Source organism: Ursus arctos, unplaced genomic scaffold (assembly GCF_023065955.2).
Source record: "Ursus arctos isolate Adak ecotype North America unplaced genomic scaffold, UrsArc2.0 scaffold_34, whole genome shotgun sequence".
Taxonomy (NCBI): Eukaryota; Metazoa; Chordata; class Mammalia; order Carnivora; family Ursidae; genus Ursus; species Ursus arctos.
This window is the reverse complement of record NW_026623030.1, coordinates 15269843-15558200: the sequence shown is the minus strand read 5'-3', so window position 1 is coordinate 15558200 and position 288358 is coordinate 15269843. Positions and strand designations below refer to the sequence as shown.

The window sequence follows — 288358 nt, the reverse complement described above, 5'->3', positions numbered from 1 at the left end:
GGGGGCTTGGGGAGATGACCAGACACAGACCTGGAGGATCCAAGTGGGGGTGCCAATGAAGCCAAATCATCACCAGCACCTTCATCTTTGAGCAATGTGTGTGACGTATAAATATTATTAAACAGATCTTTTGGGGAGCCATTAGGTAGCGAGTTTTACTCCATATCTCCCAGAGGAGAGCTAGTCTGTGCTTCAGGGAGTGGCAGAGAACTTCTCATCTCAGGAAGTGGAAGGGATGCCAGGGGAAGCAGAGATATTTTACACTCCCACCCACCTGCTCCCCTTCTCCCCCACCGCTCCACTCCCAGCACTATGTCAGATGCGGGTGGGCTAGGAACGAGCAGCCGCACGTGCCCCCAGGGCCTCCCCAGAGGGGAGGTGGCTGTGCCTTTCTGCTGACGTCAGGTTCTGCCTCACCAGGTACTGTGTGGCTTGGACAAGTCACACAGCTCCCTCTGAGTCTCAGTTTCTTCCTCGGTAAGATGGAGATGGTGACATTTGCTTGGTTATGAAGATTAGGGATACTCTATGCCAGGTTCCGGGCTAAGCGCTCTAGGTGGGGCACCTAGTTGCCTCCCCATGAAGTAGGTACTATTATCATTATCATCATCATACTATCGTAATATCATATTATTGTCATCATACTATTATTATGATGAAGGAGGAAAATGGGGCTTGCAAGGGGGAAGTGACTGGCCCAAGGTCACACAGCCAGAAAGGAGCAGCCCTGGGCCTGAAATCCAGGTAGGCTCAAATGAAGATCTTGGGCTTTTTGATAGTATGCAATCCTGTCTCTCAGGACTAAGGAATCAGTGGGCTTTCTGGAGCTACGAGAAGTAGGGCCTGGGATAAGTGGGGAGTGACAGGGCCAGACAGCGTCACAGTGAGAAGCAAAAGCCTGGCCTTGATTAAGAGGTCAGTGAGGGAGCCGGGGGTGGAGTGGTGGGGTTAGGGAGTGATGCTGCAGTTTGAGGGGCTGTGGCTCCAAGCCTCTGACTCACTCAGATGGAGCAGCTCGATTCCCAGCTGCAGGAGATGCTATTTATAACCTGCAGGTTCTAGCAGCCTCCGGAGCATGGAGCCTTGCAGCTACCTGGGGCCCTTCTCCCTGGGCTGCCGGGCAAGGAGGGAAAGGCAAGGGGCGGGGGGAAGGCCACCAGCTGAGCCTCCTTTCTCCTTGTTCTGGACGCTCCAATCAGCACAAAATGCACACCCAAGTGCCCCATGGCTCACACTGGAGCTGTCTAGCTTGTCATCAGCCTGGCACCTAAGACACTTGAATGACTGAATAAGTGAATGAAAGAATAGCAGTAGCTCTGTTTTTTTTTTTTTTTAATTAATTTATTTGAGAGAGAGAGAGAGCAGAGCGAGGGGGAGAGCGAGCACAAGCTGGGGAAGGGGCAGAGGGAGAAGCAGACTCCCTGCTGAGCAGACTTGAGCCCAGAACCCCGGGATCATGACCTGAGCGGAAAGCAGACGCTTAGCTGACTGAGCCATTCAGGCGCCCCTCCAGGTTTTTTGTTTTGTTTTGTTTTATTGGGTCAGATCATGTCCTTTCTCTGCCTCAAACTCTTCCAGTGCTTTCTCATCTCATTTGGAGTAAAAGCCAAAGTCCTCATTAGTGGCCGACAAAGCTCATACACAATGTGGCCCCTGCTGCTCCTGACTTCCTACCCTCCCTCCGGCCTACTTCACTCTACAGGCGTCTTTGCTGCCCTTGGGGACACACTAGGTATGCTCCTGCCTGGGGGCCGCTGCTCTGTGTCCTCCTCTGGGGACATTCTTCTGCCAGATACTGGCATGTCTTCCTCCCTCACCTCCTTCAGGGCTTTGCTTAAATGCCAGCTTCTCGTGAGGCCTTCCCTGACCCTTCTCCTTAAAACCGCACCCCCGCAGGGGCGCCTGGGGGGCTCAGTTGGTGACGTGTCCGACTCTTGATTTTGGCTCAGGTCGTGATCTCAGGGTCATGAGATCGAGCCCTGCATTGGGCTCCCTGCTCAGTGTGGAGCCTGCTTAAGATTCTCTCTCTCCCTCTGCCTCAGCCTCTCCCCCCGGCGCATACACAGGCTCCCGCACGTGTTCTCTCTCTCTCTCAAAACAACGACAGCCACGAAAAACTCTGCACCTAGGCGATACACTCATTCGGTTTCTCTGCTCAGTTTTTTCCCATGACAGTTGCCATTATCTAATGTACTACATATATTACTAATTTCTCCTTTTATTGTCTGTCTCCTTCTATTAGAATGTCGGTTCCAGAGGACAGGAATTGTTGTCTGTTTTGCTCACTGCTGCACCCCTAGTGCCGAGAACAGTGCCTGGCACATATATATGGTGCTCAAAACCTTTGTTGACTGTATGAGTTCACGGAGATTTTCATGGACTTGCTGTGCAACCTTGGACAGCTAACTTCACCTCTCTGGGCCTCAGTCTGTTGGGACTCCGTGGCCCCCCAGTATGGACAGTCCGAGGGCTCTCTCCCTTCAGCGTGGCTTCTGAGATTTTTTTCAGAATACTTGCTAAAAAGGAGAGCTGGCCAAGGCCTGGTTTGATATTTTTCTCCTAGACTAGACTTCTCTGTGCAAAGTGTTCAAGCGTGTGAGCGGGCACGTGCCAGCACTCTCGTGTCTGTGAGGGGCTTTGAGCAGATGCACTTGTGTGAATGAGCCTCAACATGTATTTGAGAACCTGGTGGAGATAGGACATTCCAGCAAAATGTCAGCACAGGTCCTAATTCTGTCTTCGTGCTTCTTTTTGTTTCCAACGGAGCAAAAAGTAGAAATTTCCAAGGGCACGGCAGACCCTTCTCGAATGAACTGATGGGAACACCCACTTCTCTGGAGATGCAAGGGAAGAGCTTGTTGACTGTGAATCCCCATACCTGTAACAGGCTGTTTCCACTTCCTCAGGACCAGCTGTGAGAAACCCACAGCAGAGCTGCCCACCTTCCAATGAGGGAAGCCCGCAGAACTGCGAGCTTTGGGATGCCAGGCCCATTTTTAGATCTCATCTGTTCTTAATGGGAGATGGGTCCAAACTTTCCCAGGTTTCTAGAATAATCCCTGGCAGGTCTTCCTCCCTCATCTCCCCAGGTCTCTGCTCAAATCCCAACTTCTCATGAGGCCTTCCCTGACCATTCTACTTAAAGCTGCACACATGCCATACATTCCTTGCTCCCTTCGCGGCTCGATTTTTCTTCATGACACTGCCATTATCTAACACACGATATGGATTCTTGATGAGCTTTGGTGTTTATTAGTATGTTCGTTCACACGCTATCCCATAAGTACACGAGCTCTTCTGCTTTGGCATACCCCAGGCCTACCTAGCACAGTACCTGGCATCTGGTAGGCATCGCTACATTTTTGTTAGAAAAGTTAATTTTCATAAGTAATGGACAGACAGCACTATTGTCATTTCACAGATGATGAGACGGAGGCTCAGCGGTGACATGACTTGCTCAAAGTCACACAACCAGGACATGAATCCTGGCAGACAGCTGGCTCAGGTTTAACAGGAAAGGAGAGAGGACACTCCTCTCCAGGGGCCACCACAGTTCGGGAAAACAGACTTGACTTTTGAAGGATGAGCCAGGGCCTAAGAGGGCTTGGGTGTTTGGGAGACAGAGAAAATGGAGTTCAAATCCCAGGACTGTCATTTCCTGTGCCTTTGGACAAGTCCCTGGTTTTTTTCTCCCCGAGCCTCAGTTTCTCCGTCTGTAAAACGGGCACATCAACCCCTAGACTACACAAAGCCGTTGGGAGTATTCATTGAGATATTTCAGCCCAATGTCTGGCACCGGGCTGGGCTCTATACATCCCAGGCCCACCCCGACCTCCCGAGGGATCTCGCAAACCCCTCTCCCAATTCTTCCAGCCCTCCAGCCGGCCAGGTTGAAATGCCCCAACATCCGGGCTAGGGTGGAGAGGTCACGTGACGAACAGTTCTCGCGCGCAGGCGCAGCTTCCGCATCATGTGCTGGTGCGACCCAAGTGCGCAGGTGTGAGGCGGCAGGGAAGTCGTGCTCCGGTTGGGACACGTGGTTCTGTTACGTTCTCGCCTCAGCTGGAGCTCCGGGTCCTGGAGCACTGGGATGTGCGCTTGATTGGGAGAGAAAGCAAAGATCTAGCATCTCAGACGAGGTTCTTTTGGCTTGTTTTTGAGGGAGGCATTGCCAGGCTCCTGGGGCCAGGGCAAACCCCTGCCAGGTGAGTGGTAGAGAGGGCCACCGTGGGGCCGGGCAGCCCTGCTGGGCGACCGTTCCTCGCTCGGAGGAGGCGGCGCCCATGAGCGTTCAGCCCTTGTCAGGTTTTGGGCACTAGAGATGCAGTGACATAGGCCCAGCTGGGGAGACAGACATTCCCTGGGAAGTGTAAACTGAGAGGAAAGCAGAGGGATGAGTCTGAGTCTGAAAAAGAAGGGAGAAGAAGAGGTTGCAGACGGTTCTAGGGACAGAGAGGGCAAAGGCCTTCAACTAGGAAGACGCCTAGCTGGGCGAGAGTCCTGAGACAGGGACGGTGGCCGTGTGAAGAATTTGGGACTTGACCCTAAACAGTGGGAAGCCATTGAAGCTGGGGAATAATGTGATCTTTATAGTCCTGCATTGAATATTTTGCTTTGCTTTCTCGTTAAAAAAAATGGATTTTTGAATTCCACACCTGCTGTTCTTTTTTTTTTTTTTTTTTTTTTTTTTGAGTAGAAAATACGAGAATAATGGAATACACATATACCTCCAGGATTAAATGTGCTAGCAGGTGCAAACTGCCTAGCATCCTATATGTGGTCTATAAATGGTAGTTCCCTTATCTTTCCTCTAAATTCCATTCCACAATTTCTCCTATTCCAGGAGCACGGAAGGAGACCGATCCTCCCTGCAGACCAAAGATAAATTTCATTTGAAGTACTCTGGATGGATGAAAAATCTGGACTGGTTCAAAAGATCAAAAGGTGATTGTTTTACCAAATGATTATTCGAATAGGAAGCTTGCCCTGACCGTACAACCTAGGTTTTGATTTATGGAAACACAATTTGCATTGAACTTTTTTAGGAGCATGTTTATTGCGTGAAATGAGAACAAATTGCACAAAGTGAAAACCCACGTCTGTGTTGTTTCTTACTAAGATGACCATCTTTTTGGCCACATCATAGGCTTTTGAATATTTGTGTGATTGATTTAAATACTGGAATATGTTTTCTGCTAAATCTCAAGTCAGGGGCATCAGTTCTGCGGTTCTCCCTTTATAGTTGTTAACATGAATTTTGATGACATGAAAAAGCTTGTTCTCCGAATTATATTTAGCTCATACAAACTCTACTGCACAATTATGTTGTAAAGAGGAATTAGGTTTTATCTTTAAGTTGTTATTATAGCCTTGTGAGAAGGTGAACGTTGAGAATAAGTATAAAGTAGTAGCATATCGTATTATTAATTTTGCTACTTTTTAAAAACGCTGAGTGCAGGGCCTAGAACAAACTGACACCCATGGTAGGTGTATCAGTCAGGGTCTGCAAGAAACAGATGGCACACTCAAATTAGATAATTAGAGGAGGATTTAATAGAGAGACTATATACAAAGGTCAGTAGGGTGTAGGGAAACCGTAAGGATAGTGTGGTACCCAGGAGGCTTGTCATAGCTGGGGTCTTTATCATTTCTAGATCTGGAAGTTGAAAGGAGGGAGAAATTACAGAACCCAGAAAGAGAGGTCCCCCTTGAGGAGGAGCGGTGACCTGTTGTCAGTAGGCACAACCAACCCGACAGGACCCCGAGGAGATCTGGCTGGGGGGGGGGGGGGGGCTGAGGAGATCTGGTGTGGGGGGGGACTGCGGGAATACATGCTTAGAGCTCACCCTCCTTCTGCCCTCCAGTCTTTTGCTGTGCCCAGATGGAAGCTAAGAGGACACAGGAGTGAGTTGATGTAGTTTATTTTTTTTTTAAAGATTTTATTTATTTATTTGAGAGAGAGAACACAGAGAGGGAAAAGCAGGCTCCCCACTGGGCAAGGAGCCCGATGCAGGGCTCAATCCCAGGATGCTGAGATCATGACCTGAGCCAAAGGCAGACGCTTAACCGATTGAGCCACCCAGGCGCCCTGCGTTGATGCAGTTTAGACAGGAGAGCACCCCAGGGCAAACAGCAGGGAGCATAGAAAAGTGGATCTGATGGGGCAAATGGAAAATATCTAGTACAGAAGACTTCATTTCCTTGTTGAGTAAAGACTTGACATTTAAATCTTGGTATTTTAGTAAGGAAATAAAAAACGTTTAGGAACGGCTTTATGGTGGTAGGTTCAGGGTTACCGTTCACTTGTTCATTCTTCTACTGAACATACCATAAAAAGCATTGTGCTGGGCATTTTGAGAGAAGCCCAACAATGGCAGAAGAATCCCAGACATGCAGTGAATTTTCCTTCTCGATGCATGTATGTAAAAAAATTATTATCAAAGTACAGCTGATATACAATGTTCTATTAGCTTCAGGTGCACAGCACCGTGATTCAACAATTCTGTACATTACTCAGTGCTCACCGGGATGAGTGTAGTCACCATCTGGCACCATACAACGTTACTGACGCCTGTATTTTTAAGAACACATCCCCACTCTATCAGCGCACCTGTTTAGAGCTCTGAATAGTAAACATGACCCCGCTGGTCTCAAAATTAGATACTGCTCCCCCAGAAGCAAGTGAGGTCAGTTCAGGCAAAGCACCCAGGTTCTGAATCTTTTGCGGGGGCGGGGGGGCTGGCAAGTTATGTTCCTTGCCCTGTTGGTACCTATTAGGTAGTAGTGAATAGTCTTTTTTCAGGCAAGGGGAGCAGGGTAGGATTTACCAGTGCCTCTCTGGAAACTGGTCTTGCTGTCTTATGAATGGAGTTGATTGTGGTCTTCCATGTTCTGAATCTGTGAAATCATGCCCCTCCTTAATGAGGTCCTCTTGGAGGAGGAGGGAACGGGTCTCCTTTACTGACAGGACTCTGACAAGCAAATCAATTCGTTCCATTTGTTCCCTCTTTGAAAACAGCAATCCTCGAGCGTTACATAATCTAATCTTCATGCCTCGCTGGTTTGTTCTGTCCTCCTGAGGAATTGGCAGATGGTGCCAATGCGGAGACCCGCGCGCACACGCCTCGCAAGCCTCATGGTAACGGGAGAGTTGCTCACAGAGTCTGTCTCTTTGCTGTGGGGTCCCTCGCTGGCATTTGTTTCCCTGGATCAGTTTGCTCTTTAGCATTCCTCAGGCACCACTGGCTCCTTGCCTTGGGCGCTCATTCCAAGATTAATTGGAAATGCTGAAAGCAGATAAAAAGAGAACAGAAAGTGAAGTTGAAAGGGCAGAGAATTTGCCGGATCTTTTCTAAAAGCCCTCCTCCATTAAAGGCTGAGCGTCTTCGGGTTTTTAGCTCCAGACCTTCGACTTCGTCCTCCAGCCCGGTCCCCATCTCCGTCTTTGTTGCTGGGTTACTTGTAGCCCGGGGACAGGCTGGTCAGTGCTGGGGGAGCAGAGATCTGCTCCAGAAGGTCTCTGAATTTCACTCCCTCTCTCTCAGTGACTCACACACCAGCAGGAATGATTGTTCTCCAGATAGGGCAGTTGCCTAGAATCCACCTTCAGGCCAGTGATGTCAGCCTTGCTAAAGGAAAATTATCTCAGACTCCGTAAGGTGAGGAGCCTCCCTTCAAGGTCCTGTCAGCCAGAGCCGCAGTGTCTAGATGTCCAGGCAGAGACACTGCCTCTCCATCTCATCTGAAAATGGGGACATTGCAGCTTCCAAGGAAGCAGGGGCTTCTCAGACATCCTGTGCTGGGGATAGTTCTGCCGATACTCAGGACCGGAAATCAGCAGATATGCGCCGGTATGGCCTTTCGATTGTGAAAATACCGACATATCTCCACACGGCTGGTAAATGGTTCTGTCTTTGAGCTCCCAATGCCTCCCATCCCTCTGCTACTACTTAAGTTTACGGTAGCGAAGAGGGTCTTACTTTGGGTGACGTCATGAGTAGCTCTGCCGTTCCTTGTGGCAACGTCGAGTTTCCTTTGCTGAACCCACTTTGTTTCCAACTTCACGGTACCAGGAGGTCTCCTTGCTGTAGGGCCGGGCACAGTTCCAAGTGCCACAGACGTCACCGCCCTGCTCACAGTCTGCACTGTTGGCTGACTCTGGTTTTGGATGAAGCCTCCAGGCAATTAAAACACAGAACCCTCCTGCCTGTGGCAAAAACAGGCCTGGTCCTTAAAGGTCACACGGACTTTCCTGCTGGCCGGTCACTCGGGATCCAGGTTGTAGATACAGACCACAGAAACGATCTGTCTGAAGGGGAAAACCAGGCCAAACCACGTCGAATCAGCTTTCAATTCCATTCCCCCCCCCCCGCCCCGCTGAGTCCAAGCACAGGGGACTCATTTCCATAAAAACAGTAACACTGTGCTTCTCTTGATTTGTACCTCATGCACTAAATATTAGCTGAACACCTGTAACGTGTCAGTCACTGCACTAGGTGCTGGATATCCTGTAGGGACTAAAACAGGCCTGTCTCTGCTTTCACGGAACACACAGTCTAGTGGGGGAGACAGGTAATAAAGGAGGCCACCGTGCTTGGAGTGCTGTCAGGTCCCCCGAACATGGATTGCATTTCAGCTCATGGAAACTGCATGGTTGTAATGGTGACTTCCGGTGTGCTGTATACTGACAGGTGTGTGTCTCCGCTGATAGGATACAGGGGCGTGTGGTATCGCAGTAAAAGAGTTAGGTGTGGGGGTGGGGAGAAGATGATTCCTGCATCCAGTGAGGAGAGGCTGAGAACTGCTGGGGATGGAGGAAGGGAAGGGAGGCCGACGGTCCTGATCTGTTCTAACATTTGGAGATCAGACAGGCTGTTCTTAGAGGATGGTAACCAGTTCTGGAATGAATTCAGTCACAGGGGTGCAGAGGCACAGCATAGGGACTAGAGGGGCCCTGCAGTGGCGTTGTCTGGTGGGAGCAGGTAGCCACACTCCTGGTGAGCGCAGCATAACGTACAGACTTGTCCAATCACTCCATCGTACGCCTGAAACTCACGTAACATTGCGGGGTCAACTATACTTCAATAATAATAATAATAATAATAAAGATGGTAACTTCTGACCAGTCCTCTGGAGCGGACAGAATTTCCCTCATCTGTGCCTTCTCTCTCTCCTTTGTCCTTGAAACCAGGAAACAAATAAATACAGAATTTGCGAGCTAGGATGAGTGGTACCAACGGCACCCACAAAGCCGTGGAGAGCTAATGGCCTACATAGGAATCAGCTCATGACAACCTTGGCCTCACTGTCAGAGGCTCGTACCAACGGAGTCCAGTTGCTACAATTTTGAAAATCGAAATTCACATCCCTCAGACAGTCCAGTAGTTGGTTCTGCTTGGCGGTATTAATTATTTTCGCTCTCCCTGTTTCTGCTCGTTTGATTGATCTTTTTACTGAGTTATGATTTATACACGGTGAGCTGTACACTCTGACGTGTACCGTTCAGTTTTGACATATGCATATACTCCTGTAACCTACATCCCTTTTCATTTTATTTTAAAAATCTTGGAATCCTCTTACGTGATGAACATTTGAGTCCAAAGGCAGATTTCTGGAAAGGAATCCCCTATTCGGTCCACCGGCTGCACGCTCCCTGCGAAAAACAACAACAAAATTCTCATCCAATCCTTTCCCGAGTTCCCCAATCACCACAGAGGACTTAAAGCCATAAGAACATTTTGTAATCCCAGCTTTATGAAACCTAACAGAGAGATTTTGTCATCTGAAAACAAGGGAGAGATTAAGTGCGGAATTTGATTCTGATAACAGCAGAAAGGAACGAGCTAGACAAGAAACGTCATGGAGAATTAATTCAAGCACCACTGTGCGAATGCCCTACCACCTCTTTCTAGACTCTAAATATGACACACAGTCCTGGTCAGGGAAGCACGATTCTTTTAGAGGAGTTTGCTACGGGGACATGACATTATCAGGGTGGGAAGTGTTAAAGGAGAGACCCATGTACATTTTTCAGAATTTTGCCTTTAACCCTGCCTTCCTCCTTCTGAATGGATTCTTTTAGAAATAAGACATATAGACAGGTAAACACACTGTGCCCTCTTCACGGCGGCCACGGTCTCAGACCCATCTTCTCGAATTAACTGCCCTCGTATTCCAGGATCTTTCCAGAGCTCCAAAACAGCTCTTCTTTTGCATTGCTTTGACCGAGGGTTATGCAGTCCAGTAATATGACAACATGTAATTATTTAATAATCACAAGTTGTGTAACACTTAAGGGCAAGTGAGACGTTCTATGTGAAAATGCTCTTGAACCACTGAAGGTGTATATAATCCATATAGATTATTTAAAAATGATTTCTTGGAGATAGGATACTTTGCAGTAACTGTATTCCCATTGTATCTCACAATCAGAAAGGCAAGCCATTCTTATTTTCCACATCCAGAACTTTCCCTGTCTTAATGATGGTATTTCTGAAATATTTCCTGAATCTGACCCAGCCTCTACATTTAGTCCTTATTACCTCCCCACCAGACTTAAAATCCATAAAGAAAGGCATGATGGCCATTTATCTACTGCTGTCTTCCTGATGTGCATGGAGCATATGGTGGGCACTCACTCATTTTTGTGAAATCAATGGACCTATGTCCCTAAGGTCCTTCTGGTCCCTTCCACGAAGCATCAGAACACAGTTCTGCCAGTGTCCTGTACATACTTGCAAAACCTTCAAGGACTCTCTAGTGTTGATAGAATAAAGGACAAACTCCTGAATGTCACATTCAAATTCCTTCGCAATGTAGTTCCAAGCACTTTTCCAGGCTAGTCTTCCAGCCCTTGTCCACCGTCCTCACCCCACCCCCCAGCCTCAGGACCCCAGATTGATTCCCAAACACACCGTGCAGGCTCACCCTCCCAAACCCTCACTGAAGCTGTCCCCTCTGCCTGAATGATCTTCCTTTTACCTTGCTTATTCACCTGGTGGAATTTCACTTCTCCAGACAGAGCTCAAATGTCACCTTCTCTACTGCCTTCCCTGACTCCCCTAAAGGTTCTGTTTTGGTGCTCTTGTACCCAGCTTGTCATTCCCTTATTGCCTGTTTCCCATTACATTATAGTGGCTTTCAGTATCTTTTGATTTTCTGTGAATTCCTTGAGAGCAGGGACTGAATCTCACCATCATTCCTTAAATATCTCCGGAATCTGACCACTTCTCACCACCACCCCCACCAATCATTCGAGTCAAGCCGCCACCCTCTCCCACCTGTTCCATGTGACAGCACCTGACCAGGTCCACGTTGCCACCCTGCCGTCCAACAGAGGACCTGTGGCAAAGCCACCAATGATCCTTTAACAATGTAAACAACCATAGGCCACTCCTTTACCACAAACCCGCTATTGGCTTCCCTTCACACTTAGAAAAAAACTCAAAGCCCTCAGCTGTCTGGCCCCTTCCCTTCCCCTCCAGTTTCATCTGTACCACTCTCCCCCTTGCTCACTGCAGCCCTTGTCTCTTTGCTTCTCCTTGAATATGTCAAGCTGTTTTCTCCTCGGGACTTAGGAACCATCTCCCCTCTGCCAGGAAGGCTCTTCCCCTGGATATATGCGTGGCTTGCTGTTGTGGTCCCTGCTCAGATGTCCCCTCCCCAGAGAGGCCCTCCCTAATCACAGTCTAAAAGAGCACCCTCCATTACGCCCTCCTGTCTTCCCTGCTTTATTTCTCTTCACGGCACTACACGCCACCAGTTTGTCACTGTTAATTTCCCGTGCATTTGTGTAGTTGCTCATTTGTCACTGAGGAGAGACTGTTTTGTTTCTCACCCAGTCTCTGGAACCTAGAACAGTGCCTGGCAAATAACAGGCACTCAAGCGTTCGTTGAATGAATGGATGAATCTTGGTATCCCAGGTGTCTGACAAGGTGCCTGGTTCTAGAAATCCTTAAGCGAATGAACAAATTAGCAAGTTTTACAAATGAAATGGAATCTTGGCGCATATCCAGATGATCCAGGATCTGAGTGCAAGTGTTTCATCCATTCGCTCCATGAACATCAGCTTGATTGCTTTTATTTAATATCGTAGGTGATGCAACCGGGTTCTCACTTTTTTCAGAAATTGGTTGTTGATAGAGGTCCTGCCCAAGAATCCTTAGGGAATTTCAGAAAGACAACCAGGAGTAGCACAGCAGGGACTTAGAATACCCTCTAGTCAGCTCCCGAGGGATTCTGATGAGGTATTCTATCTCCTGTGATTTATACAGAATGTACACTTGCTGTTAATCCTGCCGAACAGATTATTCTGAGGGCTGGAACAGGTAAGACATTGGTTGACCCCAAACTCTGAGAGGGTGGGCCCTTTACACCCTTCCTATTGGACTGGATGTTGCAGTGAGGCTCCTGGGCTGCGGCCCCCCAGCCTGCCTTCGTGTTTGTGCTTTAGGAACCTGAGTGGCTTTGATACGGCAGTTCGGTCCCTTCTAGGTGAGCTGGGAAACAATCTGCCACACTTCTCTTGTTCACTTTGGCCTGTGGCAGTTACTTTTCCTGCCCATTTTGTTTGTTGTTTGTTGTTCTTAATTCCTTGCATATGGGCACGTAAAAGAAGCAGGCAGTGCAGAGGAGGGTGAACCCTTGGCACGGGTGAGGTGTAGCATATTGGCAATCTGTCCATCTGTCCTCTTGAGGCCAAGCAGTGACCAGATTTGCCTGATTCTCATGCATGGATGGCATCAGGGCCAGAGACCAGAACAGGGAGAGCCTGGGAGGTTCACACCCCACCCCACCCCCCTTCAAATCTCAAGTATCCCATTTCTAGACAAGAGGGGTAGATGGGGCCTCATAAGGGGCAGAGGGAAGGGAACTGAGTTAACCGCCCGTGCGCCCTGTTTCGGGTACTGCGCCAGGCCTTTTATGTGCATGGTGTCATTGGATGTTACCAAGGAGTTGGTTAGGATTGTTACCTGCATCTCAGAGAAGAGAAAAACACGGTTCAGAGAGGTTGATGATACTTGCCCAAGATGGTAAGCGGCAGGGCTAGGATCTGAGATTCAAATCAGGCCTGTGTGACTCCCTGGCTGCCCACCAAGAGCAGGGATTTCTCCAACATCTAGAAGGACGTGGAGGTGTGGGGGGCGGGGGGGGGGGGGCAACAGCTGAAGGGGCAGCAAATGGGTCCTACCTGAAACTTGATCATCACCAGGCCCTGCAAAGCCCCGGTTATACAGATGCCACCTGGCTTCTCTTCTGTTTTGAAAACTGAAAAGCTGATATACCAGGGTCATCCTGGTTGCACTCCGCGGTACTGGAGTGGATGAAGTACCCCATAGACACTCCTTCCGGCAGTGCCCTTCCACGCCATTCTGGCTCCGGTTTCTGCACGTAGTGCCGTCATAGAGTGCCTTCCTCCTCCTTAGGTCGCCAGTTTACTGCACCTCTCTCCTCATTTCCAAAGTTGTACCCCCTGGAGAGTGCACCCCGCCCGCATTTCTGGAGGTTCCGGCGGCTCCGGGTCACTGTGGGAACCTCCGGGCGTGTTAAAGAGAAACTGCCGGCCACCAAGGTCCGGGCATCTTTGGGGCCATTCGCCAAGCCCCTTCCCTAGCGCTCCCGGCGCCTCGCCACAGTGCCCCCTCCGCCGCCAGGGGCCGCCCGGAAGCGGGGCTCCTCGAGCGCGGGGCGGGGAAAGGGGCGGGGCGCGGCGGTACCTGGGCCGCCGAGGAGCCGGGGGTGGGCTCTCCGGGGACAGCCGGCGGCCCCCCCAGATCCGCACCGCCAGCCGCCGGGAAGCTCGGGGCTCCGGGCGTAGAGGCTGCGCTGTCACATGGGCGGCGGCGACGGGGCCGCATTTAAGCGGCCGGGGGACGGCGCCCGCCTCCAGCGCGTCCTCGGGCTTGGCTCCCGCCGGGCGCCCCGCTCGCTGCCCGCCGGGGGCCCCGCGCCGTGCCGCACCGCGCCGCCCCCGCCGGGCCATGCGAGCGCGGGCCCCGCCGCGATGAGCTCGCACATCGCCAAAAGCGAGTCCAAGACGTCGCTGCTGAAGGCGGCGGCGGCGAGCGGGGGCAGCCGGGTTCCCCGCCACGGCCCTGCCCGGGAGCCAGGGCTGCCTGGCCGCCGGCTGCCCGGCACCGGCCCGGGCACGCCGCCGCCGTCCGGGGACCCCAGTTCGCGGAGGCCCCTGTGCCGGCCGGCGCCGCGAGAGGAGGGCGCGCGGGGGAGCAGGCGCGGGCTCCCCCAGGCGCACTGCAGGCCCCGGGAGGCGCTGCCGGCCGCGGCGTCCCGACCTTCGCCGCCGTCGCCGCTGCCGCCTGCCCGCGGGCGGGATGGGGAGGAACGGGGGCTGTCCCCGGCGCTCGGCCTCCGGGGCTCGCTGCGAGCCCCAGGTCGCGGGGACTCCGCTCCAGCCGCCGCGTCCGAGGCAGACCCGTTCCTCCACCAGCTGCGCCCCATGCTCAGCTCCGCCTTCGGCCAGGTAAGGGCCGCGCCTCCCGCCCGCGCTCCCGGGAAAGGCGCTCGGGACCCTGCGCGGCTGCGCGCCCACAGCCCTCCTCCCGCTCCCCGCGGCCCCCGGTCACGCTCCCCGTAGTCCTTCCGCAGCCCTGCGCCCTGGCCGACACTCCTCCTCCCCCGTGCCTGATTCAGCACCCTGTGCGCTGTCCACGCTCCGGGCCTCTTCTGGGCGAGGCACCAGCGCCTCGTCGCCCTCCACCTGCCAGAATAGGCCAGTCCTGGAAGGGAAAGACCGCCGCAAACCGCCTGGAGATTTGCAGGGGTCAGCAGGGGAGCTCCGAGGAGGTGGCGCCAAATCCACTGCTCTGGTCTCTAGCCAGGACTGCCAGTGAGCGACCCAAAGGAGCAAGGGGTTTGGAGTCTGGGGCTCAAGAATGGCTACCTCGGGGCACACAGCCTTGCTTGGGGATGGGGGACGCTGGTCATGGGCTGTGGTGGCCCCAGAGACCTGGGAAAAGTTAGGAGAGCTAGATGGAGACTCAAAAATGTGAGAAAAGAGAAGTGTCTGGGTAAGCAAGGAGGGGCTACACAGAGCTATGGCTCAAATCAGAACTTCGGGGGTGTTTTAAGGAGGTTGTCGCTCCAGGGATGCCACTAGGATGGCTGTTGGGCAGTTGTCAGGTCGTAGGATGTGGAACAACACCCTAGCCTGAGTCCATGTGCATTCTAGGGTCAGAAAGGTCACTAAGGGGTCAGCAGTGGCTACTCTCATTTCCTCTAGGCCTTCCTCTCAAGGGTCTTGGGCAGCTGAGCCTCTGTCCTCTAATCCAGGTCTACAGTTTGGGGTGCGCTGCCGGGGAGAGAGGTTTGCAGAAAGGAACCTGTGAACTCCCGAGCAAAGCCTCTAGTTCTGAGTCCATAATTAATTAATTCAAACTCATTGGCACAGCGTTGAGACCGTTCTGCGGCGGCCGAGGAGGGGAGTGATGCAGAGGTCTGATGGCAGAGTTTTCGTGGCATGTGGAGGAAGAGGGGGCCCTGAGTGTTTCTGTGCTAGGATGTAGTGTAGAGAAGCCGTTTCAAGCTCCCGGCTCGCCATGCGGGATCAGAATTCCAAGGAGGCCATGTGTGCTCTGCCTCAGATCTGCACATTCCTTTTCAAAATACTACTCCGTGGCAGCTGAGGCCGGTAGAGGTCTGACATGAAGGAGCTGCGCGTGGATTCGGGTTGCGCGGGGCTGCTGTGTGGTGTGATGGGGCAGCAGCGTGTGGCTTTGTTCCTGTAGGGAGCCCTCGTTAGCCGAGTCGGCTGGCAGCAGTTCTCCAGAGCAGAGATTTGGAGGCAGAGCTTTGAGAGTTAGCACAGCGACGTGTTGGGGTGGAAATTCACTGCGGTGGTTTATGTATTAGGAGGCGTAGGGTGTTCGGGCAGTGGTCTGTGGAGCGGGTCTGGGTCATGGGATCCGTGACATCTAGTCAAACATGTATCAAATATTTGGGGGCACCTTCTTTGCCCAAGCATTCGCTGGGCATGAGGGAGACCCCAGTGGACACGCTAGCTGGGCTTCTGGCTGTCTTGGAGCTTACAGTCTAGCAGTTTGTAAGGGTGGGTCACTGGCCCAGAATCACTCACTTTCTGGTTATTCATTTTGCTGCCAATATGACTTTGTTCCTAGAAAAAAGAGCCTCTTCATTTTCCAGTCTTAACAGAATTTGCCTGCATGGGCCCTTTGTGAGCTCAGAGCATTTCGGCTACCTGCTTTTCTTCCTCCTCCTACTTTCTCAGTCATCAATGAAGACTGTTCTCCAGCCCAGAGTTCTGAAATGTCACCAGGGTCACCTGAGTAGAAGAGCTGGAAGGTCCCATCAAATATTTACCACCTCCCTCTGGAAGCTCTTGCCTCTGGGGCTGCAGACTTTTTCTGTAAAGCTCCGCACGTTCAGTCTGGGCTTCCTGCTGACAGCTCTAAGGCGTCTGCTGGGACAGCAGCCGCAGCGACAACAGAGCGCAGCCCGAGACTTTTGGGTCAGAGTCTCCGGTCTCCTGAGACAGAGGGGATTTCGTCTTTCCTTCCCTTCTCTTTGCATTGAGATTCCTGTCCTCAGAGACAGGGCCAGGACCAAGAGAAGGGACATAGGATTCTGAACACGGAAACCTTCAGGTAGAATCTGCTTAGGGCAAAATATAGTCCTGGGGAGGTGTTCTTCTCATGTCTCCCAAGTTCTACATTTTTTTAACCTTAAGTGAATTGCTTAACCTCATTAAGCCTGTTTCTTTATCTGTAAAATAGGGAAAACCATAGTACCTCACTGGGTTTGGGGGGAATTAAATGGGACATGGAGATATGTACAGATTTTGGCCAGTACATGGTCCAGAGCAAGGGCTCCATCCATATTAGTTATTATTGTTGTTGTTGTTATTGTTGATTAACTACCAAGTGATGTCTGGGACCTTCTTCCTTCCATCTCTAATAGAGTCACAGAGAGCCAGGGCTCAAAGCGACACTGAAGGGACCGAGGGAGACTCCCACATTAGGGGGAACAGGAATTCAGATTCTTTTAGTGACCTCCCAGAGCATCCTTACTGCCTACAGGCCGATGGTATGGTTTTGAGTCAAAGCCATAGAATGGTAGCTTGGGAGAAAGCAGAGCTGCAGGTTCCAGTCCCAGCTCTGTCACTTCCCATTGCTGTGACCTTGGGCCTGTTCTCTCTCTCTGGTCTGGGTTTGTTCATCCAGAAACGAGATCGATAAAAACTACTTTACAGAGCTATTAATGAGGGTCACACAAGATTAAGGATGTCAAATGACCTAGGTCCAGTAGGTTCTGGAGAAAAGGGCAGCCTTCATTAATGTTATTCTTAATAGAGTAACTGTCTGAATGTGGGCCTGTGTTAGGTACTTTGAAAGCTGTCTCTGAGCCATTAAAGGAAGGAGCTGAATGACAAGGGACCTTCCCTAGTACCCTCTTTGTGGCCAGCTAAGGACATGCCACCCAGCGGCCTAGAGAGATGGGGTATCAGACATTAACTCAGAATAGGCATGATTTGGGGGCAACTCTTGGCATTGGGTCTTGTAAAACTATTTTGAGAGCAGTTTTTCTGCTCCTTACTCTAAGCTGGGGAAGAAACACCCTTTGTAGAGGAGGCAGATGTATATAAAACCCACATCTCTGTCCCATCCTTCCCCTTTCTTCTAGCTCTAGAGACATCTCTTCTGATTTGAATAGGCTAGCCCAATTCCCAAACTGCTTTGCACATAACAAGGTCACAGTATCTAGTGGGCGGATGACCAGTGTCTCCAGCCTCCGGTCTGCAGAGGCTTCTTAGTTCCTAGAGCTTAGATGAGGGAGAGAGACCATGAAAGTTTGGGTCCTAATAGATGCAATCATACTAGGCCTGTGCTCTTGGGATGTGGGCTGTGTATATTATTCACGCCTGTCCTGCCAAGTCTCTCCCTACTTGGGGGAGAAGCCCCTATTGCCTTTCCCCTGGGGCCTGGGAAAAGGGAAAGAGAAGGTCAGCTTGGGGTTGATACCAATCCTGTAGAGTCCTCCCGGACAGCTGCATTTGCCTGTAGCTGTTGGGGGGAAGCAACAAGGGTGCTTGAGACCTCAGGCAGGAGCTCACTAAACAATTGCCCAAGTATCTTCTCAGCCACCTGTGAAGGTTGACATTATGATCCCCCAATTTAAAGATGAGGAAACAATCTCAAGAGAGGGGAAGTGGCTTGTCCAAAGGCCACACAGTAAGTAAATGGCAGGACTGTGATCTCTAAAGAACCAGTTGGGTGGGAAGTCACATGAGAGTGTTTCCTATTTGTCACAAGCATCCACGAAGCACCTCTCAGGTTACGACCCAGCTTTCCCTGAGTGTGTTCGCCCTGGGCTGTCATCCAAGTTTGAATGCTGGTGATAGAACCGACCAGGGCTGGAGGCCAGCCTCCCTCCTAATCAGGAATAATCAGCAATGGGTTTATCCTTCTCATCCCTCTGATCCTATTATTCCATTCCGGAACTCAAAGTGTAGGCTTCCGGAAGCCCAGGGGCTGCTGCCACAGTGAAGAGGGACGGGAAAGTGGGGCTATGTGATGTGCCTTGCTCCTTAGAGGAGCCCCTACCGTTTGGCCCTTTTAAAAATTTTCTGCTGAATGTCAAGCCAGCTGCTCTCTCTAGATCGCAGTTCTATCCCTGTCACTCAGGACCACCACGGCCTGATCTACCCAGCCCAGCCCAAAATAGCTTAAGCAAAGCTCTGAGTTTGAATCCCTGAATGCCTTGCTGCCTTCAGCCTCAAGCTAGGGTCAGCATCCTTACCTGTAAATATGGGTGGGATTTATTCAAAGTGCATGACTTTTCCACGGGGCCGGGGGGGGGGGGAGGAGTAGGGTGCTGGTTTTGCTGTCTCCTGTCTCCTGCTTCCAAGGACAGGCATATTCCAAGGTCGGCAAGAGGGTGCTGTGCTTGGAGCTGGCCTGCAGGGGGCAGGAGTCACCAGGTCTGACCCAGTGGGTGATCTGCTGAGTATGGAGAAGCAGGCACGGCTGGCCATTTAAGACCAATGCTGGGCAGGGGAAAGGGCACCTTCTAGGTGCTTGGCACTGTGCCAAGCCTTTTGTGTGTATTATCTCATTAACTCCTCACAACAGCTCTAGGAAGGAAGGGTTATTAGTGTACCCATTTTATAAAGAAACTGAGGCTCAGAGAGTTTCACAAGTCCTCAAGGTCATAGAGTTTGCTAAGCAGCAGGGCAAGATTTGAACCCAGGTCTGTCTGCCCCTGCATTCCAAGCTGTTAGGGTCCGTGTTTGTGGTCCTCAACACTGGCTGCAGATAGAATTACCTGGAGCGCTAAACAGCACCAATGTCCAGAGTTCACCTACACCTATTAAATGAGAATCATCTGCAGCCAGCATTGAGAATCTCCACTTGACGCTGTGCTGCCTTTCCGTGTATCTGCCCAGGTAGTTAATATGAATTGGTTTGTACCTGGAACCTAACCCGACTTCCCTCTGGGGTCCCTGGTGAGCCCCAGCTTGTCAAGAGTCTGCAGATGCTTGGTTTCCTAGATTTGACCTCCAGGTCTTTCCCAATCCCCCCAAGACTAAGTCAGATCCCTCTGACTCACATTCTCGGAGGTTTTGTGTTTCCTTCTCCCTTCATAGCATTTACCTGAAACGTGATTAAATCAGTGCATTCATAGCTCTTTAATAGCTCTAGCCTGCCTGCTAGGATGTGAGCTCCCTGAAAGCAGGAACCATGCTTATCTTGTTCCCCACAGCATTCCCAGAGCCAGGCACAGTGCCTGGCACATAAACACTGGACAAATGAGACTTCTTTCTTCCATTTTAAGAATTACTTATTGAGTATCTGTCATGTGCCGGGTACTTGCCCACATCCGTTTTATAAGCAAGATAAGGGGAAAACCCCCTTTTCCAGGCAAGGAAACAGAAGCTCCGGAATGTGAGAAGTCAGAAGCTGGCCACAGAGCCAGGATTCAACCCCAGGCCTGCAGTCCCTTCTCATGCACCTGAGTCTCATGACCCTGGCCCCCTGGCCCCGCAGAGAGGCTGGTTCATGCTCTCTCGTGGAGGAACACATCTTTGTAGAAGGCACTTATGTTAGCTGCTCACTTTTTGGTTTCATCTTCCCAGTGTCTTTCCTGCCCTTTGGGCGTCAGTACCTCCCCAGGCTCCTCCCTCTGTCCTCAGGGGCTGCCCCTCCTTCTTGTACCTCCTCTGGAGGTTTGGTCCAAACAAGGCTGCTGAGTAAGTCCCCTGATTAAACCATTCCATCGTCAGCAGCGGCATAGACGTCAAGAGCTATCCAGGGACTTCCTCCCCCGGCTCCCTGGGAGCGAGCGAGCCTGTGGCACCTTCTGGGCAGCGCCCCACCCACTGCCCTAATGGAACTTCTGACCAGCCACTGAAGCTGGACAAAAAGTCCATGGGAAAGCAGCCTCTCTGGGTTGGAAACTCTTTCAGCGCCGCGTGCGAGGCTTGGTGCAGCTGCAGAGTTCGGCTTCCCATCACCTCTCTGGCGCCCCCTGCTGGGGAAAGCTGGCTGCAGGGAAACAGGGACGCTTCTGCTCTTGGGTCATCTGGCTCCTGCTGCAGGTCTTGAATGTGACATTTGAGGCTTGAGAAGAGATCTCATCAAACCTGGAGCCCAGAGGGACAAGGAAGAGCCACTCACCAAAAAAGTTCCAGTCGTGGAACCTTGAAGAATACTTTGCAAAGGGTGGCCTCTCTGCTCTGCATTCCAAGGAAGCCTTGAAAGATCCTCGCTCAGGATTAGGCAGAGGACAGTTCAAGGGTTGGCAGCTCTCCCATCACACCCTCTGCGCCAAGACTGGCTCCGTCATGCCCCCCTTACCGCCGTCTCTTGCCTTCTCTTGGGTTGGAGAGACCCCACGGAGCAAAGGGAGCAGCAGGATCTGCTCGCTGCTGTTGGCTCAGCTTGTGATTCCAGCCCCGGAGCCTCATCCCGTTTCAGTGACGAAGCAAGTGTGAAAAATGGAGCGTGATGGGGACATCACAAGATCTTCCAGGCCCTCAACTGTAGCTGCCTGCTCTCAATCCAGCTGCGATTGCCAAGGGGCAATTAGATGTGTGTCTGTCCCTGGGTGCTTGCGTATGCATGTTTGTGCACAGATGTGTGTGTGTGTGTGTGTGTGTGTGTATACACAGGGCTGGGAGCTGGGAGGCAACCTGGCTTTGGTGGCCCAAACTCGCCTGCTTCCCCTTCTGGGTCTGCTGGCCTAATTCCCAGCTGCAGCTGCCATTCTAGGCCCCCCTCCCCGAAGCAATCTCCCTGCAGATTTGGCAGTGGGAGAGGAGGGGCTAAGAGAAGGGAAATGAACCCGAGAGAGAACTGAGCTCTAATCTGATGTCGATGATCCGGCAGCCTTCCCCAGCTTGCTGCCCTCTGCCATCAACTCCCCGGGCGATTTTCTCTGTGCCCTGCACTCTCCCCTCTTGCCTTCATCTCCTTAAGAAAGTGTCTAGAAAGTTAAACCCAGACACACAAACACACACACAATCCACCAAAAAAAAAAAAAAAAAATCAGAGAGCAGGAGCAGGCAGACGAGTAAGAGAGCACGCGCGCAAGAGAGAGGGCTCAGAACGGGCCAGGAGGAAGAGCTGCGCAGGCAGAGGGAGACTGGGGTTGGCCGTGACAGGGACTAAGATCTCTTAGTCCCCAGGAGCCTCCTTCATGGACCCGGGGATCCTGAGAGGGGCTGCCTCAGCTTAGGATGGGCAACTGTGTCAAGTCTCCACTGAGAAATCTCTCAAGGAAGGTATGTTTCTGGAGTTCCCAAGACCTGGGGCAGGGGAAGGGGGCATCTTGCCATCTGTTCCAGAGTTGGGGACGGAGAGGGTGGGCATCTGAAGCTTGCTACCCTTTCCGTGGGTTCTGTCGAGAGCTGCTTCCCTGTTCCCACCCCCAGATTCCCTCCGATCCCTGTTTTCGGTGTCTCCGGCTCTGAGCTGAAGTTGGGACCTACAGTTGCATGGGGGTCTGTGTTTGGGAATTAGCACAAGATTTAGGAAGGAAGCCATGTAGTTCCGGACCATAAAATGACAAGCACAGGTCCGTAGAATGTGAGTGGATGGACCCCCTTGGGGCTACTGTATCAGAAGAGGGTTGAGTTGGGCTTTTGACCCTGCTGCTACTGAGGCTCCTTCCCAGCTGTAGGGTCGGGGGGGTGGGGGTGGGTCCTCATTCATCTCTTTGAGGGTCTCTGGCCCTCTCTCCGGTGGTCTCTAAGCCTTCCAACTGGTGTGTTTTGAAGTAGACACCATTGCTACTGGGGTAAGCCCTGCTACCCTCAAAAATTCCTGAATCCGGTCAGAGAATCTCAACTAGAACCAGGCTGGTTCAGGGCCCCGGATTGTTTTCACTGAGAAATAGGATGTTGAGCAAAGGTGCCTGTAAGTCGCTTTTTGTCATGGACTTATTGCTTATACACCAGGATAATATCCTTTTGCAAGAATTCCTTTTGGAAAGCAAATCACCGCCTCCAAAACATTTTTTATGCAAAGCTGGGCTTACATCTATAGGGTTTTGCTTCAAGTGGGTTCTGCCTGTGTTTCTAGTCCTCTGTAGTCAAGCCAGAGAAGAAACTCATGGATATTATTTAAAGGAAGAAGAAGAAGTGATAAGGATGTTTTCCTCCAGTTCTATCGTTTTCCGGTCAAGGAACTTGGTTACCACTGGGGTAAAGTGACTTACCCAAGGTCTCAGGTTAACTAATGGCATCTCTGTCCCTAACCCCATATTACCTCCCAGGTCGGTTGGATAGTCTTCTTAATTTAGGACATTCCGGGCTTTTCTGCTCATCGTCTTCCTCATTTAGCTAAGCTGCTCCCATCAAATTCCCTTTAATCTTCACTGGTCCCTTGGATCCTTCTAAGGGCTGACTTTCTTCTGTGTGTACAGCCTACATCATCTCTCATCTTAGGGGGGTCTTTGGCACCAGAGGTGGCCTCCATGCTGTTGCAGAGAAGCGGAAACTGACCTGAATTAGTCTAGAGGACCACAGGGTAAAAGCCTTTCCCCTGGAGTTTTGTCCAGAGCCTGAAGAGGTGAATTTAAGAACAAGCATTGTGCCCCCCCTACCCCACCCATCTTCCCCGTACACAGCAGAGTGCTTAAGAGCCATACTTCTCAAATCTCTTCTTTCCAGCCATGTGACCTTGGACAAGTTGCTTGACCTCTCTGGGCCTCAGGTCCCCCGTCCACCAGGTGGGAATACTAATATTCACCTCCTAAGGTGATTGTTGGAAGCAGATAAAGTGCTGTGCACGCTGCCGGCAACGGAGTCCTCAATAAATGGCAACTAGTATTACCGTCATCATGATCCTAATTGGTCCGCTCTGGGTGTTCGGAGAAGTGGGGGTGCAGGGGAAAAAGGAAAATAGGAGAGGTTTTGTTTGAGTCCGTGGAATAAGGTAAAAGACAATAAAACGCATGGCATTCAATTTCGTGTTCTTTCATAATAGTAATAATTGCCTTCTTCTGAATAGCTACAACATATCTGGCGTCTGTGATCTCTTTCGCTCTTTTCCACCAAGTAGTTCTCTTGGCTATTTTATAGAGAAAGGAGCTGCACTTAAGAGATAAGAGCTTTCCCAGGTCACACAGCCGAGTGGACGTGGAGTTAGGGTTTTTGAAACGCTGGTCCGTGTGTGAATCCATAGTGGGTATTTTATCGGTATTTTTGCCTCCGTGAGAGGCTGCCTCTCTCTTCCTTGCTGTCAGATGTGTTAGTCACAGATTCCCACATCTGACCTGACATCGTCCGGATTCCCACTCACTGCCGCGATGCCCTCTCCCACCTCACCAAGCCCTTTCTCATTTAACCACTCCTTGAATACCTCCAGGGAGAGCAAGTTCTGACCTGCCTTCTCTTGGCCAGCTTGCATTGTTAGAAAGCTGTTGGGTCGTGAGGCCAGCTGACCCCTCCTGTTGCCATGCTACACTTGGGAGACATCCCCTCGGTGCCAGGATACATTGTCAGCCTGTGGGCCACTGCCCACTTGGCTTCTTGAGCGTGGTAGCTGGGGAGCCGGGAACGGGGAGAGGCGGCCTGCTCCGGGCTCTGTGCAGGGCAGGACCAGGCTGTCAGGTGCCATGACTGGCCGAGGAAGATCAGCAGCCTCCCGGGGCAACTTGGTGCCAGGCGCTATTATGATCAAGACATGCAGTGGAAATTCCCCAGCCACCGCTGGTGCCTCCTTCGTGGGAACACATTCTTCTCCATCCCTTCTCAGTTCTTCCCTGATTGGCAAATATTCTCCCACTTCCTCTGGAGCCAGAAGTAAATGCCTTCTGGCTCCCAGCATCTCTCATGTTGCATCTCCACCATCGTCACCACCTTCATCACCGTCATTGTCATCCCCATGGCAACTCCATGTATTCGGCTGTTACCATGCTCCAGGCACTATGCAATAGCTCATTTATTTCTCACGGGAATCCTGCGAGTGGCCACGTTGATCCCCGCTGGGCAGAGAAGGAAACTAGAGCACAGAGAGGTGAAGTCACCTGCCCAAGGTCACATAGCAAGCAAGCGGCAGAACCAGAATTTGTCCCCAAGACTGTTGGAGCCCAAAGCCAGTGTACTAAATCGCCTCTCAGAGTTCTGTGCTGCCCGCTGCCTCCTCCCTCCTGGCTTGCGCTCGCTTTGAGCCACGTGTGCGAGACTCAGCCAGAAACGAAAAGGCTGATTCTCTACACACATCTCAGGAGATTGTTTCTTGGGGTCCAGCCGCTCTCTACTCCCAGGCTTCCTCTGAGCCAGCCTCCCCGTTGGGAAGGTCTCTCTGGTTCTGCTCTTGCTCTAGCCTGGGTCCTGGAAGCCTGTGCGAGTATGGCTGAGGCTCCTAACTCTTTTACATATCAAACCAGAATGTCCCTTGGTCTGACTGACATCTCTCAAGTTCTGAGACAACCAAAAACCTACCCTTAATGCATTCACTGAACTTGGGCTTTGCACTGAGGACCTTCACCCAGGGTCTGAACCAGGATACTGCTTCTCCCTCTCTAGGCCTGGAACAGGCTTAGGAAGTTGAAAGGGAGTCTAGTCTGTAGCCCTAGAGCGTGGGGCTTTGGGGAGAAGAGGCATGAGAGGAGACGGAGGACGAGGTAAGCCAGGCAGGGGGAACTAGTTCTGCTTCTCAGTCTGGGGGGACAGGCTGCCCCCTAGGTCACAGGATCTTCTACTGGGCACAACCTTCTGTGAGCTGGAGGAACCTGGCAGCAAGTGGGGGGGGGGGCAGCAGGATAGAAGGGTAGGGTCTGTAGCTCTAGGGTTCTAGGACAAAGACAGCCCTCCAAGGTTTAGCTGCTCTGTTTCTCCTTGGGAAGGTTTGCCTCCAAATCCTCACACTGAGGGGAGGCATCCAAGCTCAGGACTGAAGGCAGAGCACCCTGTCCTGGATCCTGGGGGGCCTTGGGCATCCTGGGGATGCCAGGATGGAATAGAATGTTGTGTCTGGATGCTGCTGTTGTCCTAAGGGGACAGTCTCTGGGCAGTGCTGACTTTTTATAGCTGCATGGGAACCATCAGGGGGGAGGAGGGGAGGGCCAGGGCCTGGGAGCACAGCTATATTCGGTAAGCAGAGAGGGCCCCTGCCTCAGCCTCTAGAGGTCGGGCAAGCTGGGCGGGGAGCCAGAGACAGACGGGAGGGGGAAGAAGGAGAGCTGCTGGGGGCAGAGAGTGTCTAGTCTTGAGGCTGCAAACTGGGAAAAATCTGACCCACAGATGGGATTTGCCCTGGCCCAGCCGGTGCTTTAAATCAGAAGGAAACATTGAGCTGAGTTAAGTAGCACTGCCCCTTCAGAGGGGACCTACCGCCTCCATTTTGCCCCAGGCCGCCCTCTTCCCCTGCCTGCTTGGTTCTGTTAGCAAGTCCTGTGTGTTTGCACCTGCGGTCCAGCAGCCTGCCTGAGCCTGCTCTGCGTGGTCCCAGTTCTGACTGTCCTCACTGCCTTCCAGTGGCGTCCAGCGGGGGCAGGGCCACATATCCGTTTAAGAGCATCTTGGCCAAGGACGATACTCATTAGTCTCTGAGTGAGCACCTCCCACTGGCTGGAGCAGAACCCCCACCCCACCCCTTCTCTCTGTAAGCTTCCACATGCACGTGAGTGTGTGATTCTTTGTGTGTGTATGTGTTGTGAGCATGTGTGTGCACATGTCCCACACAATGGGTGTCACTCCCAGCTCTCCCTGGAGCACCCGTGGCAGTCAAGCATCAGAGACTCCATCTGTTGAACTAATTTGACTCCTGCCTCCCATGCATCCTGAGAGCTCTCCGAACCCCGCTGTCTGACTCTCAAGGGCCTCCTCTTGAGGACAGCCCCTTCTAGGACCAGGAGCCAGGCTGAGGCCAGGAGGGCCAGTGGGGCAGGGAGGTGACACCTGCCTCTCTTTTGTATTTGCTTGGTGCTGGCTGAAGATGCGCCAGGAGGAGCAGAGCAGCTACACGGTGGTGCAGACGAGCGAGGAGGGGCCGGCAGCCAGCGGCGAGCTCCCGGGACCGCTCCTGATGCTGGCCCAGAACTGCGCCGTCATGCACAACCTGCTGGGCCCTGCCTGCATTTTCCTGCGCAAGGGCTTCGCTGAGAACAGGCAGCCTGTACGTAAGTTGGCCCCAGTGGAGCTGCGCTCGACTTGGCTTCAGAGGGCATGAGGAGGTGCTGGGAAGAAGAGGGACTCTGTCCGCAGCAACCTGTGTCCCCTCGTGGATATACCCCAAACCCTCAACTTGTGAATCTGACCCCCCCCAAATTTCCCACCCATGGCTGCGAAGCACTAGTGAGTCCACATCCACCAGCAAGAAGTAACAATAGCCGCTAACGTTTTTTGTTCGCTTGCTTGCTTGTTTTCTTGAGCACATGCTCTGTGCGAGGCTCTGTGCTAAGTGCTTTGGTGCATTGCCTCATGTAAGGCTCAGAGCAACTCTGAGAGGTAAGTCCTATTATCATCCCCATTTTACAGGTGAGGAAACTGAGTTGGAGAGGTAAACATGCTCAAGATAACAGCTAGTGGGTGGTAGAGGTCAGAATCAAACCCGGGGAGTCTGACTCAAAGGCCTCCTGTTCTCTTAACAGCAGTACTGAATACACAGGCCTGTCCAGGACAACTTCCTACAATGGTGGAAATATTCTACGATCCGTGCTGCCCAATACAGTAGTCACCAGCCACACGTGGCTGTTGAGCACTTGAAACGTGGCTAATATGACTGAGGACCTGAATTGTTAATTTCATTGGCTTCTGATTCGAATTTAACTAGCCACACACGGCTGCTGTGTCCGGGCAGCCTCCTTCAGGTATCTGAACAGCCCCAGGGAGGAAGGTAATGATGATGATGTCACAGACACAAACATTTGCAGGTTCCACTTATAATGCCACATGCGAAACACTGTACATATCTCGTCTCACGGGATGCTCGCAAAGGCCCGGCAGCATGGGTACTGGCATTAACCTATTTTACAGATGAGGAGACTGTAGCTCAGAATGCTGAAGTGACCTGCCCAAGGTCCCACAGCTAGGAAGTAGCAGATGTGGGCGTTGCACTTGAGTTTGTCTGACTCTAGAGGCCAAGCTCTTCTGCCAGACTGCACATGTTAGAGAGAAAGAGTGTGCATATGCTCTTTTCCCATCTGACCCCAGGGGATGGTGCTCACCCTTTCCCTGTCACACTAGTGGGTGTCCCCGGCTCTACTACGCGTACCTCCACTGCTCTGCAAGGGGAGCGTGTGATCTGAGGGCCGGCCGCCTGGACTCTGCCAGGCCCACTCTGCCAGAGGTAGCTGGATTTCCTGCTCCCTGGCTCCAGCTATGCAAGAAGGGGAGAGGGCTGCAGTGGGGGTCAGCAGCACCTGGCTCCTCTCCAATCCTGCAGAGCTGGGTCCTGGAGAAATGGCAGGCTGCTTGAGGCTTAAAGTGTGGGAAAGGACTCATGTCTGAATGACTTGTCCTAGGGCGTGTGCACGCCTGCAGTCACCTGCTTGCTCACTTCACTTGCAGGTGGTACAGGGCATTGCAAAAATCATCCTTTTTGACCACCCAAGATGCTGCTAAGCAGCCCCTTTATTTATTTATTTATTTTTTATTTTATTTGTCAGAGAGAGAGAGAGAGAGAGAGTGCCCAAGCACAGGCATGGGGAGCAACAGGCAGAGGGAGAAGCAAGCTCCCTGCTGAGCAAGGAGCCTGATGTGGGACTCGGTCCCAGGACCCTGGGATCATGACCTGAGCTGAAGGCAGATGCTTACCTGAGCCACCCAGGTGTCCCTCAGTGACCCCTTTCTAGAAGATTCTGGGAGTTTCCAGAGCTGACTTCTCTTGCCCTGGGGCCAGTTTACAGTGGGTGGGCAGAAGCTGCCTCTTGCCTGCCCTGGCCCTGTTGGCTAGAACAGCCTGCAGGCACAGCTGAGACACCTCACCTCTCTGGGGCCTGCCTGCGTGTCTGTGTTCCTGATAGGTCTGCCCACACCTGGCGTGTACTTCCTCAGGGCGGGCACACCTGCCCCACGTTCTTCCTGCCCAAAGTCGGAGAGCTGTGACATGGGAAGGATGAGCCCTGGGCTCCAGTTTTGGAGCCTGCTGAACAGGTCCAGCTGGGCACCCATTCTGTGCTGGTCTGTCTGCCTCCTGGGAAGGCCTGGGGTGACTGGCACCTCACCAGCCAGAGCCCCCCCTGCGTTCTCTGGGCCTCCTCTTTGGAGACTTCTCTGCCATCTGTTCAGACGCCTAAACCCAGGGCTTCCTTGAGTCCCCAAGGAGACCTGGGCACGGCTTGAAGCTGGAGATGCGTGCTTTGGACCCTGGCGGCAGCCAGCGGCACTGGCAGCCCCCAGGGTCCTATGCTGTGTCCCATGACGGGGCAAGGTGTAGGATGGGGGTCAAGTTGAAGAAGGTGGGTCGTGCCCAAGAAACAGGGCACAGCCCTAATTCTGCCTCCACACCTGCGGCTCCTCCCCCTCCTCTTCCTCCCTCTCCAGCAGCCTGTCTAGTCCCGGCTTTCTGTCCCTCTAGCTCTCTTCCCATTGCCTTGCAGACTTCCTCTCTCTTGTGACCCTCAACCACCCTCCCACCCTGCTTTATTTACAGGTTTTTGCCTCCAGACCAACTCTGTTCCCTGACACATTCTTGTGTCTGGAATGGGGGACACAGATGGGGCTCTGGGGTCCCTGGGCATCTCCTGTGTCTATGGGAGATGTGGGGCTGCACATTTTTTCCCTCAAAGATGTGGTCCAGGCACTCTCCCCATCCAGTGCTTGCTGTCCCTCGGATGGTTCCCAGGCTGGTCATTTTATGACTTCTAGGCCCCTCACAGCTGCTAATAGGAAGTGTTCTTTTGTTTCAGGACAGATCTCTGCGGCCAGAGGAGATTGAAGGTAAGACGCAACCCCTTAGGCGAAAGGGTTGCTCAGCTGTCCAGGAAGGTGAGGGAAGGGAGATTGCTGGGAAGAGAGGCAGAGACATCTTGGCTTCCTGGGAACATGGCCTAGAACAGCGCTGGGCATCCCCTGCGGGGCCAGGGGTCAGAGGAGTGCAGTCCTGGCAGCTCCAGGGCCTGGCCCTCCCAGCCAGTGGGCTTTCGGGCTGCCTCTGCCCGGAGGTTCTGCGGGTCCCACTTTCCTTCTTTTATTCAGCCATGCCCACTTTCCTTCTTTTCCTCAGAGCTCCGAGAGGCCTTCCGAGAATTCGACAAGGACAAGGATGGCTACATCAATTGTCGGGACCTGGGCAACTGCATGCGTACCATGGGCTACATGCCCACCGAGATGGAGCTCATCGAGCTGTCCCAGCAGATCAACATGAACCGTGAGTCCCTCCGCTTCCTTCCCTTCCCGTCCCTGCCAGCGGGGCCCGCTGCGATCACACAGGCCCGGGTCTCAGTTCTGGGCCCCTCTCTTCCTGGCTCTGTGACCTGGGGCAAACCACTTAGCCTCTCTGAGCCTGTTTTCTCACCTGCAAACTGTGAAACGAGAGGAGCACAAGAAGTCCGTGAGGGAGTATGGAGAGCCCCGCGCCTGGCACACAGGTTGTTGAGCGGAAGGGAGCTATTTCTCCCGTTATTCTCTGTCTGACTCTGGGTTTTCCCAGAAGCGGGCCCCAAGACAAGGATTTGAGTGCGAGCAGTTTATGTGAAGGCGAAGGGAAGCGTCAGGAGGGAGTAGGGAGGGGAGACCACGAAGAGAAGGCGCCCGCAGAGGGTGAACTCTCAAGCCAGCTAACACAGCGAGCGGCGAGCGGCGAGCGCTGAGAGTCTCCTTCTGCTCCGCAGCCCGGGGAGTCAGTGCAGCGCGCCCATCTTGAAGTTAGAGCTCTCCCCTCTCCAGCCGGGGGTTTCAGGTGTTTCGTCAGTCACTGGCGGAAAGGTGTTGTGGGTGTGGGGGTGGGAGGGTGTCAGTTCTCCAGCACTCCTACCTGCTGGGAGGTCTTGTTGGAGTTGAGTTTCCATTTGCACAACGAGAGTAAGGCTTGGGACAAATGGGCCAGGCACTCCTCACTTCTGCTTTCTCTGCCTTTCTGCTTGTGTGTCTTTGTCTCTCTATCTCTGAAATTCTCTGCCTGTCTCTGTGACCCAGTGTTTCTTTCTTCCATCCATATCTACCTCTATCCACCTCCTGACTGGTTCCCTCAGCCTAACTCTGGCCACTCCCCTGAGCCATTCTTTGACAAACCGCCGGTCCATGGTCACCTCCTCATTTGGCCTTTGGTTGTACCCTGGACCGGGCACTGGATAGGTCAAGGAGGGGTTCACAGTGCCTTCCTTTGCCTAATTAGAGATGGGGAGTAATTGGATGGGTGACCTAGCCCTTTCCTCTGTCTCCAGTGGGTGGCCATGTGGATTTTGATGACTTCGTAGAGCTAATGGGACCTAAACTCCTGGCAGAAACAGCAGATATGATTGGAGTGAAGGAACTGCGCGATGCTTTCCGAGAGGTGAGTCATGGACCCTGGACAGGCAGGGGTGGGGGGGTTGTTAGAATTCCAACCCCAGGGTGGTTACTTAAGAGAAACCAGAGCCCTGGACCACATACCAGGGGAAGGAGCTTGGACAGAGAAGGGTCTCTGGGGAAGGGGGTCAATGAGGCTAGAAAAGGAGCCCAGCCTTGGGAGCTGCTTCTCCATCCCCCACGTTGTAGCTACCCCTCTCTCCTCTCTGCCCTCTCTAGTTCGACACCAATGGTGACGGGGAGATCAGCACCAGTGAGTTGAGAGAGGCCATGAGGAAACTCCTGGGCCATCAAGTGGGACACCGAGACATAGAGGAAATTATCCGAGATGTGGACCTCAATGGGGATGGACGAGTAGACTTTGAAGGTAGGTGGGGTTTGAACATGGGAGAGAAGCCAGTGGGCATCCATGAAGACTTCCAACTGTGTATCCATTCATGATTCCAACTTTCCATGCTCTTACCCTTCCATTCTCTTACCCCTCCATCCATGCACCCCTGTAATCCACCTTTCCATTCATTCCTACCCCCATCCATCCATCCATCAATCCATCTTGCCAAATCTCTCTCTCTCCATGTGTTCGTTTACCCGTCTCTTCCTGTGTCCAGGTGTCTATCCACTCATCCATCTCTAAACGATTATCCGTACTACCGTTTATTCATGCACTTATGTTTCTATCTGCGCATCTGTTCAGTCTTCCGCACATTCACCCATGTATCCACTTACCCATGTACCTCTGTCTATGCGTACATCTGTACTTCTGTGCCTCTGTTCACACATTCATGTATCTCCATCCATCTGCCTGTACCTCTACCCACACTTCCATTGATCTGTTTGTAGAGTCATTTCCCCATCGACATCCAACTTCTCATCGATCGATCCACCCGTTCACCCATCCATCCACCCTTGTGTCTAGTGACCCCATCCATCTCTACCCATTTACCTGTCCACCTACTCCTGCATCCATCCGTGCTAGGTATTTTCTGAGCACCCTCTTCCTCGGTCTGACACTCAGGCCTCCTGAGATCGGACCACAGCTCACCTCCCCAGTTGCAGCTCCTGCTGTTCCTTTACTCACTCTCCGCCTTAAAGCCACACTCTGGTACTTGTGGTCCACAATCCTGCCAAGTTCTTGTTTGAATGCACTGAACAGGATGCCTTTTATTCTGTTCTTCACCTGGACTAAATTCTCTCCACCCTTCAAGACCAGCAGTGGGCCACTTCCTCTGGCACTTCCTCGCTGATTCTCTCCTCTTGCCTGGGCTTTTATAGCACCTCGGGCTCACCCTCGTTCTTCACACTGTCCCTCGAGTGCTAGCCGTTTCTCCTGTTGACGGAACTTTTGGAGAAGAACATTTTATCTCTGTATTTCCTCATAATTCAGTACCTGGCCCATAGCTAATGCTCAGTAAAAGTGTGTTTTTTTTTTAAATGAATCAATAATAATTCCAATAGTTACCATTTACCATACATATATTATACACCTGTCACTGTACTAAGTATACTTACATCCATCGTCCCATTTTATTCTCATAACAACTCTCTGGATTGCACTATATTGCCTCATGGTACAGATGAGGACACTGAGGCTCAGAGAAGTCATATGACTTGCTTGAGATCACCTAACTAGTAAGAGGCAGAGCGGGATCATACACCAGGTCTGGACTCTCAACCGCTACATACGTTACCCTGCCTGACACCGTGCAGGGCAACGATGGGACACAGGGCAAAAGTACAGTCAGACATTGACTCTGGACTCCAGGAACTTGCATTCTGAGCAGAAAGACAAGGTAAACATGTGCCAGAGTGTGAGTGTATCCAGAACACAAAGGTTGGGAGGTCGTTTCTGGGGAGCCAGTCAGCTCCAAGTTTGAAGACAGTGTGGCTACGTGGAAAGAAGACTTTGCTGCCACCACATCTGAAAATTTCAGGTCGCCCTGTGTCCTGGTAGTGCCCCCCCAACCCCACAGACAAAGGCCCTTCCCTACAAGCCCAGCGTCCCCCATTTATTCTTCTAGCATGTATTGCACACCTGCTGTATGTCGAGAACTGCCTTGAGGAGCCCAAGACCAGCAAGGAAAACAGAAGCCAACAGTATAGTCCATGCTGTTTTGGGAGACATACAGCAAGTTATGGGGTGCAGAGGGGGCATCTGTGCCAAGCTGGAGGGGGAATTAAAGAAGACTTCCTGGAGGAGGCTATAAATCAGTAGAGCCCTAAGGGATAAGTAGGAACCGCCAGGTGAGAAGGAAGGATGGGGTATCTACCCAAATGAATTGAAACTTACGTCCACATGGAAACCTGCACACAGATGTTTATAGCAGCTTTATTGACAATTGCCAAAACCTGGAAGCAACCAAGATGTCCTTCAGTTGGTGAGTGGATAAACTGTGACAATGGAGTATTATTCACACTGAAAAGAAATGAGCTATCAAACCATGAAAAGACACGGAGAAATCTTAAGTGCATATCGCTAAGTGAAAGAAGCCAGTCTGAAAAGGCGACATAGTGTGTGATTCCAACTGTATGACATTCTTGAAAAGACAAAACTATGGAGACAGTAAAAAGATCAGTGGCTGCCAGGGGTTTAGGGGGAGGGAGGGAGGAGCCGGTGGAGCACAAAGGGTCTTTAGGGCCGTGAGACCGTTCTGTGTGGTACTGCAGTGGTGGATACACGTCCTTACACGTGTGCCACGACCCACAGAAGGGACAGCACCAAGGGTGAACTTGAACGTTACTGTGGCCTCTGGGTGCCCATGACACACCGGCGGAGGTTCATCGAGTGTATCAAACGTCCCACTCTGGTGCGGGATGTTGATGGTGGGGGAGGCCGTGCGGGTGTGGGGCAGGGTGTAAATGAGAACTCTGTAGTTTCTGCATAGTTTTGCCATGAACCTAAAACTGCTGCAAACAATCACGTCTAGTTAAAAGAAAAAGGAGAGAGGGGAGACAGGATGCAGGCGAGCTGAGAGGTGGAGGGAGGGTGAGTGTGCCAGCTGCACCACGAGGGAGATTGGGGTGGTCGGAGCACAGGGATGGGGGGGTGAGCCGTGAGAGAGACGTCAGCTGGGGCCCCAGCAGGGAGAGCCTTGCGGCCGGCAGCAGGATATTGGACATTTTCCCGTGGGGAGCCCTGAGAGGTTTCAGAGGGGTCAGCTGTGTAGATGAGACAGCCCCCCACCAGCTGCTATGCACAAGATGGATTGGAAGAGGCTGGATGGCTGGAGGGGGCCAGGCCCGGGCTGGCGCAGTGGCGATGGAGGCGGGGGGGGGGGGGGGGCACTCAGATCCGAGGGAGATTTGGAGATTTGGAGGTGGCAGCCTGAGCGGGCCCGACTGTGCTGTTTTCTCTCCACCCCGTCCTGTGCCCTCACAGAGTTTGTCCGGATGATGTCCCGCTGAGGCCTCGAGGGCCCCTCCAGGACTGCCAAGCTCCCCGGCGGGAGAAGAGGAGCTGGAGCGCGCCTCACCCCGCCGCAGCCGCCGAGAGCCCAGGATGGACTGGCGGACGGGGCCTGCCTGCACCCCGGGGAGGTGCCCACCCCGGAACCCCACCCCTCCGCACTGTGAAAGACTCACAACTCCTGCAACTGGAAAAGGGGGGCGCCCGCCGCCGAGGAGGCCACGGTGCCAAGCCGGCAGAGGTGACGCCGGGCGCCAAGTGCCATGGACCCAGCCGCTGCTGGCGGGGTGGGCCAGGGAGCCCGCCAGCAGCCCCCACACAGCATGTCCGTTCTGGGGCAAAGCCTCTCGCCGCCCTCCTTCGCTCTGTGCCCGTCCTAGCTCGCCACAGCCCTGTTCTCTCAGAACCAATAAAAGTATTTCCAAGGCAAGGGCAGCTGTGGGGGTCTTTTGCTTCTTGGCCCCGGTCAGATGACGCGCATTTCCTGAGTACCGACTGCACGCCCAGAGCTGGCCCAGCAGTCCTGCATTCAACATGCATTTATTGAGCACCGTTAGGGACCCGCTGTCATCTCAGAAGCCAGAACCTTGTACCTCTAACTGGAGGGGAGCCTGGTGGAGATAGCGATCTGGCTGGGTACCCAGCTGCCCCATACAAAGTCAGGCTCTGTAAGAAAAGGAGAACAGACATCGGCTGAGCATCCAGCAGCTTCTGCCCCCTTCCTGTCTTCCTGGAGCTTTCAGCCTGGCGGGAAGACAGACACGAAGTACTTCAATATGTGGTTACAAATTGTGATGCTTTTATGAGGGAAAAATGCAGGGACCTGTGGTAGGCTCTCCTAAGGAGGCCTGGCGTCCTCCGGGGAAGTCAGCAGAGGTTTTCCTGCGGAAGCGATGACAAGGTGTTTGCCACGGAGGAAATCCCAGGGTGTCTGTAAAACAGATGTCCAAACAGCTGCCCTCTGCTCGGCAGAGTGGGGAGCAGGAGAGTAGAGTGGTTAGGCCCCGGGTTTACTTGCTGCGTAGCTCTGGGCCAGTCATGTCCCCTCTCTGGGCCCCATATGGAGCAGGAATAATAAAGGCCCCAGAAGGTCATCGTATTTCTGCCCTCCAAGGGCCACCATTCACATAACCGCCATGGAAGTCACTGTTAAACAGGACCCGTTTGTAATCTCTAACGAGTTCCCGCAAGTGGAGGGTTGGAGGCGTCTAAAGGAGATGGTGGTGGGTAGAAGTTACCCAGAATCTTTGACGGGGTTAGGGCGGAATCAGACAGGTGTGTAGGATGGACCTGTGTAGTTCGAGCCTGTGGTTCTCAAACTTTAGTGTGTGAGAGTCACCCGGAGATTTTGTTAAACCACAGTCTGGGCCCCACCCTGGTGATTCTGATTCAGGGTCTGGAGCGGGGGGCCGTGAATTTGCGTCTCTGACAAGCTCCCAGGGGGTGCTCTTGCTGCCAGTTGAGGACCACACTTTGGTTTTTAAAAGCCTCAACAAATCAAGAGCGCCCATGACATAAGAGTAATGAATAGTTTTGCCAGAGAACAGAGAATATGAATTTCACCAGAGCATTGAATTCCCCAGCCCCGGCTTTGGAGGCAGGCGGTAGATTCTGGTGGAACAAAAGGCTTATCCCCAGGAAAGGGCACTGAAATGAGTCCTTCTAACTGCGGGGCCACAATTTGAATAACACTGCTGAAGTCCCAGACACTTGGGAGGCAGGTGTGCTCCCAGGCAGCAGGGTGGGGGTGGGGAGAGGCTGTGGGCTAAAGGCTGGAAGTGGGTGGTTGGGGGAGAAATCCCTGCCCTTCTGTGCAGCAGAGGCAGGATCCTTGTTCTCAGACTTGGCAGGGAATGTGGGAAGGACTGAGGGCCCCCGGCCAGAGGCCTGGGTAATCCCCGTGTCCCTGAGGCCAGGGGAGGCGGCAGGTGGGGGGGTTGGGGGGGCTGGGAGTTCCAAATTCACTCTCATAATCCAATTCCGAGACTAAGCCCTTGGCTCTGTGCCCCGCAAGGCAGGCCTGCAGCTCTGCCCGCTCCTGTATTGGCTTGGCTCGGCCCAGAGCCCTCAGATCCACACAGTTTCAGAAATGCAATGGCCTTGGAGGGCCTCAGGAGCAGTTCATAGAAAGAGGGCTTCTGTGGGCATCTCCGTCAGCTGATGGGATGAGCCGCTAGTGGCACTGCAGGGAGAAGGTGGAGTTATGGTGTCAGCTAGGACACTTCTTCCTTTTTTATTTATTTATTTATTTATTTATTTATTTATTTATTTATTTATTTATTTGACAGAGAGCAGAAGCAGGGGGGAGTGGCAGAGGGAGAAGAAGGCTCCCCGCTGAGCTGGGAGCCCAACTCAGGGCTCTGTCCCAGGACTCTGGGATCATGACCTGAGCCAAAGGCAGAAGCTTAACCAACTGAGCCACCCAGGCGCCCCATAGGGCATTTCTTTCCCCAGTGTGGTAGCCTCCTAATCACAGACACAGTGGCTATGATAAAGTGACTTGAAAATATAGCCAGGCCGCTGTTTGGAGGAACCCTAGTGCTCAGGACAAGGGAAAGCCCAGAGGCTGGGCTTCTGCCTCTTCCAGTGCTGAAACTCCAACGCCTCCTCTTGAACTTGTCTTATATTTAGTGGTTCCTAGCAAGATTGTTTGAAGAGAACGTTCTACTATGTTTCAAGAATCAAGACTCATTTTTCTAGACAGACTCTATCCCAGGTGGGAATTCCTTTTTTTTTTTTTTTTTTTAAGATTTTATTTATTTGAGAGAGAGAGATTGAAAGCAGGGGGAGAGGGGGAGGGAGAAGCAGACTGTCCACCAAGCAGGGAGCCCAACACAGGGCTAGATCCCGGGATGCTGGGATCATGACCTGAGCTGACTGGCAGACACTTAACTGACTGAGCCCCCCAGGCGCCCCGCAGGTGGGCATTCTTTCTGTGGTCTACACTATACAACTGCTTAACTACCTCCCGTGGCGGGGAACTGGGTGTGTGTCATCTTGGAAGGGCACTCATTGTCTGAAAGGTCCTTCAGTCTGAGCCTGGATTTGCCTTCGTATGACTCCTAAAATCCAATTCATTCATTGGTGCATGCATGCATTGGACAGACATTTACTGTGCACCTACTGTGTGCCCGGCCCTGTAGCAGGGTCCCTGTCTCTAGCAGGGAAAATGGTTCAGAAAAGAGGCAGGTACAAGGTAGTGGCATCACTGCTGCTTACTAGGCTGCTTACGAGGTTAGCCTAGGAGAAGTGAGGCTGTGTAAAAGGTAATCTGGCAGGATGGGGATAGGGTGGAAGGAACAGATTTGCTAGGACCCAAAGGATCAGCCATGCTCAGTCAGAGGAGGTGAGGGGAAGAGTATTTCTGGTTGAGGCAACAGCACGAGCAAAGGCCCAGCGGTAAGGGAGAGCCTGGGTCTTTTGGGAAATGACGCAGAATTCCATCTGCCTGGTGAACTGGGCTGGAGGGAGGAGCAGACAGAGATGATGCTCTTCGGGGAGGCAGGGCCTCATCCACCGCAGCCCCTGGAGTGTGGAGAAGCTCAGGTGGGACCTCTGAAGGGCGGCCTTCAAGTGTCAGTCGGGCCCACGGCAGCAGAAACCGTGGTGCCTATAAAAGGCTCTCTTTTGGAGCCAGATATGTCCAGGGGGTGGAGCAAATCACAGAGCTGCTGAGGACACCCAGGAAGATCCCTTTAGCAATGTGGTTAATAGCATGGGCTCTGATCAAAGGATGGAGGAAAACAGACATTCCATGCCCCGGATGGAAGAACACCCCCCCCCGGCCCCGCCTCCCCGGAATTTGCCAGGAGGACAGAACCTGAGTCTGAACGTGCCTCTAGATCCAGCGGGCAGTTGGCAGGAAAATCAGAGGACAGAGTAACATGCTGAGTTCTGCCGTGAGTATTCTACCATCCAGGCTGGGAAACCCCACAGGTCAAACAATGAAAGCTCTTCCATAAATAAATTACAAGAAAAAGAGAGGGAGGGAGGGAGAACATATAGATTCAAAGAGACTGAAAAGGTACCAAATTTAAAGATGTGGCTGACTAGCCAACAGTGATTAGGGATGTATACTCAGGCGAGCACATCGTAGAGAAACACAGGGAATTCTTCCGTTAAAAAAAAAAAAAAAATTCTTCCTATAAAAATCCGAATTGTGGTTGATTTCAGAGAGAGGGCAGGAGGGGGCTGTGACTGGGAGGGGAGAACAGACGGGCTTCCGGAGTTTCAGGCAAAGTTCTATTTCCTGACCTGTGTTCTGCTTACACGGGTGTTTGCTTTGTAACAATCCACAAGGTTATACATTTGCTCTGTGTGTTTTTCTGTTTGTCTTCTTTTGTAATAAAAAGGCTAAAAGAAGTGTGAGCTCCGGAGTCAGCCAGCTGGGTCCAAATCCCTGCTCTGCCATTTTTCAGCTACGTCCTCTTTGGTAAGTGATGAGACCCTCCGGACCTGTTTCCTCATCTGTAAAATGGGGATAATGTTAGAGGGTTGTTTTGAAGCAAGTGAGCGTAACAGAAGCCCTTGGAACAGTACCTAGCACTAGAAGCATTATGCAAGTTTTGCTATTATTATGGTTGTGTTGTTACTCCCCATTTCTCTACCCGTCTCTCCCATGTGTCCTCATGCTTCCAGGATCCTGGCTTAAGGAAAGAGGAAAAGAGAGCCAGCTATGGTATTCTGTAATGGCTGTGGCGGAGCCTCTCATTGACAGCGAAGAGATAATCAGCTTAAACCTGGGATCTGGCTCGATGACCAGGGAGTGACTGTCCACACAGCATGGTCCTGCCAAGTAGCCCCGATGCTGCTGGCTGTGCCTGTGGTATAGGTTACAGAGCCAGAATACCCTTTCAACCCCCGGAGGTGCCTGCCACCTGCTCCCATTCTCTGCTGATGCCCGTCTTTCTTAGAAAGAGGACAGAGGGCATGGGCTTCAGTGGTAATGTGAATCTGGGCTCAAATCCCAGCTCTGCCACATAAGGGAGTTAAGGGGTGTATGTGTTCCAGGAGTCCATCTTCCTCTTCAAGCCTCAGTATTTATTATTAATAACAGTATCTGCCTGATGGGGTGGGTGGTAAAGAGATGATCCCCGCACAATGCTCAGTAAAGGGCCTGCCTCAGGGCCCTCACGCATGCTGTTCTTTCTGCCTACAATGCTTTTCCCTGCACTTCCTCCAATAGCTGGATCCTTCTCATTTTGGAGGGCTGTGCTTAAATATCTCCTTGACTTCCCTATTGAAGGAAGGTAGGAACCCATGGCCACATCCCATGGAGACTATTTAGAGATAGATGAAATTCATGGCCTGACGTGTAATGTTTATTTTATTACAATACATTTTTGGTTTTCTGCTTATTGTGTGACATCCCATTACCCCTCACGAGAACGGACCCTCCGTGTTGGCAGAGACCACCTGTGTCTTGTTCGCTGCAGTATCTCCAGTGTCTAGTAGGTACTCAGCAATTATTTATTGAATAAATGGAACAAATCCACGAATATATAAATAAATATATCTGTTCACTCCTCTATCATCTGTCTTCCCTGACTGGCTCGTGAGGGATGGAAGTGCAGGATCTTACCTGACCTGTCCTCTGCTGGGTCTCCTGGACCTCTTGCACTCGGCCAGGTGCGTACTGCATGCTCAGTAGATACTTGTCAGATGGATGTGAGCTTGGGGGGCCAGAGGGGGGGCAGCCATTTGTGACTGTTGCCATCAGATGCAGGAAGGGCTCCAGACCCTGTTCCCGGTGATTCTCTGGACCTCAGGTCTTGCTCTGCTCCAGAGCTGGGTCTATTTGGATCATTTCCGTGTGCCCGGGGCGGGGGGGCATGAAGTCGTGAATGCAAGTACTGTGAATGGGAAACAGACCAAGGACTCGGAGCTGGAGAGACCTACATTCTTGTCCTTGACCTATCATGTTCAATCTCTGGGTCCTTGAGCTAGCTGGTGAAGCTTCCGTTTTCTCATCAGTTCCAGGGGAAATAATAACCATCGCAACAATAACAACATATTTGCCTGGAAGGGTTTTAGGGTCAGATCAGGTAGCAGACATGAAAGCCCAATGTGGGTTGAAGAGTCCCATATACAAGCGCATTAGTAGATACAAAGGCATGAAAACAGCTGTCGAAAACCAAATCCTAGAGTGAAACTCGAATTCTGGGGAGACACTGCTGGGTGTCCATCAACATTGTTCTTTTCTTCTTCCTTAGTAATAAAACTCTCAATTTCTATGACATTCAGAATGAAGACTACATTTCCCAGCCTCCTTTGCAGCTCACGGTGGCCTTGTGCTCAGATTCTGGCTGATGGGATGAAGTGTGTGCAGTTTCTGGAAAGTGTCCTAAAAAGGAAGACCTAGGTTTCTTTGCCTTTCTTCCTCCTTCTCGCTAGCTGGAATGTGGCCTTGAAGCTTGGGGCTTGAGCAGCCATCTTGGACCATGAGGAAGAAATCAGTGCTGAGGTGGAGTCAACGGAACACCAATACAGAAGCAGCCTGAGTCCCTGACACCTCAGAGGAGCCCCCCTCCAGAGTCCTTAACCAGAGAGGAAAAACCTCTGTGTCTTTTAAGCCATTATTACTTTGAAATTTTCTTTCACTTGTAACCAAATTTATATGTAACTGATACACTCTCCAAAAAAGGTAAACACTTGGGCTAGATGTGTTTTGTTTTGTTTTTATAAGATTTATTTATTTATTTATTTATTTATTTATTTATTTATTTGAGAGAGGGAGAGTGAGAGAGAGAGAGAACACGAGCGGGGGGGAGGGCAGAGGCAGAGGGAGAAGGAGAGGAGCGGACTACCCACTGAGTGCGAAGCTGGGACTCGGGGTTCGATCTTACCGCCCTGAGATCAGGACCTGAGCTGAAATCAAGAGTCGGAGGCTTAACTGACTGAGCCATCCAGGCGCCCCTAGAAGGGTTTTATTTTAATTAACAAACTCTTATACAACACCAGCTCTGTTGCTGGCATTCTATCAATCCCTTTACAAATATTAACTTGTGAATTCTCATTATAATTCTAGGAGAGAGAAATCACTATTATCCCCATTTTACAGGTAAGTCTTGGGAACTTCACCAGAAGACGGAGATAGATCTTGGAATATTCTCTTGTCAGTTTCTGCTTCTGGTAATTCTTTCAGTCAACAAATATACACTGAGCACATAGTATGTGCCAGGTCCTCTGCTGGGTGTTTGGGATATGAGGACAAAAAGACAGATTCGATGGCTGGTCTCATGGAGTTTAAAATCCAAACTGTCCTGTCCAACATGGTAGCTACTAGCTACATGTGGCTGTTTACATTTAAATTAATTAAAATGAGATAAAAACTTAGTTCCCCAGACAAACCAGCCACATTCCAGATGTTCCATAGCCATAGGTGGCTAGTGGTTATTGTACTAGATGGGGCAAATGTGGTACATTTCCATTATGATAGAAAGTTCTGGTCTAAAGGATAGCTGGCAAGTAAACTAGCCATTTACAATTCACTGTGTGAGCACTGGCTATCATATTTCTTTCTTTCTTTTTTTTAAAGATTTATTTATTTATTTGAGAAAGAGAGTGGGAGAGAGAGAGCACAGGCTAGGGGAGAGGCAGAGGGAGAGGGAGAAGCAGGATCTCCCATGAGCAGGGAGCCTGACTCCGGGCTTGATCCAAGGACCCTGGGATCAGGACCTGACCCCAGGGCAGATGCTTAACCGACTGAGCTTCCCAGGCGCCCCTGGCTATCATATTTCTTATTGCTTCCCTAATTTGCCCAGCTCCGGGGGAGGGAACAGAAAGGAGAAAGCAGTGGCTTTATTTATTTACGTAGTATTGTTGGGTATATGTTAAGTTTTTTTTATTCATCAATTCACTCCAACTTTACAATCACCTCATTTTACAGATGAGGGAACTCAGGGAGGGAATGTGACTGGCCAAGCTTACACCTAGAGTAGACAATAAACATTCCCTGATGTTCCTGGCTCCATAAACCGTGTCCTCAACACAATGAAAAGAATCTAGGAGATAATAAGAACATTTAGCTTATGTGGAGGGCTTACGATGGCCATGGGAGGCACTCTCCTGAAGTCTACTTTCTGTAATCCTCATCCTAACCTTAGGAGGCCAAAGGTTGACATCACCTCATTTATAGGTGAGGAAACCCGGATGCAGAAGGGAAGTGACTTGCCCAAGGCCACCCAGATGGGAAGGCGCTTGCTTTTTCTGTCCACATCCTAGGCAAATCCAGTCCTGCCTGGCTTCTTCCCTGTGACTCATATCCTCCTGGGGGAAGTGAGGAAAAGCCGAGTCCATTCTCCCTCCCCTGAAGTTCAGTTCCAGTTGCTCACTGGGGGCCAGGGCCAGGACCAGGAGACACCAGGGGCTGGTTCCCAGGCTCTCTGGGTAGATCTGGCTCCCCTACTGTCTGACTGCTAGAGGCCCGGGGTGAGGAAGCTTGGATTTGGGACCAGACCACCCACCTCTGAGTCCAAGGGCTGGAAGGGGGTGCTGAGCAGAAGGCAGGACTGGCCCCCACCCCCTTTCTGTGTTTACCTTTTGAACTTTAATTGTGAGCTTATCTTTAAGGGAAAGAATATTCCATAAACTTAAAATAGGCAAGACTTAATTAATAGCATGCTTTGTTCTTCTGATCCTTATCTGTTCAGGAAGACACACCTCTTTTCAGTTTTGTGGGTCAAGGTGAAACTGCCTCTGGGGGCTTACCAGCAAGCTGCTCCATTTTCCACTTTTTTTTTTTTTTAAGATTTTATTTATTCATTTGACAGAGAGAGAGAGACAGCCAGCGAGAGAGGGAACACAAGCAGGGGGAGTGGGAGAGGAAGAAGCAGGCTTATAGCGGAGGAGCCTGACGTGGGGCTCGATCCCAAAATGCCAGGATCACACCCTGAGCCGAAGGCAGACGCTTGACGACTGTGCCACCCAGGCGCCCCTATAATTATTTCTTCTTATGTGATTAATAGCTGCTGTGCACTAAGGACCTACTATGGGCCAGGCATTCTGTTAAGGGCTCCTATCATCCTAGTACAGTGGATCTTCTAGTTAATTCCATTGCACAGATGAGGCCCAGAGAGGAGAAATGACTTTCCTGAGGCCACATAGCTCTAAAAAAGTAGAGCTAGGCTTCAAATCCATGGCTCTATGCCCCCAAACACCCATGACTAATATTTATTGATCATTTAACTATGGGCTCCAGGGTCCCACCATGCTAGCTTGTAAAACATGTCCTTTTTGTTTTTCTTGTTTAAAATATGTCTTTTTATTTTTCACAATTCTACAGAGTATGTACAATTGTTCTATCCATTTTGCAGATGAGGAAACTGAGGCTCAGAGAGATGAATTCATTTACCCAAACTCACACAGTGTTTAATGGCAGAGCTGTGATTTGCACCAAGCTCTATCTGAGAGGTAGCCTGGTTCAGAGGCTAAGTATTAGATGAGAAACCAAAAAACCAGATTTTGGCCCTCATTGTGTGGGCAAATCACCTAACCCTACTGAACTTTAGCTTCTCATCTGCAAAATGCTGGACATTATTTTCCCAACTTCTTGTGGTGGTTGTGAGAATAAGTGGGTGGGAATTAATGGTTATAGAGAAACTGTCCATCGGGGCCCAGGTTTACAGGCCTTATCCCAGCTTTGGATGGAATTATAGTGAATTTTATCTTTTTAAAGTTCTCTTCTGAGTTGTCTGTATTTTCCACAAAAAGTATATTTTTCTTCCACAAACAAACAAAAATGGTGTCTATTAAATTTTTAAAAAATTTTTCCAACTTTAGTGAGAAATAATTGATGGACATCAATTTTTTTTAATGCCTATAGCTTTATAAGATACTTTGAAATCAGGAATTGCGATGCCTCTTGTTTTTTCTTTCTCAGGATTTCTTTGGCCATTTGGGATCTTTTGTGGTTTTAGGAGTGTTTTTTTCCTACTTCTGTAAAGGAGTGCCATTGGAATCTTGACAGGGATTGAATCGAGTCTATAGATGGCTTTTGGTATTATTGACATTTTAACAATATTAGTTCTTTCAATCCACCAACATGGAATATCTTTCCATTTATTTATGTCTTCTTCAATTTCTTTCACTGATGTCTTATAGTTTTCGGAGTAGAGATCTTCCACTTAGTTAAGTTTATCCCCAAGTACTTATTGGTTTTTTTTTTCAAGATTTATTTGAGAGAGAGAGAGAGAGAAAAAGAGAGAGCGCGCGCATGCGCGCCCACACACAGGAGCACGCGAGGGGGAGGGGCAGAAGGAGAGGGAGAGAAAGAATCCCAGACAGACTCCCCACTGAGCGCAGAGCCAGAGGTGGGGCTCGATCTCAGGACACTGAGATCATGATCTGAGCCTAAACCAGAGTCAGATGCTTAACTGCCTGAGCCACCAGGTGCCCCTTTATTGTTTTTGATGCTGTTGTAAATGGAACAGATTTATTTCTTTTTCAGATAATTCATTGTTAGGTGTCTATTTTAAAACATCTCGTTTAATCCTTACAACAACTGTGAGGTGGGTGATCTTATTTGCATTTTAGGAGAGGTGATTGCAGAGAAAAGGAGTAACAGAAGTAGCTGGGAAGCCACTGAGAAAGGAACTGAACACAGTTCTTTCTGACCCCAAAATCTCAGTTCCTGTCACTCCATAGAGGGCAAGTTCTCCATCCCGAGAGGGTGCTGGTGGGCTTCAAGTAAATTATTAAAATAGAATTTAGCTATCATCCCCCCACCTCCCTTTCCCCAGCCCCAGACAACCACGAATTTACTTTCTGTCTCCATAGATTTGCCTATTCTGAACATTTTATATAAAATCAGTAATACAATTTGTGGCCTTTTACGTCTAGCTTCTTTCACTCAGCGTAATGTTTTCAAGGTTCATCCATGTTGTAGTGTATACCAGTACTTTATTACTTTTTCTGGTTCAACAATAGTTTATTATATAGATAGGCCACATTTTGTTTATCCATTCATCAGTTGATGGACTTTTGGGTTGCTTCCCCTTTCGCTGCTATGAACATTCGTGTTTAAGTTTTTGTGTGGATACATTTTCATTTCTTGGGTAAAATGGAGTGAAATTGCTGGGTCAAATGGTTACATTACTTTCTATGAACCTCAGATCTAGCCTTCAGAGTAGGAACTACTAGTTTCACAGTTGAGCCAACTCAGACTCAGAGAGGTGTATCATTTGCCCAAGGCCACACAGTGAGTAAACGGTGGAACAGGGTTAGGACCCAGGCAATCTAGCTCAGATTCCAGGCTCATCCTGCCTGCAGGTCTCAGAACTTTTGTTTTACCTAAGAGTTAGTCTAATCCACCAGCTACTGTATCTCAAAAAAATGGGCCAAGCTCCGCTATACACCGGTAGCCCAGCCAGGAATGGAATTTGAGGAGTCCAGTGGGGGTTAGCCAAGTATCTTATTCATCTCATGGGGTGACCGAGGATCTGGGGAATGGAGGGGAGGCTTAAGGTTGGGTCTTTTGAGTCCTCCCCAAAGATTTAATCCATTTTTGTGATAGTTTCTCCTGGACTAGGCTAGGCTGCCTTACGGATAAAATAAACGTGAGCTTCTGGAGGTAGTATGTGGCTAGAACATGGGCTCTGCAGGTCAACTGCCTTGGAGGGAGGAAGCCCCCGGCACCTCTTTGTACCTGTGATCCCCATTTGCACCATACCCCTGCTCTGAGGGCCATTCAAGTGCTGACTTATCAGGTTCCTCCAAAGAGTGGAGAGTGGGATAAGACACCCTAGTGCAGGACTCCAGAGGTGACTTGATATGGAAAACATGTCTGTGGGAGCAAGCTAGTCCAGATCTTTGCCAAATATAGGGGAGAAGTGGGACTAAGGGGATACTCTAAAAGTTACCTCTGTAGGGTCTGGCCCTGGGGGGCTGGGGAAGGAATTATGGGGCATTTAAATCCCTCACTGATACTCTCCATTTTGGTATCCCATTTTGTTCCTTTATCTCTGTTCTAACTAAATAATTGAGCTGTGGGTAGTTCAAAGTCTGCTGTTCTCATTCAGGACCCTGGGTGTGTTTTTGTTCACTGCTGCACAAAGCTCATTGCCTGGCACGTAGGAGGTAAGGTTGGTTGTCGGGTAAAATGCAAAAGCCCAGTTAAATTTGGACTTTAAACAAAATATGAATTATTTTTTCACATAAATATGTTCCATTTGTTTATCTGAAATTCAAATTGAACTGGGCTTCCTGTATTTTATATGCTAAATCTGCCAACCACAGTAGCAGGGTCTCAAAAAATATTTGCGGACTTTGCGTTGGCTCTGCCCTAAACTTGCGGTGTGACCGTTTGGCCAATACTGCGACCCTCTCTGGGCCTCACTTTCTCGGTATGAGAACTGGGGGGTTCGGACAGCGACCACAGCGCAGGGATCGTCAATGTAGTAAAGTGCTGGGTGAACTGCCAAAGAGCAGAGACAGACCTCCGTGCGAGCCTACACCTCCAGAGTGGAAACCACGCTAGACTCCCCACACCATGCGGGGGAAGTCCCGATCCAGCCCCTGAGTAGTTGGGGCGGGCCCGAGGCTGTCACCATGGATACACGGGTAGCCTGGAGCCCCTCCCCCACAAGGCCACGCATTTCCGCTGCGTTGGAGCCTTCTGATTGGGTGGCCTCCTGGACGCTACCACCAGCCCTGAGCCTGCTCAGGGGTGGGGGCGGGGTGTTGTCCTCGTGGGACTCGTTCCCTGAAGACCTGTGCTTTTGGCCTCTCTGGAGGGATGGGTTCTCTGCCTCACAAGGAGAAAAACACTGAGGCTCAGGTCGGAAGAGTGTCCACTGCTACGCCTACTAGAGCTCATGTTCATGCGTCTCCCTGAGAAAGGGAGAGGGGGCGGGAAAGTCAGCAACGCCCCCTCCGGAGCCTATTCGGTCCCAAGATCTGGAGCACCGGAAGTGCTGGCGACGTGTCAGTGCGCCCTACTGTAAACCTTCCCTCCTAGGCCACCTTTCCTATTCAGCTGCGGGATTCCGGGGCCGCCCGGGCGCTGCACCCCGCCACTTCCGCATCGAACCGCCGCTTCAACCGAACTCCCAACCTCTGCGCGCGCTCCCTCTCGAGCCTGATGGTTGGGCCGGCGCCTGCGAGTAGCCACGCCCTTTCCCTCGCCTGGCAGCCAATGGACGGGCGTTTCCCGGCGGGGTGATGGGTAATTAATGAGGGTCGGGCGCTGATTGGCTGCGGGGTCGTGGCCGGGGGCTGGGCGGCGGGGTAGGTTGTTCTGAGGTGGGAGGCGGCACCGGTGGCTGAGAAGGAGGCCTGAGAGCGACATGTCTCCGGCGGCTGAGGCAGAGCGGCTCGTGGCGCTGTTCTTCTGAGTCCGGAGCGGCCTGGCGGCCGGCTGAGCACGAGGGTCGGCGGAGGCTGCCCCCGCTGTGGTGGCCGCCATGCTGGGGGCCCGGGCGGTTGAGGGAGCCGCCGTGGCGCTCCTGCGACTGCTACTGCTGCTGCTGCTGCCGGCGCTCCGGGGGCCTGGGCTCGGCGTGGTCGGCTCGGCGGGGGCTGGGCTGTCCGAGAGCGTCATTTGGGCCGTCAACGCGGGCGGCGAGGCGCATGTGGACGTGCACGGGATCCACTTCCGCAAGGACCCTTTGGAAGGCCGGGTGGGCCGAGGTGAGAGCCCCTCAGCCGAGCCGTGGGATCCGGGGCCTGCCGCGCTGGGCACAGCCGGCCGAGGGCTGCGGGCCCTGAGCCCCCTCGACACTGGGGCCACGTCTCGGGAGCCAAGTCTCTCTCTTTGCAGTTTCCTCAGGGACCCGGTCCGAGCTCAGAGCCTGGCGCTGGCTCGAAGCTACGGAGAACGATTGAGGCAGAGTTGGCGAGAAGTTATATTTGGACCTCACATCCTGCATTTTCTTAACCCCTCACTTCCACCCGATCTGGGAAAGTAAAGACGAGGGAGGCCTGTTGCCACCTCGAGGCCTGACGGGTTGTAGGTTATCAGAGTCTCAGGCCTGGGTGGTTTTGCTCTCTATCAAGACAGCTCCTGGTAGATTCCTGACATCCCAGAAACCAGCCCCTTTCCTTACCGCTTCTGCAGGAGCGGGGCTTGATTCTTAGCCAGCATAGAAAGGAATCTTGGAAGAGGACGGGCCAGGAAAGTTTGATTGTAGCCTCTTCCCGTCCCCTCTTTAGAGCTTGGAATATGTGTGCTTAAAGGGGGAAGTTGAGGCTGCCCTAGAGGGTGGTTATATTGAAGCCATCCTGCACGTGAGGCTGTAAGCGTGTCAAATGGGTCAGCCAGTGTAAGATCTGAGTATTGTGTCCCAGAGTGTGTAGAGCCCACCCTAAGTGGCCTTCTGAGGTATGTTTCCAGTGTATGGGAAAAATGATTCTGACTTAACTGACTAGCAACAGCAGTTTTTAGAGAGCTGCACAGTTCTCAAAGCTGGTGTAAGAATTGCCAGGGGAGCTGGTTAAAAATGCAGATTCCAGACCTAATAGATTAAACCCACGTTTCTGCACCAGGGGCTTCTGATGTTGGTTATCCCCAGATCAGACTTTGGGAAAATCTGCTGTAGACTCTGTTTCTTCTGTAAGTGAGATTGGACAACAGGTTTAAGAGGGAAGTTCCTTACTTCATGTGTTGGAAGGAGATTTATGTTGTATGCTGGGTTCAGAGGCTGCCAGATTGGCAGTATGCCATCTCCAGAAAACCAAGAGACAGACTTTCTCTCATTCTTTCCACGATGCCCAGATTTGGCTCTTGCCTTTAGGAAAGGGTTTAACTTCGTTCTTCCAAGTTAATTGCAGTGTCCTGGAGTTTGTTATATTAACGAGTTTATTGCTTCCATACATGTGAGGGTGTTGGGACACAGGGCTGTTTTCTGAAGTTCTATGTTTGTTCTGGAATTCAGTTAGCCCTGGCATGTAGGTCTCAGTAGCCTGGGTTCAGCTGAGTCAGGGCTCCGGTTTTTAGCAGCTGTAACAGCAGCCAAAGCCAGACTTAACATAAGCAGGAGGTCATTGCTATCTCCATCCTGGACCCTTCCTCTTTCTTCACGGGTGTGGACAGGGAGGAAGGAGCCCTTGAGGAAACTAGAGACCGTTTGTGGACTTTGCCTCTTGAGATAGCAGTGGTGAGGACAGTGTGCAGATGGTTTCCTTCACTTAACAGATACCAGGCCTCACGTAGGTTATGTTATCCTATTAGGTTTATTGTGCAGAAGAAAAAGCTAAGATTATAGAGGTTTAGTTCCCAGCTTTTCCTCTTATTTGGAAATCCTGGTTTTAATTTGTGGTGTAGGTGATTTTGGGGGTGGAGCGGGGGAGGTGCTGGTGCTGGTCATTATTCAGCCAGGCTCTGCTTCCTTGGGTTATTGCTTCATGGTTGCAGTTTCTTTGGAGTTCATTGTAGCAGGTAAAATTACATGAGATCTACCCAAGCCCATGTGTACTGGAGCCCTATCTTGGACCCTGGCCATTGGGGCACTCTATAAACAGAGGTTCTTTGCTCCACTCTGTGAGAGTATGACAAACACGGACCATGAATTACAGCAGTAGGAAGGGGTAGAAGAAGAGTGGAGGCTGGTTGTCAGCCTCAGCTTGGACCAGCCTGTTGCAACGTTGCACTTACTGGGTTCCTGAGAGTAGCATTTGGTGGCCTTAGACCTGGGCTTGAGATATGATTCAGCTTCCACTCTCAGGGGGCAACTCTCTCATTTCTTTCTGTGCTGAGGAGTCGGCACCACCGAGGGAAGGGTAGCCATTCCATTCACTCTGCCTTCCCTTCTCTGGCACTGTGTAGGTAGGGTGTGCCAGGTATTTGGAGACCGTTGCTTCATGCAGCTGTTTACACTAATTGCGGTAGGAGCTGTGTGTCTTATTTCTTTTGCCACATGCGTGTGATATTGTTTCTAGCATGCTGAAGGAAGTTCATTTTATGTTGACTGAATCCAGGTATTTGTTGCCAAGTTAATCCAGAAAAGGGTTTGGCCTGCTTTTGAACTTGGTGTTTCTCTGTAGTGTCTTTGTAGTTCAGCATTCTTGTAACTGTGAGTGGCCTAGGGCAACTAGTGGTTTTGCTTTCAGAAGCACTCCATAATATTTATTGAATTTCATCTCTGCCTTAAGGATAGCTAGTGCCATCGGAGATACTCATAGCCTGGGAAAGGCTTTTTCAACTTGTGTGCTTCACCAGATGGAAGTACCACTATGCTTCAGCAGTGCTCAACCTGGGGTTTTGGCATGCTGAACGTTCCGGGTTCTTTTCAACTTGCTCATTCTGGGTTCCTCCTGACTGAGGAGGAAAAGAGCTGGTTATTTGGCCTGAGAGTATAGAACTTTGCTTGGTTTTAGGAGAGGCTGTTTCCTCTTCATAGAAAGATAGCTGCTGATCATTTGTTTGACCTTGAAGAATACGCTTTACCTCTCTGGGCCTTGTTTTCCTTTTTAGTATAACTTATTATTGCTTTAGAAATCAGTGGCCCCGAGTCTGAAAACTCTCCTGTCCAGAATGGGTTAGTGTCTCTATCTTTTTCTGTGCTCGATGACCTTTTACATGAAGTTATAACTAGAGCACATTATGGTTCCAGAGGGGTAAAAAGGTGGCTTAGAGCCTGAGCCTATCAGATTACTAATTCTGCAAGCCTAAGGAAGACCCTTCTCTGGGAGGGCAGCCTTCCTTTTGGCTGGGGAGGGATTTGGCTTTGGGGAGATAAGAACTTAAAAGAGCGTGAGAATCATTGCTCCCTCTGATTTGCTCAAGGCCATGGGATTTGTTTAGAATTCTCTCCCTATACTGTCACCTAAGAAGCAGGCTTCATCTGCAGGCCCTCCAAGTAGCAGAATTTCGTAGGTGGAGAATTTAGGTAGGTGGTATCCCCCATTTTACAGGTGAGAAAACATCGAGAAAATAATTTGTTCCAAATCACATCGTAGGTGGCAGAGGCAGGATTCAAATCCAGGCCTGTCTTACTGTAAAACTGGGGCTGAATTTTTCGAGCTTTGTCCATTGTCCTGAACTAAGAGGCAGCAGGCATAATGTAGTCCCTTTGGCCCCCTTCCTTTCTGTTAACTGTCTGAACTGTATTGTGCCAACTCCAGCAGTGTGCTGATTGTGTACACTTCACTGTATTTTAGAGAAATCTGTTTCACTGTGAATACATGAAGTGTAAGGGGGAAAGAAAAAAATCCTTTTTGTTGCTGTGTCTCTTGGGACTAGGGCAAATGCAACTTTACATGTGGCAGATCTCCTGGGAAAGCCGCTTGGGCTTTAAAGGGAAAATATTTAAAGGTAATTCCAAGGTTGTTAAGTAGTTTCTATTCACATGGCTGAGTTTTCTTCCTTGTGAGACTGAGGCTGTTACAAATTACATTACTGTCAGTTTCTCACTTTTTCCACTCGGCAAGAAAAAAAAAGATTCCCCACACATGCACAAAATTTTCTGTGTATCTACAAAGCAAATCTAGTTAATGTTCCAAATCTGTAAAGATCATAGTTCTCATGGAAGAAGGAAATTCTAAGAACTCAAGTGGAAGAGAAATAGCAGTCTTTTAATCTTTATGGGTTGTGCCCTGGTGTAATGGTTTAAGCCTGGGAAAGAGCTGAGGCGTCTTGGCAGTACGTCCTTTGTAGTGCTACTTAGCACCCTTCTTTGATTTCTTGAGAAGAAATAAGAAGAAAAAAGTCCGAAGACAAAAGTGCAATGAGTTTCCTGTTGCGTTGTCTCATCAGGTCCATCTGATGTCATGGCTAACTGTTCACTTACAGGAACTGTTAACTGTTATGTTTATTTTTTTGAGGGCTTGACCTTAGCCACTGGCTCTTTTAGTTACTCTTTTACCTCCCTTGGAGATAAAAGATCCCTTTGGAGTTTTGGTGATTCAGAAGATAAAGCTCCAGAGATGACTGCTTTTGGACATCTCTCAAAGGATCTAGGTGCCAAATGTCTTCAGAGTCACTGTGTGAGATTGGAAGGTGGTCTTGAAATCTTAATTCCAGGCTGGAGGAGAGACTGGACCTGTGTACCAAAATTATTGCTAAGTCTGTAGTTTGGAAAGTATTGGAAGACCTCATTGTGTTTATAGGATAAAGGAGTCAGAGAAGCTACTTTCGGAAGGAGGAAGCATAGCTATTCATCTCTGGGGCTGGAGTGTGGTGTCTTATATTTGAAGAAAGACCCCAGTCTAGTTTGTTATGGGGTGGGAGAAAAACATATATAGTCTCGTCTCCTACCAAGGCTGGGGGAAGAGGGCTGGGGGCAATAGAGGTTTTCCGCTCTTCTGGTACTGACCCAAGGTATGTAACTTTTTACCTTTTTTTTTTTTTTTTTTTTTTTTAATGTAAACTCTACACCCAAAGTGGGGCTTGTATACTCATGACTCTGAGATCAGGAGTCGCATGCTCTACCAACTGAGCCACCCAGGCGTCTTTTTACTTTTACCCTGCCTTATTCCTTGTCAGTTGTGAAGTGGGAAAGGTGGCTCCCCCAGGACTTGGGCATCTTAGGCCAAAGGTGCCAGTAGGACCTTGGCAGATTTTTCTTGCTAGGATGGCTCTATCCCTGTGGAGAGAATAGCATGGTTTCACTGCTCTGCAGGCACCTCCTTTGTTGCTGTGTGTTAGTTCAGCAAATCATATTGAGTGCCTGTTTATGTGCCAGCCACCTTGTTAGGTGCTGGGGACACAGGAGGAATTTTTTTTCTTCTTTTGGCTTACCTGGGAGAATGTGCAAGAGAGAATAGGTGAGGTTGAGTTTTGTGAATTTGTGAGAAGTAAGGTGCTTGCATGTAAAGGAAATTAGAGAGCATCACACCCTTCTTTTTATGAGCATGTTTCTCTTTACCAGCCTTGGAACTTTGTGAATGAAAATTATAAAAAGCAACTAAGCTGGTATCTTACTTGCAGTAAAGACAATGCAGAAATGACTTTCCTAACATATCCTGTTTGTTTTAGACTCTTGAGCTTTTCTGAATGAAAACGCACACACACACACTCTTTCTCTCTCTCTTTGAACTTAGTCATCTTGCAGAGTTCTTGGCCATCCCCCCCCCCCCCCATTCTATGAGGTTTCTCTGAAGCTCCCCTTCTCAGGGAGCCAGGAGCTGTAGCTATCGCCTGTTTTCTTCCTGTCACTCTCTGTCCAGTTGAGGAAAGTTATTTTAACAGGCTTTTAAAAAGTTCTACTCTGAGGGTTAGGGAGCTGTTGGGGTGATTAGTGTTTGGTTTCTTTCACTTTACTCTTCCTCGGCAATGGCTCTCTGATTCTTACTTTTGTGTCTGGTCTCTTTAGAGCCAGCAGAGAGGGGGTGGCCCCTTCCTCTGGGAGGGTTTTACTAGCATTGCCCTGGTAATAGCTCTGGCAGTTCTGGGGTCTCTGCTCTTTTTGTGTGTCTTGCCTCTGATGTGGTTTCTCTTTGTTTTTTGTCCCCAGCCTCTGACTATGGTATGAAACTGCCAATCCTTCGTTCCAACCCGGAGGACCAGATCCTGTATCAAACAGAGCGGTACAATGAGGAGACTTTTGGCTACGAAGTGCCCATTAAGGAGGAGGGGGACTATGTGCTGGTGTTGAAATTTGCTGAGGTCTACTTTGCACAGTCCCAGCAGAAGGTGAGGCCTGGTCAGTGGGACATTGCCACTCTTGGATAGTCCCCTGCTATGGGCCAGAGAATGTAAGAGCCTCCCCAGAAGGGAGGAACAGGTGAGCTTTGAGGAAAAGCTGGATTCCTTCTGCCCTAGAGAAGCAATGTCCCATTGCTCACAAGGCTACACTTGCTCTGGGGGTTGGTGACAGAACGCGATGCCAGAATCTTAGTTCTTGGCAACTACCTGATCCTGGTTGTCCTCCTCAGTTGTCAGCACCTTCTTGTTTTTAGCCTTGCTCTTTTTTTTTTTTTTTTTTTTTTAAGATTTAATTTATTTATTTGACAGAGAGATAGAGATAGCCAGCGAAAGAGGGAACACAAGCAGGGGGAGTGGGAGAGGAAGAAGCAGGTTTCCAGTGGAGAAGCCTGATGTGGGGCTCGATCCCAAAACGCCAGGATCACGCCCTGAGACAAAGGCAGATGCTGAACGACTGAGCCACCCAGGCGCCCCTTAGCCCTACACTTTTCCTGTCTCTTCTTGAAAATTTCCTTCTGTCCATATTGAGGTTTTTGTTTGTATTCTTTGTTCCCTAAGGCCAGTATGAGACCTTGACAATGAAAGAACATGGCTTTGATTTAGCTAATGTAACGAACTCTGTACGCTTGACTATATCCAGCCCTGTCATTTTAAAAATTATTTCTGAACTTGAAACCTGGGCAGGTACATGATGTCCAGCTGCTAAAGGAGTATGAAGCTGATGGTCTTGACATTGTCTCTCTTTTATTTAATCCTGGAAGGTATTTGATGTGCGATTGAATGGCCATGTCGTGGTGAAGGACTTGGATATCTTTGATCGTGTCGGGCACAGCACAGCTCATGATGAAATCATCCCTATGAGCATCAGAAAGGGGAAGCTCAGTGTCCAAGGGGAGGTGTCCACCTTCACAGGGAAACTCTACATCGAGTTTGTTAAGGTAACCCTTTCCCTCTGCCCTCCCATCTGAGGAAATGTTTAAAAGAATGGGTGCAGGGGGAATGTTTACTGCTGTGTGGTGCTGACCATTGTTTCCCATTTCCTAGGGGTACTATGACAATCCCAAAGTTTGTGCACTCTACATCATGGCTGGGACAGTGGATGGTAAGTGGTGTCTTTAACCTCCTTTTTTCCTTGGGCTGAAGGATATGGTTGAGGAAACCCTTGGGGGAATAATTTAGCTGATCACTCTTGTGAAAACACTTAAAGCCAAATTGTGGGGAGTCCAGAGCCAGATGGTTGGGGATGAAGTGTAGCGTGGTGCTGGCCGTAAGCTTTGGAGTAAGGTCTGTGTTCAAATTTTGCTGCTGCCACTTAATCAGCTTTTTGGTTTTGGACAAATTCCTTTAACTTCACTGTAAATTTGGCTTAATAATGGTACCTACTGGTGTGCCCTGACCCTTGTAGTCTTTTGGAATGGCCTTAAACTCGTCCTTATTCTCTTTCTTTGACATCTGTTTCCTGGGGGCAAAAAGGGAAAAGGCAAAAGGAGGAGGAGTCCTTTAGTGTTTTGGTATGCTCTGAGAGAGTCCAGAATTGCTGGACTGCACTGGACAGAAGTTCACTTTCCAGTGTCTCCTTGTCCTTGAGATCCAGCTTTAGGGTGTACCGCTTTCTCAGCGTTGAGATGATCCTGCCGCTAGCTTCCCAGGCTGATTTTTTGCGGAGAAGGCTTGTGTCTTAGTGACTTTTCTCCTCCATTCTGCCTCTGCGTTTTCCCAGTTCATCCCGAATGCACCAGGGAGCTCATCTGGTGCACACCTTGATGTGTCCCCAGATGCTGGTATTCTGACATCTAGGCAGATGTCTTGCCAGAAAAACAGATTTGTAGCTTGAGTCCCTAAGGAGGAGGCAGAGCAGAGGGGTAGTGTGTGCTGACAACCCAAGGCTCTGTGGCTCAGCTTTTCCTCAGTTGCTGTTTGAATCAGAAGGGAATGTGGGATTGTGAAGGCTGCAGGAGGGATTAGAAAATGCTAAGTTTTGGGTGTCGGGTCATTTACTCTGTTCAATCTGGTCCTCCCATGGTTCTGAAGAAGTAGGACAGGAAGGGGAGATAGCGAGCCTCCCTGGGCGCAAGGCTTTTACTGTGTTTTAGTTAAATCTAAAGAAGACTAGTGTTTGCAGCAGTCTGCTGTTCTTTAGGCCAGGAGCTATTTCTGCTACTTCTCTTTTTTCCTGTGGACCCTGCTTAGGTCATAGCATCTCTTTATTGTGGCTCATTTACGGCTCTTAAGGGTCTCACTTAAATGCTGTGGGTCTTACTTAAAAGGTGTCTGTTTTCTTGTGTCAGATGTACCAAAGCTGCAGCCTCATCCAGGACTGGAGAAGAAAGAGGAGGAAGAAGAAGAAGAAGAATACGATGAAGGGTCTAATCTCAAAAGACAGACCAATAAGAACCGGGTACAGTCAGGCCCCCGCACGCCCAACCCCTATGCCTCGGACAACAGCAGCCTCATGTTTCCCATCCTGGTGGCCTTCGGAGTCTTCATTCCAACCCTCTTCTGCCTCTGCCGGTTGTGAGAACAAATACCATCCTGAACTGGGTGGAGGGGTGAGGGAAAGAAACCAAACATGTTGGTTTTGGTTTCTGTATTTTTCACAGTGATTAACAAAAAAACAAACAAACAAAAACCACACACAAAAATTAAAGGAGAAAAAAAGAGGCAGAGTGGGTAGAGAGCAGCCCTCACCCACCACTGGTCCCAGCCCTGCTTCAGTCCTTGTGCTCTCTTTGTGGCTGGCCCCAGCCGTCTCTTTCCTCTCCAGGGTACTTAGGGTAAAGCGGATCCTACACGTTCAAGGATCCTCGTCTGCACACCTAGTGGAAAGGACTCTGAACCCACAGCAGACACGGTTCCTTTTCTTAGGTTAGAAATTAACAGCAGGGAAATGTTATCTTATTACCTGAGAAGACCAGCGCTGAGAGTTGGGTATGTTCTGAAGTGATGTCCAGATAAGTTTTCAGATGTCATGGGATTGAAAGTGTGTGTGCTTTGTGTATGTGTGAAGGTGTATAATTTGTAAGATAAAGACGAAAACAGAGGGGGATTAAACAAAAAAAGAAAAGTAGATACTTCCTTACTTGGAAGCCTTTCTGGTTTCAGCCTAATGATGGTTCCACCTTAAGTGTTTGCGCTTTGTCATTGCTTGTCTCCCTGACATGTGCCAGTTAGAGGACTGTCTGGTATCCAAGACAATTAGTTTACGTCAGGTCCTCAAGTTGCCTCTGACTTGTTACCACAACAAATCATTTTGATTTCAGTGCCTGTTGGGGACTTGATTTCCTCTCATTTTTCCCCCCTTAATCTGGCTCACTTGAAATCTCTCTCTCTCTCAATCATCCTGCTAAGTTATTGCCAAGAAGGGAAGGAGACATGGGGATTTGGGGTTCCCTTTGCTTGAATGTCTTATCCTCTACCACCTCACCTTGTTGGTACCTCCCTCCCTGGATCTCTGAGCCAGCAGCCAGGAGGACCTGACCCAGCAATTCTTTTACTGGCCCCTCTGTAGGGTCTTGCTGCCAGGGGACAGGGATGCTTTCCAGCCTGCAGCAACAGAACACTTGACCTTAAAAGTCTCTTCTGGTCTTTGGATTAGAAAAGGCTTATGTTAGCATAATTTAAGAGCCACCTCAGAGACTTGAGCCCTACTAAGTGACTGACCACTGTTTAGAGTGTCTTATCTAGTATCTGATACTCACTTATTCCCACCTTGTGTCTGTGGCGCAAGTCAACAAGTTTTGGTTTATGCCCAGGGCTGCCCCACAGAACTAGACTGATTGTCTGTATCTGGCCCAGGGGCGCCTCTCACTGATCTTAATAGTATGCCCCTCTGCCCTTTCATCTCCCTATCCAAGTTACAGTTGGGTTCTTGATGTGACGGGGCTGAAAGATTGCCAGTCAGCCATAGTCCTGGCAGCTCTGAAGCCAACCTTAGCATCTAAGCGTCTGTCTTAAATTCCCTGGAAAAACTTCTGCAGGAAATGGAGCTTCCCTGTTCCCTTCTTTTCTGGTCACTGTTATCCTTTTCCCAGTTAGGGCAGCAATGAGGGAGGACCCAGCCAAGCTACAAGGAACTTTGTGGATGGAGGGCAGCAGGATTAGCTTCTGCTTGGGCTGGAACAGCACAGAATCTCAAACGAGGCTCATCATTTTACAGTGTGTTTAATTTTGTCTTTCTTTTTTTTTTTCTTTTTTTCAATGTTTTTAAAGAGCTCCATATAATTGAACTGTTTGTTATATGAAAAAGTAAGTAGCCTTTGGGCTCATGTCCTGAGTTTTGACTCTTGATGAGTTACTCTGGGTCAGCATTTAGTCCTTTGAGAGTTGGAGCCCTTTATTTTAGCTGTGACTTAGGCCTCAGTAGTAGGGTATTGAGTCAGGCATCTGGATGGCTATGGCCTGAGGCTGCAGTAAGAGAACACTTCCTGGAGTGCTTCACAAAGCTCCCTGCTTTAAAGGATGACATTCTATGGCCTTGGTCCTGGGGACCCCCTGCCTGGGGCAGTGGACATCCTGACTATTAATTGGGCTTCCGACAGTGGCTTCGGTTCCTCTTCCATCAGAACTCCCCACCGCTGTAGGCCACTGCCTATGGAGTAGACGAGATGAGGAAGGAGGACTTGCTGCCTCCATTTTGCCTTGTTTGTTAGTTTGCCTGGGTCTCTGAGGAAGGAGGGGTCCCGCCTCCTCACCTCAACCCATCCCTTCAGTGACTCAGAGTCTCAGAAGGAAACTCTGGCTCCTGGGGCCATTTCCTAATGGTACTGTAAGCCAAGCAGCTTTGCTTCCAAGCCCACCCCTGTTTCCAAGCCCACTCCTTTCCCCTGAGCTCAGGGATAGGGATGGGCATTTTCCTCTGCTTGTGTCCGAAAGGAAGGAACATCTTTCTATGGCTCACAAAAACTAAAGGAGAAGTGAGGAAACAGGAAGGAGTTTGGTGGGGGCTGGGGTAGAGTCCCCTGGAGCCAAGCCCACCCAGCTAACAGAGCTGCCCAGGGCCGGTCACAGCTGGCCCATGATGCTGAACTTGAAAGCTTTTTTTTGTTGTTGTTATTGTTGTTTTGGTTTTTTTTGTTTGTTTTTTTGGGTTTTTTTGGCTCCTCCAAGATGATATAGGTACATGAAGTTTAGGTTAAAGGGGTGGGGCGGGGCACTCTTTGTTTTTATTTTTGTATTGTGTGTGTCACGAATTACTCTGTTCATCATTTGCTTTTTGCACTGTTTGTTCCCCTGCCTGTATTTTGAGCTATTACTAGGACCAGGCGGCTATGCTGTAGGGAGTCTGTCTGGGGTCGGGGAGGCGATGAGGGATGCCACTTAGGCCTGGGGAAAGAGAGGTCTGGGCTCTTCTACTGGATCCATGCTCTCCTAGGTTTTTAGATTTCCCTAACCCCAGCTGGCTAAAGCCAAGAGGAGATGGCCAAGATGAAACTCCTTTTTCAGTTCCGTTTCTGGGTGGACCACACAAAGATGTCTGCTGGGGATGGGCTGAGAGTCTGGAGCCTAGCTCTGATTTGGGTCAGGGGCCAGCTGGCCATTTTGGGTTTTACTCATGCTGACTGAAACGCTGTGCCAGGAAATAATCTGTGGGACCCATGTCCCCTAAACCAGATCCATTTTCCCATAAAGTCTCCACTACGGAGGAGAAGCTGCTCAGTGGATATCTTGAATTCTGGTGACTTGAAAGATGGTTATCTTTAAGTGTCAGTGGTGTCAGACTCCCGGGGCCACCAGCTGGTTTGAGAGTGTGACCTTGTTCTCTTTTTCCCACTGTTTGCCTATGAGATACTGGCCTGAAATTGGGGGATCACATTAGAGGTCAATTAGGCTTTGAAGAGATGAAGTGAAGTTTAAGTTTACCTCCCCCTTTCTGTGCCTGGAAACTGTTTAATCCAGTTTCAGAATTGTGTTTTGACTTCTTTGTCTTTTTGGAGAAGCTTCTGTTTTAAGGAATTTCTCTTCCTTCTTATCCTGCCTCTACTTTCTCCTGAGAAGGCCTGGCCATGGCTTCTAGAATCTCAGTTGAACTTCAGAAAACAGCAGCAGTATTTTCCCTTTCCTAGCAGGTATACTCCTTTCTCTAGAAATTGGCTCACCTTGGGAAGCCCAGGGAAAGAGTCCACAAGTTCTCTACCCTCCCTGGAGATTGGGGCAGGACCCACCCCGGTCAGCACAGTGCCTTTTCCTCTCCTGCTCTGAGCCAGGGTGGGCATTCCCTCTAGATTCAGGTCTGGGCAGGGGTCTTAGAGTCCCTGCCATGGGGCTGCTTCCCCATCCCTCTCTCCCCTTCCCCTTTGCTGGCCGGCTCTGACCTAATTCAAGTGTCTTCTTGCCTCGAGGAGCCTTAATGGCATCAAGTGGCAACATGTAATATTGTCCTCCATGCCTCTCCAAAGGACCTGGGAGAGCAGGTGAGCTTTCCAAAGCGTGAGACTAACAGATGCTCCTGTTCAAAAAAAGGAAGGAGGAGGAGATGCCTTGGGCTTCCTTGTGCTGTGGCCCTGGGGAAGGAGGCTGGGGTAGGGCTAAGTGATAGTGCAGAAGCAGAACCAGGAACACCTGGGATGTGTTCAGAAATCTTAGAAGAAGTCTGCTTCTCTTCTGTGGAAAGATCTAATTAGGGTTCAAAGAACTCTAAGAAAATTGCAAAGAAGCCTTAATGTTCAAGCTTCAGAGAGATCAGAGTAATTTCTCCCTATCCATCCGAGCTCGGACTCTTTCTGTATTTAGACCTCTCCTGGGGCAAGAGGGCTAGATTTCCTCATTTTATTAGGACACCAGGTTGGCATCAGTGGGTTAGCTGCCCAGCTAGGGCGGGTTCTTTGTACATGGGTGGCTCGCTGCCGATCTAGTTTGTCCTTCCCCAGCTGCCTTTTGGCTAGCCTGCCTTCGGTTGCCAAATCATTTTGATAAGAGCAGATGATTTGGGGACTGGCTGGGTTGGCAGGAAAAGAGCAGGATGGCTCTCTTGGGACGGTCCCCTCCCACCCCCCCCCCCACCCCCCAGGAATATAACAACAAGGAGCCAGGATTGTGCTGGCAGCCAGGGAAACAGTAGTCCTGTTAGAGTTGGCAGGGAGGGCCCTGGCACCTCTCACATCCAGGCAGGCTTGTGCGATGGGGGCACATAGCACCAGGAGAAGCAGAACTTCATTCTCACCTCTATTTTGAGCTTCAGTGCTTTATTTCAGTATGAGGGAAAACAACAACAAACTGAAGTATGCTTTCCGTCCTTTCAAAGGACAACTGTCGGGAAAGGAGAGCTGAGTTGCCAGGTGGGAGGGGAGAATTGGCAGGGAGATCTTCACGGCAAACCAGGAATGAGGCGTTCTTGACTTTTGTCTTCCCTGGTGTGTCATAATCCAGGGAATGAAAAGAAATTTGACCCTGGATTAGTCCCCTCCTTGGATTTTCCTTCCACCGTGTTCTCACACACTAGGACCAGCTGCCCATTCTGAGCTCAGAGCAGCCTCTTCAACCATTATCGGCCTAACCTGGCTTGTCAGGAAACCCACACCACCCCTCCAGATTGGGCCTGGCTGCTCTGTTCTGTACCAAGTACTGGAGCATAGTGTCAAGTTCTTAGCCCTGGTAGCTCCTAGATCCCCATCCTCTCCCTGCAGAGGTCAAACCAACTCTTTGTCTGTAGCCACAACATGCATTTACAGCAGCACAGTGAGATGTGATTGAGGGGCTTTGAACCTGGCTGGCCCGGGAAAGCAGTAGGGGTGGATAGAGCTGTCTTTCCTTCTGGGCTGTCTCCATCTGTCCCTACCCTTTACATGCCCCCCCCCCCCACCAAAAAGTAAAAAAATCAGGATGTTTTTCACTGTCCATTGCTTTGTGTTTTAATAAACAATTTGCAGTGACACTCTGTTGAGATTGAGTTTGAACTTGATTTTGCAAAGAGGTGAAGTGATGGGGTGGGAAAGGGAGACCTGGGGGCTCACTTGGCTGCAGAGGGCTCTCCTGTGACAAGACTAGGGGCTTTTGTCCATTTTAGCCGGGATGTTTGGTTAAGGGAATGAAGTTCTATAAACCTCTGCCTGGCCATTTCAGCCAGCGGTGCATTCAAGGAAAAATAAACAGTTGTTTTGTTTTGTTTCCACTTTCACTGGAGCGCCAGGCCATGACTGTCTCCCTTCCAGTGCACATCTTTCCCTCAGCTTCCGTGACAGCCTGTGGACAGACCAAGCCCTGGGACAGTTTTCTCTGCTTTTTCTCTCTCTCTCTCTTTTTTTAAGAGAGCGAGAGCTCACACCGTGGGGTTGCGGTGGGGGGGCAGGTGTGGGCAGAGGGAGAAGGAGAGAATCTTGAGCAGGCTCGACGTGGGCTCAACACAGCGCTCAGTGTCACAACCTTGAGATGGTAACCTGAGCCAAAATCAAGAGTCAGATGCTTAACTGACTGAGTCACCCACATACCCTAACTGCTCTCTTCTAGTGTGTTGTCAGTGTTGAGTATACATTGGGAAGGGGCAGAAAGACCGAAGGATGTTTTTCCTGGAATTTATCTGCCTTGTTTTATAGCTGAGGAACATGAAACTCAAAAAACTTAAGTAATTTACCCCAGGCGAGTCAGTAAAAGGTCAAGGCAGGCTTCAGACTCCATCTGTCTACCTGCAAAGCCCATATTCTTTCTAAGGCTGTAAGGATAACTGTAGATACCCCTTATGGAGCCCTTGAAACGGATGAGGCACAATGTCAAGCACTTTTACAGATGTTGCTCCTGTTTAATCTTCAACAAACCAGTTGGTATGAGCCTTTCATGGGTGAAGTGACTTGCCCAAGGCAATACAGCCAGCAAAAAACAGCTGGGATTTTACACCCGGAATCTGGCTCTTGATCATTACTCTCTATTACTCTCATTGCCTTTCCTCTCCCCACAGTGCTATGTGACTGGCTCCAGACTCCAGAACCTACCTGCTATATTTCGCCAGCAGGAATGGAGGCTGCTGGTATGAGGAGAGGGAGGGAGAGTTTGGCCTACCTCCCTCAGTTATCCCTTGAAGGGCAGAATTCAGTGCTCAGCTCCAAGAATGAGGCCAGTGTTGATGGAGTCTGTTCTCAGGGCCCAAATAAACTGGGAGGCCCACAGAGCCTCTTTCTTAGCTCGAGCCCACCCGTAACTGGAGTTCTTTGCTAATTCAGACCTGGCTGTTACTATTTCAAGTAGCTTTCCATGAGCTGCCAAATGGGGGAAGAGACCTGAAGAAGCCTTGCTCTAGGGAGTTGCAGGGAGGAAAACTGTCTGACAGAAGATCTTGGGCCAAGTGCTGGGGGTTGGGTTAAACCACTCCTTGGGTCCAGATCTTAATCTTGCTAAGGAAATCAGGCTCCCGGTTGGCTGGAGCCGGTGTGCCGGACCTTTCTCCATACTTAGTACCCCACCCCCCTCCACCCCTTATAGAGGAAGAGAGATGAGTTTCCCCCACATTTACTGGAAAGCTTGTTGCTGTTAGCAGTGGTGAGGGGTCAAGGCAGAGAGGAGGTGGAGCAGGGAGGTTCTGGAGCAGGATTGCCTCTGCTCTCTAGCAACCTGAGATGGCAGGCACCTCACTGCAGGACTCTGGCCCAAGAGTTGTAGTTTTGTTTGTTGCTACCCATGTATATGTTAGTAAAATTAACCCCACTTGCTTTTTGGCTTGGCCTTGTGCTAAGACTTGCTCTCCTAGGTTTCCTTGCTGTTGCCCCTGAAGTCCATGTGTCGCTTCCTCAAGCCTGGTTCCCCAGCTCGTTTCCCCTCAGCTCTTTCCAGTCAACACGCTCTCCCGTCCAGCTCCATGTCTTCTCCCCGTCCGGCGTGCCTGCCCTTGGCAGAGGGGTCCTGCAGAAAGGCCGCAGAAATAGGTTGGCATAGTGACCATTCATGAGACACACTACCTGGCACCAGCATCGTGCTTTTTGCTTTTTTTTGCTGTTTCTCGTCTCCTCTTCACTACAGCCCTAGGGGAGACGCATGACTAGCTCGACTTAGAAAGGAGGAAAGGAGGTCTCCGAGGGGATAGATGACCCATGCAAAGTCCCCCAGCTGGTCAGTGGCAGAGTGAGGACTGGGACTGTCGAACTGCACACTTGTGGTCTCAACACCACCATGGGCTTTTCTTTAAAAGGAACTGTTTGGCTGCCTGGGTGGCTCAGTTGGTTGAGCAACTGCCTTCGGCTCAGGTCACGATCCTGGAGTCCCAGGATCGAGTCCCAGGATCAAGTCCCGCGTCGGGCTCCCTGCTCAGTGGGGAGTCTGCTTCTCCCTCTGACCCTCTTCCCTCTTATGCTCTCTCTCACTCTCTCTCTCTCTCTCAAATAAATAAAATCTAAAAAATAAATAAAAAGAACTGTGTGAATGAAGATAACTAACGATGCTGGGTGATGGTTACGTGGAAGTTTATCATATTCCTTCTCTGGGAAAGAAAGTAACCCTTTAAGGGGAGCCTGGGTGGCGCAGTCGTTAAGCGTCTGCCTTTGGCTCAGGGCGTGATCCCAGCGTTCTGGGATCGAGCCCCACATCAGGCTTCTCTGCCAGGAGCCTGCTTCTTCCTCTCCCACTCCCCCTGCTTGTGTTCCCTCTCTCGCTGGCTGTCTATCTCTGTCGAATAAATAAATAAAATCTTAAAAAAAAAAAAAAAAGTAACCCTTTAAGACTAAGGGATACAGGAAATGCATAAACATATATGTATATTTTTAAAGTTATATGGGTTGCAAAATGTGAAAACTCAATCATTCTCATACCTACCTGTCTGATCCCTAGAGGTTAATACAGGTGACAGTCTGGTGTGTGTATTTCCTTTTATATGTATTTTTATATATGTCCATATGCACATATTTTCACATTTATTGTGCACACATGCAAGTGTTTCTTAGACTCCATTAAGGAATTACTAGGTCAAACAGTACATGCATTTACAAATTTGAAAGTCGTGCCCTCCACAAGGCTCCATGAGTTTTCACTCACCAATCTTGTGCTGTATTGACTTGGAAATAGGCCAGATACCCTTTTTGGAAACAGGTGGGATATAAATAATAAATTAATGCTTTGTAAAAACAACCCTCAGCCAGGGAGAGTGGTGACTTGGGTACTAGGGAAATTACCAGCTCTCAGTCCCAGACCACAAGGCATTCCTGCAGCCCCAGCCTGACCCGCTGATTCGATGCATGGCACCTTCAGGAGGTAGTAGGAAGGAGGACTCACTTTCCCAGTCTTTGCAGAAAAAAGCCCTCTGATGTCTTGCTTACCTTGGCGGCACCAGCTCCAGGCCCCACCTGCCTGGCCTGATTTGAGGCAGACTGCCTGGCTACCCTGGGACTGCCCCAGAGAACAGCCACTGTCACACCTCTTACAGCGAGGAAAACAACCAGCTAAAGGAGAGGGACTTGCAGAGCTTGGAGCTGGGGTGAAAGGAAGGCCATCCATCCTTTCCATCGTGCCGCTCTTCACCCGTCTAGCGCAGGGAAACCTTGGGGTTACTGTTTAGTGCGGTAGATCTCTGTTGTCCTCTTTCTCCCAAACACAGTGTGAGTTTACGTACTATGTATTATGTAAAAAATTTTTAAAAGAGCCTTTTGATACACCTTAGGAAGATTTGATGAAGAGAAGCACAGGCAGATTGGAGTTTATAGCCCTTATTTTTCCTACTCCATATATATATATATATATATATATATATATATATATATATATTATAATACACTATATTATATACACGTATTATTTTTGTGTGTGTTTTCTAAGGACAGCCTTTTCCTTTTAATCACAATTCATAGGCGGTGTCCTGAGAGAGTACAGGCCCTAACTCCCTTATATGGCAGTTTTTATTTAACTTTCTTTTGAGCAGAAAAAAGTGATCACATGTGAAGTTGCTTTTAAATTTTAAGAGAAGATAAGGCTACTTTGGCTTAGCATTTTCTTCCAGACAGAGATCCTAAGATATATATTTTTTTAATATACAGCAGCCCATGACCATATGCCTGCGGTGATAAAACAGTACATAAGTAGCCCTCGTGTCAAAAGTGAATATATTCCCTTTTTAGTTCCTTCCAATACTCTCCTCAGAGGGAACCGCAGTTAACACTTTAGTGCATTTCCAGACCTCTTCCTGTGCAGTCACAAATACAAATCCATATATTCATGTCCTTTCTATTTTAAACAAATGGGATTCTATGCCTTGTTCCCCCCCCCTTAATATATCTTTAAGCTCTGTCTCTGGTATATATAGATGGATCTCGTTCTTTCTAATAGCTGCATAACATGAATGGCTGCAACTGTAGTTTATTTTGATTTTTCAGTGTTAGAAATGGTCCTGTGATAAACATCTTTGTGCTAAACGATCTGAAGTTGCAGGTAAGGGGGTTAATACATTTGTTGTGATCCCTAGAAAGAAAAGTGGGGATCCAGGTAACTAGTCCCGGTGTTCTAAGAACAAACGTTTAGTGCGCAAGTGAGTGTGGAAATGGCTGCCTGCTGAGCCTCCCTTCTGGTGATTCACAATTAAGTAGCATATTAAAAGTTCTGGAAACTCTTCAGCAACCACTCACTGCTGAGTGGTTTAAAAAGAGTTGTTTGCGAAGGGAAGGATTTTAATTCTTTGTACACACCTATTAAAATTTTCCTGAACTGGTCACCTGGGTGGCTCAGTCAGTTAAGTGACTGCCTTCGGCTCAGGTCATGATCCCAGGGTCCTGGGATTGAGTGCTGCATCAGGCTGCCTGCTCAACGGGGAGTCTGCTTCTCCCTCTACCCTTCCCCCTGCTAGTGATCTCTCTCTCTCTCAAATAAATAAATAAATAAATAAATAAATTAAATAAATAAATGAGATTTTTCCTGAATGGTTTGGTAAATGCTACCCAGTGGTAATCTCTCGAAGATAGGGCAGCATTTAGATAGGAACTTGGCCACATACTGTTCCACAAGGCTGGGCAGCTGGGATGGAGTCAGGTTTGGATTTTGTCCAGGAACGAGGCTAGGCCTGTCAGCCCCTCCCAAGCCCCTTACATAAGGTGAAAGGGACCCAGCAAGCCCTGGCATAAACCAAGTCTCGAAGCTGGTCGTGGAGAGAGGGGTGGAGTTTCACTCTGGTCTAAGTCTGCCTGAGAGGTGATATCAGACCTAGCAGACACGGTACAACAGTCGGGCCCAGTCCTCTAACACAGAAGACTGTTGACCCAGAATCCCTAGAGAAGGAGCCACTTGGGGTGTGAGAGGGCAGCCTTAACCTAACACCCTCTGCCCACCCACCCAATCCCTTGGCCCACCTCATCCACTTAGTGAAATCATGATTAACTTCCAGGGTCCCGTGCAAAGGTTACCTCTGTGAAGCCTCTACCGAATCGGCCAGACCACTCCTTTGTGCTCTGGTAGCACCGTTGCTGTACCTCTGTTAGAGCAGTTAGCAGTCTGGCTTGTCTTCTAGTTCATTCATACTGGGCTGGTCAAGAGGAAGGTCCACATAATGAGTTATGTACTTCACAGCCTTCACTAACAAAGGGGGGGGGGGCTCCTTCATGGTGGTGCATTCCTTCACGCACTCATACAGTCATTATTGAGCACCTACTGTGTCAGGCATTAGTTATACTCTCAGGATACAATAGTGAATAAGGTGTCCTTACTCACATTCTCACATTTCCTGTTGTCTAGCCCGATGTCTAGCTCAAAGCTTGGCACAGTAGGGTTTAGAAATGGTAATCTAATTGGAAAGCCGCTTTTGCATAGCAAGCACTGTTTTAACTTCTGTGCTACAGGATTAGAAAATATTTCCTCAAGATGCCTTGTCTAGTTTATATGACAGAAAGTCATTTGACTGTATGAAATATTTTAAAGACATTTGGGGTGACCTTGGGGGCCTGATGGAGTCTGGGGGGTTAGCACCCCCGGCCGCCCCTAGGGCTCACCACCTGGCTGGGACCCAGCTGGCCGAGCAGGCGGCTGCTGGCCACTGCCCCGCAGGCCCCGCCCCCTCCCCTCCCTCCCCTCCCCCCTAGGTGCCACCCCCGGGCCCCGCCCCCGCTCTCCATAGTTACGGCGCTGCGGAGGCGGCGGCCATCTTGGCGGCGGAGCGATGAGCGGGTTGAACCCGAAGACTGCGGCCGCGGGGTCGGCGGCTGGGCCCGGGGGGCTGGTGGCCGGCAAGGAAGAGAAGAAGAAGGCGGGCGGCGGCGTCCTAAACCGACTCAAGGCGCGGCGGCAGGCGCCCCACCACGCGGCAGAGGATGGCGTCGGGGCGGCGGTCACGGAGCAGGAGTTGCTGGCTCTGGACACCATCCGGCCCGAGCACGTCCTGCGCCTCAGCCGGGTCACCGAGAGTGAGTGCCGGCCCGACCGCGCCCTGCCCTCGCACCGGGCCCCGGGCCCTTGTCGCCCTCAGCGGAGCCGGCCGCTCGCTGTCTGACCGGCCCGGGGGTCCACCCAGGCCCCCCCGGCCGGCCAGGCCGCGTAGTTCGCCGCTCTGCCGGGCCGGCTCTACGCTCCCCACCCTCACCCAGACCTGGTTGGGAAGGGGCTCTCCTTGAGCTTGACCGCGCTCCCTGTGCCCGGCCACGCCAGGCTCCTCCTCGGCGGGCCCCAGCTGGGCCTCCAGGCCCGACCCTTCCCCGCCTCAGCTGGATCCGTTTTGGTAGGGAGCCCCATTAGCGTAACCAGAACCTCCTGACCCTGGTTAAGTGGGACCGCTGCACCCTCGTCCTGGAAGACCCACGGGTATCAGTGAAGTTCCTGCTCAGCCAGGCTCCCTCAGCCTGCCCACTCCCAGCCTTTGCAGTCTCTGCCCGCCCAGACCCCTACCTGCTTTCTCTGCCTTTCCTTCCACTCCATCCCCTTACAGCCCCCTCTCCAGCCTGCCTTGGCCCCCTTACTCCTTTGGTCCCAAGCCTTGCCCCTTTGTGTGCAGAGGGGCCCTTCCTTCCTCAGACATTGCCGTGGCATTTCATGTAAATTTAAAACTGCCACATTAGAAAATATGTTAATAAAGTTTCAGTTTATGTACACAGTCCAAAATGTGAATCCTGCTTTTGACACCTGTTTTAGTGAATTAAGAATGTGTCAGGGTTTAAGAAAAGCATTTCTTGCCTAAAATGCAGCCATCCTACACGGTTTTGTTGTTAATAAGGAAGGGTGGGAAGAAATACATTGCCCACCCTGTCTTGGTTCTCCTCCCCTTTTATGTTCTCTTCCAAGCCAAGCCCTGACTTGCGGTTCTTTCTCTTGCTGCTACCCCCCCCCCTTAGACCCTACTTGCCCTGCCCATCCTTGCAGGCCCTCCAGACTTCTAACCCTGCCGCACCAGCACCCCCTCCATGGATCTAAGGCTGCCACAGTGTCACCCGCTGAATTGCTTTAGCTGTCAGCCCGGGGTTGCTTAGGTGTACCTCAGGTAACTGGTGGCAGCTCTAGTGATTTAGGGGTGGGAGTTTAGACAGTGGGCCTTGGTCCAGCCGGTATGAAAAGGAATTCCCATCTCCTGATAGGTTTAACTTGATTCTGGATATTTCATCGTCCCCACCCACTTTCCATTAGGTTGGGCCTGTCCTTTGCATGCCTGAGTGTATCTTTAGAAGGTCTTGCTGTTCAGTTTATTGAAACATTGGGAAAACGCTACTTCTATTCTATCCCCGTTTTCATTTGGGGCTCTGAAGGTCCAGAAGTGCTCATCACCTGAGCTTTCTAGCCTCCTGCTTTCTGCTGATATCAGGGTCAGTCAGGCCATTCTCCTGCCTGTCCCTAAGCGGCATTCTCAGTGGGCACTCTGGGATCGGTGCTCTTGCTCAAACTCACCCCAGCAGCCTGCTGGAGAAAGCCACAGGTCAGAGCTTGGTGACCTCTGGATTGTGTTCAAGTCTGTTCCGTTCAGCAAGTTATTTATTGAATACCCTCCGAGGTGCAGAACCCATCTGAGTCTTTTTAGGATTTACAAAGTAATCAGCGGCTCTCAAGTTGGCCGTATTACCGGAGAGACAGCTTGTAAAACATGGAACAACTGACGCAAGCAGACAGTGTAAGAAAAAGTGCTCAAGTGAGCTGTGGAGAAGGTGCTCTCAGGAGTCGTCGTAGAAAGAAATCAGGGAAGTTTCCTATGATCAGTACCATTCTGACCAGCTGCTCAGGTTGTCACAGGCTCCACTTCCCTTTGGCCTAGTGCCCTCCCAGCAGATCTGCCCTGTCACCTGTGTAGGTATGGCCCACTGCCTCATTTTATACAGTCCACAAGCTAAGAATGGTTTTTACATTTTTAAATAGTTGAGGAAAAAAAATCTCGGCACGCACGGTTATATGCAATTCACGTTTCAGTGTCTGTAAATAGTTTTATTGGACTACAGCCATGCTCATTTATTTGTAGGTTGTCTGCGACCGCTTTTCGCTGCAGTGACAGAGTTGAGTAGTTGTGACAGAGACAGTGTGGCCCCAAAGTCTAAATTATTTATGGTGTGGCCCGTTACAGAAAACGTTTGCTAATCTCTGCTGTGCGATACTCACAGCTGGCAGACCGGCACTATATTGGCCATTAGATCATCGTAAATGTTTTAAAATGGAATTGTAAAAAAATTCTCTCCTGCTGTGACATCAAGTTAATAGATCATGAAAGCTTTGTAGGCCATTTTTGGGGTGTTTCCAAAGGAAGCCCCTTATATTATTCCTGTTTCTAAAAGTGTTGTGATAATCTTTTGTCCCATCCAAATCCACGCTCTTTTTTTCTTTCTTCAATCCCCTTATTCTCTTCATGCAACTTTTGCTTATAACATAAGAGGAAGTTTTTGGGTGTATTTTAAGTGAATTGTGTAAGAAGAAAAACCCTGAGTTTGCTTCAAAACTTGACCAAGAAAGAAATGGTAGTTTTGGAGGATTATTAAACAGCATTTGTGTCTTTCTCTCTTATTTTCAGATTATTTATGTAAACCCGAAGATAACATCTACAGTATTGATTTCACTCGTTTCAAAATTCGAGACTTGGAGACAGGGACAGTGCTCTTTGAGATTGCCAAACCCTGTGTTTCAGGTAGGCCTCAGTATTGTTGCAGCCACTTGAGAAGGTCTCTGAGGCTCCTGTTTGTGTGAGCCATTGCATCCTGGGACGAGGACCCCAGCAAGTCCCCTGCCACACCCATCCTGAAGCCTGGCCTGCTGGGCCCTGCTGGTTGGAAGCTGCCCTGAGAGGCTGGTGTTTGTTGAGTATCTGCCCTCTGCTGGTTGTACACATGTTTCTGTTTGCATCAGGCCATGTAATCCTCACGTTTCTGGGAGGAGCTATTATACCCATTTTACAGATAAGGAAAATGAGGCCCAGAATTTCCAAGTGACTTTCCTAAGGTCCTGTGCTCGTTTATCTTACCGCGTTGCCTCCACTTAGGAAAGGAAGCCTTGGAATTAAAGTGGAATGAGGAAAGCACCCCTGAACCTTGTGTCCTGGGGACACTGGAAGGGTGATGCTCAGGGTCCCGGTCCAGGCTCCCCTGTCTTCTCCCTTGCTTTCCTTTAATCAGTGCCTCCTATTTCCCTGTAAGTCCTAGTTTGGATTTTAATCTTCACCATTTTCTGGATGAACAGAAAGCCCAGACCTATGAACTACTTGGGATTCCTTAAAGTAGCTTTGAATAGATGCTTCCGGTGCTTGTGATGCACTCCCAGGGTGACTCATTCCCGGCTAGGGGACCACAGGGCAGTCTTGGAGCTCATCACCGGAGACAGAGCACCCTCTGGCGTTAGTTATTAGAACACCAGCTCAGATGACTGCAGAGTAGTCACTGAAGTCTGTATTAGTAATTCTTTTTGCATCCGATTTGCTGCTCAGAAAGAGCCTGTAAATTTGTTAAAGCAGGTAGTATCCCAGGTGGGTCAAAAGGCTTTCCTGAGAAGGTCTCAGGTTGGGTTCATTGTCCAGCCAAGGCTGGAGCCCTGGTCTTCTCACCCCATCCGGCCTCCTTTGTGCTCTCATAATCTAGGGCTGACCAAGGCACCTAACGGCTCCAGCTTGAGGGTACTTAGCTGGTGTTGGGAGGATCCGGGCCAACCAGCTTCCTGGGTCTGTGGCGCTCACATCCCTAAGCGACACATCCTGGCACTTCAGATGTTTGGAGGACCCCAGGGCTCCTTCAGATGTGTGGATTTGGGTTAAGCTGGGCCCACAGTAGTCATTTCAGTACAGAATTGAACTATCTCAAGAAGTCAGTTTGAGATCCTGTAAAAATACCTTGATTTTCAACTTCTTCAGCCTTTACCTTTAGGGATCTTGATTCACTTAGACTGTGCTCCTGCCTAATTAGTACCTCCTGCTGCACTTGTTCTGATGAGTTCGAATGCCTGAGACGATTTGGTCTGATTGTCTCTGAATCACACTGTTGGAGGGAGGACTTTCGAGTGGCTGGCTTGGAACCTCTGCTCAGTCTGGTTCCCCATATGCTCTTGGGGTTGTCATAGGCGGAGATGTTTGGGGCTAAAAAAGACATAAGTTGCACCCACATTCAGCCTATACCTGGAGAAACTGGACTCTGGATGGCTACTAGTGGGAACTCCCTTGTTTTTCACATTAGAATGGTTCTCTGATTCATTTTACAAAACTTCTACATTCTGGCTTTGGGAATGGACTAGACTCGTCCTCGTTCAGGTCCCACACGTTGGTCCATTGCCCGTCTGCCTCACTTTCCCAGGTGGTCAGTGTTGGACTTGGTGTGGCCTGGGGTACCCCAAGACTGTAGGCCGGTATCTTCCATTTAAATAACAAGATTATTTCTAGGGGTTATCTTTGCTGCCTGTCAGAAATTTTTGCGTTCTTTGAACTGGCCTTTTGACTAGTTTCAACCTTTGTAGTCTCATTTTTCTGGTTGGCGGCTAGCACTGCAGCCTTGTCACCAGCAGACGTGTCTGTATGCCGTCGACCATGCCAGGGGCCTAGCACCTGGCTTGTATTTCAGGCTGGCTCTCTTAGGATATGGCCCAAGCCCCTAGACTACATAAAAGGTAAATAGCTTAGCGTTTGAGAACAAGCTTCGAGTCCCTGGGTTCAAATCCCCACTTCCTCCATTTACTATTTGGGGGACTTTGGACATGTAACTTCAAGTCTGAGCTGCTGCGTCCTGATCTGTAACATAGAGATGATGATGACCCCCCACAGGGTTGCTCTGAGGATTCTGGGAAGTGATCAGCACAAGGCCCCATATGTAGCAAATGCGCAGTGAATAATGGCCATCCTGCTGTGGGTGTTAGTACCGTTCGTTGGTTGTGCTGTTGGGACCCGTGGTGCTGCGACAGTACGTTCAAGATTCTGTGTGCTCTTTCAGACCAAGAGGAGGAGGAGGAGGAGGAGGAGGAGAACGAAGGTGGAGACGTGGATATCAGTGCAGGACGTTTTGTCCGCTATCAGTTCACACCAGCCTTTCTCCGCCTCCGGACAGTTGGGGCGACGTGAGTACCGGTGTTTCTGGAGGGGAGAACAGTCGCTTGTCCACAAAGAATGTTCTCAATGGGTTCTGGATTGGCTTTAGAGGAGGGAGAAGGCCAAGTAGGGCTCACAGAGATTTATTTTGCAGAGTGGAGTTCACAGTGGGAGACAAACCTGTGTCAAACTTCCGGATGATCGAGTGGCACTATTTCCGGGAACGCTTGCTGAAAAACTTTGACTTCGATTTCGGCTTCTGCATCCCCAGTAGTAGGAACACTTGTGAACATATCTATGAGTTTCCCCAGCTTTCTGAGGATGTCAGTATGTATCCCCTGAATTCTGTACCGTTCTAGATTCTTAGGGCTAGAAGGAACAAACCTTGGAGTCCGTCTGGTCCAACGCCCTCATTTGGCAGAGGAGGGAGGTGATGACGTGATGCCTCTCTAGGCATTTGACCTCAGGCTTCTCATTTCCTAGCGCTCCTGTCTAGGGTTTCAAGCTCTGCCTGTATGGGAGCATCAAAGGTTTTAATGATGCAAGCCGTCTGCTTTAGGTGCCTGCTGCGGGAAAGGGGGTGACTGAGGGAGTTGAGGGGAGGCCCGTGACGATCCCCGGACCTAGGGTTAGCTGGAGCGCTTCTCCGAGCCACTTGGTTTTCCACTGTGTTCTAGTCATTGGCTCCTGCCCGGAACTCCTTGTTCGCCTTCCCCTTTCTCCTTAGTCAGAGGCAGAAGTGAAGCTGGGGGCTAACTAGAATCAGAGGCCTTTCTCATCCTCTGCTGTCAGAATAGATCCGCAGGAAATAGGGAATTGTTACAGAGTTTGGAGCAGCAGGAGTGGCCGGGTGGAAGCCATGTCTTAGGAAGAGTAATCCTATTGTTCAGAGGAGGAAAAACTGGGGAGGCACCAGAGGGAGAAGCTGAGGCAGGGGAAGAGGTGGACTCCTCAAGAGAAAGAACGGGCTTTATCAGTCCCTGTGACTCTGGTGGAGCTCTCTTGGGTCACCATTCTCTGTTGGTAACCGGGGAAAATGGCTCCAGAACAGTGAGAATGTGAGCAGGATCCTGTGAGTAGTGGGGGGAGTTGGGCTGAGTTGTAGGGAAGGATCTACATACACTGACTGATTTTCTCAGAATCCCAGGTTCTTAAAACTGTTACATTCCAAAAACCAGAATATTCTCACTCATGTTGACAGTGCTGTTCCCAGGTAAAACGAGGATTGCCCACAGGGCAGGCTGTTCACGACAGCATCTGATCCGGGGACCCAAGCTGGGCTGGAGTATGTAGATCTCATGAGAAAGGGTTATGCGTAGCATTTCAAGTTTTTACCCAAGTTGGTAGAACTTTTCTTCTTGAAACCAAATGAGCTGAAAGAGTGTGGAGGTTAATATTCTGGATATAAACCAAATAACTTTGGCCTGAGTGGGTTCAAAGGACTTTAAACAATCCATTTCATCTTCTGAGAACTGTGGTAAACAAGCGGTTTCTCCAGAGGAACTGAAATAGCATATGGTCATGAACTCAAAACTGACCAGAGGTAGTGACCATGAATTATCTTCACTCTAGTATGGCTAAAGATGGCTGGGCAGTTGCCTGAGCAAACAGAAGCTTGAAATCTGGATCCCAAGACAAGCAGATCTTTTGCTGGGTCATTTGCAAGTTAATACCCTGAGCCATGCCTATGAAAGGCTCCTCGCACTTTGTGCCCCAGCCCGCCCCCCCCCATACACTCCTAGGTTTCCTTTGGTTGTCAGGGGTGCCCGTGGGAAGTGGGCACAGTAAGGCACAGCTTTTGGAATTTGGACCAGAATGTCTAGAGGTGGGGAACAGACCAGAAGTACTGAATAAACAGTCTTCGGTGGGCCTTGTTGGCCAAAGGGTAATCCCGTTTCCCTGGGGTTCTGATTAAGGGCTGGAGATGCCCAAGGAGCGCCACGTCAGAGTTGATCGCCTCCTTATGTTGAAGTGGGTATTGTGTTTAATTTGGGGGCCTCTGTGGTTCTCTCCGGTTCTCCAAGCCCCCCCCCCGCCCCCCCGCCCCCCCCCCCCCCGCCCCGTTCCGACCTCGTGACTCTGGCAGAGTATACTCACACGTTCTGGAGGCCTGGCTCATGAATGAGAGAGGGGATACTACGTTTTCCCCACCCAGCCCCTGGGGCAGACTCTCACATATGTCTTTGCTGTTTCCCTCTCTCCGACTTGCAGTTCGTCTGATGATTGAAAATCCCTACGAGACCCGTTCTGACAGCTTCTACTTTGTTGACAACAAGCTGATAATGCACAACAAGGCTGACTATGCCTATAACGGAGGCCAGTGACTGCTGCAGGAGCAGACGGGGCGGTGCTTTGCTGTGGCCCAAGGTCTTGGCACACGGAGCTGGTTGAGCCTGCTGTTCGTCACCACACGTCTGGAACCTGGTCCCAGGAAGCCAAGGCTGGGGTGGTAGTTTCCTGTACTCAAGAGATGTGCCAAGCAGTGCTGTGTTTTCTTCCGCAGTATTTCCTCTTCCCTTTTCCCTGCCCCATAGGTCGCAGAGGTACTAGAGTAAAGTAAGGATTAGGGTAAGGCTCCTGGAGTCCAGAGAAAAAAGCAAGTGTCTTTTCCTGTAGTCCTAGCCGCCTACGGCTTGTGTTGATGGCCTGGGTGTCTGCAGGCGCAGCTGTGTCGGGGTGAGGAGGCTCTGGCCGCCTGGCTCGCAGGTCAGCGGCTTCTCCGTAGATTCCTGGGCACTGTGAGAAGCTGAAAGGTAGGCCTCTTCTAGGCGATTCCTCCTCTCACTTACAGTGTTGCTGTTGACGTAGTCTGACCTCAGCTTGTATGTAGTTCTAAGGCAACTGGAAAGAAAGGAGGTGGTGGAGGGGTGCCAAGAGTGGGGGCGCCGGGGGCCGCTAGGGTTGCCAAACTGAAAGGTCCACGTTGTGGAGAGGCCTGCTTCTCTGTCTGACCTCAGGATCTTCCACCGCTCCCCTGGGGATGCGCCGAGGTTTCAGCCTGGCACTGCCTCCCTGTTGCCATTTCGGAGGAAAGATGAGCTTGCTCTGCTTGTCCTGCCTCCCGACTTTGGGGTCTCTCCAGAAACAGACTGTCAGTTTTGTGCTCCTGGAACAGTAGGATCTCTTGAGGCCACAGCAGGCCTTGTATTTCGTGTTGGGTTTTGTTTTTTGTTTTTTCCCTAGTCTTCTTTCAGGGAGGTTTTATAAGAGGACCGTGGCGTTCCCAGCATATGTGAGGTGTGGTTAGAATTCTGATAGTATTAAACAGACTCCTGGGGCTAATCTGGCTCATGTTGGGGCCCGGGATAGTTACGGACCAGCAGCTACTTAAAGGAGGATTTGATTTTCTCTGCACAGGAGAGCCTGCAGGATTGGCTTTGGTGCGGATTTGCCTCTGAGACTCTTTGTAGATTTCTTATTTAGGAGGATTTTCCTGTCGACCTTCTCCTGAAGTAATTTCTGGGACCATCCTGGCAGGTCAGACCTCAGTAATGCGTATTCTGATCCTTCATACTCCTAGTTGGAATGCTTTGGGGTGTTCGGAAAGGATGAATGAACTGGGCCAAGGTGGCTCTCGAAAGGTGTTCTTAGAAAACCTTCCCTGCACATCCTCATGGGCTACTTTTGTCCCCAGGCCTTTCCTGGATAGCCTCTTACCGCCTCAGCTCCTCCCAGCGGTCTGACTGGGGTGGCTGACCCTCTGATAAGATTGTCGCTGTGGCTGGGGCTTAGCATTGACAGAAAGGTAGCAGGAGGAAGGGCCCGGGCATGTGGTAATAGTCACTGTGAAGCATCGTAGTAGCCGAGGGAGAGCAGTCTCCCAAGGTGCTTGGGACAAAGGCCACACGGTGCCCAGGACAGAAGGGCCAGCACTTGGCCACAGAAGCCCCTGTGCATTCGCTAACCAGTGTTGCTCCCTCTTCGGATTCTGGAGTATGAGTGGCCTTGAACCTTGGCCAAGTGCTCTGTGCCAGGCCAGCGTCTGGGCCGTGCCAGATGCTGGCAGCTTTCTCGCTGAGGAAACCCTTACTCCTGTGTGCTGGCACTGGATCCAACCACTGAGGCAGGGACAAGACCAGGCACCCCGCAGATGGGTTACTCATCACCGGACCCGGTGAATCTCAGAACTGGAGTCTACTGCAAATCCAGGTGCCTTATGTGTGGCTCTGTCCCGCGTGCTGCTGGGAAAAGCTGCATTGCCCTCCTTCCCTCCTCATCCGTGGACGGACAGCAGTACCGCCTCCTTACCTCGCTTCTCCCTGTGGCTCCTTTAGCGTGTTTGTGTGTGCGTCCTGAATAACTCCTTCTCTGTGGGACAGTAACCTCGTCGGGAGATTGTCTACTATTTGAAATTAAATTATTATCTAGGATGTGGTTTCTGGAGCTGTCCAGAGCTCTGCTCAATAGCGTACGTCTTGGAAATGTGTCCCAGGGCAGACCACGTCTTGTGGACTAGTGGGCTGTCTCTTACATGCAGTGTTCGCCTTCGGTAGGGGGAGGGCAGGGGAGGCAGGCGTTCTGGCTTGAGTAGTGCTGTATCCTCTTCCCCATTAGCTTGCCTTAGTCTCACTGGAGACCATCTTGAGGCCGTGTGCTCCATCTGTGCCCAGGGGGACAGGGATATGCCATCTGCTCCAGAAGGTCAGTCTGGTTTTCTGTACCTGGGAGTCTGGATTTTTGTGTCTCACTACTCAGGAAATCTTGAGAAGCATCACCACTCATGGGGGGGGGGTTAACCAGGGTGAATTTGGAGTTCAAGCTTTTGTATCTGACGTGGGGAGAGAATTGGAAGTCGTCCTTTCTCTGAAAGTAGCCGAAGCAGTCAGAAGTTCAATCAGGAGGCCATGTTCCTAAGGAATCGGGGCTGTTGATAGCAGTTGTCTTGGGGGTGCTACAGGGGGAGGGAAGAAAGTGACGTGCACGGGGAGACGCTGCCTCCTGTCAGAGCTGGCATCTGAGCGGCAGTTCCTGGAGGGACACATGGCAGCAGCCTGGCAGGCCCACCGGTGCCGCGGGGCCTCTGCCGTCTTGCTCCTGTCCCTCTGCCTTCGAATCTCCAGGAAGAGCATCCCTCTTTTCTCGTGGAGCCTTAAGGCTGCGATGCCCTTCTCGCTTCTCCAAAGAAGATCCCTGTTGATTTCATTCTGTCCTGAAGAGCAAACAGAAGAAATAACCGATCAAAGTAGTTGTGGGCTAAAGTAGGCCGCCCTGTCCTGTGTTAGCTCAGAGATACCTTGCAGAGAAAGTTTTCAGGGGCCTGCAGAACTCCTGGAAGACACCTCCAGCCTTTGGGCCATCCGATTCTCCAACAAGGGCAGTGATTTAGGGAAGCTGGGGCTCACCGTAGACTGGTGATTCTTGAAATGGCAGTGACGGCGAATTGTCCACCTGTTTTTCCAGTTGAGGTGGAATTCATTTCTGGGATGGATTTAGTAGGCTGCGTGCCGTGGACAAGTTGGGGGGGTCTTGTCTTAGTGTGTCCTGCCGCCCCCAGTAGGCTCCCAGGGTACTCTCTTTTTTTTCTCTGTCGAGTCCCTTCGGCTGGCTCTTGTCACCATGGTGGCAGGGAGGTGTGGGGACTGGAGACGGTCTGTCCCCACAACCACAGCGTAGATCCCTTGCCGGGGCCTGGGGATCTCCGATGCAGAGGCGCTGCTTCACCTGCTGTAAGCGCTGGTCGGGGCTCCTCGTTTCTCACATTCCATGTCACAGGACGTCTCCGCCGCAGGAAGGGGCTGGTGGAGGCGGACTTACTCCTTGTTTTACAAAGGATCATGTAAAGTCATTGAGGTTGTGAAAGTCTGTTTTTTCCCCTGTAAATCTATTTTTCACAGAATATAAGAAACATCAATGACCTGTCCTTCCTCCTCTTTCCCCTTCACCTAAGATCCTCATTCCAGTTTGTATTGTCTTTGTGTCCAAAGTAAACTAGGTGACTTATTTGTACAAAATGTTATTTTGCCACAAGAGACAGTAATAAAAGATTTTCACAGTACGTGCAACCTCTCTTGTCCCCTGACTGGGCCCCGTGGGTTGCTGGGGGGAGCAGGTGTGAGGTGGAGTGGGCTCTGCGCTTCTTTACATGACCTTTCTGTAAATAAGGAGTGTAGCTGGTTTTTAGGGTGATCAGGGAACAATACTGGGCTCTAGGTTTAGTATTTTTGCTTTGTTTTGCTGGGAGGCTTTGAGAATTAAAAATGTATATACTACAACGTTAGGGTTGTTGAGGTGTGTATTAACTGCAGTAGAATTCACCTGGTTTAAGATACAGCTGGACGAGCGTGCAGCTGTATTACCCCATCACAGTCATGGTACAGGGCTGTCGTGTCACCCCTAAAGTTCCCTTGAAACCATTGTCTGGTTTCTGTCTCCACTGGGAAATTGACATACTTCTAATAGAAAACTAACATCGTTGTTTAAGGTGACCAACAATACAATTTTAAAGGAAGTCTGGTTTGGATGGTCTGGCCGCAGAAACAATCACTGGCCCGTGTCCACTCACTGATTTCCCCCTCTCCTGTTTTCTTTCTTCTTTGACCCAGAGCTGGCACCCAGGTGGGGCAGTGGAAAGATAAGGCCTCAGGGCATTAGCCAACCACAGCCATTGGTTCGGGTCTAAAGTACTGTGGATTTAGAGGCTTTCTTTTAAAATGAGAGGTAATATTAAGGACTTTTTGCTGCATCTTTTCGTTGATCTTGGGGAGGGAGAGTGAGGTCTTAGTGGAAGACAAATTTTGGCATGCGTGTCAGTGCTGGGGACAGGTGCCTGGCTGAGTTAGAGGGGCATAAAAACGGGGATAGAGGGGTGTGTGGGTGCCCGGGAAGGTGTGGAAGTCTGACTCATGCTTATGCTGAGGGAAGACCCTTGTCAGGGCGCTGGAGTCGCCAGTTTTCTGGGGAGGGTGAAGGCGTCTTGATGACGATGCCAAGGACCAAATGCACGGCATTGGGGGCAGAGCCCGTTGCTCCCAGATGGGCTCTGCCCCACAGCTGGGGTGAGACAGGACTACAGTGGAGTAAGGGGGTGACAGCTCCCGCCTCACCTGCACAACTCCTGGAGGAGAGAGATTCCCCCTTCCAGGAAACCTAATTCCCTGGGCCTGAATATTGAGCATCGGGGAAAGACGACCCTTGTGCCTCTCGGAGCTCACAGGCTAGAGGGAGGAGTCGAGAAGATGTCAGACGCTGAGTGCCAGGAATAAATAAAACAGACGCTGGGATGGAGAATGTGGGGTCAGGGCAGGCCTCAGTGAGAGTGAGACATGGATGGAGGAAAGGAGCTTTCCATAGGGGAACAGGGATTGCGAAGTCGCGGAGGCAGGAACAAGCCGGGGTGTTGGAGCTGTCTTGTGCGGCTGGAGCAAAGACAGTGAGGGCGCGGTGGGCACGGGGCGGGAGAGAGAGGCGCGGGTTGGTCGTATGGAGCATTTTAGGCCGCGGAATTGGATTTTAGGAGAGATGGGCCACCGTCCGAGAACGGACGTTTTGAGAACCGACGACGGCGGACCGCGGCTACCTTGCGAACACGGGATAGCGCGGTTGGTTCTCCCGGGAGGGAGGCGGGGCCGGGACGCGTCGCGGCAGAGCCCGCCCCCGGGGCTAGGGGGCGTGTCGGCCCGCCCCGACCCCGCCCCCCGCGGCCCGGAACCCGTGCGCCCCGGCCGGAGGTCGGCGAGCAGGAGCCCGGCGCTGTGTCCGCGACCATGGCCGCCGCGCTGCTCGCCCGGGCCTGGGGCCCCAGCCGCGGAGGTGAGTGCGCTCCGGCTCCGCACAGTGCGGGGCGGCGGCCCAGGCTGACCGAGCGGGCGCCAGTCCCGGCGGCCGGGCTCTCCCCTGCGGCGGTAGCGGCAGCCCCTTCGGGAGCGCGTGCGCGGCCTTTGCCCCAGTTAGGCCGCTGCTGGCGCGTGCGCGGCCGCCGCTCCCGCTGCGACCCGCCCCCCGGCCCCCGCCCCGCCCCGGCTCAGTTCCCCGCCCGCGGAGGCCCGGGGGCGCCCCTCCTCCCGAGCCAGCCCTGGGACTGAACCCAGATCTGCGTCTGTGACCTTGGGCGAGGCCTTGTCCGCCTCGTTTGGCCCGTGTGTCAGATGGTCCCAGCGATGTCACTATTCTCATGGAGTTGTTACAGGGGTCAGATCGCAGGCTGTGTAAAACAGCACAGCGCCTGTCAAATGCGCTCAGTAACTGTTAGGGCTTGTTGATTATTTCATACCGCACCTTTCCCAGCTCATTTCCCTCCCGCAGCAGGGCCAGTGACACATGTGGCCAGGGCTTCCTTTGCCTGCAGGACAACAGTAAGGGGACCCCCACGGAGGGCTGTCCCTGCCAGGCCCTGTGCTGAGAGCAGCGGTCAGCATCTCTTTAACCCTCCCACCCCCGCCCGCCGGGGCTGAATACTGCTGGCCGCCACCTTTTCTAGGCCCGGAGGCTCCGTGAGGTTCCTTGCCTAAGGTGGCAAAGCTGTGGGCTTAGTACGATTGGTGTCCTGAAGATTGAGTGGGATAGTTGTGTAGCAAGTGGAGTAAGCATTCAGTTGGTGTGGGTTGCTCAACAGCCTCGCCATTGACATTCTGGGCCGATGCTATTTTGTTGTGGGGTCTGTGCCGTACATTGTAGGGTGTTAGGCTGTATCCCTGGCCTCTACCCACTCCATAGTAATAGCATTCCACCCTTCAGTTGCACCTACCAGAAATGTTTCCAGGCATTGCCAGAATTCCTGGGAATTGGGGGCGGGGGGCGCGGCAAAATCATCCCTGGGGGAGGCCCACTGAGTCACTGGATGGCCATTATGATGACGATCATGCAGCAGGACCGCCACCACTACCTGTTCTTGCTGGCAGCTCTGCGTCCTCGGGCCTGGCGTCGGTTACATACTATCTACCAGTCTGTGCAGCTGCCTGAGACACACCAGATGCTGCGTCAGACATGCCGGGAATTTGCTGAGAAGGAGCTGGTGCCCATTGCAGCCCAGGTGGACAAGGAACATTGCTTCCCCACGGCCCAGGTGAGAGTTCCAACCTCAGTAGCCCCCGATTGTGGTCTGCCCGCTGCTGGTGGCCTGGCAGTGACAGTGACAACCAGAGGCACTGAGACTCCAGGCCCGGACTCCAGGTCCTGGAACCCAGAAGATGCTCTGGAGGTTTCCTTCATCCAGCAGGAGGCCCATGGCCCGGATTTAACTTCCATAATGACAGTAATAATGGTGGATGGGCGACGCGCTTACTGTGGGCCGGGCATGGTGCTGGTAGTCACGGTTCACGCTTGCAGGATGCTTGCCGGGGGCTGGGCCTGGTCCTAGGCCCCTTGAGGTGTGCCGGCCCGTCTGCATCTCACAATCAACCTGTGAGGTGAGGGTCCAAGTATTATACACCCTGCTGGATAGTTGGTGAACTCAACTCGACTGGGGGGAGTTAAGTATTATGCTCCAGGTCACAGAGCGAATGCGGTGCAGAGTGAGGGCCGAGGCCCAGCTCTTCTTCCAGGCGCTGAGATCCCAGGGAGCATGCTCCTTCCCGTGCCCGTGCGTTTTTCCCTTGCCGTCAGCGCCTCTGTTGTTTCCCGTTTGAGATGTTCCTGCTGTGTCCCTGGGGCCTGGCAAGCCCTGTGGCACGTGGTATAAATACCCAATGGATATTTGTTCAGTAAAGAATTTATGGAAGAATAAATCTTCTCCCTGCCTGTTTGTCACTCTAAGGAGTTCCAGAGTTTTCTGGTTGCCATTTCATGTCTCCTGGGCTCTGGGGCCACGTTTCCAGCTTAGAAAATCCTGCGCTGTTCACAGTGTCTTGGGCACCGTGCCCGGACTGTAGCGACATGCGGGGAGCTCAGAGTGAGGTGGGCAGATGGCACCCCAGGCACCGACGCTGGTTGGGTAACACTCTGGGTGGAACGCTTACTACCACGCATCATCCTGTCTATTCCTGAGGACATCCTCACCTGCAAATCTGATCCCATATGGGTTCTAGAATGCTCGCCAGGATTAAGTGAGCTAACAGATGCCGAATTCTGGTGCCTCCTGGTCCTGGGGAAGTGGGAGCTGTCAGCACTATGATCGTTTTTATTACAGTTGAGAAATTTGAGGCAGAGAGGGGTTAAGTGATTTTCCAAGGTTACTGATCTGTGCGCTAGAATTCATATCCCAAGCCTGGCTGGCTCCAGAACCTTCTTCTCCATCCACTCTCCACTCAGTTGGCCCAGAAGCCCGGCTGGTGGACAGGGAAGGCCTCTTCTAGTTGGGAATATTCCCTTCAAGAGCTTAAACTACCCTTCTGCCCTCTGCCCCCACACGTACCGCTCTCAGTGACCCCACCTGGCACTTTCTTTCATCGTTCAGTGCCATTCATGGAGACGTGACCAGGCCCCATCTCTTTGTGAGCAGAGGCTGGGAACAAGCAGAGAGGCCATGGAAAAGCAGGAAGAGTTCCGAGGTGCTGCCCCCAGAGCAGTTGCCTGAGACGTGGCTGTGTGTTGGGGCTTTTCCTACCAAAAGACAGACGGCTTGATTGACTTTTCCTGTGCTAATCCTGTATTCCCTCAAATTCTTACTAAGATGACAGACATAGATTTGCTCTGGGCAGGAAAGCTGGCAGGAGAAACAGATTTTTTTCCCCAAGCTCCTCTGAACCAGTCCTCTGGCTTTATAATCTCCTTGCTTCCTGGGGCTGGGGACTTTGTGAGCTACCCCTTGGAGTCGTGGCAGACGCAGGTGTGGAGGGACGAGGCCACGGGCATCAGCCTCCCTCCCGCTGGGGGGTGGGGTAGCCTGTCAGGACTCGCCGAACACACGGCCGGAGCTCCGAGTCGTGATGGCATCTGTCTTTGGGTTTATGTCTGTCTAGGTGTTTTCCTGTCGCTGATGCCATTAATTACCCCGCGTCCGGCTCGTACTTTCCCCTTTTCGTAGGAGAAGCTGCCTGAATTGCCGGGGGATGTCGAGCTGGCCAGCTGCAGCTTCTGATCTGACCGCCACCCCACGCGGGCAGGCCGCTTGTCTTGGTGGCTGACGGCATACGGAGGTTAATCCATGTTCGCTTCCCTTCACGGCAGATCGAAGCCTGCAGGACTTGTGCCTTTATCCTGGGCCTGTCACCCTGGGTGGCGCTCAGCTCCCAGGTGCAGAAGGGAAGCCGGGGCTCACGCGGGCAGCGTCATCGGGGAACTAGACGCACAGATAATACGGCAGGTTGCCGAATTCAAAGTAATAATACCACCTGTTGTTTCCCAATAAAACGGTGATGAGAACAGGAATAGCGATCATCTGGGGGTTACTGTATTCCAGGTGCTTCTATATTCCATCTTCAGTGCAACACTCTGGGGTAGGGACTTCAAGTATCTTCAGTGTTGAGATGGAGAATCTGAAGTCCAAGGTTCGGTTTCTTGCTGAGCAGCACACAGGTGGAATGGGAGGAGCCGCGTACTGACTCCTGGGCCCCCACCTGGCCCATACGAGGTGCTTAGTGATTTCTAATGTTTTCCTGAAGAATATTTTGTCCACCGCCCCCCCCCCAAAAAAAACTGGGTTTATGGAGGAAGAGTCAAGGGGACAAAGGAGGCAGACCAAGAATTAGGTGGAAGGCTAGTGCCAATTTCTTTTTTTTTTTTTTTAAAGATTTTATTTATTTATTCAACAGAGATAGAGACAGCCAACGAGAGAGGGAACACAAGCAGGGGGAGTGGGAGAGGAAGAAGCAGGCTCATAGCGGAAGAGCCTGATGTGGGGCTCGATCCCAGAACGCCGGGATCACGCCCTGAGCCGAAGGCAGACGCTTAACCGCTGTGCCACCCAGGCGCCCCATAGTGCCAATTTCTGCTTGCTTGGCTGGTTTGGGAACCTAAACTGAGCTTCAGTTTTCCTGTATTCAAACCCCCCCCCCCCAAAAAAGGAAGAAAGGAAACATAGGAAAATTTACAATGTTATTTTGTTGTAAAGGGAAATAAGAAATAAAATGGTGTTTCAGTGGTGTTTTGGACTCATCAGCCTTCCAGCACACGGGGGCTGTATGTTTATTGTGTAAAACTGAGCCCCGTGACCGTATGGCTCAGTCAAGTATAGTGTGACTCTTGATCTCAGGGTCATGAGTTCGAGCCCCATGTTGGGCATGGGGACTACTTTAAAAACGAAACAAAACAAAAAGCCGAGCCTTGTTTCTTCTCTTTCCCTCAGTGACTGTTTATTGAGTAACTTTACTAGACCAGGTGCAAGACCCGCTCTTTTTTCTCCCGTCCTCTCTCCAATGATGGTGCTTCCCCGACCCAGTTAGCCACATAGAAACCTCTAGAACCAGACCCCGTTTTCTTCTCCTGCCCACCGAGTCCTGTTAATTCCACCCTGGAAATGTGTCCCCAATGCCACCTGCCATTGTCCCAAGCGAATTCATCCGTGTGTGTCCCAGGACCGTCCCGTTCCTCACCGCGGCTCCGTGGCTGTGCTGAGCACGTCGCCGTGCGCTGTCGCGGGCAGTCAGCTTCCCGTTCACGCCCGCACCGCCCTGTCCACACGGCCCAGGCTCCCGACACGTGCCCGACAGTCAACAGCGGGTTGCTGATGGGACGGGGAGGCGAGGTGACCCTGCGTGGCCGGCCCAGCACCCAGCACCCCCCGGCCACCAGTGGATGCTTGAGGCGGTGGTGGCGGTGAACAGGGCTTCTGCCCCTGGAATGAGCGGCCGATCTCCGGCAAGTGAGGAGAGCGGATTCTCTGGAGGGAGTCGGTTTTGCCTGCTGAGCTTATGCAAACTCGGGGCGCACTGACGGTGCGAAGGCCTGAGCTCTAGAGGCACCTCACGGTGCTGTTTCTCTAGCACGGGCTGTGCACCGCTTCCCCCACGGGAACCCCGCACGTTCGTCCTGTTTCTGCTGCTTTGCATCTTGTCCCGGTCTCGCTGCCTTTTCAGTGCTGCGTTGTCTCCTCCCTGCGCCGCTGGGCTGGCTCTCCCCGTGGCTGTTGGCTCGGACACACTTCGGCGAGTGTACATCGCCTCCCGGCATTGCTTCTGCCTCTGTGTTTTCCCTAGAACGTGCCAGCCGTACTACAGATACTGCTGGAGTATCTTGCCAGGGATCTGGTGACCTGTTTCTTTACCTTTTTTTTTTAAAGATTTATTTTTTTATTTGACAGAGAGAGCACAGTTGCCTGCGAGCAGGGGGAGGGGCAGAGGGAGAGGGAGAAGCAGGCTCCCCACTGAGCAGGGAGTCTGATGTGGGGCTCGATCCCAGGACCCTGAGATAACAACCTGAGCCGAAGGCAGATGCTTCACCCACTGAGCCCCCCAGGCATTCCCTGAGCTTTCTGAGTAGAAAGGTTGGGAAAAGCAGAGCCAGGCATCACTCATGAAGTTGGATGAGCCGGAATACGTCCAGGCCCTGGGCCCCGGGGTGGGGGAGCCCCTGCCCTCGAGCGAGCTGGAGCTGGAGGCTTTTCAAGCAAACCCTGGTGGCAGGTAGCGGGGGCAGAGCAGACCTGGGTGAGACCCCAGGGGAGTGACTGGTCAGGTGCAGTGAGCTCCCGCTGCAGGATCAGGAGAGCCGCTGGGGGTGGGGGGCGGCCAAGGGGAGAGTGCCCCGAGCCCTGGCTTCCTTGGAGCCTGGACGTGGCTTGACGTCTTGTGTCCCGGAGGTCAGCCCTCTGTGGGAGCTCCCCCTCCTGCAGAAGGAAGACGGATCCTCCCCACTCTGCCCACACCCCACCTGGGGATTTCGCTTCCCTTTTTGTTTCTTGGGGTGAAGTGGGGTTGTGGGGTGTGGGACGAATCCGTCCTTCATTCCGGGCTTGTACCTGAAGGGCTGTGGGATGACGAGGAGGTTGGGTGGCGCCGGTGGCGTGGGACGGTTTTGCCGGGAGGCCAGAGAGAGCCTTCCATTGACGCGCCCGTGGAGGCCTGTGCAAGCGTCCTGGAGGCCCGCGTGCTTCCAGGCCCTGGTGGAGTGTGGCCCAGGCTCCTAACCTCCACTGCCTTCCCTAACGAAAGGCCGTGTTCCCCCGGCCTGGGTTTGTGGGCTGCCTTAACGGGCGGGTCTGACGGTTTCTTTTTTGAGGCCACGCTCGTGCTGGCCCCGGGCCCTGCAAGCCCCCATGTAGACTGAGAGACGGTGCTGTGTAGACCATTCTGCTTTCGACTCCCCGCCAGCCGGGGTGCTTCCTGCCCACCGCAGTGCTGCAGCGTCTCTGAGCAGGCCCGCCCCCTCCGGCAGCAGCTGTGGTCACCACAGAATGTCTGTCTTTTAGGGATTCTCAAAATGACACATCTGGGGTACCTCTGAGTCCCGCCTCCGCCTTTTTTTTTTTTTTTTAAGAGAGAGAGTGAAAGTGGTAGGCACCAGTCGTGGGGGGTGGGGAGGGGAGAGTCTTAAGCAGGCTCCGTGCTGAGCCCGGGGCACAACGCGCGGCTCGATCTCAGGACCCTGAGATCGTGACCTGAGCTGAAATCAAGAGTCCGACGCTTAACCAGCTGAGTCACCAGGCATCCCACCTGAGCCAGTGTCTGTCAGTTTCCTCTTACTGTTGTGACAAATAATCACAGACTAGAGACTAGTGGCTTAAAATGACACCAGCTTATTATCCGACAGTTTCTGGGAAACTTTGGAAATCCAAAGTGGGTCTCGCTGGGCCGAAATCAGTGTGCTGGCGGCTCTGGAGAAGGGTCCGTGTCTTGCCCCTTCCAGCATGCGGAGGCCGTGGGCGCTACTGGCCCGTGACCCCGGTCCTTCCAGCCAGCATTCGGGTCACTCTGACCTCTGCTTCCGTTGTCACCTCTCGTTCTCCTTGTCTCCCTCTTCCCCTTGTAAGGACCCTTGAGATGACATTGGGTCCCCCTGGATGATCCAGGGTAACCCCCATCTCACAACCTTTCTCAGCAGCAGAGGCGCCCGCATCTGCCCTCTTGTGGCCGCAGGGCACCATCAGCACTTGTGCGCTGGGCAGGTCAGTGCCACCAGTGCCCCGTGTCCCGTTCACTCTGCTCTGGGTGACCACTTGTCGGCCACTTCGTGACAGTGAGCGCGTTCACCGATCGCCCCGCTTGCGCCAGGCACTGGGCTCAGCGCTTTGTGTCTTTTCTCAGTCCTTCAGCAGTTCCGTGACGCAGGTGCTATTTGCGGACTGGGGGCAACACTGACAATCACGGAAGTAATACTGATTACGGAAAAATGAGAAACTATCGTGAACATTCTTATGTTTGCTTCTTTTAACTCCAAATAGTGTAAGAATACGGTTCCGGGAATCAGGTGACACCAAAGGGCTCACGGTGAACAGCGGTGCCCCCTGCCGCGCCCCACAGGCAGTCGGTTTTAGTCGCTTCCTTTCAAAGCTCAGTGGGTTCTGTGTGCTCTGTGTTGGTCCCGCAGAAGGCAGGCTCGCCTGTCCCAGGTCGCAGGGGCGGAGCTGGGCGCTGTGCTGAGCTGGTTGTGACCCCAGAGTCACTGCCCGGGGTGCACTCTGGCTGCATTATTCGCAAGCTCTGGCCCCGAACAGGTTGCTCTGTGTGTCTGAGGTCTGGAGAGACTCAGAAGCAGAGTTGGGCACACAGTAGGCACTTGCTGGTTGACCGTTACTGTTATTGTTGTTCTAAATCAGAAACTCCAGGCTCTTAGCATTCATTCACTCATTCACGGGCACTGGGAATATTGCAGTGAGCAAAAACCAGTCTCGGCCCTCATGGTTAGGGAGAAGGATCTTAACCAAAACCAGCAGAGTAATAGGTGTGAACTTCCAGCCGCATAAGCCCCGCACTGGAAAGGCACAGGTTCTGGGAGAGCGCATGGTTAGGAGACGGAGAGAGCAGCTGCAAGAAGTCAGGCTTGAGCTGAGATCTGAAGGGAAGGAGACCACAAAAACTAGTTGATAAAGGGCATTACTGACCGGAAACAGCACGTGCAAAGGCCCTGTGGTGGGGAGGCAGGGGTATGTGTGTAGGGCTGAGAGAGGGTCGGTATGCATTGTGCTATCCTGCTCCTTACGCTCCTTACCGTGCTCCTTCCTGTGCCTTCTGTCTGCTTGCTGGCTGTGGCTGCAGACACAGAGGTGAGCCAGTGTGGAGTGTGGGGGCAGAACAGCTTGGATGCCCAGTGCTGTCATGCAGACCCGAGCTGAGTCTGGGTCTTCAGCGTCTGGACTCGGGGATCATGGGGTGGGTGGATGGAGCCACATGGCCCGAGTTTCTGCAGGCACTGGCTCAGGAGCAGGAAGGTTTGGAGTTGGGAGGGGTGGGCACTGGCCCCCCACTGCCCTTGCCGAGACAGCCTTCCTTGTGGCCAGGTGAAGAAGATGGGCGAGCTCGGGCTTCTGGCCATGGATGTGCCTGAGGAGTTCAGTGGTGCTGGCCTTGATTACCTGGCCTATGCCATCGCCACGGAGGAGATCAGCCGGGGCTGTGCCTCGACAGGAGTCATCATGAGTGTCAACAACGTGAGTCCCCACTCCTGGGCCCCTGGGACACACAGGTGGAAGGAAGCTCCCGTGGGCAGCTAGGCACTCGGGCCAGGTGTCCCGGCGTCCTGGGCACGGTCAGGCTTTGGCACCCAGCCCCCGACCTCCTCCGGGCTTGGTTCTTTCAGGTCGGGCCCTGGAGAGAACGGGTCTTGGAGTGGGGTCCGCAGGCCTCCTCTGACCACCCCCCCCCACCCCCACCCCCACAGTCCCTCTACTTGGGGCCTATCCTGAAGTTCGGCTCCAAGGAGCAGAAGCAACAGTGGATCACCCCTTTTACCGGTGGCGACAAGATCGGCTGCTTTGCACTCAGTGAACCAGGTATCACGGTGGGATGGTGGTTGGCCCCGTCCCCTTGTGCAGAATTGGAGTGACAGACTCGAGTTGGAGCTGGGCTGCCGCTGGGGCAGAGGCAGGAGCTGGGCAGGAGACCCGAGGGCACAGGCCTTCGGTGTGGGCGATGGGGGCTGAGCTCTGGCCGCCTGGGATTGGCCAAGGAGTGTGCAGTCAACTCAGCTGAGCCGGGAGGGACGCCTGGCTCTGGGGTCCCTTCGGCGTGCAGATGCCCCGCTCTGGCACTCCCGGCCCTCTTGGACTCATTTCTGAGAGCTCTGGTAGCTGGTGTGGCCCAGGAGCTTCCTCTTGGGAGCCAGAACCCTGATTCTTTGGAGGCCAGGTCAGAAGGTCTTTGTGCTCGAGCTGGGGCGAGGCTGGGTCCCCTGCTCACTGGTGGCAGTGCCCTTTGGGGGCAGAAGCCTTGGATTCTGAATCTGTGTGTGCGGCAGGGAATGGCAGCGACGCGGGAGCCGCCTCCACCACTGCCCGAGCAGAGGGGGACTCGTGGGTCCTGAACGGCACCAAGGCCTGGATCACCAATTCCTGGGAGGCCTCCGCTGCCGTGGTCTTTGCCAGCACAGACAGATCCTTGCAGAACAAGGTGGGGACCCCGGGGAGAGGGTCGGTGAGACCTCTGGGCTGCAGACATTTCTTAGCTTCTCGATCCAAATTCCCCTGTGGCCCAGTGGAGCTGTTCCTGCTGTCACACCGCTTGGGGCTGCCCCTTTTGTGGCCAGCTGGTGGCCTGAGGTGGGAGTCTGCACCTTCCCCTGAGCGGCCAGCAGAGGGCGCCCCGGGCTGAGGTGTGAGGGAGGTGGCGGGAAGGGGCTGGTTTGTGTCTGGCGCGCGGGAGTACGGGGTGTGGCCGACCGACGGGCCTCTGAGAACATTGCTGCCTGCCTCTGGGCCTTACAGGGCATCAGTGCCTTCCTGGTTCCCATGCCGACGCCTGGGCTCACGCTGGGGAAGAAGGAAGACAAGCTGGGCATCCGGGCCTCATCCACAGCCAACCTCATCTTTGAGGACTGTCGCATCCCCAAGGACAGCCTGCTGGGGGAGCCGGGGATGGGCTTCAAGATAGCCATGGTGAGCCTGGCAGTGGGGCGGGGGCCCTGGGGCCCAGCTGGCCAGCCGCTGACCGGGGCCTTCCCCACAGCAAACCCTGGACATGGGGCGCATTGGCATCGCCTCCCAGGCCCTGGGCATCGCCCAGGCCGCCCTCGATTGTGCCGTGAACTACGCTGAGAACCGCAGGGCCTTTGGGGTGCCCCTCACCAAGCTCCAGAGCATCCAGGTAACAAGGGGAGCCTGGCCCGGATGCTGGAGGGAGGGCAGCGTGGCCTTTCCTCTCTGGCTCCCGCCTTCGCCCTCCTCCCCCCCCCCCCCCCCCGGAGGGAGGGCAGCCACCGACTGCTGCTGGGGGCTGGGTTGTTGCAGTTCAAGTTGGCGGACATGGCCCTGGCCCTGGAGAGCTCCCGGCTGCTGACCTGGCGTGCTGCCGTGCTGAAGGATAATAAGAAGCCTTTCACCAAGGTGCCTGTGGGGAAGGGGTCTCCCGAGGCACGGCCCGGAGCTTTGGTGTGCCCGGGGAGAAGTCCGGCTGGGGTGCCGCTTCGCTGGGCCTGTGGGTTTATTGCCGCAGGGAGGCTCCCCAGCACCAGCCCCGCTGAAGGGCCCGGTGCTGGCGGCTCCTCCCGAAGTCAAGTCCCTGACCCCACCATCCCCTGTGCTTAGGAAGCGGCAATGGCCAAGCTGGCCGCATCGGAGGCTGCGACTGCCGTCACCCACCAGGTGAGAATCCCGGTGCCTCGGGGGGCCTCGGGGTCGAGTGGCAGGAAGTGGGCCGGCTACCCCTCCCCAGCTGGTCCCCCAGTGTGGCCGACCCTGCCCCTGACACGGCTTTTTCCCTCCGGATGCCTCGCTTTCCGCGGTAGGCCATCCAGATCCTGGGCGGCATGGGCTACGTGACAGAGATGCCGGCTGAGCGCCACTACCGCGATGCACGCGTCACGGAGATCTATGAGGGCACCAGCGAGATCCAGAGGCTGGTGATCGCCGGCCACCTGCTCAAGAGCTACCGGGGCTGAGCCGCGCTGCAGGGCCGACGAGCGCCCCGCTCGGGCGCCGGGCTGGCCTGAGGACCACGGGAAGGGGGGGCAGGACCCGTGAGGCCTTAACCCCGACGCTTGGTCCGGAACCCTGGGGAGTGGACAGCCGGGGGCCATGCCGCTTCTTGCCAGGACCACCCGGCCCCAGCCCTCTGGTGTGGACTCACCTGCCGCCCTCACCTCCACCCGCCCCAGACCCAACTGCCTGGGGGTAAGTCAGGGAGAAAGGAAAGGTGAGGGGCGGTGACCTGCATGGGCGGACGCCCATCTTCAGCTCAGTTTTTTTACTTTGTTTCCTCTTCACACCTGTGCCTTGTTTTCTTCATCCGAGTGGACCTGGCCTCCTGGAGGCGGGGCCTTGGGAAGGGCTGGATTACCACTTTGGGACTCCCAGGTCCTTTCTCAGCAGGAGGTCCAGGTGGGACAGGCTTTTGGCTGTGCCTGCTCTTTTCCCTGAGGTCAGGGATCAGGAGGAGGAGTGGGGTGGGCGCCAGAATGACCGGTTGTCTTGGGAAGGCTGGCTGGCTCCTCACGAAGCACCTGGAACCCCATAAGCTGCGTTCTTCATAAAGTGTAAATGAGTGGGAAGGGGTCTGAATCATTCTTGAGGACACTCGATTGTGGAAACTAATAAAGCGTACCTGTGCCCTGGTCCTTGTGTCCTTGCCTGGGCCTTGCTGGGGAGGGGACATGGTCGGCTAGTGTGCTCTGGGATGGCTGCCACCTGTGAGAGAGAGAGAGAGAGAGCGAGAGAGAGAGCGGGCGTAAAGCTGACTGCAGGACCATCCGTCTAGAGGGAGAGCTCAGCACCAGGCAGGGTTGACCTGCTCCAGGAAGGTACAGAGCTGGGTCCCCGGCTGGGGTGGGGGTCTAGGACAGTGACCGCTGCGCAGGGAGGGCAGGTCGGGGCCTCTGGGTCAGAGGGCTTTGTCTAGGGGGCTGCGCAGGGTGGGTCCAGCCCCTGAGCAGGAGGAGGGGATGGTGCCTTTTTTTTTTTTTTTTTTTTGGCGACCCAGATGGGACTCGAAGGGATGGTGCCTCCTAGGTGGGGAGGGGTCTAGGGGACAGGGGAAGGCGGTACAGGCCTGCAAGCCCGGCTGCGGATCGGTGGACAGGGGACCGCCGCAGCATCCTCCGCGGGTGACGGGTCTGGTGCCCCTGGAGCCGGAGCCCAGCTTTTAATGACTTCCACCCATGGCCGTGAGACAGCGGGAAGAGAAACCGAGCAAGTCAGATTTCAAGGGAGCGAGCGTCAGCCCTCCGCAGGGCGGGGAAGCGGGCCTGTCGGCGCGGTGAGGTCTCTGCAGGGAAGTGGGGACAGAGACGTGACCCCTTTGGAGCCCCCGTCACGTGGACGCTGAGCAGCGTCCTCGACGCTCTCGACGCTCTCGGCGGAGGAAGCCGCCCCGAAGCCGCGTGCCTCCACTGAAGCCCTGCCCTTGACCCCGGCCCAAGCTCCCACACCAGGGGCTCGCTGCGTGCGCGGCGCGGCGGGGACGTGGGGGTGGGGTCTCCCTGCGCCGTGGGGCGGTGCCCACGGGCCGCGGGGCGGGGCAGCAGGTGCGGCGTCTGGACAACAAGCCGCAGCCGCGGCTGCCCGCAGCTTCCCTGCGCGCTCTCCAGCTCAGGCCGGCTGGCCGGAGGGAAGTCCTGGAGATCTGCGCCCCCAACTGCAACAGGTGAGCGCCCTGAGGGGCTTGACTCCGGGCTCACACCCTCCGTGGGGACCAGCCGCTGTCGCCGTCCTGGGCTCCAGGTGCAAGCCGAAGGTGCGGGGCACCGGGTGGGATTCGGGGCTTCTCCCCAGGAGCGGCCAAGTTTGATCCACCGCACCTGGGAGGCAGATGAAGGTCTGTCCCCCCTGAGTCCCTGACCCCACGCGCAGCCGGGAGAGGGTGTTCGGGTGGCTCTGTGACCCCTTCAGCCGGGTAGCACTGGCTCACTGGCCCAGCTGAGGGGTGAGGGAGCAGCAGGTGGTTCGTGTTGTCTGGGCCGTTAGTCTGGGTGGTGTTGGTGGGGGGCGCGGGTGATGTGGAGGCTCCGTGGGGGGCAGAGGGAGCCCACACCAGCCTTAGCCCGCGGCCGGGGTAGCCGAGCTGGAACCCCAGCTCTCCGCCTCAGGCGTCAGGCCGCCCGGCGCACCTGCTGCAGAGCACGTGGGTATGCGAGGGCCAAGAGGCCGCGGGCTGGAGCCGCGAACGCTGCTCCCACTGCTCCCTCCAAGGCAAAGGGCTGGGCGCCAAGGACAGGCCTGTTTCCCACGTCGGGGATCTGCCTCTCAGAAGCGGCTGGGCCTGGCGCGGAGGACCGGCGGGAGCAGCCGCACAGCGGCGGGGGGCGGGCGGTGAGCCAGGGTCCGGGCCGCACTCCGGTGCTTCTAGCAGCCGTCGCGGGGCGGGGGCGCCGCCTCGCCGCAGAGCCTTGGCTTTGACGAGAAGCCCCCTCCAGGCGAGGACTAAATGCTGACCTCCGCCCCCGGGTGGGTCTGCGGCTGAGCCGCCGCGGGAGGTCTCCGGCGTCACGTCGCTTTGTGCCCAGGGTCCGGTGCGCGTTCCCTAAGGACGAGGACTTTCGCTGTCACCCCGCCAGGCCAGTTACCCCAGCGGTGGCCAGCTGCTGACGTCGGGCACAATCGTCAGGTGGCCCGTGGTCTTGGTCGGTTTTGTTTTAAGGTCCGGGGTCCCCTGTTGCATGGAGAGGTCTCTTGTCGCCTTTCCTGCAGGACAGGTTCTCAGACTGCGTCTGTTTGTCCCGACGCTGGCATGTCTGAAGTGTCCGGGCGGTCATGTCACGGGCTGCGCCTCAGTCTGGATTCGTCTGGTGGTTTCTCCAGGATTGGAGATTGGCTTCATGGTCCCTATTTTTGGCAGTGAGAGTGGGGTGAAGTCCCTGTTTTGCTGACTTCCGTTGTTAGTTATGTTACCCTTTTCCGAATTAATCTGAGGTTTCTCAGCTTTTGCAGTCTTTCTAAAGAAACAACTTTTGGCTTTACTGACTTTGGGTCTTGTGGTTTTAAATTTTGTTTGATGCCTGGTTTCCTTCTATTTTTGGATTCCGTATGCAGTGCTTTTTCCAGCTTCCGGGGTTGAATGTTCATGGATTTTTTTCAGTCTTTTTTCTAATAAATGAATTTGAAGTTACACGTTCTCTGTAGGCACGGCTTTAGGTTCACTTCGGCAAACCTGATGTATTTTCATTCTTTCAGCATTCTCAGATCCATTGTGCTTCTTCTTTGACTTATCAGTTATTGAGAGGAGTATTTTATTAACATGGGATTTTCCTTGGTACTTTTTGTTGATTTTTTAAAAAATCGTAAAATACGCATAAAATTTACCCTTTTTCTTTAAAAATGTACAGTTCAGTGGCATTTAGCACAGTATAGTGTGTGTAACCATCGGCACTATCTTGTTCCAGAACATTTGCGTCACCCCAAAAGGAAACTCCGTATCCTTTGGTATTGATTTTTACCTTAATTGCATTGTGGTCTCAGAACATTTCCTGATGATTTAAATTCTTTAAAATGTATTGGGATTTACTTAATGGTCCCTAAGTCACTCTTTTGTAAAAACCAAATATTGTTTAAGAGATTCTTTTTTGACGTGTCGAGCACTGGGCATTATATGCAACGAATGAATCATTGAACACTACACCAAAAACTAAGGATGTACTATGTGTTGGCTCATTGAATTTAAATAAAAAAAGAAAAAACCAAACACAAAAAACGAAAAAAACCCACCAAAAATTAAAAAAATACTTCTATCTTCAGAAAAAAAAGATTCTTTATTCCACTTTGATACGTTAACTCTTGTTCACTTATTTTGATAGCCGCATGACGTCCCATTGTATAAATATACTTAGGAAGTTTCCAGTTTTCACTGACACAAACTATGGTGCAGAGAACATTCTGGAATATGTCTCCTTGTTCACAGGTGACAACTGTTGAGTACGTAAGTAGAAGCCGTCTTTGCTGGGCTTTGGGCTGTTTCTTCAGCTTTACCAGGTATTGCCAGGTTGCCTTCCGCAGCAGCTGGGGAGCACGCAGCCTTCCAGAAGGGCAGGAGCGCGTCCATCCCTCCGAACCACCGACTTTACACGTTTTCTTCAACCTGATTGTGATTTTAACTTGCATTTCCTTGCTTATTATGGTACATCTTTTTCACATGTTTATTGGCCATTGTGGTTTCTGCTGTGAATGGCCATTGGTGTTCTTTGCTCCTTCCCTTGTTGACTTGTAATTGTCTCATGGGTTATATTTCAGGTGCTAATAGTTTGTCAGCTGGATAGTTGCACAAAGGCTCATATAGTGTGTGGCTTCCACTTTTTGAAATGGTTTTGCAGGGGCACCTGGGCTGGCTCAGTCGGTTAAGCATCTGACTCTTGTTTTCGGCTCAGGTCATGATCTCAGGGTCCTGAGATCCAGCCCCACCTGGGCTGTGCTCTTGCCAGAGAGTCGGCTTGAGATTCTCTCTCCCCCTCTGCCCATCCCCCCAGTGGTACTCTCTAAATTTAAAAAATAAGTAAAATCTTAAAAAAAAAGATTTTGCATTTAAATGTCTACTCTTTAACTTTAAAAATTTGTTTTAGAAGCTTTGTCCTCTGCAAACATTTCAGATACACATTTCATGGCAAAAAGTGACAGTCCCTTCTGGGGGGTGCATCCTTCCAGACCTTTTCCTGTGCACTATGAACATCTCACTGATGTGTCCCCTCCCCTGCCCCCGGGGAGATGAGTCCTCCATGCATTATTTAGCTTTAGTCACATTTCGTTATGGCAATACATTTGAACAATTTGTTCTTCGTAACCGATTTGAGACATTTGGTTGTATGGTTTTACCTCCAGTTCTGCCCAACTGTGCTGCGTTTCCACTTCTCCAATGCACCGGGAGGCACCTGTTTCCCTGAATCTTCCCAATGCCAGGCATTCCCAGGCATCTGGGGCGCCTGGCTGGCTCAGTCAGAGGAGTGTGAGACTCTTAATCCCGGGGCCGTGAGTTTGAGCCCCACGTTGGGAGTGGGGATTACTTAAATACATAAATAAATAAACTTAAAAAAATGATCAGGCGTCTCATTTGTGCCAATATGACAGTTGAAAAATGTGACTTTGTAGTTTTCAAGGGAGTTTGAGCATATTTTCAAATATTCATTGATTACTTTCCTGTCGTCTGTGAGTTTCTTTTTCATTTCCTGGATCTGTTTTTCCTTCCCGTCTTTCTCTTGTTAATTAGCGGGGGATCCTTATAGCCCAGGTCGGAAAAATCCCTGCTGGTTTCTGGCAGTGCGGGCACCTCCTTCTGATCCGTGACGCCTCTGTTAGCTCCACTCCAAAGTCAGCCCCTCACGTGTTACGCAGCTTCTCCCCGTTCCCTCCCACCCCCCAGCCGCAAAGCCCCCGGCAACCACCAGTCTGTAGGCTTAACCTGTGCTGCACATTTTCTGGAAATGGCATCGCACAAACGTGGCCTTTTGCGTCTGGCTTCGTGCATGTGGCCTCAGGTTCTGTAGGCTAGTCTGTGTTCTATCTCGCATCGGTATTTCATGCCTGTTTATGGATAATCTCTCTCGTTTATCCATTTGGGTCGTTTCTTTTTTGGCTCTTACGAATACTGCTGTGGACATTCGGGTACAAGTTTTCGTGTGGACCTGTGTTTTCACTTCTGCGTACACTGGAGTGCTGGGTCGTATAGTAACTATGTTATCTTTTTGAGGAACCTTTGTGTTTTTTGGTTCATATTTTCCTAATATATACAATTTTATTTATTTTTGTTTGTTTTCGGCCTTATCTTGCTGTTGTAAGCGTGTCTCCCTGGAAAAACATATTATTGGATCTTCTCTCCCCCCCCCCCCCCACCTTACCCAGATCTGAGTCTCAATTTTGCTTAGCGAATTTAACCCATTTGTATCTGTTGTAATTGTTTCATATTTGGACCTACTTCTGCCATTTTATATTTTCCCCTCTCCATTTTGCTGTGTTTTCATTTTTCTCCCTTTCTGCCTTTGATTGCATACATTGAATTTTCTTATTTTTAAAATGCATGGATTCTAGTTTCATTCTTCTGCTGGCTGAGGTAACTTAGACCAGTAGTTATGTTTAATTTTTCCTGTCAATTTATTTAACTTATATCTACATCCTTTCCTAAGACAGGTAAAGAACTTGAGCCTTCTCTCATTGTCCGGTCTCTCCTTTCTCCTCTGTCCCCCCCACCATTCACTTCCGGTGTTTTGGCTCAGGGTTGTTTGAGACTCCCCGCCCCCGTCGCTCTGAAGGACCAAGGTGTTTTCCCTTATTTCCACGCATCTCCAGACTTACTTATGTTCTTACTGAAGGACTTTATCCGAGATTGATTCATTGAGGTCCTTTGTGTAGAAGCTGTTCTGAGAGCTCAGAATATCTTTGTCTTCTTGCTTCCGTGTCCCACTTTAAAAGTCTGGCCCTATTTTTTTCTTTTCTGTTATAAATTGTTTGCTCTTTATCTCTAGAAGGCCTTCCATTGTTTTTCTTTTTATCTTTGAGGTTCTTAAGTTAAACCATGAAGTGCTTGGAGGTGGGAGGCGGGGCTTGAACTCATGATCCTGAGATCAAGACCTGAGCTGAGATCAAGAGTCTGGACGCTTCGCTGAGCCACGCGGGCATCCCCTGCAGGGGGGATTTTTATCGTTTGGTTTGTATAGCACTCGACGAGCCTTTGTCTTTATCTGTCTTTAATTTTGCAACATTCTTGGGTGTAACGTCATGACAGAGTTAACTGCGTACTCTGCAATCCCCAGGGCCTTGGGGTATGAGGTTGCAGATTACCGGACGTTAGGATATTCGACATGACTCTTAGGGCTTGTGTTGTGCGTCCGGTGTCTGTTTTGGAGTCCTGAGTGTTAGCACCGCTGGTCATGCAGCAGGAAGGTGCCTCTGTGGGTGTCTTGTAAGAGCTCTGGGTTCCAAGACCTAGTGGCTTTCCCTGGGCACCTCTCATGTCTCTGCGCTGCACTGAAGGCCCCTGAAAGACTCTGTTCCGAAGGGGACAGTCTGTGGGATGCTGAGGAATGATGGTTGACTCTCCTGTCAGCCACAGCCAGCCCCCCTTACCTCCTGACTGGATCTGGCTGTCCCTGGGGGCTGCCGCGGTGGGGAGATGACATGTTGCAAGGGCCTGGCTCTGCTCAGCCTTTCTCAGCGGCAACACCAGGACCTCTCAGCCTCTGGCTGCCTTGATCTGCTTTCTGCTAAGGCCTCATGCTCTCACAGGCCACAGAGTGACTGCGGGCAAGGGAAGCAGGAGGGACCCTGAAAAGCTTCCCTCCCCCTGCCGTACCCCATTCCCTTCCGGCTCTGTGGACGCTGTTGTGGTTAGGGTTTGCATACTAACGGGGTTTTATATGAAATATTGTTTGGTCTAAAAATAAGCACTTCATCTAAAAAAAAATGTGGGGCGCCTGGGTTGCTCAGTCGGTTGGTTAAGCATCTGCCTGGGGCTCAGGTCATGATTCCAGAGTCCTGGCATGGAGCCCCAGTTGGGAGGGGGGGGGGGTCCCTGCTCAGTGGGGAGTCTGGTTCTCCCTCTGCCCCTCCCCACTCGTGCTCTCTCTCTCTCTCAAATAAAATTAAAAAATAAAGTAAAATTTAAAAAATCTGTGCAACCCTTGCCTCGGGTCTGCTCTTGACCTCTCTAGGCTTTATCTTTGCCTTTCTCCTGCTGCTTCTGTATTATGTCCTGTGCTTAAGAAACCTTAGCTGTGATGTAACTTGATACCAGGTCCTCCGAGTCCTTCCAGTGAGTCACCAGAGTCGAGGATGGTCACAGGACCACTGACACATCTGCTGTGGCCCCTGACCCTCCTCAGCCCGGGGCTGCTGCGGTTCCCTCTACATGTGACGTCCACCCCCGTCGCTCCCGGGAATTTTCTTGCAATCTTCATTCGCTTGAGTTCCTTCGTGCTGTATGCTTTCCTTTCGCCTCCGCGGCGTTCGGAGTTTGGCCGGCAGCCTGCCCCGGTTCACCATCTTGCGGGAAACCAGAAGCCATCCGTTGTTTTTATAGAAATTGTTTATTGCTGATGTAGTTGACATTCTTTTATTTCTCTGTGTTTATCTGGTTATGTTGGAGAGCTTTCTTGCCCGTTCTTTCAATAGATCGCCTACTCAGAAAAGCTAGGTCATGACTGCCGGTGATCCTTTCTAGGTGATCTTCCCCATTTCTTTTTCTTTTTTTTTTTTTTTTAAGATTTTATTTATTTATGTGACAGCCAGCGAGAGAGGAACACAGCAGGGGAGTGGGAGAGGAAGAAGCAGGCTCCCAGCGGAGGAGCCTGATGTGGGGCTCGATCCCACAATGCCGGGATCACGCCCTGAGCCGAAGGCAGACGCTTAACCGCTGTGCCACCCAGGCGCTCCATCCCCCATTTCTTTTTCTTGTCACGTTGCGTGGCCGCTGCGTGGCCGCCCCTGCTTTACTGAGGACCCCTCGCTGCTTCGCTGTTCGGTAGGACGTCTCTTTGTTGTACATTTCTGGGGTCTAACCTTTCATGAGTGAAGAAAATTTCCATCTGTTTCTAGTTGATGAACAGGTTTTTCTTTTTAATGAAGAATGGGTTGCAAATTTTAAAAATGTATTTTGAGGGGCATCTGGGTGGCTCAGTTGGCTAAGCATCCAGCTCTTGGTTTCCGCTCAGGTTGAGATCTCAGGGTCGTGGGCTGGAGCCCCGAGTCAGGCTCCTCGCCCAGTGGGGAGTCTGCTGGAGATTCTCTCTCTTTCTCTCCCGCCGCCCCACCCCACCGTGTGCATGGTCACTCGCTCACTCTCTTAAGTAAATAAATCTTAAAAAAAAAATACACCAAAAAGATAAGTTAAAAATGTATTTTGAGTTTTGAAGGTGATGGTTTTTCTCTAATCTACAAATGTGTGGAATTACATTAATACTTTTTCTCCTGTTTAGTATGAGTGTTATGGGATGAAATTTAATTGGTCATGGTTTATTAATGTAATGCAAGGTTTAGTTTGTTAATATTATTTTTGCATATATAAGTTGATATAAGTTACTATATATGTTCATATATATATTATAAGTAAGATTGATCTATAAAGCTTTTTATTTTTTATTCTGCTCTGATGTCAGGGTTATGCCAAACTTGAAGACCTGTTAGGTTGTTTCCAACTTTTGATGTGCTCTGGAATGTTTAATTAGCAATAAAAGTTTTCTTAGAATTTTCAGTAAAAGCATCTGGGCCCAATACCTTATTTTTCTATTTCAAAAAGAAGAGGTGTAACTAGGAGTTTCCATAATTTTCAGTGTACAGCTTTGTGAGTTTTCTTGCACGACTGTGCTCAAATAACCACCATCCAGGGAAGGATCTAGAACATTCCCAGCACCCCACAGATTCCCTTGCGCCTCCGATCAGTGAGTGGCTCCCAAGGGAACCAGTAGTCCAATTTCTATCACCATAGATGAGTTTTGCATACATTTCAACGCCATATAATACAGTGATATGGCATGAACTCTTCTGATGTCTAGCTTTTTTCACTCAACATTATGTCTGTGAGACTTATTCCATGATACTTAATTATGGTCAATAGTTCATTTTTAAAAAATAGCTTTATATTCACTGTATGACTATGCCTTGATTTATTTACCCATTCATTCTACTCTGGGCTGTTGGGTGCTTTCCGGTTTTTGTCTGTTACAGATCAAGCTGATACGAACATTCTTGCCCCTGCCTTTGGGACGTGAGCACCCAGTTCTGTTGGATGGAAGTGCGAGGGTGGAATTGTGCTGCTCATAGGGTGTGTGTGTAGTGGCTACTGCCCATGACGACGGGCGGTTCCAGGTGCTCCATACCCCCACTGACACCTGTGATGAGACGCCTTTTTAAGGTCAGGGGACAGATTCTTTTTTCTCAGTTTTAAGACTATTTTTTCAGAGCAGTTTTAGGTTCACAGCAAAATGGGGAGGGAGGTACAGAGATTTCCCATCTGCCCCTGTGCCCACACGTGCAAAGCCTCCTCCATTATCAACCTCCCCCCACACCGAGCAGTACGTTTGTTATAATCGACAAATCTGTGTTGACATGTCATCATTATCCAGAGTCTGTAGTTCACATTAGAGTTCATTCTCGGTTGTACATTCTGTGGGTTTGGATAAATGTGTAATGACAGGTATCCAGCATCTTAGTGTCATACAGAGATTTCACACTCAGGACAGATGTATAACTGCTTTTTCAATTTGTTCTAGACTTACTGGTCCATTCTGGTTTTTGCCTTCTCTAGGATTAATATTGTTAATTCATGTTTTCCTAGATAACAGACCATTTATGTAGATTTAAAATTTTATCAGCATGACTATTATAGGTTTTGATACATAATGTTTTCATTATATATTAAATTCTTTTTTTTTAAGATTTTATTTATTTGAGAGGGATGCAGTGACAGAGATAGCAAGAGAGAGCACAAGTGGGGAGGAGAGGGAGAAGCAGGCTCCCTGCTTAGCAAGGAGGCCAACGTGGGGCTTGATCCCAGGACCCCAGGATCATGACCCGAGCTGAAACCAGACGCCAAACTGCCTGAGCCACCCAGGTGCCCCTAAATTCTTTTTCTTAAAAAGTAAAATGTACAAAGATTAAATAGTATTTGCAAGGTTGTAACAAACCACTTAGTGCCCTACCTTTCCCTTTTCACTTCCTGGCTCTTTCAGTATTTGCATATTTATGCTGTTCACTCTATTTCTTGATTTATAATTTGGGATTCTGTAAGTTCCTGTCCCAGTTATAAAGGTTACCGTTTTAACTTTTTACCCAACCTGTCCTCCCACTACCCTCCAATCCACATTCTCAGTCTAGCTATGTCCCAGTTTTTGGCTTAGTCACTATTCAGTGTTGACCTTATTATGACCATGTTACTACCGTGACAGTTGAGCCACGTAGTGATTTCTTCTTTTAAATTTTTTATTATGTTAGTCACCATACAGTACATCATTAGTTTTTGATGTAGTGTTCTGTGATTCATTGTTTATGTATAAGACCCAGTTCTTCTTCTTTCTTCTTTTTTTTACGATGTGGTTTTTTTCTGGAGTTAGTAATTGCCTTGTTTTTCTATTTGCTTATTTCTGTGTATCTGTTATTTTTCCAATCTCTCCTTAGTGAAAACTTTTCTGATTATATTTTCTACATGTTTACACACGTTATATGTCTTGCAAGTTCCATGTTTTTCTTGGTGCCATCCCTTCAGGAGGCTTCCTGTGTTAGTCCAGGACCTTTAAGAAGTGACACCAAGATGGGATTAAATATGCAAGGTTTTTTCGAGGAAATACCTGTGTGAGAGAAAATGAGGGAGCCTGCCCAGGCTGGGAGAGACACAAGACTGAGGTGTAATTATACTAAGTAGAGGAGAGCAGAAGAGAAGGTTGGGTGGAAGCATCCTGAATTGTTGCGCGTCCTAAGGAGGTTTCTGCAAAGCTCTCAGGGAATTCTGAGCTAAAATTGACTGTCACAGGAGTCCTGGGTCCTCTGCCTCAGTATCCCTATTGTACTCTGTCTTGGACTGGGAGGGGCCCATGGCAGGCAAAGCCTCAGCAAAACCTGGAGGGTGGAGTTCAAAACTTAGCAGCTGGGGCTGTTGGTCAGCTGTGTCCCTGATGTTGGAGGTGCACATTTCAGTTCTGCTTCTCTCCGCAGGTGTGGGGAGCGGCAATTCTGTGGTTTCCATGGGCCCTTCTTCCCCTGGGGAAATTCAGAAAGAGGAAGTCAGTGAGGTGAACTCCAGCTCCCTTTGCTGCGGTTGACTTTGAGTTTGCAGATGACGCTCATCCTCATTCTCCCCCACCGTCCGTTCCACATTCATCTTACCCCCGGCGGTCAGTCACCGTGCCATGTGCCGGCGGCTCTGCCTGGTGGAGTAGCCCAGACCTTCGTCTCTGAACGGTCTGAGCACTTCCCGGTAGTCAGGCCCTTCTCAGCCTGGGGTTGCTGCACAGACCTGCTCACGGTTGGAGTGGGGCAGGAGAGTACCAGGAGGTGTCCAGGAGTGTCACCTGAATTCTCTTTCCCTGTCCCCCTTGTGTAAAAACAGCCTCCCCCTGCGGATCAGTGACCTCTGCCAACACGGTGATTCTTCTTCTCCTGTCGCTGTCCCGCAGACACCCATGGCGCCCTGGCCGCGGCTGGAACTCGTAGGGCAACAGGATTCTCGCTCCTCACCCCTTGGGTGACCACAACGTGTAACCCCGCAGAGCCCAGAGTTGTGGGATGGGAAGCACAAAATGGCAACTGGGGCAACTCCTGCTGCCACTCTTTGTTTCGAGAGCCATGTGTCCTTCCTGCGAGGACTCAGACCCGGACACAAGTCTCTGATTTAATAAAAACCCAGCGTGATGGGTAGCACCTATCCTTTGAGAATGTTTCCTAAACTGGCGTTTCAGCTGTGCCTTTAGGCCGCTGGAGGTTTCTGTGGGTCCGCTTCTGGAATGTGACCCCTTCCAGGGGCTCCCAGGATCGGGGCTGCGTGCCCGGCCTGCTGCGTAGGACTGCGGGCCCGGGTGCTGGTGCTGGCTGCCGCTCTGCAGCCGTCCGTCCCCGCGACGGTGAACCACTGGCCCTGCCAGGATGACCGGTAGGCATGCGGTCTTCCCAAGGACTGGCGCCGTAAGGGGCTCGGTGTTGGTCCCTGGTGCTGACCGGCTGGACCTTCTGAGGCGGGAGCAGCTGGGTCAGTCTTGATAAGGGGGAGTCCACGCCTTTGGGGGCATGTGTGGCCTCTGCCACTGTGGCCTTTCCATCACGGACCTATTGTGCTGGTTTCAGGGCGGCTGGTGGTGAACACTGGCTACTGTCGACTCACCGAGTCGGTTTGTCTGCTTGGTGGTTTAGTGCCTCTTCCTTGGTGGGTAGCTGGGGTGTGTGTGTATCCGAGTTTCAGAGGTTTCCGTTTGGCCTCCCTACTGTGACAGCCCTTCCTCCACACGCAGGGACCTAACATGGGCATCACGTCAACGGCCAAGTTTACCAATGCCAATCACACGCGCAGGGACTGGAGCAACGACCTTTCCATCAGCCTGCAGACCCACTGCACCCACTGTGGGGTGGACTTTCGCTAGGACTCCGTCTGGGACCTGACCCTGTGAGCCCCCACTCTAAGGAGGGGGGACTGGGATGAAACATTGGGCCTCTGGGCATCAGTGTCAACTCAGGTCCTGTGTCCAGTAGTCCTCGAAAAGTGTGGTTAACCCCTTTCCTCCCGGTGTACGTCATCCGAGTAAAGGAGCATACTTCCCTTGGGGGGTGACCGAGGGGAATGCTCATGGATTACGTGCTTGCCGTGACGTCACAGGATCCGTGGTGGATGGCTTGCGGGTCCTTGCTCCTAAGGACCTGGGCGCTTTTTCAGTCCGTGGATCCCAGACCAGTCTCTTTGGAGAGATTACGTGTGACTCAGATCCCTGGAGTCACCTCAGCAGAGGCCCAAAATAGAGATGTGATTATGTAGGAAAGATGTATGGATGAGCCCCTTGTCTACTGGTGTGAATCCTTGTGACATACGTGGGTGACCTGCAAAGTTCTTGAGAAGTTTGTACCACTGGAATTAGGATCCCAGATCAGTTTATTATGAATTAATCAAAAGGGAGTTGATCCTGGGTGGGCCATACCTAATCGGGTGAGCTTTAAAACAGAAACTTAAAGTTCATAGATGCTTTCTTGCTGGCTTTGAGGAAGCATGCTGCCATGTTGTGAGAAGAAGGCCTGTGCGAGGGCAGTATGTCCAGAACGGCCTGGCCCCTAGGAGCTGAGGGGAGCCCCAATTGTCAGCAGTGAGAAAACAGGGACCTCAGTCATATAACTGCCAGGAACTGAATTCTGCTGACAAGCATATGAGCTTGGGAGAGAACCCTGAGTCTCAGATGAGATGCAGGCCAGCTACCATCTTGATCGCAGCTCTGTGAGGCCCTGAGCAAAGGATCCAGCTCAGGTGTGCCCAGACTCCTGAACTATGGGAACTGAGAGAGAATAAATGGCACTTAAAAAAAATTTTTTTTTTAATTTGTAGAGAAGGGGAGAGAGGCGGGGGCAGAGGCAGAAGGTGATGGAGAGAGAAACTTTTTTTTTTTTTTTTTAGATATATTTATCTTAGAGTGTGTGTGAGTGGGGGGAGGGGCAGAGGGAGAGAATCTTCAAGCAGACTCCCTGCTGAACATGGAGCCTGACACAGGACTTGATCTCATGACGCATGAGATCACCACCTGAGCCAAAACCAGGAGTCTGATGCTCAATGCACTGCGCTACCCAGGTGCCCTGGGAGAGAGAATCTTAAGCAGGCTCCGTGCTGGGCATGGAGACTGACGTGGGGCTCGATTTCACGATTCTGAAATCATGACCTGAGCTGAAATCAAGAGTCAGACGCTTAACGGGCACTTGAAAGCCACGGAGTCAGGGGTGATCTTGTTCACGGCAGTAGAAAACGAGTCTGTCCGCTGCCTTAGCAGGGCCGGCATATCCCCCGTTGGGTTATGCTAGGGCTTAACCCCATTTAGCGGCTTGGCGGCCAGGAGGGGTGAGGGCAGCTCCTGAGGGGGCACCTGTCGCCTTATTGGCGAGAGGCTTCGACAGCAGCTGTCAGCTCAGCGGCCGTGCTGGCCTCCCGGGAGGGGAGCACCTGTGCAAGCCCAGAGAGTCTGGGCTGGAGGGGGTGGACTCCACATCGTTGGGGCCCCCTTCCGACGTCTCCGGGCTTTCCCTGCCACGCTCCTTACCTTGGCAGAGCAGACCTGCCTTGGCTGAGCATTCGGTCTCTGGAGCTCTGACTCCTGCAGTCAGGCCTTTCGCTTGTCCCTCAGCCACGTCTGCCCTTCTGCCGCGGGCGGTAAGAGCCTCCTTCGGAAGGACCGTAAGTGCCAGGGGTGTCGGCAGACGCCGGGGCGGCAGTCACTGCAATATGGAAATGTATGCAAGCAGTGCGTTGTATACCTTAAACGTACACAGTGTTCTCTGTTACTTATATCTCAATGAGAAAAGAGAGCCTCTACATACACTATTCTGGATCAAGGACCTCTGGTGCTCCGCCCTGGCCAGTAACTGTTAGCAGCTCTCGGTTTCTCACTATCTTCTACAGGGCATCCATACGATCAGTAATAATATTAATAGCCAACTCTGCTGTTTTTATAGACACCGTCCCCCACGCTTGTGCTCTTGATAGTTTTCAAATGCCTGAATCGTCACATCTGCCACAGCATCCCCTTCTCCCCAACCACGACATGCCTCGGGTCACCGCGGGTAAGATCTTTAGCGGTTGAGCCATCACTTGTGACGGGATCTGTCCACGCCACCTGCCAGCCGGGACCGTGTCCTCTTCCCTTGCTGCTGCTGGCGAGACCGCTCCAAACCCCCGTCTTACTGCCTGTTTTCTTAGGCCACTCCTGGTTTCACTTGTGTTCGGCTGAGTCCTTGGAGAAGCGGGCACCACGGTGGGACCCAACACATGAGAACTTATTAAGAGGAATGCCCCTGTGATGGAAAATGGGGGCGGGGGAGAGGCGGAGAAGGCTGGGTGAGCCATCGGGCCCCCAGTGAAGGAGAGAAGTTTGGGTGGAAGCATCCTAGACTTTCGTGCAGTGTCAGGAAAGTTCAGCAAAGCCTTCAGGGCATCTTCCAGCCAAACTGAGCCATCGGGGGAGTCCCCGTCTCTCAGGAATGGGTCTGCCTTAGAATCCCTGTGGCCCTCAGTCACTGACGGCGAGCAGCCTGTGGGGGTGTGTGTGTGGTGCAAACACCAGTATGGACTGTAAAGGAGAGCAGCTGAGGCCCTTGGTCAGGTGTGCTCCCTGTGCTTAAGGGTCTGAGAGGTGCATTTTCATGGCCCCTCAACCTCCCTCTTCCTGTTAATCTGAACCCACTACGCACAGTATCATTCTGGAACGTTCCTTGCTATCTTTCGTGTGTTAGATTCTTTGTTTCTTGGATCCTAAGTGTTTTTTGTTTTATTACCTAGTTTTGGTAGAATATTTCCTCCAGTAGTTTCCTGAGAAAAGATGAATGGGAGGTAATTTTTAAAGACCTTGCATATCTTAAATATTTTTAAAAGACTTTTATTTATTCATTAGAGAGCAAGTGAGGGAGCGAGCAGATGAAGGGGGGGAGGAGCAGAGGGAGAAGGACAAGCAGATTCCCTGAAGAGCAGGGAGCTGGACACGGGGCTCGATCCCAGGACCCTGAGACCATGGCCTGAGCCTTGGTCTAACGCTTAACCTAAACGCTTAACCGACTGAGCCACCCAGGTGCCCCACGTATCTTAAATGTTTTTATTCTGTCCTTTATTGAACCTTTGGTAGTTAGGCAGGGTGTAGAATTCTAGTGGAATTATGGGTCTTCAGAATTTTGAAGGCATTGTCTTTTAGCTTCCAGTGTTACCGTTTGGAAGTCCAGAGCCGTTCCGTTCTTGAATCTTCGTAGGCGACCTGTGTTTCCTGAGAGTCTGGCACCCTCTCCTTGTCTCCAGTGTTCTGAGATTTTAAGGCAATGTGCCTTGATGTGGGTCATTTTTCAGCCAGTTAGCTGAGTGCTTGGCTGGTGCTCCCAATCTGGAGATTGCTGTTCTGAGCTTCTTGGAAATATTATATTCTTTGATCAATTCTCTCTTTTTTGTTTTCTTTCTGAAATTCCCACGAATCTGATGTTGGCTCTTTTTGAACTGAATGTCTGATTTTCTTTTTTCCTTCTCTGTCCTACTTTTTGGGGGTCTTCAGTTTCATCTTTCCATTCTTATTTGTTCGACACATATGTATCGAGCACCTGGAATCGGTGCTGGAGACACCGCGGTGAATGAGACAAAGCCCTCGCTGGGTTTTATTTCTTTTCATGTTCACTTCTGTGTGGTAGTCCGAGAAAGTGGTTCAGATTATGACGTTGTGTGACAATTGCAATTTTCATCAATATTCCCTAAGAACTAAAAGGGTTACGATTTCTGTGACAGTAAATAGGTATTAATAAGATCTAATAAGTGTTAATAAGTTGATTCAGATTTGTTTTACTCGTGTTTATTATAGCACCTAGTACATTTGAGATCCTGTGCAAGCCATTGGGGGAAATAGGAAAAAAACCAATTCCTTTTCTTACCGTCCTTCTAGGATAATGTGGTGGTGGTGGTAGGCTGGGGGGTAAGGGCAGATAATCAAATAATAGCCCAAATGGGATAACTACAACACAAGAAAGGAACAGAATTCTATGAGAGCGTAACATAGAGGAATCTGAGCTAGAATGGTAGGTCACAGAAGGCTTCCCTGATAAGGTGACAGGTGCACTGAGATCTGAAGGATGAGCTGGCATCAACGAGACAGAGAGCCTGGAGGTGAACAGTGCAGATCTAGGGAATGGCTTGTGCAAATGCCCTGTGGTGGGAGAGGAGCATGGTGTGAAAGGAGCCTAGAGAGGCAGGGAGGACAGTGTGGCCCTGGCCCTATGGGTCACAGTACAGATTTCTGCCTTACCTTGAGAGAAACAGGAAGGCCTTGGCCCACTTGACTCAGAGGGGTGGTATGAGAATCTTTCCATTTTGGAAAGATCACCCTGGCTGTGCTGTACAAAGCAGGTGATGGGAGACAGAAGGGGAGGTTGGTCAGAGTGAGTTAGAAGGCTCCTGTAATAATCTAGGGGCAAGACAGTAGTATCTTGGACCAGGGTGGAGACAGGAGATGGAGAGAAATGGATGGGTCCCAGGGACATTTAGGAAGATAAATGGACAGGAGTCAGTGATGGGTTGACTGGTCATGGGGGCAGAGGGACTTGTCCAGCTGGATGGATGGTGGTGTCTTTCATGCAGAGAAGGGGCACCGCTGTTAGCAGTGATGTTGGGGAGAGCCCAAGGTCTGTCTCGGACATGATGACCTTTCTATACACATTCTTCAGCAACATTTTTATTTCTCTCAATTTCTTGTTTTGCATCTTTGCTTATATAGTTTGATCTGTTTGGCCAGTAAAAGTTCCTAACAGCGTCAGAATTTAAGATTTTTATTTTGGGGACGCCTGGGTGGTTCAGTTGGTTAAGCATCTGCCTTTGGCTTAGGTCATGATCCCAGGGTCCTGGGATCGAGTCCTGCATCAGACTTCTGCTCAGCGGGGAGCCTGCTTCTCCCTCTGCCTGATGCTTCCCCTGCTTGTGCTCTGTCTCCCTCTCTCTGTCTCCGATAAATAAAAAACAAACAAACAAAATCTTAAAAAGTTATTTTTAGTTATGGAAACAATAACTGAAAACATTGTCCTGAAGCACTCAGAATTGTGGACAGTCCCTCTTTGTGGCTCCCCTCTGTTCCCCTCTCTCAAAGGAACCTTGGCTCACAGCTTGGGTTGGATAATAGTGGGGATGAGGGCCTCACAAGTATGAAATGTGTGCTTAATGCTTTTTACCTAAATTCAGCTTTGCTGGATCTGAACACCACGTCCTTCCTTCTCACATGTATTTGCTTGGTACATCTTTGCCCAAACTTTGACTTTGGAACTTTCGAGTCCTTTCTCAGTGGGCGGATTTATCTCTTTGGTCTGATAGGAACTTGTTCCCCCAACAAGTGACTTTATCCTACTTACATTAGTACCAGATTCTTGATCTTAGCTTCACCTTTTTCACATTATCGCCGTTTTTATGCTTCCTTACTGTTTTCTTTGCTCTCCGTCTTTTGCTGCAGTGTCTTTCCCTGGGTAATTAGGAAAATTGATATTTTTAGTTCTCCTAGTTGCTATCTTTAGCTTTAAATAATATATTTAGGTCTGTATTTCCAGTTTCTCATCTTCAGAAATGGGTCAGGATACTGACTTCTCCCAGGAGAAGAAACAACCACACACGTCTGCTTTCTTCTCTGCCCGTCACCTCACACGCTTGTGGGCGCACCCCTGGGTTTTTGTCACCGTACATTATGACCGTATCGTGTATCACCTGCTTTGGGAATGATGACAAGTGACATCCATTTTATGATGTTGATTCCCTTCCGTGGGAAAGAGGAGGAGGTGGGTCCGTCTTGCTCTTTTTCACCACGGGGAGCGGGACTGGCCCGAGGTAGCTTCGGCCCAAGAGGAGGGTGTTGGCCATGGCGACGGCGTGTGCAGCCTAGTCTAGCCAGGAGCCTGGCCTGTGGCCTGAGTCTGTGGTTAATGGCAGGGCTTTGCTGGGGATGTGAACACCACCTGGTGTACACTCGGTGACCCAGTGACTCTTTCCTGCCACCAGGCCACGCCCTGGTGATTCCCGCTGCCTGGCAACATTTTCTTTGTATAATATTTTTTTATTCCTTAATATAGGCACAGGTTTAAAAGCTCAAACTCCTTCCCCTCCTACTTCCCCGCGGAGCAGCGGCTGTTCCTCTAGCCCCCCAACTTCCCAGAGACGTCCGTCCGCATCGCCTTCGTGGGAACAGGCCACGCCGGTCCGCATTTGCTTACTCCACTGAAGGAGTATCTCGGAGATCGCCGGATCCCAGTACTTGCGGATCCACCTTGTGGTTTTTAATAGCTTCACGGTTTCTGCTTTTGTGGGCGTACCATGATTTAAATCTTCTTGGAGGATATTTTTGCCAGATCGTCTTCTGTGCAGAACATCGTTGGCGCATAGTAAGCGCTGTACGTGGGAGCTTTGATGATTGTTCTTCTCATTCTCAGAACAGACCTCTTGGCGGCCACTGTTCTTTCCACGTGGAATTCCCGGTGGGTGCAACGCAGACCTGCTCCTCTTGTCTGTGTGCTCTAACCTCTCTCTCATGTTGCCGTCTCTGTCTCTGTGTGCTGCCTTCTGGATAAGTTCCTCAGCCCTCTTCGGGTTGAGTAATTCAGTCCATCCACTAAATTCTGTTGTTTTAGAATTTTAGCAGCTTATTTTGGGGCGCCTGGGGGCTCAGCTGGTTAAGGGCCCGACTCTTGATTTCGGCTCAGCTCACGACCTCAGCTCTGCACTCAGTGTGGAGTCTGCTTGAGATTCTCTCGCTCCCTCTCCCCTCCCCCCACTCACGTGCATGTGGTCGCTCTAAGAATAACATCTTTAGAAGCTATTTTTATATCCAAAAGATTTTAAGGATAATTATTAGGACAAGCATATGCAGGATAAAGAAATGTGATGTCAGTTATACAGTTGATTAAAGTGTGCTTGCAGGAATCATGAGCAAAGGTCAGTAACTGACACCCCAAACCGGGGATTTCTGAATTGGCTTTTTTCCTCACACTTCTATGTTCTGATTTCTTTCAATGTAAGTATGATGTTTAATTTTTTTAGGTGCCTTTTGTCCAATTGAGGAAGTTCCTTTCTATTGCTGGTTTCCTGAGTTTTTATGATGAATGGATGCTGGATTTTGTTACACGCTTTTTCCGTATCTGTTTTGTTATGTTTTGTTTTAGTCTGTTGATGAATGACATTGATAGATCTTTGAATCTTAACCCAAACTTGCGTTCATAAACCCGTCTTGGTCCTTATATATTGTCCTTTTTGTATATTGTTGGATTCAATTTGCTAAACTTGTGTTGAGAATTTTTACCTCTGATTTCACGAGGGATACTGGTGTCGCGTTTTCTTGCACTGTCTTTCTTCTGGTTTGGATACCGAGGATAATGCTGCCCCCAGAGAGCAAGTATTTCCTTCTCTTCAATCTTCTGGAAGAATTTTGGAAAACTAGTAATATTTCTTTCTGAAATGTTCGGTAAAACTCACTATTGAAGACATCAGGACTGGAGGTTTCCTTGTGGAAAGGTTTCGAGCTATAAATCCAACTGAGTAGCTTCAGGGCTATTCATGTTATCTGTTCCTTATTCATTGAGCTCTGGTAGTTTGTCATCTTTCAAGAAATTTTTCCATTTCAATTCTCAAATTTATTGGCATAAAGTTTGTAATATTTTATTAATATCCTTTTCATAGCTATAGACTCTGTGGGGTTGTCTCCACTCTTATTCCTGATATTGGTAATTTATGCCCCCCCCCATCGGTTTGGTTAAATGTTTATGAATTTTATTGATCTTCTCAAAGTATCAGCTTTTGGCCTAATTGATTTTTCTCTATTATTTTTCTGTATTTTCTGACATTTCTGCTTTTATCTTTATTATTTCCTCTTGTACTTACTTTAGGTTTAATTTGGTTTTCCCATTCTAGTTTATTAAGGTAGAAGCTTAGGTGATGTATTGGAGACTTGTCTTCATTTCAGATATGAACATTTAACACCATAAATTCCCTCTCAGCACTGCTTTGGCAGTTTCCCACAAGTTTGACATGTAGTGTTTTCATTTTACTTTCCATTCTAAATGTTTTTTCCCCCCTAAATTTTCCTGTGATTGCCCTCTTCCCTCCCTTTTGATTTAAGTTTCCAAATATTTGAGAATTTTCTAGATCTTTGTTAATGATTTTTAATTTAATTTTGTTGTGGAGGACAGCCTTTGCATTATTTCACTCCTTTTTCATTTATTAACTTATGGCTCACAATGGGGTCTATCTTGGTAAATGTTCTTTCTGCACTTGAGAGGAACACATATTCTGTTGTTGGGTGCAGTGTTCTATAAATAGTAATTAGGTCTCAGTGGTTGATTGTGTTGTTTAAATCTTCTATGTTCTCATTTTCTTTTTCTTAAAGATTTTATTTATTTGTTTATTTATTTATTTATTTATTTGAGAGAGAGCAAGCATGAGCAGAGGGAAGAGTGGGGGGAGACAGAGGGTGAAGCAGACTCCCTGCTGAGCAAGAGCCCTGATGTGGGGCTTGATCCCAGGACCCCGGGATCATGACCTGAGCTGAAGGCAGATGCTTAACTGAGTCACCCAGTCACCCCCTCACTCATTTTCTATTTACTTGCTCTATGAATTAGAGGGATATTGAAATTTTTTAAAAAGATTTTATTTATCTATTTGACAGAGATAGAGACAGCCAGCGAGAGAGGAAACACAAGCAGGGGGAGTGGGAGAGGGAGAAGCAGGCTCCCAGCGGAGGAGCCTGATGCGGGGCTCGATCCCAGGGATCCAGGATCACACCCTGAGCCGAAGGCAGATGCTTAACGACTGAGCCACCCAGGCGCCCCAGGATATTGAAATCTTAACTGCAGTTGTAGATTAGACTACTTTTATTTCTATCAATTTTTGCTTCACGTATTTTGAAATTGTATTATAAGCTGCGTAAACACTTAGAATCTATATGTGCTTCTGATAAATTAATCACCTTATTATTATGGAATGATATGCTTTATTCTTGCTAATGCTCCTTATTCTGAAAACTATTTTGATATTAATATAGCCACTCCAGTTTTCTTATGATTTGTGTTAGCATGACACATATTTTCCATTCTTTTACTTTTGTTCTTAAGTTTTTATTTAAATTCTAGGTAGTTAACATATAGTGTAATATTGGTTTCAGGAGTAGAATTTAGTGATTCATCACTAACATACAACACCCAGTGCTCAGCACAAGTGCCCTCCTGAATACCCATCACCCAGCGAGCCCATCCCCCGCCCACCTCCCCTCCATCGACCCTCAGTTTGTTCTCTGTAGTTAAGAGTCTCTTATGGTTTGCCTCTCTCTCTCTCTTTTTCCCTTCCTCTATGTTCATCTCTTTTGCCATAGAATGAAGGGAACAATCAACAAAACTAAAAGGCAGCCTGTGGAGTGGGAGAAGATATTTGCAAATGACCTATCCAGGAAAGGGTTAGTATCCAAATTCCATAAAGAACTTATCAAACTCAACACCCACAACACAAATAATCCAGTTAAGAAATGGGCAGAAGACATGAATAGATATTTTTCCAAAAAAGCCATCCAGATGGCCAACAGACCCATGAAAAGGTGCTCAACATCACTGATCATCAGGGAAGTACAGATCAAAACTGCCGTGAGATACCGCCTCACACCTGTCAGAATGGCTGAAATTAACAACACACAAAATGACAGCTATTGGCTGGCAAGAGTGTGGAGAAAGGGGAACCTTCTTGCACTCTTGGTGGGAATGCAAACTGGCACAGCAATTCTGCAAAATAGATGGCGGATCCTCAAAAAGTTAAAACTGAGCTAGCCTATGATCCAGCAATTGCCCTACCAGCTGTTTACCCAAAGGATATAAAAATACTTATTCGAAGGGGTGCATGCATCCTGATGTTTATACCAGCATTATCAACAATAGCCGAATTAAGGAGAGAGCTGATATGTCCTCTGAGTGATGAATGGATAAAGAAGATGTCTCATCTCTTTTTGGTTTCCTCCCTTGTTTTAGATTATTTTTATGATTCCATTTTATCTCATTCATTGGCTTATTTTCTTATTTTAGTGTTATTCTAAGATTTACAGTATACCTTCTTATCTCAGTTTATGTTCAAATATTATACTACCTAACATATAAGAATGGTAAAATAGTATATTTCCATCTCCATTTCTCTTCCAGCTTTTGTGTGATTACTGTCCTACGTTTTACTTTTATATGTTATGAACCCCATAGCGTATCTTACTTCTTTCGCTCCAAACAGTCCATTATCTTTTAATGAGATTGAAAATATGAGTCTTTCATATTTATCCGCATATTTATTATTTCTGGTGCTCATCACTCTTTGGTGTAGACGCAGTTTCCATCTGGTATCATTGTCCTGCCTGAAGAACTTTAACATTTCTGGCAGTACTGGTCTGATAATGATGAATTCCTTTTGCCTTTGCATGCCTGAACTGAGGAAGTCTTTATTTCACTTTCAATTTAAAAAAATTTTTATTTGTACATGTAACATATACATAATATTTATCATAATGAGGGGCACCTAGGTGGTCAGTTGGTTAAGCAACTGCCTTTGGCTCAGGTCATGATCTCAGGGTTCTGGGATCGAGCCCCGCATCAGGCTCCTTGCTCAGCAGGGAGTCTGCTTCTCCCTCTGCCTCTGCCTGCCACTCCCTGTGCTTGTGCTCGCTCTCTCAAATAATAAATCCTTTAAAAAAATCTATCATAATTATTCATCAATGTACCGTTAGGTGGTATTAGATACATCCACAGTGTTGTGTAACCATCACCACTAGCTGTACCCAAAACTTTTTCATCATCTCCAACAAAAACTCTGTAGTCATTAAACAATACCTCTCTTCCTCCCCTTTCTCCAGCCTCTGATAACCTCTATTCCATCTCAGTGAATCTGCCTGTGTTAAGTACCTCATATAAAATGATCCATACACCTTTTAGCATAATGGCTGTTTTCAAGTTCTGTCCATGTTGTAGCATATATCAAAATCTCATTGCCTTTTCTGGCTAAATAATATCCCATTGTATGTATACACCACGCTGTAGTTTGACGGACACTTGGGTTGCTTTCACCTTTTGACTGTCGTGAATAATGCCGCTATGAACATGGGTGTACAAGTATCTGAGTCCAGGCCTTCAGTTCTTTTGGATTTAAACCCGGGAGCGGTGTTGCTGGATCATATGGCAGTTCTATGTTTAACCTTCTGAGAAACCTCCAAACGGTCTTCCACAGCGGCTTTACCATTTTACACTTCCATCAGTGATGCACGAGGTTTCCCTTTTCTCCACATCCTCGCCAGCACTCGTTTTTTCTTTCTCTCACTGTGGGTGTGTGTGTGAGTGTGTGTGTGTGAGTGTGTGTGTGTGTGTGTGTGTTTTAAGACAGTAGCCATCCTAATGAGGGGATGGGGAGTGGTATCTCATTATAGTTTTGATGTGTGGTTTCTCTAATGACTAGTGAGTTTGAGCATTTCAGGTGTTTATTGGCTATTTGTACATCTTCTTTGGAGAAATGTCAATTCAAATCCTTTACTAAGTTTTTAGATTGACTTGTCATTGAGTGGAGTTCTTCATATATTCTGGATATTAACCTCTTATCAGATATATGATTTGAAAAGATTTTCTCCCATTCAGTAGGTTGTCTTCAATTTTTGTTAGTATCCTTTGATGCAGTCTTAATTTTGATGACATCTAATTTATCTTTTTTCTTTCTATTGTTGCCCGTTTTTGGTGTCCTGTCCATGAAGCTGCTGCCAAATCCAACGGTATGAAGATTTTCTTCAGTGTTTTCTTCTAAGAGTTTTATAGTTTCAGTTCTTAAGTTTAGGACTTTGATCCATTTTTAGCTAATTTTATAAATGGTGTGAGGCAAGGGTCCAATTTCATTCTTTTGCATGTGGATATTTAGTTTTCACAGCATGATTTGTTGAAGACTGTCCTTTTCCCATTTAATGGCCTTGGCACCCTTGTTGAAAGTCAATTTACTGAATGTGTGAAGTTTTATTCCTGGACTCGCTATACTGTTCCATTGGTTTATATGTCTGTCCTGATGCCCTTATCATACTGTTGTAACTACAGTTGTTTTGTAGTAAATTTTCAAAGTTGGTTAGTGTGACTCCTCCAACTTTCTTCTTTTTCAAGATTGTTTTGGTTATTTGGGCCCCCTTGCAATTCCATATGAATTTGAGGATTGGCTTTTCCATTTCTGCAAAGACTACTGAAATTTTGAGATGGATTGCATTGAATCTGTAGATTGTTTTGGGTAGTTAACATTAAAAATATTGGTTTTGTTTTTTGGTTTTTTTTGAAGAGTGTGAGCAGGGGTGGGGGAAGGGGCAGAGAGAGAGAGAGGGAATCGTAAGCAGGCTCCATGCTCAGAGCAGAGTCTTACCTGGGGCTCGATCTCACAATCCTGAGATCATGACTGGAGCCCAAATTAAGAGTCGGATGCCCAACCAACTGAGACACCCAGGTGCCCCAACAGTATTAAGTATTGTTATCCATGAACACAGGATGTCTGTTTTTTGTTTGTTTGTTTTAAAGATTTATTTATTTGCTTGACAGAGAGGCAGTGAGAGAGGGAACACAAGCAGGGGGAGTGGGAGAGGAAGAAGCAGGCTCCTAGCGGAGGAGCCTGATGTGGGGCTCGATCCCATAACACCGGGATCACGCCCTGAGCCGAAGGCAGACGCTTAACCGCTGTGCCACCCAGGCGCCCCACGTTTATAGATTTTCTTATGTTGAACTACTCTTGCATCCCTGGTATGAGTCCCATTTGGTCATGGTGAATAAGCCTTTTAATGTGCTGTTGGGTTTGATTTGTTAATATTTTGTTGAAAAATTTTGCATCTGTATTCATAAGGAATATTGGTCTCCAAATTAAAGAAATTTAAAGAAAAGATCTCTTGATGTCTTTAACTGGCTTTGGTATCAGAGTAATGCTGGCCTCATGGAATGAGATAGGAAGTGTTCCCTTCTTTTCAATTTCTGGAAAAACTTGAGGATTGGTGTTAATTCTTTGTTTAGCAGAATTCACTGGGGAAGCTATCTGGTCCAGACCTTTTCTTTGTTGGGAGCTTTATCGTTACTCATTTAACCTCTTTACTTGTTAGAGGTCTGTTGAGATTTTCTATTTCTTGAGCCAGTTTAAGTAATTTGTGTATTTTAAGAATTTGTCCATTTTTTCCAGATTATTTTATTTGTTGGCATAGAGTTCCTCATAGTAGTCACTTGTAATCCTTTTTATTTCTGTAAGGTATTTATAGAATGACTTTACTTTCATTTTCAATTTAATTATTTGTCCAAGGTTTTGTCACTTTTGCTGATCTTTTCAAAGAACCAACTTTTAATCTTATTTTCTGTTTTTCCATTTTCTACTTTGTGTCCTCTAATTTTTATTATTTTCTTTGTTATGCTCGCTTTGTGTTTAGCTTGCTGTTCTTTTTCTAGGTCCTTAAGGTGTAAGTTATTATTGATTTGAGATCTTTCTTCATTTTTTTTTTTTTAAGATTTTATTTATTTATTCGACAGAGAGAGACAGCCAGCGAGAGAGGGAACGCAAGCAGGGGGAGTAGGAGAGGAAGAAGCAGGCTCCCAGTGGAGGAGCCTGATGTGGGGCTCGATCCCGCAACGCCAGGATCACGCCCTGAGCCGAAGGCAGACGCTTAACCGCTGTGCCACCCAGGCGCCCCCGTTTTTTTTTTTTTTTAAGTAGGGAGCCCAGCCCAGGGCTTGAACTTACAACCTTGAGATCAAGACCTGAGCTGAGATCAAGAGTCGGATGCTAAACCGACTGAACTACCCAGGCACCCAAAGATCTTTCTTCATTTTTAATGTAGGTATTTAGTAATAAATTTCCCTTGAGTACTGCTTTTGTTGTTTCCCATGAGTTTTGTGTGTGTTTCATCTTCATTTTTGAAAGACATTCTCTTCGAATTCTGAGAAAATTGAGAATTCCTTGAAATTCTGGTTGGGGACTTGTTTTCTTTCAATACTTTAAAGATGTTGCTCCCCTGTCTCCTGGCTTGAATTGTTTCTGATGAGAACTTTGCTGTCATTCTCATCTTTGTTCCGTATTTCCCTCCAGATCCCCTTGGCCCCCACATGGCTACTTGTAATTCTTTTTAAAAACTATTTTATTTATTTTAGAGAGCATGTGAGTGGGGGGAGGAACAGAGGGAGAGAGAGAGAATCTCAAGCAGACTGTGCTGAATGTGGAGCCCGACACGGGACCCAATCTCATGATACTGAGATCATGACTTGAGCATAAATCAAGAGTCGGACACTTAACTGACTTCGCTACCTAGGTGCCCCTACTTATAATTATTTTATCAGTTATTTTCAGCTATTTGACTATGCCTACCTTGGTGTGGTTTTCCTCATGTTTATTCTACTTGGGGTTAATTAACTTCTTGGATTTTGGGGTTTATAGTTTTCTCCAAAATTGGAAGAAAAAAAAAAGCCTGAGAATAATTTGGCCATTATTATTTTTTTTAAGATTTTATTTATTTATTTGACAGAGATAGAGACAGCCAGCGAGAGAGGGAACACAAGCAGGGGGAGTGGGAGAGGAGGAAACAGGCTCACAGCAGAGGAGCCTGATGTGGGGCTCGATCCCAGAACGCCGGGATCACGCCCTGAGCCGAAGGCAGACGCTTTAACCGCTGTGCCACCCAGGCGCCCTGGCCATTATTTTTTTTTTACCATCTTTTTCTATTTTCCATCTTTCTCCTGACACTCTAATTACACGTTAAGCTACTTAATGTTGTCTTATAATTCACTGATGTTGTTTTTCCCGTCTTTTTTTTCCTCTCTGTTTTCTGGTGATAGTTTCTGTTGCTGTATTCAAGGTCACTGATCTTTCCTTCTGCAGTGTGCAACGTGCTGTTCATCCCACCCAGTGTATTTTGTATCTCAGACACCGCAGTTTTCATTTTTGTAATTTTGACTTAGGTCTTCTTTATATCTTCCATTTTTTCTCTCAGCCTGCTCATGGTTTCCTTAACTTTTTTGTATATATAGAATATAACCACTTTTTAAACATTCTTACCTACTAATTATATCATCTAAATAATTCTTGGGTCTGTTCCTATTGATGGGTTATTCTCTCCTTTATGGGTCATATTTTCCTGCTCCTTCACATGACTAGTAACTTTTATTGGATTCCAGACACTGTGTGTTTTACACTGTTGGATGTTCTGTATCATTTGTATTCCTTTGTAATATTCTTTTTAAAGATTTTATTTATTCGACAGAGATAGAGACAGCCAGCAAGAGAGGGAACACAAGCAGGGGGAGTGGGAGAGGAAGAAGCAGGCTCATAGCGGAGGAGCCTGATGTGGGACTCGATCCCATAACGCCGGGATCACGCCCTGAGCCGAAGGCAGACGCTTAACCGCTGTGCCACCCAGGCGCCCCTCCTTTCTTGAGCTTTGTCCTGTGACAGTTGCTTGGAAATAGTTGGGATCTTCTCAAGGATTACTTTTACGCTTTATTAGGTGGATCCAGAATATCCTTTCATCTATGGCTAATTTGCCCCTACTATTGAGGCGATACCTTTCTGAGAACTGATTCCTCATGTGTTAGGTCTTTTTCTGCTGGTGTTGACAGTATGAAATATTCCTAGCTACGTGTGAGCTCTGTGGATTGTTCTGCCTGCTCCTTTCTGCCAGTTCTTTCTTTGCCCTTGATAGTTTCTCATACATATGTACTAAAGTCAAAGGTGAACCTTTGCAGATCTTCAGTGATCTCTTTCTCTCTGAAATTCTCTTCTTTTACTCTGTCCCACAATTCTAGGCAGTCCAAAATCCCTAGGCATCTAAGGGAAACTTCTGGGTTCTGTTTTGATATGTTCTCTCTGAGCCATGGTTTGGAAGCGCTCTACACATTGTAACTTGGGGCAGTTGTGGGGCTTACTTCATTAGTTTTCCTTCTCTCAAAGGTCACTGTCCTGTGCGGCCTGTTGTTTCATATATTTTATGTTTTGGTTGTTTAAGGTGGGAGGGTTAATCTCCTTTTTATTCCTTTTGTCAGCAAATGGGTGATCAGTCCATTAATTTTTTTAAGTTCATTAATATTTGATGTAATTATTGATATGGTTGGAGTTAGGTTGGTTATTTTGCTATTTGTTTCCTATTTATTCATCTGTATTTTCTCTTTTCCTGATTTCTTTTAGTTAGTTTTTAGAATTCCATTTTAATTCCTCTTACTGGCTTTTTTAGTTATACCTTTTGTATTTTATTATTTTTTAAGTATTTGCTTTAGGGATTATAATATACATCCGTAACTTTTCACAGCCTACCTAGAGTTAATATTTTACCAGTTCACAAAAATATAAAAATATTGCAACCGTAGAGGTCAATTTACCCGTCACCCATATTTTATGCAATAGTTGTTACAGGCATTAGATCTTCATATATCAGAAACCCCACTATACGGGGCGCCTGGGTGGCACAGCGGTTAAGCGTCTGCCTTCGGCTCAGGGCGTGATCCCGGTGTTATGGGATCGAGCCCCACATCAGGCTCCTCCACTATGAGCCTGCTTCTTCCTCTCCCACTCCCCCTGCCTGTGTTCCCTCTCTCACTGGCTGTCTCTATCTCTGTCGAATAAATAAATAAAATCTTAAAAAAAAAAAAAAAAGAAACCCCACTATACAAAGTTGAGTTTTCCACTCAGTTATAGGGATATTAATGAATCCTATAGAGAATCCTATAGAGACTATAGAGAAAAGTCTTTACTATTTCGTCCGTTGACAATGTATTATCATCTATTACTGCATAGCAAGTTGCCTCATATGTTAGTGACTTAAAACAACAATAAACATTGATTCCACAGTTTCTGTGAGGCAGGAATCAGAATTGGCTTAGCTGGGTGACTCTGGCTGTGGTTTCTTACGAGATTACAGTCAAATATTGGCCAGGGCTACCGTCATTTGAAGGGTTGACTCAAGCTGGAGGATCTGCTTCGAGTGCTTACATCACAACATACTGATACATGTTTCCTGCCATATGGGCCTCTCCATAAAGCTGCTCGAGTGCCCCCATGACATGGCATCTGACTTCTCCCAGTGTGAATGTTCTGAGAAGGATGAAAGTGAGAGGTTTTTGGTTTGTGTTTTTGTAAATTGAGATATAATTCTCATACTACAAATTCACACTTTTTTTAAAAAAGATTTTGTCAGAGAAAGAGAGCGCGAGCACACGCAGGGGGAGCGGCAGGCAGAGGGAGAAGAAGGCTCCCTACTGAACAAGGAGCCTGCCAGAACTTGATCCCAGGACCCTGGGATCATGACCTGAGCCGAATGTAGATGCTTAACCAACTGAGCCACCCAGGCACCCTAAAATTCACACTTTTAAAGTGTATAGTTCAGTGGATTTTTAGTATATTCACAAAGCTATGGAATCACCACTGTGGTTTAATTTCAGAATATTTTCGTCACCCTAAAAGGAAAGCCTGCACCTGTTGACTGCTATTCCCATTTCACTCCTCCCCTGGCAACCACTAATCTCCTTTCTGTGCCTCTGGATTTGCCTATTTTTGACAGCTGTTATCAATGAAACAATATTTTATGGGGCCTTTGCGGCTGGCTTCTTCTGTTTAGCATGTTTTCAAGGCTTATCCACGTTGTATTCTGTGTCAGCACTTCATTCCTTTTTATTTCTAAATAACATTCTATTGTATGGATACTCATTTTGTTTACCCATTTGTCAGTTGAACATTTGGGTCATCTCCCCGTTTGGCTATTATGAATAGTGCTCCTGTGAACATTTGTGTACAAGTTTTTGTGTGGATATTTATTTTAAATTCCCTTGTGTATATAACCACTAGTGGAATTGCTAGATCATATGGTAACTTCCACTTTTTGTGAAACTGCCAAACAGTTCTCCAAAATAGCTGCACCATTTTATAGTCGCACTAGCAATGTATGAGAGTTCCAGTTTCTCCACATCCTTGCTAAATGTTATTGTCTGTTTTTTTTTTTAATTGTTTTTGTCATCCTAGTGGATATGAAGCTGTAGCTCATGACTGATTTGTATTTCCCTGATGATTAATGGCATTGCGCACCTTTTCATGAACTTGTTGGCCATTTATATATCTTCTTTGGAAAAATGTCTATTCAAACATTTTGCCCACATAAATAATTGGATTTTTCTTTTTTATGGTTGAGTTGTAGGGTACTTTAAATGTTCTGGATACTAAACCTTTATCTGTGATTTACAAATCATTTCTCCAATTCCTTGGTCTGTCTTTTTACATTCTTGGTTGTGTCTTTAAAGCACAAATATTTTAAATTTTGATGAAGTCCAATTATTTTTTTCCCTTGATTGTGTGTGTTTTAGGTTTTATTTCTCAAAAATTCATGCTTAATCCAAGGTCATGAAGATTTATGCCTATCTCAATGTCTTTAATGACCTTGCTTTGGAAATCTTACACTATCACTTCATATTCTCGTGGTCAAACAGACCAGTCCTGATGGTGTCGGAGGGGACTATATACAGGACATAAATATCAGAAAGAAAGGATCACTGGAGACCATTTTGAAATTACTAGACTTAGACTAAATTTCTGTAAATCTGAATTCCCATCTGGTCTCATTTCCCTTGACTGGAATAACTTCTTTTTAGTAATTCCTGTAATACGGGTCTGCTGCTAACTCCTCCTTTTATCTGAAAATGTTGATATTTCACCTGCATTTTCAAGAATATTTCCACTTGGTAATAGAATTCTGGGTTGACATGTTTTATTTTCATACCTTTAAAGAGGTTTTTCCATTGTCTTCGCCACTGTGACTTCTGATGAGAAGTTTGCAGTATTTCATATAATTGAAATGTGTTTTTTTTTTTTTAATGTAATGTGTCATTTTTGTTGCCTTCAAGATTTTCTATTTTTAGGTTCCAGCAACTTGACAATGAAGTCCTTGGGTGCAGCTTTCTTTGTATTTATTCTGTTTGGGGTCTGTTTTGTGATTCTTGAACTTCCCCCAAATTTGGAAAATTCTGGATGTTACTAAAAAAAACTCTGGGGCACCTGGCTGGCTCAGTCAGTAGAGCATGTGACTCTTGATCTCAGGGTCCTGAGTTCATGCCTCAAGTTGGGTGTGGAGCCTACTTAAAAACAAATAAACACTTCTTTCTGCCTAATTCCTTCCTTCCTTCTCATTCTGGCATTCTAATTATGTATATGTATACTAGACTCTTTGCTGTCCCACAGATCAAAGACGCTCTGACCTTTTTTTTAGTTTTTAAAATTTTTTTTTAAAATTTAAATTCAATTAACATATAATGTATTCTTTGTTTCAGGGGTACAGTCTGATTCATCAGTCTTATATAATATCTAGTGCTCATTATAACACATACCCTCCCCAGTGTCCACCATTCAGTTACCCCATCCCTCCAACCCCCCTTCCCCTCCAGAAACCGTCAGTTTGTTTCCCATGATTAAGAGTCTCTTATGGTTTGTCTCCCTCTCTGGTTAGGTCTTGTTTCATTTTTTCCACTCTTCCCCTATGATCCTTTGCCTTGTTTCTTAAATTACACATGTCAATGAGATCATATGATAGTTGTCTTTCTCTGATTGACTTATTTTGCTTAGCATAACACTCTCTAGCTCTGTCCACGTTCTTGCAAATGGCAAGATTTCATTTTTGATAGCTGCGTAATATCCCATCACATATACCATTCCATGCATGTATACACACACGCACACACATCACATCTTTATCCATTCATCTGTCGATGGACATCTGGGCTCTTTCCAAAGTTTGGCTATTGTGGACATTGCTGCTATGAACATTGGGGTGCAGGTGCCCCTTTGGATCACTACATTTGTATCTTTGGGGTTAATACCCAGTAGTGCAATTGCTGGGTCGTAGAGTAGCTCTATTTTCAACTTTTTGAGGAACCTCCGTGGTGTTTTCCAGAGCGGCTACACCAGCTTGCATTCCCACCAGTAGTATAGGAAAGTTCCCCTTTCTTCGTATCCTTGCCAAATCTGTCATTTCCTGACTTGTTAATTTTAGCCATTCTGACAGGTGTGACGTGGTATCTCATTGTGGTTTTGATTTGTATTTCCCTGATGCCAAGTGATGTTGAGCACTTTTTCATGTGTCTGTTGGCCATTTGGACATCTTCTTTGAAGAGATGTCTGTTCACGTCTTCTGCCCATTTCTTGACTGAATTATTTGTTCTTTCAGCGTTGAGCTTGTTAAGTTCCTTATAGATTTTGGATACTAGCCCTTTATCTGATACGTCATTTGCAAATATCTTCTCCAATTCTGTCGGTTGTCTTTTGGTTTTGTTGACTGTTTCCTTTGCTGTGCTTTTTATCTTGATGAAGTCCCAGTAGTTCATTTTTGCCCTTGCTTCCCTTGCCTTTGGAGACGTGTCTAGCAAGAAGTTGCTGCGGCCAGGGTCAAAGAGGTTGCTGCCTGTGTTCTCCCCTAGGATTGTGATGGATTCCTGTCTCACATTTAGGTCTTTCATCCATTTTGAGTTTATTTTTGTGTCTGGTGTAGGAAAATGGTCCAGTTTCATTCTTCTGCATGTGGCTGCCCAGTTTTGCCAACACCATTTGTTGAAGAGACTTGTCTTTTTTCCATTGGGTAGTCTTTCCTGCTCTGTTGAAGATGAGTTGCCCATAGAGTGGAGGGTCCATTTCTGGGTTCTCCGTTCTGTTGATCTGTGTGTCTGTTTTTGTGACAGTACCACACTGTCTTGATGATTACAGTTTTGTAATAGAGCTTGAGGCCCGGGATTGTGATGCCACCAGTCTTGGTTTTCTTTCTCAACATTCCTCTGGCTATTCGGAGTCTTTTCTGGTTCCATACAATTTTTGGGATTATTTGTCCCATTTCTGCAAAAAAAAAAAGTTGATGGTATTTTGACAGAGATTGCACTGAATGGGTAGATTGCTCTAGATAGCATAGACATTTTCACAGTATTTGTTCTTCCAGTCCATGGGCATGGAATGTGTTTCCATTTCTTTGTGTCTTCCTCCATTTCTTTCATGAGTATTCTGTAGTTTTCTGAGTACAGATCCTTGGCCTCTTTGGTTAGATTTATTCCTAGGTATCTTATGGTTTTTGGCGCAATTGTAAATGGGAACGAGTCCTTAATTTCTCTTTCTTCTGTCTCGTTGTTGGTATATAGAAATGCAGTTGGTTTCTGTGCATTGATTTTATATCCTTCTGCTTTACTCAATTCCTGTATGAGTTCTAGCAGTTTTGGGGTGGAGTCTTTTGGGTTTTCCACACAGAGTATTGTGTCACCTGCAAAGAGTGAGAGTTTGACTGCTTCTTTGCCAATTCGGATGCCTTTTACTTCTCTTTGTTGTCTGATTGCTGAGGCTAGGACTTCTAGTACTACGTTGAACAGCAGTGCTGATGGACCCAGTGGACATCCCTGCCGTGTTCCTGCTCTTAGGGGAAATGCTCTCAGTTTTTCCCCATTGAGAATGATATTTGCTGTGGGTTTTTCATAGATGGCTTTTATGATATTGAGCTATGTACCCTCTATCCCTACACTCTGAAGAGTTTTAGTCAAGAAAGGATGCTGTACTTTGTCAGATGCCTTTTCTGCATCTATTGAGAGTATCATATGGTTCTTGTCCTTTCTTTTATTACTGCAGTATATCACCTTGATTGATTTGCAGATGTTGAACCAAACTTGCAGCCCAGGAATAAATCCCATTTAGTCGTGGTGAATAATCCTTTTACTGTACTGTTGGATCCTATTGGCTAGTTTTTGGTGAGAACTTTTGCATCCATGTTCATCAGGAATATTGGTCTGTAATTCTTCTTGGTGGGGTCGTCTGGTTTTGGAATCAAGGTAATGCTGGTCTCATAAAACAAGCTTGGAAGTTTTCCTTCCGTTTCTATTTTTGAAACAGTTTCAAAAGAATAGGTATTTTTCCTCTCTGTTCTTTAGATCGGATGTCTGTTGCTCTTTTTCAGCGTTAAGAAACTGGGTCAATCCAGGCCAAATTTGTTTATCCCTATTCATTTACCATCGTTGCTTTCACACTGCAGTGGCAGAGATGAGTAGTTGTAATGGAGACTTTTGACCCTCAAAGCCGCAAGTACTATAATCCTTTGCAGGAAATATTTCCTAACCCCTCCTTTTTTCAAGCTTAATGATCCTTTAACATGTTACCTTCAGTATTAATCCCACTTACTGAATTTACTTCAGGTATTGTATTCTTCAGTTTTAGACTTTTATTTGGTTCATTACTTTTTCTCTGCTGACAGTTCCTAGGTGTGCATTCATTATAAGCTTATTTTCCCTTATATTCTTTGGCATCATTGTAATAGTTGATTTAAAAATCTTGGGTGTTAATTCTAACATCTGGATCATCTCCAAGTCAGTTTCCATTAATTACCTTTTCTCTTTGGTATGGATCACATTTCCTGTTTTTCATTATGTGTAGTAATTTTGAATTATATCCTAGATATTGTGAATAATACACTGTAGAAATTCTACTGAAGAATATTTTTAAAACAGGCACTTAACTTGGTTGAACTCAGACTTAAAACTTTGACCCCCTATGGTGGGCAGCAGTTGATATTTCTTTTTAGTTCTTTTAGTTGGCTGCTTGGAGTCTGCTCTGTAAGTGTGTATTGAGAGATTAAAGATTTAGGCAGAGTTTATACACAGAACATGGGGTGCTCTGTCTCCTTTCTGGGATTTACTCCCTCGCTTTTTAAGGTGCTGGGGTCATTCTAAACCATTTCCTTTGGTTATTGAAGCTAAAATGGCCGGTTTCTATTCAAGGTTTAGCTACCCCACATGGTGGCAACTGGGGCCCATCCTCAGGCAAAAAGCCATAAAAATGGGAACCCACTCAGTGACATTTCCTTCCAACTGTCAGCTCCCCTCCAGTTTCTCTTGAGTTTGGTTGCTCTTTCACTGCCTTAAGGTAGTTGTTTTCTTCATTTTGTTGAGAATTTATAGTTGTCATTTGTGGGAGGGTTGGATAAATAGAAGCAGAACCTTCTTCACTGCTTTGTAAAATATACAATTTTAAAGTTATTTTTAGCAGGAGGATTGGCTTGAATCACAGCCCATCATTGCTGGAGATCAGAGCAGCTGACAGTTGTTTTCATTTATTTTTATGGTTTGTTGTTTTAATGACGGCAATGGGGGATTCATAATTTTAACATAAAAATCTGGTTGCTTCAGATGCCTCAGAGACATTTTTTTGTTTGGTCCTGGCCCCTCCTTCCTAGGGATGCCTGATTTGTACAAGACCATACTCTTATTAGTCAGTAGTCCACATTGGCACAACATTCCTGGGAGGAAGGTCTCTGCATATGCCTCTGGACAGCAGCTGAGTCGGAATGGCCCAGGCAGCCCAAACCGCAGCTCTTCCCTACCTTATAGGGTTGGTGGTCCCTCACCTCCAACAGGATGCTGTTTGCACAGTCCTCTGTTTATAGACACCCCTCTCCCCCTTCTGTTTAGGCCACACAAGATACATCTACAACACCTGTGTGATTACCTTCTGATAAGCTGGGAAAAGAGGCAGGAAGATCTGAGGCAAATTGACCTTGAAACTTCTTTTTCTGGTATATAAAATAGATAATAAAATCTGCCTTGCCTGTATTGTGAGGTTTTACTAAAAATCTGAGGTGATTACAACAATCGTGACTTGCTTTGGGCAGTGGTTAGATTATAAATGTTTTGGGGCTAGTAGGCCATTCAGCCATCATAGAGTGTCTAATGACTCAGTTGTATTTTCGGAGGGAGGGGACTATCTGTCATTTTGTGCTGGAGAGGAAGTACAGAGGTTAAGGTCACAGGCCAGTGTTTAGAGCTACCAGCTGGTGATCTTGGAGGCCTGGTGAGTTCCTCTGTAAAACTGGTCACCTTAGAGGACTCTTGTGAGGTGGTCCTAATGTCTGGTGTGTGGCTATCATTTGCCAAGGCTCTCACCATCAAAATTCCCCATGTTGGATTTAACTATGCGTCCCAGCCCTCTGAGCTCTCTTTGGATCATGGTTGTGTCTTCTCCCTGCTTCAGGTCCTCCTCCAATTTGCTAAGCCCGACAGTCATGTCCTCAGCCACACTGTCAAGGGAAATATTGGGCGGGGCTGAAGACAAAGGCCAGGGCTGCTCCTCTCAGTTTCTGCCAGGCCATTTAACAAGTTATTAACCCTAATACTTCGTCAATGATACCTCAGCCCTGACTTCCCCACCTTGTCCCTGAGGATAATTTTCCAAAGGCTTTGCTGAATTTGCTCTTACTTTCTACTGACTCTGGCTCCTGTCCCTCTTCTATTTGTGGACTGACTTCAGCCAAGTGGCTTAGAATGACACTGCTCTTTATTTTAAAATAGACTGGGAGTTTGGCCCACTGAATCTTTTGTTCCAAGGCTGTTCAAGAAAAGCTTACAGATTTGGAAACTAATACAAGCCCACAATGATTGATGGGGTGGCTTCACAGCACAGTGGTTAACTTTTCCCTCAAAACAAGTAGCAGGACTCTAAAGTACACAAAGTAAAAGAGGGCACAGGTAGTGTTTATTACGGAAAAAAATACAAAAATATCACCATTGGTTTGTTTGCAGAATCTGGTTAGGGGTTGATACCCTTTGCCTTGGCAGCCAAAATGTTAAGAATCTATTGGGCCCTATCCCAACTGAGTTACTGCAAAGAATAAGTAAGTGGCCTCTGGTAAGTGCCTCCCTGTTCTGTGCTGAGGACACATCACGTTTTTCTTGTGAGCATTCTGCTTAGTCCAGGCTGCAAAAAATTAAGGCCTAAACTGACCTCATAGAGAATGGCTCAAGGAAGGCCCTAAGGGCTCTGGGAGGCCACTCCTTAAACTTAACCAGGGCGGGGCTCACCGCTGGGTCCTGCCCAGACATCCCAAGACTTGGAGATGTGGGAAACTGCTACACGTACTCATCCATCATCCCTGCTTTGTACCAAGTCCTTAGTACATATAGGAAAATGTCAATACCCTGGACTGGCCTAGTTTTATGGTAAAGATCCTTTTATCTATGCAGAATCCGTTCTGTTTTGAAAACCCAGACTAGGATTCAAGTGCCAGCCCTCCTTCACCCCTCAACAGTGGAAAGATAACCAGTTTCCTCACTGATGAATTGGAAGCATTTACAGAAGCTGTGGTCGTTTCGATAATCAAAGCATGTCTATCTGTTTAAATCTGATAATTTTAATTGCATTCTAACTCCAAGACGACTGGTAAATTGTGTGGAGTAGATGAAAACTCAACAGAGAAGTGCCTGGTATTCGTTCGGTACTTTAAATAAGGCACCTTTATCCCCAAGGCTCAGAGGGGCTTTATCACTAACCCCAGACCACATGTGGCTGTGTGAGGCTAACTGCTGAGATGGGAGTCCTTTTCCTACCTCTCACTATTGAGATCATCTTGGTATTTAAAGCCTTGGGGAATGTACATTTCTATCTGTAAGATATCCCAGTTCTTTAGCTGCTCTACTGACTAAACCAGAACTTTTCTCTTTCCTTTCTCTCTGTTTTGGCAATTAATTGCTCAGGTCAAAAGCTGTGGTGTCACCTTCCAGTCCCCATCCCCTGCATGAAGGGGGACCTGCTGGTGGAACAGCTCCTTGAAGACCATGATAAAAGCCAGACCGGATGGCAGCAGGGAGACCCACTGTGACATCCAGTGGCACAGGCCCTGATTTGTACCTGTGGCTGTTGAAAGGAATGGGGCGGGGGGGGGGGGGCAGGGAGAAAGGGGTTTCTCCATTCCCCAGGGTAAGCCTACGGCTCTTGGCCAGTGTGAGGTGGCCTTTTAGCCCTGGCCAAACCTGCCAGCTGCCTTGGGGATGGTGGCACTGTTTCCATCACTGTCAAGCTAGCAAGACCATGACTTATCCACACAGTGCTTTGTCATCTCAGAGGCCAGGGGTGCTCCTTCCCATATGAGCAAGTCCTTAGCCTCTCTTTTGAAATTAGGTGTCTTCCCTCCCCAGGAAGCCTGTAAAGCTGGACCCAGCTGCCCCAGGATGTGCTACAATTTACCTGCAGAAAACACCCCCAAACTACACCACCAACTGAAGAGTGAGGAAATCCACGGTCTTCAGTGGAAAAGGTTCATCCACACAGGCTGAAAGATGGAATGCCACCTGCATGTCAAGTCCAGGTAGGTGGAGTGAACGGTCTCATTAGAAGGTGGATAGGTAACTTGCCTGAAGCAAGAGTGTTTGGCAAGGCAGAGGAACTGGTATCCAGAATCCCGAGGCCGGAATGCTGGCATGCAGCCCCCTTGCTGCCCCCTCTCTCCATCTTTGTCTTCTGGACACCCACTTCCTTTCTTTCACTCCTCACAAGGCAAAAGCCCACTGCTTGGCGGATTTCCCAACTCCCGGTCTCAAGCTTTGTTTCCTCTCCCTAACTGGTTCCTGTTCCTCTGTCCTCTTGGGATCTGGTGAGAATCCCAGGACTCTGTGGGGGCTGGAGCAAGCTCATGGATTCCTCTATTTCCGGACCTCTCAGGAACACAGTTCACTTGCGAACCAGGGGCAAGACTTCTTGGAACTTAAACAGCTGATTAGGCAACATCCAAATCAGAGGAGCCATAAACTAAGCCTGAGTGTGCCGCATGAGTTTTTAATAACTCAAATATCTAAGACCTCTATAGCACACCAAAGTGATCACTATGAGAAAGCACTGCATAAAGTCAGACTTTCCACAAGTGAACTGCTGGCTCTTAGTAAGCTTTCTAATCCATGCTGCATGGAGAGAATGTGCTCGGTGCTTCCTTCAGCTGTAGTTTATACATTTGGTCAGGAGCACCATGGTGCAGGAAAAAGGAGCATTTATAGCCAAGCTTTCCACCTTGTCGGGTGGATCCAGTCCTGCGAACGAGCATTCCCAGCTATGCCTTTGCTATTTACAGGAAAGCCCAGAGTCACGGGCCAAAAGCTCTAGATTCCACTTGTCAGAGGTGGCATAAAATCACTTATGTCAAAGGGTTTTAAAAGGAGCCGGGGGGCTATTAAGGAGGTGGGCCTTCTGCACGTCCTCACCCTACAGAACCATGAACTTCTGAACTGGGTTAAACCACAGATCTTCCCAAGGGCTCTGCACAGATCTGCAACTTTCTACAGTAACAGACTTTTGCTTTTGGGAACAGCCTTAGCAACCAGTTACGTTCAGCCAAGATTAGTCTTCTGCCACCAATCAGAATGCTTTGTAAACAATACAGAGGCCCTTTTTGTTTTTTAAAAACCTGGTTTTTGCTCCCTAGTGGAACACTATTTGGATTGCAACCTGAATCTGTGTACCCAAATTGCAATTCTTTAATGCCAAATAGTTGTGCTTAGTTGATTTTTCAGATTGACACGCTCTCTCGACCTCAGTGCTGTGTTGCTGAGTGACCTCGTGTATGGGAACCACGTTCCCCACACGTGCAGTGTGGTAAAGCACCCCTGCAGTGGGCCACTAGAGTAGGGATCAGCTGTTCGGTTTTGTTCCCTGGAGCACCCAGTGCCTGACACAGCTTAAGCTGAAACAACTCTGAAATTACCACCAATGGACGGGAAAGGGCTTTGAATTCCAAGGGAAGTGATGAGGAGGAAACAAATTATGGCTGACACAGCTGCGAGGAGTGGACAAAGTACTGTTCTGGGAGAGGCTCAGTAACACATGAGGAGTTAAGAATCCGAACCTGAAGAAGTGTTCATTCAGTCTTGCAAACAGAAAGTGGTCTATAAATTGCATAGGAATAGAAATAATTTCTGGATGAAAAACCTCTTACCTGGCTTATCCCTCCCAGAAGAGGGAAGAGGCCGGAGTTCTACAGCCAGATCTCCAGGACTTCATACACACTCCGGGGCAAGGCTGCCACCTGTGTTAAGAGCCATTGTTCTTGAAGTGATTTCATTGTTGGAAATTGCCAAGGCAATGTGACTGAGTGAAGGGAGGAGGCTGTCCAGGCCAGTATGCACTGGAAGATCAGAAGTAGGATGGGCTGCTTTCCTTCTGAGCCTGTACTGTCTGCCCTGCTTCTACGGAGAAGGAGAATTGCAGTTGACATTCTTGATGACTGTGCTTCATGTATATACAAAACGGCTGCATTCCAAGGCTCTGACGTAAATGTTGGCCTTTACCAAACACAAATGTCTACATACAACACTGGATCTGGTTAGCAGTAATGTGAGAGCTGCTATGCAGACACGGCAGATTCTATTTTTGACACTTTATTGACAAAACAGAACTCCCTCCCCTCCACCCTCACAGAGAACTAGTCTTGCGTTTTTCTTATGGGTTACATAACTTACCTGTTTAACCAAGGCTTGTGCTGGCATGCTACAAAGGTAATTCAGATAGTAGCCTACCGCTCCCCCCCCCCCCCCCGCCAACCCTCCAGATCTGGTTTGAACTGTCCCTACACAAGGAGTTGTGTGGCTGTCTTATTTAGAAAAGCTGAAGCTGTAATAACAGTAATGGAACATACTAGGCTTTTGGATAAACTTTGCTGTCCTATCTTCATTAGCTCAAATTAAAGTTACTATGAGTGAGACTTCCAGCATGCAGTCTCTTTAGAGGAGGAAGAACCTCAGACCAATGAGGAGGGATGGTGGTCTGTGCTAGAACTTTGTCAACATGCCTTGCCTAATGCAAAGACTTCTTAGAGGACCGCAGAACTCAGAGCATCTGAGAAACCAGAAAAAAAGTAAGATGAGGACCTAAATCTGTATCAGGCAGGGGAGGGGAGAAGACTGTAAGGAAAGACCAAAATCGTGTGCTGTAATTGCAGCACCCCCCACGCCTCCACAACAGCATTACTTCCAGGACCAGGGGAAATTCTAATATGTCTTCTGTGGTTAATTTAAAACAAAAGGAATATTTGTGGCTCCTGTGTCAAAGTTTTAAGGGCTTTGTGGACTAGCAGCTGGGATCCAAATTACATCCAAGAGACCCATGTGGGTATTTTTCCCCCCTAAACCTGCACAGGAGCAAGTATGACAAAAAATTATCTTCCTTCTGTCTGGAATTTAGGTTTTTTATGAAGATAGAAAGATCAGAATGACCACTGCCAGGATAATACTTCTAACCATTATTGACACTTACCCTTAATTGGAGTCATTTTGGAAGAGTTCCCCCCCCCCCCCCACTGTCCTGTTTAATTAGCCATTAGCATCCTGGAGGGCTAAGGAAGAAGTACAGTGGATAAGCAGCGAGCACACGAGTGTACCTTTGGTCTTCACCAAATCCAGAGGCTGTTCTGAGTTCTGTGGACAATGGAAGCTTCAGTTCCTTGACATCTCTAGGACTGAAATGAACCAGAGCCACAGGTGACCTTGTCTGGAGACAGGGTCTTCCCGTCAGTCTTCTGGAACAGGCAGAGCAGGTAGGAGGTGACGGGAGCTCTGTGTGGTACCACCAACCAAAAGTGAAGATGAGGTGACAAAGGCTAGAAAGGAGTCATTTATTAAAAAAAACAAAACCAACAAAACAACAAAAAACGAAACAGCCCTCAGCAGGATTTGAAGACACAACAGAAGAACCCACCATCCTGATTGCTTTACGCCCCCATGACCGCAGGACACGCACCACCTATGAGTTCTGTCCAGAAGCACGGCAACCGGTTCATTGCACAGGTCAAAGCTGAGTCAGGTCACCTGCTGAAGGGAGAGAGCGGGACACGTAGGCCCTTCTCCCACCTCTGCTGTCAGGTTGCCAGGCTTCTCTCTGCCTCTACAATGGGCCACTTGTTAGGCCAGGGCTGCGGAGACAACCGAGCTGACCTGAGCACACTAGCTACTACCAGAAGGCTGGCTCTCCAGCAAAGACCACAGCACACAGCCAGATTCTAAGGGGACAGAGCAGCTTGCTCCTTCCGCGGTGCCTGGAATGTAGGACCCAGCTCAGAGGGACAGTGGACATTTGTCCCCAATACCCAGTTGTTACCACAGGTAAACCAAGACTATAATCACAACAGCAAGGACAGGATTGGGTTGCTTTTTTCCTTTTTTTTTTCAAGGAGTGAGGGCATGGAAAATACAGCACACCAATGAAACAAAATGCCAAAAAAAAAAAAAAAATACAAAAACAATAGAAAATAGAAAAATGTATTTACAAGTAGTACATTACTATGATCAGAAAGCACAAAGACACCTGCTGCTATATTACATGCATTGGTTCAAGAAGAAACTACTAAAAACCCTGCAAGGGAGAAGCCTGTAAAAACAAAAAAAAAAGGGCCAAAAAGTTTGAACTTTTCATCCCTAATTGGCTACACTGATCAAAACCAAACGAGAGCCCCCGAAAGTCCATGAGTATATCAGTACGAATACTATACTGGTTTTTAACTGCACGTTCAGTTGTGGAGGGGAGAGACAGCAGCGTATCCATATACAAGGAAGCCGGAGTAAACTGCTCTACATGCTAAAAATTACAGCAAGTCCCTGTCTGCTACACAGCATGATCTTAGCGGGTTTTAATTCTTGTTTATTCATATATATAGTGATGTGTGCGTGTATGTATAAAAACCGTGCCCTCGTTCACTGCCAACACAACAGCTGGGTGGACATGAACTCATTACAACAAATTCTTATGTGTATGTTGTAAGAAGTCACTCAATGTCTGTGGATTTAATAAGTCACTTCACACCACAGAAAATATTTAATAAATCCAGAAAAAGGAAAGAATATAACGACAGAAGAGCTTCTGTCTCAGTTCTCTGAAACGGAGTCCCCCATAGGAAACTGGTCCCAAAGTTCTTGAGGGTTCACTGAAGAAACTTCGGTTTGCTAATATTTTTCATCCTTTTAGTGTTCAAAAGGTATAGAACGACTCCTCGCCGTGGTCAGTTTTAAACAGTCCTATCTCCATCCCCCACAGGTAACAGTCTGGTGCAGATTCATAAAAACGGGAGGAAGGAGCGCTGGGGAGAGCCTGTCACTTCAGGAGGGGCTCCGCCACTACAACGGCAGGAAGAGAAAGAACCAAGCAGGGCTCCAGGACCTCGCTCCTGCAGACGCAAAATCCAGTCACACGTCAGTTCCTTATACAGGTACGTCTCCAAGTACCAGGCCAGCTCTAAGAGGAAACAAAACCACGCGTTGACAGAAAAGGACTCAGATGGCCATTCTGGTCACTCTCTGGGATCCATCATACTTCCAGGAACCGGGAGCTGCTGGACTTGGAGTGGAATGGCTCAGACCACATCCGCCGAAGGTCACCCTGGGGAAGAAGGAACTTTAATAAGGTACGGATTTAAACATGAGCCACACACATCTGTAAGTCCTTTCTGATTCTTGATCTCAGATCAGATGGCTTCTGTGGAAAATCAAAGAACATTCAAACTTTACTCACTGAAAAGTAACCCACCATTCTTTGAAGAGCTCACTAGAAGAGCTCTGAGGCCCCTCCAGCAAAGAAGGGTGTAAGGTCTACTGATGCTGAAGCTAAGTTAGTTTACCTCTCTGATTCCTCCTCTGTAAAAACGGGGATAATACAAATCTTGTAAATCAGGGAATGCTCCAAGTCTAGCTGTAATCATATTTTTCTTAAATATCTCCAAATTTTAATGCACAGTATTAAAAAAGCTATTAGGTGACAAATGGTGCTGCTTTTAAGGGAAGTCTCTGCGGCTGGGCTCTAGGGATTTCAGTTAGTTCATCTATGACTGGGAGGCGTAGTAGTTTTAATTCACTAGCAATTTCTGCCAGGGGCTGCAATAGGCTGGAAGAGGTTGCTAATACCAAGTGAGCAAAGACCCATGGACCCACTATGAAGGTCAAGAGCTCTGAAGCTTAAGCAGACCCATCTCCGGCAAGAATACCTACCCAAGTCCAGGGTCAATGCCAAGTTACTGCTTTCACAGGTTTCTATCTGCTTCTCTCACCTTTAAATAGGCCATTGTGAGGAGTGGCAATAAGGTGAATGGCACCAAATAGAGGAGGGCGGGCTGGGCTGCTCGGTGAATGCGGGACGCCACGGTTGCAGTAAGCAGACCTACAAGGGGAGAAACATTCATGAGCAGCACCGAGGGGTCAGCCCTCAGAGGGGAGAGCCTGCTACCTGCCAGGGTCTTGACTGGACAGCTCTCCTGTGGCACATGCCGTCCAGTGGGAAGCCCAGTGAGAGGCCCAGATTGTGATCTCTGCCCAGCGTGGAGCAGCACAGCTTTGAAAGTCCTACTATTCCAAGGACCCATGAGGGGCCCAAACCCCCCTCGGTGCTTAGGTTCTTGGTCCAAGTCCTCACTTCTGCCCTGAGTGTGCCTGGTCCTCCTCTCTCGTGTGGTAGGTGATGCCAGACTCAGAGGCAAAAGAGCTGGGGTCAAGTTCCAACTCTGCTGCTTCTGCAAGTGGTGTCACCTGGGTCATGGCGTTTCACCTCTGCACCTCAGCTTCCTCTACTGTGCAACAGGGCTAATGCCACTTGCCCCGCCAGTCTCTGAGCCTGTGTGCTGAAATGAACCACCCTGCTGTAGCCACTGGAGGTATAGACAGGTTCCCACTATTCCTATAGCCGCAGTACGTGGGTCTCTCCCTGTCTGTGTGTAAGTGAGCAGGCTAGAGAAAAACTGGCCCAGGGAGAGTATGAGGTTAGAGATGCCAGACATGTTAGAACAAACGAAGGGAAATACCTGTTTAATGAAGTGGGAAATAAACTTGGCATTGATTAACCTCAAGCTGAAGATTCAATTAAGCACACAAACTGATCCACGATCATTGTGTGGTAGATGTTTCTGACTCAGGCCTGATCAGTCTTCCCACAATGTTCTTCAGACGTGCTGTTGGATAAAGAACTGGGCTGGCCAGTATAATAAGAATCAGCCATTTCATGGGCCACTGCTATTCTTTCTCTGCGGTGGTCTAGAACAGCAACCAGAGTTACTGCTCTCCTTCCATCTAGTGTCTGCAGCTAGAAGACCCGATTTAACTCCAGGGCTTGGAGGACAGTCAGAGAGGGGATCACACGCAGGCTCTCCGGCTCTCTCTTACCTACAAAGTATCCAATGAGGGTGCAGTGAAAGTAGGAGACCTTCTGCATGCGTCCAGAGATATTGGCGGGTCCAGAGGCACCGCAGGAGTCACCGTTGGCTTGTTTTTTGTAGTTGTCATAACGAAGGACAAAGCACAACAGGAGTCCAGGCATCACGATGTCCCCAATGCCCAACATAGAGAAGTGACTGCCAGTGGAGCTGGAATGTAGTGTCATATGTCAGGGATGCCACCCTCAATAATCCCATTTCTCCTCCTCCTGTGCAGAGTCGTCTGTCAGCTTTTTAAGAAGTTGGACTTATCTGAATGGGAGATGGAAATCTCTAGAGGTGGAAGAACACTAGTTTTTAAGATTTTAGAGATTACAAGCCACAAGAGTACTGGCAACAGACACCTTCAACCAGGCCTCTCACTGCTTCAGGAGAGCACCTCTAAAGTGACTGCTAAAATCATCTAAGAACTGCCTCCTCTAGAAATGTCAAGCGATTCAGTAATTTGTCACACACTCACCACTGTGACTTTAAACAAGCACCTGACTACTACCATTGATATTAAAGCAACACAATTTTTTCCAAGATCGTATCATCAGCAACTGTATAATTTTAGCATTAGGACATATTTTTACAAATGTTTTAGAAGTAAAAAAGATTCTCCTGTTGATTTTCTCCAGCCAACTCTAAAATATGGTAACAGTAGTAACATATGGTTGTTTGATAACATTAATCAATAATAAAAGGCAGCACCTGTATCATTTAGTGATAAATCTTTGCAAGTCAAATCCGTATTCTCTTCCTCATTTGTAAAATGGAGAGGATGACTCACAACGCTTTTCCAGTCTAGGATAAGAATGTTGATTGACAAAGGCTAATCAAGGAACACAGAGGCACAGGGAGACCATGCGTTCACTGTCACTACATGAGGCCCAACATGCCAGTCCTACCTTGGGAAGACCAGTTTTCCAGGCAGAGACAGGCGAGGAACATCGCGCCCAACATTGGGCCCCAGATGGAGCTTCCGGGATAGAACGTCAAGGGGATTGTCAGCCGGCTGCGTGGCCACCTTCACCATGACATTGCTATTGAAGATGTAGGCAGAGAAAAACACCTGCCGAATGGAGAGACGTCTTTAAAAGAGGAAGCTGGAAGCAACCTAATTTCAGCATCAGCCCTTCTTGTTCTTAAGAGCAAAGTCTCAGAATACTGAAACATCAAGCTTTTTTGACTGCATGCTTGGAAGAGGCAGAAAATCTTGTCTGCCTGTTCTCTCCCCCATCCCCAAGAGACACAGACGTACTGTTTAACATGTCTCAACAAACAAAGGCATGGACAGATGCCTGCTCACCTTTTAACATGTACAGTTCAGGACTGGAGGGAGTGATCTTAGGCAGGAGGTAGTCCAGCCAGAATTCAGATACTTACAGTTAAGAACTTTTAGGAATGAATGCACAAGAGAGAGCAGTGGCTTCAGGGAAACAGACACCTACCCAAAAGACATCGTAGATTAGAAGCCCTGAGAGAAGCAGGCAGGACACCTTGAGGCTGGGCAGGCGGACGAAGGCGATCATGGCGACACAGAGACCCATGGCCAGGGCTGGAGAGGAGAGCACAGACATCGGTCAGTGTGGAGTATGGGCTCATCCTCTTTCCACAAGCTATTCTGCTTGTAAACCTAACAGTTTATAAGTCCCCTCAAAAAATCAAGCAGCTCAGTTTAAGCTCCAGTTTAAGACATTTACACCCTACTTCTGCAAAGTGCCCACTGTAGCCAATTCTGACCTGCTGGTCTCTGGGAACATCCTTTCTTTCATGTTCTTGGATAGTGCTCAACTGTGTAAGACACAGGAGATTCTGACTGGAATGATAAAGCTCTCGGCCAGGCTCAGTTCATGACTACTTAGCTCTGTTTCTTGCCTCCCCCATCCCTGAGGATCCTTCCTCCTTGCTCCTGACTTTACATGGTCTGCCCACACCTGAGATCATGTCCCCTTTTATTTACTCAGCAATTCATCTACCCTTGCCTAATTTTTTTTCTCACACCTCTCAAAATCTGACATACACTATATCTATCTATATACATACATATATGTATCTAAATTCTCTCTCAACTAAAATGCCAGGTCCTTGACGGCATGGTTCCCTGCTGCATCCCGGCAGACTCGAACAGCTCAGGCAGATGAATGGTCTCTCCCTGCCTTCAGCTCTCCTCCATTCTTCTGAAACGCAGGTCTGATTAGACCACATAGCTGCTTCTACCCTTCCCGTGGGTTCTCACAGTGGTGCACGGCCCAACAGCTTGGCCAGGCACTGACAGGAATGTAAGGGAGGGTGCTCCCCATGGTGCACGTCCCCTATCCTCAGCGTGCAGTACTGCGGCTCTGTTCTTTACCCACCTAAAATATGCTCACACCTCTCAGCATCACTATGCTCCCTCCTGTTCTCCACAAAAGGACCTCTTCAGGGAACTCTTTCCTAATCTAATCAGATTAAGGACCCCTGCCCCTTTGTGATGCCACAGAACTCTGAATCTCCCTCAACTTGTTCATCCATTCTGTAACAGTGTGATTAATTTATATACAAGTGAATTTATTCCCTTAGCTTGGTGCTCCTGGTAGACAGAAACCATGGCTTATTCTTTCTGTGAAGCCCAAGCACTTGACAGACTGGACATTAAATGTTTGCTGAATGAATGAAAAATTATGTTCTACCTTAAATTTCAAATTATTCTAAGGAAAGTAAGAAAAGCAAGTAAGGCCATATTACAGATGGCTATCATTTTAACAGAATTGGTGGTAAATTGTCAATACATGTAGCTAAGTGCACAAATACAGCAGTTTGGTGGACCCTGGACACATCAACTAATATTTGGTGAGCTCCTACTGTGGGAATGGTGTTGCACAAACAAGAGGAGAACCACCATTCCCATCCCTGGGAGACAGCACCAAAACTGGGAAGAAGAACAAACTAGCTCAATCCCCCTTCTGTGGTTACTCTTATCAAGAATTCACTAATCTCCATGATGTGCACTGCAGTATGTGTTTCAGGGAGATGTGGTCAAACACAATTTCTGATTTCACAATAATCTAGGATGTGCTCATTTTGCTAGGGTCTGCTTTGATTTTTTATAAATTTATAAAAACAACCAAGGCCCCTGATATAATCAACCCATACCCATTTTTTAAATAATGAGATTTTCCATTATAATGCTCTTCGGAAACAAAGAGTTGGCTGTGCTGTGAATCAATACACAGGACACCGGCAGGGATAAGCTCAGCTGGCTTGAGGAACAACAGTGGTCAGTGAAGGGTGGGAAGCACTGGGGGCAGACACAGGGGTGATAGTGGTAGGGGAGCAAGAAGTAATCTGTTCAGGAACTTACAAGTGCCTGTGTGCAGTGCAAAGTGCATCAAGGGAAAAAAGGAAGAAATGAAGGCTTGAGATAGACAAGGGACAGGCATGTGGCCAGTGAAGGTCAGTCATACCCCAAAAGAGGGTATGGTAACCAAAGGTACAGACAAGCAAAAGGGCAGGTTCCCGAGGTTAAATGTTTATGCCTCTGTGACAGACGGAGGTAACTGATCCATTCCAGAACTTTCAATTGACCACAGAGTCACTTAATCCTAAACTGGCAGGAGTCTTTCCAATCACATGGTCTAAGCATCCACTTATTGCTTTGCCCCTCCTTTTATGCTAATCCTACCCCACTGGAGAGGAAACCACCCATGGACAAGACGGAACTGCTCAGTGACAGGATTTTCCATGACTCCAGACAATGCCATTCAATCTCTCATCTTCCAAACTAGAACCTCTGCGTCCATTTTCAGTTTATCACAGTCTTTCGTCATGTACGCTCATGCTGCAGCCATTCTGGGTGCCACCTTTCATGGTCACAGTACACCTGTTCATGCTTCCCTACGCCTCTCTAGTTTGACGTGCATCCTTTCCCACTCTGGCTCTCTCCCGCTTATTCTTCACTGCCACTGGAAACACTCACTGTGTGTTTCCTGCATATGGTACTAGGTTCCCTACTCTGTGATGGATCCAGTCTAATTATAAGTCCCGCAGCCTCGGGCACAACTCGCAGGACAGTGTGAAGCTTCAGAGTCTGTCTTCCTTTGCTCCCATTCCTTAGGTACTCTTTCATCTCAGCTAAGCTGAGCAATACCCTCTTGCAGTCATGCCGACCAAGCATCGCCACTGTACTGTGAGTCCCACATTGGAAGAGGCAGAAGGAATCCCTCCTGGCTCTTTCAGACAGTATCACTCCTACCCCCAAACGAATATTGCCACAATCTGTCACATCCCTGAAACACAAGTATTCATCTAGTTTGCGTCTCTTTTTCTTCATGCTTTCATTTAAATAACCTTCGAAGTCTTTCCTCCTCCTTAGGACTTTTGCAAGCCAAAATGAAGAGGGGCAATAACTTTCCCTCATTCCCTGCTGCTTGAGAAATTCAAGACTCTCCCAAATAACTTTACTAACAATCTTAACTTTTGGTGAAATGTAAATTAACCAAAAGTGTTAAGAGAAGTAAATTACTAATCTTAGCCAGCTATCTAGAATTACTTTCAACGTATTATTGATATAATCTTTGTGTCAGTTTGCCTTCCGCGACCAGTAGGGCCACCGGACAAAGACAATGACACCGAACCAAGCCAAAATGTTCTTGCAAAGGAACATGTTAACCTATAGTAAGGTCTTGAGCAGTGCTCGGTTCTGTAGGATCTGCAGAGCCTTTATCTTAGCCCTATGTAGACTAAATGCCAGAGTCTAGCATTTTACAACAAGAAAACAGATCAATTACTAGGTTTTTGGCACTGCGTGTTTTCTAATCACAGATTAGTAACAAGTGTATTAAATGAGGGGGCTGGACTCGACATCTGTTCAAGACTTCTAGTCCCTGAACTGGTTAGTGGACGTATACTTTGGACCTGGTTTAACGATCTTTGAATAGTAAATGTGTGTGCAAAAGATTCATCAACTTTCAGCTAATGTACCACACCACCCATTGGTCAAGTTCTTTTATGGCTTCCCAAGTTTAAAAAGTTAATTTGCCAGATGAAGGTGAAAGTAGTTTAAAAAAACTCTAGGTTTAGTTCAAGAACATGCTGAAGTGTCTTCTTACTATTAATGCTTTTTAGTATGTAAGCTTGAAAACTTACTTCATGTCTTGCCCTCAAACAACCACATTTATCATTCTGTTTTCACTCTAAATTAACTTCAAAGAACAGGCTTTCATTAAGAAGCATTTAAAAAAATTCTACTACCAAATTTTCACTGCCTATGATGATTTTGATTCTGCAGAGAAGTCTACAAAGATAATTTCCATGTCAGAGAAGAACAAGTTTCAAAACATTAAACACCATGGCTAGAAAGCTGTATTTTCTTAACAGCAGAAAACAAGTCACACACACATCAAACACTAGAGTCTGAGAAACAATTAAAAAAAAGCTCAAAGGTCCCCTTTTTGGTGGGCAGGGAAGGGGGAGAACTCTATTCTTGGTCACAAGGGCAGTTTAACCAGGGAAAACTGGTAGGAAGAAGAGACTCCTAGACAAGTAAATTTTGGGGACCAGCAATAATGACAGAAGGTAATGTAAACATCTACATGTTAGGGTTAAGTGGGGTTTGGGAAACCTCACTGAACCCTCACAGAACTTTAGTTATCAGGTGAATTTTAGGATGGAAATGTACTTCTGACAGTGGTCACTGGGAAAAGAAAGTTGTCTTGTATGGGCAGCTCTCATCAACTTTACAGCCTAGAGGAAATCCCATAGTACAATGGACTCTGCAGTCTATCTTACGGACAGCTGCTTATTCCATTCTTCTGAGTCTAGTAAGCTTGTCCCCGGCCCTGCCTGCAGAAGTACAATGAGGAAAATTCTGCAGACTTGTTCTAAAGTATGTGTTTCAGTGTATCTTGAAAAGAATGTCACCTTCCAATGCCACCCTTTTCTTTTCTAGTGACATACTACTAGAAAATAGGTATTCTTCTGTTCTATGCAATGCTTGGGAAGAGTAGAGATGAGAATATAAACAACACATTGCTTGCTGCTTTGAGAGGTATCTAATCTTTTTGGGTCAGCGGCTTGGTAAACTTAAAACCCTTAGCAAAACCTATAAATAGTATCATGTGTGTCTGGACACATGAATAAAAAGCTCCATAAAAGCAGAACCACCAAAATTAAGTGGGGTTACAAAGAACCTGAGAGGGGACTGAGAGAATACCATCTGTCATCATCTGGACTTTGAGTCGGCCGGCTTTGAGACTAGGTGATGACTGTCTTACATTACTCTAATTAAAACAGTGGCACCTGAAGCTTTTGTCATCTAACATAATAGTCGTAGAGGGAGATCATTTATGTGTAACATTTATGGGAGTGGACTTTCATTTGAGGACATCAGCATAAAACAATTTCTCTCTAGAGTATATAGCGAACAGTCATTTTAAATGGACTGAAATAATCTGGTGTAGATATTAAGCAACCAGCATTTCTAAATAGTTTTTGTTCAGAAGTAGTAGAGGAGAAGTATCTGTGCTGCTTGTTTCCCCATCAGGAAGCACTGGTTTAGGTGAGATTAAAGGATATAATCATAAAAGCAGCTATGAGACTGATTTGCACTAATATTCACTATCCCTACTCCAATCATTATCATGACTAAGACTCCTTAATTTTCTATAACACAGATTTAAAAAGAGATTAGGCTCTTTTAATCTCTCTTAAAATCTTTCAAAATCACCTACATGTTTTTAGGTTAAGTCATTCTGCAGAAATCAAGAATTAATCTCAGGAAAGCTCAAATGCACACACCTGGTATTTATCAATACTCAATGCCTAGTATATAAAAACAGGCATTCACCCTTCAACTATAAGCTGGGCAAGCAACTTGTGTGACTTTAGATGTAATTTCTTTTTCTCAAACTTATTCTTTATCAACCTCCACAAGCACTGAAGTATCAAATGCCAATCCACAGGAATACTGAAAGCACTGATACTTGATTTGGGAAACTGAATAGTTCTGGTAACCACTTAAAAATCCTGAACACTGCACACTTCAGGACGCTTATACACATTCCAAAGCAAATGATCACAGAAATGTTTTTTACAAGGCAATTTAAGAAGCTCAAACAAGAGACCAAACCTGTCAGCAATCAGCAAATGTGAATTACTGCACAGTCAGGCATTGGTGATTTTGACTCTGCCTTCCATTCCAACTCATTAAAGGTCTCTATATAAATCTAAGAGGTAACTTGATCTGCAACCTCAAGGAAATACTTTAGAGTTTCCATAGGTTGGTATATGGTAGGCACTCAAAAAAAGCAATGAACAACTATGACGATAAACATAAACAAATTATGTATTTATAAAATTATAAATATTACATAACCACTGGCAACCACTCACCTGTTCTCCATCACCATAATTCTTATTATTTCTAAAAATATTTTTTGCTGAAGAAGTATATCAGATATCTGTATGGTTTACAATTTGAAAAGTCCTTTCTCTATAATTATCACCTTGGATTAAAGTAACACTGAGTTGTGCACTTATACACTTGTACATTATACCTCAAAAAGCTGTTATTCAAAAATATCTTAAGAATGTGGGTAAAAATAAAAAACGTGACAATATGTAACACCGCCTAAGGACACCTAATATTCACAGTAGTCAGAGGAAATGTTACTAACACATAGAAAGAAGAGGAAGGGAGGACAAATTTAACTGTATAAACTATATTAAAACTTCAACTTTTCACATGTTACTCACCATCCATGAGAAGCCAATGGCCAGTGAGAACCCAGATAAGGACGAGCATGACAGACAGAGAGAATGACAGTAATTCAGCAGCAGTGAAACGCCCACAGCAACCAAAGGAAATCCTGAAAAACACACATCATTTATTGAACTAAGGCAATACATTATAGTTCAATAACCAAACTCTACCTTGGTCCTTCATGATCAGAACTCATGATGGCCAGATGAGAGTAGCAGGCAATACTCAGACACTGGAATTCGAAAATACCCAAACCTCCTTGGAGTAAGCTACAGAAATGCAGAGGAATTAATTAAACTTCTGCACCCATCTGATATTGTACGTTTTCTCCCAAATTATCAGCATGGGTGTTTAGAAGTTTAAAGTGACAACATCAATCTTTGGAGAATTAAGTACATTATAGGGGAAATTCTGTTCTTATGAGGAAAACAAAATGCAGAAGTACTGACCTTCAATTCACTGGGCAATGATGAATACATATCTATAAAATGGCAATAGGTCTATCTGGTTATCCCTAATTCCTGGGAAAATCAGCTGCCCCAAGTGACTGGTTTCCTAAGTGCATCCAGCATCTCTATTAGCACAGCATTTTGTTTCCATGGGGCAATAACTTTAGGAGTTAAGATGTGAAAGGTGTGCACACAGGGTTTGAACCTAAGTGGCTAGTATATATACTGTAGGTCACCAAAGATGAAAGGCAAAGAATGCCTGAGTCAACCACTATTTTCACATCCCAAATACTCCCTAGTAAAGGAATGAAAGCATTGCTTCAAAACAAAACTGCTCATCTTTCAATAATCTAAGCAGGAAGCATATTTCAACGACTCAGACTTCTTAAGATTTGTTTACATTTCCTCTGCTATGAAAAGGTGCAAAAGGAAGTACCATCTCCCAGTCTTAAAGATCAAACATCTCTCTTCCCAGTCTTCTGGCATTTGTGTGCTCCGGTCAATATCAGAAATTCAGACTCCTAACAATGTTATCAAGTGTATGATAAAAACATATACAAATTCATAATTTAGAGGAAAATTCCAAGTCCTTACTTATTCTGAGGTGAACAGGGTCTTGTTAAATACTGGCACATCGGGAGGAGGAGGAAAGCAAAAGCTATTGTTGCAAGAACTAGAGAAAGAAAATATATGGTTAAGTTTTGTTATTTTCAACAACCATAAGAAAAATGGCATGACTTATGGAAACACTGACTGCCCAGAAAACTTTTCTCAACAAGTAGATACAATTAATTAACTAGACATAAAGCACTGCACAGATAAAGTCTTGAGAAGAAAGAAGTACCTGATTTGAAGTAGGGGAAGCAGAGACATCTAGGGTTTCTCATTCTCGTCTATCTTAATACGAAAAGAGAAACAGCGGGCCAGGGGATGATCTGACATGTCCAGCATTTTGCTGATTTTTTTTATACACTTTCATCACCTCTTGGCTTAAAAACTGATCAGAGGGCTGACAAATTACTTTGATTAGTTATCACTGTGTCTGTCTACAGAAACATCAGTGGGGTTGCCAATGACCACTATGTCACACTGGACCTTCTGGTAACCACCCAGACAAGGAGCCATAGTTGAAATGGTCCTACTCTGGTGTCATAAAGCCTGCAACGTTTTCAAACCCCTGGCCTTTTGTTCAGGCTGTGCTGGCAGTCCCAAACTGTTGATATGTATATCCAGTGGTTCAAGGAGAAGTGTGGGGAGAAAAAAACAGACTTAAGAAGAAAACTTGCAGGGGCGCCTGGGTGGCACAGCGGTTAAGCGTCTGCCTTCGGCTCAGGGCGTGATCCCAGTGTTATGGGATCGAGCCCCACATAAGGCTCTTCCGCTATGAGCCTGCCTCTTCCTCTCCCACTCCCCCTGCTTGTGTTCCCTCTCTCGCTGGCTGTCTCTACCTCTGTCGAATAAATAAATAAAATCTTAAAAAAAAAAAAAAAAAAAAAAAAAAAAAAAAAAAAGAAAACTTGCATGGCCTGGTGTATACATCTTAAGTTTTGAATGATGATTAAAAACAGGTGAAAAAAATTCCTTTTAGGTTAATGTTTAAGAATAGAGAAGAAACTCATTTACCTGCTGTACATATTGTAAAAACTACTTGAACTGAGTCAAAGAAGAAGAACATTACTAGGAGAGAGACAGAAGCTCCAATTGGAAGGAACAGGGCCTGGGTAGAGTCAATAGTTTGGATACCTGAAAAACAAAAAGGGACATATTAACGACTTACATAACAGGCGATGTGCCCGTGTACTCCAGACACTTTAACAGTTCTAGGGGTTAGTATATAAAATACAGATTATCTAGGTCCTCTTGATTCTTTCCTTCCCACTGAGATTATGAACTCCTTGCTCTCCTCATGGTGCCTTCATTATCTACCTCCTGGTGCTGACAATCTGTTTGATAGGGTGCCAAAAAACCCCCCAAACAAACAAAACCCAAAAAAACCAAGAACATCAACAGGGGGTAAAAATTCAGATTAGCTGGGGTGCCTGGGTGGCTCAGTCAGTTAAGCGTCTGCCTTCGGCTCAGGTCACGGTCCCAGGGTCCTGGGATCAAACCCCGCATGGGGCTCCTTGCTTGGCAGGGAGCCTGCTTCTCCCTCTCCCTCCATCTGCCTGCGGCTCCCCCGGCTTGAGCTCTCTCTCAATCATAAATAAATAAATAAATAAATAAATAAATAAATATCTTTTAAAAAATTTCAGATTAGTCAATTTGAGTACATTTGTAGTCTCATGTGTAGGTCTGGTAAAAGAGGTGGTTTAAATCCACTGACTAGGGGCGCCTGGGTAGCATAGTCGTTAAGCGTCTGCCTTCGGCTCAGGGCATGATCCCGGCGTTCCGGGATCGAGTCCCACATCGGGCTCCTCCGCTGGGAGCCTGCTTCTTCCCTCTCTCGCTGGCTGTCTCTCTGTCACATAAATAAATAAAATCTTTTAAAAAAAAAATCCACTGACTAAAATAATTTCTCATCTACAAATTTATTCATGATCACTCTTCCCCACTGTTGCTGAGTATCAACTCTGGGTGGAGTGGGGGAGTGGAGGGAATAAGACACCTGAAACCTGAAAATCAGAAAAATTATTTCATGAGAACACTTTAAGGAACGAATAGGAGATACATGGGAGAAAAGAATTACTTGGGATACAGTAGGATTTAGCACAGTGGTTTTCAGTTCTTGGTTACTCATGAGAATCACCTGGAGAGCTGTAACAATTACAATGCCCAGGCCAAACCCTGGATCAATGAAACTGAAATCTCTGGGGGTTAGTAGGCCCAGCTAAAAAATTTTATTTTGCACACAGAGTTGAGAACCATTAATAAAATATTTGGTAGAGAAGAGAAACATGGCAAAATCTGATAACCACTGAATTAAAAGAAAAAATTACTAATCTTGTTTGTGGTCTACTTCCAAATTAACCCTACAGAGATATAAAGTTCTTGAGAGGAATCAAAGAAAAAAAATACTCGTAGGAGCTATATAAAGAAGTATCAGAAGCCTCTCTTCATTAAATTAAGGGTATGAATAAGGTATGATGTGATCAGGATGAATGTAACTAGGCATAAAGGGTTGCAATCATCAACCAATGCTTAAAAACTGCTCTTGGGTAGTCTGCAAGAGACTCATTTTAATTTTTTTAAAGATTTTATTTATTTATTTGACAGAGAGAGAGAGAGAGAGACAGCCAGCGAGAGAGGGAACACAGGCAGGGGGAGTGGGAGAGAAAGAAGCAGGCTCCTAGCGGAGAAGCTCAATGTGGGGCTCGATCCCAGGACCCTGGGATCATGCCCTGAGCCAAAGGCAGAAGCTTAACAACTGAGCCACCCAGGCGCCCAGGCAAGAGACTCATTTTAGACCCAAAGACACCTCCAGATTTAAAGTGAGGGGGTGGAAAACCACTTATCATACTAATGGACATCAAAAGAAAGCTGGGGTGGCAATCCTTAAATCAGAAAAATTAGATTTTAAACCAAAGAGTGTAATGAGAGATGAAGAAGGACACTATATCATACTTAAAGGGTCTATCCAACAAGAAGACCTAACAATTGTAAATATTTATGCCCCTAACATGGGAGCAGCCAATTATACAAGCCAATTAATAACAAAATCAAAGAAACACATCGACGATAATACAATAATAGTAGGGGACTTTGAGAACCACCTCACTGAAATGGACAGATCATCTAAGCAAAAGATCAACAAGGAAATAGGGGCTTTAAATGACACACTGGACCAGATGGACTTCACAGACATATTCAGAACATTCCATCCCAAAGCTATAGAATACACATTCTTCTCTAGTGCACGTGGAACGTTCTCCAGAATAGATCACATCCTGGGTCACAAATCAGGTCTCAACTAATACCAAAAGACTGGGATCATTCCCTGCATATTTCTGGACCACAATGCTTTGAAACTGGAATTCAATTACAAGAGGAAAGTTGGAAAGAACTCAAATACATGGAGGCTAAAGAGCATCCTACTAAAGAATGAATGGGTCAACCAGGAAATTAAAGAAGAAATAAAAAAAAAAATGGATGGAAACAAATGAAAACACACTTCAAAATCTTTGGGATGCAGCAAAGGCGGTCCCTAAGAGGGAAGTATATAGCAATACAAGCCGTTCTCAAGAAACAAGAAAGGTCTCAAATATACAACCTAACCTTAAACCTAAAGGAGATGGAGAAAGAGCAGCAAATAAGGCCTAAGCCCAGCAGAAGGGAAATAATAAAGATCAGGGCAGAAATCAATGGATAGTAGAACAGATCAATGAAACCAGGAGCTGGTTCATTGAAGGAATTCATAAGACTGCTAAACCTCTTGGCTAGACTTATCGAAAAGAGAAAGGACCCAAATAAATAAAAGCATGAATGCGAGAGGGGAGATCACAACCAACACCAAAGAAATACAATTATAAGAACATATTATGAGCAACTATATGCCAACAAATCAGGAAGAAATAGATGCATTCGAAATAGATGCATTCCTAGAGACGTGTAAACCACCAAGACTGAATCAGGAAGAAATAGAAAACCTGAACAGACCCATAACCAGCAAGGAAACTGAAGCAGTAATCAAAAGTCTCCCAAAAAACAAGAGCCCAAGGCCAGATGGCTTCCCAGGGGAATTCTACCAAACATTTAAAGAATTAATACCTATTCTTCTGAAACTATTCCAAAAAATAGAAATGGAAGGAGAACTTCCAAACTCGTTTTATGAGACCAGCATTACCTTGATTCCAAAACCAGACGACCCCACCAAAAAAGGAGAATTACAGACCAATATTCCTGATGAACATGGATGCAAAAGTTCTCACCAAGAACTAGCCAATAGGATCCAACAGTACAGTAAAAGGATTATTCACCACGACTAAATGGGATTTATTCCTGGGCTGCAAGTTTGGTTCAACATCTGCAAATCAATCAATGTGATATACTACAGTAATAAAAGAAAGGACAAGAACCATATGATACTCTCAATAGATGCAGAAAAGGCATCTGACAAAGTACAGCATCCTTTCTTGACTAAAACTCTTCAGAGTGTAGGGATAGAGGGTACATAGCTCAATATCATAAAAGCCATCTATGAAAAACCCACAGCAAATATCATTCTCAATGGGGAAAAACTGAGAGCATTTCCCCTAAGAGCAGGAACACGGCAGGGATGTCCACTGGGTCCATCAGCACTGCTGTTCAACGTAGTACTAGAAGTCCTAGCCTCAGCAATCAGACAACAAAGAGAAGTAAAAGGCATCCGAATTGGCAAAGAAGCAGTCAAACTCTCACTCTTTGCAGGTGACACAATACTCTGTGTGGAAAACCCAAAAGACTCCACCCCAAAACTGCTAGAACTCATACAGGAATTGAGTAAAGCAGAAGGATATAAAATCAATGCACAGAAACCAACTGCATTTCTATATACCAACAACGAGACAGAAGAAAGAGAAATTAAGGACTCGTTCCCATTTACAATTGCGCCAAAAACCATAAGATACCTAGGAATAAATCTAACCAAAGAGGCCAAGGATCTGTACTCAGAAAACTACAGAATACTCATGAAAGAAATGGAGGAAGACACAAAGAAATGGAAACACATTCCATGCCCACGGACTGGAAGAACAAATACTGTGAAAATGTCTATGCTACCTAGAGCAATCTACCCATTCAGTGCAATCTCTGTCAAAATACCATCAACTTTTTTTTTTTTGCAGAAATGGGACAAATAATCCCAAAAATTGTATGGAACCAGAAAAGACTCCGAATAGCCAGAGGAATGTTGAGAAAGAAAACCAAGACTGGTGGCATCACAATCTCAGGCCTCAAGCTCTATTACAAAACTGTAATCATCAAGACAGTGTGGTACTGTCACAAAAACAGACACACAGATCAACAGAACAGAACGGAGAACCCAGAAATGGACCCTCCACTCTATGGGCAACTCATCTTCAACAGAGCAGGAAAGACTACCCAATGGAAAAAAGACAAGTCTCTTCAACAAATGGTGTTGGCAAAACTGGACAGCCACATGCAGAAGAATGAAACTGGACCATTTTCCTACACCAGACACAAAAATAAACTCAAAATGGATGAAAGACCTAAATGTGAGACAGGAATCCATCACAATCCTAGGGGAGAACATAGGCAGCAACCTCTTTGACCCTGGCTGCAGCAACTTCTTGCTAGACACGTCTCCAAAGGCAAGGGAAGCAAGGGCAAAAATGAACTACTGGGACTTCATCAAGATAAAAAGCACAGCAAAGGAAACAGTCAACAAAACCAAAAGACAACCGACAGAATTGGAGAAGATATTTGCAAATGACATATCAGATAAAGGGCTAGTATCCAAAATCTATAAGGAACTTAACAAGCTCAACGCTGAAAGAACAAATAATTCAGTCAAGAAATGGGCAGAAGACGTGAACAGACATCTCTCCAAAGAAGATGTCCAAATGGCCAACAGACACATGAAAAAGTGCTCAACATCACTTGACATCAGGGAAATACAAATCAAAACCACAATGAGATAACACGTCACACCTGTCAGAATGGCTAAAATTAACAAGTCAGGAAATGACATATGTTGGCAAGGATACGAAGAAAGGGGAACTTTCCTATACTACTGGTGGGAATGCAAGCTGGTGTAGCCGCTCTGGAAAACACCACGGAGGTTCCTCAAAAAGTTGAAAATAGAGCTACTCTACGACCCAGCAATTGCACTACTGGGTATTAACCCCAAAGATACAAATGTGATCCAAAGGGGCACCTGCACCCCAATGTTCATAGCAGCAATGTCCACAATAGCCAAACTTTGGAAAGAGCCCAGATGTCCATCGACAGATGAATGGATAAAGAAGATGTGAGACACACGTACACATACACACACACAAATTATTATGCAGCCATCAAAAAATGAAATCTTACCATTTGAAACGACATGGATGGAACTAGCGTGTATTACGCTAAGCGAAATAAGTCAATCAGAGAAAGACAACTATCATATGATCTCACTGATATGTGGAATTTGAGAAACAAGGCAGAGGATCATAGAGGAAGAGAGGAAAAAATGAAACAAGAAGAAACCAAAGAGGGAAACAAGCCATAAGAGACTCTTAATCTCAGGAAACAAACTGAGGATTGATGGACTGAAGGGGGGTGGGAGGGATATGCTGGCTGGGTGATGGACATTGGGGAGGGTATGTGTTGTGATGAGCGCTGTGTATTGTGTAAGTCTGATGAATCACAGACCTGTACCCCTGAAACAAAAAATATACGGTAATAATAATGAAAAACCCCTGCTCTTTGGTATTTAAATTTACCTGTCCCAAGAAAGCTATTTTGGTATTTTAGTTAAATAAAATGTTAAATATTTCTACAAAACAAAACTGCTTCTCACTGACTAGGTGGAGGAGTCAAATAATTCACCTAGGAATAGAGCCTTTCATTTTAGGAGGAGTGATCCATGTGTCAAGACAGAGATGCTCTTAAGAAGATGGCTAACCAGAACTGCCGTCAAACTCCTTCACTCCGCCCCTGGATCATGTGTGTGTGGGTTGGTGGGTGGGGATGGGGGTTATCTTACAGTTAAGTGTCTTATGGACATTTATGAGACAAAACTCCATGAAATCTCTAACTGAATTTCACCTAGTTGTTTTATTTGAGTGCTCTACACTAGGTCAAAGAACTACTAGAAGAAACTACAGATTTCAGGTGCCCTTTCACAACAGAAAATAATGGTTTCTCAAATAAACATTATATGAGCAGAAACGAATCTTAAAAAATTATACATCTTAAAACACAAACCCACACCCCACCTTTTGTAAAATAAAACATCATACAGTCTACAGATTAATTATACTGGTTTAAAATATGAATAGAAATTTAAATGGCTAGCTAGAACAAAGACTTTAGTGAGTCAGGTATATGAGAAGTATTTGTTTATAAAAACCTAAATTTTAGAAGTTCACTCTGCAATTAAAATGCAAAACCAAATACAAAGAGCCTTTCTAGAATATCAGATAGAATGTATAGATCTTTGTTTTTTAAAAGCACAGATTTTAAACCAGGAGGTATGAGGTACTGCTTGCATTAGTTTTATCATAGAATGCCCAAGGAAGTTTACCAAACAGCAATGTCACAGGGCAAGTGAAGTTCCTTTAGTTGCTGACAATACGCTACCTAAAAAAACGTACACAATTTTAACACCTTACTTCCTAAAGGTCTGGAGATAATGGTCCTGAAGGGGATGGAGCTAATTAGAAATTTCAGCCAAATTTCAGTGACTTCAGAACAAAACAAAACAGAGCAAAGCAAAACAAAACAGAGTTGTCATAATTAGGAAGAGTTCCTCAAATGCAACTGGCATTCCCTTTAAAGCCAAAATTAACATAAGAAATAGGCCTGGTTTTCTCTTCAACGAGGACCCTAGAGATAAGGTACTTTAGGACAAGTGGCAAGAAGCTGCTGGATGGAGCACAAAGAGACGAAGGGCAGTCGCAGTCACACACACACACACACACACACACACACACACACACGGCATGTGATGGAAAAAATTATGTAGAGAAATAATTTTTAGCATTTAGTGAACAAGGCTACAGGCTAAATATATGGTCATGAAATAGATACTGAACAATATACACCAGCATATTACTGATAATCATCAAGACAGTTACTGATTTTGCACCTCCATGAAAGAAGCATGCTTTTCACTATTTACTGAGCACCCATTACACAGCAGGTAACATGAGGGCTTGAAAAAAACTGTACAATCTTCACAGTTCAGATAAATTGCATGCGAAGCCTGGTAAAGGACTTCAAGATGTCAGATAATGGGGGTAAGGGTGGGAGATGTCCTTTTTTTTAACCCACTTAATACTGATTAAATGAAGGATTAAATGTCAGGAGGAAAAATCTCTATATAGGTCTCTTGGGTCAGATGCAGGGATGAAACAGGATTTAGAACCAGGTTCAGGAAAATCAAAGAGGACCTGGAGAGCACTCCCTCTTCCCCACTTTCTAACCCTTTTTACTGTAAAACACAACAAGCATACAGCAAAGTACATAAAACAAAAATGTAGAGTTCAATCAGCTAATACCACCCAAGTCAGGAAACAACCCTGCCAAGCCCAGAAATCTTTCTTAGGCCCCTTCCAGTTCCTATTCTTTTCCCCAAAGGGAACTACTATCCTGGCTTTTATGATACTTTCTTCTTTGCTCTAATTTATATGTTTTCTACTCAAGTGCACATCCTAAAATACTAGTATTTATTTTGCCTATTTTTTGAGCTTATTACATACATCGAATTACGTAGCACATATTTTTGTGTGTCTGGCTTCTTTTGCTCAACATGGCGAGCAGCACCCATGCTGTTCAGGTAACCGTACGTCACTCATTTTTGTGTCTTCTTCACAAATTCCTTCATTCTTATTTATTTGGGGAGTAGGCAACTGCAACCTTTATTTTTAATTTTTTTTTTTTAAATTTTGCAACCTTTAAAAACAACTTTTACCTATTTACACTTTCTCCTTCAATCAGTTCAGAACACTCTTGCCAAAATCTGAACACTAAATTCATACCTTCCCTTCCTGAGAACCTCCCCGTAATTCTTCTACATTGTTACCATTCTGGACTTCAGTCTCTTTAGCACCTACACAATCTCTTATATTTCTCTGTTCATCTTTCTGGCTGTTATTATTTCTTTGATTTTGATCAATGTACCCCATTTTCCATGCTGTCCCTTCAATCTGGAATGGTGTCATGCCGCATGATCAAGTACTGGCCTTCCCTACTGCAACGGCCATTTCTTTAATTGTGTTTTTTTCTGATTATGTGCAAGTGGACTGCATTCTCCCCTAATCTGTGTCTATCCCTTCTGGTATCCGTGGCCCAAATAAGGCACTGAGGAAATACATTTGTGAGGATAATTTAGCACAACAGGAGGTAGAATTAAGAAAACGACCACTTAAACAAACATCTACTACCTTTTAGACGGCAGTGGTGAGAAACGAAAACTGATGTCACCAGGTAACTTCCTTCCACTGTATGGACTGACCTAACCATTTATTTGAGGATAAAATTGTACTTAGACACAGTGTACATTTCTCTTAGGTTTCTGTGATTCAATGTATAATGGATTTATAATCTGGTTTAAATACATCATTTGCATATATGCTACATAACACAGGACTTGTAAAGGAGTTTCTAATGTATAAAGTGATTTGGCTTAAAATGTTGATAGAAGATAAATGCTATGCAATCATTTAACCTGAAAATCGGGTATTGACACTGGGTTTTACCTGGTTCCACATAAGTTACTGGTATGGTATTTTACCTCATACAAGGATCTGTGTCATAAGTTTAAAAAAAGATTCATTATATTTAAATGATTCTAACGTACTGTATTTGTAATGCCCCTCCTGGGGACAACGAACATATTGAACTGGGTGAAAACTAGGCAAGTATAATTTGGCGGGTGAGGTAGGAACTAGAAAAACTGAGTGATCTCTTTTCAATTTAACTTCTATAATTCTTCATCAGTATTCTAGCTTCATATTGGATCCTCAGTATTTCCTCCCCATTAGGTGGTGACTTGAGGCCGTCCTGTAAGTCATGCTCATTCTCTGCTCTGTGCCTGTTATCATATGCTCTTCCCATCCAGAATGACTTCTCCAGCAATCCAAGTTCACTGTTTCAAATTTCAGGTCAAACTCACCTTCTCTGGAGGGGAGTCCCTTGTTAAACTGACCCATGTGGCTCACCCTGACTTTCCTTTCTCTTTACTCTTTGTACATCGATGTCAAATGGGTTCATCTCTAGTGCTTACTGTGATCTACTAAAAGTAGATGCTCCTTCAGAAGTACTCTGAGGCTATGGTAACGTTCTGTGAGAGAAAGTTCCTGTTCCAGGGACAGGAAGTGGTATTTACTACCTCTGTCTTAGCACTTTATTAACATCTTACAAAGTATTTTGGTCACACTGCCTAGTGACAGCTTGGGTACAGCTCTTGTGCTTTTGCTGTTTTCAAAATATCTAACAGAATATCTAAAATAGATGTATCTAATAAATTGCATGGTAGGAACCCAGTATCAAGCTCCTGATTATCGAATCAAGTCTCCTTATTTATAATTCAATTCCGCTTATAATAAGCATCACCAAATTTCTATAACTCTACTGAGGCACAATTTACATATGGCAAAATTTACCCATCTTAAGTGTCCAATACTTGCCAGGCAACTACGAATCCACTTTCCGTCTCTCCATTATTTGCCTTTTTGGAAATTTCATGTAAGTGGACTCAAATAATATGTAGTCTTTCCTGTCTGGCTTACCATAATGTTTTGAGGTTCATATATGTTGTAGCATGTGCGTGCATCAGTACTTCATTCTCTTTAATGATGGCTAGTATGCCACTGTACGGATAGGCCATATTCTGTTTATCCATCAACTAGTTTATTGGTCTCTGAGTTGTGTTTCTACTTTTTGGCCATTATAAACAATGCTGCCAAACATTTGCCATCTAGCACACTTCTATTTCTTATAAAGCAAGGATTTTTATAAAATCTTTAATATCAGAAGAGGCTGTTACACAATACTTAGTTTCACAAGTACTTCAAGTAACTATCTTCAAAGAGTCCCTGAATGAATTTGTGATCAACACTTACAAAATTATCAACCTCACCAAAGGATTTAAATGAAGTCATAAGCAGGCAGATACCTAACTATTCTACTTGTTTTTAAGAAAATATTCTCAGCAGTAAGTTTTTAGGCATGAGTTAAAAGTAGTACACAAGAAATCATTGGTTTAGTTTCAGAACATAAGAATTTTTACAAATTATATGAATACAGATTAGATTTTATTACAACCAAATATAAATCCTTAAGCCTGGTAAATTTACTGGGGTTATAGAAAGAATCTAATTAAGGCCACTACATGTATTAAAGTTAATTGACATAAAATGCCTTACTATTATTGGTGCTGTTGCCATTGAAAGACCCAGAAGAACTGCTGTTGTCTTTCTCCTTATCTTGATTTTCAAAGTCCATATTAAGGGACCTGTGGAAAAAATTATATAGGCAAGTTTTAATTTTGCTTAAGAAAGAAAGTAGGTCCGAAAAGTCAGTAGTGAGATAATATTTTAACAGGCTAAGGCAGTAGGAAAGATAGGAAAGGCTCTTTTGAACAACTCTGCAAAACAGTTCTTGTTGCCACACTTTGAAAAACAATCTATATTCCTTCTAATATGTCAGTCCAAGAGTTCTCCTGACTGCAGATAAAAGCATTCCATTGTGGCTGAATCTTCCAGGCTATCTCTGTGCACATCCTTAATTACTTCCTTATGATAAGCACCTAGAATGAGAAAAGTTAGGTTAAAAGGCAAACACAATTTTGAGACTTTAACATACTACATAACTGCTTCCAACAAGGTTGTACCAATTTATTCTCTGATAGCAGTGTATGAGAGCATTTCTTCTCTACACCTTGTCAGCTTTCGTTTAACAACAACATGTACTTGAGTTTCTGCTATATGTAGTACTGTTCTCTGTAGCAGAGGGACAATAAATAGCGCATAAAACAGGCTTTCATGGGCTGTACATTCAAAGAGGGGGGACACCGACAATAAACAAGAAAAGTAAGTTAAATGTATATTAATGGTAACAGCAAATGAGAAAATGCAGGAAACGAAAAGACGAAATTTTAAATTTTAAATAGGGTAGGTTGGGAAGGCCTTCACTGGTGTGATTTCTAAGTCAAGACCCGAGGGAAGGAGTCATTGTTCATCTGGGGAACCAACAATGCAATCTCTGTTCTAATTTTTGCATTCTGTTAACTACTAAACAATTTTGTGTATGTGAGTTCACTCATTTCTTTCTTTTTTGGTAAAGTAACCGTTCAAGTCCTTAGCTCATCTTCAACTACGTTACTTTAAAGTGTTTGTGTCCTAAAGAACTTCCTGCAATGATGGAAGCATTCTGTATCTGCACTGGGTAGACATTAGCCACACTAGCACTTAATATGTGGGAGTGCAATGAGGAACTGAATTCTACATATAATTTTTATTAATTTAAATAATATAGGAGCTAAAACTATAAAACTCTTAGATGAAACATAGGGATAGATCTTCACGATCTTGGATTTGGCAGTGGATTCTTTTTTTTTTTTTTTTTTTTTTTTTTAAGATTTTGTTTACTCATTTGACAGAGATAGAAACAGCCAGCGAGAGAGGGAACGCAACCAGGGGGAGTGGGAGAGGAAGAAGCAGGCTTCCAGTGGAGAAGCCTGATGTAGGGCTCGATCCCAGAACGCCAGGATCACGCCCTGAGCCGAAGGCAGATGCTTAATGACTGAGCCACCCAGGCGCCCCTGGCAGTGGATTCTTACACATGATGCCAAAGACACAGCCAAAATTGATAAAGTGGACTTCATCAACATAAAAATCCTGTGCTTTAAAGAACACAATCAAAAAAGTCCCAACCTGTAGGATGGGAGAAAATATCTGCTCTTACATGTCTGATAAGGGCCTTGTATTCAGAACATATAAGAACTCCTACAATTCAATAATAAAAAGACAACCCAATTAAACAATAAGCAAAGGATCTCAATAAATACTTCTCCAAAGAAAATATGCAAATGAAAAAAAGATATGCAAATGACCACCAATAAGCATACTAAAAGATTTTTCCACATCATTAATTGTCAGGAAAAGACAAATCCAAACAGAATGACATAGCACTTCATACCCATGAGGATGGCCATAACCAGAAAAATCAGATAATAACCAAATGTCAGCAAGGGCATTGCTGGTGGGAATGTAAATTGGTGCAGACACTCTGGAAAACAGTCTGACATTCTCAATTTCTTTAATAAATATAGGGCTATTCAGGTTATTGATTTCTTCTTGAGTGAACGTTAGCAGACTGTGTCTTTCAAAGAATTGGTCCATTTCATCTAAGTCATCAAATTTACTGTCATGAAGTTGTTGATAGTGGTCCCTTATTATCGTTTTAATACCTGTAGGTTCTAGTAATATCACCTCTCTCATTCCTGATACTGGTTTTATGGCTTCTCTTTTTCCTGATTAGTCTAGCCAGAGGTCACTTTTACTGGTCTTTAAAAATCAGCTTTTGGTTTCACTCATTTTTCTCTAGATACTTCTCTCTAGAGGAAATACTTCACTTATTTTGGCTTTGGTCTTTATTCTTAACTTAAGCATATTTACTAAATTGGGTTTAATTTGCTCTCCTCCCACCTAGTTTATTAAGGTTAAAATTTAGATCATTGATACCTTTTTCTTCTATTCTAACTTAGGCATTTAGAGGTCCAATTCCTCCCCTAAGCAGCATCCCATAATTAGGGTGTTTTCGCTATCTTTTAATTCAAAGTACTTTCCATTTTCCCTTCTTTTTTGATGCAGGGAAGTGTTATCTTTGTTTTCAAGTATCTGGGAATTTTCTAGACCTCTTCCTGTTATTGTTTTCTAATTTGATTCAATTGTGATCTGTTAGAGACTGAATGTTTGTATCCACTTCCCCCACCTTTCCCCAAGAAAGTTCATTTGCTGAAGCCCTAACTCCCAGTATGATGGTATTTGGTGACTGGGTCTTTGGGAGGTAATTCTGCTGAGGTTATAGCAGGGCCCTCATGATGGAATTAGTATCCTTCTAAGAGATACCAGAGAAAAGGAAAAACCGTAAGAGCATGCAACGAGACAGCGGCTGTCTGCAGACCAGGAAGAGTGCTCACCAAAACCCACCCATGCTGGCATCCTGACCTTGGATTTCCAGCCTCCAGAACTGTGAAAAAATAAATTTCTGTTGTTTAAAGCCATCCAGTCTGTGGTATTTTGTTATGGCGGCCCCAGCTAACTAACAGAGATCAGAGATCATAGTTTTTACGTCTTGTATCCACTTACTGAGACTTGTTTTATGTTCCAAAATAAGTTCTATCGTGGTGAATGCCCCATGTGCACTAAGAATGCATATTCTCCTGTCAGAAGGAGGGTTCTACAAATATCTGGTCAAGGTGGTTGAGAATATTGTTCAAGCCACTATATCTTTACTGATTTTCTGACAACTTGTTTTATCAAGTACCAAGAGAGAGGTACTGAAATCTTCAGCTATATTTGTGAATTTATTTCATTTCTCCTTGAAGTCTATATCAGTTTTTGCTTCATGTATTTTGAAGATCTTTTATGTGATGCATAAACATTTAGGATTATTATGTCTTGTTGATTAATTGATCCTTTCATCATTATGAAATAACCTTGTATGTAGTAACATTCCTTGCTCTGAAAGCTGCTTTGTCTGATATTAATGTAGTTAACTCTAGCTTTCTTTTGATGAATATAAGGCATATCTTTTCCCAAACTTACTTTAAATCTTTTTCTGACTTTGTATCTCTAATGTACTTCTTGTAAGCTGCATGTAATTGGATCTTGCTTTTTAATTCATTCTGACAATTGCTGCCTTTTGATTGCAGTGTTTAGGCTAATTTCATTTAACATGATTACTATTGTGATTAGGTTTGAGACTATCATGTTGCTATTAGTCCTATTTTTTTGTTGTTCCCCTTTACCTGACTTCTTTTGGATTAATAGTTTGTTTTTTTTTTTAAGATTTATTTATTTACTTGAGAGAGAGAGAGAGAGTGCGCGTGCACAATCAGGGGGAGGAGCAGAAGGAGAGGAAGAGAAATCCTCAAGCAGACTGCTGAGCATGAAGCCAATGTGGGGCTCAATCCCAGGACCCTGATATCATGACCTGAGCCAAAATCAAGAGTCAGCCACTTAACCGACTGAGCCACACAGGTGCCCCAGGATTAACAGAGTATTTAAATAATTCTCTTTTATCTCTTTTGTTGTCTTATTATCTGTAACTCATTGTTCTTTTATTTTAGTGGTCACTGAGCATTTATAGTAAACATCTTTAACCAACAGTGTACCTTCAAGTTACATTATACTACTTTGTGTATAGTATAAAAACCTGACAACAGTTCACATTTATTACTCTGAACCTTTGTACCATTACCATGCATTTTACTTTTACATGTTATGCTATAAACTGTACAACATACAGTTTTTTTTTTGCTTATACAATTGTATTCTAAAAAGTTTTAAATAATAATAGTCCTTTTATACTTATCAATATTGTTACCATTTCTGGTGATCTTTATTCCTTTGTGTACATCCAGATTTCCAGCAGTACCATTTTTAATTTGCTTGAAGTACTTCCTTTCACATTTCTTATAGGGCAAAGCGGTTTTGTGTATCTGAAAACATTTATTTTGCCTTCATTTTTGAAACATTGTTTGCCAGTGTCTTCTCACTTAGATTATTTTCAGTGAGAAATCTGGTGTTCATCCTCATCTTTGGGCCTCTCTATTTAACATGTTCTTCTGCCCACCCCCACCCACCCCTGGCTCCTTTTTGGATTTTCTATGACTGCTTTTGAGTGCCCTGGAGTAGTTTTCTTCATGTTTTGTGTGCTATGGGTTTAAGTTTCTTAGATCTGTGGGTTATAGTTTTCTTCAAGTTTGGAAAAATTTTGGCCATCAATTCTTCAAGGATTTTTCTTTCCTTCCCTTTCTTCTCTTTTGCATAGACTTCCCATGTATTAGCCCCTTGGGGGCTATTTTTTGATGTTCATGGGTCAAAGATACTCTTTCCACTAAGAACATTTTTTCCCTCTTTATTTCATTTTGGATATTTTCTGTCACTGTACCTTCAAGTTCACTAATCCTTTCTTCTGTAATGTCTAATTGCTGTTAATCCCATCCAGTGTACTTTTTTCAGGTTTCGAAACTTTTTATTTACATGTTTTAAAAATTGTGCATTCCAATAATTAAAATAATTTGAACAAAAAAAAAATAACACACTGATTGATTAAACAGCATTTTACAGCCTGCAGGACACCTTAGAACCGCTTGGATTTTCCTCTAGATTTCACTGTTGTCCCACCCAGCTTCTTCCTTCAGCAGCACGCAAGTTCTTTTCCTTTTCTGCAGGCCAGACAGGCAGATGAGAGAGGTGTATGACCTTTGTTGTCAGTAGTCCTCAATTCTTTGATGTGAAAAGGGGCAGCAGTCATTTAAACTTGCTCCAAACTCTGCATGTTGTAAAGTTAAACAGCTAGAAGCAGTAAAATAAATACGCAATGCTTGTGGAATGTACAGCGCATATACTGGCAGTACGTGCCTCATTACCATTTGCCTGCTTGCTTCTTCGGTTGTTTCTTTTGAGGGTAGTAATTTTTCTCTTGCGTTTCTATCTTCTTCAATTTTGACTTACTGAATTTCTCAATCTCAGCCATATCGGGTTTGTGAGACATGGTTACAGAGGAAGCAGAGTGAGGTGCCTGAGCAAGCAGTGTCTGGTTGCCACTCAGTGGCTGCCACTGAGGGCCTATTCAGTGTATTTTTGATCTCAGATGTTGTTGTTTTCACCTTCAAAGGCTTGATTTTGGGTATTTTAGAATATCTTCCATGTAGCTACCTAACTTTTTGTATAGATGGAATATAATTTATAATATCAGTTTTGATATACTTATCTGCTAATTCCAACGTAAGTGTCAGTTCTGGGTTGGTTTTGATTGATTATTCTCCTGAACATTGGTCATATTTTCCTTCTTTGCTGCCTGGTCATCTCTGCTTGTATGCCAGACATTGTTTTACTTCATCTCAATATTTTTATATTCCTATTGGCTATCTTATATTTTTATATTCCCACAAATCTTCTTGAGCTTTGTTCTGGGGTGCTGCTAGTTACTTAGACATAGTATGTGTTCGGGTATTGCTTTTACAATTTATTAGGCAGTGCTCAATTTAGAGTAATTACTCTCTACCAACTGAGGCAAGACCTTTCTGAATACTCTACCCAATGACACGTGAGTCATAAGGTTTTCCAATCTGGCTGATGGGAGTGGGTACTCTTCTAATCCTTTCACATTCTTTCCTTGGCTTTAGGTAATTTCCTCACATGCATGCACTGATCAATCAATACTCTGATGAATGCTCAAGGGGTGCACCTGCAGATCTCTGGGGTTTTCTGTCTTTAAAGCGCTTTTGTCTTTCATACTCTGTCCTATTAATTCTGGCTGCCTCAAGCTTCCTGGACTCTCAGCTCTGACTCCTTGAGGCGAGGGATGTTTATCCCTGCACCATTACCTAGAAACTGTCTTTAATGTTTTCCCTTTTTCTTAAATTTATTTTTGACTAGTAAAAATTGTACATATTTATGGTATACAACATGATGTTTTGATATATGTATACACTGTGAAATGACTACCACAATAAAACTAACATGTTGCCTCCCATAATTACCTCTTTTTCTCATGGTCGGACACCTGAGATCTACTCTCTAAGCAAATTTTAAGTAAAGAAACACATTAACTATAGTCACCACAATGTATATTAGGTCTCCAGAACTTATTCATCTTATACCTGAAAGTTTGTACACTTTGCTCAATCTCTCCCCTTTCTCCTAACCCTCCAGCCTCTGGTATTACTATTCTACTCTCTGTTACTATCAATTCAATTTTTGGGGGGGTGAATGGGGCACAGAGGACTATCTTAAGAAAGCTAGAAAAATAGTTTACCATCTCTCAGGATTACTGTCCTCTGTTGTCTGATGAACAGTGTTCCTGAAAATCATTTTTTCAGGTGAGATGGTAAATCTAGTTCCTGTTACTCCATCTTGGCTGGAAGCAGAAGTGCTTCTAGGTAGTTCTTTTAAATATTCAGGTCCAAACTGAGCAGATTTTGAAGTGAAGGAGAGGTCTCCTTTCATTTCTTATTCATACTGTTTATAAGTCCTTGGGGGGTACTGGAACACTGTTGTTATCCCTCTCTTTAGGAGAACAGAGGATGCTATCCTGGAGAGGTCAGAATTCTTCCTGGAAGGGACTCTTTTTTTTTTTTTTTTTTTTTAAAGATTTTATTTATTTATTTGACAGAGACAGAGACAGCCAGCGAGAGAGGGAACACAAGCAGAGGGAGCGGGAGAGGAAGAAGCAGGCTCATAGCGGAGGAGCCTGATGTGGGGCTCGATCCCAGAACGCTGGGATCACGCCCTGAGCCGAAGGCAGACGCTCAACCGCTGTGCCACCCAGGCGCCCCCCTGGAAGGGACTCTTAACTAAACTATGAGGCTCAGGTCCTATTCATAACACTCTTCACTTCATAGTCTCCTATTCTTAGGACTCCAAATCTGCTAGATCCAAGAAATGTGACCCTTACTACAATAGCTTGACTCTGCTGTTTGGCTTCATGTTGTATCAACCACTGTCTAAAACTCCCTTATCTGTTACTGGTCCTGGAGAAGGCTACAACTGGTTATGTCTTCAGTTAGAATTAGTGACCTGCCCAGAAAAGCCTTTGGTGTATTGATATTCTGGTCCCCTATAAACTTGGCTAATTAGTTGTTCAACAAACTGTTGCACTGGAAGGGCTGCCCTAACGGCTGACAGATTCTCCAAAGGATGGGTATTTATACAGATTTATACAGATGTGGTAGACACCCTTTAAAACATGGATAACACTATTTTTTTTTTTTAAGATTTTATTTATTTATTTGACAGAGAGAGAGACAGCCAGCGAGAGAGAGAACACAGCAGGGGGAGTGGGAGAGGAAGAAGCAGGCTCCCAGCAGAGGAGCCTGATGTGGGGCTCGATCCCAGGACTCGAGGACCACACTCTGAGCTGAAGACAGACGCTTAACGACTGAGCCACCCAGGCGCCCCTAACACTACTCTTCTGAATATGATCAGGACTCTGATGTGTCCCCCTCCCCCCAAAAAAAGCCCTGTATTTTAGAACATTCATCTTCTCATATCTAATATTGGGGACTTCTATTTCTCCAGCAATCAGAGGAAGACACTTTAACAGAGATTAGAAAGTGTACCAGCTGTTCTCACCTCAGTCAACCCTAGTCATTACTATAGTGACTGGCTCCTGGGACAACCTCTACCCTGTCAACTCTGATTAGTTCCACAACAGACTAGACACAATGTTTTGCAAATATTTCTCAAAGACACCTGTCCTAGTTTTCAGTACACAGTTTCATTTCTATGGTTTTTAAACTTTAATTCATGTTTCTCGTGAAAGAGCTAACCATTTGTGGAGAGCTGAACTCTAAGACTGGTGATGTAATTAATGACGACCTATCTGGACCCATGGGAATATGACGACTTCTTCCCTGTGGGCATGCTTGGGAAAAGACCTGTATCAATTTAAATTGCATTTTTCAATTTCACTTATGAATGGAATAACAACAATGACGACGACAACAACATTTGTTATGCCTACTCTGCTTCTTAAAATCTTGGAGACAGCAGGGTACATTTACAGAAATTGTTAACCCACATCTCAACCACTGGGACGGGCTATTACACATTGTTAGCTTTTCCTATGCTTTCTGCTGGCCATTATATTGATGTCTGAACTGGAAAGTTCCAGTCATCTCTGGTTTGACCCTAGGCACAGCTGTTACAGAGCCTCTGTCTTAACACTGGGTAAATAAGACTGGTTGCTGAGAGTACTGTCTCAGCACAGTATCAGGGGTGATACCTAACTACAGTTCAATTTGTTATTAACTAAGGACTATTTAAGACTCTTTCCTGGCTGTTTTAAGGCAAAGACTCCCCTTCTTTTCAAATACCAGTAGGTTGTGATTAGCTTAAAATCAGTTTTATCTGTAACATTTTCTTAGAACCTAGTTTGGTAAGAGCTGTGGCAGGGACATGAAAGCTTTAGATAGACTAATGAGGTACTGAGGTGGGTGGAGTGGTAAGCAAGCATGTTATGTAATTTGAAGCTTACTTTGAATTTCTTATTGCCACAAAGCAGCATAACTAAAATCAAGCACTGCCTGATCATCAGACCACGGGTCACTACTACAAAAAACAGAAATCTGGTTAAATGAGGTCGTGGGGCCCCACATATTTGCTCAAACAGGAAGAGTCACGTATTGTAGCTTTACAAAACAAGATCAATAGACAACCTAGGTTTAGCAGATTCCGGGCCACTGTGACTGGGGTCCAGTACAGTTACCCACAGTGCACAAGTGACAGCCAACTTAAGCTGTTTAAATAAAGTCTTTGCTGCCTCCTGAGAAGAATTATGGGCCTTTATCCCTCCTTACTTGGTAATCTTTATTAACTCTACAGACTTGAAATTGCTTGGCTGAACCTAGAAGAGTTTGTTCCATCTTCATAAAAGACTATCTTTAACTACGTCCCCCCCATCCCCTGCCATCACAATCTCATTATTACTATACACTAACACACATTAATTCATCACAGTATTATCCCTAGACATTCTAGACAAACTGTATCTTGGCTATTTGCTCAACAGCAAGTCTGGGCTACTGATATCAATGTTTAAACATTCACAGGAAGACCTGAGCTGTGGCTGTTTCATCACAGACAACCACCTACCATTGCGGAAAAAGCCATCTAAATTATAGCTATTATTTGCTACTTTTAGTTGTCTAGTCATTGACTATGACTGAACAGAAAATAGTTATGGGTCAAAGCTGTAGGAGGCACACATATTTCTAATCATTGAGGCTAGCAAAGAACCTACATGAAGAACCCACTACTAAGAATCCAGGTAAAAGAGATGGTCTTCTGACTAAGCAACTGAAAACTTCCTAAGCGTTAAAATAATAGTAATAATTAACCTTTATTAAGCTTATCCTGTCAGGCGTTATGTTGGCTGCTTTACAGGAAGGATTTCGTTTGTTTCACAGAATAACTATAATTAGTAATGTTGACTGTTTTTGGAGACAGAGCATTTAAAGAGGTAATTAAATTAAAATGGGGGTGGAGAGGGTGGGCCCTAGTCCAATTTGACTGATATCTTTATAAAAGGAGGAGATTAAGACAGAGAGAGACAGTGACCCCAGGCACATGCGTACATGTGAGAGAAGACCATGTGAAAGGCACCATCTATATGTGAAGACAGCAACCTATAAACTGTGTCAGAATGAAACCAACTCTGCTGACACCTTGATCTTGGACTTCTGGCCTCCTGAAATAAATTCCTGTTTTTAAAGTTAGCTAGTCTGTGTTACTTTGTTATGGCAGTTGTAGCAAACTAATATGAAGATGCTCCATTATTATTCCTATACAGTAAAGGAAATGAAGGTTCTCACATACACCCTGCCTTGGTTATAGTATCAAACCCTTCCAAAACAAACTAAAACTTGTATTTTTTGAAAAAATATAACGATTACTAAAAAACTCAAACAGTAGAAAAGGGTACAAAATAACAGACTCCCCAAATCCCTATCTCCAGGGATATATGCATTTGGTATACAACTGCCTTTTTAAAAAATGAGGATTAATATAATATTATTTCACAAATTAATTTTTCATTGACTAGTATTCCAAGGACATCTTTTTACATCAATACATACTACTTTTTCTCATTAAAACAAAAAACTACACAGTATTTCTCCTTGAGTTAACTTGACCTGATACCATTTTTGGATGAACTGCATATATCCTGCCTTATTACAGAGAAGTATTAAAACAATCAACCTTTTATAAGCAGATGATATGGTTTTACCTTGAATTGGGAAGGGTTCACCTAACAACTGAGCCTGCCAGCTAATTAGTGTAAGAAAGAACAACTGATCAATGTTCTTCAAATTTAAATTAGTGAATAAGTGAAAATCCTAAGTGTGCCTTTTGGGGTCACTTTGATGTACCTTTCACGAGTAATATATCACAGGCACTAACTACATGAGGAAGTGGTTTAATGTTCTCTGAGTGCTTTAATATGATTTTATTTTGGGTGAAGTGGAAATCTGGTTGTATTTGCTCTAAATTTTTTCAGACTAAAACTAATTCAGCTGCAAGAAACAGAACTTTAGGAAATCAACTACTCATGTCTTTATGTACTGGACTGGATTATAAAGGATTTTCTGAGGAAGTCCTAGGTCTGTGGGAATTTCCACTGCCTGCCCAGTACAAGGGGAAATATGGGCTTATCATTAGGCCTTTTTAGATTCCTAAGTTCTGATGAAAATACAAATGTGCTCTGAGCACTGTTAAGACAAAGAGGTCTGTATTCAGCTGGCAACAGAATACATGTCTGGACTGCTGCCAACATTTATCAAGAGATCAATATTCAGGAATAATCACCTGAAGAACGAACAACCCATTCATTTCTCTAGATATTCTAAAATACAAGGTTAGACCAGAGTAAGCCAGCAGTCCGGACCACAACTTTCTGCTGCTGGCTGTGTGCCTCTAATTTTGGCAAAATTACTTTTGCTGAAATGTATTTCATGAAATGACCTTCACTATCTGATTTTGAAGGGTACTGTAATTCATTTAACAAACATTTGAATGCTTATTATGAAATGCTATGAAACTCAAAGTTGTATCCTCTTTTTGAGGATCTTGGGGATAAAGGTCTGTCTGATCTGAAGACCAACAACAGTTCTAATTCACCTGAACTGTGTTCGTTTTATTCAAGGGCACTATAAAGTTTTTAATTCCTTTTTTTCTTCTGAAACTTGGCTGCTAGAAAGCTTACTGTGCTATTTGTGGACCACCAGTAGTAAAGGTATTGGCCAATATGGTTTGCATTTTTAGAATTATTTTTGGCTCTCTGTCTCCACCCATATTTTTTCTTTCCTTGGCCCCAATTTACCTTATCTCATCACAAGCTGGAAAACTCCAGCAAATGGTCTGAAATCCTTTTGAATAGGGCAGAGCAGAAATAAACAATTGCAGGAAGCAAAATGGAGCTAAGAACAAATTTACTGAGTTAAACTTGTTCATTCATTTGAATTCTGGTAATGTAGTACACTGTGAGTACTGGAGAAGAGAGGCAAATTGGAATTTTTTATCTTAATATTTTATTTTAAGAATACCATGTTTTTTGATCATTCTAATATTAGGAGCAGGTGCGATGAAGAGGGGAATTCACTTGGTCAAGGTAAACACTACATGGTTGAATTGGATTTAAGCTAAATGTATGCTCCTAGAAAATTCAGTGGTTTTTTTTTTTTAATAAATGGAGCATTTTTTATTTTTTTAAAAATTTTATTTATTTATTTGACAGAGAGAGACAGCCAGCGAGAGAGGAAACACAAGCAGGAGGAGTGGGAGAGGAGGAAGCAGGCTCCCAGCAGAGAAGCCCGATGTGGGGCTCGATCCCAGAACCCTGGGATCACTCACGCCCTGAGCTGAAGTCAGACACTTAACGACAGAGCCACCCAGGCACCCCACAAATGGGACATTTTAAAAATAGTTGAAGAGGGGCACCTGAGTGGCACAGCGGTTAAGCGTCTGCCTTCGGCTCAGGGCGTGATCCCGGCGTGATGGGATCGAGCCCCACATCAGGCTCCTCCGCTGGGAGCCTGCTTCTTCCTCTCCCACTCCCCCTGTGTTCCCTCTCTCGCTGGCTGTCTCTGTCTCTGTCGAATAAATAAATAAAATCTTTAAAAAAAAAAAAGTTGAAGAAACTTAAATATATCAAGGAACTTGTCCATATACATTACAATGTACATTCCCTAATAAATTCAGATTTCTGTATATGATGTTTTCTGAAGGTGGGACAGGTTATGAGGTGGCAACGAGCAGTTCAAAAGATAACACGTCGCACACCGCACCACTGTGTGATCAACACACGTCATGACACTGTGGACCACGATGGAATTTGTTTCTATTAACCTGTTTCTATTAACTTGACTTTACAATGATACACATTTAGCGTGAAGGGCAACACAATCATAGAGAGTGCATTTCTTATACTCTCTGCAGTCTCATTAACTTGATGACACTGTCTTCCTAGAGCAGGTTTGGGTATAAGCAAGTAAACTGCCTTTGCCATTAAAGAAAGCACAGGTAAGTGCTTGTCTTAAAAAAGGTAGCAGTTACCCTACAGTTACAGAAGTTCCGTTCTTCCTTCATATAGCAACTTTATAAATGGATTATAAATATATATTAAATAATTATCTATCTTTCTACTTAGAAAGACAGGATATAAAGTATATCTTCCTTTTGTTTTGTTTTAGATCTATTTCAAATCTGTTATTTTTTTTGTCTCTGATTCCTGACGGGACAGAATTCAAGTATCTTGTCAGTAATGAGCTGTGGTTGGAAGTTTGTTCTCTCTGCTTCTGTTAATGCTCTTCTATAGTTTGTCAAACTCTTCGGGGGACATACTGATTTATGAGTAATTATGCTGTTTTTTTCTGAGCAACTGGAAAGACCAAGGAGAGACAGGTGTCAGTTTAAATAATGTAGGAAACCCAGCAAAGCTCAGCTAAGGGGTGGCAAACATACGGGTTCCTAAATCGAGGGTTTGCTTTGGCGTTTAGAATCCAGTCTTACACGGCATAGTTCTTCCTTCTATGTGCTTAAATACATGAAAGCCTGGTGAGAAATAACTCGTACAGTTCACAAATCTTTTATCCTGTATTTTATGATATTCCCCATGTTTTCATGGCTTTGAATAAATAACGTGATAATTTAAATGAGCAAATAATATATTCTTATGGTCTCAGAGGAGATATGAACATATTTGACCGGGTAGCTGGGGCGGGGGAGCAATACAAACAGCTCTATTCAAGTTCAGGAACATTTTTTGTGCATGTCCTAAATGGAGGGTGCCATGAAAAGTGAATCATGGAAGCTAATGGAGAAAATTTCAGAAGTAGGTGGTGGTAAACCATCAAGGACAGCTCAAGAATAAAGACTGGAGGGGCGCCTGGTAGGCTCAACTGGTTATTCATCTGCCTTTGGCTCAGGTCATGATCCCAGGGTCCTGGGATAAAGCCTCGCATTGGGCTCCCTGCTCTGCCGGATTCTGCTTCTCCCTCTCCCTCTGCCTCTGCCTCTGCCCCTCCCCACTACTTGTGGTTGCACGCGCTCTCTCTCTCTAGCATGCTCTCTCTAAAATAAATAAAATCTTTTTTTAAAAAAAAGAGTAAGACTGGAGGGGAAATTTTTCTTTTTAGCAAAAGGGAAAAACTCTGAGAACTTCAGGAGAGTTTCAAATAGATTTGTCAAGGGTAAACAGCGTATCAATGAATGGGCCTTGAAAATGCTACCAGCAATTAAGAACTAACGACTTAGAAAGTCAGGAAAGAGTCTGGCCAAAGTGTGTCACACAGGCTACTTGAACAGGCTCGGCTGTTGGGTCCCCATCCTAAGCCTAATGAAGCAATCTTTCCCAGGTGATTTTTATGCACAATAAGGCCTGAAGACCACTGCTGAAGAAAAAAATTCACCAAAAGAGGCTTATAAGAAAGCTTCTCATTCCTGCTGAGTTACTACCAGATCAATTTATTTGGTTCAGATTTGAAATTTTGTTATTGTTCTCAACAGCCAGCAGTATGGAATCCCAGTTCCATCACTTATTACGCTTGACTACTTAACATTTCTGGGCCCAGTTTCCTCATTTGTAAAATGAGACTAACAATATCTATCTTGTTGAATTAATATAAGGATTAAATGAGACTTTATGTAAAGCACTTAGCGTCATACCTGTCACATAAATGCTCAGTAAAATATTAGCTGTTTTCTTCATCTTCATCACATTTTTTAATTCAGTCAATGTCACAGTAAAAAGATTATAACAGCCAACAAAAATCATACATCTCCACACAACTCTCTCACAGTTAAGTAACAGAAGTCAACTCACAATTAAAAAGCATCTCAACTGTAGAAAACCCAAATGGTAGGAGTCAGATAGCATGTAGACTAGGAAGCATCATTCAGAACCCACAGGGTATCCAACTGGCAATGCCTCAATGATGAACTCTGTAAATATTTTCATCAAGGAATCTATGTCCAAATAAGTCACAAGCCAGTTCCTCATCCAGCTATCCCATGTTTATGTGAAAGCAAGAATTAAGGAAATTACTTTGCTACTAGTTTTACCTCACTGCTACGAGTTTTACCTACTTCAATTTTCACTTCTGTTATCACAAAGAGATATTTTTGAGAAGAGGCATTATAAAACCCCTACATGATCCTAGGTCAATGAGTAAAAAGAATCTACCCTAGGCCAACGTGTAAAAAGAATCTATCAGGTTGAACTACATAAAACTGCCAGTATTTGGCAAGTTTTGACCTACCAAAGCACTAATTGCAATATTGGTTGTTTACTAAATACTCAGAAAAAGATGTGAAACTTTATTGTAAAAATATATTTGGTTAAGCACTACTAAAATATACTTACAACTCCCTCTGGAAAGCTTAAAGAGAGAGTGCTACAAGTCAGAATAAATGACACTAGTATCATTATAAATCAGAGTAATACTCCTAATTAATCCAATAACAATTTTCCAGACAGGGGTCTACAGAGATTAAGTTTCTTGCCCCAAATTAAACAGTGGGAAGAGAAACAGAACCATCAGCAGTCTCTTGACGAATCGTATCTGCTTTGTAAATATCATGTTTCCATGAAAAGTCTGCTTCTTTGATAGAGCTTTCCATCTCAGCAATGCCATCATCACTGGATCCAGTGGTTTAGGCCATAAACCTTGGAGTCTTCCTTGACTCCTCTCTCTCACACACACTATCCATTCTATCAGAAATCCTGTCCTAAATCCACTTATATTTCACTCCACCACAATTAGCCTAGTTAAAGCCATCATCATTTCTTGCCTGTACGAGGCCAACACTCTCCCAGTTTCCCTTATTTCACTTTTCCCTCTTACCCAACAAGCTATTTCTCATACAGAACCCAGAACAATCTTTCTAAAACACAAACCAGATTATGTCACTTCCTGCTCTCAACCCTCTGTTGATTTTTCCAATTGCACATGGAACATTCTTCAGGACAGATCATATGCTAGGCCATAAAACAAGTCTCAATAAATTTAAAAGGACTGAAATCATAAAAAGTATGTCTCTGACCACAATGGAATTGAATTAGGCTCTTAAAATTCCTTTCAACAGAGAGAATTTTGAAATATTCCCAAATAGTAGGAAAGTAAGCAACACACTTATAAAGAACCCATGAGTCAAAGAAAAAATCACCAGGGAAGTTAGAAAATATTTTGAATTGAATGAAATGAAATAAAACATAACAAAATTTATCGGATGCAGTTAAAGCAATGCTTAGAGAGAAATTTGCAGTTTTAATTGCCTATGTTAAAAAAGAAGAAAGGTTTCAAATCAATAACTTCAGCTTCCACCTTAAGGAACTAGGAAAAGAAGCACAAACTAAACCCAGAGCAAGCAAATGGAAGGAATAATAAAAATTAGAGTGGAGATCAATGAAATCAGAAAATGGGGCGGGGGGGGGGGGAAGAAAAACTAGTGAAACCAAAAATTGTTTCTTAGAAAAGATCAACAAAATTGGTAAGACTTCAGCCAGACTGACCAAGGAAAAAAAGACAGAAGATCCAATGACTACAATAAAAAATTAAAGAAGGAATATCACTCACTACCAATCAATAAAAATTCAATGAATTATACATGAACAATACAAACTGACGTCAACGAGATCTTTTAGAAAAGATGCACAAATCCTAGAAAGACAGATTACCAAAACCGACTCACGAAGAAATAGAAAATCCAAGCAGACTTAGAAGAAGAAATAAAACTGGTAATTAAGAGAGCTGGAATGGTTATACTAACATCAGACAACATAAGACTTTTATGACAAAAATCGTTGCTAAAGAGTGACATTTTATCTCAATCTATTAGGAAAATATAGAAATGGTAAACAAACAAAGTGAAAAGACAGACCCACCGCTTAAGAGAAACTCTTTGCAAGCATTTATCCGATAAAGGACTTGTACCCATAATATATAAAGAATTCTCAGAACAACAATAAGACGGTGATACAATTTTAAAATGGGCAAAAGATAAATAGACACTTCACTAAAGAAGACACACATATGGTAAATAAGCACAAGAAAAGATGCTGGACACATCACTAGTCACTAAGGAAATGCAAAGCAAAACCACAGTGATACCTCTTCATAGTCACCAAAACAGAATACAGTATCTATAATCAAAAGACAGATAACAACAGAAATTGGAACCCTTATACATCGCCAGTAGGAATGCAAAATGATGCAGGTGCTCTGAAAAACAGTGGCAGTTTCTCAGAATGTTAAAAATAGTTGCCATATGACCCTGCAATTCCAGTCCTAGGTATCTACTCAAGAGAAATGAAAACTTATGTTCCCACACAAACTTGTACATCAATGTTCACAACAGCCCAAATGTGGAAACAATCTGAATGTCTATCAACTGCTGCGTGGATAAACAAGATACTGGGCAATAAAAAGGAATGAAGTACTGACACATGCTACAACATGAATAAACTTTAAAAACATTATGCTAAGTGAAAGAAGCCAGTCACAAAAGGCCATGTATTGCATGATTCTACTTAAATGGAAATTTCCAGAATACGCAAATCTATATAGAGACAGAAAATAGAATAGTGGTTGCCTAGAGCAAGGGAAAGGGCAAAGGGGAATGACTGCTAATGGGTTCCATGTTTCCTTTGGGATGATAAAATTGTTCTAAAATTGGTGATAGTTGCACAATTTTGTAAATATATTAAACCCACTGAATTGTGCACTTTACACAGGAGAATTTTATACTATGTATATCTCAATAAAGCTGTTAAAAAAAACAACTCCTACTAATACTTAAAAAAAAAAAAAAAAGTGGGATGCCTGGGTGGCTCAAGTCAGTTAAGCATCTGCCTTCAGCTCAGGTCGTGATCCCAGGGTCCTGGGATGGAGCCCCGCATCGGGCTCCCTGCTCAGTGGAGAGCCTTCTTGTCCTCTCCCTCTGCCACTCCCCTCCTTGTCTCTCTCTCACTGTCTCTGTCAAATAAAGAAATAAATAAAATCTTAGGAAAAAAAAAAAAGGTAAAGAAAAGAAAAAGAAAAAGGAATAAAGTAGTGAACCAAGTAGGAAAAAAACAAAACCAAAAAAAAGCTTCCCACAAAGGAAAGCCTGGCTTTACACAGGTAAACTCTAAAAAATATTTAAAGAAGAAATAATTCTAACACAATCTTTTCAGGAAAATAAAAGAGGAGAAAACACTTCCCAACTCATTCAATGAGGCCAATATTATCCAGGTACCAAAGTCATGAGAAGACAGATCACAAGAAAACTACAGACCAATATCCCTCATGAATACAGACACAAAAATCCTTAACAAAATATGAGCAACATTTAAAAGGGCTATATACCATGAGTTAAGATTAACCCCAGGAATACAAAGTTGGTTCAACATTAAAAAATTAATATAACATATTAATAGAACAATGGATAAAAGCCACATGACTATCTCAATAAATGCATGAAAATACATGACAAAATCCATTCATGATAAAAACTCTCCACAAACTACAAACAGGAGGAAATTTCCTCACTGATAAAGGGCACTTATGAAAAACCTACAGCTAACATTGTACTTAATGGTGAACAATTAAATGCTTTCCCCTTAAGATTAGGAACAAGGCAAAGAAGGATGCGTGCTCTTATCACTTTCTATTCAACGCTGTACTGGAAGTTCTATCCTATACAATAAGGGGGGGAAAGGAGGAGGAGGAAAAATTAAAGGCATTCAGATTTGAAAAGAAGAAACAAAACTGTCTTTATTTGCAGACCACATTATCTTGTGTGGAGAAAAACCTAAGGAGTCCGTATACAAAAAACTATTAGCACAATAAACGAGTTCATCAAAGCCACAGCATACGAGATCAATGTACAAAAATCAATTGCAGTTCTACATACTTAGCAATGAGAAATCCAAAAATGACACCAAGGAAAAAATTCCATCAAAAACTACATCCAAAAAGAACGAAATACTTAGGCATACCAAAAAGAATGACATACTTACAAAGGAAGTGCAAGCCCTGTACACCGAAAATTACAAAACATTACTAAGAAAAAGTAAAGATCTAAGTAAACGGAGAGACATTCCAGGTCCCTGAACTAGAAGACTCAATTATTATTAAGAGAGCGGTTCTTCCCAAACTGATCTGCAGATCCACAATACCTACAAAATTCCATAATTTTTTTTTTGTAGAAAATGACCAGTTAAATCGAAATTTACGTGCAAATTCAAAAGATCCACGGTAGCCAAAATTCTGAAAAAGTACTAAGTTGTAAAGACTTGCACGACTGGATTTCAACACTTACTATAAAAGCTATGGCAATGAAGACACTGTGGTATTGGCCTAAGGAGAGACATATGGACCAAAGAACAGAAATCGGCATCCGGAGATAAATCCTACATTTACGGTCAACTGTGTTTTCACAGTGGCGCCAAGGCAATTTGATGGGGTAACGGATAGACTTTTTAATAAATGGTGCTGGGACAACTGGGACAGCCCCGTTCATAAGATGAATTTACATTTCACTTCATGCCACACAGAAAAATTAACTCACAATGAATTATGGACTTGAAAACTTTTTAAAGAGAACATGAGAAACTCTCTGTGCCCGTAGATTAGGAAACGACTTTTCACCAAAAACATGATCCATGAAACAAAAGGCTGGTAAGGTGGACTTTATCAAAATTAAAGATGCTTATACTATGCAAGACAGTATTAAGAAGATGAAAAGGCAGAGACTAGGAGAAGACATGTGCAAATCCTAGGACTGAGAAAGAACTTGTATCTAGAATATTTGAAGAAATGTTACAACTCAGTAAAACAAAAACAACCCAATTTTAAAATGGCCAAAGATCTGAATAGACATTTCACCAAAGAAGAAAAACATATGGCCAACAAGCACATGAAAAGATGCTCAAAATCTTTTCAACATTCTAATCTGCGTTATTAGGGAAATGCAATCAAAGCCAAAACGAGGTATCATTTCACATCCCAGTACTAAAATGGCTGTAATAAAAGAACAATAACATGTGCTAAAAAAAAGCTCAAACCTGCTACTGACCTGTATAATTAAAAACAGTTAAAAATAGTAAATTTTATATATTTTATCACAATAAAAATTTTTTTTACAGCCCTAATACTTAAAAAAAAAAAAAAAAGTAGTGAACAAAGTAGGAAAAAATGAAAATGATCTTCCCACAAAGAAACGCCCAGGTTTAGATGGTATCACTGGTGAGTTCTATCATATACATAAAAAAGAAATAACACAATTTTGCATAACCTCTCCCAGGAAACAGAAGAAAACACTTCCAGACTTATTCAGTGAGGTCAATTTAAATGCCTTAAAGTATAAAAGACATAAGATATTGGACCAGAAGTATTAAGAACTGAGTCCAATCCAGAGTTTGTTACCAACTAGTTGCATAGTCTTTGTCAAGTTACTTCACCTTGCTGGGCTTCAGTTCCTTTGTTTGTAAAATAAGAGAGTTGACCAGAGAAATCCTTTCCATTTATATGATATAATTTTATGGTACATTTATTACCTAAAATTTTGTTTAAAATTTGCCCAGTCGTATAATTGGTACAACTTTTCTGGAAAACAACATGGCAATACGTATGCAGTAAGAGCCAGTTCACACTCTCTGACAAAGTTTTTCAACTTCTAGATATTTGTCTTAAGGAAATAATTTAACCAGCCAAAGAACACATAAGAAGATGGTCACTTTGGGGCGCCTGGGTGGCACAGCGGTTTGGCGTCTGCCTTCAGCTCAGGGCGTGATCCCAGCGATCTGAGATCGAGCCCCACATCAGGCTCTTCTGCTATAAGCCTGCTTCTTCCCCTCCCACTCCCCCTGCTTGTGTTCCCTCTCGCTGTCTATCTCTCTGTCGAATAAATAAATAAAATCTTAAAAAAAAAAAAAGAAGAAGAAGAAGATGCTCACTTTAACAAACCCCATGTCCAACAACAGTGGAGTAAGACAGTAACATAAAGAAATATACAATTACTAAAAATTAGTATGAAGATTATGGAAAATATTTGTTGTTAGGTAAAAATAATCAGAATACAAATGATTTAAATATGAAAATGTACACAGTATATAAATTATACACCAAAAAAAAGCATTTCTACTAATGAAAGTGGTATCAGAATTTTGAGTCTATAAGGTTTAAATTACAAAATAGTTTTTGAAATGCTGATACATTATATACTCAGAGAAAAAAATCAGAAACTTGTCCAAAGTACAGATATGAAATATCGAGATTATGTTGATAAGATTCTAAATTACTCTAGCTTGATTAATGCTTCCTAAGAGTGAGTATGAACCTAGGGCCTTCAGTAGAAATCTCAATGATTAAAACTTTTATCAGCTGATACTAGAATTATCAACAGTATTTTACTTGTCCTACCCAGTGTTGAGGTAAAGCCTAGAAGTCTGATTTTATCAAGTACTCATTCAAATACAGCTATAATACTGGGCAGTTCAAAATCCTTATACCTGATCATTTCATTTATCACTGTCAACCACTTCCAAGTTCTCACTTTAAAATTTCTCAGGCAGCCTTCATTTGTAAATATATAATCCACAAAACATCTGAGTTATACACCATTAAGGTTCCTCTCTCTTAAGGACAGAAAAGAAGCGAGCATCTAGCTTCTGGATTTTCCTTTGTATTCCATTCCTATGGCTGCCTGGCAGAACAGGGATTTCAAGAAGATCCAGTCTCAGCATTGCCAAGGTCAGTGGAGAGAATACTTGGTGAATGATCATGGGCACAATCCCAGTAATAGCAGGTTGAACCATAAGAAATAATTTCTGTATGTCAAAAGAGTAGACCATTGATAACTGCATATGGCTCAACCAATGTCAATGCGTCTGTATTAAGGAAAACTTTCTGTCCCCTTTCAACTCTTTAAAACCACTATCAAGGATTCTCTCCTTGATCTTTTCAATGAATATACTTATGTGAGTCATTATCTCCAAAACCAGAATTAAAGCAATTTTAAATTTTAATTTTTAAGCAATTTTTACATGTTTGCATTAAAATGAAGTGCTTTAACAGCAGCCAACCAAAGAATAAATATCAGAATTATCCCACTCTAACTCAATTCTTGTTAGTCAAGTTCCTCTTCACAAAGCATTAAGTTTTCACATTTTCAGAGCAATGCTTCTTCCACTTCCAACTGAAATCCATCCATATTGAGAGCAACTCACCTGAAACTACCATAGACTATAAGTAGAATGGAAATCAGAAATGTAGACACTTGACTGGAATCCACCAGGGAATAGGCCCTAGAGAAATAAGAGGGGGAAAAAAAATTAGATCAGATGCCAGAAATCCTCATGGAGTTCTGGTGGAGTTCTATCCCACTAAGTTTCATTATTGTCTTTAAGTTAAAAAAAAAAAAAGAGTGTAAATTAGCATGCACAAAACAGCATAATTAAAATAATTCTGCTAATTTAACATATAAAGAATATGTTGTGTAGGTTCACAGCTATTATTAGTTAACACTCTAAGGATGTTAAATGGTATCAAAGTGAAAATCCCACCTCTGTACACCACATATGCCTACAATATCCACTCCCAATTCAAGAAGTACCAAAATATCTACCATCACTGTGCCAAAGATTAAAAAGTCTCAGTGATTAAACTGTTATCAGTTTACACCTGAACTGTCAATAGTATTTTACTGCTTTTCCTCAGTCATGAGATGAAGCCTGTACCTCTCTCCTGAACTCCATTTCCATTTTTATAATTGCCCACTGGTTCTCCCCATCTGGGAGTCCTACAGGAGTTCTTCCAAGACAACGAGGTCCCAAATTAAAGTCAGTATCCTTCCCTTCATGTACCTGATCCTTTCAAGGAATGGAATCACGATTCCTTCAGTTCAAAGCTAGAAGTCGGCTGCATCTCTGATACCCTCTTCTCTTACTTCACACATATAACGACAGTCAGCAAGTCCTGCAAATGCCACATGCCCAACTATCCCACTTCTCTAAATCCTACTGGCAAATTCTTTAGCTCCCTTCTATGGCTTGACCAACAGAAATCTTGTGTGTAAGTCTGTCCCCAGGAGTTAACCCTTCACACTAATCATTCTTGTTCGGGATTTTCCTAAAACAAATTTCTCTTCATTTCTTCATTCAGCAAATATTTAAGGATGCCTCTGTGCCAGGCACTCTGCTAACAACTGCGGATACAATAACAAACAAGACTGTCTTGATCCCTCACTGAATGTTCTAAAGGAATAAAAAATTAAGCTCCATTCTTTCCAAAGGAATAAAAACGGAAAGCTAACACAAGCAAGTGAATCTAATCATGGAAAATGTTGTAAATGGGAGAGAGACGAGTACAGGGTCCTCTGAGAATATATACTAGGTGGATCCTATCAAGGAATTGGGCGGGGGGGGGGGGGCTTCCTTAGGGGAATAGATGAATGAGGGAGATACAAGACACAATAATGGACTTGGTGATTGTTTATGGGAACTAAGAGAGCATTCCCAGCTTTCTGCTGAGCAGCTGGTCGATGGCTGGCTGTACCACTAAGCAAAAAAGGCAACATATGGAAGCAGATTCCTTGTATGTTGGGTTTTGGATTGTTGAGGAGACAGGTGGACATGTGGATCTAGAGCTCAGAAGCAGCTCTAAGCCAAAGATATATATTGGGAGCTCATCACTTTCAACATGGTAATTGAAACCATAGGTGTGCATGAGACTGCCTCGCAGCAGTGAGAAGAGGACCCAGGAAGAAAGCCTGAGAAACTTCTAAAATATAAAGGTCAGGAAGAAGGAGAAGCTGCAAAACAAACAGACACACCCCCCAAAATGAAAGAGAAAGAGGAAGAAAACCCAAAAAACCCAGGAGAGCAGGGGGTGATGAGAGTGTCTCACAGAGGCAGCAAGATCAGATGGTGCCTGATTTAAACCCTTGCTCTACCACTTACCAGGAGTTACTCAACCTAAGTTCAGCTTCTTCACCTATAAAATGCAAATAATGGCACCTACCTTAAATAGATATTAAACAATCAAATGAGGGGTGCGTGTCGGTTAAGTGTCTGCCTTCAGCTCAGGTCATGATCCCAGGGTCCTGGAATAGAGCCTCACATGGGGCTCCCTGCTCCGCTGGGAGCCTGCTTCTCCCTCTCCCCCTCCCCCTCCCCCTGCTTGTGCTCCCGCAAGAGCACACTCTCTCTCTCTGTGTCAAATAAGTACAATCTTTTAAAAGAAATCAAATGAGACAATTCCTATAATGAGCTGAATGCAGTAAGTACTCAATTAACAATCACTGTTAGTATTAACAGGGAGAGGTCACCCGTGCAGAGATAGTAAGATAAAAACTGAAGTGTCCACTGGATTTATTTACCATTTAAGTCACCTGTGATCTTAAGAACACTTTAAGGCGTGGTGGTGATGGGGGTCAGGTTGGAACTGGCTGAGAAGTTAGATTTAGGCAGATGGAGACCGACGTATTCATGAAAGGCACAAGGAAGGAAACAGCAGTGGGAGAGGAATGTAAGGGTAAGGGAGGCCTGCAAAAATTTTGTTTTAAAGATGTACTTATTTGAGAGAGAGACACACACACCGAATGCACATGCAGGGGGAAGGAGGAGCAGAGGGAGAGAGAGTGTCAGGCAGACTGTGCTGAGCGTGGAGCCCCATTCGGGGGTCGATCCCATAACCCCAAGATCACAACCTGAGCCAAATTCAGATTACAATGCTTAACCAACTGCGCCACCCAGGTTCCCCAGGCCTGAATTAATTTTTCTTTCTTTCTTTCTTTCTTTCTCTTTCTTTCTTTCTTTCTTTCTTTTTCTTTCTCTCTCTCTCTTTCTCTCTTTCTTTCTCTCTTTTTTTTAAAGATAGGAGATACTCAATCTTTTGTGTATGCTGACAGGCAATTATCCCAGTGAGGAGGGAAAGACTGGTGATTACAGAGGAGGAGAAGTTTCCTTTACTCTTTCTAAAAAACAGGACACACAGCGAGATTTCATGGTAAGATTTGTGGTCTGTAGTGTCACCTTTTTGATCTTCAGTTTTTAGAGGCACATACTGAAGTAACTCTGGGTGAAATGACAGGATTTTAAGGTTTGCTTTAAAACGTCCCAGAAAAGAAAAAAAAGGTAGGGGACAGATTTTTTTTTTAAAGGCAAAATTATTTTTTTAAACATTTTATTTATTTATTTGAGAGAAGAGTAGAGCAAGCAAGCGAGAGAGAGACAGAGAGAGCAAGAGCGGGGGTGGGGGGCAGAGGGAGAAGCAGACTCCCTGCTGAGCAGGGAGCCCGATGTGGGGCTCGATCCCAGGACCCTGAGATCATGACCTGAGCTGAAGGCAGACACTCAACTGACTGCGCCACCCAGGTGCCTGTAAAGGCAAAATTATTTTTAATTATTGAAGCTAGAATGATAGGTACATGGGAATTCATTATAAAGCTGACCCTTAAACAACCTAGGGGTCAGGGATGCTGACCTCCCTTCACAGTCAAAAATCCATGTACAACTTTTGACTCCCCAGATACTTAACTATTAATAAACTGTTGACCAAAAACCTTACCAATAACATCAACAGTTGACTAATACATATTTTGTATATTACATATTATATTTTTATAATAAAGCTAGAGAAAAGGAAATATTAAGAAAATCATAAGGAAAGTACATTTACAGTCCTGTAGTGTATTTACAAAAAAAAAAAAAAAATCCACGTATAAGTGGACCTGTGCAGTTCAAACCCCTGTTATTCAAGAGTCAACTATACTCTTCTCTCTACTTTTGTGTATTTTGAAAACTTCCACAAAAAGTTAAAAAAGAAAAAAAAAACCACCTTTTTTCACAGTAATATGAAAACTGGTGAGACAGTTAAAAGTGTGAGAGGCAGATGAATACAGGAACGTCTGCTCTGGGTCATGAGTTCTGACCACAGCACCCCACAGTAGGCAACCACCCCTTCCTAAAATTTCAGTCAGCAGAGGGAATGGAGATGCAGGAGACAGGACAGCCACGCTAGCCTGTGTTCAGCAATGCAGCTGTGGCTGGCCAATGTGTCTTCTTTCAGACAGACAACGAGATGACGTAGACAGGGCTTACCCACCACAAGACTACATTTCATGTATTAGGAAAACTGATTCAAACAATTTCTCTTTATTTTAGAATTATGTTTCTTGCTTTGACTCTCGTTTTTGTACATATCTCTTCTTAAGATTCTGAAAACAAATGACCTCTGTTTAGAAGGAACATTTTCTTAAAATTAAAAACAAATTTTTGGGAAAACATCATATAATCATATGGTACAAAAATCAAAAACTATGTATATCAAAAGGTGCACAGCAGAAAGTCTCACTCCCATCTAGTTTCCCCCAGGCCTTCTTTAGATAACCACTTTTATTAGTTTCCTGTAGAGCCTTCTAGAATATATAACATAAACACATATTATTTTTCACCATTTCTTATACAAAAGGTAAGACTGTACTACCCCTACCCTCCTTTTACAATATAGCCTAGAGATCTTCCTATATATCAGTATGTGCAGATTTTCTCTTTTTAATTTTCTTTTAAGCTGCATAGTATTCTACTGTGTGGATACACTGAAAAACACAGGTTTTTTGTTTTTTTGTTTTTTTTTAAAAAACAAATCCCTTTTAGATGGACACTGGTTGTATCCAAAAATTCTCTTAACCACGCTTGTACGATAAAAAGTGTAAGTTATACCTGCAATGCACACATGAAATGACACCTCTGTGTAAAACAAAGGCCTTAAAAGTGAGACTGCTGGATCACAGAGGAAATACACATGCAATTTGATAGATATTGCCAAACTGCCCTCCAGAGACATTATATCATTTTGCATTCTCACCAGCAACGGATTAGAGTTCCTCTTTCCAAAGCCTTGTCAACAGTGTCATGTAATTTTTGAATTTTTACCAATCTGAAACATGAAAATTGGTATTTCAATATTGCTTTCATTTGCATTAATTTTCTGATGTAATTAAAATTATAAAAATTGATTAGAAGTGAGTGTACATGGCTTTTCACATGATTAAAGGATAGTAGGCATTTTAAAAAATATATACATTTTTTCCAGATTCCAGAGCTATAATAAACAAAGGCAGACTTTTTTTTTTCCTCCTTTTTTAAAGGATCTTTTCTTTTGCTGGTGTTTTACTTGGACTGGATGCCTTGGCTTTTTTATACCCTTTGTATTCTGAAGCCTATTGTCATTACTTAAAACGTAGATTAGAGTCTAAACTTCCCAAACTTAGTTATCTTAAGATCCCCTACTATTGTTTATTCCTTTTGCTACATCTCTCAAATCCGTGGAGACTCTCCAGAGACTCATCACTTAAGACTTCTAGAAGTTTGGGGTTGAACTGCTACTAAACCATCTCTTTGTGTCTTTCAAAGATCCTCTGGGCTGTGCTCTTGTCTCTGTGGCTGACCATCTTGTAGTCACTGGCTTTCTTCAGTCTTTTTCAAGGCAAGGGTTTGACCATGTGCAAAATACCTCCTAAAGAGGCTGACCAGGGCTACCAGCCAATAAGCATTACCCACCGCAGAACTAAATACTAGTTTCAGAAAATGGTTTCTTCTAGACTGAACAGTTCTATTTTTCCAATCTATACAAGAAAATCTGGAGAAGGCTGACTCCTGATATATCCATGGTATTTTATAACTTACAATAAAATTTTAAGAGGTTATTTCATTGCAAACTGTACCAAGTATCACATAATTAGAAGTTATAAATTATTTCATGGGGTTATTTGAAATGTCATATTACTTCAACTCAAATTACCATTATTTACAAAAAGCTTTTTAACACAAAGAATTACGGCTTAAAATTAATTTTAGCCAATTTGCATTTTAAAAACAGTATTGATTTTCTTTTTAAAAAATTACAAAAATGGGGGCGCCTGGGTGGCACAGCGGTTAAGCGTCTGCCTTCGGCTCAGGGCGTGATCCCGGCGTTATGGGATCGAGCCCCACGTCAGGCTCCTCTGCTATGAGCCTGCTTCTTCCTCTCCCACTCCCCCTGCTTGTGTTCCCTCTCTCACTGGCTGTCTCTATCTCTGTCTAATAAATAAATAAAATCTTAAAAAAAAAAATTACAAAAATGGGGCGCTTGGGTGGCTCAGTCGGTTAAGCGTCCGACTCTTGATCTCAGGGGTCATGATCTCAGGGTCATGAAATCGAGCCCCATGGTGGGTTCGTGCTGAACTCGTAGTCTGCTTGTTCCTCACCCTCTGCTCGCTCTCTTTCTCTCTCTCAAATAAATAAAAATATTTTTAAAAAATCACAAAATAATTCATGTTCATTGTAACAACTCAAACAATAGGTTTTTAAGAAGCAAAAGTACAACTGCCTCCTCCCTCCCGTCTCTACACTCCCATTCCCGAGGAGTAGACACTGTTTACAATTTGGTATGTGCATCCTTCTATATAAATTGTGAATGCAGAATGTATACACAGCCATAAAAACGGACACACACATATTCTTCTACAACTTACTTTTTTTGAAAATTCAACTACATACCAAGAGCTATTCTTCTCTATTGCCTTACCTTATTGGCCTTTGGGTATAAAATTAAGTCATGGAAAACCTGACAATGTAGAAAACATTCTTCTTTTTCTTTACTTTGAGAGAAATCTTCTATGTTCAATGAATACAACTTTTAATCACATACACACTATCTAAAAATTCTTATTTCTGAGCTCTTAACAATAGGATTTCCCAATGCTTCACACTTTTTCATCTCACTTGACTTTCTAAATTAGGAGGGTAGACTGTTGTTCCTAACCTCAACAGAAACAAATGGATGCCTGTGCCTGTGTTGCTCTTTTTCGTCAATTTAAGATTTAGTGAAGACAGGAACATTTCTATTGCCCTTTTTCCAAAGGCAAGCTATGGAATCCCACAGGTAAAAGATTATGTCCATATCCTGACACTGAAGAATCAAACCTGTGAAAAACATGAGGAAGCACTGCACCTTGCACTCTGGCAGATGCACTCTAACAACTCCTGTCAGGCCTGGAGGCTATCAAAAGCATTCATATTATACATAATATTACATTTCAAACATGTATAGAAATCATTTTTGGAAAATAACGTCTGCTTATAAAATGTGAACATGCTAGCACATTTTGTCACAGGCACTGAACATGTTAGAACATTCTGCTACCTCAAACAACCTGACGATGAAGTTTTTCTTTTTTCACATTTACCAGAAAACCTTCTGCCACTTATATTCCCTAAGTGTAGGGATTTCTTTGCATAGAGGCATTGTTTTATGAATCACTTAAGTTTACATCACTAGAGGTTGCCTGTGTCAAGTTTAAGTAGAAATATGTACACTTTAACAATTAAGTTTAAAAATCCCTGAGGACAGAAGGAACTATTTAGCTGATGATAAGCCTAGGATGTAGTTAGAAACACAAGTTCTCCCCCTCGCACCAGCTGTCTTATTCAACAGTCTGCTGGGTCATGTTGTATCTTAATCAATACAAAGAAATACAAAAACAGCAAAAGTAAAGACTGAATGGAACATGAGCTCAAATACCAAACTGCACTGTCTAATATGGCAGCGATTAGCACTGAAACAGCCACTAGCCACTAGCCACATGTGCTTATTTAAATTTAATTAAAAATTTGGTTCACTGGTTATACTAGTTGAATTTCAAGTGTCCAATAGCTGGTGGCTACTGTATTGAATGTCCAGCTAAAGAACATTTCCATCAAAGCAGAAAGTTCTCCTGACTGCACTGACATATACTTGTATAGGAAGATGCCCATATTTTATTTCAAAACTGGGCTTCTGGGGTTTTCCTGGTGGTAAGAGCAACATGTGACATTTTACTGAGCGCTTAATTCTCACAACCGTTCTGTGAGGTTAGGTCCTACATGTCCACAACCCCGTAGCCAAAACAATACCTTGTAAACAGATGTGTTGCAGAACTCCAAACTTTTTGGATCTTACACAGAAAACACCCTCAATGGAGTCTAGTGCAGTATCCTACAATCAAATATTAATGTTTCTGTAGTGACACATGAATAACCACACTACATAAGGTAAATAAAGATTAGAAATCACTTCACAACAGCTTAGGTCAGATTTTGCTTCCAAATGAATTATAGAAAAACTCTGGGTCTTCAGAATTTGGGGTTTGGGAATTGTAGACCTGTGTGATTATCACTATTTTGAGGTGAGGAGCCAGGTGCAGGTCTGAACATAAGCAGCCTTACTCCAGAGTCTCCCAAATTGAGTTGATCATCTGATGACAAACTTGGGAGTCAGGAAGCTCCAGTTACTTTCTATCTTTAATTATACTAACACTAGCCATGTGATCTTCCCTGGGCAAGGCTTTACATCTTTCTGGTCTCTATAAAATCCGCTTTTGGCCTAGATAAACTTGGGAGGCCCAACTAATTTTTATTTTCAAGATTCTAGGTTTTTATATTGTGTTTTTCCTCCAAAAATTAGAAGTATTACAAGAAATATCCTTTTCTGTTTGGCTGATCACTGGCATGGTATATATAGGTAAATTAGCACTGTTTTCAGGACACTGAAAACTGTTATTTACTTTTTTTTTTTTTTTTTTAGTATAGCTGACATACAACGTTACATATTTTCAGGTGTACAACATAGTGATTCACCAAGTTTATACATTATGCTATGTTCCCCACAAGCTACCATACAACTGTTACACATAACTATTATAATATCATTGCTTATATTCCTTATGCTGTGCCTTTTATTCCTGTGACTTATTAATTCCGTACCTGGTTGGTTTAATCAACCCAGGGAAAATTCTTCTCTTGGGTCGCTTTCTAAAAAAATTGGCCAGCCCTACGGTCTAACCACGGCTCTTTTGTTCCTTTGTCAAACAGACTGTTTAATAAAGGTTTTCACTGCTGATAATGATGGGAGAAGAGGGCCTCGTCCATACCTCTCTCCCCTCTTCTCTTGGTCCACAAAAAGAAGTGAAGAAAGTATCACCAGCACTTCAGAAGTATGAAGAGATCCTAGAACTTTAGTACAGAATTGGGGTCTGGGCTTTGAAGATACAATCAGAGTAGGGTAGGCAGGGAGGGAAATGTATTCCAAGGAAAAAAGGGTAGGTAGTCTGGCAATTCTAGTAAATCAAAGCCCCGCAATCTTCTTTATTTCACAGCCTCTTCCTATCCCATACTTCAAACTCTCCCAAAGCCATCAGCAGAAATGTGTCATCTCTCAAGACCTCCTAGTGAGGTGTTTTTGCCAGAGACTTGATGCACATTAAAGACAGGTACATACTCTAAACTCTGAAACAAAGGAATTCCTACTGAAATGCAAAAAGAAACTAAATACATGTATCTTAGATGTAACCAAAATCAGGTTAGCCAAATGTACTGCAGACAGACTTGGGAGACTTTGCCAAGTGATGTATTAAGCACAGGTTAGCTGTTGAGATATTTTATATGGTCACTATGAAAACCCCTAATTCTTTCACTACAGTCTCCCTTAATAGACAAAGACAAAAAGCTACCAGAAAGATCTCTCGTATACAGTAAGATTATATTCTACACCCTAAGATTTTTAGAACCATGCTGGATTTTATTTAGTAATTGCTCTCCAGTCAAACATCTATTTCTAGCTGCTTAACCAGCAAGTGCTTATAACACATATCCTGCTAAAAATCATGCCAAACTGAGACACAGAGAGTACTGTTCTATAATGTGTTCTGTGTGTCAGCCTTCCAGCTATACAATGAAAGCATTCTTATCCATCCAACAAACCAAGCAACTAATATTCCAACCCGGCACAGACAGTGCCCTAGACTAGCACTTCGCAAACTTTTTCATCTTGAAAACTATTTACATCTTGAAATGAAGACCCCTTATTGCTTTTGTTCCTGTGGGTAATAACAATTAGAAATTAAAAATGAGAAAAACTAAAAACATTTACTAACTCATTTAAATATAACAAAACCATTACATGAGCATAATTTTTTGAAAGATTTATTATTTACTTTAGAGAGAGAGAAAGAGAGAGCAGGGGGGAGGGACAGAGGGAGAGGGAGTCTCAAGCAGACTCTGTGTTGCGTTGGTGCTGAGCTCAGAGCCCAACAAGGGCTTCATCTCACGACCCAAAGATCATGACCTAAGCCAAAATCAAGACTTAGACACTTAACTAACTGCACCATCCAACTGCCCTGAGAGTAAATTTTTTTTAAAAGAGTAAGAACTATTTCCCAAAATGAAAAAGAATTTAGTGAGACAAGGGGCATTCTCTTACATTTCTGCACACCTCTTTAATGTCTGGCTTAAAAGGAAGAGAGCCGGACTCTTCATACCTGTTTCTGCATTCAGTCTGTTGCCATACATTGCTTTAGTTGAATGCTACAGAGAAGGAAATCTGGCCTTATACAGATGGGTAGCTGGAAAAGGGAGGGGTACTGTAATAACATTTTCAGATAACTGAGGATACTCTTCTTTGATACTACATAAAACTTCAGCAAGTGGTAATTTCTTAAAGGTTAGTTTCAAAGTGAAATCTGAAACCATACCAGTGAATTTTTTGTTATGTTAATCCAATGGATTATGGATTATGTTAAAATACAATGGATTATACCGTACTCTGAATGGATCCTCTACCATGGATGATTTTGTAATACCATACATTTGTCATCTGGAAAATACTGGTTCATTGAGTTACATAGCTTTTCCACATGTTGTCACATTTCATTATACAATATCTGAAAAACCACGTTTGTTACTATCATTCCTGAGGTTAATGATAACAGATATAAATTTTCCAAAATTCTAATTTTCACTAAAAAGTTCAAATTTTATCACTGGTGAAAGTACTGCGTGTGTGTGATTTTTTTTTTTTTAAGATTTTATTTATTTATTTGACAGAGAGAGACAGGGCGAGCAAGGGCAGAGACAGAGGGAGAGGGAGAAGCAGACTCCCCGTTGAGCAGGGAGCCCCAAGTGGGACTCAATCCCAGGACACTGGGTCACGACCTGAGCTGAAGGCAGACGCTCAACTGACTGAGCCACCCAGGCACCCCCCACCTTTTTTAAGTGACAGGTTCACTTTATTCATTTGGGAAAAACTGTCAAACATCAAAGTATGAATAACTCTAGTCATTCTTCAAGTAAAAATAGTATTCCAAGAAAAAAGTAGCGAGTTCAGTGGTGAGCATCTCACATAACTACACAAGTGTTTTTTCAAGAAAACCAATGGTACTTCAGTATACAGCAGAAGTGCTTAACGAGAACTTTCCATTTCATTATTAAAAAATGTGTTCTCAAGGGTTGAGATTTAGTGAAAGTAACTTTCACTGCTTCACCGTAAATGAAACTGCCTTTTTTTTTTTTTAACAGTGTGTGCATGGTGGTGAAGAATATAGTGATTACTATAATAGTTTGATGCCACTACCCTGATTCCTGTTAGAGCCCAGCAATGGTCTTACCCACCACAACTTTTCACCATAAGAAAAAAAATTCAAAATGAAAAAGACAAATAACTTTAATGGCATTATGCAGTTTGGCCCTATAAGCCCCCTTAAAAGGGTCTGAGGAACTCTGAGGGATTCAAGGACCACACTTTGAGAACTGCTGCCTTATACATTTACCCACAAGCCCTGGCTATACAAACTGCTAGCATTTTCTCATATGCAATTCCAAAATCAGAAAACACCAAGAAGTAGTGAATAATCTTTTTGCTATGCAAGATTTTTGGCTTTAAATATGATATATAGAATGACTTATATACCAGGCCTTGGAAATGCTACAATCTTTCCCTTTAAGGTGGAGTATGTTGAAAGAGGATTTAATTTGTATTTTTTTAAGGTTTTATTTATTTGTGTGTGTGTGTGTGTGTGTGTGTGTGTGTGAGAGAGAGAGAGAGAGAGAGAGAGAGAGAGAATGCACATAGAGTGGGGAGAGGCAGAAGAATCTGAGGTAGACTCCACACTGAGTGGGGAGCCTGATGCAGGGCTCAATCTCACAACGGCGGGATCATGACCTGAGCTGAAACCAAGAGTCAGAAGCTTACCTGACTGAGCCACCCAGGCGCCCCTTAATTTGTATTTCTATCTAAAATATTTATCTAACATATTACAATGTCCACAATCCCCTTCCACATTTTTCCATATTTTAAGGGGAAAAAAAACCCAAATATGTATCCTAAGCTTAATAATGGAATAGGTAATCTTATTAAATAAAATTTTAATGAAGTAAATCTTTATGTGCAAGATACAAAGTAAGACAGTCACTTAAGATGGTTACAATCTAGTAGGAAAGACACAGCATACAAGGTGACAGAATGTAATGTTTTCATAAGAGAAATTAAGTGTTATGGGAGGTGCTATGGGTTGCCACATACCAGGAGTGGGCAAACTATGGCCAACTGCTATTCAGTAAACATAGTCAAGCACATTCATTCAGGTATTGTTTACTGCTGCTCTAGTGCTTCACTGGCAGAGCTGTAAAGTTGTGACAGTCTCCACATAGCCCACCAAGCCCAAAATATTTACTATCTAGTTCTATATGGAAACAGTTTGCTCACCCTTGTATATTGTTGTTACTGCACAAAGCTACCTGGCTAAGAGGACCAGCCAATGTTAAAATACGGCCTACCCTTTCCTTCTAGAGAATGCAGCTTGACATTGGGCACAAAGCCTGATGAGCAGAACCTTGCGTCCTAGTGGGTGGATGCAAATACCTGGTGGGAAGGGCATCTTTTCCTTTCACAAAGGTGATTATTTATGAGCCCGAGCCCACTTGGCCAGGGAGGCACTATTTCCTGCTTTGCACAAAGAGGTGTGTGTATGTAGCCTAGCAAGAGTCACGAACATCTGAGTCACACCATGAAGATGGTTGGATTTCCAATATCAAAATATTTTTGGATCAGAAATGAGAATTTTCATTCTTTTATATCCCTTCATTAGCACCAAATACTTTATGGAAAGAACATATATGAGATGTACCATATGTTAATATTTTACATTTTACCCAGCCAGTACGGTAAAAATTATTTCCATCAGAAATGCAAAACCTGTGGACTGAGCAAATTCCTATGAAAGAAAGGTATTAGTCTCCAAGACAGTAAAGATGATTTGTAGTCATTTTCTTTTCAGATGGATTTTACTGCATAGGACAGATAAGAAAGGGTTTACAGTGCTCCAGTGAAACAGAAAGAAGACCATACACTGAAAGATTCCATGGCAATACACTTCCATTCTTTCCTATGAATTACTCTTTTAGACAGGTCCTCATATTATAATTTCAAAAGCACATGCTTTTTTTTGTGTGTGTGTGATTTGAGCATACACCCAGCAACATAATTGTAACTTCTGTGTTAATACACCAGCCTCCAGAAATAGACCCGTATTAGCTGTAACAGATATATTTTTAAGGCAAGGGAAAAACCTAGGCAATTGGTTTTCTCAAAGTAGACAGGTACAAGCTGGAATAAAGTGGTTTGTGTATTTTCATTTGACCAAGGGACTCATTTTCAGAAAAGAAACTTACAACGCAGCTTTCAAAGACATTTTTGTATCACTATCCAAGACTGCTTTAGAACTTGAACTAAATAAACTTCCTCACAAATTTACAAAAATTTGTGTTAACATGCTGGCCAAGATTAATATTTCATAAAGGAACTTTTCCTGGATGTCTAAATGCTCTCATGATATATGTCCATAAAACTTAGTATAAGGCCTATGTATATACCCAAAACAAGTGAAAGCAGGAACTCAACAGATACTTGTATACATGTTCATAGCAACATTATTCACAACAGCCTAAAGGTGGAAGCAACTAAAGTGTCCATCAATGAATGAATGGGTAAAGCAAATGTGGTGTATATATACAACTGAATATTATGCAGCCATAAAAAGGAAGGCAATTCCGATACATGCACAACACAGATGAACTCTGAAAACATGGCAAGTGAAATAAGCCAGACACAAAAGGACAAATAGTGTTTGATTCCACTTATATGAGGGGCCTTCAGAACAGGCAAATTCACAGAGAGAAAAAGTAGAGTAGAGGTTTCGAGGACTGGGAATTGTTGTTTAATGGGTACAGAATTCTGTTTAAGATGACAAAGGAGCTCCAAAAATGGATAGTGGTGATGGCTGCACAACAACCTAAGTGAATGGACTTAATGCCACTGTTCTGTATACCTACAGGTGGTTAAACTGGTAACTTTTGAATTTATCACACACACAAAAAAGAAGGGGATTATATTTTAACATTGCTCTTAAAAACACCGCAAACTGATTTTTACTTCATGAGTCTCATTACAAGATTATTCTCTGCCATTTAATACTGATAATATAGTAACTTTACATATAATTCTGTAAACAAAGCCTCGAAAGCATGCACACAATTCCAAAATTTGGACTTCTAAGAAGAAATTTTGTGATGACTTATAAAAGTCAATGCTACAGGGCACCTGGTGGCTCAGTCGGTTAAGCCTCCGACTCTTGATTTTGGCTCAGGTCATGAACTTGGGGTCTTGAGATCAAGCCCCGCTTCAGGCTCTGCACTCAGCTGGGAGTCTGCCTGAGATTCTCGCCCTCTCCCTCCTTGTGCTTACAGGCCCACTCGCTAAAATAAATAAATAAATCTTAAAAAAAAAAAAAAAAGTGGATGCTACAGGTTGACATTTAGTCATTTCCTGGTAGCTAACCTTTCCTAGTAACAAGTCTATTTCTGTAGACAAGCAAAAAGATGCCTGACAATTCAAGTCACAGTGCCTCCATTACTTCTGTCAAGATAAACCAGAGTTAAACGGAAATGTCCCAGAACAAGGGGAATTTCTAAGACAGTCTGAATTGCAGTAAGAAATCTCCAATGCCCATTAAGGTACTTTCACCTGCATAGACTGTGGTCACCTCAAATCCAACACATCTAAAACCAAACAAATCTCCCCATCCCCTTGCAAAATCTAACGTCTCTAACGTCTACTACACGCTCCTACAGTAATAACTGCTTCTGTCACTGTCCCATCCTACTTATTGCATCACTGCATGCATGACTATTGAAATTAGTACTGTGATACGTGCTGGCAGTCCAAGATAAAGACTCAGCCCCCTATCATCCACCAAGAATTGTCTGATAAGGAAAGAGAGAAGTAAAGAGGCTCTCAAATTAATAAGTGGCTAGGTGTAGAGGCTCACCTTGGAGGCCTATGTAAGAGTATGGTCTGCTGGGAGATTACAAATAATCCAGTAGTTCTGCTGGACTAGAGAAAACTGAGCAAGAGAAGCAAGAGATGTGAGGGAGCAAGCATGGGTGGGAAAGACAGAGCAAGAGAATGAGCAAGAGCTAGAATGTACTCCCACAAGACTATCTGTTGAGAGTTGCTCCAGCTGGGGGAGGGGGAAGGTGATGTAGTGAAAAGACAAAAGGCCAGAAAGGTTAAACAGGCCAGGTCCAACCTTCTAGGGATTCAAGCTGGATTGCCGTCTCTGCTAGTGTCTTCTTGACACAATCTGGCTTCTGCCCTCAGTACTCCAAGCAACATGCTCGTCTCTCCCCAAGATCAGCAATAATATTATTTCATCTATTAAACTTCAGTCAGTATCTTACTTGGCATGCACCCTCTGGCCCCCCGCAGGATCTGACAACAGTGACTGCCTCTTTTTCCTGAAACAATTTTGTTCCAGCTTCCACAATTTTCTTCTGGATTTCTTCCCACCCCTCTGGTTCCTAAACTTCTTAGTCTCCTCCTCTGCCCATCAGGGTTCTGCCATCAGTTCTCTTCACCTCTTATTCCACACATTGTCTTTGGGAGACACCGCCCACTGTCATGTGATGACTTCCTCCTCTAAGCAGTAACGCTCTTCTATGGAGTAGCGCATCAAGCGGATGAAGTAACTGAAACATAGTTAGGTTAATCAACCTTTTTCTTTTTACTATAGTCATTGTGTTTTGTATAATTCACTATGAAGAAATTTTAAAAGGGTAGCATGGAAAATGATTACAGGAAGAAGCAGGCTAAAGACCAATACACCACATAATCCCACTTTTATTAAAAATGGGACTTACTATTTCACATTTTTGTATTATGTGATTTTTTAAAATAACACGAACATTTTTTAGAACTGTGGTCAGGATCTCAGAGGACATGTTAAGAAAAAGAAGTGCTTGTGATTTCTGATTTGGCTATATTTTTCATTTATTTATTTATTTAAAAGATTTTGTTTATTTATTCGACAGAGATAGAGACAGCCAGCGAGAGAGGGAACACAAGCAGGGGGAGTGGGAGAGGAAGAAGCAGGCTCATCGCGGAGGAGCCTGATGTGGGGCTCGATCCCATAACGCCGGGATCAAGCCCTGAGCCTAAGGCAGACGCTTAACTGCTGTGCCACCCAGGCGCCCCTATTTTTCATTTATTTTTAACCAAATGCTAAAAGCTTATGCTCTACAGTTAAATGTAACATCCCATCTATAGAATTTATTTTTGAAAAGCCAAATTTAAAGATAAAGGTTTTCTTAAACTTTAAAAGCACCAACATTATGATTCCATACATATTTTAAGATTTATTTAGTCATACAATCGCATCAATTGAGATCTTGATTCAGCACTAAATGCTACTTGCAGGTAAATGTTATTTTTCTGGTTACTGACCCCTCTTTTCAAAACACAGGAAATGGCAACAAACTCTCATACTCTAATGCATTTGAAAAGGCAGCTTAGAAAATTTTAAGCAGCTACTATAACAGATTTTTAGAAAGATTTATTCACTTGAGAGAGAGAGAGAGAACAAGTGGAGGGAAGAGGCAGAGGGAGGAGGAGACTCCCCGCTGAGCAGGGAGCCCAATGCATGGCTCAATCCCAGACCAGGAGATCATGACCTGAGGACCTGAGCCGAAGGCCGATGCTTAACCATCTGAGTCACCCCGGTGCCCATAGAGATTTTTCAAAAAAGATTTCCTTACTGAGTGAGTGAGCGAGAGCACTCCAGTGGGTGGAAGGGCAGAGAAAGAGAGAATCTAAAGCAGACTCCCCGCTGAGCACAGAGCTCATCATACGGCTCAATCCCATGACCCCAAGACCATGACCTAAGCTGAAACCAAGATTCAGACACTCAACTTACTGAGCCACCCAGGCGCCCCTGTAACAGATTTTGAAGAACATTTTTAGAAAGTTTATTTGCAGATGAGGCTGAACAAACATTAAAGAGTAGACAGACCCTCAGTCCCTTTCCCATAGTATGCCCTCCCCTATATGACACTACCTTAAATCTACTGGACAGTCATTATATTTAGTAACACAAATGAAACATCTTTATTACTAAAGTCTTAAATTGGCAAGAGGATATAGGTACATAAGGAGAATAATATCAATAGAAGCAAGTCTCTCTTGTCTCACAGAAGAGTGGAATTCCGGAGAGACTGACAGAAAGATTAGCTTCTATTTAAGTGAGCAGGTTAAAATATGGTGTACTAGGATTCTGGGTTTGTCAGCAGGATTTTATCCACTGGAGTTTTAATCTCACCTAGAAATACTCTTTTTGTCAATGGAATAAAATCATAAACACGATACAATAATATCTTGGAAAATCAATCAGGTAGAAATATCCAGTGTAGAAGGAAGGGGCAGAAGAGATGAGACTGGAATGAAGGAGACCAACTAAAACTCTTATAAGAATCCAGGCCTTAAGTGAGAAAGCCCAGATTAATAAGAAGTGGAAACAGAAGAGGTAATGCAGTTGCAAACTATATTTTAAAAGAAATACCAACGAGACCCAGTGACAACACTGGGCAAAGGGAAAGAAGGAGAGACAAGAGTTAAAATTTCTACATTATGACAAACAGTGATCCGGCCACTTAGCCTGACAGTTTGGACACCTGACTGGACACCAAAATCCATGTCCAGGTGCCTCACAATAGTAGCAGAGGCAGCTGAAGTCACAAACCAAGACAGAAGAATCCTCTAGACACAGACCATCTCCTCCTGGCCCAATGCTTCCCTAATCAACAAGCCCCAGCAATCTGCAATACCCAGACACTCCATCCTCCTAATATGGAACTGAGATACTCTGCTATCTTTTGACTTCAAAAGCCCTAATACATTTCCTCTCCAAATCTCCTAGAGCCTAGACTCTGCTCTACTGGGTTCACTCTCTGACAGCAAAACATTTTCACCCAGCATTTAATCTTTGGTTTCAATTATCCTGAACAGTGGCACAATGGAAATTAGGAATTACTACAGAGAGAGTTTAGAGCTGAGGGGAAAAAAAGGTCATTTGGGAATACAACAAAGAAGAGTTAAATGCTGAGCATATGTACTGAGCAAACTGGGGCACTGAGACATGCTAAGGAATTTGCCCCAAGTTATACAGAAAGTGTCAGAAACAGTATGTGACCATAGTATGGCTCCAAAGGTCCACACTTCTAACCACTCCCCCGTATTATCTCTCAAAAAACAGAAGAGCATGAGGGTTGAGGATAGGCCATTTGGTTTAAGAGAGATTATAGGCGATTTTCTAGAGCAGTTCCCACTGAATGGCGGATAGAGAGAAAGTGGAAATGGTAAGTCCCGTCATTGCTGGAGGGGGTCTAGGACTAGAAGACTGGAATACAACTGAATGGTAATGTGAAAGATAAGCAGGGTGACTTTATTTATTGATACACTTTTAAAGATGGGAGACCTATGCCACTTGGAATAAAGGGAAAATAGAAATTCTTAGAGAAAGAGAGATTAAGGATAACCAGAGGAAAGAAATGACTACGTGGGCAAGATTCCAGAGAAAACAGGAAAGAAGGGGTTAGCTTTAGAGAGGAGGAAAAAAAAAAACAACTTCTCTACCAAGACTAGAAAGATCAGATAAGCAATAATGGGCTGAAGTACAGATAAGGTTTTAGGAAAGTACTCATACCAGAAGGTCTCAATCTTCTCCATAAAGCAAGATGCAGGGTTAGTTATTCAGTATGAAGTGAAGAAGGTACAACAAGTTCAAAGAAAAGAGGGTTAGAAGTATCATAAGTAGAAACTTCCTTAAATTCAAAGCTTGGTTTCATAAGATAAATTAATCATGTGCTTTTATAAGATTCATGTTAGAAACTCTTCATATTTAATATATAAAAAGAGACACTTGAATTCCCTTCAAAGAATAATGAGTATCTAAGAACTGTAGAAATCAGCCAGGTAAAGATGTCAAAGAAAGACATCAACTGTTGGGTGAGGTGAACTGTGTGGAAGGTTTCCCAGAAGACTGGTTGAAAGAGGGAGGTATTTTAAGCAGAAAAAATGACATATAAAATGGTAAGAAGATGGAAATGCACAAATTAACTTGACCTAAGGAGGATAAATACCTAATAAAAATATGAGAACTGGGTCAACGAAACATGTGGACTGGACAAAAGTGCCCTGTGAGATAGAACAGATAAGACAAAAGGCTCTGTAGTCAGATGTCCCCGGTTCACATCCTAACTCTGTCCTTTGCCAACTATGATTTTGGGCAAATTACTTCACCTCTCTACTCTTCAATGTTGTCATTTGTAAAATAAGGGTAGTAATACCATCACTCTCAAAGTTATCTGGTAGATGGAGTGTTAATATAAGTGTACTGTTCGTGGGAATCACATATTCTTCAGGTAAGGGATGATGAAAAGAGAAAAGTAGCGAAATTTATTTTAATAATTCTATAGAGGGTAAGAGCTAATATTTACTAAAGATTAGTAAAAAAAAAAAAAAGAAAGAAAGAAAGAAAAAGAAAAGAAAAAAAAATCCCACCCCCAAAAGCCCCAAATCCCCACCTCCCCACCCAACACTAGTAAGGGCCATGTCATCCGCTCCGCTCCTTTCCTATTTTTCTCTCTTGTTAATGTTTTTAAAAACAAATGAGTTTTTTACATAAATAAAGTTTTTAAAGTGTGTATGTGCGGGGGGGGGGGGGCTCTGTGTCATTTCTTCACTTTAAGCTGTATCTCTTCCCTCCTTTTCATCTTGGTTACTTCCTTATGTGTATCTGTGTCCTTCTTCTCTCCAGAGCAGCCAGAATGGGGTTGTGCCACGATGGATTTATTGTGAGCTCAATCTCAATTCTTCCAAGCAACATTCTTTTTAATTACATGTGAAACATTTTTCCTCTTAAGATTCTTAGAAATTAAAATTAAATTAAATTAATTAGAAATTAAATGTGGCTAAGTAGAGCACAGGAAACTTATTGCTAACTTAGAGACAGGAAACTGAAGTATAAGGAATTAATGACTTTCTTAGTCAATGGAATTCTTTTGCAACATCTGATAAAATGAATGTTGAACAAAAGCCCATTGCAATACATGGCCCTCTTGAACATTTAACATTTGTGACTAGAAGGTTAGAAGCTACCAACTCCAACTGCCCTCCTAATAAATAAGAAAATGTGTAATTAAAAGGCTCAAGTATGTAAGTGCCGAATACTGGGCCACAATGTTGCTTTTCAGGCTATCTGTAATCCTTCAGTAAGAAGACAAGGGACAGACCTATAGCTGCTCTTGGTGTCCTACCACATATTATGTGGGTGGGTAGCAAACACCTGTTGGGTTGCTAGGGATTGTCTTTACAGCAGAGGCCAAGGATTAAGACCCATGGAAAGAGACTTATTTGTCTGCGGCCCCTACTGTCTGTTGTATAATTAAAAAACTCGAGGGGCACCTGGGTGGCGCAGTCGTTAAGGGTCTGCCTTCGGCTCAGGGCGCGATCCCAGCGTTCTGGGATCGAGCCCCACATCAGGCTCCTCCGCTAGGAGCCTGCTTCTTCCTCTCCCACTCCCCCTGCTTGTGTTCCCTCTCTCGCTGGCTGTCTCTCTATGTCAAATTAATAAATAAAATCTTTAAAAAAAAATAAATAAAAAATAAAAAATAAAAAACTCGAGAATTTATGTAATATGCTTGCTGTATGCCCAATCTTTAGATTAAAAATCTATACCTTCAAAAAAACACATTTACTAAAGATCTGGCTCATTCTAAATAATTTTGTTATTTAATCCTCATTACCACTGTAAGAAATAACTTTTATTATCCCTAATTTACACATAAGGAAACTAAGGAATATGGAGGTCAAATATCTTACAAAGTATTAAGTGATAAAGTCCGGATTCAAACCCAGACAGTTTGGGTCCAAAAAACTCTAAAGTAGTCTGTGTACTCTGAATAGCTGCCATTTTGGATTTCCCAAGTAAAGGCTTCCCTCTATTAGTGAAAATAATCAAGGACTAACTGCAGATTCAATTATTTGTCATTTTCCAGCAGACAAATCGAGATGAGCTCCAGGGCCTGATTTTTTCCAAAGCTATGCAGAGTGACTTAGTGACTTAGGGATGCTTGTAGTAGGGAGGTGGGGGAAGAAATGGTAACCTTGTTAAGGTTAAACTCTTCTATGTCTCCCACTAAGATAATACACTCCCATTTGGCTACTCAGTCCCTCCATCCTTTATCACTTCTAGCCGTACTACCACATTTTCAAGTGCTAATGTTCTTTTTTTTTTTTTTTAAAGATTTTATTTATTTATTTGACAGAGAGAGACAGCCAGTGAGAGAGGAAACACAAGCAGGGGGAGTGGGAGAGGAAGAAGCAGGCTCATAGCGGAGGAGCCTGATGTGGGGCTCGATCCCATAACGCCGGGATCACGCCCTGAGCCAAAGGCAGACGCTTAACGACTGTACCACCCAGGCGCCCCTCAAGTGCTAATGTTCTACTTCATCTTGAACTCACCTAATTTATTCAACTGGATTTTACCCGAATTAGGTATTACTCCAGAGTATGAAGAAAAGGCATACCTACCCTTAATGTAACAGGTGCCAGGACTGACCACAGATGAAGGCCCACAACAGGTAACATCAATAATTTGTGTGACAACTAAACTGGAGATAATTCATTAATTTGCTTCCAAATCAGTAGTAAAGTATAAGGTTTCTAAATAATATATTTAAAAGTAAAAGCTTATAGGATTCTGGAAGTTTTAACATTACCTTTTAATCTATTTCCAATATATTTTATAAGGAATCTAAGACCAGAGGTGCTGAGACTGACTTCAGAACCTGAATGTTATAGTTACAGCATGTCAAAAATGGCCAACATTTATCAACTCAATGTAAAAGACAATTGATTGTGCAACATTCATGTAATACACAAGTCTTCCAAAACCAATAAAAAAAACTTTGTTGCTGCTTTCCCAATATTATAAACACACGTTTACTCTGAAGTCATACTTGAATTCCAAGTTCCCCTTAATCCCATCCCACCCTTATTTGGACAGGAGCTTGCAGAGCATACATAGCCCCTTGCTGAAAGAGAAATGCATTGTCTACCTCACCACTGCCTTGATTATACTGAGAATTTCGTGATTCAAAAGAAACAGGAATGGTAAGCCAGAACCTTAATAAAATTGGTCACAGCTGAGCTAATGTCTTACAACAAATATAAGGGTGATAATAGGAAAACATCTGGCAAACTTCAGTATCACTAAACAACAACAAATCTCTTAAGATGGTGTTTGCAAGATTCTATGGGACAAAAGTTTCTTAGGCAATTTAACTGATTTGCATGACTAAAACCAGTCATGGACAAGTAGGTTTGTTAAATGCTGAGCTATACAAAATAAACTTGGCTAATGTAAGTTGTTTTTTGTTGTTTTTTTTTTTTTTTTTTGGTTTTTTGGTTTTGTTTTGTTTTTTAAGTAGAGAACTTCCTGACGCTCATCATATATTTTTCCACAGAACTTATACTTCTTCCCCTTTTTTCCTTAGAGCGGCTTTTACATTCCATAGCGCACTCTTGGAGAAGCTCTGCTCTAAAAGGCTTTTTACCAACACAAAGCCAGGTAAAAACCTGGTCTCTAACTCTTCATTCAGAATCTAAACACAAATAATAACCACAATCATAATAGCAAATAATATTTGTTAAGCATTTATTATGTGCCAAATATCATCCTTTGGTACTTTAATTTCATTATTTAATTCTCACTACCACCCTATGAGACAGGTAACTTTCATTACCCCTAATTTAAGATGATGCAACTGCTGACCAGAAAGGTGTTCAAGAACTTGTTTGGGGTGCCTGGGTGGCTCAGTTGGTTAAGCGTCCAACTCTTGGTTTCAGTTCAGACCATGATCTGAAGGTTGTGAGATCCAGCCATATGTTGGACTCCCTGCTCAGTGGGAGTCTGCTTGAGGTTTCTCTCCCCCTGCCCTTCCCCCACTCGTGTGCTCTCTAAAATAAATAAATAAATCTTAAAAAAAAAAGAGAGAGAGAACTTGTTCAATGGTACAAAATTCGTAGGTGACAGAGTCTGAATTCAAATCCAGACTATTTGAGCCCAGAGCTCTAAAGCACGCTGTGCTAAATAACCCCAAAAAGCAGACACTTCGTTGTCTAGAGAGGATTCGTCTATCCTTAGCAATAACAAGAATATTTAGTTCCCTGTTTTTTTCAGAGATACATGCAAAGAATCAGTGACTGAGGTCTTTAGCTGGCATTAATCCACTTTCACTACTCTAAAAAGATTCAGATCAAATAACTACTGTCCAGGACTCCAGGGAGCAGGGTGGGGCACGAGACACAATACAAATATACTATTAGAAACAGAAACAAGAATGAGAAGCTGTAGGTGATTTTATTTACAAATTTTCTGATTAATCTTGAGCAAAAGTGAGACATTTATAAGACAAATGTCAATATTTAAAAGTCACACTAAGAAAAGACTATTTGTAGTTGGTAGCTATAATGGGTATAGGACTCTATTCTATAACTGGAGATTTCTGCCGCTTAGGATATTTTCAGAGGAAACTGTTGACTAAGAGTCATATTCTTGTTTAGAGTTTAAATCACAGTGTTTTAAAAGGTTGGGTTATATAGGTTTTCCAAACTTTCCGTTTTCCTCTGCATACATAGGACACAAATCCTTAAACAAGTGTTATCTGGCTTCCCGTAAGTAATAAACATGCAAAAAACCTTTAAAAGGGGAGTAATTCTTTAAAAAGTATCCAAGCAACTAAACCAGGCCCTATCTGAAAGTCCGGTGAGACCAAGAAATTACACGGCTTTCATGTAATAACAGTAACAATTACAACAGCTAATATTTTGGGGGTCTTACTATGTGTTAGGCATTGTATGAGCTGTTAACATCCAACTCAGTTTACCTTCACAACATCCCTTTGAGGAAGGCACTATTATCATCAGCTCTAGAGATGAAGGGATGGAGGTGCAGAGAGATGAACTACTCTGCCCAACGAGGGAGCAGAGCTAGCAAGCTGCCCGAGGCAGTGTGGCTCCTGATCCAGAGGTCATACTCTAAACCACTGAACAATCTTCCTCCTCAACTTTGTTTATTCCCCAACCACGGCCCAGATCATTAAGTTGTATGATGGATCAAAACACACCTTTCTAAGTGCTAATAGTAAACAAAGCACACGTGAACCATTTTCCAGGATAAGCTACATGCTAGGTTATAAAAACAACTTAAAAGAACTGAAATCATATGCAGTATATTCTCCAACTACAATGGGATTAAATTAGAAATCATCCACAGAAAATCTGTGAAATCCCCAAATATCTGGAAATTAAACAACACACTTCTAAATAATCCACAGGTCAAAATAAGATCACACGGGGGGCGCCTGGGTGGCACAGCGGTTAAGCGTCTGCCTTCGGCTCAGGGCGTGATCCCGGCGTTATGGGATCGAGCCCCACATCAGGCTCTTCCTCTAGGAGCCTGCTTCTTCCTCTCCCACTCCCCCTGCTTGTGTTCCCTCTCTCGCTGGCTGTCTCTATCTCTGTCAAATAAATAAATAAAATCTTAAAAAAAAAAAAAAAAAAGATCACACGGGGTATTAGAAAATATACTGAACTGAATGAAGATGAAAACAAAACATACTAAACTATGTGAAATGCAGCTAAAGTAGCCTATGGAGGGAAATCTACAGCATTAAATTATTATATAGGAAAAGAAAAAAGGTTTAAAAATCAATGGTCTAGGGGCGCCTGGGTGGCACAACGGTTAAGCGTCTGCCTTCGGCTCAGGGCGTGATCCCGGCGATCTGGGATCGAGCCCCACATCAGGCTCTTCTGCTATGAGCCTGCTTCTTCCTCTCCCACTCCCCCTGCTTGTGTTCCCTCTCTCGCTTGCTGTCTCTATCCCTGTCAAATAAATAAAATCTTTAAAAAAAAAAAAATCAGTGGTCTAAGCTTCTATCGCAGGAAAAAAAGCAAATTAAACTCAAAGCAAGTAGAAGGGAAGAAATAATGAAACTGAAAACCAGAAAATTTCTATAGATATCAATAAGCTAATGCCAAATTTTAATGGAGGTGAAGGAATTAGAATAGCCAAAACAATTTTGGGGAAAAAAGTTGGAAGATTAACATGAACTGATTCCAAGATGTACTATAAAACTACAGTATTCACACTGTGATAACTGATGAAGAATATATATACTGTTCTATGCAACAGAATAGAGAGATTCCAGAAATCCAAAAAGTTATGATCAATTGATTTTTTGACACAGATGCCAAGTGGAAAGGAATAGTCTTTTTCAACAGCATTTGAACAACTGGACATTCAAAAGCAAACCGACAAAAACCTCATACTGGATACAAAAATTAACTCAAAATAAGCCATAAACTTAAAAACTGAAATCCACAAAGCTTCCAGAAGAAAAGAGAGGAGAAATCTTTGTGACACTGGATTAGGCAAAGGTTTCTTAAGACACAAAACACACAAATCATAAAAGAAAAATTGGTAAATCGGACTTCATCAAAATAAAAATTTCTGGGGGCACCTGGATGGCTCAGGTTGTGATCTCAGAGTCCTGGGGTCCAGCCCTAGATTGAGCCCGCTTCTCCATTTCCCTCTGCCATTCCCCATGCCTTTTCTCTCTCTCAAATAAATACATAAAATCTTTATTAAATAAATAAAATAAAAACTGCTCTTCAAAAGACACTGTGGAGAAAATAAAAAGATAAGCCATGGACTGGGAGAAAATTCTGCAAAACACATATCTGATAAAGAACTGCTAACCAAATATATAAAATGACTCTCCCAACTCAACAAGAAAACAGATAACCCAGTATAAAAAATAAGCAAAAGATCTGACAGATACTTCACCAAGAAGAAATACAGACAGTAAATAAATATATAAGAGATGCTAAGCCAACATTAGTCATTAAGGAAATGAAAATTAAAATTTATATCAAGATACAACGATGTACCTATCAGAATGGTTCAAATTAAAAAACAAAAAGTGACTGTAACAAGTGCTGATGAGGACGTTGAGCTACTACTGGAAACTGCAAACAACGCCAGTGGGATGCAAAATGGTAGTCATTTTTAGCAATAGTTTGGCAGCTTCATATAAAGCGAAACAAGTTACCCTATGACCCAAGAGAAATGAAAAAATATATCCACAAAAAACTTCAATGTGAATGAATGTTTACAGCAGCTTTACCCAGAATTGCCAAAACCTGGAAACAATCTAAATGTCCATCAACTAGGGAAGAGATAAACAAATTATGGAACTTTTACACAGCAGAGTACTACTCAGCAATAAAAAGATACAAACTACTAATAGATGCATGTGGATGAATCTCATTATGCTAAGTCAAGGAAGCCAGACTCAAAAGACTGCAAAACTTCATTTCATTCATAAGACATTCCAGAAAATGCAAAACTAAAAAGACAGGAAAGAGACCTGTTGCCAGGGATCAGGGATCAGATGAGGGAACTAATTACAGAATGATTACAAAAGAGCATGAGGGAACTTTTTGGGGCAATGGAAATGTTCTCTTTCTCTCTCTTTCCGTCCTCCCTCCCCCTTTTCTTTCTTTCGGCAAACAGGCATTTATTTGAGCAATAAGAAATTCGGGAGGCACAGACTGAGGTAGAAATCTAACTCATGTCCCCCCTATCTCTTGACTATGGTGGTCGGTACAAGACTTTGTGTTGTCAAAATTCATAAACTTTATGCTTCAAAAAGGTGATTTTTACTGTTTGTAAAATATACCTTAAGAAATCTGACTTTTTAAAAAGAGGATGACTGGCTGATATATTGAGAACAGATTATAGTGGGTTAAGGTAGCAGCAGAGAAAATAGACTACTATCGTAATCCAGACAAACGACAATAGATGGTGGCTGGCACCAAGTGAAAGTCATGGTAGTGATGAGAAGTGATCTGATTCTAGTTATATTTTGAAGATAAAGTCAATAGGATTTCCTGACAGACTGAAAATGGAGCATGAAGAGAAACAGGAGCCAAGGATGACTACTATGGTTTGGCCTGAGCAACTGGAAACGTGAAGCCACCATCAACTGACATTGGAAGGCTACAAGGGGAACATGAGTGGGAGGAGGGGGGATGGAGGTTGATCAGGAATTCACTTCTAAGCTCCAGTCTGCTATCAAAGACATAACGTCGTTATTTACCTCGTAGTTTTGCATGTTATGTGTTTTTTTTTTTTAAATATTTTATTTATTTATTTGACAGAGAGAGAGACAGGCAGTGAGAGAGGGAACACAAGCAGGGGGAGTGGGAGAGGAAGAAGCAGCCTCCTAGCGGAGGAGCCTGATGTGGGGCTCGATCCCAGAACGCCAGGATCACGCCCTGAGCAGAAGGCAGACGCTTAAGGACTGCGCCACCCAGGCGCCGCTGCATGTATGCGTTTTTTGTAAACGTCACTGTATTCCTCCATTTCAGCCAGAAGTCCTACCATGTAGACTCTTTTGTGACCCTAGAAGCCCAGTCATCATATATTTTGCTCATGGTAGCTTGATGCTTCTACCAGCAATCATTTCCAAGTTAAGCATACTCTTTTTTTCAAGAAAGGTAAAAATGTGTTCACTGTCCATGGCTCCTACTTAATCTTAAGGCCCCACTCCTATCCCTCTAGCAGAAATTCTTCCACATCACTATTTCTATACTTCAATTATTATGCCCACTGTTTGCCCCACTGTTTATGCAAGGGAGAGGTTGGATACTTTGGGAATTCATGTCAAAACCACCTGTATCTCTGATACAGCATTCCCTTCCTATTATGGAGTTCACCATTTCCACTAGTTAAGTGGTATGCTTAAAACACAAAAAACAAAACTGCTTCTCATTTCTCCCATCTCTTTAAGCAGTCAGTTCCTCTAAAGTTCTGCGGCTCCTGATCCTTTTTGCAGAGGCTCCCTACTCTCTCCTTTACATTGACTGTCATTTTATTTTTTTAAAAGATTTATTTATGGGCGGGGGAGACAGAAGGAGAGGGAGAAGGAGGGAGACTCTCAAGCAGACTCCCCGCTGAGCGCAGAGCCCTCCCTGGGGCTCAAACTCAGGATCCTGAGCCCATGACCTGAGCAAAATCAAGAGTAGGACACTTAACCTAACATTGACTATCATTTTAATCTGAGAGCTGGGAAGAAAAAATCTGATAACAAAACAAAAAGCCACCATGGATTCCCACTGAAAGCTTTTTTCTCTTAAGGGAAAGCCAGTCCTGTTTCCTACTGCAGTACTGTCACCTAGAAACCAAAATTCTCAGCTGACATAACATTTTAGGGCTAATCTAATTCCTAGGAAACTACTCTGCACAGTTCAAAACATAAAAACCAGCAGCAGCACTTGCCTTTACACCACCACCAATCTAAAATCTCAACTGATAGTAATTACAGCTGCTTAGTTTTACTGACAATTTAATACGCGTGGGGTGCTGTGCTAAGTGCTTTAAATAAATTAGCCCATTTAATACTCAAAATAACCCTGTGACAAAGTTACCATTATCATTACTCCTGTTTTATTCATATGAAGTTAGCATTCAAGGTAACATTTATAAAAACAGGAGATATTTTGTCAACCTTAGAAATAAGCAAGCACCAAGTACCTAAAATTTGGCTTGAATGACTAATATTTTGGCAGTATACTAAGGAGGATGACATTTAATTAATCCCCAAAGGATTAGAGAAAATGGTTTTTGCCTTATACTGTTATTTTTTGGCTCTAACATTAAAAAAAAAAGGAGAGGAGGAGGAGGAAGAAAAATACAGGTGTGCCGGCTCTTACAGAAAACAGGTTATTTGAAAATATCACATTTATGGAAATGAAAATGAAAATTATTTTTATATTTTACTTGGAAATCCTCATAACCAAGGAGGGAACTATACAGGAACCTTGTTTTACACTGTAATTTAATATCAGAGATCTAAAGTGCACAGGAAGACTCTTTTAAAATAGTGTACTGGACAGATGTCTTATTGAACCCTTCCAAAGTATGAGGGATTTCTTTAGCCACCACATCAGCACTATGGGAATATGGTGATAACTCACAGCTCCTGACCTCAAGATTACAGTCTAAGTGGGGAGATAAAAATGCACATAAATAACTCTAAATAAGCCACAGATAATTAAATTTCAATAAAAGGAGAAGACAGCTACAGGAGACAAGAAAGAGACTATTTCCAACTACAGAGGTTGAATTAGCCTCTTCTGAAGAGGTAATATTTGAAATGTTCTTGAAGGATAAGTAGGATCTGGATATGCAGAACCCAGCAGGGAGAAGAACATTCAGAAGCAAAAGGTACGACAAGAATGATGGCATGAATGACAAGGAAGTGTGGATGGCAAGGAAGTGTGGGGGGTGTAAGTACTCAGAATTCACATGGAGCACGGAGCGGCCCTGAGAGGAAACAGAAGAGAACAAGGTTGGCCAGATAGGTTAAGTTGGGCTGTGACAGGCTTTACTTAAAAAAGGGAAAGACCAGGAGAGAGCACAGAGGAAGAATGGTTAGAATACTCCAGAATACCTGACTCAAGGCTGATACCAGAAACATTTTAAGAGGCAGAACAGACAGCGTCTGGCAGCTGACTTGGTATGGTGAAACAGGAGAGAAATAGGAATGAGGCTGGGTAAATGAGAGGATGGTAATACAGTGATAAAAATATGCAGCAAAGGAGGAGAAACAGATGCATGTGAGTAGGGACAGGGAAACGAGTGCTGTTTTTTATATACTGAGCTTCAAGTGATAGAGGAATATTTCAGTGGTGAGATCCACTTGTATTTTACATAACTGCAGTGGGCTGCAAATGTGGGGCTAGCGCTCAGGATTGAGATTTCACCTTAACATATATATACGGAAACTGCCGGTAAATTTGCATAGTGCTGATCTTTGAAGACTCAGAATAAACATGTGTCAAGGATTAGACATTTTCACTTATATTCTCCTTTATTTTTTTTTTTAAAGATTTTATTTATTTATTCGACAGAGATAGAGACAGCCAGCGAGAGAGGGAACACAAGCAGGGGGAGTGGGAGAGGAAGAAGCAGGCTCATAGCGGAAGAGCCTGATGTGGGGCTCGATCCCAGATCGCCAGGATCACGCCCTGAGCTGAAGGCAGACGCTCAACCGCTGTGCCACCTAGGCGCCCCACTTATATTCTCCTTTAATCCTAATAAAAGAGATAGCATTTTTCTCACACAATTACTTATCATCATTTCCTGAAATGATAGTATCCGGCCTATAAATGCTTCCTAGCTTCACCTTCAGAATTAGTTTTATGTTAACCATAATCTGGAACGCAGAAACAAAGGAAATCTCCCACAGATAGAGTTTCAAAAGTCTTCAGTTCATAACAGGCAACCAAGCTAGTACGAGAATCACTCAGTTCATTCTTACTCCTCATAGCTCCCTGATCTCTTGAGCACAATCATGTACGCTGAGCAGTCTGAAAGCCAACTGTGCCACGGTTAACGGGGCAACAGGGTGGTGAGAGGGCTCAGTGGTCCACGAAGGCTGCATGGTTGTCTCCAATAGGGGTTGGGGGGGTGGTAGTGACAGGGTTTGTGCCCTCTGAAGTACCCTTTGAGAGACTGCTGGGAAGACAGCCATATGGGACCATGAACAGCTTTCATGTGAACACCTAACATTCAGGAGGTGAGAAGCAAAAGAGTACCATGGATGTCACCAAAGGAGAAGTTAGCAATGTCTACTAAAACAAAGAAAGACCTTTCCTCCTCACTGTCTAGGTAATACCACCTTCTGCGATTTTAAATTCATTCTCCTTTTCTATTAGAGTGAACAGGAATCAGTTGTGCCACTCTCACCCCTAGTATCTGAGAAGCACTAAATAAAAGTCTTGAACTACTCTAGTTTAACCAAAAATAAAAATCTTTTGTTTCCCTTTCTGTGTTTCATTAACGAATATAATTCTTTGTTTCATTAATGAATATTAAAACAAGTGTCCATAACTGTGTACACACAGTGGGTAAAACATGCCAAAAACACGCAGCAATAAATATTTCAGAATATCATATGAAATCTGACACATGTCATAAGAAAGTATCAACTGGGGTGCCTGGGTGGCTCAGCTGGTTGAGCAGCTGACTCTTGGTTTCAGCTCGGTCCCAGGATCGGCACAGTGTCAGGCTCTGTGCTCGGTGCAGTCTTCTTGGGATTTTCTCTCTCCGTCTCCTGCCCCTCCCCCTGTTCATGCACGTGCATGTGCGCTCTCTCTCTAGATAAATAAAGCAGACATCTCAGAATTACGAGACTTTAGAATACTGGAAGAGAGCACATTTCACAGGGGTGAAAATGAAAACTAAGGTTCAGGCAGCTTAGCTTATTGCCGGTAATGTTCTCTACTTTTCTGAACTTATAGATCAGCTATTTGTGTGCATCTTATTTGCCCTGTTCTAACTTTCCTTTAATGATGTCTAACAAAGTGCCCCAACACAGAGTTCACATAAATGTCTGTGAAGTCAGTTATCACTCAAAAGGAAGGACATTCTCAACCAAATAACAGACTGTTCAGAGTTGAAAAATTCATTTCTATATTTGAAACCACAACTATACATCTCATGATTCACTAAAGGCTCTCTAAGCGTGTGGCCCTCACTGGGCAACAGCTCTTTAGTTACCTGTCATTCTAGAAATTCTATGAACGCTTACTCCTTACAGTGTAATAGATAAACAATGATTCTTCCAACGAAGTCCAGGACGTAACCCTTGACCCCCTCTACTGCCACTCTCACAGTAAAACCAATAATCTCGCAGTAACATTTCACAGTCCAAAAAAATCTTGAGAAAATGCTCTTCTGGTTTCAAGTTCTTAGCTGAAATGAGTGTCTCCCTCTACAACTTTATTCCCTATTAAAAGATCTTTCCTATTAAGTCAAATATCTTTAAAAAAAAGTCTTTATGCGTTACCTAAAAAGTTTAATAAAAAGAAGAAAATCTGTATGGTCTCTCAAAGTTAGCATTATAGAAATTTGGGAGTATGTATACAAGCCCCTGCTATTTTAAGATCACAAGAAAACAGCTAGCCTGGGAAAATAAAAGAGGTAAACCATTCCTAACATCTTAACAGCCACTTCAAGCAACCACTTGTTCTGTAAATACCACAGACCTCTTGGGAATCCTTAGATTTGGTCGATAACTTGAACTTTGGCAACTTGCCTTGCAAAGGAACTGTTCTATTTGAAATAGGCATTAACAGCAGAAAACTACAAATCTTATATTCTTTGTATTTTTTATGGATTTCAAACTAATTCCGTTTCAAAATGACAGGCTGTCTGCAAAGCTGGCCCCAACGATCCCTGCACACACCTGTTGCTCCTCCCACCAAGAGGCAGCATCTATTTCCCCTCCCCTTGAACCTGGGCTATCCTTGTGATTGCTCCAACCAACAGTCTGCTTATAGAAGTGAGGTCATGCCAGTTCTGGACTTAGGTTGAGACAGAGCTAGCAGGTTCTAATTTTTGCTTTCTTAGAGCCCTGAGCTCACATGTAAGGAAGTCCCAGCTCTAAGGCTAGAAAAAAAAGGGCGATGTGGAAAGAGGCCCCTTAGGAGAGGAGGCTACATGAGAGAGGCCATGAGGAGCAGCACTTAGACACCCAAACTGAAAGCCAGTATCAAGACTGCAGGCATGTGACTGAGACCATCTTAGATTCTTCAGTGCTAGCAGAGTCCAGCAGATACTATGTGGAGCAAAAACAAACCATCCCAACTGAACCCTGCTCCAAAGGCAGATCCACAGAATCATGAGCAAATATTTCTGAGAAGACAAAATTTAGAAATGGCAGACAGTGGTTGTCAGGGGTTAGGGATGGGAGTGAGGGTGACATGTCAGGACTGAGAGGGAGGTGGGTATGGGGTATGGTTACAAAACAGCAACATGAAGGGTACTTTTAGTGGTAGTCCTGTTCAGTACCTTGACTCTGGTGGTGGATATACAAACATACATGTGTTAAAATTGTTCAGACCTAACACACACACACACACGTGCAAGTAAAACTGGTGAAATCTGAATAAGATCAGTGGATTGGATTAATGTCAGTATCCTGGTAGTTATACTACACTACAGTTTTACAAAATTTACCACTGGGAGAAAATAGGCAAAGGGTACATGGGATCTCTCTGCACTTTTTTTTTTTTTTTTTACAACTGCATGGGAATCCACAATTATCTCAATAAAAATGTCGATTAAAAATACTTAAGTAGATGGGGCGCCTGGGTGGCACAGCGGTTAAGCGTCTGCCTTCGGCTCAGGGCGTGATCCTCGCGTTCTGGGATCGAGCCCCACATCAGGCTGCTCTGCTATGAGCCTGCTTCTTCCTCTCCCACTCCCCCTGCCTGTGTTCCCCCTCTCGCTGGCTGTCTCTATCTCTGTCGAATAAATAAATAAATAAAAATCTTAAAAAAAAAAAAAAAAACACTTAAGTAGGGGTGCCTGAGTGGCTCAGTCGTTAAGTGTCTGGCTTCGGCTCAGGGCGTGATCCCCAAGTCCTGGGGTTGAGCCCCGTATCGGGCTCCTCCCCTGGGAGCCTGCTTCTTCCTCTCCCACTCCCCCTGCCTGTGTTCCCTCCCTCAATGGCTGTCTCTCCGTCAAATAAATAAATTAAATCTTTAAAAAAAAAAAGTAAGTAGCCTATTACAGAGCAATAGATATCTGATACAGAGCAGTAATATTTTAATGTAACTTATTAGCTTTGTTTTACAAGAAAACAGTAACTGGGTATATAACTGATGCTACCAAGTGCTATACTAGTATGGTGCATCATTTTTGCCTAATTTCATTTGCATCTGACCGAACATTCTCACATGCATGCAGTAATTATTCCTTCGACCGGCTAGTTAGAAATGGGAGGAGACAAAACCAGACATGAAAACAGTTAATACTGTCACAGGCACCCTTTTCCCGTGTTTTAACATCTCTGAAATTGGAGTACTATTTTACAATTGACAGCACTTTTTCCTTAGTGGTACAAAAATAATGGTCCTTTTTAAAGATTTTATTTATTTATTTGAGCAAGAGCAGGAGAGTGAGCAAGAGTGGGGGGAGGGGCAAAGGGCTCCCTGCTGAGCAGAGACCAGACAACCTGGGCTGGATCCCAGGACCCTTGTATCATGACCTGAGGCGAAGGTAGATGCTTAGGTGACTGAGCCACCCAGGTGCCCCAATAATGGTCCATTTTAAATCCACAGTCTCAGATTAGCTGAAACACATTACATTAAAATCCGAGCTCTTTTTAAGTCCAAATATATATTTAACTACATTTCAAAACACAGAAGAATTTTATTTTCTACAGTTCTTTCCCACATAAGCCACTATATCTTGAGTTTTTATCACATATAGTTAAATCTAATCCTAACTAATAAATACAGCCCTACAACAGTGTTTTCCAAAATGTACTCCCATGGAATCTTAGTTTTTGAAAATACCCTTTTCTGGGGCGCCTGGGTGGCACAGCGCTTAAGCGTCTGCCTTCAGCTCAGGGCGTGATCCCAGCGTTATGGGATCGAGCCCCACATCAGGCTCCTCTGCTATGAGCCTGCTTCTTCCTCTCCCACTCCCCTTGTGTTCCCTCTCTCGCTGGCTGTCTCTATCTCTGTCGAATAAATAAATAAAAAAATCTTTAAAAAAAAATGAAAATACCCTTTTCTTGTGAAAGAGTTCCATATATAAGTGAGCAGGGAAAACACTGTCCTACCCATTGAAACCTAGATTCCTCAAAGTCTACAAAATCACTTTTCTACCAGCATTGGAAACTTTCAAAACGACAAAAACGATTCTTTCTATAGGAATGCATACAATGTTCCTGAAATGTTCCTTAGATGACCTAGATGTTTCTAAATGTAATTTTAGATACCTCACCTTTTCACTAATTCTATATTCTATATTCTAGCTGTTATGAGATCCCTGTAACATGTTGCTGATGTATAAATTGACTAGTAGTTTGCTAAATTCTAGAGAAAGAATGGGAATAAGAGTTGGTTAATAATTTAAGACTGATCACGAACAAGGATTTCAGCCCTTTTTACAATTAACACAAGAGGCCAGTATTAAGAATCACTAAGCAATTTAGCAAATGTCTTCAGACACTGAGATGAGGAGTTGAACACAGTACCAACTGGAGTTGCTTTCTCAGAGGTAGCAGTAAATAAAATATCTTTAATTTTAGTTTGAACATTTATGGTTTTAATCAGATTATTAAAATGTACCCAATTATACTTTTTTAAAAGATTTTATTTATTTATTTATTTGACAGAGAGAGACAGCCAGCCAGAGAGGGAACACAAGCAGGGGGAGTGGGAGAGGAAGAAGCAGGCTCCCAGCGGAGGAGCCCGATGTGGGGCTCAATTCCAGGACCCCGGGATCACGCCCTGAGCCAAAGGCAGACGCTTAACCGACTGAGCCACCCAGGCGCCCCCCAATTATACTCTTACATAATCCCAATTTACTCTAAGAAGAAGTTTGCTTTTGTCAGATAGTTTCATGCACCTTTATTCCTAGGGTAATACCTACAGCTAAGCAGATTATCATTCCCAATACTTTACTCAATCTCCCGTTAGAATTATACACCCATGTTCACTGCTGTGTGACTTTACAATGCCTCCCATTGTGGGAGCAGTGTATTTCCTGGCCCCATTAATTTTGGGCTTGGCCATATAATTTACCTTGGCTAATAAAACTGGGAGGAAGTATCAGTGTGCCAATTCCCAGATAAAGCCTTAAGAGAAACTGCATGTTTCTACTCACCCTTCTTACACTCTTGTGATCCTATATAACAAGAACACATAGCCATGTACCCAGATAGCCACTGCCTCTCAGCCCAGGCCCCAGAACAGAAACTTATGAAATAGACCTGAGCCTGGCCAGAGGTTTAAAGTTCAGCCTGGCCTAGATAAGCAAAGCCTGTATCAGAGGAACTGCACCAACTCAAAAACCCATATGAACAAAAATAAATGTTGTTGGTTGTAATTCACTGAGGTTTGGGGGTTATGTAGCGGCCAAAAAAAAAACAAAAAAAAAAAGAAAGAAAAAAAAAGCTATACAAGGAAAGTTATTAAACTGAATAAAATTCATATGATACACAGAATGCTTATCCGCATTCTTCTCAATGATGCCCAGAAAAGAATATTTAAGCCGCCCTATTTACTGCCTTGCCCTATTACTTATTAAAATGAGCTGGAAGGGGCGCCTGGGTGGCACAGCGGTTGAGCGCCTGCCTTCGGCTCAGGGCGTGATCCCGGCATTATGGGATCGAGCCCCACGTCAGGCTCCTCCGCTATGAGCCTGCTTCTTCCTCTCCCACTCCCCCTGCTTGTGTTCCCTCTCTCGCTGGCTGTCTCTATCTCTGTCGAATAAATAAATAAAATCTTAAAAAAATTTTTTTAAAAATAAAATGAGCTGGAAGAGCCATATAGGGATGCTGTTTCAGATAAAATTCAAGTTGCACTGGTCACTAAAAACCCAACCCTTGGGACACCTGGGTGGCTCAGTCGTTAAGCGTCTTGCCTTTGGCTCAGGGCGTGATCCTGGCGTTCTGGGATGGAGCCCCGCATCAGGCTCCTCCGCTGGGAGCCTGCTTCTTCCTCTCCCACTCCCCCTGCTTGTGTTTGCTCTCTCACTGGCTGTCTCTTTCTGTCAAATAAATAAAATCTTTAAGAAAAAAAAAAAAAAAACAACCCTTGTATTAAACAAGACTATCGCTGGGCAAAAATAAAACATTCTTCACCGTGACAGGTATCTCTTTAGTATTAAAACTGAGACACAGTGATTTATGAATACAGCCCACACTTAACCACTTAAAAGAGAGGAACCGTTTTTGTTTAACAAAGCTATAAAATACTTTACCAAAACAAATAAGAAAAAAAAGGCTCAGACATCAGGGATCTGCAGGAAAGGCTAGAAAAAGAAAAGGGTCGTTGGTCTCTTGAGGAAAGATGGGCCTCCTGAATTCAGTAGGTTATCAGGCAGGCTTAAGTGCGGTTAGATGTGAATTTATTTCTTCCTTATCAGCCCTACATAAAGAGAGGTGTGACTTGGCAATAGACCCTTGCTGGATATATCTCAAGCATACATCCTTCTTTTCCTAACAGAACCCTAACTTGGAATGTAATCACTCCCAGCTCTAGCTTATTATCCCAAATCCTTTCCAAAGAAGAGCACACAACTCAAGGCAGATCAATCAGGGCCATAATATTCAACTGGAACTTCTGTTAAAGCCATCAAGGAACTCTATCTTAAGTGGAAGGACAAGTCTTGCCTGAAGCCAGTACTACCTGGACTTTTCAGTCACTGCACTAGAGAAGCCTCATTACTACTTAAGCCAAACATTCAACTGATAAAAATTTTAGAGTAATCAAGGAGCAAATGTGAAATCAAATTAGAGGTATTACGAAAGTGCAGAGCCATCATTCCAAGAAAGGCAGACTCAAAAACCCAATGAACTTTCTTCATCCTAAATGTAGGAGTCTTTGTTTTTCAATAACCAAAGGTGGAAAATAGCATAATAATATGCCTAGCTCTGTGGCTAAATTATTTTTTCAGTATGTAAATACATCTAGCACATTCCATTCACTGGACTAGTCAACAACGATTGTTATTTAAGGAACTGTAAATAATTATTATTTAAGAAACAATTATAAATATTATTTAAGAAACAATAAGATAGACTGTAAAATGGAGCAATTCCATTCTTTGGTACATACTCAAGAGAATTGAAAACACATGTTCACACACACAAACACACACACACATATACATAGATGCTCCTATATCAGCATTATTCATAGTAACTCCAAAGTGGAAACAATTCAATGTTCACCACTGAAGAATGGATAAACAAACTGTGGTATAATCCATGCAAAGGACTATCTGAGGCCATAAAAAGGAATGAAGCATTGATACGTGCTACAACATGGATGAACCTTGAAAACATTATGCTAAGTGAGAAAAGTCAGACACAGAGGCCACATATCATAGGAGTCGACTTATGACACATCAAAAGAGATGACTCAGTAAAAAGCATGTTAGTGTCTGCTTAGGGTTGGGGTGGGGGATAAGGGAATGGAGAGTGACAACCAGTACGCATGGATCTCTCATGGGGCGGAATGAAAATGAGATGATGATGATGATGGCTGTGCAACTAAAACGGAATTTTAGGAAAGGAAAGGAAAGGACAGGAAAGGATAGGATAGGATAGGAAAGGATGAATTTTACAGTATATGAATTATAGCTCAATAAAACTGGTATTAAAAAAAGAAAACAAAAGCTTTGAACTGTTCAAATCTTTATTATTCACTGATTTTCTTTGCTATGCACTTTTAAGTGAAAAGAATAGATTACTTATATGCTGGGGTGTCTCCTTCCTCCAACTCAGTTTTTCATTATTATAGATTCCTGAGACCTTCATGTTGTAAAGAGATGAGAAATAAAGAGCCAAGTTCCATGTTTTCCTTAAAAGAATAAAAAGAGACACCGCCTCAGCTTGCTCATTCATGCAAATTCGGTTAAATTACTTGACTGTATAAGTCAGAAGTTCTGGAATATGAAACAAAATGTGTTAATTGGGCAAGTCCCAGTCTCTGCTTTATACAATTAGCCCAATGTTACGAAACAAGTACCCCTTGTTGTCCAAATCTATTCAGTTTCTGAGTCTGAAAAGTGAAAGGTCAGACAGGGAGTGATAACCGAATTGTCCTTTAGTCAGAGTCTCAGCATTTGACTACCCAGCAATACAACTTCTTTCTTCAAAGCAAAATAAGCATCAACATAATATACCTTTCTGCTTTCACTGGGTGCCTGGGGTGGCTCAGTCCACTAAGCGGCTGCCTTCGGCTCAGGTCATGATCTCAGGGTCTTGAGATCGAGCCCCACATCACACTCCCTGCTCAGTGGGAAGTCTGCTTCTCCCTCTCCCTCTGCTGCTCCCCCTGCTTGTGCTCTCTTGCTCATGCTCTCTCTCTCAAATAAATAAAATCTTTAAAATATATATATATACACATACCTTTCTGCTTTCACGACTGATCAACAGCCTGAATCACAGAACTATGAGTTTGTACATTTAAATGTACACCAGTACTATTTAGCATTTAAGGCAAAATATGACTTAATAACTATTTTATGTCCTAAGCTTCTATCATGCCCCAATACTATCTTACCATATGAAATAGTAAATCTAAGGATCTACACGTTCAATTAACTCTGATCACCAACACAAACTGTCAATGTCTCTTCTGCTGGACTATCACAGTACAGAGAGAAAATAAAGCACAGCTACCAACTGTGATGACAAAAAGAACAGAAGGGCTCAATTTTTGAAATGATGGGTCAGACTCACAGACAAGAAACTGATACTTTTTAGGTAGAGTAAGAAGAGAGAAAGCAATCATAAAAGTCCCAATGGTCTAGTTGACTGATACAAGTAATAATACCAACAGGCACCGCAAAGTTATAGATGTGTACAAACAAATATCAGAAACTCTTGTTCCTAAAGCTAAGATAGCAGCAGAACATTAAAATACACACCAAGAATCTACAGATGGTGGGGGAAGGGAGAGAGAAACCTTACCAATAGCTTATAAAATGTTCCTATAAAAATGTTCCTGAACAAATTATTTTTCAAAAATAGTGAAAGGGAAAAATACAGTACTGAAGACAGAGTTCTAGCAAACATTCAGTTAATGGGGGAAAAAAAAAAACCAAGAAAGCTTTTATTTTTTTTAAATGACCAGTGATTTGGAAGCTGGAGGAGGCCACACACACACACACACACACCCCCAATCAACTATGCACTTTGCACTATTTCTAACTTGGAATATATTGAATTATAGCCTCAAACTAATAAAGTAAGGTTCTCAACACAGCCTATGCCGCATTCAATAGCATTCACACAGTGATGGATTACAGTTCTACTAATACATGTCTGGGTCCACAGGGGAGATACACATATAAATTACATAGTGCATTAGGAACAAAGTATGTCTGTTATCCCAGTTCTCTCTTACAAAACATAATTACCTGTTTTATCTATTCTTGACATAATCCTTCCTAATCTAAGAGTTGTCAATTGACAACTGTCTCCTTCCTTGCTTCTCTCCTTGACCATTCACTCATATCAACTCCACTGAGAATGTTCTCATTAAGATCTCAAAGCCAACATCCCTGTAGTTCTTATTTAATTTGACCTCTCAGGAGTGTTTGGCAGTTTCTTTTTTTTTTTTTTTTTTTTTTTTTTTTAAGATTTATTTATTTATTTATTTGACAGAGACAGCCAGCGAGACAGGGAACACAAACAGGGGGAGTGGGAGAGGAAGAAGCAGGCTCCCAGCGGAGAAGCCTGATGTGGGGCTCGATACCAGAACGCTTGGATCATGCCCTGAGCCAAAGGCAGACGTTAAGGACCGCGCCACCCAGGCGCCCCATGTTTGGCAGTTTCTATCCTTCCTTCTTGAAACTTTCAACTTTCAGTTTCTCTGATGCCACAATCCACTGGTTTCCCCTAACCTCAGTGGTTGTTCCTTCTCAGTCAATTTTGCTGGCTTTCTCCTGGGGTCCCCATGGTACTAGCTCTCCTCTTCTTCTCAATCTACACAATTTCCTCAGTGATCTTACAAGTCCAATGGTTTGAAATACCTGCTCTCTATTGCTTAATACCTCTTGGTCTGTCCTTCTCCCTGAAACTCCAGGGTCATTTATTCAGTTGCTAATTTAAGATCTCCAGTTGGCTATCTAGTAACGGGTATCTTAAACTTAAAATGGACAAGGGGCGCCTACATGGCTCAGTCGTTAAGAATCTGACTTTCCACTCGGTGCATGAATTCAGGGTGGTGGCATCCAGCTGCATTCAGCAGGGAGTCTGCTTGTCCCTTTCCCTCTGCCCCTCCCCCCACTCGTGCTTTCTCTCTCTCTCAAATGAATAAAATCTTAAAAAAAAAAAAAAACTTAAAATGGACAAAACAGAAACTCTTGGCTTTTCTCAAAAAGTTTCTCTTCCCCAGTTTTTACCATATCAGTAAAGGCACTATCCACCCAGGTACTCAAGTTAAAAATCTACAAGTAAATCAATCATACCCCCAAAACATATCCCCAAATCCTTCCACCTCTATCTCCATTATAAGCATTCTGGTTCAACTCAACACCATCTCTATCCTGAACCACCACAACAGTCTCTTAACTGGTCTTACTTACTTTCCATTCTCCTTTCCCCAACACACACACACACACACACACACACACACACACACACACACACAACCAATTCTTCATGTCTGAACAGCATTGTCGCACCTGTGTTTAAAGTCCTGTGGTGGATGCCATTAATGGCATCCACCACAGGAATAAAATCCAAACTCCTGTATACCTACCTATATGACCACAATCTTACTCTTTTTCCTGAATCACCCCACCCGTGTCCCACATCCTATGCCTTACCAACACAAACACTATGATTCAGCCTCACTGGCCACCTTTCTGTTTTTGAATACTCAACTCATTTCCACTTTAGAACTAATCCCTCTGCTTAGAATGTTTCCTCTGATCTTTGGATAGCCGGCTCTTGCTATTCAGACATAAGCTTAAATGTCACCTTCTCAGACAGCTACTTCCTGCCTACCCAATTTCCGTCATTCCAATCACTGTATCATTCTATATTAATTCTCTCCTTAGAATTCATTATCAGTATTTTCCTTGTTTACACTCCCTACTAGAACGTAAGCTGCACTAGAGCAGGGGGCTTGAAACCTTGTTCACTACTAAACCCCCAGCACCTACGACAGTGCCTGACACAACTAGAGCACAGTAAATATTTCAAATGACTGAATAACTGTAAAGCAGGGACACTCTGAGAGGACTGATAAAATAATTTTCTCATTTCACAAATTCATTTCAAACACATACACAGTATGGTAGATTTGTTTAGCATGTCATTTAATGAAGACATATGTTGAGCTCTTCAAATAGATTTTTATAATTGTATTGAAGGCAATGAAATGTTATTGTTTTAAATTGATGAAACAACTCACAGTCTCTGGTTTACTTAAATAGCTGTTATTTCAATTTAAAATAGGTGTCTTAGAATTTTAAAGCCTGAACATGTTTTATCCTATAAAATCTCTGGAGAGTAAAACAGTGAGCCAGGATGTTTTTTGCTTATTTAGTATATGTTACTTAAGACTAGAAAGAGAAACAAGTCTTAAAATTGGGAGTTTCTGGGGCGCCTGGGTGGCTCAATCCCTAAGCGTCTGCCTTCGGCTCAGGGCGTGATCCCGGCGTTCTGGGATCGAGCCCCGCATCAGGCTCCTCCACTGGGAGCCTGCTTCTTCCTCTCCCACTCCCCCTGCTTGTGTTCCCTCTCTCGCTGGCTGTCTCTCTCCGTCAAATAAATAAATAAAATCTTTAAAAAAATAATAATAAAATAAAATAAAATTGGGAGTTTCTAAAACTTGGCAGCAAGTGAAGTAAAATGTCTTTAGAATGCAATCACAAACTTTTCAAGAAAAATAACTTTTTTTTTAAGTAAAAAAAAAATGGCTTGGAGAAAGCTGGCAAAATGGAATAGAAGTAGTAGAGTTTTAAGTATTTAGCTGAGCCATTTATAAAGTTTCTAAGCCAGTTCTACAGTAGCTCTTGGAATGGATTCCATATTTTTGTTTGCAATACAGAGGGCAGGAATAGAAAACCCAAGGGAGTTCACACAGTGCAAGTGTGGAGGCTTCCTTCAGGCCCTCGTATGGGTGTTTATATTGTGACAGCAAACTCTGTGGTTAAGCTTGTGCAGTAATTAAGTAGTGTGTTTAAAACTTAAATCTCAGTGGACTTTTCTAAGATTTCCCCTCAGGCTCAGGAAGAAGTGAAATAGGATTCTGACTTATAAACACAAATAAATGAAGTTTTATGTTACTCATTGCCTGAGCCAATAGCCTTAAGCTTCACTATACACAGAAGCAAACAATGGAAAAAAGAGAAAAGGATACTCAACAAACAAAATAAACCAGAAGAAAAGAAGATGTAACACTGATTTCAATGCTCACTAAAGAGAAAGGAAAAAAAGAGAGAAAAAGACAAATTAAGTTAGCCACTCAAGGGAAGCTGGAAATATGCCTTAGGTTTATTTTTTAAGGTAGCCATTTGAACTGGCTTTTAATCTAATAAAAAAAAATAGTGCTGATATTATAATTCATATTCCATAGCAAAGCACTGGTCTTCCTGTTCTCCTGTACTACATACCCATAATCACCTTGGGTGTGTGCCCTTGCTTTTAAATTGCCACAGTAAACATGAACTGTGTTCATTTTAACTGCCGAGATAAAGAGGATAAGCTCTGGTTTGGTAGAGAGTGATTTTTTTTTTTTAAGATTTTGTTTATTTATTTGAGAACAGGAAGATGGGCAGAGGGAGAGGGAGAAGCAGACTTCCCACTGAGGAGAAAACCCGCCAGAGGGCTCCATTCCAAAACTCTGGGATCATGACCTGACCCAAAAGCAGACGCTTAACCGACTGAGTTACCCAGGTGCCCCGAGAGAGATTTTTATAGACTGCTGAATGTCTGATGGCAGAAAGGAGAAGGCACTATGCATGCCCCTTATCCCAAAAACAGAAAAAACAACAACCCACAAAAAACTCAAAACTAGTCTTGCCCATGAACACTGGAGTGGCATGAGGTGTTTTGTGTGTCCAAGGGTAGCTTCAGACCTAGACTATTTACCACCTCTTAATGAACAGAGCAGCCAGAATCTGCTAAAAGAACATTACTACAGCAATGCCTCGACAGAGAATCTCAAAGCTGGTCTACTTGGCACTGTAAACAAAGTTGTACTTGCAGTATCCAACCTCATTTTCCCCAAAGGCTACTCTCTAATATACTAGGATCAAGATATAAATCTCAAGGAAAGGGTATGAGAAAACGGGCCAAACCACAGCCATTAGATCCTAAAGCCCTGGAATGAAGCTGAGGACTACAGGGATGTGTGTGAGTCTATAATTATTCTCATTCGCACAGAACTAAGCCCTCAAGTTCAAGTCTTTCAACATAGGAAGGCTCAAGGCTGGTGGCACAAGAGCACTTCTATTTCTTGTCCAGTCTGAATGACTGAGAACACTGTTACCATTAAGAGAATGGCAAGAGCTTAATTTACTTGTCCCCCCTACCCCACCAAGTAAGCTACCTTAACAAGTATAACAGAATTGCTGTACTACTTTAATCATCCAACATATTTTACATGGACTTGTGGAATTAATCTATATATTTAAGATTAAAGGAAGACAAACTTATAGTTTTCATAACTACTTTCTGATTGTTTCATTTCCAAAGTCACATAACCCCAGAGGATTACAAAGGGAAAGGCTAGATTTCTTACAGGTGCTTTAAATTACTGTTCTTTTAACCTATCTCATTATATCTAAAGTACGAGGAAATAAAGTAAGCAAACAATAAGGAAAAAATTCTAAACAAACTGGTGCAGAAACTACTCTTTATCACCTCTATATGATAAATAACACCAATAACCAAAAAATGAGCAAGCTACAGATGATCTGTATGACAACCTTTTTTTTTTAAACCACCTTTTGGGGCCCAGGGCATAATACAAACTTGATTACTGTGTGAATGTTTTTACATCAATAAAGTAAAACTAAAGCTAAGCTTACATATATACCTCTCATACTCTCTTTCCTCTAACAAAGTTACCAGAGATGGGATCATCAACTCTAAAAGTTTTAGGGTATATCAAACCATCTAAATCAGTCTTCTAAAGTAAAAAATAATTTCATGTAATTAGTATCAACTTCTGCAAAGCTATAGCCAAATGGCAGGGCAGTTTCCTGAGCTATTGTTTAGGTAGCTAATGGATTAGTGAGCCACCACAGAGCCAGCTGAAATGGGTGATCTGTTTACAGAAGCAACTGCTTAAAAGATCTGGAGCAGTCTGCACCTGGGTGGCTCAGTCAGTTCAGTGTCTGAGTCTTGATTTCTGCTCAGGTCATCATCTCAGGGTAATGGGATCAAACCCCAAGTCAGGCTCCCAGCTCAGCTGGGAGTCTGCTTGAGTTTCCCTCTCCCTATGCCCCTCCCCTTCGTGCACATGCTCTCTCTCTCTAAAATAAATTAATAGATCTTAAAAAAAAAAGATTTGGGGCAGTTAAATTACCAAATACAAGTAAAATTATAAGTTTTACTTAAAAAATCCAAATTGCTCAAAAACCAAAGACTAACATATTCTGTATGATTTTTCCATATGGCACTGAGACTATGTCCAAGAAAATGTCTGACTTGTACTAGGCAATGAACTAGCTTGACTAGCAAATAATACATATGGTCTATATCTTTTGGGACTAGGAAAATCCTAGTTAGCTCAGACTCCTGAAAACAACTCTGGGTTATAGGCTCTGAATTTTCTCATACAAGACTACCACTTCTTTATGACAGCTGCTGCTTTATAAAGCCATAAGTCTGGTGTGAAAAACTTTTATCTGAAAATCTGACTGAAAAGATGTTGACAAAAACGCAGTAAAAAAACCCCATTCTTAACAGTATAACAGATACATACAAGCAGACACTGGTCAGATGCTTCCCTCAGTTGAATCACTGGGCCATGAAAAGCCCAACTTTGCACTTCAGAGAGGCTCTGAAATACTACCCTCCGATGCACAAACTTAAATTACAGTAGGCTTGGAGAAGCTGTTCTAAAGTAACTTGCTGCACTGAACTTGTCATGATGGATGATTGGTAAAGGACAGATCCAGGAGCTGCCAAGGAAGCTCAGTTCCTGGAACACTTTCCACTGCGTGAAGTCTTCTGGAGACACTCTTATTCTGGATGTTCCAGAGGTTTAGGAATCCTCCCCATTACCACTATCAAATCTAATTTCTTAGTCTCTAGAGCCATCTGAGTGCTAAGGCCAAAGGAAATCTCAACATGTACACACCACGGAAGTTTATGTCACAGCGTAGAGAAGTCTAAAAAGTCAAGCGCTGCTATTCCAGACTTGATGCTATGAAAAAAAATGAGTCTTCTGACACTGGTCTAATGGTTTCTTAAAGAAACTGTCCCCTTTTCAACTTAAGTAACACCCTGTATTCATTTTCTATTGCTCCTGAACAAATTACCACAAATTTAGTGACTTAAAACAACAAAAATTTATTCTTTTATCATTCTGGAGGTCATAAATCTGCAGTGAGTGTTATAGGACTAAAAATTAAGGTGTTGGCAGGGCTGGTTTCTTCTGGAGGCTCTGAGGGGGAAATTAGTTTCCTTGCCTTTTTCACCTTCTAGAGGCCCTCCTGTACTCCGGCTCACGTCCCCTTAATCCCATTATCCCCACATCATCAACTCTCCTACTACTCACTTGGATCTCCTGCTTCCTTCTTCTAAGGATCCAGCTGGATAATCCAAGATAACTTCTCCCTCTCCAGATCCTTACCTTAATTACATCTACAAAGCCTTTACCATATTTACAGTAACAGGAATTAGAATGTGGACATCTTTGAGGGGCCATTATTGAGCCTATCCTCAACCTGTTAAGAGATTTTAAATTCTATAAAGCATACTTAACCTAGAATATCTCATTTAAACCTTATGAGGTGTTATGAATACTAAGACAGGTCTAGAAAAGTCAATTTCTCAGCCACAGTCATATAGTTAGCCAAAGAACCAGGACTCAAAACTAGAGTATATGGCCCTAAAGACCATACACACCACCACATACTGCCTTCTCCTTGACTGTGCTGTTTAAAATTCCCCGGCCTTCCTCTTGTTTTCTTGTACAACATTTTACCATACCTAAAATCCAAACTGCAATTTATCAAAAAAATTTAACCCACCCCAGATGTTCCCACACTTCTTCAGGTCATTGTTCCCTTATAACCTTGGTCATTTTCTCATAGTGTCCACTGGGCCAAAAGAAATGCCAAATAGTTCTGTTAGCTCCAAGCACACTAAGTATTTATGTCCTAACAACTTAGCACCTTTTGCGTACTCTACAACTTCTCAACTTCTGATTCTTAGAATCAGATTGGATGCTGCCTTATTTCCTGCTTCATATTGATTTTCATAATACAGTACTTGCTTGGTTACAGCAATGGTCAAAATCCCAGCTGCACAAAAATATGAGATCCTATCAAAAGGAATGCAGTGATTTAATGAATTGTGAACTACCTTACACTAGCAATTTGTGTGATGTCTGAAGGATGTCACTTTGTTTCCTGGAAAATTAAAAATAACCTGTGATGCCCATGTGGGTTTGCTGGGGCACCCCACAGTGTCCAGGTAAACTATTAGGACCTATGGGTATATGCTATAATGGTACGAAAAGTGATAGCTGTATCTCTGGATAATGGGCTAAGACAAACTATAGGGAACTCCTAGTCTGTTATAACCATACACACTGGCATGCCAATTTGACTTTTTTAAAAAGACTTTATTTATTTGAGAGAGGGAGAGAGACTGTGCATGAGTGGAGGGAGGGGCAGAGGGAGAAGCGGACTCCCTGCTGAGCAGGGAGCCCGACGCCAGGATTGATCCCAGGACCCTGAGATCATGACCTAAGCCGAAGGCAGATGCCTAACTGACTGAGCCACCCAGGCACCCCCAATTTGACATTTTCTATTAAAAATACGTTCTTTATCACCACTATACTTGCTCATCATATTCTCCAGAGAGAATAGGCAAGTAGCTCAAGGAAAATACCTGTATACAGTAAGGATTTTTATTTATATTTCTCCAGGAGTATGTTAAATCTAAAAGTAGAGAACTTCTGTGTTAGGCAAATAAAACATACTGACATTTTTATCTGCCCAAAGGAACTGTATTTACTCATTAAGACATCACAAGAACACCTGATACCAAACATCTACAAAATATTTTCACGAACTTTAAAAATGTACACAATATTAGCAAAGTAAAAAACTGGTAACAAAAATTGTCTTATTTCCTGATTCTTTGGAATCCTTTTAGGACTGGTAGGAAGGAAGATATGCAGATCAAAGCACACGGAGAGAAAGTTTCAGAGCATGACCCAAATGATGCAAATTCATGGATCTTCTAGATCAGAGTTCTCAAACCTGAGGGTTCATTAAAATCACCTGAAAGATGTGTTAAAACAGACTACTGGGCCTCACTCCCCAAGTTTCTGGTTCAGTAGACCTGGGGCAGAGCCAAGAATCTCCATTACTAAAAAGTTCCCTGGCAATGCAGATGCTGCTGGTACAAGGACCATACTTTAAAAGAAACACTGTTCTAGATAAAATTCAGATATTCATGGCACCGGAAAAGCTACTAATTATGAAAGCTGGTAAGGAAACAAAACTACATTTGCAACTGCAAAGTAACAACAAAAATCCACCACAAACAACAAAAAACACCCAGAAAAAAAAAAAAAACACAGTGACAGTCAGTACTCTCCCAAACAAGAAAACTGAGCCAACTCAAATTGAGCTCCTCATGGTCTGTGCAAGTTATGAATTTACCCTTCACTGACTGCTCTGCTCAATGAGACAATACACACATGCAGCAGCCAGCCGGGAGGTGAAACTAAAGCTCAGAAAAGCCAGGGGTTCGCCATCAAGCATAAGAATAATTTTCCACATCCAGTGGGAGGTTATTAAATTTGTAAACACAGCCCATCCATCCCTCAACTGCTTCAGAATGAAGAAACAAGTACGTTTTGGTGATGTCTGTCAAATTACACTTGAGTAGGTGTAAATAAATCTAGTCCTGCTGAAATAAAATGGAGAAGTATGCAAGTAGGCAGCAGGGTTTTTTTTGGTTTTGTTTTGTTTTTTAATCAGGGGAGATGTGCTGTGTTGGTTACCTCTCTTTTACAACATCTACATCTAAAATCAGTAAAACCATAAATGACGGACATGCGTAAGAGGTGTTATCAAATCCTTAATCAGGGGCGCCTGGGTGGCTCAGTCGTTAAGCATCTGCCTTCGGCTCAGGGCGTGATCCCAGGGTCCTGGGATCGAGCCCCACATCGGGCTCCTTCACTGGGAGCCTGCTTCTTCCTCTCCCACTCCCCCTGCTTGTGTTCCCTCTCTCACTGGCTGTCTATCAAATGAATGAATGAAATCTTTAAAAAAAAAAAAATCCTTAATCAAGTAAATAAATGTCAGACTGCATTAGTACGTTTTATTAAGGAAAGAAAGCATCCTAATAATACTAAACAAACAAAAAAATGGCTGCTGACTGGGTCAATCTAAAATTAGTCAGCCTGGAGGGGCCTGAGTGGCTCAGTTGGTTAAGCATCTGCCTTCAGCTCAGGTCATGATTCCAGGGTCCTGGGATCCAGCCCCTTGTCTGGCTCCCTGCTCAACAGGGAGTCTGCCTCTCCCTCTCCATCTGCCACTCCTCCCACTCCTGCTCTTTCCCTCTCAAATAAATAAAATCTTTAAAAATAAATAAAATCTTCAAAAATAAATAAAATTAAGTAAAGTAAAATAAAGTAAAAAATAAAATAAAATAAAAATAAATAAAAAAACTAAAATAAGTCAGTGTGGGGACGCCTCAGTGGCTCAGTTGGTTAAGTGTCCAACTCTTGATTTCAGCTCAGGTCATGATCTCAGGGTTGTGAGATCAAGCCCTGCATCCCGTTCTGCACTGGGCTTGCACTGTCCTTGGAACCTGTGTAAGATACTTTCTCCCTCTGCCCCCCCACCTCTAAAAAATAAAACAAAACAAAAACACACACACAATAAAATAAGTCAGCCTGAATGCCCCCAAGCCTAAGTATCATTAGATTACTGAACTTAGCGAAGTTTATCAATAATGGAAAACTAAATTTCCTGTTATTCCTATTCCTTTTATTTTAAAAAGATTTTATTTATTTATTTATTTATGAAAGAGCATGAGAGAGAGAATGAGCACAAGTGGAGGGAAGGCAGGGGAATTCTATCAAATATTTAAATAATTAATACCTATTCTTCTGAAGCTGTTTCAAAAACTAGAAATGGAAGGAAAACTTTGAGACTCTTTCTATAAGACCAGCATTACCTTGATCCCAAAACCAGACAAAGACCCCATCAAAAAGAAGAATTACAGACCAATATCCCTGATGAACATGGATGCAAAAATTTTCACCAGATACTACCAACAGGATCCAACAGTACATTAAAAGGATTATTCACCATGACCAAGTAGGATTTATTCCTGGGCTGCAAGGATGGTTCAACATCCTCAAATCAATCAATATGATAAACCACATTAATAAAAGAAAGGACAACAACCATATGATACTCTCAATTGATGCAGAAAAAGCATACGACAAAATACAGCATCCTTTCTCAATTAAAACTCTTCATAGTGTAGGGATAGAGGGAACATACCTCAGTATCATAAAAGTCATATATGAAAAGCCCACAGAAAATACAGTTCTCAACAGGGAAAAACTGAGAGCTTTTCCCCTAAAGTCAGGAACACAACAGGGATGTCCACTGTCACTGCTGTTGCTCAACATAGTACTAGAAGTCCTAGCCTCAGCAATCAGACAATAAGAAATAAAAGGCACCCGAATCGGCAAAGAAGAAGTCAAACTCTCACTCGACCAGCTGCATTTCTATACATTAACAGTGAGATATAAGAAAGAAATTAAAGAATCAATCCCATTTACAACTGCACCAAAACCCGTAAGATACCTTGGGAATAAGCCTAACCAAAGAGGTAAAGGATCTGTATTCTAAAAACTACAGAACACTTATGAAATAAACTGAGGAAGACATATAAGAAATGGAAAAACATTCCATCTTCATGGATTGGAAGAATAAATATTGTGAAAATGTCCATGCTACCCAGAGCAATCTATACATTTAATGTAATCCCCATCAAAATACCATCAACATTTTTCAAAGACCAGGAACAAGTAATCCTAAAATTTGTATGGAACTAGAAAAGACCCTGAATAGCCAGAGAAATGTTGAGAAAGAAAACCAAAACTGGTGGGGGCGCCTGGGTGGCTCAGTCGTTAAGCGTCTGCCTTCAGCTCAGGGCATGATCCCGGTGTTCTGGGATCCAGCCCCACATCAGGCTCCTCCACTGGGAGCCTGCTTCTTCCTCTCCCACTCCCCCTGCTTGTGTTCCCTCTCTCGCTGGCTGTCTCTCTCTGTGTCAAATAAATAAACAAAATCTTTAAAAAAAGGGAGGGAGGGAGGGAGGGAGGGAGGGAGGGAGGGAAACAGAGGAAGGAAGGAAGGAAGGAAGGAAGGAAGGAAGGAAGGAAGGAAGGAAGGAAGGGAGAGAAAGAAAGAGAGAAAGAGAGAGAAAGAAAACCAAAACTGGTGGCATCACAATCCCGGGCCTCAAGCTCTATTACAAAGCTGTAATCATCAAGACAGCGTGGTACTGTCACAAAAACGAACACATAGATCAATGGAACAGAATAGAGAACCCAGAAATGGACCCTCCACTCTATGGGCAACTCATCTTCAACAGAGCAGGAAAGATTACCCAATGGAAAAAAGACAAGTCTCTTCAACAAATGGTGTTGGCAAAATTGGACAGTCACATGTAGAAGAATGAAACTGGACCATTTTCATACACAGACACAAAAATAAACTCAAAATGGATGAAAGACCTAAATGTGAGACAGGAATCCATCACAATCCTAGGGGAGAACACAGGCAGCAACCTCTTCGACCCTGGCTGCAGCAACTTCTTGCTAGACACGTCTCCAAAGGCAAGGGAAGCAAGGGCAAAAATGAACTACTGGGACTTCATCAAGATAAAAAGCACAGCAAAGGAAACAGTCAACAAAACCAAAAGACAACCGACAGAATTGGAGAAGATACTTGCAAATGACGTATCAGATAAAAGGCTAGTATCCAAAATGTATAAAGAACTTAAACTCAACACCCAAGGAACAAATAATCCAGTCAAGAAATGGGCAGAAGACATGAACAGACATTTCTTCTTTTCTTTTTTTTTTTTTTTTTAAAGATTTTATATATTCGACAGAGATAGAGACAGCCAGCAAGAGAGGGAACACAGGCAGGGGGAGTGGGAGAGGAAGAAGCAGGCTTCCAGTGGAGGAGCCTGATGTGGGGCTCGATCCCATAACGCCAGGATCACGCCCTGAGCCGAAGGCAGACGCTTAACCGCTGTGCCACCCAGGCGCCCCTGAACAGACATTTCTGCAAAGACATACAAATGGCCAACAGACACATGAAAAAAGGCTCAACATTACTCGGCATCGGGGAAATAACAAATCAAAACCACAATGAGATACTACCTCACACCAGTCAGAATGGCTAAACTTAACAAGTCAGGAAACGACAGATGTTGCGAGGATGTGGAGAAAGGGGAACGCTCTTATACTGCTGGTGCCAATGCAAGCTGGTGCACCTACTCTGGAAAACAGTATGGAGGTTCCTCAAAAAGTTAAAAATAGAGCCACCCTATGACCCAGCAATTGCACCACTGCGTATTTACCCCAAAGATAGAAATGTAGTGATCCGAAGGGGCACCTGCACCCAATGTTTATAGCAGCAATGTCCACAATAGCCAAACTATGGAAAGAGCCCAGATGTCCATTGACAGATGAATGGATAAAGGTGATATATATGTGTGTGTGTGTGTGTGTGTGTGTGTGTGTGTGTAACACACACACATATACACAATATATATACACACTCACACACACACACTATATATATATATATACACACTACGTGTATATATATATATATATATATACACACACACACACACACACAATATATATATATATATATATACACACACACAATGGAATATTACCCAGCCATCAAGAAAATGAAACCTTACCATTTGCAATGACATGGACAGAACTAAAGGGTATTAGTCTAAGTGAAATAAGTCAATCAGAGAAAGACAATTCACATGATTTCACTCATATGTGGAATTTAAAAAACAAAACAGAGGATCATAGGGAAAGGGAGGGAAAAATAAAATAAGATGAAATCAGAGAGGGGAACAAACCATAAAAGACTCTTAGCCACAGGAAACAAACCGAGGGTTGCTAGAGGGGAGTGGGGGTGGGGTTAACTGAGTGACGGGCATTAAGGAAGGCAGGTGATGTAAGGAGCACTGCATGTTATATGCAACTGATAAATCCCTGAACTCTACCTCTGAAACTAATAACACACTGTATGTTAATTAACTGAATTTAAACAAAATTAAATTTTAAAAAAGTGGGGGAAGGGCAGAGGGAGAGGGAGAAGCATACTCCCCGCTGAGCAGGGAGACTGATGCAGGGCTGGATCCCACTGAGCCTAAAACAGACGCTTAACCTACTAAGCAACCCAGAAGCCCCCCTATTCCTTTTTTTTTTTTTATGTTCGATTAGCCAACATATAATACATCATTAGTTTTGGATACAGTGTTCAACAATTCATTAGTTGCGTGTTAACACCCAGTGCCCATCAACACACGTGGCCTCCTTAATACTCAACACCCTGTTACTCCATCCTCCCACCCCCACCCTTCTGTAACCCTCAGTTTGTTTCCTGGAGTCCAAAGTCTCTCATGGTTTGTCTCCCTCTTTGAATTCTTCCCATCCAGTTTTCCCTCCCTTCTCCTGTGGTCCTCTGCACTATTTTTTACGTTCCACATATGAGTGAAACCATATAATTGTCTTTCTCCGCTTGACTTATTTCACTTAGCATAATCTCCTCCAGTTCCATCCAAGTTGATGCAAATGGTGGATATTCATCTTTCCTGATGGCTGACTAATATTCCATTGTATATATGAACCACATCTTCATCCATTCATCTGTTGAAGAGCACCTTGGCTCCTTCCACAGTTTGGCTATTGTGGACATTGCTGCTATGAACATTGGGGTGCATGTGTCCCTTCTTTTCACTCCTCCTATTCCTTTTAGATAACAGCCACTGTCAAGTGCTTCCAAAGCAGAGCATATGTCTTTGGTAAAATCTGGCTCCACTGAGAAAAACAGTACAATAATGAGAACATTCTTATATTTATATATTCTTATGTTTATGATATTTATACTACTTATGTGGACCTAACACCAAGTTGGGATTTTCAGTACATGCATGTAACTGATAATGACACTCCACAAGAAGGAAAGAAAGAAAGGAAAAAGCTTGTCTGACCCTATCTCTAGTATGGAGGAAAGAGGAGAGGGAAATCAGTATCCTTCCAAGCCACCATTTCTTCTCTTTATATGGAATGATCACAAGACCCCAGAAAGGCCAAGAATGACTAGGGAAGTAAAGATGACTATCAACAATTATATCCTTTTTCTGTCACCATGATAAGCAAAAGAGTAAAAAAATAACAGGTGATGTAAAGCACTAGAACAGTGCAACCCACCTCCACATTTACAGTTCTAATAATTTATGAAGTAGACCCCCACGTATAAGAGCTTCTGGATAGCACAATAAATGAATAGAAATAACACAGTATCACTTTTCAACTACTCAATTAGAAATTGACAAATGTATATAAACCAGTTTTAGTCAAGTAAATCATAGCTCTCTGCTACTTCGCATTTTGACTCCAAAGCTTAATTTTCTTTTCTTTTTTTTTTTTTTTTTTAAGATTTTATTTATTTATTTGACAGAGAGAGAGACAGCCAGCGAGAGAGGGAACACAAGCAGGGGGAGTGGGAGAGGAAGAAACAGGCTCTCAGCAGAGGAGCCTGATGTGGGGCTTGATCCCAGAACGCCAGGATTACACCCTGAGCCGAAGGCAGACGCTTAACGACTGAGCCACCCAGGCGTCCCCAAAGCTTAATTTTCAAATAAAGTTACTTGTCTCAAGTAAAACAACACTCACTTCAGAAATGTGTGAGGTCCTCTTTCAGGCAGTAAAAATCTTACGCTTTTTCATACACGGAGGAAATACGTCACCTGCAAAGGGATTGGAGGTGTACCTGTAGCCCAAGAGCCACACCAGAGTGGAATCAGTCAGATATTGTACCTATTCATCACACAGATGTCCGTGGAAGGCTGGAAGTCCACGGAGAGAATTCCAGTCTTAAGAGTGAATGTAATTCTAAAAGGCCCAGAGGATAAATCACATTAACGTAAGCCAGTGCTGTCCAACAGAACTCTCTGTGATGATGAAACATTCCATATCTGCACCATCCAATAAGTGAAATGTGGTGCCACTGAGGAACTGAATCTATAATTTTATTTAATTTTAATGAATTTAAATTTAAATAAGCCACATGTGGCCAGAGACTACTTTATTGAACAGCACAGATATAAGCAAATTCTGGAGATTTCAGTCCCCTTGACAGTGATCTGGCTTAGGCTTATGATACAATGAGATAGGCCAATGAGATAAGAGGAAAAGGTCTTCCCTGATCTAAAACAAAACAAAGCAAAAAACCAAACACCACATACACACACACGCACACACACACACAGGGAAGAAACGGTTCTTTTTTTGCCTCTAGATGTGTTCTCAAGGAAGTGATGTCAAGGAAATGTTGCAGCCATCCTGCAAACAGTAGGGCAGCAAGCCTACACGAGGCAGATACACTGAAGAGAGCAGAGCAGAAGAATGGAAAGAATATGGGCCCCTGACACTATCACTGAAGTGCCCAACCACTAATATAGAGATAATATTTTCATCTATTTACTCAGATATTTTAGACATTTTCATTTATTCAGACATTTCCTAAGCACTGACTAGAGAGACTACAATGAGCACAAAAGATAAAAATTCCTGACAATATGAATTCAACAAGTTCTCATTATGTCAGTCAAGTCAGGATTATTGTTAATTATAGCTGAAGATATAGCAATTCATAAAAGAATGTAAAAGTGGATGAAGTAAACTGTTGTCCTTGGTACAGCAGTGAAACAAATCTATGTATTTAATGATCAGACACTGATGTCAATTCCAAATCTGTACCTCAAAACAACTGTATCCTAAATAATGGGTCATAAGTACTTTGCTAAAAATCATTTTGTTAGCATGTATTAAGGCCAGACTACAAAGAAACATAAATAAATATGGTTAACAGTAAACTAACCACCTGTACACTACCGTCCAATGACTCATTTAAAGTTACCATTAAGGGACTGGTACAAACAACATATTTCTAGCTTAATTTCCCCTCCATGTATCTCCCACTCTACCACTTTATATGAATTACAAAATACATATTACTTAAGTTACCTAATTGTTCTCAAACCAAAAAACAGTCCAGTTACACATGAATTTTGCTAATCGTATAAACAGACTAAATCGTGTTTCCAAAGTGAAATAATTTAAACCTGTTTGGTACCCCTAATGAATCAAGACAGTGTATCACACCAGAGCTTTTCCCCACTATATTGTGTTACACTACATGCACATCTGAAATAAAAAGCAAAAACAAAATACTATCATTCTTAATTTTTGCCACTTTTCTGCTCAAAAAATATTTTTAAAAAATATTTAATTACAGGACAGGATTCTAGAGTGATGGCAGCAGTAAGGGCATACTTGTTCTTGACTCCTCCTGAATTCTCTCATAAAAACAGAGCAATCCGGTTAGCAAAACTGAAAATCTGCATTTACAACAAAACTAAGAAATAAGGTCTGCTTATGAAACCCAATATACAAGCAGGTAGGAGCCAATTACTGACTGCTACAGACCCATGTGCAATTGCCATTCACGTGAGAAACAGCAGAGGGGGAAGCAACAGGATACCTGATGAACCTGAAATCAGGAGAACCCCAAAAGAGATGACAGGCACTGTATGGAAAGTGCAGCCTGCCAATCAAGAACAGCAGTTGAAAATGGAAGGAGTTTTACACATTCCAACTTGTGGGTGAGCTTCAAAGAGTCTGTGGAGGTCTGAATGGAATGGAGTACTCTGGCGCTACAAACTCAAAGCTAGCCCATCTAAAGCTCCCTTTCAGGGCAAAGCCTTGTACCGAGGAGAAACAACTGGGAACAGAAACCAAGTTAAGCGTAAAAGAGACAGGAGAGGGAAAGGATGAAGGCGGCCCAGATAAATAACTAGGAAGAATAAAAGGGCCAGGAAAAGTGTGACAGTACAAGCTTCCCTCTGCTCCCCCCACCAGAAAATTCAGAAGGGGGAGCTAGAACCATGAAGCTAGAAAAGTTTTCATGACACTCTATTTTTTCTAATAGTTTCAGAAATTAATTTCACTTACAAATGAGCAAGGGAAAGCACTGGGTTTATATCTCAAAGTCATTACAATAAAAAAGTGGGGGAGGGAGGCAGATCCCATCCTTAAAGACAATGAAAGCATACTAGAAAAACCTGCCTTTACAAGAAATGAAAATTATAACACAATATTCCAAAATCAGCCTTAAAAAATTTAAGAAAATGATATCATAATGACATAATGGCCAAAAAAAACAAGAGCAAAGCAATGGAACAAAAAAATAATAAAACATAATTTAAGAAAAATTCTATGAAATAAAAAATTGAAACTATATATCCAATCTGTCAATCCCTAATGACCAATTCTAGACACTCTGGTAAAATGACTAGATTCTGAAAACAGCAAAAATTCTGGCATCCAGGCAAAAAGACCAAATCGCTTGTAAAAACTATCAGAATATACTGCTTTTGAGAGCAATACAATATGGCAGAAGACAACAGAGAAAACCAAGTATGAGCCAAGAATTTATAAGTAGCCAAAAGTAGGAGTGAAACTGTAGGTCATACAGTATACTGTTTAACTTTTTATGAATCAATTTCTTTTTATAATCTATTAGTGTTTCCTTTACTTAGTCGCTCTATTTAGGGTCCTTAAAATAAATAGTTATGCTTTCATTTTTTATTTTGTCTCATCATGGTTCTGAGAAGCACAGTAAAAAAAATTTCTAATGGGGAAATTTTATCTATAAAGAAAACTTACAGTGTGCTTATAAGCAAAATATAAAAATAAGTGCTAACATCTCTTCCTAAATAAGGTAAAGATTACTGAATCTAAATGCTTTCAAGCAATAACTCAAGTTAAAATTGTGATTATACATACATACACACACCCCATATATAGTAGTGTGTCTGTGTATATATAGTTTATTTTGACCCCCCAAAAATTATCTGAAACAAAAATCCTACAGAAACCACTAATTTGGGTCGCCTGGGTGGCTCAGTCAGTTAAGCATCTGCCTTCAGCTCAGGTCATGATTCCATGCTCCTTGCTCGGCTGGGAGCATGCTTCTCCCTCTGCCTGCCGTTCCCCCTGCTTGTGCTCTCTTTCTCTGACAAATAAAATCTTTAAAAAAGAAAAAAAAAAGAAAAAGAAAAAGATACCACTAATTTAAAAGAATTTTTTTAATACTTATATCTACAGACATATTGTCCCTATTAATAAGGAAGCTATATTAAGTTCTAACACAAAATAAAACAGAGTCAAAAAGTCTACTCGGTCACTAAGCAGAGTCTTCCAGTTGATAAAGAACACATAAAATTACCCAGGAAAGACTTGGCTCATCTGTGGAAGACACATCACTTTTCGGATATATCTTCAGCATACTTTGGCATATATGCCAAATAAGTTATACAAATATTTTTATAATTATTAAACAAATTAAATAAATTGTATAAACACAAACATTTTTAAATAAAAGACTGACTACTAGAACAGGGCTATTCATTTTTTTTTTTAAGATTTTATTATCTGTCAGAGAGAGAGAGAGAGAGAGAGAGAGCACAAGCAGGGGGAGCAGGGGGGAGAGGAAGAAGCAAGCTCCCCACTGAGCAAGGAGCTCGATGTGGAGCTCAGTCCCAGGACCCTGGGATCATGACCTAAGCCCAAGACAGACGCTCAACCGACTGAGCCACCCAGGTACCCCTAGAACAGGGCTATTCAAAATGTGATTCAGCACTGGTATTGGTTCACAAACTATTGGTAACTGACCCATTTCAAGTAAAGTACAAAAACGGATTAAATGATTTTGAAACTCTTACAGCAATTTGGTAATTTTATGTCTGCTGCCTCTAATAATGAAATTTGGGGATATGCATTTTATAAGCTTTTATTACTTTTTTTTTTCCTGATAATTTATTTTAGTGTATTTTACCCAAAAATCTGCTCATGACAAATTGGGGACAGAGAGAGATGAGGAACTGGCACTTTATCAGAAACAGTGAGAAGTAAAAGCCAGCAAACTTTTTCTTAAAAGGGCTAGATAGTAAATATTTTAGACTGCAAACCATAGGGTCTCTGCTCCAACTATAACCTCTGCCATTACAGCATGAAAGCAGCCACAGATGATATGTAAACAAAGGGGCGCGGCTGTGTTACAATAAAACTTTACACACACAGTTGGTGGGTCAAATCTGGCCTGCATGCCATATTCACTGATTCCTATACTATATAATACATTCAAGAAAAATAGAAATAAGGAAATAGACAAAGCATAAAATTCTCCAAAAGGACAAAACCTTGGAAAGGGTTTTGCCAATGACAGGAAGGGGGAAAGAATAAGAGTTTTGGAATCCAATCCCAAAGAGACTGTTATCAATGTAATCTAGATATCATTTAGCTATGCCAGCAGCCATAGGCTGTGACAGATCCTTGCTTTATTACAGTAAACTACAGTGTCTTGTGGTGATACTACATAAGTAAGATGCCTTCATTTATATGCATCAGAGCAAAGGACTAAATCCTGGTTTATCTCGCAGAGGAGGATACAGTTTGCTTTTACACTTAGCATACAATCAAATCTCTGGTAGATTAAAAAAAAAATCACATCCTTAAAATCATAATGTATAATAATCCAATTTCCCAGCAGGTTACTCCTGTCCCTTATTATGTGTTATGAAATAGTTCCTGTACCTAACAGGTACAAAGTTCTGCTGGTGGTATCCATCGCTGCAGGTGTAAAAATAGGTTTGCCTTCAAAAAAGTTATATTCTAGGGGCACCTGGGTGGCTCAGTCATTAAGCGTCTGCCTTTGGCTCGGGGCATGACCCCGGAGTCCTGAGATCGAGCCCCACATCAGGCTCCTCCGCTGGGAGCCTGCTTCTTCCTCTCCTACTCCCCCTGCTTGTGTTCCCTCTCTCGCTGGCTGTCTCTCTGTCAAATAAATAAATAAAATCTTTATAAAAAAAACGTTATATTCTAAAGATTAAAATAAGATACATCTATAAATAACCAAAATGCAAGGTAAAAATGACATTACTTTTCCTACTAGAACCCTAAGTTACTTAAGAGCGGGATTCATGCCTGAATCTTCTTTGTATCTCTCCTACCAAGCACATTAAAAAAAGTCATCTATTTGCTGAATAAGATGTAAGGGGGGGGGGGTAATTAGTATCTGCCTTTCACAGATGAGGAAACCAAGGGAACAAAAAATTTCATAAATGGTTAAAAGTGGATTCAAGACCACAATCCAGATTTCCTAATCCCTATTTTTCAGACTTTCTCACCAAACCAAGATTTCCTCAATATATATGAACAAAATCCCATCAGCATTAAGACTTCCAACCAACTACCTGAAGTAAAACCATACAACTTTAAAGGTATCTATAATATCTCTCAAAAACAATCTCTCAAATTGAGGGCCAATAACTGTATTACAAGAGCAATAAGGATAACAGATGTGACAGGGAAGGAGGGAAGAGCAGAAAGTATGCCCTGGATCCCTGATACCTAAGAGCTTTGAGATACTAAGAAAATAGGGAAGCTATAAGAGAATTAGGGGTAAAAGAGAACTGTCAAAGGATTAGGAACATGGCTTTGGGTGGTAGTTCTCGACATTCTCATGTTTTCCACATAGTTAATTCTAGAATTTTGGGCAACACACTTGAAGGGATTAAACTTTAAAACAATAAACAAGTCAACAATAATTACAATACTGTACTGTAAAATAATACCCACAATGTCTACAGAAGCTGTTCACAAATTTTTTGTTTTCAGGACCTCCACTGGGGACTCAAAAGGCAAGTTTATGTACATTGTATCTACTGATATATACCATCTTAGAATTAGAGCTGAGAACATTAAAAATATTTATTTTAAAACAATAATAAACCCATTACATATGCACGTAAATCACGTTTTAACGGAATATAAGTTTTCTATCTTTAACGCCTGGTTTAACAGAAGTCAGCTGCATCCTCCTATCTACTTCAGCATTTAATCTGTTGCGATAATTTGCTTTGGTTGAAATATATAAAGAAAATTTAGCCTCACACAAATCTATAGTTTAAAAAGGGAGTTTGTAAATAGCCTTTCAGAAAATTGTGGATAGTCTTCAATAATGCAACAAAACTCACAAGATGGTACTTTCTTAAAGGTTATATACAATATGGAATCTGAAACCACATCAATGTTACATTAAAATCCATTGGTCTACCTTGCACTTTGGATCTTTACTCAGCAAATTCTATTTCACTGAGTTATATAGCTCTTCAAAATGCTGAGACACTTCCTTATTCAATATCAAAAATTCGTATTTCTTAATATTACCACTGATCTCTTGAGAGAAGCCTTTAAATACTGGGAAGCTCAAATTTTACCATTGGCAACAAATACTATCAGTTCTTTCATTTTTTTTAAAGATTTTTAGAGAGAGCGAGAGCTCGAGCATGTACATGTGCCAGTGTGGGGGAGGGGCAGAGGGACAGAGACTTTGCAGACTCTCACTCAGCCCAGAGCCCAGCTTGGGACTTGATCTCAAGACTCCGAGATCACGCCCTGAGCCAAAATCAAGAGTCGGATGCTTAACCAACTGAGCCACCCAGGTGCCCCCCTCAGTTCATTTTTTTCCCCAAGCTTCACATATTTATTAATTCATGTAAACCCCAACACAATGCACCAACATGATTTCATGCATTTAGAGGAGAAATATTTCCTAGATAGGTGGAAAATTGTGCAGATGGCTTCTGGAAGACCTTCATTCAAAGCAGCTTTATGCTGAAACATTTCATTCAGAAGTCTGGACCTCCTTTATTCAGTTTGCTATAATCTACATTCACTGAGTAGAACTTGTATTGATCACGGACATCCAGTTTGTTCCAGGGTTCTGGGTTATTCTTCCTATCCCACTGACAGAAAAGGGGATGCCTAAGCTTGGATGCCTAAGGATCTGACATAACATGGCTGCAGCAGAGACCTTGGGTCCAGAAGGAGAAAAAAAATCAAATCTGCAAGGTCGGGCACTAAGTAGTCCCTGCGGTAAGGATGAATGGACATCCAAAGTCACCCAGAACCTCCTACTTTCTTAGTTCTTTCATTTTTGAGAAAATGTCTGCTAATTACCCAAATCAGAATAACTATAATTTTTCTTTCAATTAATCTTTCAAGTAAAAATGGGTGGCTCAGCTGGTCAGGCAGCTGACTCTTGATTTTGGCTCAATTCATGAACTCAGGGTTGTGGGATTGGCCACATTGGCTCCGCACGCAGCCAAAGTCTGTCTGTCCCTCTTCCTCCCTGTCTGCCCCTCCCCCATGCATGTGGCACGCTCTCCCTCTCCCTCTCTCAAATAAAAAGTGTTCCATGAAAAAATCTGCTAGGTCAGCATGCAACTCTAATCGTCCTAGTGCTTTTTCTTAAAACAACCACAGTACTTAAATATGCAGAAGTGCCCTCTATGTACTACCCATTACATTATATAGACTAATCAAAGAACGTGTACTCTTTTACTCTATTTTTTACTTCAACAAGGGCATTCTTTAATGAAACGGACTTTTTTTTTAACTGCAGAGTATGGCAGTGAAGAGTCCAATGGCTACTAAACAATCTGGTGCCAATGCCCTATTTCGTGCTTAGGCACCAACACTTTTATCTACCAACGCAGGTGTACCAGCTGTACAAATGTTAGCATACAGAAGAAGTCAATTTCTCAGTAATGTTATGAAAATAGTTTGACCTTGAGGACCCCATGAAAGGGTTTCAGGGTTTCCAGGAGTATAGGGACCACATGTTGAAAATCTACAAAAATCGTTAATAATTCTTACTAATCCCTTTGTGGGACTTGAGGATTGGTCACTGTTTTCTGCTCTCTCTCACATATTTAGGAGACAACACTCTGTTGGGCTTTCAACCTTATGTTCAACCATGCCTCTCACCTCATACACATCATGAATTGTACACTACGATGTACTGCACAACCAGCTTAGCTTACCGTTTGACTTGAACAGCCAGTATAGCGTGGTTAAGAGCACTGGCTTTAAGTCTGTGTGCCTGGGTTCCAATCCTGAGTCTACCACTTACTAGCTAAGGACCTTATACAAATTATTTATCCTTATTTGCAAAATGAGACTAATAGTACCTATATCTCCAAGAATTGTGAGGATTCAACCCATTCAGTGTTTGGCATGGGGCCTGATACAAGGCAAGTACTTGCAAGATATCAGCAATATTGGAAATATCACTATAACTAGAACAGATGTATCCTAAATTGTAGCAAAGAAGTTTTGTATAGCAGTCAAAATTAGGCAGGAATGAGCCCAGGCTCTATAGCGGTATTTCCCAAGCTATCCTGAAGAAATCACCTACGGTGCCTACAAATCTAGATTCCTGGGCTCTACCATAGACTTAGTAGATGAGAAACTTCAAGGAAGAACCTTAGGAATCCTGTGTAACAACACATTAGGGATTCTTATGATCAGGTGAGGGTGGAAACATACCTCTAGATGAAACACCATAATTGAGGAATTTAGATCATGTCTATCATCACACAATTTATACATTATATTTTATTCTCTGAAAAGCATGAAGTTCATTACAAATGTAACTATTAAAAGGCTTACATGTGGGGCACCTGGACGGCTCAGTTGGTTGAGTGTCAGACTCTTGATTTCAGCACAGGTCAGAATCTCGAGGTTGTGGAATTAAACCCCACATCAGTCTTTGAGCTCAGTGCGGAGTCTGCTTCAGATTTCTTCTCCCTCTCTTCTTCCTCCCTCTTTGCCCCTCCCCACTCATGCATGCGCACGCACTCTCTAAAATAAATAAATCTTTTTAAAATAAATAAATAAAAGGTTGATGATGTAAAGTCAGTTTCTAAATAACTGAAATGGTAAGGCATAATCTATCTTGAAAAAGGCATGACTGAAAAAGAGGAAAGATTTAAAAGGGAGAAATAACTCATGTCTTCCACTAAGACGCCATCCACTGTGAAATCATGGCAACACATTTCTCAAAACAATTACATACCACTTTCCTCTTCAAAATCCGATCAAATTTTGAACTGAAACTTTCTTCAAGTTCAGAGTTTAACAATTTTTCTGAACTTCTGGTCATCAGCAGTCATGTGTCATATCAGGTTAACATGTCACTTTTCAAAAACTGTAATTCTGTTCTCTTTGACATCTTCAGAACACAATTTTGAGGTGAACAGAGGAATATCTAGGAATCCTCTAAATTTTGTATGTGGTTATACTGTTTCATTTTTTCTTAACTATATAGCAAGAAGTTGAGCAATTTCTGCTAAAAATTATAATTTTTAAAGATGTTAGCACTTGGATTATAAGCCACCACAAATCATAAATCAGTCACACTCCAACTCCCTTATCTTTCAAACTCTAAGATGTGTTCCAGTGAGTTAGCAACTTCTACTTCTTTTAGTTGTATCATCTGTCCCGGTACAGGCTGTTTCCTGCACATAAAATTATCTTTGTATCGCATTCCTTTTGAAGAAATATAACATAAATTCTATATCTAAGTTTAACTTTAAAATTCAGCCATGTGTAATGTTGGTAGTGCAAATTGAGGTGGCAGGTGACTGAAAAGACACCTCTACACATGGCTAAATTGCTATATAAGCAGGCAATGACATTTGCAATACTAAGTTATCTTCCAGTAAATCACAAAATTTCACTCGTTACTAAGGACTGCAAAGGCTCGTCAAAAATGCTTAGAAGTGCTGAAAAGATTCATCCTACAATTGGGCTTATGGTATCAGATAATTTATATGTAAGAAATTATAGTGATAAATGTAAAGGATCAGATTTTCTTATAAAAAGTCGCATCACAATGAATTAAAACCCAAATTCAATAACAGACTGTTCAATTCAAAAAGGACAGACTAAAGGGTTTAGTACTGAACTAAAATAAAAAGCATCTTGGAGACTATCATGTTGTTTGTCAGTTATACCTTAATAAATTTTAAGACAAAACAAACAAAAAGAGGCTTGAAAAATTATATACAGAATTTATGTATAAACCAGTAACTGAGAAAAATAAGGTCAGTATATAAAAGCAAGACAAGATATACAGCATTGTTTCTCAAAGTACCAATGGTACTGCCCAGTCATTCATGAGATAGTGGTAACTTCCAAAGAATATTGATGAAAGAATATTTTCACACATATCTGAAATGTACTATTAGTGATATCATTTCACAGAAATACTACAGCAATCTTAAAAGGCTGTGTATGTGCCACAGTGACTATGCAGTTCGGTCCTCTCTGCTACTCAATCAATTCAGTGGCTCCAAGCTTACCAGACTCAAAACCTCCTATTTATAACATCTTAATAGTTCCTTTATTAAACCCTGAAATTATATTAACTTACCCAGCCACATAACTTTAAAAAATCAATACAATGTCAGAACTATAATATGAAGGAGAAAGAAAAGGAAACTGACTCATAATAAAACACTAATATGTAAAAACTTGGGCATCACTTACTAGAAGATATGATCTAATAAGATGTTTGCACCAATACCATGAAACACCAGGGACTTAACACCTACAAATGCTGAATCAGGTGTGTGAAATGGTGACTAAAATACTCTAAGGGGTACCACTGTGATGCATTTTTCTAAAATGGCAAAAAACTAGGTAAAGCTCTATATAAAAGGACATTACTCACTTGATGTACATACCAGTTGCATTCATTGACTTCAGTATATATTAACATGAGGTAAAAATAACTTACGTATATACGTAGAATACGAAATCATCACAGGAGCTTTCAACCCCATATGAGACAGAACAGTCATTCATTATACAGCATTGTCCTGCACAATGTAAGACATCTAGCAAACTTAGCCCCTGCTCACCAAATGCCTACAACTAACCTCTAGTGTAGTGACAATCAAAAATGACCCCCCCAATAGCACTACCCTAGCTGAGAACTCCCGAGCTAAGTAACTAGGCTAGGATATTTAAAAATCATTGACATGGTACTATTTACTTCTTAAATTAGCATTTTTGCTACTACACAGTATTATTTTGTAGCTACAAGTCACTTTAATGGATCAACATAAAAGTAGTTATAAAAGTAGAAACAAATACTACATCTAAGCATATCACAAATATATGTAATCAAACATGATTCAAATACCAGAATGGAAATATGTATGTTCTGGAACAAAAAGAATTTTGAATGTAGTGTTTTTAAATAGACAGCTGAGAATCCAAAAATAGGAATATTTAAAAAATGGATTTTACTGGATCAGCAATCTACTCACTACCAAGAACTGTTCCTGAATGTCTCAATACTCTCTCAGGCATGTGTCCATAAAACTCAGTAAGGCCTAAGTATACACCCAGGACAACTGAAAGCAGGGATTCCAACAGATATTTGTAAAGCCATGTTCATAGCAGCATTATTCACAACAGCCAAAAGGCAGAAATAACCCATATCTATCAACAGACAAATGGATATGCAAAATGTGATATATCCATACAATAAAATGTTCAGCTTTAAAAAGGAAGAAAATTCTGACACGTGCTACAACATGGCTGAATCTTGAAAACATCATGCTAAGTAAAATAAGCCATTCACAAATGGAGAAATACTGTATGACTCCACTTAACCTAAGAATAGTCAGAAAGTAAAATGGTGGTTGCCAACGCCTGGGGAGAGAGTGCAATGGAGAGTTAAGTGTCCAATGGGTACGGAGTTTGAGTTTGAGAAAATGAAAAAGTTCTGGAGATGAAAATGTGGTGATGGTTATACAACATGAATGTACTTAATGCCACAAACTGCGCACTTACAAATGGTTAAAACGGTATATTTTTATTCATGTTACATAAATATATATTTAATATATATTTTATATTTATGTATTTGTATGTAAACCAATTTTAAAAATTAAATGGGGGGGGTTGGAAAATTAGAAAGATTTGACATAGAATTTCTTGGCCAATGAGGAGCACCTGGGTGGCTCAGTAGGTCAAGGACCGGCCTTCACCTCAGGTTGTGATCACAGGGTCCTGGGATAGAGCCCCACGGCAGACTTCCTGCTCAGCAGGGAGCCTGCTTCTCCCACTCCCTCTGAACCTCCCCCTGCTCATGCTCTCTCTCTCTCAAATGAATAAAATCTTAAAAAAGAAAAAAAAAGAATTTGTTAGCCAATGAAACGGATAAATCACTGGAAGTATTAATACCATTTAAACAGGAAGACTTCCAATTGTGAACATGAAGTTGTAACTACTACAGGAATTGCCCTACTCTTGTAAACAATTAGAAAACCTGACAAAATACATGAAATAGCAGTTTTTAGACACTGGGCAAACAGCAGCACAAGACTGTGATCCTCAATAGAAAGGAAACTCCATGATTGACCAAACTTTACTGCCTGGAGGCACTGAAACAGGATTCAGGGGTCTGACTGTATTGAGGAGACAACAAGAGTTGGAGGAAGCTAAGAACGTGCAGCCAGAGTGTGAGGAATGAAGTGGTGAAAAGCAAGGAGGTGCATGCATGTAGGATTTGATGATCTATAAAGGGGCTCCTTTTGATCCCAGAAACCTTCTCCTCAAGAGCAGGGAACAAACTACCAAAAAGCAATCAGCCAAACAATTCCCAGAACTCACACAGGGCTGGGAATCATTTGTGATCCTATTAGTCAAAATGGAGAAACCGCAGTCACTAGAAGGATCCTACTTCAGTAGTGGGGCTACAGTCTAAGGGGAAAGACTGCTGTGACCAGCCATATAAACCTTAAAAGCAAGCTTCACAGGAATCACACTGACCTAAAAGTTACTTAACTCTGTGACAACAAAGTCTGACATTCTTTAAAGGAATATAGCGAAATTCAGTGCCCAGAAATGTAAAATGTAAAATTCACAATGTTCAGCCATACAAAAGAAAGAAGAAAAAGATTATCCAAATCCAGAAAAGTTAATCAACTGAAACAGAACCATAAATGGAATTAAAAACAAATGAACATTATGGAATTAAACGACAAAGATGTTGTAACAGATATTATAAATCTGGTTCATATAAATGTGATGTGGAAAGAAGAGAAATAGATTAAAAAAAAGAAGACTCAATGGAACTTGAAGAGTTTTTAAAAAAGATACTATCTAATGTGAAAAATATGGGGCACCTGGGTGTCTCGATTGGGCAGCCGACTCTTGATTTGGGCTCAGGTCATGATCTCAGGGTCATGGGACAGAGCCCTGAGACAGGCTCTATGCTCAGCACAGAGTCTGTTTAAGATTCTCTCTCCTTCTGGGGCGCCTGGGTGGCTCAGTCATTGAGCGTCTGCCTTCGGCTCAGGGCGTGATCCCGGCATTATGGGATCGAGCCCCACATCTGGCCCCTCTGCTGGGAGCCTGCTTCTTCCTCTCCCACTCCCCCTGCTTGTGTTCCCTCTCTCGCTGGCTGTCTCTCTCTGTCAAATAAATAAATAAAATCTTTAAAAAAAAAAAAAATTCTCTCTCCTTCTGCCCCTCCCCCACCACGTGTGTGTGTGTGTGTGTGTGTGTGTGTGTGTGCGCGCGCGCGCGCCTGCTCTCCAAAAAAAAAAAATAAAAATAAATATATAAACTAAAAAATACACTGAATGGGGAAAGAAATGAGACACTGCAGAAGAAAATATTAGTGAAGTGGAGGACACAGCAAATAGAAACTATCCATGGAGACAAAGACTGGTGGGGAAAAAAAGAACAGAGCCTCAGTAATCTGTTGGACACTATCAAGTGGTCAAACACAGATAACTAGAGTCCAGAAAAACTGAAGGGAGAGCAGATAGAACAAAAACCAAAACCCTGAAGAAATAATGGCTGAAAATTTGATACATTTGATGAAACTATAAGTGATCTGAGAAACCAAAGTCCCACACAGAACAAAGGAATAAAACACCAAACCACACCAAACTGCTTTAAAAAAAAAAAAAAGATAAAAAGAAAAACTTTGAGCATCCAGGGGAAAAGGCCACACTATTCAAATAAGAACACAGATGAAAATGAAAGCAGACTTATTAGAAATCACACAGGACAGAAAAAAATGTAAGATCCTAAAGTGCTGAAGAAAAAAAACTTTGTCAACATAAAATTCTATACCCAGTGAAGTGTTTTTAAACATGAAGACAAAACAAGGGCTTTTTTAGACCAATAAAAGCTGAGAGGATTCATCAGAAGCAGACCCCTGCTACAACAAATGTTAAAGGCAGTTCTTCACATAGAAGAATAATATCAGATGTAAATTTGGATCTATAAATAGGAATAAAGAGTGAAAGAAATGGCAAATATGTAAGTAAATATAAAAGACATGTTTAAAACAAAATAACACATTGTGGTGTTTACAACATACAAAAAATTAAAATGTCTGATAATAGAGGCACAGAGATACGGGAGAGCATAATAGACTACATTTTCCAAAGATTGCCTCCCATCTCAACCCATATGCTCTACTTCCAATGTGACACTGATATTCCTCCAATAGGATGGGGGGGGGGCATTTATGTTCCCTCTCCTTGAATCTGGGCAAAACTTTGCTACTGCCTCCACCTAGAATACAGCAGGAGAAACACTGCATGACTCAAGATCAAGGCTAGATCATAAAAGGCAAAACAATTTCTATTTGTCTGGTTTTTGTTAGAATACTTGCCTTTGGAACCAAACTAGCACACTGTAAGAAAATTTAGGCCACATAAATAGGTTATGTGTATGAGTTCTAGCCAAAAGACTAAGCTAAGGTCTCAGCCAGCCTCAACCACTTGACATGTGAGTGAGCAATACCTTCAGATAATCCCAGTCCCCAGCCTGGAGCTCCTTCTGCAAAGGCCACAACATCACTGGACCGTCCCTACTACACCCCATTCAAATGCCTCACCATTAGAATAGGTTTGTAAAATTAACCATGTATAGTTTTTAGGCACTACATTACTGGTAGCTTCTTATACCATGAAAGTAACTGGGACAGGAAAAATTAAAGTACACCACTGTAAATCCCATAAGTTATAGGTGAAGTGGTATAACATTATTTCAACATAGTAAGAAATTAAAGATATACTATAAGCCCTTTATCAACAACTAAAAATATAAAATAAAGACCTAAACCAAGAAAAAAGATAAAATGGAATCATAAAAATTCTCAACAAATGTTAAAAAAAAAAGAGAGAGAGAGAGAAAATAGGAAAGGAGAAGGAACACATGGAACAAATAGAAAACAAACAGCAAGAAAGAAAACATGGGGGTGCCTGGCTGGCTCAGTCAGTAGAGAGTACAATTCCTGATCTTGTGGTCTTGAATTCAAGTTCCATGTTGGGCACGGAGCTTACTTAAAAAGAAAAAAAGAAGGAAAAAAAAAAAAAGAAGGAAAATATGTTTAATACAAGCATATAATTGCAGAAAATATAAACAGTCTACTTCGATTAAAAGGTAAATGTTGTCAAGTTGCATAAAAAAGCAAGCCTCAACCATATGCTATCTATAAGAAACACAGTTTAAATATAAAAACACAGCTAGATTAAAAGGACTGAAAAATACAGATAAAGGCAGACACTAAGTTAAATAGTATAAATATCAACAAAGTAGATTTTGGAACAATGAGTATTAGGAGGGATATTAATAATGATAGAAGGATTTATTCATCAACAGGACAAAACAATCCTAAATATGTATATACCTACTAACAAAGCTTTGACAGTCACAGAACTGAAAGGAAAAATATACAAAGCAACTAAAGTTGGGAACTTTCAACACACCTTTCTCAGTAACTGACAGAATTTTAAAAGTCAGCAAGGATTTGAACACTATAAACCAACCTGACCTAATAGATATACTATTTCACCCAATAACAGCAAAATACACATTGTTTTCAAGTGTACCTGAAACATTCACCAACATGAACCATATTCTGGACCACTTAAGAAAAACAAAACACTATTACTTGGGAACAAGGGAGGGGGAAAAAAAAACTACCTGAATTTAAAAGGACTGAAATACTACAAAGAATGTTCTCTAACTGTAAGAGAATTAAACTGGAAAGATGCACTTCTAAATATATAAGCCATGGGTCAAGCAGATTATAAATTAGAAAATACTTTGACTTGAATGAAAATGAAACATCAAAATTTAAGGGACACAGCTAAAGAAGTTCTTAGGGGTAAATTTATAGCTTTAAATGGTTACACTGGATAAGAAGAAAGGCTTCAAGTCAATGATCTAAGCTTTCCTCTTGAGGAACTACAAAAAGAAAAGCAAATAAAAGGCAAAGCAACAAGGAAAGAAATAATAAAACATCAATATAACACAAAGGAAAATACTATAAAACAAGCAACAGAAAGTGATTCTTTGAAAAGATAAATAAAATTAATAAACCCTCTAGCTAGATTGATCAGGAAAAAGGGACAAGCCACAAATTACCACTATCAGGAATGAAAGAAGGGATATCAAAACAGATGTTATGTAAATAAAAAAGACATGTTAGAGAAAATAAGACTATTATCAGAACAAGAAAATATTATGCCAACAAATTATACAACCTAGAAGAAATGAGAAGACAAACTACCAATTGCAACATGAACTGTGACTACTTGAGTATTCATAGAAGTTTTATTTATAATAGCCCCAAAATAAGAAACAGTACCCATCAAGGTATTGCTCATGGTGAATGGTAAACAAATTGTGATATACCTATACAAAGGACTGTTGTCCAGCAACAAAAAGAACAAATTTCTGATACACCCAACACGGGTGATCTCAAAAACATTTCTCTGAATGTTTCTAAAGAAGCCAGAATTGACTGTATGCTACATGACTCCAGTTATACAAAATTCCAAAAAAAGCAAATAATGACAAACAGCAAATCAGTGGTTGCTAAGAGCCTAGAAATGAGAGAGAAGCGTAAAGGATTATTTGGAGTGATGGGAAGAAATATATCTTGACTGTGCGATCCCACAATAGCATGTATTTGTCAGAAACTCACTGAATGATACACGTAAAATGGGTGAATTTTACGGTAGGCAATTATACCTCAGAAAGAAATTTTTAAAATTAAATGGAGTAAGAAAAATCCCACAGTTAGAAATAAGAAAGGAACCACAAACGGCACAATAAAAGTGAACAGAATTATCAGAGGACGCCATGCATACTCATATGCTAAAAAATTTTTTAATTTAAGTTCAAAAGATAATATGCTACTAAAATATTAGATGCCAAAACTGGTACAAAAAGACACTAACAAACCTGCAACAGAAGACGCTGACCAAGATAACAAATTACCCAACCACTCCTTTTTTATCCCGACAAGAGCAAAAAATCCAAAACCCAGTTTTACAAAGAAATTTTGAAATTTCTTACAAAAATGTGGCATGCTGCCCTTAAGGTACTGTGGAGGAAATTTTACTCAAGTCTTAAAACTGAAATTATTAAAACAGAAAACTACAGGACAATCTTATTTATGAATAATGATGTGAGAAATCTGAAATAAAATTAAAGCAATACCTCAAGAGATTTTAAAAACTACTAAATAGGTTTTATTCCACAAATGCAAGCATTGTTTTTTTAATAAGTAAAACTACTGATATCATACAAACAAAAGATTTAAGCAAAATGTCATGACAGCAATAGACTCTACATAATTTATACGACTCAACCAAAGCCATTCCTTTTCATAAAAGGCAATAAAAAACTTGTTTTTTAATACGATTAAAACAATCCACACCACAAATTTGATGGTCTTCCACTTAAAAGACAAAGAAGTGCCTTGCTCAGTTATTTATAATAGCATATATTACATATTCTTTACTCCAGAGTAACTGTTTTGTTACTCCAGAGTAATTTTTTAAGGGCCAAATAAAACAAGAGAATTACAAAAACTACTGAAATATATATATCACTACTTCAGTCTGTATATAAGCAAAGAATCATTAGAATAATTTGTCTACTATAGTTGTTCAGTATAAAGCAAGTCTGCAAAAACCAGTAGTACCCAGCTAGAAAAAGAATGGGAAAAGGTCTCCATTAAAACAGCAACAAAAAATATAAAATACTTTGTAACTGGTGTAGTGAATGTTTAAAAAAAAAAAAAAAACTTTAATGGCAGAAAACTTGGTTAGTTATAGAAAAGAAATATACCATAACATCACAAAAAAGACAATTCTGTCCAAGTTAAATAATAAATGTAATGTACTTCCAACTGAAACACTAACAAGATATGTTGTACAACTTGAAAACTTGGAAAAATAAATGCGGGGAAAATCAAAGAACGTTCTGTTAAATCATGAAAAGAGGATTAGCCCTATGAAATACTAAAGCAATGCCTAAGCAAGGGACTGGGTCTCAAACTGAAAAATGACTTTCTCTTGCAAAATAAATGCAAATAGGCTGCTGATTCATTCATTTGCTGGCCATCACTGACACTAGTTTCTGTTCAATGTTTAAATGGCACACTCATAATAGAGACAATCTTTCATTTCCCAAATCATAGCTTATCTTATCTGTGGTACAGCTAAAATGAACAATTCATGACCAAGACAGAATCCTTAACTGAAAGCTCACGTGTAAGAAGTACTGCAGGTCAAATGCTATTTTTTCTTAAATGTTTCTAAATGAATGTCTTAAATTCTTCTGTTGCATTACAATTTTACCATATCATACACACTGAAATAAAGCCAGAACTTTTTACTTGTCATGTGGACAACAGAAGCTGCAGTCACATGCAATTTGCCTCTGGAAAAGCAGCTAGCTGTCCACTTGAGTTACCTAACAGATTTTAGGATATAAGCTGACCCTCACTCTCCAAAACACTACATACCTGGTCTGTATTAGCTAATTCTAGAGGCTTTTTCTTCACCAAGTTAGGATTTAATTTCCTGTCCTTAGCCTTTGATGAGATTTGATACAAGAAAGAAAACACAACCGTCAGAGCAGTACTTCCCAAAATAGTGTTAAGGGAGAACTGTTCCAGGTATCACGATGCCAAGCAAACTATTCCCTGAGCAAGTGTCTTTTAACATTTAAAACAAAATTAAACAGGTTTCTTTTTTACCACCTGACTTATCAGACCTCATAATAAGCTAGTTCAGACTATGAATTTCCAAGAGAAGGATTTAATATGCAGCCTTTCTCAAGCTTACTTGATTAAAGGTTCCCTTTATTCTCAGAGAACCATTAATGGCAAAGAGCCTAGGCTTTGGAGTAAACTATGTTCAAATTCTAGCTCTGCCATTCATTAACTATATAATCTTGAGTGAGTAATCATTTTTTCAACTGTAAAATTGTGTGTGGGGGGTGAGCAATACCCATACTTCAGAGGACTGATTTAAAGATAAATTACATACCCACAGAGTGTTAAGAATATATAAACCTAATGAACTTTCAAAAAATTGCAATTTGTCTTCCTGAGAGCAAAAATTAATGATCTTATTCCCATATACTCCCTCTTTCTCCCTTCCTTGCTTTTGTCTTTTCCTTTCAGTTTTCATTCCTGGGTTTAACATTACTATTTGATCTTCTTTTAATTTAATTTAACTGTTACTTAAGGCAGCCATACACAGAAGCTCTCCTACATAACTGACTTAAACTGTTCAACTAAATACTGGATAGAACAAAAAAGAAACATGTTAGTGGGGTTGAGACACATTACTTAAGTGAAAAAAGCAAAACACAGCATTACAGTGTGTAGAGCACACTATCACTTCATTAAAAAGGGATTAAACAAAAGAATGAAGTCGAATGCTCACCATATACAAAAATGGATCCCAAACAGATCAAAGTCCTAAGCATAAGAGCCAACACAATAAAACTCAAAGAAGAAAACACAGAAGAAAGGCTTCACGACCTTGGATTTGGCCATGATTTCCTGGATATGATGCCAAAAGCACAGGCAAAAAAGAAAAAATAAACTGGGACTTCATCAAAATTAAAAACTTTTGTGCACCAGAGCAAATTATTAACAAAATCAAAAGGCAACCTATGGAATGGAAAAAAATCATATGACTGATAAGGAAATGATATCCAGAATATATAAAGAACTCCTACAACTCAACAACAAAATCAAACAACCTGAATAAAAAATGGGCAAAGGACTTAAAGAAACATTTCTTCAAATATGTACAAATATCCAATAAACACATGAAAAGATGTTCAACATCATTCCTCATTAGGAAAATGGAAATCAAAACCACAATGATACCACTCCACACCCATAAGGATGGCAATTATCAAAAAAACAGAAAATGACAAGTGTTGGAGAGGATGTGGAGAAAACTGGAACCCTATGCACTGCTGGTGGGAATGCAGAATGGTGCAGCTACCATGGAAAACAATATGACAGTTCCTCAAAAAATTAAAGAATGATCTGTGGTCCCACTTCCGAGTATATATTCAAAAGATTTGAAAACAGGGACTCGAACAGATATTTGTACAACCATGTTCACAGCAGCATTACTTAATAATACAACAGCCAACTGATGGATGAATGGATAAAAAGAATGTGGTATATAGAAAGAATTGAGTGTTATTTAGCCTCAAAAAGGAAGGAAATTCTGACTCATGCTACAACCTGGATGAAACTTGAAGACATTATGCTAAGTGAAATAAGCTAGTCACGAAAGAAGAAATAGAATATGATTCCATTTAAATGAGATACTTAGAGTAGTCAAATTCACTGAGACAGAGAGGAGAATGGTGGCTGCCAGGGAAAGGGAGGAGGATCGAATGAATTAGCGTTTAATGGGTATGGAGCTTCCATCTTGTAAGACGAAAAAGTTCCGGAGATGCCTGGTAGTCATGGTTGCACAACAATGTGAATGTACTTACTAATGCTGCTGACCTGTACACTTAAAAATAGTTAAAATGGAAAACTTCATATTTTGTATATTTTACAATAAAAAAGAGGATTACATAGGATTATACTTACACATGTGCATTCATGCATACATTTCTAGAAGAATGGAGAGAAAGCTGGTTATAAATTTTCCTGTAGAGGGAGACTGGAGGATCAGGAATATTAAGACTTAATAAAAAGGGGTTGAATATAGTGGTCTACTATACACACACTAAAAACTAATCTATAATATATTTAATGGAATGAAAAGATGTTCAAGGAATTTTAAATAGAAGAAAGGCAGATAACAATATACTATTTGCCATTTAATAACAAAATACTATTTACCATCTAAGATTACTTAAACACACAAACACACCAAAAAGACTCTCAGAGGTGACATTAGAGATCAATAAGAAAAGAAGGGACTATTCAATAGAGCTGTGACAACTGGATTTCTATTATCCCCTACTAATAGTATACAATAATATAATAATCCTATAATCCTATTACCCTGTTTCAATAAGACAATTATAGATGTCTTAATTTAGTCTTACCTAAATTCATCTTAATTTAGACTAAATTCTAAATTTAATCTAGATTTTAGATTAAAAACTTGTACATGAAAGGCCAAGTGTTAACACTAACCCACTCCTATTTAGAAGAAAATATACGAGGGGCCCCTGGGTGGCTCAGTCGTTAAGCATCTGCCTTCGGCTCAGGTCATAATCTCAGGGTCCTGGAATCGAGCCCCGCATCGGGCTCCCTACTCAGTGGGAAGCCTGCTTCTACCTCTCCCACTCTGCCTACTTGTGTTACCTCTCTCACTGTATCTCTCTCTGTCAAATAAATATATCTTTAAAAAAGAAAGAAGGAAGGAAGGAAGGAAGGAAGGAAGGAAGGAAGGAAGGAAGGAAGGAAGGAAAGAGAGAGAGAGAGAAAGAAAGAAAGAAAGAAAGAAAGAAAGAAAGAAAGAAAGAAAGAAAGAAAGAAAGAAAGAGGAAGGAAGGAAGGAAGGAAGGAAGGAAGGAAGGAAGGAAGGAAGGAAGGAAGGAAGGATATATGAGAATACCTTTAAGACCTTGGACCAGAAAAGGATTTCTTTTTTTTTTTTTTAATGTATTTATTCGACAGAGATAGAGACAGCCAGCGAGAGAGGGAACACAAGCAGGGGGAGTGGGAGAGGAAGAAGCAGGCTCATAGCGGAGGAGCCTGATGTGGGGCTCGATCCCAGAACGCCGGGATCATGTCCTGAGCCGAAGGCAGACGCTTAACGACTGAGCCACCCAGGCGCCCCCAGAAAAGGATTTTTTTTTTTTTTTTAAAGATTTTATTTATTTGACAGAGATAGAGACAGCCAGTGAGAGAGGGAACACAAGCAGGGGGAGCGGGAGAGGAAGCAGCAGGCTCATAGCAGAGGAGCCTGATGTGGGGCTCGATCCCATCACGCTGGGATCACGCCCTGAGCCGAAGGCAGACGCTTAACCACTGTGCCACCCAGGCGCCCCCAGAAAAGGATTTCTTATGACACTAAAGCACTCACCAAGAGAGATGGATTCTAGTTGTAGGTATAAACCCCAGGAAAACTCTTAAACATGAACCCCGACAATATATACTATATATATAAACATGAACACACCACAGAAATTTTTGAAACATCTCCAACCTAGAAACCTAAATATCCATCAACAGGAAAATATATAAATTATGGTATAACTCATAGGGTAGAACATTATAAATTCGTGAAAATGAGTGCAATAAGTGGGACACATCTTGAAAACAATATTGATTGAAAAAAGCAAATTATAAGATCACATATTTTATCTTTATCACACTCAACTGTAAAAAAAAATTAAAAATAAACATTACATTGTACAGTAAAACATTAAAACACAGTAAATGTAAAACCAGTTTTTTAAAAAGGGAATGTTAAATACAAAATTCATGACAGCAATAGGGGAAGGAGGACAGTTAGGAGGAGGGACCAAGGAATGCACAGGAAGTTCAAGAGAGTACTGGTAATCCTGCAGTTCTTTAGGTGGTTGGTGAGGTTCATGAGTGTTTATTATATCTCGTAACTTATATACACAGAACATATATTCTTCTGTAGATATTAAATATGACATAAGAAGGAAAATACAGTATGAACCTATTCCTATTTCTCTGTAAAAAATGATTTATAATTCCTATAATAACCCAGAAGAGCTGCATGAAATGTTGCCACGAATTTTCTAGGTAAGTTAAATTTTAGGTAACGATAATTTTATTACTTGAGATTTCTGATTTTTCATGAACTTGTAATTAAACAACAGTCACAAGCATATGCATTTTTTTAAGACCTGCAAAAGGAACACCTGGGTGGTTCAGTCAGTGAAGCATCTGCCTTCGGCTCAGGTCATGATCCGAGGGTCCTGGAATTGAGTCCTGCATCGGGCTCCTTGCTCAGCAGGGAGCCTGCTTCTCCCTCTGCCTGCTGCTCCCCCTACTTGTGCTCTCTCTCTCATTCTCTGACAAATAAATAAAATCTTAAAAAAAAAAAAAAAAGATCTTAAAAATATGCAACATATTTAATGAAGAATTGGCAGAGGAATAAGTGGTTTTTTTATCTGTTCAACTGCCTTTTCCAAAACTGAACCAATAATATATGTATTAGAGTTCTATAATCTCTTATCTGATACTCTTACAGCCAGAGAATCCCAATTTTTTTTTCTTTTAGAAGGGCAACACCGAACATGTATTAAGATTATGTAACATACTCTAACATCAAGCAGTACACCATAATCAAACTCAAATATTTCTGCAACTAAGTGAAGAGTCACACTAAGAAGGATAAATAGATAATAAAAAGAACTTCATGTCAGGTCTTGGGTTTTTTGGGTTTTTTTGGGTTTTTTTTTTTTTTTCGGCCACCAGAAGAAGTCTAAATTAGGTTTTATCACCAAAAGAGTGGAATTGTTTAGTGCACAGGACCAAAGAAGTAAGGCTTCCAATTCTGTCCCCACTGGGCCAACCAACTTGGAGCTTAGTCACTGCAGGCTGTGCACTCAGTTGAGAACAAGTAAAATAATTGTTAAATGAATATTTTATAATACCAATAAATCAAAGCATTTCAAATTCTAAACTAAAAAACATTTTTCTCTTAAGGCTAAAGCTTTCGAGCACATTTCAAAAATGAAGTTAATGAACAAGTGTCAAACTAAGTATTTGGAAATTATCAAAATCATAATGTATATAAAAAACCTTGACACAGCCACCCAGTAAACTGTTAACCAAAAATAGAGTACCACTCATGGTATTCTTTAATTCCACAACTGGGCACTAAGGACCTACAACTCATAAGGACTTCACATGATCTTCAAATTTAAATCCATGAACCCAACAAATGGGCCCTGGGCTCACACTATCACAAATACCAGGACTGGGTTCAAAAATGAGTGCAATAGGATATATCATGTCAATTAGGTAGCGACCCTTGTTCTCTCAGTCACAATACCATTTATAGACCACAATCGTAAAGCAAGTGAATTCCATTTAGAATAACTGCATGTCAATGCTCAGATAAACCAGAACCATGGCCAATGGAACATTTGTTAGAACATTAAGACATCCAATAGTCAACAATACTTAATGCAATGGTCAAGTATGGTGAAACTATTTGTGTCTAACGATGCAGGTGCTCTTAAGATAAAGTCTTTTTTTTTTTTAAATCCACTGTCACTGGGGCACTGATCAGCTATCTCCTTATCCCTAACCCACCTTTGTGGCAATGACCTAGAACTGATCATAGACATCAGGGGGTCACCACTCAACTGCCTGCAGGGGCTAGGTAAAGCATATAAACTAATGATGTAGAGATTCGGGGCACAGCAAAAGAAAGTGGTGGGCACTGAGGAAAACTAGAAAATATAAGCTACAGGTGAAGGAACTCAAGTATTAAGACACTTGACCAAATTCAGACACTTGACCAAATTCAGTCCCTCTAATAATCAAATGATTGACAGGACACACCGTCTATACAATGAATGGCCCATTCTGAAATCTCCTCTTGAAGTTGTTTTATTTACATTTGCTGGTATTGGACCCCACAAATGCCAGCAGTCTCTAACAACAGTGTAAACTCATGGAACAGAGAAACCTGTTTATTCTGACTTAGTTACTATAGTGAAGCCCCAGCAGGCATAAAGTCAGTCATTAATTACAGAGATCAAATCTACAGCCTTATTTTGTCTAACCAAGTGAACTATGTGGTCAAACAGTACAAGTGCTATATAACTGATAAAGAACAGGCCAAAGGAGACTCTGAGTATGTAAGAACAACTAGAACAAGGACCAAATAGTGGTTCCTTTATTTGCTAAGAACTATAGAACATGGTGCATCCTTAATAATGAGGGAGACCAATTTTTTTCTTCCTCCTGCTAACTAAATCTGAGCTATAAGGAGCTTGTCTCTGTACCCCTCTGAAGACCCTCTTCCATGTTTAAAAAAAACGATGAAAAAAGGCAGTAACAATATAAAATTGAAGAAACAGAAATACAGGCTGATCAAGCACTTATCTGTTTTTCCTAAAGATACAGATCATTATATTTGTGAGGAGAAATTCAGATCATAAGCTCTTAGACCTCCATGATGGTGTTGTTCAATATAGCAGCTGCTAGCCACATGTAGCTATTGAGCTTTTGAAATGTGGCTAGTCTGAACTGAGAAGACTTTGTACTAAAAAATGTAAAATACCTTAATTTTTTATTGATTACATATAATCAATGATATAAATATTTCTGATACATTGGGTTAAATTATTATTAAAATTAATGTCATGTCTTTCTTTTTACTTTTTAATGTGGCTACTAGAATACTTTACATTACATATGTGCTTCATGTTATATTTCTATTGGACAGTGCTAACCCCAAAAAGGTCATATTTTACAACTAACTCCTCTAGTGATTATCTTCCTGGCAAAGAACAGATATGGAGGACTCCCCTCCCCTCCCCCCCAAAAAAACCCAACAACTTCAGTCATTAAACCAGTCACAGTCCCAAGACTACTGATGACGCAGCAAGCTGCCAGAGTAACCTGGGCATTCGCTTACCCAAAATAAAGAACTCGTCTAACAATCATCTGAGGTTAATTTCTTCCTAAATGACTCTAGCATGTAAAATAAATAAGGAGTAGCCTGAAGAAAAATCTGCGAGACGAAAGATTTTTTTTTCCTTAATTTTTTAGGTAACTAAAACTGAGGTGTGACTTTGGTACTACACTGTTAAGTGCAAACAGATTTAACATTTTATTTTTTATTTTCTTATTTTACAAACAGATTTAATATTTTTAAACCACTGCTTTCATCCTCTATAAACCCTTCAATATAAACATTACATAAATAAAAACCACTTCACTCTCATTAGACTGGCTGTAATAAAAAACATGAACAATGACAAGTGTTGGTGAGGAGGTGAAGAAATTAGAACCCTCACACATTGCAGATGGGAATGTAAAATGGTACAGCTGTTTTGGACAATAATTTGGCAGTTCCTCAAAATGTTAAACACAGAGAAACCCTATGAGCCAGCAATTCCACTCCTAGGTATTTACCCAAATGTAAACATACATACATCTGCACAAACGCTTTTACATGAATGCTCATAGCAGCATTATCCATAATAGCCAAAAAAAAAAAAAAAAAAAGAAAAAGAAAAGAAAAAAGAAAAAAAAGAGAAAAAAAGAAAACAACCATCACCTAAGAACGGATAAGGAGAATGTGGTATATCCGTAGAACAGAATGTATTTGGCAATGGAAAGGAATGAAGCACTAATCATGCCACACAGATGAACCCTGAAGACAGTATGCTGAGTGAAAGAAGTCAAAAGACCACATACTGTATTATTCCATTTATCTGAAATAGGCGAATACATAGACACCAAAAGTACATCAGTGGCTGCCAAGGGCTGGAGAGAAGGGGGGAAAAGAGAGTAATTGCTAATGGGTACAGAGTTTCTTTTGAGATGACAAAAAATGTTCTAAAAGTGATTGTGGCAATGGTTCCATAACTGTGAATGTACTTAAAAACCACTAGAGTGTACACTTTAAATGAGTGAATTGTATGGTACGTGACTTATACCTCAAAAAAATTTTTTTTAATAGAAAACATTAACAAAAAATAAAAATAAAATAAAAAACATTGGAGTGAAAACCTAGAGAAAGGGACCTATATGAAATCTGACTATATGATAGACTTCATTTTAGAACAGAAAGAAAATGTGACAACTGTTCAGATGAAAGCAAAGAGGGAACTTCACCTGTGGTTGACTGCATTACCGGTCCTAATTCCTCACTCCTCCCGGAATCTACTCCTTAGCCCTGTGATTTGTAGCTACTCACACAAACGGGCAAGGTTTAGTTTTGTGGCTCCTTGTCTTTGGTTTCCACCATATGACTTGCTTTGGTTGCTTTGGTTGAAAGAATGAAACAGAAATGTGAGTGTGCCAGTTCTGAGTGTGAGCCTCAAGAAGTCTTGTAGTTTCCACCTGCCCTCCCATGCTTCTGCCACTGTCATGAGAAGAAATCCCCCCGGGTGCTGCTGCCCATTCAGTCTAGGCCCCAAAATAAACACACATGAAGCAGAGCCACTCAGCTGACATACAGCTCTGAAACAAGAAGCAAAGTTGCCCAGCCAACCTGCAGATTGCTATTTTAAGCCACTGCGTGTGGGGATAATTTGTTATGCAGTATTAAGGTAGCAGTAGCTAACCAATACAGTAACCAATACTCCCACTGTATTTTGAAGAGGTTCCATAAACAGTGATGATCAAGGTAGATCTCGCCTAACATCCTGAGCAATGATACTTTCAATTACTTAGAGTAAAAGAGTGAGCTATAGACCTCAAATGATGTTTGATACTTGTCCCTTTGAGCTCTTAAGCTGAGAGTTGAAAGCAACATACTTTTCCATCTTACTAATTTTACTTTTTTAAGGGTTATTTTAAAAAATCAAATACAGAATATTTATTTTTTTAAAAAACTGGGGGAAGGACACCTGGGTGACTCAGCTGGTTAAGCATCTGCCTTCAGCTCAGGTCATGATCCCAGGGTTGTAGGATCAATCGAGACCCACACGGGGCTCCCTGCTCAGCGGAGAGTTGGCTTCTCCCTCTCCCTCTGCCTGTGCGCTATCAGATAAATAAATCTTTAAAAAATTTAAAAATTAAAAAAAATCTTGGGGGGGGGTAAGAGGGGCAGAGGGAGAGGGAGAATCTTAAGCAGGCTCCACACAGCACAGGGCCTGACATAGGGCTCAATCACACAACCCTGAGATCATAACCTGAGCCAAAATCAAGAGTCAGATGCTTAACCCACTGAGCCACCCAGGCGCCCTAGAATAATACTTATTTAAATAAACTATGTGCCAAACCACTAAGAATAAAGACACAAAATGTAGTCATGTCCTCAATACTTTACAAAGAAACAAACAACTGAAAGAGATAAGTATGGTGTACTAAGGGAACAAAAAGAAGGGTCAACCAGAAACAGTGAAGAAGAGACTAATTTTTTCTTTATTATGTATAAAATCAACAGGACTTACTGACTTGTTTGATGATGATTAAGAATGTCTCCAAGGTCTCCAGCTGTGACACCCAAGCCGAAGCTCTCGATAGCTACTACGGGACTGGCTAAGACTGCCTCATCACCACATGGTGACTCATTATCAACTTGTAAGTCTACACTGAAGCACAAAGCTAGATCTGCAGAGCTGTATGGGGCCATTTGCACCTCTGCCACATGATGACTCTCATTGAGTTTTCCTATTCTAGTAGCTGGCTATCTTTTCCAGTTGGTCTCATTATTTGAGCTTCCTGATGCTTAAGTCTCTAACCCTCACTTTGTTTCTACTGTCCAATCACATCTGCTATTCACTGTTCTCTCCTGCTTCTACTTGTTATTCCCTTTTGTTCCACGTTGGTTGATAATTTGGCGTTGGCTCTTAGAACCTTTGCTATCCATGAATAACAGCCTGATATATCACCCTTAGGTCTGTAGGTTATTTTCACCATTGCACAGCATATGAAGGTACAAAACAAAAACAAACTTCTAATCCCCCAAACTTCTGGTTTACGTCTATTCAAATGACGGTGATTTAATTCTGACCTAAGATGGAGGTACTGCTGTATCTATGCAATTTAAAATATGCACACACCGGGCCAAGAGATTTTTTTAAATTGCCCTTTCTGAATTATAATTACTAAACAAAAGAAAAGAAATGAGTTGAAAGAGAAAACAGACTTAGAAATAGGGAAAAAATGAAGGCAAAATAAGTTTCTATTTTAAAATTTTTTTTAGCTCTTTAAACAAAAGCTTAAGTACAAGGAATATGAATTTCTGAAACAGAAGACAGAAAATGTTACATCGCTCAGAAGGTATTTTCCATATAGCTTATTGCTTCTCACACCTCAAAGGAAGTTTCCTGCAAAATATTTCATTTGAGCAGGTGATTGAAACTTGTTCCTTGCTGATCCCCCCCCCCCCCGCCGCCAAAAAAGGCAAAACTTTTTCCCCTTTAAAAAAAATAATATACGTCACAAAGTGCCTGTTTGGGAGATAAAGTATAAATTAACGGGTAGCAGTTGGTCTGTGGTCAGGTTGAAGAAGATGAGATAAATGAAGATGATGACTCTAAAGAGCCTGTGGTCCTCTGTAAATGTCTCCCTTAGGTGTTCGGTTCAGGGCCTGAGCAACTTTCCCTTCTCAAGGTGTATGGATATTAGCAAGTTAGGCAAATCTGGCCACAACCCTTGATCCAACTTAACAGTAACAATTTTACTTTTGTATTTTCTTCCAAGAGCCATGAGATGTTAGGTAAGTATTCCCTCTTCTGTGTGCTCTGTCATTATATTTTTAAAGTGACATTCTATTCTAAAATCCAGCACCTGGCAAATTTCACCTCTAAAATACTCAATCCTTACAAAAAGAAAATCTCAGCCTCTACTATGTGTAGGCCCTTACATCATGAAATTAATTATTTTGATCCTGTCCTTACAGAATTCATGCAAGGTGGGAAGATAGCCACGTAAATATATTCAATACGAAGTCAGAAAAATCATAAAAGTGCTGCCACATGACAGAATCAGATAAAGAACTACAGGCATCGGAAGACTATTTCTCCTGGGCCAATCAGAAGGTTCTGTAACAAGAGGACAGCATTTCAGCTGTACCTTGAAACACACGTAGGACTTACATATTTAGAGACTTGGGAGAAAGGCCAACCAGGTATAGGAGTCAGCTTAAATAAAAGGGGAAACAGTTAGTAACCCAGTTTGGCAGAAATAACAAGCATTTTAAAGAAAATACAGGGAAGTAGGGTTACAAGGCAAGATTGTTTTGAAAGTCAGGTCATCGAGGTTGGATTTTATACCAATACAATTAAAAACAAACAAAACACAAAACAGAAAACAAGACCTTCAAAAGCAATATAATCTGAACTAGTGGCAATGTAAAGACCGAAAGAAGCAAAGACTAAATGTATACACATCAAGTGTTCATTCCCCATTAAGTTCCCTTCAAAACTCCTATCTGAAATCCATGATTAAAATAAACAAAAATCTCTAAATTTAAACCAGTTAAAAAAAGAAAAAGTCTTTCCAAGATCAATTTCTCCTTCTCTCTACCTTTAAATATACAATTTTCCCCTTATCAAAAAAAATTAAAATAAAACCAGAAGACTATGGCCCTGTGTATATCAAGCATCCTACCTTCTTTCCTTCTGTCTTTCTCATCTTATCTTGGAAACAAACGGCCAGTATCCAAAGGATGCCTTTATTTCTTCATTACCCTGACCTAATTTGCCTTTCACCGTCACTACTCTGATCTTTATTAGTGCACTTTCATTAATGACTTCCTTCGCAAATTCAACAGCCTGTTTTTTCTTCATTCTCTTTGAACCGGGTTGCCTTTGACACTCTTGCCCCCCCAAAATTCTCTGTGCCTTTTCTTTCATCGCCACTGAGCTTTGCTAATTATCCTACTTCTGATGGAGCTTCCTTTGACACCTCTTCTCCCTCCCATTTCTCAGTTGTTGAGTTTCCCAAGCCTCAACTTCCAGGCTTCCATTCTGGCCTCGGAGCTACTCTCTCCCTCGTGGTTAACTGACCCCATCTCAAATCTTTAACTCTCACTAGCTGGCCCCAAGTGGCATTTCTGTAACAAGACTAGACTTGAGTTTCTATGAAAGTTATGTTTGAAAATATTTTTAAGGTACTGGTGCTTGCACTAATCAATGCAGAGTTAAGAGAACTCAATCTCTAAAACTAACTTTTTTTTAAGATTTTATTTGCGAGTGTGCGAGAGCACGCACAGAGGCGAAGAGAGAGGGAGAAGCAGACTCCCTGATGAGCAGAGAGCCAAACACGGGGCTCAATCCCAGAACCCCAAGACCATGACCTGAGCCAAAGGGAGACACTTAACCAACTGAGCCACCCTATGTGACCCTAAAACTAACTTTTACCTCTAACAGTATTTGTGCAAGCATTTTTGAGAAACGAATGTAAATTTCGGGGAGTTTATAAAGTCAGCGGAGCATACAGTCAACGGTTTAAAAGTTAAGGCTGTCAGGCAAAGCCCAAAGATTTACAAGTTTGGAAAGTAAAGTTAGACAACACAGGCAAAAATTAAGACAAGGAAACAACAAAGTCAAGCACTGTACTTAAGTCAAAATGTCCGTATAACCAAGTTGAAGAAAAAATTAAAACTTTGCTGTACATGTCCTTTTTAGGTCCAGAGCGAAGCCAAAGTCTGAGGCCCTCAGATGAGGGGAAGTGGGTGTGCCTGGCAGACGTGGTGTGGAGTAGGGAAACAGATAAGAAACTGCTAACAGCCCCTCCTTGGGCATTTTAGGGTATGAGTATCCTGTGCATTTCAAAGAAAACCAGGAAAAGACTAGGATTATCCACACCACTGTTCTCTTCCCTCATTTCAGTATATGATGCAGGAAACTGCATTCCAAAGATCAAATAAAACTTTTATGAAAAAACTCAGCCTTTATTCGATTCACGATTTTTCTTCTTTATTTTTGGACTATGAAATGTGACTAAAAGATGGCCTTATAGCACATTTCAAAGGCAACAATATTAATCAATGACAATTTGCAAACTATTCTCTTTCTTTTTATATGGCATTATTTGGATTTCTCAAAAGAATTCTCACCAGACTGGACATCTCGAAGTTTAAATGCTGGTTATATTATGAAATGAGAAAAATCACTTCTGTAGTGAGGAACTCTGTATCTGGAACCCGTCTGGATCTAACAATGTAGAGCACAAATATCTTGCTTTTACAGTTCACTCAGCAATTTACAAAGCATTTGCACATACATTATCTCACTGAATCCTTGCAACAACTCTTTGGAGTAGCACAGGCATAACCACTGTACAGAATACAATACTGGGACTAAGACAAGATCACAGTTCATCAGAAATGGAAATCACCCTCAAAGAAAAATTTTCCCAATTCAAAGAAACCAAAACGGAATTACAGATCCTCATATTTTAGAATTTCAATTTCAAACAAAAATTTAATCAGTGGCATTAGCAGAATCGAATACTTTTTGAGCAATCACTTATATTCAATATAATTCACAAACATGTAAAAACCAAGTAGAGCACATCTCTTCTTAGGCACACTTTTTTTTTTTCATCCCTTAGTGGTTCTTCACTATCAATACCAGAACTCCAAAACAGAGATTATCAAGTCTTCTTACCAAGTTATGGTGAAACCCAAAAACCAAGAAATGGAATTTTCTATTAGGTCTCTATTAGGCTAATGTATATCCATTGGCCTAATACCCTAAAAGTATTTTCAAACCTAACTTTTCACAGGCACTCAATCTAGCCTAATTATATCTAATGAGTGGGTCTCTTTTAAGCTGTGGCCCTAGTGAGACCTATTAATAACATCTGGGAGGTAAGAATTCATTGTGAGGATCACGGGGACTAACTGTAGATTTTCCCTATAAAACTGAATTTGGTCACCTGGAGCCTCTCTAGACACCTAAGAGGTTAAAATTACAGAAGAGGAGTACTGTACCTCTAACTTTTTAAGTGAGGGTTGGAAAATATTACAGAAACTTCTTGCAAAGTTGCAAAAATTTCTTGATTTATACATACAACAAATAAAACCAATATTTTCCTTTAGCTCCCAAGAAGCAACCATTAAAGTCCAGAAAATATATTCTAGAACTTAACAAATCAAGTCATACTGATGGCTCTAGTGCCAGGGACAACATGACATAAAGTTCAGATGCCAAATGTAGCCAACAGCACTTGGCTAGACACCCTCCTCTCAGGACATCCCCTGATTTTCCCTGAGATAGTCTGACTAAATGTGAGAATGATAAAAACTAAGTTATTAATGTTGAAGTAAAATATAATTATACAGAACTCCATAATACCTCAATTCATGGCATTCGTCATCTCTAAAATAAATGGTCACATAGAAATCTATTACAAGAAATGCGTAGACATTAGGCATTTTAATTCATAATACCACTTGGTAAATTATAGACTGATATGCTTAAAGACTCTCCAGCTTCCCTCTCCCCCAACCCCAGGCTTCATAAGAAACACTGAGGAAAATTATTTCAGTACAAATTCCTGGTCTTAGTTTCAGTTAATTTCTGTCTGAATCATGCATCACCAAACCATTATTATAGCACCTTACTACAAGCAAAACATGTTTTAAAAGTGAGCAAATCTAAAGTCTATAATGTTAGACACACATTTTCAACTAGTTTCTCTCTGAAAAACTTGCATAAGATGCAAAGACCATAAGATACAAAGAACAGATATAACAGATACAACGATACACAACAGTAATTGCGTAGAAGTGACTTCCATAAAGTTCTGGAGATCTGTGTTCTCATTCTCAGGGGTAGCACTATTTGCAAATACCTAGCAGGATAAAGCCCATTACCACCACAGAATATTATCTCAATATAATGCAATCCTTAGAGTAGATCTTAAGATACATAGCCCAGGGGGAAGTGTTCTCATTCATTTGTTCAATAAATATTTACCAGCTACCCATTACAAGCCAGGCACTGGAGACAGTACCAAAATAGAAAGATTCTTAGCCCTGTGCAGCTTTTAGTTTGTTTATTGTCTGTCAACCCTCAGATACACACAAGATGCAACCATGAAGAGCCCACTGAAGAACCTGGATTTTATTCCAAGTGTGACCACTGAAAAGTTTTAAGCAGAGGACAGGCACCATCTGAATTAAGCTGTCAGAAGGCCTCTCAGGAAAATGGCCATCATGTGGAGAATTGGGGGCGGGGGGACCCAGTGAGGAGGCCAATAGGGAACTCAAGCAAAAGATGGGCTGGCTTACAGTAGGGACCATGGAAATGGAAGTAGATTCAGTGACACAATCTTCATGTTAAACAGTCTTGACTTTCAGCCCTTTTACCATTTACATGTTATTTGGCAAGTTACTTAAATTCTTTGAGCCTCAGTTTCCTTACTTAGCAATGCTTTAAAGCCCTAGCACCCAGAAAACACACAATAATTATGATACTACTTTGGTAACAAAATTCATCTTGATCAAGGTCACATGTACTTATTTCCTTTTCCCTCTACACCAACATTAACCCTAATATAGGTAACTTTTACCACCTAGATTCAAGTACTACATTGACTCCATCAAGAGAGAAGTTCCTAAAAAAAAGAGACAAGTTCCTATTTCCCACAGAACTCATGCTAAAACAACTGCTCATAAATATATATCGAGGAAGGTGTTTTTCTCAAATTAATAAAAATCTAGTTTGCGCCTTCTATTTATGTTTTCACATGCATTCTTTTACATCCTCAGTATACAAGTAAAAAGGATACAAGCTGAATCTTGTGGTTACATCGTGATAAAGATTGTGGTGTTACTACCAATTATTTTTAATTTCATCTGTCAACAGCTTTTATTTAAAACTTTATTAAGGATAGCATTACTCGTTCTTATAGCACTGTGACACCAGGAAACTAAGTTACCAAAAGCTCTCTTTTGTAAGTATTAGGATTATAATAAACACTCATCTATCTGTAGCTTTCCCTTATACTTTGCTGAGTATTGTTTCAACAAAGGATGAACCACCCTGAAAATCTAACATATTCAATCAGCTTGTTCTAAGCAGAAGCTATGGGTAAGACAATGTGCTAAGTATATGGGAGGACAAAGGGTAGTGTAACAGTGTCCTTAACCTCAAGGAGTTTACAATCTAATGAAGAAGCTAGGTATTCACACATGTAAAGGAAAGAAAGATGCAGACAGACTACAAGTATCAAAAATAGAGATCACTTTCAGCTGGGATGTTCAGAAAATGCTTCTCAGCTACATGGAATTTCAGGTGAACCGTAGGGTAATGGGATTTTGATAGAATTTGCTAGGAAGAAGTGTGATGAGGAAAACAACTTTCAAGGACAAGAACTTTGTTTTTCGGAGTTGCTACCTAGACATTTTACAGTATGATATCTGTAATCACACTCAGAATCTGGACATTTAGATAAGGATTTGAGTTTAGGATGCCCACCACAAGTCCCTGCTTTGCTTCCCCCTCACCCCCGCCAGCATCTTTAAAAATAACCACCAGAGGTAAGCCCCTCAAATTACTGACCTCCACACCAATCACCTTATAAGTAATAGGTGTTTGCTACCCTACTCTGTGTCTACTGTTCATGACCTGGGACAGAGAACTGCCATTTCCCTGGCTCACTGGGCCCCATGGTTTCAGCTACCAGGGTCAACCACAATCTGGAACCAGATGATTCTCCTCCTCACGTATTAATAAGGTCAACAGTAGCCTAATGCTACAACACAGTATCTATGTCATTCATCCCACTTCATATCATCACATTAGCATTTTATCATCTCATATCATCACAAGGGTGAATACAGTACAGTAACATACTCTGAAAGAGACCAAATTCACATGACTTTATTATTACAGTATATTGTTATAATTGTTTTATTTATTAATCTCTTAAGAGGCCTAATTTATAATTCAAACTTTATTATAGGTATGTACATACAGAAAAAACATATATAGGGTTCAGTACTACCCTGGATCTCAGGCATCCACTGGGATCCTGGCATGTAAACCCACAGATTACGGGGGACTACTGTACTTCCACTGTATGGCTATACTGAAACTGCACCTTCAACTGAAACGACCCCTTGGATTTCACTTCCCCAAAATGGGAGCTCCGATGCTGAGAGAGCTACCTCCCAACTACCTGGGTGACCTGTGCCCCCTCATTCATCAGGTCATAACCTACATATTCTTAATTCAGTACACCCACTCTGGCTTTTCAACACAGAAAGCAAACACAAGAAACCAGAAAACAGCATGAACAGCATGTGTAGAATTTTTTTTTTAATTAACTTTTTATTATAAAAAATGTAAACATGTCAAAGTATACAGAATAAAATAATAAACCTCCAAGTACTCATCACTAAGCTTCAACAATTACCACCTCATGGCCAATCTTGCTTTACAATTTACATATATGAAAATTCTGGGGCACCTCCTCAGTGGAGCTCATGACTCTTGATCTCAGGGCTGTGGGTTCAAGACCCATGTTGGGTACAGAGATTCTTAAAAATAAAATCTTTAAAAAGAAAAAAGAAAAAAGAAAATCCTAAGGAACCTATTTTCATTCTTCTGACATCCACTTTCTACATTCTTCACTGATTCCATCCTCAGACAAATTTATACTGCCAAAGTAGTCCCCACAAGGTTGATTTTCCCCACAAGGCTACATACAAATGAATGAAGTAAAAGTCCGTTAAAAAAACAAAAAAACAAAAAAAAAAAACCCTCCTATTTACATGAACCAAAGGAACAGTGACAAAGATATTGCAAAATGAGAGATAATCTAAAGCTCAGTTCACATGTACTTTTGGAATACCTTTCCATACTTACATTACGAGAATAAAAACAATGATGGCAGAATTTGTCAAACAAAATAAAACATCACAGGTGAAGTATCTTGAACAAATCACTTGGCCTCCTGAGCCTAAGTTTCCTCCTCCATAAAACAGAGAATGATCACCTACCGCAGGGACTGGTGAGAATTAAACGTGTACCTTATTGCCACATGGATAATTACCTACAGTAACTATCAGAACCTAGAAAGCTTCCTGGTTGGTTTCCCAATCCTCTCTCCTCATACACCTCCCTCTCTCAAGATGATGTAAAAACTTTCTCCAACTCAAAACTTGTTAAAGTGAGAGGCTAATAAGCATTCTGATTTCAAGGAGCTTCTTTGCCTGTAAAGCAAAAGGGGCTGAGACTGAAGTATTTCAGTAGGATAAATATTATAAACTACCAAACTTCACAAACTAGTCCCTCCTCAAATAGCAGAGCCATCCAACATCACATAGAGATAGTGTGTGGCCAAACTATCTAGTAAAATACTCTCACTTTCCCCACTTCTTGGCCACTGTGTTTACTCCTTCAACCATCCAGAGTCTCTATATGGCACAGTAAAAGAAGGGCAGCCATCAGGACTCTCAGCAGGGCCAGTTAGTGTGAAGAGCTCAAGATGAGTTAAGTTAGTTATGGAACTTAATTCTGTCCTTAAGAAAGCTCAAACTGTAATCCTGTGTTCCATATTACCTGCTAAGGAGAGACAGCTCACTGTTGCTCATAACTATCCAATTAGTTAACGCTTTTAAAAACACACTTGCAGTCACAACTGTTCACCAACGTTTTAATTCTTCTTTTAGTGTTACTTTTTTTTTCAAACTCTGTTATCTTTTTTTAACACTTACGTTCCCTTTTGAATTATCATCTTCCATCACCAATCCTCTTTTCCTATGTGAAGATACAATGACTTCCTGACTTACCTATCATAACCTGGACCACCACAATCATCCACTCCGTTAAAGCCCTCTACCTAAATCCATTCTTTATTTTCATGTGTTACCCATTTCTTTGCTGTTTCCCTAACTATAATGTAATAAAATGTAACACTTTACAGTTTGCCATGTGCTTTGCAAAGTTATTCATTTAATCTTTACAACCTATGAAAAAGGCAATTTCCCTATTTAATAGACGAGGGAAAAGGAATGGAGAAATTATCTTGCCCAGTTATAAAGCAAGTTAGTGGTGAACAGGACTTCCAAACAAAGTCTTCCAACTCTAAAAGCCATGCTCTTCCCACTCAGGTGTGCTCTTTTCTAACAAGAGAAAGCAGTACAATTCTGTCTGAAACCACGTTTGCTTCAAAGAGAAAACCATCTTCAATCTCTTTAGATTGCAACCAGATTTCCCATCCCCCACCCACCATCCCATTTCTTCCTTCTTCACCCTCCGGTTATTACTTCCTCCCCACTATCCAATTTCCACCCTTCAAGGAAACTATCATCATTCCTTCAACCCCTCCTGCAAATATTCCACCTCCACATGCTAAAGGGAGGCCTCTCACCCCCCTCTCCCCAAACACTGCCCTCCCTTCTCAGGATAGGTAAGTTCTCATTCCATAAATCACATAATACACTTCTCAGTCCTTAACAAGCTATTTAATAACTTTAGATGTCCTGTAAAAATGGACATAACTTGCAGATCTTCCATCTCCATACCTGACCCAGGGCAACAGGCCACTTTAAATTCTGAAGAAGAGTACCAACTCTCACAAAGATTCTACTCATGCCTTACTGCCACCAACGACTTCCTTTCCAGAACGTGGTTATCCGAACAAGATCCCCTTCCAACCTCTTCACAAGGGTCTCCCCTCCATGGTTCCCAAGACGCTCCTTCCGCGGTTTTCCTTCGGTCACACCCGGGCCTCTGCCCACCTTACCAACTCTCCCTTCACTCGCCAGCCAGGTGCTAAGCAGCACCCCAGCTAGACGGCTCCTCCTCTCCCACAACTTCCAAGTTCAGCCTCTTATCACCTGTTTTTCCCACCAGCTTCCTCGCAGCCGGGTGGCCCACCCTTGCCACGGCCCGCCTCTGCCCACCCTTTCAATCCTCCTGCCCAGGAGCCACCCCCTCAAGTCAGTTCCGGGGTGCCCACGGGATTCAACTTCCCTTCCGTGGGCTTCCCACCTTTGGGGTCATGCTCCCCTTCTCCATCACCTGCTCCGCCCATGACCAGATGACATCCGCCGCGGCCGCCGCCGCCTCCATTCCCGGTCCTGGACTCCGGGTCCCCGGCCGCTGACCGCCTTCCACCAGCGCCAGCCGCCCCCTCTGGTGGGGACGAGGGGGGCGTGCACCCCCAACCCGCGCCCCCCCCCCAACGCGCACCTGTTCCTCCTCCTCCTTCCCTCCCCCCCCCCACGGCAGCGCCGGTGCCCCGACCCCCACCTGCACCGCGCCCCGGCCTCCCAAACCCCGCACTCACCACGAGTAGGTCTGCTCCGCCATGGCGCTGAGTCTCGTGGGCTCCGCTGCAGGCTCTGGCCGGGCCCGGCGGCGGCGGGGGGGAACGAACGGGCGGCGGGCTCGCTCGGGCCGGGAGCGGAAGGCGCGGCCGCGGCCCGGCGCTCGCTCGGGGGCTCGCACGGCGGGCGGGCCGGGAGGGCGGCTGGCGAGGAGAGGCCGGGTTCCGAGGCGGCCCCGCTCCCTGGGCCCCGGGGCGGGGCGGGCTCCGCTCTCGGCCTCCCTCACCGGCGGCGGCGGCGGCGGCTCCGCTGCGGCTCTAAACCCAACATGGCGGCGGCAGCAGCGCTGAGAACAAGGGGGCCCCGGGGCGGGCAAGCGGCAAGAGGGCCCCGCGCTCACTGCGCGCTGGGCCGCGGGAGCGCCGCGCTCGAGCGGCGGCGGCGGCGGCCGGGGGACATGGCCGGCGGGCGGAGGCGGCGGCGGCGGCGGCGGCTGAGGGGGGCGCTAGGCGGTGAGGCGAGGCCGCTCGGCTCACACCCGCTGAGGGGAGGAGAGGAGGGGGCGGGGGCCAGCTTTGGCCCCGCGCTGGTCACGTGCCCAAAACACGCTCACGTGACGCGTGCGTCCCGCCCATCGCGCCGGGCCCTTGCGCGAGATGTCGGTTCGCTGGTTCGAGGCGACTGCTGCTCACACAGCTTCTGGCGGTTGGGCCGCCTCCCGCCGCTTGGTGCCGCCTCCTCCCCACGCGGAGCGGTCGCCTCAGGCCCCCTCCCCTTCCCCTTTAAGGGGCTGCAGCAGCCAGCCAATCAGGAGCCCCGATGCGCGTCCGTTGGCTGCCACTCAGCTGTCAGCAATCAATCAACAGTGTGCTGGCCAGGGGTCCCCCAACTGTCAGTCAACCTGTCAGTCCGCAGTCGGAGCGCTGCATCCCTTGGTTTGTTTGCTCGTTGGTTCATTCATTCGTTTAGCAAATGTTCCACGCAGCCAACCTTTATTGCGCCAGACTCTGTGCCAGGTCCTCGGGGTGCCAAAAAAATACCCCATACTTACCTTCATTTAATCAATCAACAGATATTTATTGGGAACCAACCATGGATCAATTGATTCGGCTGGATCTCTGCTCTCCAAGAGCTTACATTCCAGAGGAAGAGACATAGTCCAGGCTGACAAATAGGTGCAGATAATTTCAGACGCTAAGTTTCATGAAGACGCTAACTCCAGGTAATGGGACAGAGTGTGTATGGATGGAGGTTACCTTGAGATAGGGTGGTCAAGGAAGGCCTAGCTGAGGAGATGACATCTGAGTTGACACCCGAAGGATGAGAAGGAGCTGGTCGTGCAGGAGCAAAAAGCTCAGGGAACTGCCCATCCGTATGACCGGAGACAGGCACAAAGCAAACATAATAGAGCTAGACCAGAGACCAACAGAATGAATGGGGGCATAGGAGGAGAGAGGAGAGAAAGATGTATCCAGCCTCTGGGCACTGGGGGTTGCTTTCCCAGGAGTGGCTTGATAGGAGAAAAGGCATTCTACAAAGAGAGAATGGCATGAGGCAAGGCCCAAAGATGTGAAGGCTTGAAGTAAGCTTGGACCCAGGAGTGGGATAGATGGTTTGTATTGAGGAGTATTGAGAAAAGGAACTGATAAGGTGCACTGAAGCCAGATTCTGAAGGGCCGAGCTCAGCCTCCTTGGCAGTTACTGTGTTCATGAATGAAAATGATCAGTACAGCTCCAGGTTTGAGAAGCATGCTTGGGCAACAGACACACTAGCCCCCCGGACCCCAATCTCCACCGGGAGCAGAGCGTGCACACCTGAAACCGGCATATTCAAGCTCCTCTGCAGCTTGCCCAATTTCAGGCCGAGATCTAGCTCTGCTCCAGTTTCCCAGGGCCTGCCCAGGCTTACAGGGAACACCACACCCTGAATCTATCTCCAAATGGATCAGTTGGCCATTGCCCATACATCTGCTGCTTGCCTGTTCCCCAAGGGGAACCCATTAATGAGAAAGCCAAGTACACTTTTCCTTCAGGAGCAATCTCTCTTCTTCCTCCTTCCCCCACTGCCAGGTGCCAGGACCAGTCAGGTTCAGCATGTTTTCCTGAAGCGCCACCAGAGAGGCCTGGGAAAGGGCCTGCTGATAAGATCAAAGTCCCAAAGAGGGTTTGAGGCGGGGCCCCAAGAAAATACCAGACCACCAGGTGTCCTTCCTCTGACCATTGACAGAAAGATACCAGCCTGCAAATATCTGCCCAGCCATAAATAGCACTGGATGTAGGGGTATCATGGGGCGATAGGAAGGCAGACAGCCTAAATTCTTGGTGTTCATTTAGCTCTTACAGCTTTGCCAGGTGCTTTTACAGAACGCCAACTATCTCCTTGAATGCGACACACAGTCATTCTGAGTCCCAAAGGAGCGTGAGTGAGGCTCCAGGCCCCATTGGGAAAAGCCAGAAGCCATTGGTACAAGTGGCTTTGAGAGGTGCAAAAGTGTCTTGTCTGGAAAGCTAAAAACAAAACAGACCAGACATGTCACTGATACAAAAAGAGACACAGAGCCTTTGGGCAATTCACTTGGTTTTTAGTTCCCAGTGAGTTATTAATGGCAAGGCCAAGTGAAAGTTGGTATCAAGTGGATGGGACACGAGGTGCTGAGGAAAGAAAGTCGAGGCCTTCCCAGAAGCAATGGGCCCATTCTTTGCACTAAGAAAAATATGGTGGCAGAAAGGAGGGAGAAGAGGTTGGGGTGGAGGTATGGGGTCAGAAATGACAAGAAACGTTTTCTTCTCTCCATCTAAACCAGAGGCCCTCAGGATGTGTCTCGGGTAAACATGTCAATGCAGATCGTACAAGAAACCGAAGCATGTGACAGGGCTAGGAGCATGTCCAGGCCACAGAGACCCTGCGTATGTGGTCCTAGGAAGACGGAGTGTGAGCCCAGAGGCTAGTGGCTTGAGCATTTCGGGCTAAGGTTGCCAAGATGTAGAAGGGACGTCCAGGTCCCGGGCAGGATCTCTGCAGGTTTGAAGGCCAGACTGAAATAAATCTGAAGCCTGTGGGTTGGCTCGAGCCTGCTCAGCCCGGGGAACCTGGAGAGTGACTCTCAGTCCCCCTGCCAGCAGCGCTCCGCTCCAAGCTGGAGCCGTCCCAGGTGTATCCACGGCACATCTGGGCCTCAGCTGTATAGTCAGGTGTCCTTGGCAGGAGATAGACGCAGGCGTTGGCTTCTCCCACGAGGGGTGCCTGGCTTCTTCCCCACCCACCCCCGAAGGGGAAAGGGCTGCATTTTATGCAGTGTTTGTTGAAAGAAGCAATGGAAGTTCCTCTAATTATCACCATGGTAATTATAGGATTGCTTCTTCTACTGAGTGTGTTCAAAAGAGACTTGGTGAGTCTCCCCAAGACGCGTCACCTCCCTTAGGCACAGACTCCGGGGAGCAGGCTTTTCGGGTTTGGCTGGGCTGACTAGGCACTATTGAGAAGGTCAAAGGCTTGGGTCTGACCCGTCCCTGCCTGCCTCGCCAGCCCATTTTCACCTCTATCCTCCGCTCCTCCCCTCCACACACACACTCGAGTGCACACGTACACCCACGCTCTCTGTTTACATTCCACACTGACCAGCTTGCAGCTTCCCAATGGGCTCTGTTCTATTTTGTTTCCAGATCTCTGACCAAGCCCAGGAGGCATTTCCATTTCTTCTTAACTACTGCTCCTCCTGTTGATGCTTGGCTTCTACGTCACCTCCTCTGGGAGGGACGTCTAACTTGACCACACCTAGGCAAGGTTTGATACTCTTCCCCAGGACTCCCCCAGATCCCTGAATGTCCCTGTAGGTAATGTCCATGTAACACTTAGCACGGTCAACTGTCACTCTCGCTGTCTGTTTACTGTCATTCTCTCCCTCTGGACTGGGACTGCCTTGGGGGAAGGAGCTGTGGCGTGTTGCCAGTTACACCTTCAGTTCCCGGCACAGAACTCAGCCCAGACGAGGAGCTCAAACACTGTGGAACGAATGCTTGAGTGAGCAAGAGGGCACACCAGGTTTCGAACCAGGACAACTCGTTTCGCCTGATAGTCCCATGATTCTCTCCATGATCTCATCCATATTCGGCATCCCCTCCTGTCCCCCTGAAACCCGCTTCCTGACTGAGAAAGAGAATCCTTCAAGGCAGATAAATCTGTTAGAGACGTTACGGGAAGACAGAAGATCGGAAGTATAGGCTTAGGTATATGGTGAACTTAGAAGGCATCAGGCCACCTACAGTCTGGCCATGGGTCTTTTAAAAAAACTTCTTTTGGGGGGGGAAGTTTTAGGTTTGTAGAAAAATTGGTGAGAAAGTACCAAGGGTTCCCACATACTCCCCCCCCCAATACACCATTTCCCTCATTATTTATATCTGTATTAGTGTAGTACATTTGTTGCAATTGATGGGCCAATAATGGTATGTCATTATTAACTAAAATCCATAGTTGACATTAGGTTTCACTTTTTAAAAATCTTTTTTAAAAAAATAATCTCTACAGCCAACATGGGACTCAAACTCACAACCCTGAGATCAAGAGTTGCATGTTCTGGGGCGCCTGGGTGGCACAGCGGTTAAGCGTCTGCCTTCGGCTCAGGGCGTGATCCCAGCGTTCTGGGATCGAGCCCCACATCGGGCTCCTCTGCTGGGAGCCTGCTTCTTCCTCTCCCACTCCCCCTGCTTGTGTTCCCTCTCTCGCTGGCTGTCTCTATCTCTGTCGAATAAATAAATAAAATCTTAAAAAAAAAAAAAAGAGTTGCATGCTCTGCTGCCTGAACCAGCCAGGTGCCCCTAGGTTTCACTTTCTATGTTGTACAGTCCTGTGGGTGTTGTTTTTTTTTTTAAGATTTTATTTACTTATTTGTCAGAGAGAGAGAGAGAGAGAGTGAGCACAAGCAGGGAGAGCAACAGCAGAGGGAGAAGCAAGCCCCCCGCTGAGCAAGGAGCCCGATGTGCAACTTGATCCCGGGACCCCAGGATCACGACCTGAGCCGAAGGCAGACACCCAACCGACAGAGCCACCCAGGTGTCCCGCAACTCTGTGGGTTTTGACAAAGATATAATGATATGTATCCACCATTACAGTGTCATACAGAATAGTTTCTCTGCCCTGAAAATGCCCTGGGCTTCACTTACTCATCCCTCCCTCCCTCCCTCCAAACCCCTGCGAACTTCTTACAGTCCTTGTGAGTTTACCTTTTCCAGAATGTCATACAGTTGGAGTCATACAGTCTTTTTAGAAGACATCTTGGATGCTTCCAGGTTTTGGCAAGTGTGAACAAAGCAGCTATAAATATTCGTGTGCCGGTTTTTGTGTGGACATGCGTTTTCAACTTATTTCAGAATGTCATGAGTTTTTAAGCGGTGTGTTGTTTCATTTCCAAATAATTGGGGCTTTCCCAGATATCTTATTGCTACTGATTTCTAATTTAATTCTGCTGTGGTCAAAGAACATATTCCGTAAGATTATAATCTTCTGAAATGAGTCAAAACTTGTTTATGGTCCAGGATATGGCTCATTGTGATGAACATTCTATGTGCACTTGAAAAGAGTTTGTATTCTGTTATTCGAGGTGTAATGTTCTGTAAATGTCAATTAAGTCAAAGTAGCTGATAATGATGTTCAGATCTTCTATGTCCTTACTAGTTTTTTTGCCTAGTAATTGATTTTTTGTATCAATTATTGAGAGGTATTAAAATCTCTCATTAAGGGGCACCTGAGTGGCTCAGTCAGTTAAGTGTCCAACTCTTGGTTTCAGCTCAGGTCATGATCTCAGGATTGTGAGATCGAGCCCGGCGTCTGGTTCCGTGCTCAACCTTGAGTCTGCTTGAGATTCCCCCTCCCTCTGCCCCTCCCGCTCATGCTCTCTCTCAAATAAATAAATCTTTAAAAAAATAAAATGAAACCTCTAATTGTGATTGTGAGTTCGTTACTTCTCCCTTTAATCCTATCCGTTTTTGCTTTGCATATCTGAAGCTCTGTGATTAAGGTAACACACACTTAAAGTTGTTGTATCTTCCTGATGAAGTCCCTCTTCTAACATTGTGAATATCTCTGTTACAGGGCTTTGCTTTGAAGTCTACTTTATCTCATATTAATATAGTCATTGAAGCTTTCTTACGATTTGTGTTTTTATTTTGTATCTTTTTCCATTCTTTTACTTTCAACCTATGTGTAGCTCTGTATTTAAAGAATATGTCTTGGGGGTGCCTGGGTGACTCAGTCGGTTAAGCAGCTGCCTTTGGCTGAGATCGGGATCCCACAGTCCTGGGATCAAGCTCTGCCTCGGGCTCCCTGCTCAGTGGAGAGCCTGCTTCCTTCCCTCCCTCTGTCCCCCACTCATGCTTGCTCTCTCTCTCTCAAATAAGTAAAATCTTAAAAAAAAAAAAAAATCGGGATCCCTGGGTGGCTCAGTCGGCTAAGCGTCTGCCTTTGGCTCAGGTCGTGATCCCAGGGTCCCGGGATCAAGTCCCACACCGGGTTCCTTACTCAGCGGGGTGCCTGCTTCTCCCGCTGGCTGCCTCTCTCTTTCTCTGACAAATAAATAAATAAAATCTTTAAAAAATAATAAAAATAGGTTGAGTGTCTGCCTTTGGCTCGGGTCATGATCCCAGGGTCCTGGGATCAAACCCCACATGGAGCTCCCTGCTCGGCAGAGAGCCTGCTTCTCCCTCTCCCTCTGCCTTCCCCCCCCCAATTGTGCTCTCTGGCTCTATCTCTCTGTCAAATAAAGTAAAATCTTTTAAAATAAAAATAAAGAATATGTCTTGTAATTAGCATGTACATGGATCTTGCTTCTCCGCTCTGTCTGGCAAATTGTGTTTTTAGTCCATTTACATTTGACGTAATTATTGATGTATTTAGGTTTAATTCTACCATTTTGCTATTTGCTTTCTGCTATTCCATCCCTTTTATTGTGGTTGTTGTCCCTTTTTTCTCCTTCCCTTCCTTCTTTTGGTTTAATTGGATAATTTTTTGTATTCATTTTAAATCCTCTGTTGGCCCTTTTAGCTATGCCTTCTGTGAATTGTACTTGTGGTGGTTGCACTAGTGATTATCACATGAATCTTTAACTTATCACAATCTACTTAAAATTAATATTGTTAGTACTTCACATAAAATATAGGAACTTCACAACAATATAGCACCACTGTTCCCTATTCTCAGCCCGCATGCTGATGTTATTACATAAATTACATCTATGTTATAAACCCCACAATATAACATCATAATTTTAGCTTTCAAACAGTGATGTCTCTTAAAGAAATCAAAAGAAGAAATGAAAAAAAAGTAGTTTTTTTATATTTACTCACATATTTACCATTTCAAGGGCTTTTCATTCCTTCCTATAGATCTGAGTATTTATCTGGTGTCGTCTCCCTTCAGCCAGATAAACTTCCTTTGGCATCTCTTATTATACAAATTTGCTGGCAGTTTTTGTTTATCTGAAAATGTGTAATTTTGCCTTCACGTTTGAACCATATCTTCACTGGATATAGAAATCTAGTTCAAGGTTTGCCTGGGTGGCTCAGTCAGTTAAGCCGCTGACTTGATTTCAGCTCAGGTCATGATTTCAGGGTCCTGGGATCAAGCCCTGCCTGGCCTCCACACTCAGTGGGGAGTCTGCTCGAGGATTCTCGCTCCTTCTCCCTCTGCCCTCCCCCCACTGATGCACACACACTCTCTCTAAAATAAATAAATCTTTAAAAAATAAAATAAACACTATCTCCTGATGTGCACATTAAAATTCGAGAGGCACAAACCTAGTGTCTATTTTGCTGGTCACTGGGGATTCAGTGCTGAGGAAAACAGATATCTCACAGTAGATAAAGTACAATAAAGAACGTACAGCATTGGGGCGCCTGGGTGGCTCAGTCCGTTGAGTGTCTGACTCTTGATTTAGGCTCAGGTCATGATCTCAGGGTTGTGAGATCGAGCCCTGTGTGGGCTCCACACTCAATGTGGAGTCTGCTTGAGATTCTCTCTCTCTCCCTCTCCCTCTCCCTCTGTCCCTCTCCTCACTTATAAATAAATAAATAAGATCTTTTAAAAAAAGAAGAAATCTGGGTCGAGTGAGGGTCTGCTTTGTTTTATTTTCCAGCACTCTAAAGGTGTTGACCTATTAGGTTCCAGGCTCCATTATTTGCAATGAGAAGTCAGCTGTCATGTGTATCAACGATCCCCTGTCTATGACGTGTCATTTTTGTCTGTTTCAAGAGTGTTCTCATTCTCTTTGGATTTTGGTGATTTGACTTTTATTTATTTTATCTTATTTTGAGAAATCATCAGCAAGTATTTCTTCAAATACTCTTATGCCCCATTCTCCCTCTTTTTTCTAAAAATTGAATTATGTATGGTTAATAGATCTTTTAATGTTGTCCCACCATCTCATGAAACTCTGTTTAATTTTTTTTAAGTTTTTTTTTCTCTGTGGTCTTCAGAATGGGTATTTTCTACTGATCTTCGAATTCACTCTTTTGTCATCTTCATACTGCTGTTGAACCTATCGAGTTAATTTTTCACATCAGTTACTGTACATTTTAGTTCTCAGATTTCCATTTGGTTCTTTTTTATAGTTTCAATTTCTCTGCTGAGGATCTTCATCTGTTTCTTCACTGTAACTATATTTTCCTTTAAGGCCTTGAAGATACTTACGAGTTGCTTTCAAATCCTCAATGTTAAATCCAACATCTGGATTGTCACTTTTCTCTTTGAGAATGAGTTCTGAGTATAAGTCGGTTTTCTGTTTCTTCATACGTCTACTACAACTTACTTGGGTTTTGTGTGCTGGACAATGTGAGTGATCCATTGTAGAGACCCTGGATTCTGTTATGTTCCTCTCAAGAGTGCTTTAACGTTGTTTTAGCAGGCAATTAACTCGGCTGGCCTCAAAACTCCAAAGTGTGCATCCACGTAGAGGGTATCCCCTGAAATTTCCACTCAGTTCTTTCAGCTTCCAGCTGCTGATTTCACTGAGAACCCTGGAGCCTCCTGTATATGTCTGTAGCCCTGTGGACAGCCAAGGATTTGGACAGAGTTTATATACATAGGGGCGCCTGGGTGGCACAGCGGTTAAGCATCTGTCTTCGGCTCAGGGCGTGATCCCGGCGTTATGGGATCGAGCCCCACATCAGGCTCTTCTGCTAGGAGCCTGCTTCTTCCTCTCCCACTCCCCCTGCTTGTGTTCCCTCTCTCTCTGGCTGTCTCTATCTCTGTCAAATAAATAAAATCTTAAAAAAAAAAAAGAGTTTATATACAGAGTTTGGGACTCCTCTCTTCTCCAGCTCATGTCTTTCTGGGATTCCCCACACAAACCTTGATTTTCCAACAATTTGCATGGCATTCTGTACTCTTGACCCCTCAAACCAGTAAAAGCACAGCGCTCTACACATCCCTACCTCCCACACCGATTAGAGAGTGCCTCAGGCAAGAGGCCACAACCATACACATTTCACCCTGCAGCGATTTTCCGGTGTTGACTCCCCTCACATTTCTGCCTGGTCTTGGATGCCTCACAGAGCCTTCAAATAACTGGGAGCTTTTGGTGTATACTTCTTCAGATTTTATCATTGTTATCTGAGGGAGGGTTATTCTGACCACCCGAATCTGCTCTTACTGCCCCCTCCCTTTATTCCTCAGAGCACCACCTCAAGGTCAGTATAATCTGCCTTATTTTTCAGCTAAGGAAACCAAGGCTTTGAAAAGTGAAGCGTTTTGCCCAAGGTCACATAGCTAGTTCATGGCACAGCCAGGATTAGAGTCAAACCAGATGACATAACTCAATCCTTGCTCCCATTCACAACCCTTCCTATACATCTTTCAGGTGGTTTGGATCACAGCCCAGAGCCCACTGGAAATAGTCAAGGATGGAAAGAGGTGAGATCCCTGAAAACCCCTATTCAGGCTAGGGCAGTAGTTTTCAACGCACAGTGTCAGAATCATTTGAGGAATGATGAAAAGTAGAGATGCTAGGCCCCATCTACTAGAGAGGCGTCTCTAGAAGTAGAGACTTGAAGTCTACATTTTATACTGCTTCTTAATGATTCTAATGCCCCGTCAGGGCTAAACACCCATCTGGCAAAGGCAAAGTATCCGCCACCAGGATTCTTCTGTGTGCCGTAACCCAGGATTCTTATTTTTCCATCATGCTTCACCTGTGCAGTGATCCTGGTGTCAAGGCTTAGGCTGCAGGCTCTGGAGTCACTTAGACTCATATCCTGGCTCTGTAACTTGTCAGCTGGGTGGCTTGGGCAGAGAGGGCCCCACTTCTCTGAGCCGCCTGCTTTCTTTTATCTTAAATGCAGATCACAATAGCACCAACTTTGGGGTCGGTTAAGCGGCTGCCATCCTCTCAGGTTGTGATCCCAGGGTCCTGGGATCAAGCCCTGCGTTAGGCTCCCCATTCAGCGGGGAGTCTGCTTCTCCCTGTCCCTCTGCCCCTCCCCCTGCTCATTCTCTCTCTCAAATAAATAAAAATCTTAAAAAAAAATAGCACCAACTTCACAGGGCTGTTGTAAAGATTACATGAGATAATTCAGCTGAAACATTAGGCAGAGTACCTGATACCCAGTAAGCACTCAATCGATAGCAGCTATTATGATGACTACATCCTCCCTTAGCTTTTCTGCTTGCAGAAACTCTGTTCTATCTCTTACCTAAACCCAGCTTCTCGAGTTAAACTATACCTATGTCCTCTAAGGTATTTTAAAATCCCCCTCTCCCAAAAGTTAGCACAACCTCTGTCCTTGCAACTGATCCATCCCCACCCGAGCCCCTCTGGCCTAGAGCAGGAAGCGTTTTAAATTGAGCCCAGAACTTGAAGAACTTCTTAGAAGTGACTAAAATGCCCTCAGCGTCGGGCTTTGCCCCTTCTTGCCTGTGAGTTGGACCTTATAGGCCACACCTTCAATGAAGCCCCGAATGACAACTTTGAATACCAGAATAGAGTGTTAAAATCGCAAAACCAGACTTAAATTGCTGAAACTAACCACATCTGCTCCTGAGAGTCAGGCCTGAGTCAGAGCGTCCTAAGGGGAATCCAGGCCTGACCAAGATCCCAGGAAGGCAAGCTTCTAACACCCTATTTCTAGGCACTGGCTGAGCAGCTGGGGGCTATGAGAGAGGACCCACCCATCACCCTGGAAGCTTGCCCGGCAGACTTCTCTATAGGACTCCTCCCCGGAGAAACCTTTCCTATGTGGCACATGACACACCCCAAGGTGACAGTGCCAGGCACACTCCTGGGGCTCTCTGGCCAGCCAGAGCGTTCATTCAACCTCCATCACATGTCAGATCTGTAGGCCTCAGTGAGCACTGAGGACCAGAGGGGTTCCCAGGGCTGGTTCCTAAGAAGGAAAGGAGGAGGACCACCCCCATTTACTGGGGACCCTCTATGTGCCAGATGCTGCATATCCTTTTTAATTTTTTTAAGATTTCATCAATTTATGTATTTATTTATTTGAGATAGAGAGAAAGAGAAAGAGCACGCGCATGGGGGGGAGGGGCAGAGGGGCAGGGGGAGAGAGAGAGAATCTTAAGCAGATTTCATGCTTCTGAGCGTGCAGAGTCTGACATAGGGCCGATCCCACGACCCAGAGATCATGACCTGAGCTGAAACCAAGAGTCAGACCCCTAACCGACTGAGCCCCCCAGGCGCCCCGATACTGCACATTCCTTATTATAGTTCGTCTACTCTGTAAGGTGTCTGTTTCCTCAGCACGGAATCCCCAATGCCCAGCAGAACAGACACTAGGTAAATATTTAATCCTGATGAGAGTAAAACAGATACCATTTATCGAGTGGTCTTATGTGCCGGTCCTGCTCAAAGCGCTTTCTCTCTCTCAGCCCACGCAGTATGTGCTGGATGGAGACAATATGACAACCACGCTGTGAGGCTAGACTCTTTGTTCCGACTTTACCCGGGAGGAAGCTGAAATGCAGAGAAGGTAAGGGGGTGGTCGGAGGGCCGACAGGTAAGAAAGGAACAGCGAGGCCAGGCTTTGCACCCAGGGAAATGTGGCCCTCCAGGAAGCGGAAGGGAGGGTCTGGGTTGAGTGAGTGAGATCGGGGTGCAAAGGGAAAAACCTAGTGGATTTTGAAGGCTGCACCCCTGAGGAAGAAGGAGCAAAGACTGGCCATTGTCAGTGGGGGCGGCTGCAGCTGGCACCCTCCTGGAGCAAGTGTGTCAGATGCGGCAACACCAGCCCAAGCCAGTCCCCTAAGAAATGCTGACATCGTGTCCTCAAGACCACACCCTTTTCCCACAGGAAGAGGTGGAAATGAACCTTAAATTTCATCATGGCCACTGAGGAGGGCGCGGGGTGGGGGGGCGAGTAGGGCTGCTGGCCCAGCGATCAACAGCCCCTATTTCTGTGAGCGTCTCTGGTCAGATCCTCTCCCAGAGTCCTGGAGCCAGGGCAGTATGTATGTATGTTGGGGGGGGGGGGTAGCAGGCGGCTCCCCAGCTCCACCTGAGATGAGTCAGCGGTGACGCCCCCGCCCTGGACTCTGGGCGAACCTGGGCAGGGAGGAGCACATCACAAACCCCGCCACCCCCTTGGCCTCATTCTTAGGGAAGACCCCTAGGGTCGGCTTGCTGAGGGGGCTACAGCGCTGGCCTGCCCTCCTGGGCAGGCCTTCAGTGGACCTGACTTCTGAGGTGGGACAGGGGCCCCAACAGGGCAAGGTCTGGGAGTGGCACCCAAGAAAAGGAAAGAGCTGTGACCCTTCTGCCCCTGGCTCATCCCATGGTGACACAAATGACCACGTCTGCCCTGGTCACCCGGCCCCACCCAGCCCAGCCTCTCCAGCACACGGCATTCTCTTCTTCGCAATGCATATCACCACGGAGTTTACTTTGACCCACACAATGCGCTCGCTTGTTATCGCCCTGCTGTCTGGATGCTCCGCGGGCCGCCCCTCCCTGTACGTCTGGAATGGAGCTGGGCACAGAGCAGGTGCTGAACAGCTGTGGGTGAGCCGTGAGTATGACAGGCCTCGGTCACAGCCACACCTCCACCTGCAGTCTTGGTGCTCCAAGCACCCCCACCCCAACCCCCAGAGCCGGGCCAGCAGGAAGTCCTGACTTGGACGTGGGTCCCCTTGGAATACCGAGTATTCCAGAGATGCTCCGGGTTCTGATGGGGGCTGTGGTTCTCTCCGAGGTCCGGAACAGCAGGAGCTGCCTCAGATGTGGCGGAAGCTGCTACGGGCTGGCTGGCCAGAGACCTCTCTGCCCACTGTGGGGGGGGGGGGGCTCAGGCACTCACCCACTGCCGATCTCCCTTCAGGGCCTGCCTACCTGCTCACCCCTCTCTCCGGCCAGTCCCCTGCCGTGTCTCCTGCTGAGTTCCTTCGGAGAGGGGGATCCCTTGGCAGAACTGTTTGGGCCCTCTTTGCCTTCGCCCCACAGCCTTCTCATCCCAGAGCAAACAAGGGCTATGTGGATATGAAAAAGGGCAAACCGAGCGGCAGACTGTTCCTTGAACAGCTGTTCCCGCCCATCTCACAGCCCAGC

The 288358-nt window shown here is 44.4% G+C and overlaps 6 protein-coding genes and 3 long non-coding RNA genes across 12 annotated transcripts; 6 read left to right on the top strand and 3 right to left on the bottom strand.

Annotated features, from left to right (window-relative positions):
- Window positions 1–13832: 13832 nt before the first annotated feature.
- Window positions 13833–34759, top strand: CABP1 (calcium binding protein 1). Of its 3 annotated transcripts, XM_048221538.2 has the most exons (7): window positions 21552–21755; window positions 26416–26595; window positions 29330–29360; window positions 29647–29790; window positions 30806–30915; window positions 31149–31296; window positions 34306–34759. In XM_048221538.2, the coding sequence occupies exons 1-7, from the start codon at window positions 21711–21713 to the stop codon at window positions 34329–34331; spliced, it is 684 nt and encodes a 227-aa protein (XP_048077495.1). In that variant the 5' UTR covers window positions 21552–21710; the 3' UTR covers window positions 34332–34759. The 3 variants fall into 3 exon arrangements, with proteins under 3 accessions (XP_026370799.1, XP_048077495.1, XP_057162086.1); XM_026515014.4 differs by lacking the exons at window positions 21552–21755; window positions 26416–26595 and adding an exon at window positions 13833–14480; XM_057306103.1 differs by lacking the exon at window positions 26416–26595 and having other exon boundaries at window positions 21553–21755.
- A 3246-nt stretch (window positions 34760–38005) lies between these two features.
- Window positions 38006–40993, top strand: LOC113267050 (uncharacterized). Of its 2 annotated transcripts, XR_003320578.4 has the most exons (5): window positions 38051–38231; window positions 38685–38764; window positions 39719–39782; window positions 39892–39960; window positions 40576–40993. It is a non-coding gene; the product is annotated as an uncharacterized LOC113267050 (long non-coding RNA). The 2 variants fall into 2 exon arrangements; XR_007190555.2 differs by having other exon boundaries at window positions 38006–38231; window positions 38685–39782.
- Window positions 40994–47527: 6534 nt separating this feature from the next.
- MLEC (malectin) lies at window positions 47528–61781 on the top strand. The gene is made up of 5 exons (XM_026515017.4): window positions 47528–47958; window positions 53721–53899; window positions 54673–54849; window positions 54956–55013; window positions 56200–61781. The coding sequence occupies exons 1-5, from the start codon at window positions 47733–47735 to the stop codon at window positions 56427–56429; spliced, it is 870 nt and encodes a 289-aa protein (XP_026370802.1). The 5' UTR covers window positions 47528–47732; the 3' UTR covers window positions 56430–61781.
- A 6127-nt stretch (window positions 61782–67908) lies between these two features.
- UNC119B (unc-119 lipid binding chaperone B) lies at window positions 67909–79260 on the top strand. The gene is made up of 5 exons (XM_026515020.3): window positions 67909–68205; window positions 70779–70892; window positions 73171–73294; window positions 73420–73592; window positions 75477–79260. The coding sequence occupies exons 1-5, from the start codon at window positions 67962–67964 to the stop codon at window positions 75587–75589; spliced, it is 768 nt and encodes a 255-aa protein (XP_026370805.2). The 5' UTR covers window positions 67909–67961; the 3' UTR covers window positions 75590–79260.
- Window positions 79261–80891: 1631 nt separating this feature from the next.
- ACADS (acyl-CoA dehydrogenase short chain) lies at window positions 80892–92781 on the top strand. Its single transcript, XM_026515023.4, has 10 exons — window positions 80892–81014; window positions 82103–82266; window positions 89515–89664; window positions 89895–90006; window positions 90471–90622; window positions 90937–91107; window positions 91178–91315; window positions 91459–91554; window positions 91756–91812; window positions 91956–92781. Exons 1-10 carry the CDS (start codon window positions 80969–80971, stop codon window positions 92106–92108), a joined length of 1239 nt encoding a protein of 412 aa, XP_026370808.1. The 5' UTR covers window positions 80892–80968; the 3' UTR covers window positions 92109–92781.
- Window positions 92782–103038: 10257 nt separating this feature from the next.
- LOC130542416 (uncharacterized) lies at window positions 103039–107121 on the bottom strand. The gene is made up of 2 exons (XR_008956968.1): window positions 106854–107121; window positions 103039–106100 (listed from the first exon to the last, which is right to left on the bottom strand). It is a non-coding gene; the product is annotated as an uncharacterized LOC130542416 (long non-coding RNA).
- Window positions 107122–134721: 27600 nt separating this feature from the next.
- Window positions 134722–275285, bottom strand: SPPL3 (signal peptide peptidase like 3). The gene is made up of 11 exons (XM_026515024.4): window positions 274838–275285; window positions 180570–180647; window positions 158495–158583; window positions 148107–148226; window positions 147078–147156; window positions 146028–146140; window positions 139745–139851; window positions 139202–139365; window positions 138262–138461; window positions 137157–137266; window positions 134722–136492 (listed from the first exon to the last, which is right to left on the bottom strand). The coding sequence occupies exons 1-11, from the start codon at window positions 274858–274860 to the stop codon at window positions 136421–136423; spliced, it is 1155 nt and encodes a 384-aa protein (XP_026370809.1). The 5' UTR covers window positions 274861–275285; the 3' UTR covers window positions 134722–136420.
- On the top strand, window positions 136423–139024 carry LOC125283034 (uncharacterized). Its single transcript, XR_007190562.2, has 2 exons — window positions 136423–136517; window positions 138529–139024. It is a non-coding gene; the product is annotated as an uncharacterized LOC125283034 (long non-coding RNA).
- On the bottom strand, window positions 163626–170533 carry LOC113267056 (thymosin beta-4-like). Its single transcript, XM_048221521.2, has one exon. It carries the CDS (start codon window positions 163851–163853, stop codon window positions 163725–163727), a length of 129 nt encoding a protein of 42 aa, XP_048077478.1. The 5' UTR covers window positions 163854–170533; the 3' UTR covers window positions 163626–163724.
- Window positions 275286–288358: the final 13073 nt, after the last annotated feature.

What these genes read in the sequence shown, in the direction of transcription:
- CABP1 (XM_026515014.4), top strand. Translation starts at nt 13,833, where the DNA reads ATGGGCGGCGGCGACGGGGCCGCATTTAAGCGGCCGGGGGACGGCGCC. An exon ending in TCAGCTCCGCCTTCGGCCAG is followed by an intron (nt 14,481 to 29,329) that starts GTAAGGGCCGCG and finishes CTTTTGTTTCAG; the next exon opens with GACAGATCTCTGCGGCCAGA. An exon ending in GCGGCCAGAGGAGATTGAAG is followed by an intron (nt 29,361 to 29,646) that starts GTAAGACGCAAC and finishes TCTTTTCCTCAG; the next exon opens with AGCTCCGAGAGGCCTTCCGA.
- MLEC (XM_026515017.4), top strand. Translation starts at nt 47,733, where the DNA reads ATGCTGGGGGCCCGGGCGGTTGAGGGAGCCGCCGTGGCGCTCCTGCGA. An exon ending in GGAAGGCCGGGTGGGCCGAG is followed by an intron (nt 47,959 to 53,720) that starts GTGAGAGCCCCT and finishes TTTTGTCCCCAG; the next exon opens with CCTCTGACTATGGTATGAAA. An exon ending in TCTACATCGAGTTTGTTAAG is followed by an intron (nt 54,850 to 54,955) that starts GTAACCCTTTCC and finishes CCCATTTCCTAG; the next exon opens with GGGTACTATGACAATCCCAA.
- UNC119B (XM_026515020.3), top strand. Translation starts at nt 67,962, where the DNA reads ATGAGCGGGTTGAACCCGAAGACTGCGGCCGCGGGGTCGGCGGCTGGG. An exon ending in TGCCAAACCCTGTGTTTCAG is followed by an intron (nt 70,893 to 73,170) that starts GTAGGCCTCAGT and finishes GTGCTCTTTCAG; the next exon opens with ACCAAGAGGAGGAGGAGGAG. An exon ending in CTCCGGACAGTTGGGGCGAC is followed by an intron (nt 73,295 to 73,419) that starts GTGAGTACCGGT and finishes TTTATTTTGCAG; the next exon opens with AGTGGAGTTCACAGTGGGAG.
- ACADS (XM_026515023.4), top strand. Translation starts at nt 80,969, where the DNA reads ATGGCCGCCGCGCTGCTCGCCCGGGCCTGGGGCCCCAGCCGCGGAG. An exon ending in TGGGCTTCAAGATAGCCATG is followed by an intron (nt 91,108 to 91,177) that starts GTGAGCCTGGCA and finishes CCTTCCCCACAG; the next exon opens with CAAACCCTGGACATGGGGCG. An exon ending in ATAAGAAGCCTTTCACCAAG is followed by an intron (nt 91,555 to 91,755) that starts GTGCCTGTGGGG and finishes CCCTGTGCTTAG; the next exon opens with GAAGCGGCAATGGCCAAGCT.
- LOC113267056 (XM_048221521.2), bottom strand. Translation starts at nt 163,853, where the DNA reads ATGTCTCACAAACCCGATATGGCTGAGATTGAGAAATTCAGTAAGTCA.
- SPPL3 (XM_026515024.4), bottom strand. Translation starts at nt 274,860, where the DNA reads ATGGCGGAGCAGACCTACTCGTG. An exon ending in ATAGTCTATGGTAGTTTCAG is followed by an intron (nt 158,584 to 180,569) that starts GTGAGTTGCTCT and finishes TTTTTTCCACAG; the next exon opens with GTCCCTTAATATGGACTTTG. An exon ending in TGGCAACAGCACCAATAATA is followed by an intron (nt 148,227 to 158,494) that starts GTAAGGCATTTT and finishes TTTGTTTTTCAG; the next exon opens with GTATCCAAACTATTGACTCT.